Source organism: Ruditapes philippinarum, unplaced genomic scaffold (assembly GCF_026571515.1).
Source record: "Ruditapes philippinarum isolate M1 unplaced genomic scaffold, ASM2657151v2 ctg114_1_1_1_1, whole genome shotgun sequence".
NCBI lineage: Eukaryota > Metazoa > Mollusca > Bivalvia > Venerida > Veneridae > Ruditapes > Ruditapes philippinarum.
This window is the reverse complement of record NW_026859562.1, coordinates 8,506-223,650: the sequence shown is the minus strand read 5'-3', so window position 1 is coordinate 223,650 and position 215,145 is coordinate 8,506. Positions and strand designations below refer to the sequence as shown.

General features: G+C 33.0%; 11 protein-coding genes across 20 annotated transcripts; 8 read left to right on the top strand and 3 right to left on the bottom strand.

Moving 5' to 3' along the window:
• The first annotated feature begins 9,208 nt into the window (after positions 1-9,208).
• Positions 9,209-13,039, top strand: LOC132757008 (uncharacterized). Of its 2 annotated transcripts, XM_060748179.1 has the most exons (4): positions 9,209-9,339; positions 9,661-9,802; positions 11,144-11,350; positions 11,857-13,039. In XM_060748179.1, the coding sequence occupies exons 2-4, from the start codon at positions 9,664-9,666 to the stop codon at positions 12,930-12,932; spliced, it is 1,422 nt and encodes a 473-aa protein (XP_060604162.1). In that variant the 5' UTR covers positions 9,209-9,339; positions 9,661-9,663; the 3' UTR covers positions 12,933-13,039. The 2 variants fall into 2 exon arrangements, with proteins under 2 accessions (XP_060604162.1, XP_060604161.1); XM_060748178.1 differs by lacking the exon at positions 9,209-9,339 and having other exon boundaries at positions 9,507-9,802.
• A 14,258-nt stretch (positions 13,040-27,297) lies between these two features.
• LOC132757009 (monocarboxylate transporter 12-B-like) lies at positions 27,298-34,753 on the top strand. Its single transcript, XM_060748180.1, has 5 exons — positions 27,298-27,875; positions 28,521-28,664; positions 29,717-29,863; positions 30,739-31,851; positions 32,412-34,753. The coding sequence occupies exons 1-5, from the start codon at positions 27,614-27,616 to the stop codon at positions 32,528-32,530; spliced, it is 1,785 nt and encodes a 594-aa protein (XP_060604163.1). The 5' UTR covers positions 27,298-27,613; the 3' UTR covers positions 32,531-34,753.
• A 3,126-nt stretch (positions 34,754-37,879) lies between these two features.
• LOC132757007 (monocarboxylate transporter 12-like) lies at positions 37,880-43,464 on the top strand. 2 transcript variants are annotated; one of them, XM_060748177.1, is made up of 5 exons: positions 37,880-38,391; positions 39,188-39,331; positions 39,632-39,778; positions 40,494-41,618; positions 42,159-43,464. In XM_060748177.1, exons 1-5 carry the CDS (start codon positions 38,379-38,381, stop codon positions 42,287-42,289), a joined length of 1,560 nt encoding a protein of 519 aa, XP_060604160.1. In that variant the 5' UTR covers positions 37,880-38,378; the 3' UTR covers positions 42,290-43,464. The 2 variants fall into 2 exon arrangements, with proteins under 2 accessions (XP_060604160.1, XP_060604158.1); XM_060748175.1 differs by having other exon boundaries at positions 37,881-38,405.
• A 1,265-nt stretch (positions 43,465-44,729) lies between these two features.
• LOC132757006 (uncharacterized) lies at positions 44,730-50,673 on the top strand. Its single transcript, XM_060748174.1, has 3 exons — positions 44,730-45,067; positions 46,009-46,215; positions 49,480-50,673. Exons 1-3 carry the CDS (start codon positions 44,890-44,892, stop codon positions 50,586-50,588), a joined length of 1,494 nt encoding a protein of 497 aa, XP_060604157.1. The 5' UTR covers positions 44,730-44,889; the 3' UTR covers positions 50,589-50,673.
• A 6,520-nt stretch (positions 50,674-57,193) lies between these two features.
• LOC132756998 (fucolectin-like) lies at positions 57,194-57,811 on the top strand. Its single transcript, XM_060748160.1, has one exon. It carries the CDS (start codon positions 57,194-57,196, stop codon positions 57,809-57,811), a length of 618 nt encoding a protein of 205 aa, XP_060604143.1.
• Positions 57,812-60,241: 2,430 nt separating this feature from the next.
• Positions 60,242-69,931, bottom strand: LOC132757004 (uncharacterized). Of its 3 annotated transcripts, none has more exons than XM_060748171.1 (13): positions 69,802-69,931; positions 69,295-69,471; positions 68,900-69,015; positions 68,095-68,233; positions 67,448-67,561; positions 66,850-67,041; positions 65,043-65,153; positions 64,169-64,344; positions 62,701-62,845; positions 62,416-62,475; positions 61,475-61,562; positions 61,126-61,285; positions 60,242-60,704 (listed from the first exon to the last, which is right to left on the bottom strand). In XM_060748171.1, the coding sequence occupies exons 1-13, from the start codon at positions 69,869-69,871 to the stop codon at positions 60,489-60,491; spliced, it is 1,764 nt and encodes a 587-aa protein (XP_060604154.1). In that variant the 5' UTR covers positions 69,872-69,931; the 3' UTR covers positions 60,242-60,488. The 3 variants fall into 3 exon arrangements, with proteins under 3 accessions (XP_060604154.1, XP_060604155.1, XP_060604156.1); XM_060748172.1 differs by having other exon boundaries at positions 69,295-69,478; positions 69,802-69,884; XM_060748173.1 differs by lacking the exon at positions 67,448-67,561.
• Positions 69,932-77,000: 7,069 nt separating this feature from the next.
• Positions 77,001-95,593, bottom strand: LOC132757002 (methionine-R-sulfoxide reductase B2, mitochondrial-like). Its single transcript, XM_060748169.1, has 5 exons — positions 95,409-95,593; positions 89,946-90,058; positions 82,107-82,183; positions 78,936-79,083; positions 77,001-77,336 (listed from the first exon to the last, which is right to left on the bottom strand). Exons 1-5 carry the CDS (start codon positions 95,524-95,526, stop codon positions 77,229-77,231), a joined length of 564 nt encoding a protein of 187 aa, XP_060604152.1. The 5' UTR covers positions 95,527-95,593; the 3' UTR covers positions 77,001-77,228.
• Positions 95,594-95,604: 11 nt separating this feature from the next.
• Positions 95,605-118,739, top strand: LOC132757003 (kelch-like protein 18). The gene is made up of 11 exons (XM_060748170.1): positions 95,605-95,832; positions 108,501-108,631; positions 109,123-109,261; positions 109,877-110,077; positions 110,699-110,859; positions 111,586-111,722; positions 112,565-112,672; positions 113,329-113,443; positions 113,878-113,982; positions 114,528-114,639; positions 115,372-118,739. The coding sequence occupies exons 1-11, from the start codon at positions 95,725-95,727 to the stop codon at positions 115,759-115,761; spliced, it is 1,707 nt and encodes a 568-aa protein (XP_060604153.1). The 5' UTR covers positions 95,605-95,724; the 3' UTR covers positions 115,762-118,739.
• A 4,414-nt stretch (positions 118,740-123,153) lies between these two features.
• Positions 123,154-141,338, top strand: LOC132757001 (outer dynein arm-docking complex subunit 4-like). Its single transcript, XM_060748168.1, has 16 exons — positions 123,154-123,276; positions 123,404-124,354; positions 128,999-129,130; positions 133,227-133,380; positions 134,287-134,342; positions 134,596-134,853; positions 135,173-135,314; positions 135,813-135,998; positions 136,943-137,119; positions 137,467-137,653; positions 137,940-138,100; positions 138,378-138,576; positions 139,104-139,190; positions 139,316-139,512; positions 139,633-139,701; positions 139,889-141,338. The coding sequence occupies exons 2-16, from the start codon at positions 123,608-123,610 to the stop codon at positions 140,338-140,340; spliced, it is 3,204 nt and encodes a 1,067-aa protein (XP_060604151.1). The 5' UTR covers positions 123,154-123,276; positions 123,404-123,607; the 3' UTR covers positions 140,341-141,338.
• A 4,994-nt stretch (positions 141,339-146,332) lies between these two features.
• On the bottom strand, positions 146,333-168,052 carry LOC132757000 (mucosa-associated lymphoid tissue lymphoma translocation protein 1 homolog). Of its 2 annotated transcripts, XR_009629395.1 has the most exons (19): positions 167,672-168,052; positions 165,480-165,663; positions 164,732-164,883; positions 164,280-164,469; positions 163,642-163,823; positions 162,161-162,217; positions 161,292-161,458; positions 159,029-159,122; positions 158,392-158,421; positions 156,609-156,737; positions 155,837-156,010; positions 154,132-154,513; positions 153,740-153,817; positions 151,951-152,066; positions 151,212-151,370; positions 150,809-150,966; positions 149,495-149,584; positions 147,584-148,211; positions 146,333-147,535 (listed from the first exon to the last, which is right to left on the bottom strand). XR_009629395.1 is itself a non-coding variant. In XM_060748167.1 (18 exons), the coding sequence occupies exons 2-18, from the start codon at positions 165,647-165,649 to the stop codon at positions 148,035-148,037; spliced, it is 2,505 nt and encodes an 834-aa protein (XP_060604150.1). In that variant the 5' UTR covers positions 165,650-165,663; positions 167,672-168,052; the 3' UTR covers positions 146,333-148,034. The 2 variants fall into 2 exon arrangements, 1 of the variants encoding a protein (XP_060604150.1); XM_060748167.1 differs by having other exon boundaries at positions 146,333-148,211.
• Positions 168,053-172,849: 4,797 nt separating this feature from the next.
• LOC132756999 (myosin heavy chain, clone 203-like) lies at positions 172,850-208,903 on the top strand. 5 transcript variants are annotated; one of them, XM_060748161.1, is made up of 15 exons: positions 172,850-173,061; positions 181,879-182,055; positions 185,538-185,736; positions 188,347-188,391; positions 190,331-190,507; positions 194,640-194,756; positions 195,518-195,652; positions 198,087-198,140; positions 198,390-198,494; positions 201,227-201,406; positions 201,649-201,753; positions 204,238-204,345; positions 205,265-205,378; positions 206,222-206,267; positions 206,726-208,902. In XM_060748161.1, the coding sequence occupies exons 2-15, from the start codon at positions 182,017-182,019 to the stop codon at positions 206,736-206,738; spliced, it is 1,437 nt and encodes a 478-aa protein (XP_060604144.1). In that variant the 5' UTR covers positions 172,850-173,061; positions 181,879-182,016; the 3' UTR covers positions 206,739-208,902. The 5 variants fall into 5 exon arrangements, with proteins under 5 accessions (XP_060604144.1, XP_060604146.1, XP_060604149.1 ...); XM_060748163.1 differs by having other exon boundaries at positions 172,850-173,072; XM_060748162.1 differs by lacking the exon at positions 172,850-173,061 and adding an exon at positions 174,689-174,823.
• Positions 208,904-215,145: the final 6,242 nt, after the last annotated feature.

Here is a 215,145-nt window from a genome sequence, read left to right as displayed (position 1 = left end):
TTGTCTCTGTTTATCATCGGTGTACATGTTGTTAGTTACTGTTGTTACAATGTAAACTACATGTCAATGTACACTTCTATACTATTAAAACCAAGTAGTGGTTTTGATGCTAAAGCATCAAGTCGACGGATAGACAAATGATTGTATTATCATAAATATAATTAAATACCAGTTAGATGGCCTATTGGTAAGTATAACTTATAATAAGATGTGACCTAGTAGACACAAAAACGAACCTTGGACAAATCCTTTTTGTAGTTTTCATAAATTGATTTTTTATTATATCTTTCATATTATATGAAACAAAAGTTGATAAATCGTGTGTTTCTTTTTTAGCATTTTTGTAATAAATATTTTTGCCGACTTAACATTGTGGTAAAATTTTGGAAAATATAAAAAAAATCATAGAAATATAAAAAATCACTTTAGTGCAATTCTACTGTAAAAGTGGTGTTTGCATAAAAAATTATCCTCATGCGCTATCGAAAAAATATAAAATTTAGTTGAAATCAATATTCCCGTCGTTACATAGTTAACGTTTTATTGCCTTTCAGTGTGATACAATATCATCACAAAAATAGTTTCTTAGTTTTCTCTATGTATCTAAAACGATTCGGATTCAGGGATGTTCCCCCTACCGTCATACGTTTTGGAAACCTGTTCAACGGAAATCGACGGAATATAACGAAATCAACGATTACCACTATGTGCCTCTTAAGCATGCATTTATTTTGTGACGTTCAACCTAAACTAAACGTCAGAAGTTTGACAGAAAGGGTCAAGTTTAACGCTTTACCAAGAAAAAAATCTATTTTAATGTGTGAAATATGAGTATATAGACCTTTCTAAGGATATAAAATACGAAACTGATGAACGAAAATTAACTTTGTGTAATTTTTCATACAAAAATACTGTGATTTTCACTTTATAAGCTGCCATACCTCACAAGTTACCTGTATGTCTTATCAGCAATTTGTTACTATTAATAGATTTTATAACAATTACAATGTGTAGTCACGTGATTCTTACACAAGAGCAGGGAGAAATTGTTTATAACTTAATAAAATAATAAAATAGAATAGGTCTCATAAGATATAAATAACCAGATAATTTAAAAGTATTATTTCAAATATAATGCATGATTTATTTATCATTAAATAGCAACCCTTGACACTTATATATAAGTACAAAAAATGTATCCCTAAATTCAATGACTTATCCATAGGGATACATTATTAATTCATTTTATCAAAATTGCAATGGTGCTTTTAAAGATGTCAGTATTTGTATATTTCATTTCATTGAGCAAAGTTATTATATGTTTGATTTTTTTAGATAACTTAATATAATTGTGTTCTTTAATTGTTCAATAATTGGTTTGCTTGTATTTTCAAATTTTTAGGCCTTCTCCAACCATAGATATAATATTTAACTGTTATAAATAGTGTCGCCGGTTTCTACCGGCGATTAATCATGCACATATTTTCTATTGTAAGTACCTAACATGTGGAAAGGAATTTACCTCAGTCATGCTGGCCTTGTTTTCTAATCCACGAAAATATGTATTAGATAAATGCTTACTATATATATTTTGCTTTGCAATTTCAAATAAAAAATAATGTTAAAACTTATGCACACATTGTACCAATGTACCGTGCACGCCTATATATTCTTGCATAAACAGGATATTTTATTGTTTACACCGATGATGGAAAAACATAAAAACCCGTCTTAGAAACACCGCATGGACTCGTGTTGAAAATATGGAACCGCTTAAAGCGGTGCTAGAGGGTCGTTAGAAATTTTGCACCTTTTCAGAATCACTCATGTTCAGACTTAATTAAGCCGAGTCTGCAATTGTAATGTTATTTTGTTGTGATAAGGTGTCAAGTGCCGTATGCCAGTTGTAAAATGTTGCCCTGTATTTTATTCAGCGTTATTATATTTTTCTGGTCCATCAGGATAATCAATTATAGCACTTTTAATTGTTGAAAATTGAGAACCGCTCAAACCAGTGATAGGATCTTGAGGGATGTTGGGCCTTTTAATTATGTCTCATGTACAGACTCAATCAAATCGAGTCTGCAATTGTAATGTTATTGTCTTGTCATTAATGTCGTTAAATCACCTCTTTTCACATTTTTAAATGGCGTCTTTCCTGCACGCTTGTATGACTAAATTATACTGCGTGATTTAGATGCTAATTTTGCCGCTATGAGTGACGATATAAATTAATACGCTACAATCAAAAAATGCTAATAAAAAAAGTAATTGCATTTTCTTTCTTAATCATTATTTATATGAATTATGAAAGGAAAAATATGGTTGTCGTCTAAGACGAGGATATTTAGCTCGCTGCCCGGGTAACTGTTTACTTGAAACTCGTGAGAGTCTCTTTACCACCGTTAACAGTAACCCTTATGTTAGATATTTCGATCGACAACCAGTATAAGCTTCTTGTGCGAACAAAATACGCATATTGTAAATTGTATCTGCAGTAATATGTGCTGACACAATAACACATATATTTACATGAGAAATATGTCCGCTTATGAACAAAGAAATTATCGAATCATTATTTCAAACCGTGACAGGAATAACCGTTTCAAATTCAAATGTGACATTACATAACATTGATTTACATCATCGAGAAGTTAAAAAGTAAGTTTTTTTCTACTTAAATGTTATGAAATTTGCAACAGTGCATGTAAACTTAATATAAAACGGGTTTTTTTGCAACTTAAATTATCGACATGTTACGGTACAATTCATATCATATAACATCAGACAGGAGATTTGATTGTTCACACTGGTGCCAGAAAAAAATAATAATACATCCCGTTGCCGGCTTTAAATGACGTCATTCCCTCGCACCTTTTATAAATTAATTGGTGCTTAGGAAAATTAGGATGACTTCTTTTCACCGTAATGAATGAAGATTTGAATTCATCAAGACTGATCAAAAGATACAGGATCAAACACTTGCTATTCCCATACGGGAATATCTAGCTAACTGGTAACTGTTAAGAATAGTGTTGTTACGTTTAAGCTACAAACCGGTCTTCCGTTCTGTACCGAAAGTCGGTGAATAAGTATTGAAGTGTACCGTTATCAGGTATGCTTACCATTTTAATTTTATTGTTTTGGTTTCATTTATCCTCACTGTTAAAATGATTTCATATGAGTGCGACTATAGTACCGTCGATGGCGTCCGTTTTCAAGCTGTCTGTTCTGTTGTCCGTAGGCTGGGGCCTGCCATTGTCAATGATGAAAAAGTATCGAGGTGACAAGGCTCTTCTCTTTTTCGAAGTTAGTCATAACAGCTTATACTAAGGATGAATGTGGGAATAACATGCAATGAGCATTCTATGCGACGTACACGCTTTGGGGTAATGCACACAATTACAAAAGTATTTATACTGCTATTGCTGTTGTAAACCGTTATTAATGTATGTTTCCCGTTTTCTGGTTTGAGGACCGTTATAGTCTGATTTTATTGACCCGTCAATTATGAATGATTAAATATTCGATCTCACTTCGGTTTTGTCCGTGTCGTTCACGAAAATTAATATGGAGTATATAACTACTGTTTTGAAGGTCACACCAGCTTAAGGTAATGCTCATCGACGTCTGTGGTTTGATCCCTACTGTTGCCATTGTTTTAGAACTTCACTTTTTTGCAGTATACTTTAATGGAAATGGCCGAGTGCTTGCATAATTGTCTACAGAGGTATGAAACAACTGAGAAACATTGTTTTGTGTCGATTTGTATTGTGTTTTACGGCATTAAAATGACATTAACTGATTTTAATCCGAATGAATTTTAGATATAAATTATTAAACGAGTATAGACTTAACCAACATAAGCCCGAAACATATTAAAACAAAACGAACAACATAAAACAATCATAGATAAAAAATGTTGAAGATATAAAAAGAAAACATGGACCAACGCACCGATGACGTACGGGGTCTAGATCTTACAACACGTGACACGTGGGACAATTAGAAATTACCAACCCGTGGAGTACCCTATTAGCTATAACGCGTAGTGCAATAAAATCGCAGATAAAAATTAAATTAACTCACATCGTACTACGTACATCTCACATACCATCGAAGATTATATTATCTCTATCATGCACTATTCGGTACGGAGGGTAGCCGACGGGAGTGCTTATTTGCAAAAAAATACGCTAACAATTCCTATAACCATTCGTAACTGAAGGATAAACTAATGCACACATTGAACTCTACCATACACGCCTATATATTCTTGCATAGATAGGAGTTTTACTGTTTACATCAATGCTGGAAAAATAATTATCCCCGTAGTGTTGAAAATATAGTACAGCTCAAACCGGTGCTAGAGGGGCGTAAGGGATGTTGCACTTTAAGTTATCTCTCATGTACAGACACAATCAAACCGAATCTGTTATTTGTATTTCGTTTTCATTATTGTCATTTAATCATCCTATTTTCCAGAATTTTAAATGACTAAATTATTCGCGTGATTAGTATGCTAATTGTGTTGCTATGAATGACGATGTATATTGATATGCTACTCCAAAAAATGCTTAATGAAAAAAAGTTTTCGTATTTCCATTCTAAAATATTATTTTTATGAATTTATGTCAGGAAAACTACGGTTGTCGTCTAAGACGAGGATATTTAGCTCTCGACCCGGGTAACTGTCTACTTGAAACTCGTGCGAGCTCCTTTACCACCGTAAACAGTTACCATTGCGTTAAATATTCCGGTCTGTATCGACAACCAGTGTAAGCTTCTTGTACGAACAAATACGCATATTGCATATTGTATCTGCAGTATTATGTGCTGGCACAATAACACATATATTTACATGAGAAATATGTCCGCTTATGAACAAAGAAATTATCGAATCATTATTTCAAACCGTGACAGGAATAACCGTTTCAGATTCAAATGTGACATTACATAATATAGATTTACATCATCGAGAAGTTTAAAAGTAAGTTTTTTTCTACATTAAATGTTATGAAATTTGCAACAGTGCATGTAAACTTAATATAAAACGTTTTTTTTGCAACTTTAATTATCGACATGTTATGGTACAATTCTTATCATATAACATCAGACAGGAGATTTGATAGTTCACACTGGTGCCAGAAAAAAATAATAATACATCCCGTTGCCGGCTTTAAATGACGTCATTCCCTCGCACCTTTTATAAATTAATTGGTGCTTAGGAAAATTAGGATGACTTCTTTTCACCTTAATGAATGAAGTTTTGAATTCATCAAGACTGATCAAAAGATACAGGACCAAACACTTGCTATTACCATACGGGAATATCAAGCTTACTGGTAACTGTTAAGAATAGTGTTGTTACGTTTAGGCTACAAACCGGTATTCCGTTCTGTACCGAAAGTCGGTGAATAAGTATTGAAGTGTACCGTTATCAGGTATGCTTACCATTTTAATTTTGTTGTTTTGGTTTCATTTATACTCACTGTTTAAATGATTTCATATGAGTGCGACTATAATACCGTCGATGGCGTCCGTTTTCAAGCTGTCTGTTCTGTTGTCCGTAGGCTGGGGCCTGCCATTGTCAATGATGAAAAAGTATCGAGGTGACAAGGCTCTTCTCTTTTTCGAAGTTAGTCATAACAGCTTGTACTTAGGATGAATGTGGGAATAACCTGCAATGAGCATTCTATGCGACGTACACGCTTTGGGGTAATGCACACAATTACAAAAGTATTTATACTGCTATTGCTGTTGTAAACCGTTATTAATGTATGTTTCCCGTTTTCTGGTTTGAGGACCGTTATAGTCTGATTTTATTGACCCGTCAATTATGAAAAATTAAATATTCGATCTCACATCGATTTTGTCCGTGTCGTTCACGAAAATTAATATGGAGTATATAACTACTGTTTTGAAGGTCACACCAGCTTAAGGTAATGCTCATTGACGTCTGCGGTTTGATCCCTACTGTTGCCATTGTTTTAGAACTTCACTTTTTTGCAGTATATTTTAATGGAAATGGCCGAGTGCTTGCATAATTGTCTTCAGAGGTATGAAACAACTGAGAAACATTGTTTTGTGTCGATTTGTAATTGTGTTTTACGGCATTAAAATGACATTAACTGATCTTAATCCGAATGAATTTTAGTTATAAATTATTAAACGAGTATAGACTTAACCAACACAAGCCCGAAACATATTGAAATAAAACGAACAACATAAAACAATCATAGATCAAAAATGTTGAAGATATAAAAAGAAAACATGGACCTACGCACCGATGACGTACGGGGTCTAGATCTTACAACACGTGACACGTGGGACAATTAGAAATTACCAACCCGTGGTGTACCCTATTAGCTATAACGCGTAGTGCAATAAAATCGCAGATAAAAATTAAATTAACTCACATCGTACAACGTACATCTCACATACCATCGAAGATTATATTATCTCTATCATGCACTATTCGATACGGAGGGTAGCCGACGGGAGTGCTTATTTGCAAAAAAAATACGCTAACAATTCCTATAACCATTCGTAACTGAAGGATAAACTAATGCACACATTGAACTGTACCGTACACGCCTATATATTCTTGCATAGATAGGAGTTTTACTGTTTACATCAATGCTGGAAAAATAATTACCCCCATAGTGTACAGCTCAAACCGGTGCTAGAGGGGCGTAAGGGATGTTGCACTTTAAGTTATCTCTCATGTACAGACACAATCAAACCGAATCTGTTATTTGTATTTTGTTTTCATTAATGTCATTTAATCATCCTATTTTCCAGAATTTTTAATGACTAAATTATATCGCGTGATTAGTATGCTAATTGTGTTGCTATGAATGACGATGTATATTGATATGCTACTCCAAAAGATGCTTAATGAAAAAAAAAGTTTTCGTTTTTCCATTCTAAAATATTACTTTTAAGAATTTATGTCAGGAAAAATATGGTTGTAACTGTCTACTTGAAACTCGTGCGAGCTCCTTTACCACCGTAAACAGTAACCATTGCGTTAAATATTCCGGTCTGTTTCGACAACCAGTGTAAGCTTCTTGTACGAACAAATACGCATATTGCATATTGTATCTGCAGTTTTATGTGCTGACACAATAACACATATATTTACATGAGAAATATGTCCGCTTATGAACAAAGAAATTATCGAATCATTATTTTAAACCGTGACAGGAATATTCGTTTCAAATTCAAATGTGACATTACATGACATAGATTAACATCAACGAGAAGTTTAAAAGTAAGTTTTTTTCTACTTAAAACTTAAGAGATTTGCTACAGTGCATGTGAACTTAAGGTAAGGAAATTTTTACAACTTTCATTATCGACATGATATGGTACATTATATAAGACAGGAGTTTTTACAGATCACACTGGTGCCAGAAAAAGTCATATTACACCCCGTCGCCGGCTTTAAATGACGTCATTCCGTCGCACCTTTTATAAATTAATTGCGTGTTTAGGATAATTTAGGATGACTTCTTTTCACCGTAATGAATGAAGTTTTGAATTCATTAAGACTAATCAAAAGATATATTATCAATCACTGGCTATTCCCACACGGGAATATCTAGCTTTTGGGTAATAGTTAAGAACATTGTTGCGGCCGTTAACAGTTAACTACATATTCCGTTCTGTACCGACAGTCGATGAAAAAGTATTGAAGTGTACCTTTATCAGGTGTGCTTACCATATTTGTTATTTTGGTTTCAATGATACTTACTGCCAAATGAATCCATATGAGTGTCGTAGGCGTCGGTTTTTTTCAAGCTGTCTGTTCTGTCGTCCGTAGGCCGGGCTATGCCTTCGTCAATGGTGTTAAAGGATCTAGGTGACAAGGCTCGATTCTTTTTCGAAGTTAGTCATGACAGTTGGTAATAAGGTTGAATGTGGGAATAACCTGCAATGAGCCTTCTGTGCGACGTACACTCTTTGTGGTAATGCGCACAATTATCGAGGTATTTATACTTTTGCTTTTGTTAATATATGTTTCCCGTTTTCTGGTTTGAGAACCGTTATAGTCTGATTTTATTCTCGTTTATTTTATAGCACTCGTTTAAATATTTGACCCAACTTCGGTTTTGTCCCTTACGTTTGTCGTTTACGAAAATGAATATGGAGTATATAACTAATGTTTTGAAGGTCACAGCAGCTTAAGATAGATCTCGTCATTACACCCGCAATAGCACAGTCGTTTAAGTAATTGCCTCATGTGCGAGAGGTATGTGGTTCGATCCCTACTGCTGCCAATGTTATAGACCTTCTCTTTATTTTTGCAGTATATTTTAATTTGCATAATTGTCTACACAGAAATGACATTGATGCACTCTCATTTTTTATCATGCACTATTCGGTACGGGTGGGAGATGATAACAGGAGTGCTTTTTTGCAAAGAAATACGCTAACCATTTGTTATTGAGGGAAGAGGATGGTCACATTTGCAATCAATTGGTTATCTACCTTCACTTATCAAATAATGTATGCTATTTGTTACTTAGAAATGTATATTATTTTTTGCAATTAAATGATTTACAGTTCTTGTTACATTGAAATCTACATTTTTCGAAATCGAGTGATTTACATTATATTTAGCGAGATATGTAGTCCTGTTGTTAACAATATGTATACGTTATATTGAACATTGCAGGATTTATATATACAAAAGTAAACAATTAAATGTTAGGTAGGTACAAAACTCTTTGCCGGGGCTCTGTTGATACCACTGGAATTTAATGGAAAATTATTAAGGCAGTATTCTGACAACGGAAACATGTAATGGTGCTTGCCAGAATTTAAAATTTTAGCCCGATTAGACCATACTATGCAAGTATATTACATGGGGTAAAAGGTCAACTAAATGACGTTTTTTTACAGTGTCTTTAAAATAGCATTCCGGAGTTTTTAAACTGACATTATCCGGATACGTTGACAGCACTTTTGCACAAATGACAACAATAAGCGATAAGTACTTAATAGTATCAACATATTAAGGCAGTTTCATTATATCTTCATGTTGAATAAGTTTATTTCATACAATCACAATACAAATGTAATGTAATATGTTATCACCATTTATCTACCTATGAGCATCTTATTAGACTAAGTTAAACACTAAGTTAAACTAATGATTAGGTGTATATATTTAAATTCTATAATCACTATGCTTTCAAGTCAACATCTGTATGTGAATCAAACTCCCGGGTATTTAATGATTTACTTTATTCATTAAGATCTCAAATACCTGCCGATTTTTTATTTTTGATATAACAGCGAGGAATCAGCAAAATTCGTGTTAACATAAAGGTACGTTCTAGAATAGTTCTCATTGTTCTATTTCTAAGAAATTCATGTATGTGAGATTTTTAAAGCTATGCTTTATTTCGTTTGAATCCGTCATCTACATGACAGTTTATTCTTTCATTGATGTAATTATTCAGAACCACAGGCTATTGCGTATGTGTCTGTTTGATATCTTTTCACAAAAGGATATTTAGTTAACTATTAAAACAAATAAGTAGGATTTGAAATAGTGTATAACATAAGTCGAACAATAAAATTAGGTTTTGTAAGAAATTGTGTGGAATTGTGATTCTTAAAATGTTTTAATTATTTACGATATTTTAGAAGATGGTTTCAAGAATACAAGTATTGAAGTATGTTGGTTTTGTGGTTGGCCTGGCAGCAAAGTTTGTAACAGGATCTATTTTTGTATTTAACGCATATCAAGATGCAATCAAGACAAATTTCAACTACACTCAAACTGAAGGTGACACATTTTTTATTATTTAAAGTAACGCACAAACGAATTTTGTCATTCTATTATACCTATGCTAAATGTTTTTGGTACTAAGCTGTATTATCTATCACAAAATATTTTTGTTTTCAATTATCCTCTGACTAATTACATGTTTGCTATTGCGATGACAGATTTTGGTTCAGATGCAGAGAATTACGTGGTGTATCACTGTCCTTCGTACGAATATTCCACACTCATCTGTGAAGAATACGTACTTATTTTTCACTGAAATCGTATGAGTGAAGTTAACGGTTTAACATAGCTTAGTGTTCGCAGTAAGATGTGTTTAGATATAGACCAAGTTTGTGTAAGACCGATACCCGAAATCGCGTAGGTTTATTATATTTTTTTAATATACTTTAAAACTTATTGAAGCTATAATTGTTTTATGTTTCGGTTTTGGTTTATTCTTCGGTTAAATTTATTGGATTTGGGTACATTGAATCAAAAACCTCGTATTCATTGTTCGTTTTTTAGCTCGACTTTTTTTTTTTGTTGAAATAAAAAAGAGGTATTGCTTTAGTCCTGGCGGCGTTGCCGTTGTCGTCCGCAAACTTGTACCTTGATCATACTTGGCCACAACAACCCTTTGGACAAGACCTTTCAGTGGACCACACTTAACTTGACCTTCATCCATAATTGACCTTGACCTTCAAGGTTAAATGTCAAAATTTTGCTTGTTCTTGCTATTATTGGCTGTAACTTTATTTTTTAATGGATTGTCTTCAAACTTAAATAATAACTAATAATATTCAAGGATAGCCCTTCAAAATAACCTGACAGACCTTAACCTTCACTCATAGATGACCTTGACTTTGAAGGTCATATTATTGAAATTTTCATTGTTTTTGCGCTGTAACTGGCTGTTACTTTGCTATTATTGAATAGATCGTCTTCATATTATAACAGAACATTCTTCAGGACAAGATCTTCAAGTTTATCGAACTCGAACCGACCTTGGCTCTTTAATGGCATATATGAAAGGATTCATACTTTGACAAAACTTATGTGACAAGACACACCGATTAAATTTATAAAAAGGAAACGTTAAGATTTGTTCAAACGTTTCTTCGTTTGCTTTTAGAAAAAGTAAAAAGTCGAGCGTTGCCTCCGCCTTATGGTGGCTCTTGTTCCATTTAAAAAATGATATTGTCATTGTATCTTTGATCGGGGGATCATCCAATACTTTTATCTTACTGACTTGCGCTTTTATATAGTTAATCATCCTCCAATAACTATATTATATCAAGTAAATGAAGCATCTTCAACACTGATGTAACAGTAATAGATACCACTTTAAATTTCTTTCAGTTGAGTTATTAGCATCTATGCTGAACGTAGGTCTTGGAATTGGATTTGTTCCTGGTATATTTTACGACAGATTTGGTCCCACGCTGACATCTGGAGCTGGTCTGATTGTTTCGGTTCCTGTGTATCTGCTTATTTGGAGTACAGTGAAATATACTGAGTTTTACAGCAAACGTATTTGGCTAATGGCTATATATTTTTTCTTAGCAGGTCAGTATAGTGATGAACTCTTTCATATCAAATGTTCAGTTTTTCTTATTAACAAGCGTAGTAACAGTTCTGTCTACCATCGAATGGTACGGATGTTCCTAACCACAACACAAAACAGATTATCTCAAGCTATCGGATCTATCAAACACCGATACAAGAATTTAGGAGCCAGACCGTGAAATTGTCATTAGTCTACATAACACATATAAGTCTTATTAAATAAGGTTTATGATCCTATTTAGGATAATCCGCCCATTTATGGTTTTCACGTTTTCTGTTTGCAAACGTTCGTGTTAAAGAAAATTCACCAATTGTCAAATGCACGGGTCCATAAAAGCACTCTTATGAAAGTTTATCATGCATATTGTAGTTATGGGGAGTAAGGAAAAAAACAATCCTGCAAGTTTTCATTTGGCTGAATTTGTGGACCCTTTTTCAAAATTTTGTTGACGCGTGAAATTGAAATTAACATGTTGCTCTACACTCATCATTTTATCCCTTTTCAGGATTCGGGTCTGTATTCACCTACATGGTAGCATTGAATACGAACGTAATCAACTTCAGTTCGAAACACACGGGGAAAATTGTCGGTTTTTTAAATGCTTTCTTTGCCGGAAGTCCGTCAGTTTTTGCCACAGTTTACTACAATCTCTTTACTACTGGAGATTCGACTATTGCAGAAAATCAGGATTTTGCAGGATTCATGTTGTTTTTTGCTATATTGTACGGCATTGTTAATATTTTCTGTATGATTTTCCTTCGAATTTACAAAGATGATGTAAAAGATGAAGATGTTTTCATAACATCTTATAAAGATAAGAACGGGATAGTTTTAGATGAATTAACAGTAGCTGTTAATGGAAATTCTAAACATCATGGAGATATGGAAGAAACAGATTCCGACCCCGGCACAAACAGCCAACCATATTCAATGAAACAATTAATGTGTAATTTAAACTATCATTTATTTATCTGGATGTTCGCGTGTGCATCATGTGTTGGTGTGGTCTATGCAACAAACCTGACCGTGACGTCAAAATCGGTACACTTAGACAAGTACAATGATAAACTTACAATAATTATTCCCATCACTAATGCAATTGTAAGTGCTAGTATAGGAATAGTTTCAGATATATTTAAAGAGAAAGTTCCTAGGTTAGGTATAGTTATTATAGGATGTGGTGCATTTAGCATTTCTCTTGTAATTGTTTTGTTGTTTGCGGATAAATATCCACTGTTCATTGTAGCCACGGTATTTACTGGTATTGGGGTAGGTATAATATGGAGTTTATGCCCAACAATTATGAAAGAATTGTTTTCAGTGGAACATCTTGGAAGAAACTGGGGCACATGTTTGCTTCTCTCCGCAATTGTTTCGTTTGGTGCACAAGAAGTATTTGGCCTTCTGTATGATGAGCACGTACCAGAAGACATGCGGAATAGCTGTTATGGAATGAATTGTGTTCAGGAAGGGTACGGAGTATTTGTTGGGGTGTCGGTTGTGGGTTTAATTTTAGGTGCTATTATCTTGATACGCAAAAGGTGTTGTAAGCGTTTGTCTGCAACAGATAAAATGGCTTGAATGCAGTCTGTAAAGCATAAACGTTCAGAAAAAAGGAAAGCTAGCTAATCTTTTTTTACGCTTGTTTGAAAAACGGGTTAAATTACAGCCCCCCCCCCCCGATGGGCCTCGTCTCTGGATCTCTGGGTCAAAGGTCAAAGTCACACTGGTGTGAAACATATGATTTAGGTTAATGTATGCAAGGTCAATGTCACTAAAGATGATAGTCAAGGTCACTAAATATGATAAAATATAGAGATTTTGTCCAAAGCAGATCTCTTACACATATGGAATGGTTCTAATGAAACTTCATTCAAATGTTCATCACTTTAAGAAACAAAGTCATGCGCGTTAACTAAGTCTTCGGGTCAAAGATCAAGGTTACACTTAGAGGTCATTGAAAAACACTTTCCAGAGTAGAACTACTACATGCATAGAGGGATTTTAATATAACTTGGCACAAATGTTCACCATTTTAAGGCGTAGTGCCGCGTGTAAAATTTAGGTTCCTGTGGCCAAGGTCAAGGGCCACGGGGACCATTTGTCATAATTAATTGATGAATTGTAACACAAATGATAACTATCATGACTACAAGTGTGATACATGTAATTTAGTTTAATATTTGCAAGGTCAAGGTCACTAGAGATGATAAACTATCCAGATATCTTCCGGATACTGCCCATAGCATATCTCCTATATGCATATCTATAACGCCCACATCTCAGTCAAAAGCTTTTGTTACGGGCGTATTTTGCGATAATGTTGCCCTTGTTGTGGTTTAAAATGATAAAACATTATATTAACGGATGCTAAATGGCCTACCAGAATTACATGTAATAACACATTCCAAGTTTTTCTTTATAGAAAAGGGGAAATTAAATTTGAGGAAAATTTTCATAAAGATATTTCGAAGGAGACCAAATAAAAACGCTGCCAAATATGAAACGTTACCTGGTACCAACTTTAGTAACCATTTATTCTTGAAAGGAAGCTATAGACCAAAATTGTAAAGATAGATGACTCGAAAGCAATTAAGACCACAAACCTAAATGAAAGTGTTAGACAAGGTTAGTTGGGCCTATTCACGAGATATAATGAAAAAGGTACAATATCGCTCTCGTACCTAAGCACCTGCTTCTTTAATACTGCCTATGCCTGGGAGACTAGAAACATATCAAAAGATTGACACTAATTCCGGGATAAAGAAAAATGCTTAAAAGTTTTTTTTCTAGTTCTTCTAAACGCTGTTAGAATTTATTTGAACAAATATCGGTTTGGAGTATTTGGAGCAGACCTGGGGATGATTACATTGATCAGTAATTGATTAAATTACAATTACTTTCAGATTTTATTGTAATTGATTAAGATTGATTACTCACATTTGCTTCTGTAATCAATTGAATTACAATTACTTTTAAGAGAGTAATTGATTGATAATTGATTACATTGAATGTACATTAAACCACCCCAGAATTAAGACCACCCTGCTATTAAGACCATTTTTAAAAAGATTCTTTAAGTCAATGGTTTCATGATCCAGATTTAACCACCTGCTTATTCACTTTTAAGACCACCATTATTAGTCTGTCCAAATTTTTGTTTTAATTTTAATGTGACTATTGAGACCACTGATATTGAAGTCAACACCTATCTAGATTATGATCTGCTTGAATGCTCTTTAGCATGACACTTGATTTCACAAGGTGTGAAAAACTGTTATTGGGTTATTGTATGAAATTAGGTGAGACGGTCAATTTTAGAGTGGTACATTGTTGCTTTCAGCACATTTATTTTTTGAAAATTTAAATTTTCATTTGATTTATGTACATCATATAATAAGTGATACTGTAAAATTAACGTCAAATTTCTCCAGAAATATGTTTGTTTTCCTTTCATCAGATTAAATATCAAAGCATTCTTTGATAGTTTCTTTTATAATGTATTTGTAGATAATGTATTTGTAGATACATATAAATAAACATATTGTTTATTCATACAAAATGACTAAAGTAGACCATGGTCTTAAAGTATGTAAGCAATGATAAGAATGTTCACTTTTATCAGTCTAATGTGGATTTTTACTGTATAACTAAAAAACAAAGGTTAAACTGTATAATGTAAAATAAAGGCATCATTTGAACTTTAATAGTTTCCTTTTAAATCTGAAAGTAATCAATGTCAATCAAAATGTAATCATAATTACTGACTGCATTTAAGCTGTAATTGATTTATTACAATTAATGTAATCAATTTTGGACAAGGTAATCAATTACATGATGATTACAGTGTAATCATGTAATCAATTACAAAATCAATGATTACAGTTAATGATTACCCCAGGTCTGATTTGGAGGACATAAGGATGCTACACAGCGTGTAATGGAATTCTATTTAGGACAAGGAAGGATATATTTTGTTTAGTGTAATAAAATAGATAACTAAAATACTAGCGTGTTATTTCTTATAGAAGTTTATTCTCTTCAGTAACTACGGAAGAGAGAATTGTTCCTCCCTCATAGAACATAATACTCATTCATAATTTGAATCTGAAAGGCATGATTAACACTTTCAATTATGTTTAATGACATGCAGATACATGTTTACGAAACTCTTAACGAATTTCATATCATAATGGTCGGCATATCAGAATAATGATGATAACCTATGCTGAATTCAAGCGTTTAGAAAACTTTAAATTCGTTCTTTGGTACAAGGGTTATATGCGAAGTTGTCCATACGTTTGTGGAACAAAAAGGAATTTGTTTCCAACAGCAGTATTTATGGTCCTATGTTGGGGGTGCGTTTATTGCATGCGCCCTTCCTCGTTAATCCTGCTTTTCATATTTAATACAAAACGCCAAATTTTCGAAAGCTTTATTATTTAAAGCAGGACGAATCCAGATTCACGTTGTCAGATATATTTAGAAGGCAAACCGAATTTGTTTCAGACCACAACGTTCACAGGGCTATCCGTCTTTAAAAAATGATATAAAAAAATAAATAAATAATCGGTTTCTAGATGAGTACTCTTTAATACTTATATTGAACGCATAATTTCATGTAACATCATAGAATACAATTCAAATTTGAGTTTGGCTTCATATCACCAATTATTGTGACGGAAATGTACTTTATAGTTGATTTGATTGCCTCCCCTTTTTATAAGTTCGCCGTTGGCATCCAAAAAAAATACAATTCATTCGTAAATTTAATTACTATTCATTTCAACTTTGGGGGGCAAAGTTAAAGGGGTCCGGGCATTTATTATAATGTTTATTTTTCTGGATGTAATATTATGCATTTCGTTCCTCATGTATATCATGTAATTTATCAAAAATGTATATTATGTAATTGTTTAAATCTTCACTTTGAACAGACGACTGTTTTAAATGAAACATTGTATTTGTGTTTTTATCATTTCAACTGCTTTATAGTTACTTGTATTAGATACAGGTCTAATTCATATTAATTCATAAAAGTACAGATAATTATATTATACTGGTCTAATTAATATTACTTCTTAAAATTAGAGATAATGATATTTTTTTTTCACTATACATTTTTTAGATTTTCAACTGCAATTCCAAATTACTATTTTAAGAATTTAAAAAACAAGACAACAATCTAAAAAGGTAGATAAGTGATAAGATTTCTTACAACTTGTCAGTGTTACTCTAAGGTGACACTGATTGGTGATAATTGATCTTATTTTGAATTCCTTGTTTACTCACAATAATTATTATGGAAATTTACTTCAAATGACAGACGTTTAAAAGGTTTAATTAAAATCAGTTTCAAGAAACGTTTTATTATTCTAGCCAATCAAAATCATTGTTTAAATTCACTGCGGAGATGATGCTTCACAAGCATATAAATAGAGCGTATCCTTCCCCCATTCCCTCGGGTCAGTAAGCATAGGCACACAATGTGCCTAGTTAGGCAAGTGTTATAAAAAAATTGAAAGATGCTGCTCGGAGGCCCCTTTTTGCTTTTTCATCTTTCCGGAGGCAGAGGGCGAAGACTCAGCGCTAACACATCACGATTCAGGTAAAGTCCCCCGTTGGTTCCTTGTCCCGTTGGCGAAGGGTTAGGTAAAAACGAAGTCCAGTATAAATATTACTTATCTGGTACACGCACAAAATCGTCAGATAAAACCGGAAAAAATTGTACAGGACGTTTAAATGATTTCTGTTAAATTCCTTGGGCATAAATTATTTAAGAAATATATTTTTGTTTAGTTTTGGTTTAGCCCCGGACCGTTAAGATCGAAGTTGTAATTACATATACTAGTATCCAGACATTTTAGATATCTGGTACTAAAAACATCTTTGCTTCTTCAAGAAATATTTTATGAGTTAAAAAGTTAATCTGCCTGTTGTCCCTGTAAGAGTTGGATATAATGTAATATTGTATTTACTAGTACCCAGACATCTTTAATATCTGGTGCTAAAAATACTGTACTGCTTAAGTAAAACCTCTTTGACAAATGTTTAATAGAGAATAGTTTATTTTGAAGATACTATTTTAAAATTTGATTTTTGAACGTTTATTTGTGATAAGAGATTGTTGATTTGAAATATTAAAGTAAAAAATAAGAGAAAGGTTTAAGAATATAAATTTTAGTTTGGTTGACATTTAGTGTGAATAGAGTTTAATTGCTTCTTGAAATATATTTTTTAGATGATTGAAGAATTAGTTTCAGATTGTTATTTTGCAATTTATTATTTCTGGAATTATTTCTTTATAAGTTGATATCTTATCAAAAGGTTAAGAAACCACAAGGAAAATTTATATTTGAATATTTCAAATCATTCCGGATAAGTATCCCAAGAAAATTATATATTTGCATTTAAGAGTGTTAAGAATATTTGGATTTATTTTGTAGCAATATAAAATCGTTCGGTTCACGCTACATTATTATAGAGTTATGACACCTCTTTTCTCATGCCGTGGCGCATGTATATAGACGCTTTATTGCATCATAGTCAAACTTACGAGATAAATGAATATGGTTGCATTGGTGAATGTATGTGGTCACTCATACGTGAATGTGTTATGCGGTATGTATATGTGTTTGCACTGATGAGTATATGTCGTCCGGTCGCATTGGTACATATATATGGTGGCACTGGTACATATGCTCGTATGTTGTCGCACTTATGTGTATTCGGTTGCACAAATTTGTTTTGATCGCATCGTTGCGTCTGTTTCTGTTGCAATATTCTGGTCGCTTCTGTACATAAAATGTTGCTACACTGGTGATTGTATGTCGTCGGGTTGGTGCGTGTATTTCGTTGCAATATTGCGTGTATGCGATTTCATAAATGTGCAAAAAACGACATGTTCGTGTTTTTTCGTCGCACTGATGCGTGTAGCCATATATATGTAGTCGCCCTGGTGTATGTGTTATTTACGTGTACTTAAATGTGATCATACTTATACATGCATTTGGTGTCGCAATGATGTGTTATTGCACCGTATGCAACTTACGACGTGTATAGCTAACACGTGAGCTATGTCTTGGTTAAAAACTTATACAAATGTACAGCTTATCGTGAGCTGTGTTCGTTAGTTGGCAGCATTAGCTGTAAACGTTGGATTTTTTCATCCAATTTCGAAAAAGTATGTTGTCTAAACGTATATAGCTTACGCCTGGTGAACCAATTAAAATCATTATTTTCATTATCCTATTGTTATCATCATTTTTACGGAAATTGATAATCACCAAAAAATGTCACCTGATGATTTTCAGGTCAATACATCAAAGGTCATGTCCGATCATTTTGGCCGTAACACTTTTTCTTTTAAATCCAACAAAAACGAAATAACTTTTTGCCCCAGTTAGGACCAGAAAATGACCCTTATCCAATTTTGACCGTCTTCATCAACGGAGTTGTTGTTGTTGTTGTTGTATACGTAGAAGTCATCTTCAAGGTCATTCAAAGTCGACGCCATTGTTGTAGTTGTTGCCATAGTCTAAGTCCTTGTCAACGGAGCCGTAGCCGGCTCGGTCGAATGTATCGTCTTACAAAATAATTGTCGTAGTAATTGTGGCCGTAGATGTTGCCGAATATGTATTCGTAAAAGTCGTAGTTGTATTCGCAAAATTCGTAGTGATAGTAATAGTCGTTAATGCTGTAATTGTAGTCGCAGTCGTTGATAAAGTCGTTATCTAATATTAAGAGTAAAGTTCGTAGTAATGGTTATCGTCGCCGAAGCTGTAATCGTTGTCGTCATTGTCATAATCTTACTTGACATTGTAAGAGTCGTAATTATGCTAGTTTATCGATATAGACTTTATCGTAATCAAAAAGCCGTACTAGTGAAGTTAAAGTAATAGTAACCATTTTCGAAGTCTCTTAGTCGTAGTGCTTGAAGTCGCCCTGTAAGTTTTAAATGTATTTTTAATAGTACTTGTCTAAAATTCTAATGGTTCATGTCATCGTCGTAGAAGGTTACGATTTCAAGTTTCGTTTTGGTCAAAGTCTTCGTTATCTACGGGGTACTAAAAACAGTTCCATATGAAGTCGTATATTTCGTAGTCGAAGAAATTGTCGTCTTCGTCAGCGAATTCTCAGATGTCGTAGTCGTAGACACACTTGTAGTTGTAGAATTTGTAGACGTGGTAGTCTTCGTCGTAGTCATAGCTGTACAAGTACAAGTTGTAAAAGTCGTTATCGTGGTCGTAGTGTTGTGCAGCCGAAAAATGATAAAATTCATTTAAAAAAAAAGAATAAATATGCATGATGATTTTCTTTTAAACACAAATATTTATGTATATAATCATTTTCTAAAAGGTCATATTTTTTAAAAATCAAAATTTGTGAAATTTCAAATATTGTTAAGTTACAAATTTGTAATATGTTTCAATAACAGATGTCAAATTTTAAAATAATGTAACATAGCAACATAGAATTTATAACAACAATCATCACCTGGATATTTTATCAGTCATAAGGTTTAACAACATGATAAGTACAGACAGCTTAATTGACCTTATCACCTATACATTATAAAACTTTTAGCACAGTTGATTGGACAAAGAGGAAAAGCCGCATTTTAATCTTCCAGTTACATAATTTTGTGCAGCAAAATGCAAAGTGTTGTGCAGCCGAAAAATGATAAAATTCATTTAAAAAAAAAGAATAAATATGCATGATGATTTTCTTTTAAACACAAATATTTATATATATAATCATTTTCTAAAAGGTCATATTTTTAAAACAAAATTTGTGAAATTTCAAATATGTTAAGTTACAAATTGTATTTGTTTCAATAACAGATGTCAAATTTAAAATTATGTAACTGGAAGATTAAAATGCGGCTTTTCCTCTTTGTCCAATCAACTGTGCTAAAAGTTTTATAATGTATAGGTGATAAGGTCAATTAAGCTGTCTGTACTTATCATGTTGTAAAACCTTATGACTGATTAAAATATCCAGGTGATGATTGTTGTTATAAATTCTATGTTGCTATGTTACATTATTTTGTATTGAAACCTGATTGGTCATTTTGTTATTTAAGACACAAAAAGGTTAAAATTCTATTGGTCAGTTAAAACGAAATCAATTTTTTAGAATTATTTGTAAAGATACATGTAGAAAAATTCCAGGGGACAGTTAGATTTTGGATTTCCAAGTGATTAAACATTGTATTGTGGCTTTCCACTAGAAATAATCGTTACTGTTTTTTTTAATATCAATTTGTTAACATCAGGATAACCTGTGTATATGTTATATATATTATCTGTGGTATTCCACTAAGAAAGAAACATTAAAAATATATAAACGGAACATTGTGTTGTGATACAATCACCTTCAGTAGAACTACAAATTTAGCGCATAACACGTGGCGGAAATTAGCGTCTTTCCCAACCTCTCAATTTAGCAAGCGAGACTACGAATTCCAATTCCCCAAGAAGAACAACAATGAGTTTCACATATGGAATACCATTCAGAAGTGAAAAAATCATGTGGACAATGTGGACTTTATCATAATAACAGACAGGAGAAGAGTTGTGCAAAAATGGCAGATGCAACAAATGTTATAGAATTGGACATTTGCACGAGTTTGTCTACGTTTTCAGCAGTAAGTCAAAAAGTCAAGCGAATCAAAAACAACGCGATCAACAACGTATGACAACTTTTATAAGACGCAAGACAGCCGAAAATACCATTACCATTTTACAATGAAGATGATGCCTTCTTTAAGAAGAGCCAAACAAACAACTCCGTGAGTAATGTTTCAACAGTAGAATTTTCAGAAGTTGAAATCATTGACCGATTCAATGACTAAAAACTATTAACGGTTTAAAAGCAGAAAATATGGCCATTGTTTTAAAAAATCAAAGACTTTAAGGATTTTAATGAAACACTACAGGATGAGGTTTCCCTAAAGAAATTAGAAATAAGTCAACTTAAAGAAACATTTTTCAAACACAACAACTCGCTAAAGGAAAAAATTCGGACTGACTCTTCAAAACTAGATGATAATGGACAAACTTATATTAGAATTTTAAGAAACTAAATGACGATTATGAACAACTGAGACTGAAACACAAACCAGAAAGCTTATGGCAAAAATAGAAAATGATAGAATCAAGGAAAAACGACCAAATAGATGACCTTAAAAATGAAAACCACAACTTAAGAGACGAGATTGCTCATTTGAAAGACAAAAACTAAATATCTATGTCGGAAAAGGAAAAACAGAAAATCAAGATATTTTCAAGTACATGCGAAACCGTGTTCCCACATGAATGGAGAGGTCAATATCATCATGGAACACAACAAGGACAGATTTTACATGGGACAATACACAAAGAAATAGACTTCATTAAAGACTGTGTTGTTTACAATTTAAGACAGTGATTAGGATATTTATTATTAGTGAATTGGTACTTACGCTTTTCAGCAAAATCGGTGCTTTATATTCAAGTATTATATTTCTGTAACTGAATATTTCTTATGTAAACAGTATTCTGATTTAATGATTATTTATTTTTGTTAAATAGTATTTATGCTTCATTTCACAGGAGTGAAATAGTCTTAAAGGAGGGAGAAGTGTTGTGCAGCCGAAAAATGATAAAATTCATTTAAAAAAAAAAAGAATAAATATGCATGATGATTTTCTTTTAAACACAAATATTTATATATATAATCATTTTCTAAAAAGGTCATATTTTTAAAACAAAATTTTGTGAAATTTCAAATATGTTAAGTTACAAATTGTATATGTTTCAATAACAGATGTCAAATTTAAAATTATGTAACTGGAAGATTAAAATGCGGCTTTTCCTCTTTGTCCAATCAACTGTGCTAAAAGTTTTATAATGTATAGGTGATAAGGTCAATTAAGCTGTCTGTACTTATCATGTTGTTAAACCTTATGACTGATAAAATATCCAGGTGATGATTGTTGTTATAAATTCTATGTTGCTATGTTACATTATTTTGTATTGAAAACCTGATTGGTCATTTTGTTATTTAAGACACAAAAAGGTTAAATTCTATTGGTCAGTTAAAACGAAATCAATTTTAGAATTATTGTAAAGATACATGTAGAAAATTCAGGGACAGTTAGATTTTGGATTTCCAAGTGATAACATTGTATTGTGGCTTTCCACTAGAAATAATCGTTACTGTTTTTAATATCAATTTGTTAACATCAGGATAACCTGTGTATATGTTATATATATTATCTGTGGTATTCCACTAAGAAAGAAACATTAAAATATAAAACGGAACATTGTGTTGTGATACAATCACCTTCAGTAGAACTACAAATTTAGCGCATAACACGTGGCGGAAATTAGCGTCTTTCCCAACCTCTCAATTTAGCAAGCGAGACTACGAATTCCAATTCCCCAAGAAGAACAACAATGAGTTTCACATATGGAATACCATTCAGAAGTGAAAAATCATGTGGACAATGTGGACTTTATCATAATAACAGACAGGAGAAGAGTTGTGCAAAAATGGCAAGATGCAACAAATGTTATAGAATTGGACATTTTGCACGAGTTTGTCTACGTCCAGCAGTAAGTCAAAAGTCAAGCGAATCAAAACAACGCGATCAACAACGTATGACAACTTTTATAAGACGCAAGACAGCCGAAAATACATTACCATTTTACAATGAAGATGATGCCTTCTTTAAGAAGAGCCAAACAAACAACTCCGTGAGTAATGTTTCAACAGTAGAATTTCAGAAGTTGAAATCATTGACCGATTCAATGACTAAAACTATTAACGGTTTAAAAGCAGAAAATATGGCCCTTGTTTTTAAAAATCAAAGACTTAAGGATTTTAATGAAAAACTACAGGATGAGGTTTCCCTAAAGAAATTAGAAATAAGTCAACTTAAAGAAACATTTTTTCAAAACAACAACTCGCTAAAGGAAAAAATTCGGACTGACTCTTCAAAACTAGAGATAATGGACAAACTTATATTAGAATTTAAGAAACTAAATGACGATTATGAACAACTGAGACTGAAACACAACCAGAAAGCTTATGAAATAGAAATGATAGAATCAAGGAAAAACGACCAAATAGATGACCTTAAAAATGAAAACCACAACTTAAGAGACGAGATTGCTCATTTGAAAGACAAAACTAAATATCTATGTCGGAAAAGAGGAAACAGAAATCAAGATATTTCAAGTACATGCGAAACCGTGTTCCCACATGAATGGAGAGGTCAATATCATCATGGAACACAACAAGGACAGAGGGGACAATACAACAGAAATAGACGTCATTAAGACTGTGTTGTTTACAATAAGACAGTGATTAGGATATTTATTATTAGTGAATGGTACTTACGCTTTTCAGCAAAATCGGTGCTTTATATTCAAGTATATATTTCTGTAACTGAATATCTTATGTAAACAGTATTCTGATTTAATGATATTTATTTTTGTTAAATAGTATTTATGCTTCATTTCACAGGAGTGAAATAGTCTTAAAGGAGGGAGAAGTGTTGTGCAGCCGAAAAATGATAAAATTCATTTAAAAAAAAAGAATAAATATGCATGATGATTTTCTTTTAAACACAAATATTTATATATATAATCATTTTCTAAAAGGTCATATTTTTAAAACAAAATTTGTGAAATTTCAAATATGTTAAGTTACAAATTGTATATGTTTCAATAACAGATGTCAAATTTAAAATTATGTAACTGGAAGATTAAAATGCGGCTTTTCCTCTTTGTCCAATCAACTGTGCTAAAAGTTTTATAATGTATAGGTGATAAGGTCAATTAAGCTGTCTGTACTTATCATGTTGTTAAACCTTATGACTGATAAAATATCCAGGTGATGATTGTTGTTATAAATTCTATGTTGCTATGTTACATTATTTTGTATTGAAACCTGATTGGTCATTTTGTTATTTAAGACACAAAAAGGTTAAAATTCTATTGGTCAGTTAAAACGAAATCAATTTTAGAATTATTGTAAAGATACATGTAGAAAATTCAGGGACAGTTAGATTTTGGATTTCCAAGTGATAACATTGTATTGTGGCTTTCCACTAGAAATAATCGTTACTGTTTTTAATATCAATTTGTTAACATCAGGATAACCTGTGTATATGTTATAAACATGTATATATTATCTGTGGTATTCCACTAAGAAAGAAACATTAAAATATAAAACGGAACATTGTGTTGTGATAAATCCACCTTAAGTAGAACCCATAATTCAGCGCATAACACTCAAAATGATAAAATTCATTTAAAAAAAAAGAATAAATATGCATGATGATTTTCTTTTAAACACAAATATTTATATATATAATCATTTTCTAAAAGGTCATATTTTTAAAACAAAATTTGTGAAATTTCAAATATGTTAAGTTACAAATTGTATATGTTTCAATAACAGATGTCAAATTTAAAATTATGTAACTGGAAGATTAAAATGCGGCTTTTCCTCTTTGTCCAATCAACTGTGCTAAAACTAAGGGAAAACAAACAAGATTTTATGAAAGAAAGTCTGATAGTGCTAATGTGTCATATATTGATCCAAAATTTTCAACTATAATGACTAGAAACACAGTCTCTGTTAGTATCAATAACACAAAAACTAGTGCTTTGTGTGATACAGGGGCATCAATTTCATGTTTAAGTGAGTCCTTTTTTAACAAAGCTTTCTTGGATAAGAAGCCCAAAATAAGTGAGTCAAAAATTAAAACAATAGTAGGGGTTGGTGGAACACATCATGCTGTTAGTGGGGAAGTAAATTTAGATATAAGTTTTGGGACTGTTACCTTGGCTTCAAAATTTTATGTTATCAAAGATTTACATCATTCTGTGATTTTGGGCATAGATTTTATGGAAAAACACAAGGTTTCTTTGGACATTGCCTCGAAAAAATTTATTATTCATGACTTTTTGAAAGTGTGTTCTCTGAGCACAAATACAGGTTATGCTAGAACTGTAAGATCTACTAAGATACTCCCTCAGGCCGAAGTTAATATTCCTGTGAAAATATCAAGAGTGAGAACTGGTTCAAATGTTTTGTTAGAACCTTTAGTGTCATTAACTCAAAAACATATTTTAGGTGCTAAATGCCTAGTTCATGTAGAAAATGGAAAAGCTGCTTTAAGAGTAGTTAATCCTACTAATAAAATTGTCTATTTAAAATCAAATAAAACTTTTAGCACAGTTGATTGGACAAAGAGGAAAAGCCGCATTTTAATCTTCCAGTTACATAATTTTAAATTTGACATCTGTTATTGAAACATATACAATTTGTAACTTAACATATTTGAAATTTCACAAATTTTGTTTTAAAAATATGACCTTTTAGAAAATGATTATATATATAAATATTTGTGTTTAAAAGAAAATCATCATGCATATTTATTCTTTTTTTTTAAATGAATTTTATCATTTTTCGGCTGCACAACAGTAGTTGCCGCCGTAACGTAGGCGTAGTCATAGTCTCGACGAAAAATTGAGGACGATTAAAAGACTGGTAATGAAATATGAATTGTATACGATGATATGCAGCATCTTGTCGAAAAAAGCTAACGATAAGCTAAATGTGTTTTAAGCTGTATACGAGGTTACAGTGAACATATACGGCTTATGCGTAAGCTATATACCTCGAAAACTGTATACGGTGCAACAATGTCAGAGTGTATCTGATTCCTCATTATCGTTTTTATTCCAATAACTGTTATCGAAATCGTTTAAATAAGTTCTGAATTAAATTTTCACTACATAATAGATTAAGGATTTTCATTTTTTTTATTAAAGTAGATGATGCCTCGTGTATACTAGGTTCATATATGTTATGTTGAATTTGCAATATAAAGTAACTTGAGACTCAAGATGCTTTTTAAAAAGGTTGAAAAGTATGTTATAACATTCAAATATCTAAAGAACTGAGCAACCTTGAAATTTTATTGAACAACAATTCACATGAAGATTGGATGATAAAACGTGAATAAAAAAACATATTAATATTGTCGACGCGTTTAAAATGCATCACGCGATGTGATCAACAGCAAAAACATTTACCTATGACTATCTGTCTGGTGAAATAAAAGAAACTTCGCATTACCGCTTATAATGTTTTCTGTCATCTTAAACTGGCAAACCAGTCATCCTGATTTAAACAAATGAGTCTCTTTTTACCTCTTTTGTACTTTACAAATTGTCACACTTATGAACAGCTAAAACAATTACCATGCAAAATGAGTTCATGTTATAATAATCAAATTTAATTTTTCATAGAAGGATGTTACTTTGTTGTACTTAAAGTGAAAAAATGTCAGCCGTTATAAACCGGAAAGTATAGGATGTTATCCTCAAGATAAATCGGCATCTTATGTTTTATTACTTAATTATACTTAGCCATACTTAAGCTTGTGCATAACCACATTTGTGCATAAGGGTCAGTCGAATAGTGTTTAACTTTTCAGTTGATATGAATTGCTTAAAATTAATGTTCCCTACAGTAAATTTAGCTTGTAGCTTGTAAATTTAGATGTCCCGTATTTGTTCGCATTTTTCATTGAGTATATGAATTTCATAACTGGAATACAGTATTGAGTACACTGCTTTTGTAAAATACAGTGACCTGCCATGAAGATAGTTTAAGATAGCCTTAGATAATTTTGAACAATGCACATTTAACCCAGAGTTCATGTACTAGTTTCTGTCAATTAAATAATAATAACATCATCGCTAAAATATTAGAATAAGCACGTGTATGAAGCACGGCAATGCATATATTATAGTTTTTACAGCAGTAAATTTCCATCGACATTTTATCGAAGGTGAACAAAAAAAAGTGTTCTGTTTGATTTATAAATTGTTCTCTTATATGTATGGACCTAATATACATTTTAAACTAAACTTATGAAATATAGTCAACAATACTTTAAAGAATAGTTTTCGCAAAATTGAATTTAAACACAGTTATTATAATAAACTTAAATCATTATCACTGGTATTTCTAGAGAATCTTTGCAAATTACCGCTTGTTTTAAACCGATGAAAACCGTATTTAACTAAGATAAGAAAAAAACAATGCAGACCGCTCACTGTTAATGTCAATGTTTAAACTACGCTCCTCTATAAGGCTAACTACATATATATGTACATGTAAAATGTAAAATTGATTTACTCTTCATTAAGCAGCCGTTCAACTGTGGTGGCCGACACTTATGATAAACTGGAAATATGAATAAATACATGAATGATGACAAGATAGCGGATGATAGTTTCAATGTAAAGAAACATCTGAATGATGATGGAGACAATAACAATTGGAATGAAGAAGCAGAAAATAAAAATTGGAATAGAGAAGCAGACGATAAATATCCGGATAAAAAAGCAGACGACACACATTGGGATGAGGAAGCAGACGATGTTGATATAGAACAGATTACACAAAATGCGCATGTTCCAAAAGATCATGGCTGGGCGTGGTTTATTTTATTAGGTATGTACATTTATAAAAATGATGATAAACACGTAAATATTTATTGTATTAAAATAAATGTCGTGTTCATATGTAGCAGATTATCGATGTACACACTTTATTCATAATATATTTGACTATTCAAAAATCGATAATGTAAGCGTTTAATTAAATTTTAGATCACAATTATTGAATAAGCTACCAGGGGCGTTTAATAAGTTTAAAATTTATTTGTTCCGGAAATTTAATAGTAAATGATTTTCCCCATTTTGCATTATTAACGGTTGAGTAAAATGTTAATTGGTTTAAGAATCAATAATTTTGATAATTGTATGAAATAGTTATAACAAACTTAATTTGCTTCGAAGTCTGATATTCGAAATAACTTTACAAATTGAAAATCTAAATGCAGCCTCATTGAAGTCATATTCCTACAGTGGACAAGTTTGCCTACGTTGAGTTAAAATCGCTGACGATTAATTGTCAAATAGAATAAATGTAATGAATACCTTGGAAAAGTTGTTAACTTACATATATAATGAAAGTTATATTTTGATAAATACCCATTATAGGAACGTTTGTACCAATCGTAATCATACGGTAGTGTCAACTTGTTGTTTTTTTTTACATGGTAAATTCCTTATATTTATACTTTGTCTCTTCAAGGAGCAACGCTAGAAATGTTTTTGCAGCTTGGAATAGTGAAGTCAGCAGGAATATTGTTTGTTGCCTTCCAAGAAAAGTTTCATTCTAGCTCATCCGTGACGTCTTTACTGTCGACCGTACAGAACATTTGCCAAAGTTTAACAGGTATGGACTAAATACGTATGTCGTCTGAAGAAATGATAAACTGTAATTGATAAGTAATTAAATGCGATTACTTTTAGGTGGCGCGATAGCTCAGTTGGTTAGACCACTGACTGTCACTCTTAGGTAACCCACTTGGGATTTTTCAGAAACACTTTCAGTGTTTCCCACCTAACTTGAGGTTTACTGGTACGAAACCCAGGTAATCATCGCAGGTATCAGTGCTATACACTGGGCATGTAAAAGAACCAAGGAATCTATTCAATAAGAGCTAGGGACTTGTTCCCGGACTCCCTTGTATCTAATAGCAGTCTGCTGAGGTAATGACCCTACTGGAAATAAGTGTTTGCACTTTCGTAGGTTATCCTTGACCACCCGGTCTAAAGAAAATCAATCAATCAATCTTAATACCAGAAAAAACATTAAGACTAAAATATGCACAGTAGCTTCTTATTTATGTAACACAAAACTGTTTTACTCTTAAATGTATATTTTTCTTATTTTAAACTTAAATGGAACATGTTCAACTATAAAAATATTGATACTATATTATGCACGCTGTCTTAACCCTGGGTTAATCAAAGTTGAAATTTACTACATGTTCATGAAATAACCTTGAGAATTAATCAGTCAGACAGGCGTAAAGTTTAAACTATTTTAGTTTAAGCGGTAAATCAACTTTATGAAGAAGAAATGACATACTATACCCGGTATTCAGAAAGATACAGATATATAAAAACAACTTTGATGTAAATGTTAGAATGAAATGTATTGTGAAATTTGTGTTGATAAAACTCGTCGTTGTCACGCTTATATAATTGTTGAAATTATATCGTGACCTTTAACTGTTATAAGTTTATGCAAAGATTTTATTTCGAGCTCTCGTTGATTAATCTAAGGACATTCTAAGCCAACAAGCTGATATGGAGCTGCCTATACATTGTTTTATAGAGAGTGTCCAGACTGGACTGATGTTCAGACTGGCATGGTCCAGAAACAAATATAATATTTTGTTACCTTCATGCTTTATATGTGATTAATGATTATTTGAGCAGCTTTTCTTGTGATGACGTGTGGAATCAAGCTAACATCCTACCGCAATCTGGTGTTTTTTGGAAGCAGTATTTCTTGTATTGCATACGTCATAACTTCACAAGCAACTGATATAAGAGTGCTTCTGTTCTCACATGGCGTTCTCCAAGGTAACGCAATTGACTCTTAAGTTCCATCTGTATTCTAAGCATCAATTCATTAATTTAACATCTTTAGGCATCGTTTATAAAATACATGTATATTAAAGTTTTCCTATGTAAATGATAAAAGTCGGAAGAGAGTGAAATTTTTACTACAACGCACTCGCCGTTCTTAGTCTCTCCAAAGTATATGCATTAACATGACGATATGCATGTTTTCCAGGTCCTTCACTTCGGGGTAATAAAAAAGATGGTAATTTAGTGTAGTTTCCTTCCCCTTTTATTGTTGTTACATGTAAGAATGGAAATATGTTACGGTTTAAAGGTATAACCAAAAATAAAAAGGATACTAAATTGTCAAGTTACCAAGTTTTACTTTCTAAAAATTAACTTCCATACTTTATACTATTATTGTCAATCTCTGAGTTATGTAAGAATGAGTAGACTTATTACTAATTTACTAAATAAGATGACGTTAGGGGTCTGATAATTAGACTGACTATCCCAAAAGATCAGTGTTAATTGTAACGCTATATATGTACAATACCAATATTTCAGTATACATTTACATGTATTTATAAGAGCAATGACTGAACAAAATTAAGTTCAAATTTTGTTACTGAAACAATAAAATTCTAAATTGTCCTTTCTTTTCATGAAATATGTGTAGTAAAGTACAGTTTAAGAGTATAAAAATATTCGAAAATGTGTTTGTTTTAATGAAGAATTGCGTATAATTGTCTCCAAGTCAGCTAATATATTAAACCTGTCACAATCTTTGGAGTCGGTCTATAAATGTTTATGGGTTGATTGGTCGGTCTCTATTATTTAAGGAAGTCCTCGTTGGTATGTACTATGTACTAATGATGAAGCAAACGTTTCAGGTATTGGTGTTGGAACAGCACTTCCAGCTACCGTAACAATGGTGAGTTTATACTTCGAGAAAAGACGTGGCTTGGCGAATAGTATTGCTGTTAGTGGCGGTCCGGTAGGTGGAGCCGTGTTCGCCTCTCTTATAACACATTTATTGGCGACCTACGGGTATCAAGGATGTGTGCTAGTTGTGGCGGGTATTTTATTAAACGGCTGTGTCAGTGGAGCTTTCTTTAGACCAACTTCATTCTATACAGATAGAAAAGCGAGACAAAAACTTAGAGATGTCGGAAAAGAAGTCGAGGAAGAAAGACAAAAGTTTATAAGTAATCATAAAATGCAGAAACATAGTAATCTTGATATCATGAGCTTAAAAAAAGGTGATTTGATATTGGATCAGGAGTCGTTGTCTGCTTCAGACAACTTTTCAAAGGTAACATTTGAAAAATCCCCCAACAATTTTACCCTGGAATATAGAAAACAGGAAAACAGTGTTTATACAGATATTGTCAAAAGTCAGAAGACACATAAATTATTAGAAACTTCAGAAGACACTTTTCATTCTTTTGATGTGAATACTTCAGTGGAAAGTATTAATGAGCAAATAAATCGGGAAGATGATAAAAATGATTTAAAGAGACATATTTTCTGTAAATATTTCAACTTTCAACTATTAACAAATCCTTTATTTTTGGCATTTCTTTTGCAAGGTAGTTTCATTGCTTCTGGCACCCTTGTTGCACCAATTTTTATAGTTCCTTATGCAAGAGACATTAATGTTAGCACGGAAGACATTGCAACTTTAGTTACCACTCAAAGTTGTATAGATTTATTTGCTCGTTTGTTAATAGGATACATTTCTGATAAGAACTGGGTTCGGCGATCAACTATTGTGGCTACTGCGTCTATGGTGGTTGCCGTGTCGTCTAGCCTTCTGCGATTCTATACAACCTTTCCACTTCTGCTGGGCTATTCCGTTGTTTTAGGTCTAGTGTCAGGGGTGTATTTCTCCCTCTATACAGTAGTTCTCATCGATTACTTAACACTTCAAAATTTTCAGACATCTCTTGGTTTTATGTCACTTGTACATGGATTCTCGATTGCCGCGGTATTTTACCTTGTAGGTATGTATGAACGAAATGTCACGTGATCATTTCTTGCTTGATTTCTTGTAAAAGATAAAGGCACAGTTTTGTTTCATAGAATTCCATAAACATTTGTTTGCTTGCCGAAAGGGAGAATATGTTTTGAAACCATGATTTAAAAAACGCGTTGCATGTTGATTCGCTTAAGATAATTTATATTAAATCATTCGTTTCATAAAAAATGTTCCGTATCCAGGATTTGAACTAATGTACTAGTATTCAAAGAGGCTTTAAGAAACAATTTACTTGGAAAGTCGTGTATATCGTGTACAATTATCAAAAAAAAAGCTGAAATTCCATTACACTATATCAAAACAAATGTATACGCACTTAAATGATTTAGAAATGCGGTACTTTAGAGATTCCGTTTTTCTATATTTTTTCATAGAACTTTATTGATAAAGAGTGCTTATCAACAAATAGAGACACGTAAAATGAACAAAATTATCTACTGAAATAGAAATATTGCTCACATATAATGCAAAATATAACAGTAGTAAACACAAAGTTGGCATATGATACATGTTTATACATTTCAGGTTATTTACGCGACATATCGGGGTCATACATAGTTCCTCACCAGGTGATCGGTGCAACTACAGGCATAGGTTCCATTATTATGTTTTTGATGCCTGTTATCCAGCGTCTACAAAAATAATAACGCTTGAAAGTTACCACCCAATAACTATTTCTACAATAATGACGAAATTAAAGCGGCTGATACACGATTAATTAAAGGAGAATGTGAAACATTTGAATTTGAATTAAGTGAGTAGATATTGGAGTATAATATTCCAACTCTAAAATTCTGGAATTCTATCTTATACACAGTATTCAAGCATAAAAATAAAAAGTATACAAAATAAATGTTCTAATCTAAACAGAAATGCATACCTTCATGACGTCTATGTGCATTGAAAATGTTAACATGCAATTTGTTGCAGTAGCATGTAACAGCAACGTCTTTCTTACATTGATGCATCATTTACACAGCCGAAGAATAATTTTAATTAGAATGTTTTGAAGATTATTTTATACTCATAATCAGGGTTATTATGGATCCACATTTTGAAATGCTGTCAAAACATTAATTAATTGATGTAGGAACCACATATTGCTAATTTACTTTTTTCGACGCGACCCAATGCTATGCTTGCCAAAATGTAAAATTGAACGGAGACTTATTAATCTCGCATGAAATATCTGCATATACCAGAAAGACCATAGCCCGAAAAAGAAATAAAGAAAACGTTCATATCCAGTTCCACTTTAGTTAACTGTTCAAAGTATCTAATAATGTTTAATTGCATATGTTTAAACAAAAATGTAAGCAGAATATGCTGTCATAGTGTTTTTAAGCTCTATTACGTGTTGAGAATTGAGTACCGCCCTTATATACCGCTATAGCCGGTGCTAGTTGGCGTGAGGAATGTTGCACTTATTCATTATCCCTCATGAACAGACTCAATCAAACCGAGTCTGCAATTTTCATGTAATTTTGTTGTAATTAATGCTTCCGATGGATCACTTTGGTTCCAGATCTGCCTTAAAAAATGAAGGGGGAAAAAAGGTGAAAAAAGAGAAATACGTTTTGGATTTTCGCGATCACGGCAGACAGGCTTCAAGTATAAAATCATTTTAATAATACTTAAATAAATGTTGAGTAAATTCATATGCAAGAAACAATTTATATTTGCATGATTTTTGTACTAAATTCAAAGAACTCACTCGCCACTATTTCAAGACAAACGAACTGGAATAGATTTCCACACTGAAAAGATTGGAGTGTTCAACAATGAACATGTATTAATTTTTTTCATATGTCATGTCTGACTTGTGTTCGAATCCTTAGTGGACAGTAATATAACAATCTAAATCTTAAGCTTTTGAAGTATTTAACGGTATCTAGCGATATGACACATTTTCTTTATGACATGTACCCATGTACCGACTTAACAATTCAAATTAAAACCTTTCTTAAGTGGAGACAAAAAAAAAAGAATTCGTATCTGATAATCAATGTATAAATTACATATACAGTAAAGTGCAATATTTAGTCCGAGCGATTTCAAAATAACAGAATTAAAAGAATACGAATCTCAAAGTCAAAAGTCAAAAACGGCAAAATTGAAAATGTTACAGGATCGGTTTGGTTGAGCCTGTATAATGGACGGTTATGCAAACTACCGTCCACGCCCACTGGCACCAGCTTAAGCAGAACATGAAAATGGTCAAATTTTGAATTGAGAAACATCCGCAGATGAAGTCATGCTTATGTAAATGAAATAGTAATGTTATTTCAGCTAATGGGTATCTGTTTTCATTAAATGTAGTAGTTTAATCATGTAAACTGTCTCTCCACTAATTTTTACTTATCTGTCTAACCTCCTTTACATTTTTTGTGTTACCGTTGGTTTCCTGCCCATTCTATGAATATTTTATAAAGAATCTCTCTGCTCGGTTTACTTTCTTTAACCTTTACACCGTCGATCTGGGCACATTTTACGTATTTGATACATCCTTCTTCAAACAATTTTCTAGTGACTTTTTTCTCTTTTACGCCCATAATACACGCAGCAGACGAATCAAATCTATAATGTTCTAAAAATAACCTACAAAACCCCGTTTCAATTTATAACTCGATTTAACGTGTACGCAATTGACCCATTTGTTGACAACGCTCCCGTCATTTCATCCGAATATATATTGCATTAGAATCAATCCAAATAACAAGAGAAAAACACGTCAAAATTGAAAATGTTGCAGGCTCGGCTTGGATGGTAGTTGTAATTGCAAGCTACCGCCCACGCCCCTTAGCACAGACTTTGGTTGAATCAACATTTAATATGAACTGGTAAAATATCTATTTTTAAAACATCAACAGATGTTTGTTTTTGTTTGTTTGTTTCATTTCACGCCTTTTCCCAACAGTATTTCAGTCATATAGGCGGGTAGTTTCCTAACCATCGTTAAAGGAGAGTTACACCAGTACTAGACTACCTTCCTCCGCGCTAAACTACCAAAGCATCTCCCGGGGATCAAACCCACGCCAGAGAGGTAATTGGATAAGAAGTCATCGACTCTAACCCCTCGACCACGGAGGCGGTTATCAACAGATGTGTTCATATGGCGGTTATCGTGTAACCTTCAATGTAACACATTAGTGCCATTCCATAATAAGCGGCATATGGTCCCCAAGTAAAAAAAAGACAACGTATTCAAAACATTACAATGCCCAAGAAATCAAACTACTCAATAAAAATGTACAGTTCATTTGATTGTATTATCAATTGATCACCACCACTGGCTTTACGATGGTGCAGAATAATACTTATTAATGCTATAATAAGTAAGGCAACAAACATTTGAAAGAAAACTAATGAAGTAATAAAGGTGAAAAATAATAAAGAACAAACATAAAAAATAACTTTACAGCAACTTAAAATGAAAATATGGAAAAACAGATCGTACTTAACGAATTTGTCATAGCATTTTTGTTATGGTAAAGTGCGAAGACAGGAGAAAAAACTTTCCAGATTTGCATTTTATCCTTGAACAAATAAGTTGGACCATAACCAATAAAAGTGAGTATTTTTGTGTTAACATTTATTTCTTTAACAGAATTAACATAACAAAACAATCATCGTCAGATTTGATTGACCTTAAACGATTACTTTTATATCAGGCGTCCTGAGGCGAATAACTCTCGTTCGCTGTATTATCAGAGCTATTGAAAATAACTGACTCTAAAAGAAGTAAAATCATCAAAACTTATTATTTAAAAAAACAAGCTGCGTAATTCTCCTGCAACAAAAACAAGAACAACAACAAATCAAATTTTTGAAATTACAAATGAAGATTTACAAATTTATATATTCATTGTGAGTAAGGATAGTGATGTTTGTTTATGAACCTATCAGAAATTTCATGTATACTCATGACATTTGGCAAAATCTGTTATGCTTCTCTCTATTCTTTTTTCTTTTTAGTCTTGAATATTATTCTGTCCGTGCTCTGCCTTGTGTCCGGTCCTCGTTTTGTTTTGGGTCCTCCTGGGCTCCTTGCCGCTGGTTATTGTTGCTGGGTCGTGTGGGGGTCGCGTTCATTGAACACCACCTTTCCTTGTTGATCTTGCACGACCTTATTCACTTGATCAGAAGCTGAGTTTAATGAGTTGCTGCTACTATCCTATTTTGAGTTCTTGAACTATAAAAGTTTCTTTTTCAGTAACTCCTATTTGTATTTGAAAGACTTTTCAAACATGTAAAGTAAACATTGTTAGCTATAAAGATTTAACGTTGGTAAAATACGCTTAAACTTCATGTGTTTTTTATTTTCTTCCGCTCTTTTGTGTAGGTGTCTGACGTAGATTTCCTTCTCCTGCGATTTTGTGGTCTTGTTGCTTCTGCGTCTTAAGCTTTTCTTAACGGTGAAGAGTTTAAACGCAGAAAACAAACAGGTAAGTGTAGACAAAGGCAAGAGCTTCCTGTAAGTTATTTATTATCCCGTTGAATGTGAAGCATATCAGTTGACATAGCAGCAATATTGACTACAGTGTACAAGACGACCTTCATAACGCAAGGGCTAACAACTTGAATATCTATGCATATTATCTCAGATACATGTAACTGCATATTAGGGCTTTTATTGGTCAGCTATTCAGTGCCTTACTACGGTTCTCATTTTAAGATAATGATTAAAATGAGAGCATGAATATAAGATATTAGCCGGTGAGCATTGCAAGGGACTTTCAAATGCACATTGAAGGTAATAATTCCTATTATTATTAAGTGAAAATTGCAAGGAAGGAATAGTATTTAACAGTCTTGCATGGATTAAAGTCTGAAAACCTGTGTAAAAAATGTAGAAATGTGTACTATAAAATTTTCACCTGGAAATACACAAGAAGACACCATTTGATATGTAGATTTGTTTGTTCTTCCTTCTGTAATTTTCAATATTATTTTTACCATCTAGAGGCCTGACACTATACATGTGCACTTAAAGAAAGAAAGAAATACGGATAGTGCGTGATCTTTTGTAAACTTAAAGTGAAATGGTTCACAATAACAAATATACAATACCCTTAATAATTATGTTGATACTATTTAGTATCATAAGTGACAAAAACTACGAACAAATCAATTATGCATGACGTTGGTTAGTATGAGAGACATGACCCGATATTGCATATTAATATAATTATAGAAGATAATAAAGTGTTCTAGAACAACAACAAAATATTTTACTTCATATAAATGTTCATACTCAATAGCTTAGAACTAGATCAACATTTTTTATATAAAAATCTTTTCATTGTAGACCAATTCTCATTTATTCCTGTAGTGTAAACCACTGCAATGTGTTCGATCTGTATAATATAATATGGACATACAGTAAAGGATTTGTTTTTCATTGATAAAATATATTCAATCAGTACACGAAGATGTCCTTGCAAATTATAACATAAAACGAAATTTAAACAGTAAGACGAGGTGACAATGAGAAAAGCTGATCACGTTGAGGTTATCCAGTTATGTAATTTCAATAAAAGTATGCTTCAAGATCACCTGACTTTAATTCGAGCGCACGTTCACTGTTAAATGTACGAGAGTGTACCCTGTGTCCTTGCATAGATATTACCCTGTTGAATCATGACATAAACAAATGCTACGTAGTTATCACCCAATGGCTGTAAATGATGTTAAACATGTTTTATATGATAAATTATGATAATGAGCTTAATTTGATAGAAAATTGTTAAATTGTGTGTGTAAATATATCAATTGATGGATAATACTATCTTCTAGTAATTAAAGAAAATAAGATTTTTTAATAGATTAAATATGATCTGTGCTGTTTCATGAAATTTCATGATGTGGATACTTTTCTCGTAAAATTGCATTTGAAATAGTTAATATGTGTTTAGATACTAACAATTTGCTGTTTATTTTTTTAAGGATTTTTTAACAAACACTGCAGGAAAGGATGTGTAAGTTTTACATTTGCTGTTGTTTCGTTGTATTTTAAATATAGTTTAAACAAAACAAATATATGATTATAAATTGCACACCAAATTTCATTATAAAATTACAAATAGATGTGTTTTATATCTAATTGGAAGTACAACAAAAACACATTAAACCGATAAGACTATATATAAGACTATAGATTTGCTTTGTTAACATTGTATTACAATTAAAATTTCTTTGCAAAATATGTAAATAAAATGAATTAATGACATTGATGACAATACAGAAACACTACATATGTTTTACAAACAATGCATAGCATAAAATGTGATTTTTATTACACATAATGTTGTAAAACAAGTTTGTGAATGTTTTACAGAGGATGATAAAGGTAGTGTCAGAATGAAAAGGTACATATCTTGAATTTTGTCATCAAAATGGACATGAATAAAGAATTATACGTAGAAGAAGGAGAAGAAGAAGGTGATGGTGATGTAGAATACAAGAGTAAGGCTCGAAGACTGCCGAAAGACCATGGCTGGGCATGGTTTGTATTGTTAGGTATATTGTTTATTTCTTTATTAAAATAACATTTGAGCCGCGTCATGACAAAACCAAAATAATGCGTTTGCGACCAGCATAAATCCAGACCAGCCTGCGCATCCGCGCAGTCTGATCAGGATCCATGCTGTTCGCTATCAGTTTCTCTACTTGTTATAGGGTTTGTAAGTGAACAGCATGGATCCTGATCAGACTGCGCGGATGCGCAGGCTGGTCTGGATCCATGTTGGTCGCAAACGCACTATGTTGGTTTTGTCATGACGCAGCTCATTTTACATTGACTTTAATAGTAGGCATGAAGTCATAGTTAATGATTAAATGTTTTATCCTTCTATGTACATTCATACAACAGTAATTTAAAATAGAAATGATAATATAGCAGAGTATGTGTGATTATTTTCTGGAGTATGTACACGTGATTATTTTCTGTATACCCTTTAGTATTATAAGCACATTGATGGATAGGGGCGCTTTAATACACATATACCAGGGAAAGTGTAAGGCGAAATGTGAGAACAACTGTCGAATTTTACATTAAAACATAATAGTCTGGCGCACAAAATTAGGCCAATATGTTTTGCTCGTTTCCTTTTGTTCGAATGAACCATTATTGCGTTCTGCAACAGCCGGTGGTAGTTTGCGTTTATCACCTGCGTTTATCAATCCGAGACTTTAACGGTAATGCTTTCTTGTTTCACGACCTTTATGGATTATTTTAAATTATTTTCTTGTATCAAAATTTGAATTCAGAAATAACGTTCTGTACTACAACTGTTTTGCAGGTGCATCTCTTGAAATGTTCCTTCTTGTTGGGATTGTCAAGTCGTCTGGAATACTGTTTGTTGCGTTCCAAGAGAAGTTTTATTCCAGTTCCTCTGTGACGTCATTGTTGTCAACCGTCCAAAATATATGTCAAAGCATCATGGGTAAAGAACATTAAATAATAAAGGCTCTATATTATTACACATGTATACTAGAAACAATGGTTTTAAGAGGATTTTTCTTGTTGTATTCATAGTTTCTCACAGATTATTCAGAACAGAAGAAAGTGATGTTTACATTATGCATTTAACATAAACAGTTATTGATACTACTGATATGTTATGTTTGATAAAAAAATGTTTGCATTGCCTTTATATCAAATGCTGTTTTACTATTTAGGAATGTTTCTATAAATAAATAACAGTCGTTATTTGGTCCATTACAGTGTTAATATTTTGTTACAGCTCTCATTGTGATGACTTTTGGGATACGATTTACGACTTGCCGCACGCTCCTGTTTATAGGCAGTACCATCACCTGTCTTGCTTACGTCATAACATCTCAGGCCACAGATATTCGTGTGTTACTGTTTTCACACGGAGTTCTTCAAGGTTTCATTTGTGTATAATTTCAAATTGATGCATCAGAATAATTTTAAAACGGTTTGTTAAAACTAATTATAACTACAATACATTCTGTATTGCGTATCCATCTAAAGTACTGAAATATGTTATAAAGTTTGCGTTGGACTAATAACTTAAACCATTAAAATGTGTTACAGTCAGTGTAGGCAATTGTTATCACCTTATGCATAGCGTTACTTTTTTGCAATATTTTTGGAGTGCTTTAGTTTGTAATATTCATATGACATACTCTAATAGTAACAGTTGTCATTTCTTTTCTTAACATTGCAGAATTGTCACACTGTTTACCAACGTTTTCTTGAAATTTTGACATTAAATACTGATGAAGAATAAATAGAAATCAGCATGAAAAAAATAAACTGATAATTTCAAAACATTAAACAAACATTAAACTGTAACTACAGAAAAGGTCATTTAAAGCCTTCATTTAAAACAAAGCTTATCTAAACAACCAGTCATTCAAGTAGTTCTGGATTTCTCAAAACACACACAAGTGCTAATTTCTTAAAACTTACATCAACTGATTCTTTTGTCTCTATGAAAACATTCGAAACGTATCATCTTGTTTTTATTGATGAATAAAAAGGAATTAAATGATGTGACTCAAATTGCCTAAAATTTTGATTGCCTACACATACTGTAACGTTTACTTATTAAACTATTTTATTTGTTTTTTATCAAGGTATTGGTGCTGGATGTATGCAGCCTACCGCCCTTACCATGGTGAGCCTTTATTTTGAGAAAAGGCGTAGTCTGGCTAATAGCATTGCTGTTAGTGGTGGACCAGTGGGAGGTCTAATATTTGCTCCACTCATAACAAGACTTCTTTCCATATATGGCTATCAAGGGTGTGTGCTCATTTTAGCTGGTATACTGATGAATGGGTGTATAAGTGGGGCATTATTTAGACCAACGACGTCATATGACGCTGAATCAGGGAAAACAATTCCGCTTCTGAAAACGAGAAAGCTTGGAAGAAGACCAGACACTTTTAGTTCATGCAAAGAGCCTTTTGAGAACAATCAGGAAACACTAAGCGCAAATGAAAAAGACGCTGAGTCGGTTAAATATAAACTTATAATCGACTGTGGTCATTTAGTTAAAACTGAGCAATGTGACTTAGCTGATACAAACGGATCTAAGAAACAACAGGGAAAATGCTGTTCACATGATTCACAGGAAATAAATGTTCCTAATGGTGTAAGAAAGGCTGCAACAAACTGTCATAACAGTACACTTGAAAACATACATAAAGAAATTTTTGAACGTGAAGTTGACGAACAAGCTTGTATCCCGGATGATGAACACATGGTAGCTTGGTACAGTTCTTGTTGTAGCAAGGACAACTTCAAACTTATCAAGAATCCAGTATTTTATGCTTTTCTTATACAAGGAACTTTGATCTGTTCAGGCACCGTGGTGGCACCTATATTTATAGCACCATATGCAAAAGACATAGGTATAGACATTGACGATGCTGCAACATTAGTAACTACACAAAGTTGTATAGATTTGCTATCACGCGTTTTGATTGGCTACATCTCAGATAAAGGTTGGGTTCGACGATCTAACATTGTCGCCTTTTCAACCGCCGTCATTTCTCTTTCCTCATGTTTATTAGGATTCTATACAAACTACACTATGCTTTTATGCTACTCTATAGTATTAGGACTTGTGTCCGGCGTATACTTTTCATTATTCGCTGTTGTGCTGATAGATTACTTGACACTCGCTCATTTCCAAACATGTCTCGGATTTATGGCCCTTGTACATGGATTCTCTGTGGCAGGATCATTTTACTTAGTTGGTATATATCCTTTCAAAACCTAACAGACAAAAATGTTTTATCTTAGTATTTTTACAATGTCAGTTATTGTCATATTATTCCTATAATTTATCAAAAACAAATAGCAAACAATATGAATAAAACATCGTAATAGTAATATACAAATAAACCAAACATTGATTTCATAATATGCACAAACTCATAAAACACGAAATGTTGGATTTTATGTTCAGATGTTATTCAACAGTTAACAAATTGTTTGATTCTTCAAAACATGCATGTTCAACAAATTAATATGAGCCGCGTCATGACAAAACCAACATAGTGCGTTTGCGACCAGCATGGATCCAGACGCATTCTGATCAGGATCCATGCTGTTCGCTTACAAACCCTATAACAAGTAGAGAAACTGATAGCGAACAGCATGGATCCTGATCAGACTTCGCGGATGCGCAGGCTGGTCTGGATCCATGCTGGTCGCAAACGCACTATGATGGTTTTGTCGTGACGCGGCTCATATGTTTATAGTCTACATGTATACATTGTTGTTTAAATTTCCAGGTTTTTTGAGAGACATCTCGGGGTCTTACGTAATTCCGCATCAAGTGATAGGTGGTGCAACTGGTGTAGGTACAATCATACTATTCTTATTACCAGTGATACAGTCTTGGTGGGAAAGACATTCTGAGTGACTAACATAGTTATTTGAATATTTTTTAAAACGTAATTATATAACATAATTTATTATTTGACCTAAATTGATTTCCTATATAAGTCAATATAAATCAAATGACCCCGGGGTGGGCTAATATTGACATCAGAGGCATGATTAATATCAGTTTTGCAGAGGTACACACGCTTAATAGCTTAGCTCTTAGCATTGTAGTTTCACACATATAGACTAAAATGGTTTTTTTCTATAGAAGTCTTTATAAGTAAAGTGACTCCCGGCGGGGCCTTATATTGATCCTAAGGTAATGATTGAAAATCAATATCAGTTTGTTTTGTGATGGCCAATAAGGAAATGCTACGTGCTAAATATCTAAGCTCTGGGCATTGTAGTTTGATCACAAGAAGACTCAAAGTAGTTTTCCCTAAGAAGCCTATATCAAAAATGTGACCGGGTTGGGCCAATACTGACCAAAGGTAATGATTTTTATCAATTTTGTAGAGGTTAACAAATATTTAAGCTCTAGGCATTGTAGTTTTACAAAAAAGACTGAAATGTGTTTTCTCGTACAAGGCTTTACGAACTAAATGACCTAAGGAGCGGGCCATTATTGACCCAAGTTTCTCCAGTTTTGGAGAGGCCAACTAGGCAATGCTATATGTCAAATATCTAAGCTCTAAGCTCTATCACAGGAAGCCCAATTTGTGTTCTGCACGTCGTCTTTTTTAAGAAGAAGTTTAATTTCCTACTTTTGGTTAAAAAGACACGGAGCGAGCATAAAATTTTGAAATTCATACAAAATGAGTGACCTTGACATTGACCAGAGCAAGGAGAACATTTCTGTCGAGTACATGTACTTTCAATTTCCTTCCACCGGTTCAAAATATACAGACCGGAAACGAACCGAACACGAAATTGCTAAAACAGATGGACAGACAATCAAGTGCATAACAATGTACGCCGACAATTTTTCACACGTTTAAAAGCTTTTTTTTCTACATGACATATAGGAGAAGATTCTGTATTATTGGAGACAATTTGTAATATTTTTAAGGAAAATCGTTACAAAATTCTGAACATATTTTAGCTGTTCTTGTTTAGTTTTAGAATAACATATACATGTATTAAGTTTTTATTATGTATAACTAATATTGTCACGTAATACATGAATTGAATATTAAACAAATTTGCAATTCATGTCCCACTCTTAATAATTTTAACGTTTTAGTTACAATATATTACTCGCTTACTCTACTTTGCCTTACTTTATTTCTTTATTTTATCTACATTATTTTACTTTTATTATCTTTACTTTCCCCCATAGATGTTGTTACAAAATTAAGATATCCCTTAAATCTTCTTTAAAAATATAGTTACAATAACGCAAAGAGGAAGTAGTAACAAATGTTCAGATAAAACACCGTTCCTTGGGTATACATATAACAAGTGTGTGCTTGTGAAATGCATCTGCATTTTAAAAAGGAAAATGTTTCCGATGTATGCTTTGAACCTGTGTACGTTAACCAGTAAAAGGTACAGTTAACACGTTCCAGATCTGTGCTTAAACTTAGTTTGAATCTTTAATATCTTTAATTATGAGCATATGTTTGTTTTTGTTATACGGTTTTACTTTGCACCAACACAGCATAGGTCATATGGCGGCTTTCCAGATGTACCGGTGGAGGAAGACCTCGGGTACCCTTCCGTGCATTATTTCAGCCTCGAACGGGCACCTGAGTAGAACGGTAGAACCACCGGCGTTCTGCAAGCTAACCAGCTTCCTCACATGAAAAATTCCAAAGACCCTGTCATGATTAATTATGAGCATGTTGATAACTAAAGACAATTATTAACTTCAATCATTAACTAAATAAGCAGGTGTCAAATACCGTGTGGCAGTTTTTAAAAGTTGTCCGGCATTTCATCTCATCAAAAGTCGTGTTGGTTACGTCAAACAGATCTCTATAGACTGTCTATGATTGAAACAAAGCCCACGATACCACAGTAACAAGTTTCGAAATTGAAACTAGTGAGATTATGGACGAAAAAGAAATAAAGACAGAAATAATGAGCATTCATTTCTGCATGTAGATGCAATATATCACTCAAACGTTTGCTGTCACCTACTTTTGGATTCATTCTACGATAAAATGGTTCGAAAAAAGCAACACAAATAAATAAGGGCACGAAAGCTTCACATTTAAATAGCAGCTAGATTTCATTGTCAAGTATGAGCCAGTAACATATCAGTTTAAACACTATTTGGTATAACTGAAACAAAATGGCGATTGAAAAGCATATATTTTACATTGGAAAATATTCTAAATAATTATAAAAATGTAAGAACTACTATTCAATAAACATTTTATATTAAATTTGTTTTAATGTTTAATATATAACAACAAAATAATATGATAAGAATGTTCGATTAAATGTGTTATCATTTGTTATCATTTGTTATCAATTGTTAGGAGATAACTATCATAAATATTTCAGTTTAAAAGTTTGATATCATTTAGTGGTGACACTGTCATGTCATACGATTAACATATTAATTAGTACACTAAATGTGTTATACCTTGTAAAAACCAGTCCTATGTAAGCAATGCAGGCGGGATATTTATGCTCATCTTCGTTTTCGTAAAACGGAAAATATTGTTCAAGATGAAAAAGCTAACAGCTCTGAAAATATTAGGGCTAGTAATTGGGTGTGCGGCAAAGTTTACAACGGGCTCCTTATTTGTGTTCAGCGTTTATCAAGATGCACTCAAAGATACGTTCAACTATACCCAGAAGGAAGGTGAGCAAGTATTCATAGTACATATCATTTATTTAACTGTGCCTTTTGTTACTTATGTTAATTAAATATTCAGAAAACTATATTATATAAAACGAAAGGTTCTAAAAGGTATTAGGATTAAGATAAACAAGAAACAGCAGCGCAACGAAAATACCAAAATATCTTGCTACATAGAGACACATTGCGGCAACTAACAGGAAATCAACAAATCTAAATGGGAATAATATGATTATTACTGCATTACTTTAATTAGTTATCTATTTTGATCTCGACTAGATTAAAACGCTCGAGGGTGTCACATGTTGTGACAAGCGAACAACAGCAACTTAAAGGGTATCAATGTAAATGTTCACATAAAAATGGAAAAAAAACTAAGTAGTCGGATATATCTATCTTTCTAATCTCACATGTAACTAAACCTTACATGTATTTTACTTTAGTTTAACATAATATGTTGCCATTTCTAATTTACCAATTTCATGACCACTTGCATGTGTGATATGTTGTTTTAGAATGATATACTGAACAGATGAATAATTAGACAATATGCTATTTAGTTCTATGTATGTCATAAAGATGCATTCATACCTCCGTATTTACAAGTTATAATAATGTTACTTCAGCGTAATCATATTTATTTTTGTTCTTAGTGATCATTGAGTTCAAAACTAAGTGTTGAATATTGTAAATTACTCATTCCGGTGCCAGGAAGCATGAGAAATTTTAAATAACTCTCACGAATGAACTACATCAAACTAGGCAATTATTTTCATGTATTTATTTTCCATAGCTTTCTACACTAACGTACTCAGATTTGTTTTGCAACAACTAAAAAATATTATATATCAATGCCAGCTTGATATATCTTCTTTGCACTTCTTTTGCTAAATGATTATTCCTTAGAACATAAAATAAATAAACCGTCTCTATTATTTAAACAGTTGAGCTCTTATCTTCGATGCTGAATTTCGGACTCGGCGTTGGGTTTTTACCAGGAATGTTCTACGATCATTTTGGACCTCAGTGGACTTCTGTCGTGGGACTTTTTGTCTCTGTCTCATCCTACTTATTAATATGGAGTTCAACAAAAGCAGTGAGCTTCTATTCCAGTAAAGCATGGCTTATGTCAATTTACTTCTTTATATGTGGTAAGTTTATCAACCCACTTAACATGAATTATAACACGAACTGCTAAACGAATAATGTCATTGGTTTTAATCCGATGGTATTTATTGGAGAAATATAATAATTTTAAAATCATTTTTCATTTTCCTTATCAAATTGGTATAGCTTTCAGCTAGTGCAAATAATAAATTATAATTTGACAAATGTTTAAAGTATGCAAATATACATGTACATGTATATTTGTAATGTTTTAAACTTATACTGGTATCATATTCTTGTAATAGACTGCATACTTCAAAATTTATTGGTATTAACAGTTGTATCATAGTTTAGGGACCTTTCTGTAGAAAATGTGTCCGAGTTAAATCGTATACATATACATGCACAGTGCGTTAACTGGGGTGCAGGTATTAGCTACCCGCACTCCAGAGCATGTCCATTGATTGGCTCATTTTGGGGGTTTACTTATTGTGACGGAAGAGAAAGGAAAAGCGACAGAAATATCATATTCAGATGCTTGTTCATTGGTTACGTTTTCCCGGGGTTTCATATTGTGACAAAAGTGGACGTGTTTTTATGTTTGACTATGATACAAAAGAGAAAGAACATCAAAACACTCGGCAATCCGATTAATACTCGGGGGCTACGCCCCCTCGTACAAATCAGATAGCCTCGTGTTTCGATGCTCTTTCTATTACTTGTTTAACAGTTTCACATAAACAAATATGAGAGCGAAGTAGAACTGGGAGTGAAATTGATTATTTTACACCTTATAAAATGTAACCAATGAAATGCCAGCGTTTGCACCATCTCCTCTCCAAATATAAATCATTATGGAATCCAGTCTTATCAATACAGCATGGTTTTCATTTTGCAAGTTTAAACATACCATATCAAATGACTATATTGTACTACGTTGCCTCGTATTGGTTTTCAGAGTCGAAAATTCATATTAAGTCCCTATTTTACTTGAAATAACAGTTCGAAAATGTCCAAATAGTGGCTGTGTAAACGGAAATGTTATCATACATTGTTAAGCACAATATTAATTATTTTGGACTCGTACACAGCAGCAATACCACAGGGGGCCCACACAGTGTTTGGATGGTATATACTGCTTGATAGTGACCTTAAAATGAGATTTTAGTCATAACCTTATAATATGTATATAAATATAGACAAGGGGCATTACTCGCTAAATTGAGAATTTTCGATCACCCTCAAATTCATGCGAGATTTTCCACTAATTAAATAAAAAAATTCCAAAAACTATACTGCGTTGCATAGCTTATATAATCCACAATTGATAAACACTAACTCTATTTTGATTCCCTTAACCCATTTTAAGAAATTTATTCAAAACCGTTCACTTCTGTCACAAAATTGCTTAGTCGTACGAGATGTCGCAACACCAAATTCCACGGGTAAAATATCAATTTTAAAAGGGGGAGGTACAAATAAACGCATGCAAACAATAACACAACATAGTTTCTATTACCTACCTGCGCAAATAGTCGTGAAGTGCTCTATATTAGTCTGTTTCGAACGAAATCTTCAAATCAGTGCAGAAATCTGCTTCGGCGAATACATGTTGGAAATTCTGGTCATGGTGTATGGAAACGTTTCATTGGTTGTCGTTATAAACAAAGTTCCTACCGAACCAATGAAAGGTCTCGATACACCGGCTGGTCACGTGACCGGGGTTTCCCCAAGATGTCTACGTCGAAGCAGATTTCTGCACTGATTTGAAGATTTCGTTCGAAACAGACTAATATAGAGCGCTTCACGACTATTTGCGCAGGTAGGTAATAGAAACTATGTTGTATTATTGTTTGCATGCGTTTATTTGTACCTCCCCCTTTTAAAATTGATATTTTACCCGTGGAATTTGGTGTTGCGACATCTCGTACGACTAAGCTATTTTGTGACAGAAGTGAACGGTTTTGAATAAATTTCTTAAAATGGGTTAAGGGAATCAAAATAGAGTTAGTGTTTATCAATTGTGGATTATATAAGCTATGCAACGCAGTATAGTTTTTGGAATTTTTTTATTTAATTAGTGGAAAATCTCGCATGAATTTGAGGGTGATCGAAAATTCTCAATTTAGCGAGTAATGCCCCTTGTCTATATTTATATACATATTATAAGGTTATGACTAAAATCTCATTTTAAGGTCACTATCAAGCAGTATATACCATCCAAACACTGTGTGGGCCCCCTGTGAGCAATACCTATATGTGACTTGGCAAGCCCCTGGTCCAATATAAGTTAAACAACTTTGTATTTGTCCAATAGAAGTAAATATTGTACATGTACTCGACATTTTATGGAAACAATAATTATAATTCTATACTTAACAGTGACATCCAATGGCTGCTTTTGAATGCTTCTATGCGACCGTAAAATATATTGAGGTTATTGTACATTTTAGTACAATATTAAATTTTGTTGAACGAGTACACAGCTGTCAAATATATATTGAACGAGACGCAATCCATGTCTGATATAGATTTTGCAGGCGTGTACGAGTCCGGTAGAATCAACATCATCATTTTTGTAGTGTATTTAGGATAATGATGCGAAATTCTGGACTATATTGGATTTGTATGATATGCATTTGATATAGATATTTTGGACTCTGAAAATGAAAATGAGGCTATATAGGGCACGAAATGCATTTGATATAGATATTTTTGACTCTGAAAATTAAAACGAGGCTATATGATGTACGATATACAGTTGATATGGATTGTTTTGACACTCCAGAATTTGAAACGAGACTTAATTGATAAGATTGGATCCAATAAAGATTTCTGTAGGAATATCACGTGACTTCAACGATGAAAGTTCATTGGTTATATTTTATTGTAGGAATATCACGTGACTTCAACGATGAAAGCTCATTGGTTATATTTTATTGTAGGAATATCACGTGACCTCAACTATGAAAGTTCATTGGTTATATTTTATAAGGTGTGAAATAAACTTTCTTACTTGTCATTGCAGTATCCAATATATTTCATGACCTTCTCCACGTAATGTCAATGATAAAATCAGTTTACGGCAAAAGTAGACGGAGATGGTACCTGTAAAGAACGTTGGAAACGTCTCTGCATTACGTTTCTAATCAGAAAATCATATTGAGTCACATTTACTGAGAATAATACAGTAAATATGTGGACTTAAACGCAGCTTAATTAAACATTCGCGTGGAGGCTCCTCCAGATGTGTACTGGCCGTATTGTAAGCTTTGATAATCTAATGCTATTTTTCCACTCTTTTTCAGGGCTTGGATCTATATTTACCTACATGGTTGCTTTGAACACAAATATAATCAATTTCGATAAAAAGGATACCGGAAAGATAGTTGGTTTGCTCAATGCATTTTTCGCAGGTAGTCCTTCCGTTTTTGCTGCGCTGTATTACCACGTGTTTTCTCACGGAGACACTACCGACGTTTCAAATCAAGACTTCCCTGGATTTATGCTTCTGTTTGCGATAAGTTTTGCTATCGTTGATATTTTAAGTATACTTTTCGTCAAAATATATAAGGATGAATCACAACCATTCGTACGGTTTGTTAATGTGGAGGATGATATATCTAATACAAATGAGATTGTAACATCTTCAAATTCAGGCGGAAGTCATGAGATATTTTGCTTTGCAAGAAGAAATGGTCGGCAAAGCATAATAGGTGATATCAATGGTGACAGTAATACAGATAATGTTACAATTACAAATAACGACGCAGAAAGGCACATGAGTGTGAAGGAAATTTTACTTAACGCAGACTATGAAATATTGATTTGGACTATCTCGTTCGCATCTGTGATTGGCCTTGTTTATACCAACAATATCACTGTTATTAGTGGATCACTCCATCTAGATAAGTATAATGACAGACTTACTTTAATCATTCCAATAACCAATGCTGTAGTAAGTTTTCTAGTCGGTATTATATCTGACTATTTCAAAGACAGGTTTCCCAGGATGTGGATATTGATATTAGGATGTACATGTTACACGGCGTCACAAATTTTAGTGTTTTTCCTTGCTGGAACACTGGACTTTTTAGTTATTTCTGCTGTTCTTGTTGGCTTTGGGACGGCCATTGTGTGGTCCATGTCGCCAACTATTATGAAAGAAATGTTTTACGTGGGGAACCTGGGTAGGAATTGGGGGATTGCATTGCTCGTAGCTTCGTTACTTGGTTTTGGTATTCAAGAAGCATTTGGTGCATTTTATGATGACAAAATAAGTCCGGGAGGGGATGGAGTGCATTGTTATGGGATGAAATGTATCAGAGGTGGAACCCTTATTTGTCTGGCGTGTGGCTCGGTTTCTATTGCTTTGGGTATATTTATGCAGTTAAGAAAGAAATGCTGCAACAGATAATTTACAAACTCACGCCATGAAGTTGTTATTATTGTAACTAGATCTGTAAATAAATAAACTATGAAAATAAATGAACGAATATCTGGTTGTTGTCATTGATATAGATATAAAATTTATTATTAGATCCATCCTGATTTTCCAATTACTACTCAATTATGTGAACTGTAATATTCAAATTCAATATTGTAAAATACTTCCAACACAATGAACGCAAAAAACATTATAGTGTCGTTTATATATCTTATACAATATATTAAAGCGCACATGTCTTTTTTTCTAGTTAGATTAAGTACGATTGCAAATTATTACGGATGTTTTGGAAATCATTAAATTTGCATAATTATACTTATCGTATGCACTGTCCACATTTAAAAAAATGCTTTCACTGATGCCTACCTGGAAAAATTCCAATGCAAACAAGACTTGTAATGTGACATGACAGTAGTGCAACATCGTGTGTTCTGTTTGAGTCATTACTGTAGTCAGTAAGTTAAGATTATAAAAAATATCAAAGCATGTGCATTTTCTTTTTCGCCTATAATGCTATTCATTTGCTACAAATATCAACAAGTAATGGTAAGAAATATTCATATATAAATAAGCCAAAACAAAAAAAAATTTCATCGATTTTTTTTTTAATGTCCGTTACATGTCTCGGGGCAAATGGTATATCATATATCATGCTATTACGAGAAAAGCATTGATCTGATGAACAAATATTCTTATCGACTTTTCAATGGGTGGTTGAATTTTACCAGAATTGTATACCATTTAGAAAAAGCAGACGGAAGACATTGTTCATCATTAACTTCGATAGGCATGCTTGAGATTAGAAAATTAAATTATCTTCTTTGGAACATACAAAAAGGAAGTCAAAATGAACAAAGCCTGTAAATTGATTTACTGGGAGGTCTATCTACTATTTCGTTGAATTGCTTCAAAAACCTCGTCTGACCTACCAGTGTGTTTGAATTCCTATCAATAAACCCATAACAACTCATGTCAAAACTGCAGACAAAAGTTTGTGTTGTAAAAATGTCAAAATGTTCGGCGAATCAACATTTCACTCAAATAACATTTAAATGATTGCCTTCAAGCAAAATATAGAACAGTAGAAATGCAGGAAATCAGGGTCGATTTTAGCTAAAGAGACTTGAACTGCAAATGTGTTTTATAGTACACTACTGCTAGACCTGTTTACTGTCGCACAACGTCAAACTAAAAGCGACAAATAAAGCTATGAAAGCCAGAACTAGGTCGATTTAAATATTCATGGTCAAAGAATGTCATAAGTGCAATCAGGGCCTTAAAAAGAAAATTGACGAGCCAATTTTTAAATGAATATTTCAATAACCATTTCTATACTATGTTATTACTATTTGTAAAAAATGCCGACTGAGTTTTTTTCTATAAATGTATAAAGAGTGCAATTTATTGTTTGAATATGTTTGCATTTCATTTTCTGCAAAATTCTCAAGTTAGTTTTTTATAACCATAGCGCGACACGAATGACCGTTTCGTTTAACTATAACTACTTCTGTAAATAGATTTTCGGACATTAACAATGGTGGGCATCTATTTATAGCTTTGGCAAAAAAATACACCATAACACACTGTGTACTAAATAATTATAATATCCTGTAGAAGATCCAAATGTAAGAAATGAATTACCCGATTTGAGTTTATTTTTCGTTTTGTCTTTTATACTGCCTTCTCAGCAGGTACATACTTCCTAGCGGTGACAAGAAATTTGTACATCAATAAACAAGTAAACAAAGATTTTAAAATAGGACACGTGCAAAGTACAGAAGTTATTCACTTTAACCCACCAATCACATACATGTATTTATACCTCGCATAAAAACTACTACCATTATATGTGTTCCGTATTTTCTTTGAATATAATGGAAATAAGTTTCCATCGTGTCATAATCATAATTACATATTTTTTGTCAATAATACATATTTCATTGTGTCATAAATACCGATATCATTGTGTCATTAATGCAGATATCAATGTGTCATTAATGCAGATATCAATGTGTCATTAATGCAGATATCAATGTGTCATTAATGCAGATATCAATGTGTCATTAATGCAGATATCAATGTGTGCAGATATCAATGTGTCATTAATGCAGATATCAATGTGTCATTAATGCAGATATCAATGTGTCATTAATGCAGATATCAATGTGTCATTAATGCAGATATCAATGTGTCATTAATGCAGATATCAATGTGTCATTAATGCAGATATCATTGTGTCATTAATGCAGATATCAATGTGTCATTAATGCAGATATCAATGTGTCATTAATGCAGATATCAATGTGTCATTAATTAATGCAGATATCAATGTGTCATTAATGCAGATATCAATGTGTCATTAATGCACATATCAATGTGTCATTAATGCAGATATCAATGTGTCATTAATGCAGATATCAATGTGTCATTAATGCAGATATCAATGTGTCATTAATGCAGAGTTCATTGTGTCATGAATGTATATTTCATTGAGTCAGTTGACCACCTCCGTGGTCGAGGGGTTAGAGTCGATGACTTTTAATCCAGTTACATTTCTGGCGTGGGTTCGATCCCCGGGAGATACTTTGGTAGTTAAGCGCGGAGGAAGATAGTCTAGTACTGGTATTATCCTCCAGGAAGGACGGTTATGAAACCACCAGCCTATATGACTGAAATACTGTTGGGAAAAGGCATAAAATGAAACAAACAAACAAATCATTGTGTCAGATATACAAATATTAATGTGCCATTGATATATAATTGTGCTAATTAGATAGCCAACTTCCTGAGTAATTAGCACATTGACGCGTTTTGTATCTTAATAATTATCTATATTAGTCGGCATTATTTTACCACATGGTATCCTTATTTATTCCTTTATTACATAGATCTCTGTTTTTTTTCATACATTGTTTTGTAGAAAAAAGTGGGAATTTAATTCAATCTAAAAATCACAAAAATAAAACATAAACACATGCTTAATTATATCAAAACTGTTTCACATCAACAAATTGAATCTTAATCAAATCAGTCTTAAATAACAAACATGTTTTTGTTTTATTTTTCTGGCGGAAAAAAATGTTTGCTTTCCGAACTCTCAAAAACATCCTGTTTAGATAATTAATGTATTAAAAAAGTTTTCATTGGCAATTGTAAATAAATTACTTGGTTTATCATGACTAAAGTAAAAATCTGGTAGAAATAACAGCCTTCACACGGCACAAACAACGCTGATGTGGCGAGATATAAAATAGAGAATAAAGAATCCCTAAAGAAATCCCAACATGACAAATTGAAAATGTTGTAGGCTCTGTTTTACTGTGCCTGTTCAAGACCGATAATGGAAAGTGCAAGTTACCGTCAAAGTTAAAACGAAAATAAGCAGACTTTTCAAATAGCCCGCCTCAGACGGTTGTTTCACAGTCAAAAACAGAAATGGCGGATCTGCACAGTACAGAATGAGGCTGAATAGTGAAGGATTTAACAAGTTTCTAGAGAAGTCATCTTGCAGTAACATTCATAAACATGAATTCGAAAACGAAAGTAGGATCAACAAATGACAGAAAGTGAAAATGAATGAATGAAGTAAAAAGGTATTATTTGAATTTTTTTATTATTATTACAATATATGTCATCACAAATGATGAAGGTGTTAACAATAAACATATTTTTTGGATTTGAATTTAAGCTATTGAGAAATTATGAGGTTATAGAACAACTTAGGCAAATTCTAAGCTTAAGGTAGACCATGGGTAATGGGCACCATAAAGAATTGTAAAATTGACAACATAAGACAGTTATATGTCTTCAAGGTCACCTGTATGCAAAATTTAAATAACATTTACCGTGTGGTTTATGAGTTATGGATATATTTCTGAACTAAGACTTTGGCATTAGAAGGGATAATTTTCAGAAATGAGGAAACTGTAAATAATCGGTAATATCATCATTATAAAAAATGTTTTTCTATTGCTCATTGTTAAGAAACAAATAATAACATTCAGGTAACACATTACACAAGCCAAATGTTTGTTTCTAAACAAAATGTTCTTAATACGTATAAAAATGTTACCCTACCCCACCCACTTTAAACACTAATTTTACCATTTCCCTATCTAAAATGCCTTATTCAAAATATTCCTAAAATTTATCAAAATGAGGGTCTGTTTTCAAAGTTTGCCTAAATTTTCTTAAAGGTATATTAGTTGATCATCCGAAATATAAAATACTTTTACCGTGTAGTTTTTATTTTATCGAACTTTGAAAATATCTGGTATCATATTTGCTATAAATTTTGGCATTATTTAGCAAAAAAAATACCTAAAATAATTATATAATTTAAATCAAACTTTTTTTTTTCCATAAGGGATCAGAGAGAAACATAAATAATGTAAAAAAGAAAAAAAGAAAGAAAAAAAAAGTTGCCTCTTCTGAGGTTTGAACCCACGCCCCTCAATTTCAATGTAGTTTACAAGCGATTCTAGCCTATTTGAATACTCTTCAAAGTGGAGGTAATGCATTACCCATGGTCTACCTTAAGGGGGGATAATCATGGAATTTTTTGACGCTAGATTTATAAACCTTATATGGGAGTTGATAGGAGACATACAAAGAGTTCCATTAAATTATTTAATATATAAAAAAAAGTTAGATGCTGGATGATAAAGAACATTTGAAATTTACATTTTATAAATCTTAAGAAATAAAGTAGTTATAATAAAAAGAAATTAGTATACTGCAAAAAACAAAACCCAACTTAGACGCCAACCCCGAGGTGAATAGGACAGCTCTTCATTTACATTGTATAGTCGAGCTAAAAAGGGAAGTGGACAGAGCAAGGGATGCAGCAAGAAACAAAAAGTAAAGGAGGACCGAAGCAGCGGAATAAAGAAAGAAACAAGCGAATAAATGTACAAAAGTGGAATAAAAGGAGGGAGAGATATGCAAAATTTATATAGAATGTTGTTTCATACAGTTCTTAACCAAGCCAATTCATTTTTTTCACCTGGCCTTACCATAATCAGAACAGGCCTTACCTAAGCAAAACATATTTGTTAAAACACGATACTAGCATTTTTTCAAAGAAAACACACGCTACAATGAAGACTAAAAATTCAGTACGTCTTTTTTTCTTTTTTGGTGTTTTCTGCATTGGGCTCATAAGAATTGTTTTCGCAAAAAAGGTTGATAACAAGAATCAAACATTATCAAAAATGTTTAAACTTGTTTTTGACGAACTGAAATACCAGGATGGAAGGCTTAAAGCTTTGGAAGATATAACTACTGATGAGAGGTAATGATTACATTTTATATTTATTTCAAATTTCATAAAGCTGGTGTCATTTTTTACATTTTTAAAACATATAAGGTGAATTTAGGCATTATCCCAAATCATTATTACAAATTCTCTCCCCCCCCCCTCTCTCTATTTGTTATTGAGAAACACCAAATATTTGTGAAATTTACCAAATCAGTTCAACTTCTTTAGCATTTATTATTTACTATGTTTATTGTCCAAAAAAAAGATTTGAAATTTCCCTACGGTTCCTAAAATTAACATGATATTCTATCAATTGAAAAGGCATATACTGTTGCACATATTCCTATAATTTGACTTTCTTGTTTTCACGGTAGTATTTTTACAATGGTCGATAAATATAAGTTAATTTAAGTATTTGAGACAACGTACTTGTAAATCAAAAGTGTGACAACGTCAGTGTTATAACTTGGTTTTAACTAATTCGACTAACAACAATAATAGAATGCTATAAAACACATTATGATGATATAAAAGCTTAATTAACATTATAATGAATTTTATTGGGATCGCGACATAACACGGACAAACAGTTTTCCATTCTTGCATCGAACGTTGTTGCAAAATCAACAACAAAAATAAACAAACCATTTTCAATTGATTTCTAATTTAATGTTAACTAAAGATAAAGATTGTGATTTCGAAAGTATGTCTATAAGCGTATAGCTTTCTGCACAATTGAATTATTAAAATGAATTTTGTGTAAACCAAAGCTTGTAATTCAATTGGAGGTCAGCTTTTTTTGCATGACCGCAGCTGATATCGTTATTATTTACATAACGGTGATACACAGACATGATCAAATGGAGTATCAAATTGCGACATGAGATCAACATAACCCATCGGTGTTTTGTTGCGTCCATGTTCTGTTGTGTCATTCTTTAGACTTGTCGGTTTTATGTTGTGTCAACGTTTTGTCTGTCAATTGTTTGCAATACACCCCCTCATCTTTCAATGTTTTTTCACCTTCTTACATTTCAGTTGCAAAATACGCGCAGATAAACTAGAAGATAAACTTACGGGTGCATTTCATGAGTTGAAAGCAATACAAGACAACATTGAGCAGGTGATAGACTACCTGACTATCATGAATAAAGGTGTAGCAGCGGAAAAAATCATACGTACAAACAACACAAATGCCATTGAAAAGAATGTTAACGACATTGAAAACATTATTGATATAGTCAATAACTCCTACGCTGAACTGTATCAATCAATTGCAAATCAAAATGAAAATGGGGTACATTGTTTGAATGACATGGAAGCAGATTTCAAGCATCTAGAGAATAAGATAAACTCTCACATTGACGAAATGATAAAGAGTGTGATCGAGTCGTTCACAAGACAGCTGGATAAATATGAAAGCGAACGGAATAATGAAATGAAAGACGTTATTAATATAATCGAAAACGTTCAAAATAACGTAGAGCAAATAAAAACAACGGTGTGGGTAATAAATCTTGCTGAAGGTAAGCATGCGGAACAAAGTTCTACCATGGGAAGAGGTCAAGCATCAGGGGCCGTAGATGGTGTTAGATATGGGGACTGGAGTGTCTCTCCTTGCACACACACTAACCATGAAATAAATCCGTGGTGGCAAGTGGATTTGGCTGGGACATACCCTATCAAGAGAGTCGTGATAAAGAATCGTGGCGATTGCTGCGGGGAGAGATTGCACCATCTTGAGATAACGGTCAGCAATGAAGAAGGAGGTACTGCGGAAGCATGTGGAACTTTCGAAGGACCTGGCACCAATAATGCTCTTTACACCATCACTTGCGACCGTACAATCATGGGTAGATTTCTTAAGCTTCAGATAGTGGATGATACCTTATCTTATCTTACTCTTTGTGAAGTGGAAGTTTATTCTACATGAAATTTATACTAGGGTAGAACTTAAGACCTTTTGTACACTGGAGAAAATATTTGTATCATATGGTCGCATATCTCTCCCAACAGTTTACTGTATAATTATCGCGGTTATTTCGGTAAGGTAATGCCTGTTTTGAGTAAGGTAATGCCAGTTGTAAAAAGAATTTGCTTTTTAAAGATTTTTGAGCCCCTGTATGAAACAATGCTCTATATAAATTTTGCATATTATTCCTTCCTTCCCTTCCTTTTCTGTCCATTACTTTACTTTTCCTTGGTTCGTAATATTGCTTCGTTCCTCTCTTTTTGTTCGTTTCTTGCTTCATTCCCTGTTTTGTTGCCTTCCTTCTTAGCTCGACTTTACGATGTTACAAATGAAAAGCTGTCATATTCACCTCGGCGTCCAGATGTCTAATTGAAGAGTTTTTGCAGTAAACTTTTTGTACTATAACTTTTTATTTCTTAAGGTATCAACTCTAAACTTTAAATATATGTTCCTTATCATTACCTGCGTCATATGTGATTGTATAGTCGAAAACAGCAAGTTACACTTACACTATAAGATTCATTATTAATTTCATTTTCAATGTACACAATTAAAAGAAATTGTAATTTTTCTATAAGAATAGTAGTTTAGAGTTTTAGAGTTAATTGTATCTAGATAAAGTGATAAAGTGAAAAGTTTGTAAGCGCATAACATTGTGTTCTTCACTAAACTAGAATCCTAAAAAATTACTTTAAAGAGACTCCATTGACGTTTTTTTTGACAAAACGGGAATGGAAATGTTTTTTTCGAGATTAATGCACCATATGATGTAGGTCTGAGCCAATAGCTTCTGTGTAAATTTTCAGATCAATTTCAGATCATTCCCTGCCTTTTCACTTAAATTTGACTAATTGGTTTCCTTGTGGAATAGAGAGAAATAAGAATCCATAAAGAAAGCTAAACACGGCACAATTGAAAATGTTGCAGGCTTGGTTTGATTGAGCCTGTTCATGGACGGTACTGGAAAGTGCAAATGAAGCCTGCATATCACAGATACGACGTCAAAAGGACAAATTTAAAAAGCAGGCTACATATGGGTAATTCAACAGTATTCAAGTGAGGAATACTGGAACCACCCAACAAGAAAGATGCCAAAAAGAAAGAACGAAAAACCACAAGCACAACAATAATGTCGTGCTGAACGATCTTTAAGGATCGGAAATATAACATCCCTGATTGAATGTACGGGGCGACTTTTTACAGCCTCCAAAATTCTCAAAAGTCTTCAAAATTCTGTAAAAAAAAGAACACACCTACCACTTAAAACACGTTTGTAATATAGTCCAGGCTTCGACATTAGCAGTGGTCCGTTGTTCTGAGACAACCCGCTTTTGGCAAGAACCACCTAATTTTACAAGCTACACTCGTGCGAGATGGCAATTTGGTCGAAAACATGTCATATATTTGGTGTTTAAAATCATTTGTCCGGTGTACATGTTAATGGTTCATAAACCTTTTTATTGATGTTCTTAAGTCTTAAAAAAATTTCATTTTCACTCCCTAAATTTTTGTTTACGCAAGTTAAGAGTAAAGAAATTGTTTTATTAATTTAGGTAGTACGGTTATCGTCTGCATTTTCTTCAATTATGATACGGTATTGTATGGGATATCGGATAAACTTTTTAAAATATCAGATACTTCTATAATGGCAGCAAAAGAAAGGAAATGGAAAAAAATATATATCAAGTTATTCTTGACTAATTATCTTTATTTTAACAAGATATCCATTTCTTCCAAAGTTAAAGTTACTTTAAAAGGTCAAAATAGTTCATGTCAAAAATAAATATTAACAAGCAATCAACATGGAGGTAAAAATCTGTCAGAAAAATAAGCTCATCTTTAGTTTTATTTAAAAATACATAACATGGCTGATCTTGTATGTTGTAATTGAAATTGTATACCACACTTAAGTGAAATTATATATATGTATATAATTATACTTATAAAACAATTTTCAAACATCAAAAAATATGTAAAATATGTACAGCAAATATTTTTACATACTACATGTAATCATTGAAATATATGCATTCATTCCTTATTGAAATATATAGCTTAGACTTTATAGAAAATAAATTTTTTATTACCTCCCTTTATTTACATGAACTGTTAAATTGGGTAATATCTTTGTAAATAATGCTTTTTTGGAACTTACAACATTGATAAATCTTTATTTGGGCATCATATTTATGATATAAAAACATAAAAAATTGTGTTACATGATCTTTAAGTAAAAGTTATGTTGAAGTCACTTCTCCCTCAACTCAAGTTAGGGAATAGTGAAACAATTTGTGACTGCCTTATTTTCTTACTGTTATTTAAATATTCATTGCTGATATGTGGTACGTCTTATAATCATGATAATTATCTTTTATATATTTATATCTTTTCAAACCTTTTTGTCAGTGACCACAATTTTTACAGCTTAGATAGGTCCTATTTGGCATGTAGCATCACCTTGTGGTCCAGAATGGCTACACGTCGCCGATGACGTGTGTAACAAATTCTTTATTTCCAGTGAAGTATAACAGCTTACACATTTTAATCATGTATAAAGTTTTGTATGTGAAGTAATCTTTGGCCTACTTTTAGAAATTTAAAGCTATATGGCCCTCAAATTTGCCCTGTTCTTTTTCGCTTAAATTTCAATATACTCATTTTCAGCATTGCTTTCCATTTGCACATTCTTTTTAGTTTTATCAACCTGAGTATGGAGATTATTTTGTGAAGGAGATTCAATGTCATCATAATGTGTCCTGATATTACTGGCTAGTCCTGCGTTCAGATAATTGTCATCATCTTTTATCTCGTCATGTCGTGTCTGTTTTCCTTTATTTGGATCGCATAACGCTCCCTGCATTACAAAAACATTTTATTAAGATGTTGGAGGCGTTAAACATTACAAATGTAACTTTGTTGGGTGACAAAAAAAATCTATATGCATACACATGGCCTGAACTTAACATCTCATTAAAACTAAATAAATGTAACTTCGAAGGAAAAAAAACTATTATACATGTTACATGGCCAGAATTATAACATTTATATAGATGTTGAACGCGTTCATACTAAATAAATGTTACTTTAAAGTGAAAAAGCAACTATATATGTGTACATGGTGTGGTTGCTCGAGACGAAGCTTATTGCATTATGGAGCACAAGTGCTCAATTTTATGTACTAAATATGTACGTGTATTTTCAATATATGAAACTATAACACGTCAACAAATAGTTATAAAGCATATCCAAAGTTTTATGTTTAAGAACAAACTTACTGCTTGCAGCATTTTCTTGTCGTTTGTCGGTGTTACAGTCAGATAGGTATTGTAATTGTCGCTTTTCATACTGCTTCCGGTATTGAACGATGACATAGCATAAGCTAAATTATGCACGTTTGATGAGTCTTCCGTGTTCGTATTAGTTTGTTTTTGATGCCTGGCAAAGTATATATACCATTTTATGTATATTTTTAGCAAACAACATTATATTTTTAAGATAAGATATCATTTACTTTAGCACGAAGTAAAATAGGAAAAAACGTACTTATCATGCATGTATATAGTAATCATAAAAATACAACGTATGATTTTCATATATCTAAAATGGTTTTCTACATGTACTTACGTTTTTCTGTAGATTAGACACGCAATAAAACTGGCTACAATAACACATACCACTGCTGCAGCGACTGTTATACCAACGATAGTACCACCTTGAATGTAGTAAGAAAATATAAAGCGTTTTATATGAAAGTTAATGTAACTATAGATTGTTTTTATAAAGATGTTAAGTACATTTATACATTTTGTTTTTCACCAAAATATTAAGGCTTTTCGCCATACTTCGACTTTGAGTAATTAAAGAGGTGTCTCTTTTGTACAGTAGGATATTGAATAGAATAGAATAAATTTTATTTCCATCCAATTATGGGCCTTTACAAGCATATAATCACATAATAATTATACTGTACAAGATACACATAACTAAAGACATAACATATATTAAGCTTGATTATGATTAGCAAACACAATTTTAGCAAACACAATTAACAAAAGATTTTGTAACAATAATAAACTAAAGCATATTAAATGACAACAGTGAATAAAGGAGATAATTTGATATTTTTTATTTATTTATTTTTTATTTTTATTTTTTGTAAAGTCGATACAAGTCATACATGGACGACATACACATATTTAGTTCAGGATTTAGATTTATTTTCAACTGCTTAATAGCATTATATCAATTTGTGATGTTATTTTACAATAACCGGTATAAAAAATAAAATAACTTATTGATTTACGGAAGAGAGAACACTGACTACATTAACCAGATGTATTTGCATAATGGATTTGTCCAGCTTTGAAATTTGGAACAATCCATTGATAATTTAAAGGATTTTAAAGATGCCAACAGGTCAAACTCCACGGATGTAAAGGCTGGCCAGGCTTTACTGGTGGCAAAGGCTGGTCACTTTCGGTTACAGAAGGAAATGGTAAATGGTATATATATTTGAGAATTAGAAAAAATGGATTTAGAATAGAAATACATGCATTGTTACTTACCACTCAATGATCTTTCATTTGAGCTTCTTTGCGCACCGTTTACAAGTATGACATCATTTGCTGCGATCAAGATAACAAAATATAGATCTAGTAGTAAAATTAAGTATAATGACAAAACCTAAATTATTACCAGCCTTCAGGTTGTAAATGTCCGTATAATTACTAGTATATAATTGTTGTAACACAGTTGGAAATTTATGCAAGTTTTTATTTCAATACGCTTACATTTATATGATCATGCAGTTAAACTATTTAAGCGCATTGCAGATTAAAATGATTTCTAACCTTCAGACCAAAACATTCTAAAACCAGTTCCGGAAATGCTGCTATCACTTCGGAATACAATGAGCACTGTTTTGCCCCTGACAAGTATTTTCTTTTGTTCATATTTTCCACAAAACTTTTCCAAACTTCCGTTGTTAGCTAATACCTTTTGACAAAAAGAAAACGAATGAAAAATGATGATCTGTTAGCCTATACCCGATCTTATTGTTTACTTTTTAGTTACAAGGGTCTTAATACTCATAACAGGTAAGTACATTTATGCCACTGTGTAGTCATAACAATCAAACAAACGTATGCCATTGTGTAGTCATAACAATCAAGCAAATGTATGACACTGTTTAGTTATAATAATCAAACAAATGTATGTCACTGTGTAGCCATAACAATCAAACAAAGGTATGCCACCTGTGTAGTCATAGGAAGTAAACAAATGTATGTCACTGTGCAGACATAACAATAAAAAAAATATGCCACAGTGTAGTAATAACAAACAAATGTATGCAACTGTGCAACTGACAAGAATAAAATAAAAATACGAGGGCTGTCGAGAAAGTTCGTAGACAAGGCTGTAAACATAATTTTAAGCGTAATATTTATTTGATGTTTTAATATTTTGCTAAATTGTCTATTTACTACATATGTCTATACATCGCATGGACGCAATTTTGAGGAGTGAGAACGTGACGTTCATTTGAGGACGTGACAATGTATATATGTTTTAGGTAAAGAGCGTTTTAATGCGATATTTGATCAGAGCTCAGTAAGTTTAAGTAAATGTGTTTGTTAGATATGCATATATTTGCTGGCAAAATTCATAAAACGTGTGAATTGCTTTAGGGTAACCATAGGACACGGATGCCCCAACACTCAACTGTTTTGTCAATCTATTGACTCTAGGTCATATATCTTTGAGCTACGTACGCCTGACAAAAGTTGAAAGGGGCAATTACTTTAAGTCAAGGGCAAAAACACAAATACTGAATAAATCCACAAGCAACTCTAAGATGCAAAAAGTTATAGATATGTATACCAATATTTCAGCTTCAGATCAAATACTTTTTGAAATACGCACAAACAAGATGACAATTGCAACTTGCAACAGTCAAGGGCAATAATGATACAAATCTCAAACAAACCTTCAAGTGCATAACTACACAGTCATGCTGTTCAATATTTCTGTAAAGTTTCATGACTCTAGGTCAATACTCTTTGAGCTACGTACGACACAAGTTGAAAATTGCAACGCACGAACGAACGAACGGACGGACGGACAATGGCAAATTTAAATCCTCCTACTATAGTGGGAGCACAAACAAGTAGAATATGCACTTTCCGGACAACCATCGTATAATTGAAATATAAGTCTAGGATTACGTATCCTCAGTAAAATAGTCAAATATTTGTTAAAAATGCGCATAATTATATAGTTATAACTACATTTTAACAAAAGTACTATCTAAATACAGACCTCGATATAGTCATAAACGCATCCTGTACTTTCCTCTAAATTGATGTCCTCAAATACGAGTTTAACTCCTGTGCTGTTATTTAATGTTATGTTGTATTTATACAGCTGGTTGTTCTTGTATTCAGGAGATGTTATGTTGCCATCTATATCTGTATATGTCTCTAGCGTTACATCATCTACAACAATTTTAGATTTGTTATATTAAATATGTTAAGGTGACATAATGCACATCCTAGAGTAAATAGTGAATGCTCAGATAAAAAATTTATTTTTGTCATTTTTTTTTTTTTGATAAGTCATCAGTAACCCTTGTAATCAACATAGATATCTTAACAATTTTTAGATTGAGTTATATAAATATGTTATAAGGTGACTAATGCATCATCCTAGAGTAATATAAATGCTACAGATAAAAAAATTATATTTTTTGTCAATTGCTCTTAAAAGTGAACCATTTGATTACATTCTTAAGACCGTATGGTTGACCAAATCGTTTAATTAGTATATAGGTCTATATTTTTTCTACATTCAAAATAGCATATAAATATTATGGTGGCTGATTAGTGTTTTCGCCCCAAGCCCCCGCCATTTTAACTTGTAAGCTATGCTGGGTCGCGGGGCGAAAACACGAATGGCACAAATCAGCCACCATAGTATATAGACGACACATTCAGTTTTCTGTACGTTTTTTTGTTGCTAGAGCAACAGGCTTTGAAAGTACTTGTTACAAGCACCTGCTAGGCATCTCCGTTTAATGTTTAATACCTGCTATTAGAACCTTAATTAGTTATTTTGGTAAATGTTTTAATTTTTGTTCATTACTTTCTATGTGCTATGTATCAAAGTATAATTATAAAAAGTATAAATATAATACCATATTGACACACGAATCCATATTTGTCAGAGGCTGTTCTAAACTCCTCCTCATACTGGTTAAATTTATTCATCATGGATATACAGCTAAATTCAGGACTCCTTTGCGATACTATGAAATTATTAAGCACATAATTTAGACAAGAAAAGACTAAGTTATATGGTTTCTATAACAATATTGCTATTAGTGCAGCATGAACAATAGTCGATATATGTAAGATCAGTTTCAAATAAAGTTTATTCTCCGGTACATTTTATTCGTATACTCTTTCGAGAGATCTTTTAAGATCATTTCGTATTGCGAATCTGAAAACCACACACGACTTTTTAAAGACATAGAAGATAAAAAATTTCTGTTAATCTATCAGAAATGTACATGTATGTAATCCCTTTGAAACATTAATTTTTTGCCTCATTTCGAAAAGTACAAATGCGTACGTGAGTTGTGTAGTACTACTAGTATATCAGCTAAATTTAAAAAGAATATTAAATGATATCGCACTTACATAAATAGATTTATAATAAATGCACTGCATGTTTGTAACATCGATTTTCATTGGATAATCGTGACGCTTATAAAGTTTTATATTAATACTCTCAACTTAAAAAACTGTAAAAAATCTCGCTTTTTTATTCAAAAAAAAAAAAGAAAACATTTGCTTGATTTATAAATTCTATATAATACTGCACGTTTGTAACGTTGCTTTTCATTGGATAGTCGTGACGTTTATATATTTTTTTATAATACTGCACGTTTGTAACGTCGCTTTTCATTGGATAATCGTGACGTTTATATAGTTTTTTATTACCCTTCCAGATTTTTTCCGCCTTTTTGATTGGATATTGATCACCCGAAAGAAATTGATATAACCGAGCCAGACGGGTAATATACACACTAAATTTCCCCGTTTGGTACCCAACGTTGTAAACAACATGCGCGGAGATGATGCGCGTACGGTTCGATTTTACGCGGTGTAAATTCCGATTTAAAAGCACTTTTTAACTGTCAAATGATAAATATTTACCAAAGTAGAGTTATGATACATATAACCATCAGTATCGAAAACAAATATGACCTTGTGAAAGCTTGATATTAATTACAAAAAAAGTGCGTTCAATAGCTACTCCTTTTCTCTTGTTTACTTTTGTAAGGTACGGGAAAAATACGTCATGTATTTATGTGACGTCATGTTGTGACGAAGAGGTATCCTAAAGGGAATCTTATTTCGACGTTTCATTTGAAACAGCAATGATTATTTAAAAAATCGTCTAAACTCGGCAGGGGAAGGGTAATAAAATTATTATTTTGGTTTTGGAGTGATATATGTGGATATATTACCTGCCAAGATAAAATATCACCCTCGCCTAACGGCTCGGGTGATATAAAATCTTAACAGGTAATATATCCACATATATCACTCCAAAACCAAAATAACATATTTATACACGGCTGTTATCGATTCATGAAGAAATCTTACTTTTTTCTCTAAAAAATGATGTTTGCTGTATTATAAATTCGTTATAAAGATTGTTGACAAGTTATATGGCCGTATATAAACGGCTGTTTGCAATATAACCCTCGCCTAGCGGCTCGGGATATATTTACAAATAGCCGTTTTTATAGTGCCATATAACCTGTCAACAATCTTTATAACTAATATTATAAATATTCCCGACGGGTTGTATGACCGAATATAAACGGTTATGAGCAATATAACCACGCACCTAGGGGTTCGGGTATATTTCCAAACAACTTTTTATATAGGACCATATAACCTGTCAAAATCTGTACAACTAATACTATATACCCGTATCGTAGTTCCAATCTATAGCCCTTGTTATTGTTGTCCAGTACGGATTTCCTAAATAAGGCACGTTAAACTCGGGAATCGGTGACATTCTAAGTCCTCCTTGAAGGTTGCTACAATATTCTACACTTTCTATATAGGTTAAAGAAAGGTCTCTTCTAGGTACATCCTCCTTATATGACACTTTTGACCCTGAAAAAGGTGAATGAGATGTTAATATCTATGATAGAAAGAAGAAAAAAGAAAGTTGTTCTGGACAATAACTACAATACTCCATTTCTTTAATTTTTTTTTTTTTTATTATTATTATTTTTTTTTTTATTTATTTATTTATTTTTTTTTTTTTTTGGCATTTAGACCTTCTCGGCTGATTCCATATATATTTGGATGATAAAATGATATTTACTATGTTAAGATATTTAAAAGTAATAGAATATGAGTATTAAAAGAAGCTCAATTTTTAAATACGGATTACATGCATATGAAATATCGTGGTCGAGAATAAGAATATGTGTGTATATTATTAACAAAATGGCCATGATTAAGAAAATGACTTTTTCAGTATATCCATTGCACATTGTTCGTATTTGACACATACCATTAGTCAGTTCACAAGTAAATCCTCTATAATCATCGCTGCACTGAATGTATGACGCATCCTTCTTGCAAATATAATTGTACATGTCATTGCTTTCGGTTATCTCCCCATGATCTATATAAAACAAATCCAATTATCTCCCCATGATCTACACAATTATCTCCCCATCATCTATATAAAACTAATTTCCCCACGAATGATCTATGTAAAACAAATCCGGCTTCAAATAGATTTCTTTTTTACATATTAGAACTTAAGAAGAGGGCTGTGCTTATAATTTATGTATACGTAATTTCTCTTAAAAAAAGATATTCAGAATTAAATTTTTGAAGAACATTATGATACATCGACCACTCAATGAGGTATTGTAAATTGCGACGTTTCCTTTTCTTCAGTAAAGTTCCTTTTGTGCAATACTGGTTTTATTCTTTTTCTTCATTCGTTTAAGTCAGTTATATTCCTTCTTAATTTTCCTTTTAAATATTTTTATGTATGAATAAAGCTTTCTTTCTAAATCGAATACATTTAAAACGGAGGAATGGATGGAATCAAAACAACACAAAACCTGGTAGAAAAAAATGCAAGTTCGTATCGAACATAATGTTATGTATCTTTATTTGTTGAAGACAATATGATGCTATACTTACAATATTCGTAAAATGTGAAAACGTCTTTTCCGCCACATTTGTCACGTGACATTCCGGGACAGATATCAGTGCACGCTTTGTATGGTACAATTGTAACAGTTATGTTTTCTTCTTTGTTTAAGCAATAACAAGACTTTCTCTTTACAGATAAATGAAATTCGTATAAAAAACAACAATGAATTTAGTCTATCGGTTATATGAATATACCATGTTTTTAATAAAAATGTGTTGTACGTTGAACGTGAAGAAAGGATATCTTTTGAGAAATTGTGATGCATGAGGCATTTATTTAGTGCTATCTATATATATTATAGCTAAATATTGGAATCCTGGCTTAATCATAGTTATTTAAGCTCGATTGCGAAACAAGTTCTTGCAGCTTATATTAACCACTTTCGAGTCCGCTTCCTAGGACCAACCAGTATTGGAATCCTGAAGACCATGGGGGTTGATACTAACGCAAGTAATCATATTTGTGCAGATTATTCCTTTTAATAAATATATCTTACTCGGTAAAAATCATATATGAGCCGCGTCACGAAAAACCAACGTAATGCGTTTGCGACCAGCATGGATCCAGACCAGCCTGCGCATTCGCGCAGTCTGATCAGGATCCATTCTGTTCGCTTACAAACACTATTACAAGTAGAGAAACCCATAGCGAACAGCATGGATCCTGATCAGACTGCGCGGAGGCGCAGGCTGGTCTGGATCCATGCTGGTCGCAAACCCACTATGTTGGTTTTGTCGTGACGTATCTCATATGATAACATGTATTTAAATCTATAAAGATTGTATAACTAACCTGTAGTAGAAACGAGGTTGAACCTATACATGCAGCGGCACATTCTGACTTCTGATTGTACTTTGAATTTGTATACACTGCAGTTACATCAGTTGATCCCTTCCTTTCAACGCATCCTATATACACAACAGCCTAAATTGTTATTTCCGTTAAAAAAATCAGCTAACATTCAATTTCGAAATTAAATGTGTAATAACTTTATAATTGAACTAACCTCTGTGATAAGTTGTGGTGTAAATTGGGGATGCAAATCTGAAGTAGGGTTGACGTATCTCATACTGTACAGAAAAATGCAGATTTTCTTGTTTTCAATGATTGTAAATGGTTAAATTTATCGATTTAAAAAATAGATCAATTTGATAAATCAAATGTTTGTATTGAATTATTACGCTTACCTCGAAGCATTACCCATGGTGAGAGCGATTTACCTATCCAATACGGTTGTTTAGTTGATTTTATTAAGAGATTTCGTAATTTCAGTGATACTTCAGGATGTGTATTAGCAATAAAGCCGTCATTTTGTTTGCATGTGTCCACAGCCTCTGACCATGTCATGTGTGTATTATAGACATCTGTTACCTCACAAATTGAATAATATTGCTAAATACAACTTTCATTACCAGTATTATAATCAAGCATTTAACCTTAATTAATAACTTAATAAGCGTCTTATTAATTAAATTCGAATGCGCTTGAATTAAGCTCTTTTATGTAAATTTATCTTATCTTAAACATATAAAACTAATGTTGCTTTTATTACCTTATGAAAACCATTTAATGACCAATCTGATATGTTCAAAACCCTATAAAAATTGTCAATTGATGAAATACATAAAATAACTTACGGAAAGTATTAACGAAAACACAAACAATCAAAATTATAACGATAGAGCCCCCCTTACCGTAAGCTTGTTGTCCAAAAATTCCGGATAGACAGGGTATTATAAGAAAAGTAAATGTTAGGCACTGCATATTGCGTCTTAAGTATATGCCAGTAAAATTATTATGTTTCAGATAGCCTTTAAAGTTATCAATTTAATTAGTTATTATCACTTTAATCGGTGTTTAATTCTAATTAGACTGTCCGCGTCCGTAATTTTAAGTGCTTTATACATCGCGGAATAATCAATTTAAATGGTTGTGTTAATTTACACAGTATTTGACATTCATATTGGTGGTTGCGGATGTTTAAAAATTCAAAATTGTACCAGTTCTTGTTAAATGATGAATTCTAGCAACACTGCACTGATATTCAATTCAATGTTTATTTGGCTTAAAAAGATATGTTGCCTGAACTGGGATTTGAACTCCACGGGGAGTTAGAAGTTAACAGCCTTAAGAATACCATATTATTCTCAATTAAAGTTTATAACACTTATTAATTTCGATATATTTTGTTCACGGTAAATCTTTTGTTTAACACTGAAGTAAGTAATCATGGGGCTGAATATAAGCATGTATATCTATAAGAATAACACAATATTAGAAAATCGGGAACTATTTTTTCGTTACGAAAATTAATGCGCCTGTCATTTGACAATCTTTACGCAGTGATCTCCCCTTAATTTTTCGGCGTTAATGTACATATGAAGGGAAGTTACCGCTTCGAAGAGTTTGGACTACTTTCGGTATTTGCAAATAAGAACATCAGAGTCTGAAATTTCGCGACCATTATTTGTTTGGTCTGACGACACAAACAAATAATAACTTCTGTACATGCAAGAGCTACAATAATGTACAGGGCGAATGACCGTAGAAAGGATTTCATGATTAATCACAACGAAAGTAAAGATTATGGATCAAATCTAAATAAGAAAACACGGAGTAAATATTACAATAGTAATTTTATGCGAAGTATATATACATGTATGTGATGGGTTAAAGTGAATAACTTCCGTCCTTTCCACGCGTCCTATCTCACAATCTTTGTACTTGTTATAACTGGCGAACAAAAGTGCAATGTTATCATGACCTTATACTCCTACATTAATAAAACTGAGAAAGAAAACAGATTCTTCAGTGATATTGTTGTCAAAGTACTGGATGTAGCCATAAAGTTGTGAACCAGGGAGGTAACTCTGATTGTCTAAGGTTTAGTTTAGTTTAAACATATTTATTCCCGAAAGTATATATAATGTAAATACAAATATATAACAAACAAAACATTTTTTACACAATGGAAAAGGATGAGAATGAAAGACAAGTCTTATAGAATTCTTCTCCTTTGGTGAACTATATGGTTTGTCTTAAATAAGATTATAATTAGTATATACTAGACAAGGGAATAAGTATCAATTATACACACATAAAAATATGTATTTATATATAAACTTTTTATAGAATAGATTAACTACAAGTAGATGTCTAAAACTTAAGAATATATATAAAAGAAGAAAACAAAATAGTGGGAAAGAGAAGAAAGAGGATGCATGATAGTCTCAATTAGAATGGATCTAAGTGAATCTTTTCGTTTTTTTCTATATAATTTTGTACATTTGTAAATATAATAACGTTGTCCTGGTATGTAAGAGATGGGTCACCATAGAGAAGTTTATGAAGGTTTATGCTGAAGTCTTGCAAGTTAAGAAGGAGTGTTCTGCGGACGGCATCGTATGCACAGCACTCGAAAAAGAAGCGTGGGTTGTTTCAATTTGCCCACAATTACACAAAGGGGTAAGAGAAATGTTTTTCAAAAACAGGTGTCTAAGGTTTGATGCTGATTGCTACATTGGAAAAGCGAGATTATGTTATTGCATTGTACAGAAGTACATGACAAAGCTACATACCAACCTCTGGGTCAAGATTATCTAAATGTATATCCCTGTTAATTACATCTATGTACAATGCAGCCTAAAGGCAGGGCCAATTGTGACCCTAGAAACTTGATGGCTCAATTTTATGCTGCATGCCAACAATCAATTCTGGGCATAATTGTTTCCGAGTAAGATGTGTTTGATACACTAGCCAATGCTATAATATTATATGAAGCATGTAAACTCTTGGTCATTACTCTGTGTCCAGGGTGTCTGGCTTCAAACTACTGGATCTTCACTGTTGTGTCCATATCCAGATTCTACAATGCTGCATTTCAGTCAGTGGTTCTGCTCAGGGGTCTTTGAAATAATGCACCGAGGGGCACCTGTTTTTTTCATTTACCAGGAACTATGACTTACAGCAAAACTTTACATTCATTGTTAGGTATTGGTTGGTTCCAGGAACGGATTCGAGTGTTTCAATAGCCTTACAGCTTCCAACACAAACTAAAATATATTTGTATAAACTATGACTTTACTAGTGTTACTTGAAAATACAAATCTATACCATGTAGTTTTACAAGAGATTTAAATGTGTTTCCAATAGAAGTTTATTAGAGCTAAAAGCAATTTTGCTGTCATTCTAATCTGACTTCTGCAGGTGCATATATTTGGTTCAATACTTAATCACATCAGCAAAAGTTCATTTCTGCTATGGCTGATTGCCGTAAACTTTATACAGTATACATGTACAAGAAAAAAAAAGATAAATATCTCGTAGCTCCATGAATAATTACAAAACAAACTCATTTACATCTCACCATTTTTATTTTCAATCAAAAAAGAAAACAACAGGTCATATCATTAAAATCAAATACTGTTTGGAAAAATAGCTTCAAACATATCATCTTTACAACATGTCCTTTTCATTGGTACTATTTTACATATGCTTTATCAAATTCTGTTTACAATCAATAGACTATTTAATAAACACTGACTAAAACACACACAAATATGATGTTTTTAAATAAAATGCAAGAGAAAGGCAACATTACTCTATCAGGGACTAAATCCTATGATGACAGAGTCTATTGACATAACATATATCATTATTTGTTTATAGTTTTTGCAAACTGTAAACTATTGGAATTCATTTTTGTATAAATAAATACATATAGTCAGTTCTTATCTAATACATCTTACATCAAATTCAAAATTTGAAAGAACGTAAAATTATTAAGCACCTTCAAGCTCTTTCAATTTAGACATAAACATGGAAGACCTTGGTTTGTGAACACAGCTTAAATTCTTGTTTATATAATCTTATTTGTCTCCCTTTGTAACATGATTCTTAATTTGTCTCCCTTTGTAAAATGGATTTACAGTTAGATTTAATACATTTAAGGGACAATAGTAACATAGACCACAATTATAACATTGTTTAGGCATTTTGTTTTATTTAGTACAAATTACAATGTGTTCATTATATACTACATATTGAGAAATACTGCTTATAAATTTTTAAAGACAACCGAGTAAATATACATTTTGTATATAAATGATGTATAACTGTTTTATATTTGACTATATCCTCAATTTAAAATTCACAAGCAATTACTTTAAATCTTCAATTCCAACACAACATTTAATAAGATATTGAAACTGATCTTGTGTATCTATTATCATAAAAGTGTTACCCATAATAATACATAATGTTAATACTTAAATTATATTAAGTTAATATAGCCACATATTACTTAGATAACCATCAGATATGCAAGTGTTAGATAAAGTATGAGTGTAACCATGACAAATCTTAGAAAAAACTTATGTGATAAGTTCATGTGCATGTTATTCTAACAGCCGTGTGGTCTCATAACTACATACAAACATGAAAAAGTCACTGTATATTTAAGTTATACAATAAACAAATACTTTGATATGCCCTAGTTGAACACATACTATCTAACATTTAATTACATAAAAGTTATGCCATAAAATTACCTATGTTATAAATGGTATTTACTTGGACAGTGACAATTTTGCACCTTGTTGCCCATAAGTTCCAATACTTGACTAGAAACTAACAATAACCTTTAACTACTTAAAAGTGATAAACTGTTTTCATTTAAGGCCATTATATAACTCTACTTCTACATCAATAACTTCTTCTGTCTGTTTATATAACTATTCTTAGTTTTTTTTAGATATACAAATTTAAAAAAATTCTACAGTGGAATATTTTATTCAGGTAAGACTTTACAGTATTAACCTGTCCAAACCAATCTTTATTAATGGATTTAATTCACTACAGTGTCGGAGCAGTACTTCTACACATTTGAAGAGATCATGATCAGTAGAAAAATATCCCTTTTTTGCCAATTCTTACATTTTTCATTCATTATTGTATATAAATCGGTGTGGACAGAGGAATTAGACATCTTAGAGTGCATTTCTGCAGGTAAAAAGGCGAGATTTTAGCATTTTATCATTCAAGCACCTTGTCCGGTATATACCATATTTAGTGTGGTGCTCCAACACTTTTTTTAATACCCATACCAAGTATTAAACAGAACCATCAAATGTCCAATTTAAATATATACAGATAACGTTAGAACCACTTACATTTGACCATCTTATAACAATGGATTCAAATCTTTAAAATGATAAAAAAAACTACCCTATGAAAAACCTGACTCCTGAAATTAATTGTCATTTTAAGAATCTGTCACAAAACAGGTTAATTAAGTACACCTTTAAACTGTTTACTAAAGCCAAACCAATTAGTATAGTACAAAATTACTGTGTATAGTACATTAAAGCTTGTTTAAAGTAAAATGTTGTTTTTGTTAACATGGTCACATACAAAGACATTTATGTTTTGATGTATGCAGATAAGTTGGAATTTTCCTACATCACAAAAAGTCAATGACAATAACAGGTTATACAACTGTTAAAAAAAGTTTAAAAACATTCTTATAATTACAAAATAGAGATAATAATATACCAATATCATGGGACAATTATCATGCAATTATCTCAATATCATGGGACAATTATCTTACAATTATCAATGTAACACAAATTCTGAATATATAATAGTGGAGATCCAACATTGGAGATTATACAATATATGTAGAAATAGTATACCAATAATACTTGCAGCATACTAGTAACTAAAATCACATATCAATAAAAAAACATAACTTTTACCCCTATTCAAACAGCCCCCCCCCCCCCCAGCTCTCAAGAGAAATGCATTTTGCCAAGATTTTAGTCCAAATAATTTTCTTTGATCTTTTTAATGTCTTCTTAACAAATTTTCAACAAGAACTGTCGGAGGACAGTAACGCTCGACTATTCGAAAATTTGTCACAAGGGTGTTTCATTGAGTATAATAATGCTTACCTATATGAATACATAAAATTGTCCGAAAAGGTACAAACCCTTCAAGTTTCAATACATTCCCTTCAGTAGTTATGGAGATACAAGCTTACAAACAAAAACTTAACCAAGAATTTCTAAGTCGAAAAAGGGGCATTATTATGTAAAAAAGCAAAGCAGAGTTATGGGACTTGTGCCAATCATCTTAGATAATCACAGAGAACAAGTGTGTGAAGTTTCAATCCATTCCCTTCAGTAGTTATGGAGATACCAGCTTACACGCAAAAACTTAACCAAGAATTTCTAAGTCGAAAAAGGGGCATAATTATGTAAAAAAGCAAATCAGAGTTATGGGACTTGTACCAATCATCTTAGATAATCACAGAGAACAAGTGTGTGAAGTTTCAATCCATTCCCATCAGTAGTTATGGAGATACCAGCTTACATGCAAAAACTTAACCAAGAATTTCTAAGTCGAAAAAGGGGCATAATTATGTAAAAAAGCAAATCAGAGTTATGGGACTTGTACCAATCATCTTAGATAATCACAGAGAACAAGTGTGTGAAGTTTCAATCCATTCCCTTCAGTAGTTATGGAGATACCAGCTTACATACAAAAACTTAACCAAGAATTTCTAAGTCGAAAAAGGGGCATAATTATGTAAAAAAGCAAATCAGAGTTATGGGACTTGTGCCAATCATCTTAGATAATCACAGAGAACAAGTGTGTGAAGTTTCAATCCATTCCCTTCAGTAGTTATGGAGATACCAGCTTACATACAAAAACTTAACCAAGAATTTCTAAGTCGAAAAAGGGGCATAATTATGAAAAAAAGCAAATTAGAGTTATGGGACTTGTGCCAATCATCTTAGACAATCACAGAGAACAAGTGTGTGAAGTTTCAATCCATTCCCTTCAGTAGTTATGGAGATACCAGCTTACATACAAAAACTTAACCACAGGGACGCCGACGCCGACGCCGACGCCGACAAATGGGTGACTGCATTAGCTCGATTATTCTGCGAATAGTCGAGCTAAAAACACTTATAACTTTTAATTTTTCAATAAAATGCCAATTGAAGATTATATATGCAGTATATATTTCAGTTCTGACAGAAAAACCAGGGGCATTTATTAATGGGGGAGATTTTGAACGGGGTGTATAATAAAGAAAGCATTATGTATAACTTCTATGGCAGATCAATAACTAAAATGGCATATAAATGACTAAAATAGCATATCAACAGCAAGTATTGCATTTCTATAGGTAACACAGCATATTGATAACTAACACAACATAACACATAATTTACATACATGTGAACTCTCCCACTTTTAGCGGGAGACAGCCATATTTTCAAAGATTCTTCTTAAAAGAAGGCGTATATTCACAAATTAAAGAAATCTTCCTCTTTTTGATGTCAGAACTTTCTACTTTGTTTATTGCAAATTCTAAAATCTCCCTCTTTTTGAAGAAAAACCTCGCACTTGATCATCGGAAAAAGTTCACACGTATGCAAAATCACTAAAACAACATAACACAGTAGCTTTAATATATATATAGCCAGGTAACACAATAAGACAAAAATACAGAATATAATGCTATCATTCCAAGAATACAACAAAATCAAACAATGTTTAACTACAACAATTTATCAATGAGCAATCACTTAACCCAATTAACAACAATAAAAGCAAACATTGACTATTCTGTTAAGTAGACAAAGTCTTAAAGCTTTATTATGTCCTAAAAATGTTAAAGTGACATTATGCCTGGTGTATGCACAGGTTAAAGTCAAAATAACTTTACATTTTGTAACAACTGGGTTCAGTTTTATATCTTACTATGCAAAAATAATCAATAATCCATGTGACCCATGACTTATTTCTATAAATATAGATTTGAAATGTGTAGGCAATGTTCAAGTTTTTTCGAGTTTTAAGAAGAGATGGGCAGACTTCATACAATTTAGGTATATATTTTATCCAAAACATTTTTCATGATTAATTATTGGTCAATCTCTATTATAATATTCAATCTTTAGGAATATTAATTATTCAACTCAAATTGACAGGGGAAAAATATTAGCATAATGTCACTTAGCACTAATTAATCACATTGACCAGTTAAAATGCTGCATTTTCAAAACTGTAGCAAATCGTTTTTCTGGAAATCTTTTATTTTGTCACATCATTTATCAGCTGCTGGTGTAAAACTTAACGCTACACTGTTGATGCAGTATCGCTTGTTACTTGGTGACGGTCCATCATCGAAAACATGGCCAAGATGAGAATCACACTGAAACATTGAATGTTACATTTGAAAACCACACAATATTAGATAATACTGCTAAATAGTGCCAAAGTTTTATTTCAGCTTTTTCTACACCAAGACAAAAGATGACTCTAATACCATAAAATTCTATATGAGAATAATCCAAGTATTATTTAATATACCTAGTAAGGTACTATCAAGAAATTGGTTAATGATACAAGAGGGCCATGCAAAGCGTAGTTGGTTACAGGGCCATATTGGGAAGGGCCCATTTTTGACCCCAGGATCCATGATTCTTCATAACTTGAGTAAATGTCTAAATGGCAATAGGTAATGTTACATGTATGCCAAATATGTAAGGTCTTGGTAAGATTTAAATGAATTTTCCTAAAAATTTGTAAAATCAGTGACCCCAATGGTGGTGCCCAATTCTGATCCTTATCGCTAGGTTAGTGATTTCCTGTTCAAGACAGTGTAACAAAAGTAACCCTGCAGCAGGGAAATTGTTTACCCAAGGACTTGATTTATGTAAAAATCCAATACGAAATGCTATACTGATATCAAAGCAATTTCCATTAAAAAAATAAGTTTATTTTCCAAATATCTCAAATAAAGCGCCTCTGATGAAAATATAATTTGGTTATGAGATAGTGGGGAGGATCATGACTTGTCTTTGTGAATAAAATCTGGAATCCTACCATACCTCAGAGTGTCAGGGACCATGCTTCACAGAGGGTGCAAATTGGCCGTAACATGACAGAAGCAGTTTCTGTGTCATCATAATCACATTAGCTTTGATAAAAACATGCATTAAACATAATATTACATGGTTAAAATACAGTCCATACATTTAATACACAATTATGGATAATGCCCAAAGAAGTGCATAATGGCCTGAGGGCCGCAGGCCCGGAAGACATTATGGATAAGAGGTCCATTATCGCATAATAGCAAGCAGCAACCAAGCATTAACCTCTTTAATACATATGCGGGAAATAGGGCGTTTTGGTGTCACCACTTATCTTGGCTGTTGCCCTTTCTTAGAAACAGACAGTTGTCAAAGTAAACAAATATCTGTCATTCAGTTTTACCCTTTGAATAACTTAGAAAACATGATAACACAAAATAAATATGAGAAAATGTTGTTCTATTTTTGTTTATATTGATAAATACTCTTTATATTTCTTTGTGAGAATAACGTTCAGTACCAAATTTTTTATGAAACTATGTGCCCATAAGAACGGTTCTGACGTCAAGTAAAAAATCTGATCTTTTTTCTACCATCAATCTGAAATCATTTTTGGAATTTTTTAGGGGAATATCAAAGTTAAGCTTTGTTGATAGCGATTGATATTGTCATTTAAACTTAAAATTGTGTGTGCAAATGACTACAGTTCATTCAACGACAGTAGCCATCTTGAAAGTCACTGAGGTTTGATAACGTCATTTTGCATTTCACTAGCCCATTATGGAAAAATAATATGGAGTGGCAAGGCGGCCAAAATTGCATAACAACCTAAATCTTGTCATAATGGCCTTAAATTTACGCTAGATTTTGTTACTATATACAGAAACATAGGTATTAATTGTATTTATAATATAGTGGTATGTAAATGATTGAACCTTTCTGCAGATGACCTCTGTTCTAAAAGTACTGCGACCAACGCTGTTTTCTGGCCTCTCTATCACATTGGGCAGACCTTTCTCTTCCTGCCTGTACACATCAGTAAATGATGGCCAGCCTGTCCCGGAATCATACTTGCTGTCTGAACTACAATTTTAAATGATTTAATTTTTAATAAACCTGAAATGATCGAGACTTAATTTAAATTACAATCATGATATAAATTAACTGAATAAGTACCCCTCCCTACGCTAGACAAACTAATGTCCTAGCTCATGGTTATTTGATGGATCAGCTTTTACTGAATGACAAAAAACAACATAATATCATTAAAAAATAATTCAATATATTAAGTGCTCCATTTTGTTTTTCCCGTTCATTTACATTAGAGCATTAAATTTTGTATGAATCCGTAAAAAAATGATGATGTTTTGTTTCAATTAAAAATTAAACAATTTACAAATGGAGGTAATGAAACAGACACAAAAAAAGGAGGTTTGTTTTGTTTCTGTTATTATATACCAGTCAAAATTTTGAGCAAAAAAATGTATCTTTTGAAAATTGTTAAAACTTAAATAGAGCACCCCATGCCTATTTCAAAATTTACAGTAAGATTTGAGGAAAACTGATTGTTAAAAGGTTTCACAAAAGACTTCATAGCAATATAAATTGCTTAAAAGTCGTATTTCCTTACTGTATGTCATGAAAAAGGCATTGTAATATAGAAGAGAAATGCATGAATGATTTGTTCATTGCTTTCAATGAAACAATTATAGAAATCTGCAATAAACTATGTTCCATTAGTAACAATACATGATCGTTAAGACTGCTGGAAAGGTGGTTTCATGCTAGGTAACTTCTATATAATAACTGGGGATATATAATGTGAACTGAAATTAAAATGTACATTGTATTAGTTTATTTATTCTTTTTTTTTCCAGCCAATACTGTAACAAGAGGGCCATGATGGCCCTGAGGTCGCTCACCTGTATATAGGCCCCCTGGAGCGGGGCCAGTTTAAACCCCAGGGCTTTTATTTGAACAAACTTGGAAGACACCCATTAGAAGATGTACTACACACATATAATGAAAACAATGATCACCCCCCCCCCAGGGCCAATTTTAACCCAAGGGCTTTTATTTGAACAATCTTTGTAGACACTCAAAAGAAGATGTTTCATGCTAAACATCTAACCTCTAGCTATTTATATTTTTAAAAAGAAGATTTTTTAAGTTTTTACTGTACACATACAGTCGCGTTCGCTCGGGAGGGCCTGTGCAAATTTGTTCGAAAGATCGGTAGTTCGAGCCAACCAAGGTTGACCTATTATTACGGTGATCATAGGCCTAAAGATTTTCTAACTTACAACATTCGAATGATAAATAAGTCAATTTAATTGTTTGTTAGTACATCCGTTCGTCGAATATGTCATATTCAGAATTATTATCCCAGTGTTTTCAATTAAGTATTAATGGTACACTGTGTTAATCGTTATCCATGTATATTGTAATTGGTTGAGCGTACAAATATTAATAGACAACACTGTTACAATTCACGTTACATGAACTACGGTTGTAATTAAAGCCGTCCGGGTAAACGTCATTCTTTATTGACTTCTGCATATTTCACTTATTATTTCTTTTTATCGTTACCATAAACTGCAAATTAACAGTATTATCATAACAAACAAATCGTTTACAACACCTCTTTTTTGTATCAATAAACCTTAATTACCTTTGTCACGATCACGAGGTGTTAAAAACATGTGTCGCCGACTGTCATTTATTTAGGACATGTCGACTTGTCTTTTTGTGTTTGATCCGAGGTAGAACAATATATATTATATAGGAATTTTGCCGGGACTGGGCGATGAGTTCAAGCGAAGGGAGGTATTCAAGCGATCCGAGTTCGAGCGAACGAAGTTTAACTGTATAGTTAAATACAATGACACCCCTGGGGCGGGGCCAATTTTGACCCCAGGGCTTTTATTTGAACAAACTTGGTAGACACTCATTAGAAGATGTTCCATGCTAAATATCTTTGCTCTAGCTCTTAGGGTTCTTTAAAAGAAGATTTTTAAGTTTTTACTATATGCATATAGGGAAAATCAATGACCCCCTGGGGGGCCACTTTTGACCCCAGGGCTTTTATTTGAACAAACTTGGTAGTAAGGCCCCCACGGTTACACGTTTAAACGGGTTCGTTTCGATTTTAAGTCATAAACGTTTACGATAATTTTTACTGTTTAATCGAAATGAACATTATTGTCTTACAAAATATCTTAATCATTGCCTGTAATCATGAATTCTATCAATTGTAATTGGTTTATTTCAAAGTAAAATACGGAAAATAGTTATTTACAACCCTCCACACAGCACCATGCAATAATTGCTTGTGACACAATACATTTTTGATAAAGTTGATTTTCCTTTGATCTTTCAAAAGAGCGAAATGAGGATACAATGCAGAAAATGTGTGCCGTCACAATCATGATGAGCCCTGACTATTATTATTTGTACTTGTGTTAAAAATAGAAAGGAAGTCATCAATTTGCGACTTGGATATATGGTGTAGTACATGTATAGCACATAGAAGTACCACCGTTTAAACGGTATCGTTTCGGTTCTTAGCAATCGTGTACAGGTTTACAAAAATTTGTAAACGTGGGAGCCTTACTTGGTAGACACTCACTAGAAAATGTTGCATGCCAAATATCTAAGCTCTAGCTCTTTGGGTTTTTTAAAAGAAGATATTTAAAGTTTTTTCTTTCGGTTGCCATGGCAACCAGAGTTCTGCATGGAATTAAATTCTTTGAACAATTTTTAAAGGTGACCACCAAAGGAACATTCTCGTGAAGTTTGGATGAAATTGGCTTAGTGGTTTATGAGGAGATGTCATTTAAAGTAAAAGTTTACGGACGGACGGACGGACGCCGGACGAAAAGCGATCACAAAAGCTCACCCTGTCACTTTGTGACAGGTGAGCTAAAAATGAAATTCAATGTATTTCTTATTTTCTAGAAAATAAGAATTCATTTATAATTTTTTTTTAGAAAATTGGCATTCTTTTTCCAACAGCCTGTTGTATAACACTACAATGATATATGGGTTTAGCTTGTAGCTACCTATGAACAGCAACATTTTTACCTGAAATGTCACCTATAGTTTACCTGAAAAGTTTCTCACTACAGCAAACGCAGGTGTAGGTACCCTTCTCATAATGGCTGTTGTATATACCACTGAATGGCTGTTTATAATACAGAAATAAAAAACAAATTGTTTACTGAATTTATTACTTAACTCCACATTATAATAAAATGAGCCGCGCTATGACAAAACCAACATGGCGCGTTTGCGACCACGCAGTTTGATCAGGATCCATGCTGTTTGCTATAAGTTTCTCTTCTTGTAATAGGGTTTGTAAGCGAACAGCATGGATCCTGATCAGATTACGCGAATGCGCAGGCTGGTCTGGATCCATGCTGGTCGCAAACGCATTATGTTGTTTTTGTCATGGCCAGCCTCAATTATGAAGATGATGAATATAGAAGATAAAGCAGTGTGTGGCATTGTTGCCAACTGGTGATACAGTGTGCTTTATAAATATGCACAGTCATTATGATCTATGAACCTGAAATACAAACTACATTATATATGTAACAATTAACATTAAACGAGCTTTGCATGATCGTAGTAAATACACATAACACACATAATAAGTAAAATGCTGTCTTTGTCCTATAAATTACAAATAATTATCTTATTAACCAGCTTATTAGATGGACCTTATATATAACAAGGTCTTTAATGCACATTAAAAGGAAGCAATTTTTTTTACTCAAAATTTGAATTTTATTCATTAAATTTATAAGCTGTTTGCCGAGGAGGTGAGACTTTATCATTATCCAATTTTCATATAGTTCAAGCCAAAAAAGTATTCTAACCGCCAAAAAGAAAAATATCTTACTGGCAAATTAACTTTATTAAAGAAGAGGGGATGAGAAACAAAGAAGCCCTTCTGTCAAGGGAAGGAAGGTAACTAATACCTATGTCTCAAGTCAGAGCCTGGAAATCAAACATTTGATCCTTAAAATATTTCTGTTATGTTATCAATTAATAAAATATTATGCAAAGTATAAATATATATCATTGCACAATTTCCATTCTACCTCCATCAGTGCATGTATATGCCATATAAAAAGTCTTTAACATGCTTATTTTATGATTTTATGACAGTTATCCTTTTTTATTGATTACTCATTTGCAGACTTTTCTTAGTCCTTTATGACGAAACCCTGGAATAACAGAGTTAACACTTTATATTTTAAAAATCCAGTTTATTACTTCAACGTCCAATTTTCGAATGATTACATAAATAACATTTTACAACATTATTAAATAAATCATTATAAGAATACAATATTTGAATTAACAATAGTTTGAACATTTAATTAACAAATATGGGGAAATTAGCTTTAAATAACTCACTTTGCGTAAGAGGTACCATTTTAACAATTCAAATATTTATACTATTACATAGTACCTAACAATTTAATAATATCAATTTACATATTTAGAATAGAGTTTATAAACTTTAATGAATTATGAAATATAATAAATGTACATACCTGGAATAACAGAGTTAACACTTTATATTTTAAAAATCCAGTTTATTACTTCAACGTCCAATTTTCGAATGATACTGGGACAGTTGAAGCTGGAAGTTTTGTTCAACTCTGTTAAACCATATGCAAATAAACATTAATGTATAAAATGTCCTAAGAAGGAAACATTAGGATGATTTCCTGCAAAAGTTACTATTTTTGTTTAACTATATATTTAGGCATTTAGATAAGAATGGAAAAAGAAAGGAGTAAGCTGACCACTTATCAAGACTTGTTTGTTTAATTGCTAATTGTCACTTAATGTAGCTTGGCTTTAAAGCTTGATATAAAGTTACTTTAGCAAGTCTTTGTTGGACAGCTTACATAAAATAAAACTTAAATGAAAAACACTATTTTTAAGTAAAATTGTAACTATTTTAAAGTTACCAAAATAAAACTATTATATTTGAAATCTACATTTAAAAACAAAGATTTTGATATAAAATATGAAATATCTATTTTAAAAATAATGATTGTGATGTAAACTATCACAATCATTCATAATGTAAAAATATGGATCATAATAGTTCCTCTCTTGTTCTTTTACTTTGGACCCCAAAGTTGAATTTATTTATTTTTTAAAAATATGGGTTATAAAAAGATTTTTTTTGATTTTTTTTTTTTTAACTACTTACTAAAGTATTTACATTATAACATATACTTAAGGTATTATCCGAAAAATATACATATGTAAACATTGATACACACATTTTGGATAAAGACAAAAATTTATTTACATTGTGCACAATAATAAGATTAGTATTAGGGACTTGTGTTAACCTTTATTGTTATTTGCTAGCTTTTATTTAGTAGGACTTGTGTTAACTACCTAAGACCTTGTGGTCTGTTTACTTTGTAAACAAGTATACCTAAAATAAACAATACATAGATATGTTTTATTGTATACAATACACAAAAATATACAAGATTATGCAATTGGTAGGAATATTAATACAAATTTTGCAAGGTTATGCATTTATAAATGAACATTTGTAATTAATTACAAACATGGTCATTTTTGGAAGAAAATTTTTTTTTACAGATAGCTGATGTTAAATGAATATTTTGTGACTGGCACACAGGGAGTTTCATTCTATAGATGCAGCTTAAATTTGTAAATAAAGAATACAACAGAATAAGCCTAAGGTGCTACTATTTGGGAGCACTAATTTGAACAACAAAAGAGTGGTACTCAATTTGAACCTATTGAAAAAAGAAGGGGGAAAAATATACCAATAGTGAAATTTATGAAAACTTGATCAGAGCTTCATAATAAAATATTATCTCACTAAAGGGAAAATAATTTTGAATTTAGATGATCAGTCCTAATATACCTAACAATTTAGGATTTTATAGATTCTAATGAGTAATGTTTATTTTCATTGTTGTGTATGCTTAGGGCTTATTTATTTCTTATGGAAGAACACATTGGTTTTACGTTTTTTTTTTCTACCAGTTTTGGTATGTGTTTTCCAGTATTCTTGAATTCACCAGAATTTTATGATCCTACGACAGTTGGCCTTTTTTATTAATTACTCATGGGCAGACTGTGTTTAAGTCCTTTAAGACGAAACCCTGGAATAACAGAGTTAACACTTTATATTTTAAAAATTTAGTTTATTACTTTAACGTCCAATTTTTAAATGATTACATAAATAACATTTTACAACATTATTAAATAAATTATTATAAAAATACAATATTTAAATTAACAATAGTTTAAACATTTAATTAACAAATATGGGGAAATTAGCTTTAAATAACTTACTTTGCGTAAGAGGTACCATTTTAACAATTCAAATATTTATACTATTACATAGTACCTAACAATTTAATAATATTAATTTACATATTTAGAATAAAGTTTATAAACTTTAATAAATTATAAAATATAATAAATGTACATACCTAAAATAACAGAGTTAACACTTTATATATTAAAAATCCAGTTTATTACTTCAACGTCCAATTTTTAAATAATACTGGGACAGTTGAAGCTGGAAGTTTTGTTCAACTTTGTTAAACCATATGCAAATAAACATTAATGTATAAAATGTCCTAAAAAAAAAACATTAGAATGATTTTTTGCAAAAGTTACTATTTTTGTTTAACTATATATTTAGGCATTTAAATAAGAATGGAAAAAAAAAGGAGTAAGCTGACCACTTATTAAGACTTGTTTGTTTAATTGCTAATTGTTATTTAATGTAGCTTGGCTTTAAGCTTAATATAAAGTTACTTTAGCAAGTCTTTGTTGGACAGCTTACATAAAATAAAACTTAAATAAAAAACACTATTTTTAAGTAAAATTGTAACTATTTTAAAGTTACCAAAATAAAACTATTATATTTAAAATCTACATTTAAAAACAAAAATTTTAATATAAAATATGAAAATATCTATTTTAAAAATAATGATTGTGATGTAAACTATCACAATCATTCATAATGTAAAAATATGAATCATAATACTTACATTAACTTCAAACACCTGCTTTGAAAAAATCTTACCTTTACATTTGCTTTACATATTAATATGTTAAATAAACATGCATATTTTGCTACATAGTGTAACAACAGTGTTAGGACAAAATAATATAAATTGCTTTCTTAAATGGCACAACATAACTGAGATAATACAAATGATAGCATCATTACAAGAAATAGTGCCATTCGTGCATAATACACGTCTTAAAATACACATGTACATCTTTCAATCTCGACAAAACCATTTATCACTCTGTGGGAAAAATTTTTTGTAAGTACTGAAGTGCCAGCTGATCTTGGTCTGCATTGGTGGCATGAGTGTCAGGGTCCCCAAAATCTTATTTGATTTACTTTGACTTATGTTTTATCTCAAGCATTTTTTAACTTGTCCAAATGATATGAGCCGCGTCATGACAAAACCAACATAATGGGTTTGCGACCAGCATGGATCCAGACCAGCCTGCACATCCGCGCAGTCTGATCAGGATCCATGCTGTTCGCTATCAGTTTCTCTACTTGTTATAGGGTTAAATGTAAGCAAACAGCATGGATCCTGATCAGACTGGGCAGTTGCGCAGGCTGGTCTTGATCCATGTTGGTCGCAAACCCATTATGTTGGTTTTGTCGTGACGCGGCTCATATTAATTTAGTAAATTTTTGAAAATTTAGTAAATTATCAAGAATTTCCACTTGTCTGTACAAGCTAATTGAGACAACCTGGGATATAGGAAAAATTGATTTTGCAACTCTGAATACCTTCAGTTGCAGCCAGCAGGCTTACGGCCAAATCCTGCTATATTATACCTATACTTTAACTTAAACCTTTCTCAATTTTTTTTTCTCAAAAATAATGTGTCCCTTTAACATCAGTGTCATATATTGGTATGAAAATAATGAGACTAAGTTACCTTAAGAATGAAAACTACATGTAGATCAAATTCAAATGAGGAAACAGCCTCAAAAAAGTTTTTTTTTTAAAGAGGAAGCACATAAAATTGCAGCTCTAATTGCTGGAATGGCAAAAGCAGTGTAAAATTTATTATATGTGACACCTTGTCTTTATTTCTTTTGATAGTTTATATTCAAGCTGTTTTTTCCTTATGTACTTTTCTACAATTAAACGGATACATTCTCAATGGAAACATATGTTTTTTCCCAATTATTGATAGATATATTTTATTTTAATATGATATACAATAACACAATTACGAAGGGGAATCAGAAGTATTAATGTTGTTGTTGCTTTTCTTTGAAAAGGTATTTTCATTCCAAAAGGATTCCCTTGAAATAATTTATTCATTGACAAGAAAATATGAGTACAAAGGCTTTCAAGATTAAAAATTATTTCATTTATTATCACAGACTGACACTTGGGAGTGTGGAGCTTCAAACACATTAAAATCTAAATAAAGTGTATATTTGTTAATCCCAGCACATACACTTATCATATATAGATCATTAAAACCTTTATGAGCTGTTTTGAAAGAATCCTATATTTCAATTTCTATAACACTTTTATGAGCTGTTTTGAAAGAATCCTATTTTTCAATTTCTATAACACCTTTATGAGCTGTTTTGAAAGAATCCTATATTTCAATTTCTATAACAGACATTACAATATGACATTTTTTCAAAACAGTGTATATAATGTTTTATTCTATATTATTGTGGGTTATTGTATTTCTTCAGCTAGTCATATTGATTTGATTCTCCATGGTTATAAACCTGCCTTCCAAAATGTTATAAGCCACTTTTTAAATATTTTTTTTTCCCGTCTGATGTGGCAATAGATGTCCAGTCAAGTATAACAAGAGCTGTCGGTAGGACAGCACGCTCGACTATTCTAAGTGCTTGATAGTAAAAGAGCCTTGATAATGTTAAATTTTCTAAGTTCACAAAAGGGCTAATTCTTTTTTATAAATTCATGTTATAGGCCTTAGAGAGAGTATAATTATACAGTATTGGCTTGACTATTTGGAAGGTAATGTCACAAGGGTGTTTTATTGAGTATAATAATACTAATTACCTATGAATACATAAAATTGACAGAAAAGGTACAAAGGCTTGTTATTAAGATGTTTTATCAAGTAAATCACTGCTTTATTATTATGAATGCATAAAATTGTCCCAAAAAAGGCACAAACCCTTCAGTAGTTATGGAGATAACAGCTTACAAGCAAAACTTTACCATGAATTTTTTAAGTTGAAAAAGGGAAGAAAAATCAGCCTAAATGCAAGATAGAATTATGGATCTTTGTCAGTGACCTACAATTCTGACCCTAAATGCATATATGAAGTTTTAAATAAATATCTTTAATAGTTATTGAGATATGTAAAACTTGCATGTAAACATTAACCAAGAGACTAAGTAGAAAAGGGGATATGAATCAGCCTTAATGCAAGATAGAGTTATGGAACTTGGTCAGTGACATACAATTATGACCCTTAGTACATGTGTAAAGTTTCAAGTAAATATCTTTGAAGACCTTTAACCTTTAACCAAAATCTCTAAGTTTCAAAGGGGCAAATAATTCTGTCAATATTGTAGGCAGAGTTATGCAATTTTGCAAAATGATGTACATTGTTACTATAAAAAAGTATTGTAAGTTTCAATTGAATATCTCAAGCAATAATTGAGATATTTGACTTTACAAAAAAACTTTAACCAAAATTTCTCAGTTTCAAAGGGGCATAATTCTGTCAATATTGTAGGCAGAGTTATCCAACTTGTCAATCTGATGTACCTTGTTACTATAAATAAGTATTGTAAGTTTCAATTGAATATCTCAAGCAATAATTGAGATATTTGACTTTACAAGAACTTTAACCATAATTTCTAAGTTAAAAAGGGGCATAATTCTGTCAATATTGTAGGTAGAGTTATCCAACTTGTCAATCTGATGTACCTTGTTACTATAAATAAGTATTGTAAGTTTCAATTGAATATCTCAAGCAATAATTGAGATATTTGACTTTACAAAAAAACTTTAACCAACGCAGACGCCGACGCGGACGCTGACGCCGACGCCGACGCCGGGGCGACTACAATAGCTCTCATATTCTTCGAATAGTCGAGCTAAAAACAGGTACACGAAAGCCCTTAAGCTACCCTGGTTATAATTTCTTCAGTGAGTTATATTGATTTGCATCTCCATGGTTATAATTTCTTCAGTGAGTTATATTGATTTGCATTTCCATGATTATAATCTCTTCAGAAAGTTATATAATTATTGATTTGCATTTCCATTTATAATTTCTTCAGTAAGTTATATTGATTTGCATTTCCATGATTATAATCTCTTCAGAAAGTTATATTGATTTGCATTTCCATGAATATAATCTCTTCAGTAAGTTATATTGATTTGCATTTTAAGTTATAATTTCTTCAGTAAGTTATATTGTTTTGCATCCCCATAGTTATAATTTCTTCAGTAAGTTACATTGATTTGCATTTCCATGATTATAATTTCTTCAGTAAGTTATATTGATTTGCATCTCATTGGTTATTATATAAATTTCTTCAGTGAATTATATTGATTTGCATTTCTATAGTAATAATTTCTTCAGTAAGTTATATTGATTTTGCATCTCCATCTTCATCATTTCTTTAGTAAGTTATTTTGATTTGTCTCTGGGTTTCAGCAGCATTTTGCCATTCCGCATTTGTCTCCATGGTAATAATAATTTAAATACCCTTTTTCAGTTTTGACATAAGGAAAATTCTATGCATTTTATTTAACTTTTTATATCAACTCTTAATCAACTTTTTTCTTTTTCTTAAATAATACATTAAGTACAAACAATAAATACACTTTCACACTGTTAAATGATTGTGAGATAATTTTAAGATTTAACTTACTGGTTCTGTGCACTGTTCCCTACAAACAGAGAACTGCTCTGGTGATAGTCTCTCTTCCCATTCTGCCTTAGTGAGATTTCTCAGCTCCTCATGTGTTACAGGACGTGAGTAACCTATAAATGGACAAATGCAATAAACTTATACAGTACTTCAATCTGTTTGAGGGTAAGATACTGATAGGTAAAGTCAAATTGTTTTGTGTACAGATCTACAATATGAATAAGGAAGTAAGACTAGATATTTGGGTATATGATGCTTGTTTAGTTTTTTAAACTTTTTACAAATACAATAACATTTTCTGTGCACTTCGACAGTTTGACTTATGCTATATTTTTGCAATCCACAGGGCATCATCCAGCAATTTTAAGACAAGAGGGCCATGAGGGCCCTAGATCGCTCACCTGACTTATCAAACTCATCCAAACAATTACCTAGACAAGTATTCTGACTAAGTCTCATGACAGGTGAGTCAAAAATGTGACCACTACAGTGTTAACAAGGATTATCCATATTTGAGCAGTGCGACCTAGTTTTTTACCCAGGTGACACATATTCAAACTTGACCTAGAAATCATCAAAACAAACTTTCAGACCAATTTCTAGGATACTTGGATCAAAACAGTAGCAACTAGAGTGTTAACAAGATTTTTTTATTTTTAGCTCCGGTGACCTAGTTCCACATGCGATTTCGAACTCATCCAAGCAATTACCTCTAGACAAGAATCCTGACCAAGTTTGATGATAATTGGGTCGAAAATGTGACCACTAGAATGTTAACAAGGTTTTTCCATATTTGGGCGGTGTGACCTAGTTTTTCATCCAAGATGACCCATGTTCGAACTTGACTTAGAAATCATCAAAACAAACTTTCAGACCAATTAACAGAATATTTGGATCACAACAGTAGCCACTAGAGTGTTAACAAGATTTTTCTATTTTTAGCTCCGGTGACCTACTTTTTCATCCGATATGACCCATGTTTATTTATTCCCAGCAATGACCTAGACAAGTTTCCTGACCAAGTTTGATGACAATTGAGTCAAAATTGTGCCCACTAGAGTGTTAACAAGGTTTTTCTATTTTTAGCTCCTGTGACCTAGTTTTTCATCCGAGATGACCCATGTTCGAACTCATCCGAGCTATCACCAAGACAAGCATCTTGATCAAGTTTGATGAGGATTGATGCAAAAATGTGACCGCTAGAGTGTTAACAAGGTTTTTCTATTTTTAGCTCCGGTGACCTACTTTTTCATCCGAGATGACCCATGTTCGAACTCATCCGAGCTATCACCTAGACAAGCATCTTGACCAAGTTTGATGATGACTGATGCAAAAATGTGACCGCTAGAGTGTTAACAAGGTTTTTCTATTTTTAGCTCCGGTGACCTACTTTTTCATCCGAGATGACCCATGTTTGAACTCATCCAAGCTATCACCTAGACAAGCATCTTGACCAAGTTTGATGATGATTGATGCAAAAATGTGACCGCTAGAGTGTTAACAAGGTTTTTCTATTTTTAGCTCCGGTGACCTACTTTTTCATCCGAGATGACCCATGTTGGAACTCATCGAGCCATCACCTAGACAAGCATCTTGACCAAGTTTGATGATGATTGATGCAAAAATGTGGCAGCTAGAGTGTTGACAAGGTTTTTCTATTTTTAGCTCCGGTGACCTACTTTTTCATCCGAGATGACCCATGTTCGAACTCATCCGAGCTATCACCTAGACAAACATCCTGACCAAGTTTGATGATGATTGCAGTCTGCACGAAAAACTTTTTATGGACAAAGACATTCGGGCTTGGTCCATTAAAATATCACATAGCCCGAACAAATTTTAGGTAGCCCGAAAATTCATACAAAATTTTTCATAATTTGGCCAGGTTTCCAAATTTATATATATTGTGAAGAAATTGATAAAAAGCTTTGTCAGTTGAATAACATTTATTTCTGATATTCTACACTGAAAGATAATAGATTTCTTTCAACTTCTTGTTGACTCATTTCCATAGGCTCATCTTCATCTATCCCAGAATCATAATCCGAGTCGCTGTCTCTGTCAACATTCCCCGTGGTTATGATGCTGAAAATATTACGGAAAATAAAGTGAAATTCATTGTTATTAAATAAGAATAAAATTTTTCAAAACAACACAAATGTTTTACTTTTTAATATTATAAGTATATTAAAATTCAAACCTAAGCTAACATGGCAAACTTGTGAAATGGATAGCTTTTCTTTGAAATCGGAACAGTCAATTTATAATTATTATTTAAAGTTTTAAGTGATTTCAGTATCAAAATACAAAAAAAATGGTTAGTCTAGACTGCAGTATAAAATTGAATACGGGTTGTAAAGGTAAAGAGCTGAATTCTGGTTGCTTGTTTTTTTGTTTTTTTTTAATAGTAAACAATTAACAACTTCATGAAAAATGTTTCAAAAAGTAGCAATATACCTCTTCAGCAAATACTTGTTCTGGAGGAGAACTTTCTAAAGGTTTGTCTGTGTTGATATCAGAAACTTGCTCTTGCTCTATAATACCAATCTCCTACGCAGTGATCTCCCCTTATCAGTACAGAGATTACAATTCTGCCAAGGGAGGTAATCAGTGTGAGGAGTTTGCTATAATACATGCATCTATGTGCGCCATTTTGACATTTTAATAACGCGGTATTTGATTGGCTTAAAATGTCTGCATTATTTCAATAAGCTTACCCCTCTGGCGTTTTGGAAATACCAGTGTCAATACCCCGAAAAAAATCAATATGCTATACCCCTCTCGGCGGTTATAAATAGTATCGACGTATATTGGAAAATCCCGTGTCAATACCTCGAAGAAAATCAATATGTTATATCCCTCCCAGTCATTGTGTTTAAAATTCTATTTATAATCATTTCGGTTTCCCAAACAATGCAAGACCGTCGGACTATGTGCCCTGCCTTTTTAGCTAGCCCGAATGATTTTTTACTAGACTCGGGCTCGGGCTTTGCGTATTTTTCGCAGACTGTGATTGAGGCAAAAATGGGACCTCTAGAGTGATAACAAGGTTTTTCTACTTTTAGCTCTTGTGACCTAGTTTCTCATCCGAGATGACCCATGTTCGAACTCATCGGAGCTATCAACTAGATAAGCATCCTGACCAAGTTTGATGATGATTGAGGCAAAAATGCGACCGCTAGAGTGTTAACAACTAAATGTGAACGGACGACGGACAATCATCGATCCTAAAAGCTGACCCTGAGCATGCTCAGGTGAGCTAAAAAGCCCAGGGCTGGAAAGCAAAAAAATCTTAAAAAGCTAAAAATTTGCCTTATACCACAGAAAACTGAAGCTTAAAAAGAAAAAAACAAGAGCAGTCAGTGATCACATGTGTGGCCTGATGAAAGCCAACTGAGGGGTGTGATTAGTCACCAGTTTGTTTCCTTTATGTCACAGCTACTTTGAAGCATATTGCAACTACAAAAACATTTTCTGTTCTTTTTCAGGACGTACTGAATCAGAAGGACAGACTACCAGTTCCTTCCCCAAACCATTTTCTCCTCTTTAACACTATCCCAACACTGCATTGAGTCCCCTTGCACCTAGCCAAATAAATTTTGCGCTCTAGGGCTTTTTATTATATAAACAACGGTGGTAAAGGCAGACATCTATGTAATATATCAGATTGTAAAATTGGTTGGTCTTGCAGTCGAAATATTTTGCACTGTGCGATAAGGAAGAAATAATATAATTTTGGTAAAATCACATAATGTTAAAAGTAGCTGAGGATAGATTCTCAAGTCTAGCATTTTTCTGTTTCCTTGTCTTATTTATCTACATGAATTTTTAGTTTTAAAATAGTATATTTTGTTGTTTTTTTATGATGTAAAATTTATTTATTCAAATTTTAATATTTTTTTTTTTGAGGCCCCATGAAACATGTTTTAATATTTGGTATATGCTTTTAATTCAATTTCCTTCATTTCCCACAAAAAAAAAAAATGATACATATATATTTAGTAAAGGTATGCAACTCGCCGCTCATTTTTCAGCACTCATCTTTATATGAACTCCATAACTCAAACATTTTTTCACCAATTTTCAAAATCTTGGTACCACATGGTAGGGAATTGATAACTCTTAAAGGAAATAAAGATGTCATTACAATCATAGTTCTGGCTTCCAAAACTTTATAAGCCGCTATTTAACATTTTTGTTTTCATCTGACGCGGCATTAAAGTTTTGGATTTATTAAGACCCGTTAAGAAACCTAACCAGAATAACATAAGTTGATTTAACCTTATTTTTCACTGACTACACTTGCAAATACACTTGACCCAATCAATTCTTGTGCATTTAACGATAAAACAATTATTTTAACATTACCAATTAATGTATCAAAATATTAATACTGTCATTAAAATTGCCTATTTAACTGTAAAACATCAATAACGCCAAATACAGTCAGCCATGACATTTAGGTGCCACGCGAGACTTCGTATGACGTCATTCGCGGGAACCGATTAGAGTAGAGTTGTGTACTATATTTAGAACATCTTTGTTGACATGATTTCAATATTTTCATGCAAGATAATGTTTTTATTTATTTTCATTATTTTTTTATTATTTTATGAAGTTTTCATTGAACAGTTATTACAAATATTATTGTGCGACGATGCTCCAGAGGGGCCCAGCACATTACCCGGAAGAAGAAGAAATAATAATATAATTTGATCATATATATATGCGCAATACAAAAAATATTCACTCATTTCGAATAAACTGCAGTTTAGTCGGGTAATTTTGACAAAAACCCAGCGGTCAGGTCTCTGTCGAGTTACACTTGCGGTGACTTCGAGATTACATATCTTCTTAAAACTTGAAATGATTGTAATGACAGTTTAAATTCCTTTAAGAGTAATCAATTCCCTACCATTTGGTACCAAGATAATGAAAATTGGTGAAAAAATGTTGGAGTTATGGAGTTCATATTAAGATGAGTGCTGAAAAATGAGCGGCGAGTTGCATACCTTTACTAAATATATATATATCATTTTTTTATTTTTTGTGGGAGATGAAGGTAATTGAATTAAAAGCATATATAACAAATATTAAAACATGTATAATATGAAAAATACTGCAGTTTACATGGTTTTGAGAGGTATAGGAGGGTTGTAGAGTGGGTGAGGGGGGGGGGAGTTGGCCCGAGGGTAGTGACCAATCAACGCGCCGCACACCTATGAGTCCAATCACATTGTAATATTTACAAACAAAATATAATAATACACCTTATAAGTCTATGGTCAAAAATAGGCATGTTTTAAGATGTCCTTTAATGAAAAAAAAAAGTTTTAAAATAGTGGACCGAGTTGGCACAGGGACGAATTGACCGTTTTAAAAACTCGGTCAGATCACAATGACAGACACACAAGTCAAAATTAGAATGAATATCGCATCGAATATGAAAAAGTTTGAACTTACATCGATAAACTGCAGTTAAACATTGCGTTTTACAGCACGATTTAGTCAAGGTTACAATTTTTGGAGCATTTTGCAATCCTGATGCAGACAATCGACGAAACACTCCAAGAAACGACATTTTCAGACGAATTATACAGGCTGGAATTATACTAGGTCACGTGACGTCACGGAATTTCCCCAACTAATTCTCCGGAAAATTTAATCTGGTTCCCTGTTCCATTATGGTACATTTTAGAAGTGCGCAGGGGGCCAGTCTACGGAAAAATGCTGAATTGACGGAAAGGACCGAAGTATTACGAATGTATTAAAAACAAACATGGCGGACGAAATTGAGGTATTTCAGAAAAATGACCTACCAAATTTGGCTTTTCCAGTCTTTGAAGAAATAAGGAGACAAGGGAAATTATGCGATGTTACATTAAAGGTATAAAAAATTTATTGGGCAATTCTAGAAGATAATGGCACCTTTACTAAGGGAAAGGTTCGTGATGAAAAGCAATGAACAGAACGTTTCGGCCCCTAAACCTTTCGCTCCCGATGCAATAATCACAGACACTTGGGGGTTAGACCCTAATCCAGCTTGATCAGCCCCTGTAAACTGGCAAATTAAAACCGCTTTATCCATTTATTTTATATCTTATCATAAGTTGCATCTTATACATGAATGATATGCCTGACAGCCTTGAATCATATTGTAAACTTTTTGCTGACGACAGTAAGATTTACTTACCAATTAGTTCGCCAAATGACCAACAAGTAATTCAAAAAGACTTGATGAAATTATGTGACTGGAGTGACAAGTGGCTGTTACAGTTTTCCGTGCCAAAATGTAAATTTATACAGTATGGAAATGTTAAACATAAATATGTATATCACATGAGAGACAGTAAAAAACAAACTATTGAAATTCCAATATGCACAGAAGAAAAAGACCTCGGAATCACTTTGTAAGTTCTTTAAAGTTTAATAATCATGTTGCAAGTGTGGTAAATAGATGTAACAGACTCATTGGTTTAATTAAGAGATCTTTTAAATTTATGAATAAGAAACTTTTTATAACACTGTACAAAGGTTTGGTACGATCCATCATTGACTACGGGTGCATTGTTTGGTTCCCAAGTACGAAGAAAAATAGCCAACTCATTGAGAATATTCAGAGACGTGCAACTCGTATAGTTCCAGAGTTAAAAGGACTTTCTTATTCTGAAAGACTGAAAGAACTTAATCTCCCAACGATGCTGTATAAGAGAAAACGGTATGATATGATTGAGTTGTATAAACTAATTAATGGTCTAGAAGATTTTGACTGTGAAAAGTTACTCTCGTTTAATGACAATCCCACTAGGGGGCACATATATCGCCTTAACAAACCCCGTTGTGTAAAATCTATACGCTTAAATGCTTTTCCTGCTCGTGCAATATATATGGAATGACCTGGACGAAACGATAGTTTGTAGCAATAGTGTTAACTCATTCAAATGTAAATTGGATAAAGCATGGCAGAATCAAAGGTTTGACCTGGAAGATATATATTCCTAGACGCGTACTTTTCCGCGTGATTTTTTCAACCGGAAGCGGAACACCAAATGTAAACATGAGATCGAGGGAGTCAACAAGCACAGAAGTGCTTACAATACTCCAAGGAAACAGTAAACAGTAAACAGACAATAGTCCTATAAATTAGTTCTGGCAGAGACATAGATAACAGAGATAGGCAACTTCCTAGTCAGTTAAAATATCACGCATGCCTATGTGCAATAACTTGGCTAAACAATCAACAATCAACAATCGACATTCAATGTCTAGCTAGACAATCAACATTCAGCTCAACATTCGATCTATAATAATAATCAAACAATTCTCAAAATGAATGTTGAGCTAGACAATCAACAATCAGCTAGACATTCGAAAATTTCTTATGTCTAGCTAGACAATCAACATTCAGCTCAACATTCGACCTGTAATAATTATCAAAGTATCCTTAAAGTGAATGTTGAGCTGGACAATCAACAATCAGCTAGACATTCGATAATTTCTTATGTCGAGCTAGACAATCGACATTCAGCTCAACATTCGATCTATAAAAAAATCAAAGAATTTTCAAAGTGAATGTTGAGCTAGACAATCGACAATCAGCTAGACATTCAGAAATTTCTTATGTCGTGCTAGACAATCGACATTCAGCTCAACATTCGATCAATAATAATGATCGAGGTTTTCTTAAAGTGAATTTTGAGCTAGACAATCAACAATCAGCTAGACATTCGATAATTTCTTATGTCGAGCTAGACAATCGACATTCAGCTCAACATTCGACTTGTAATAAATATCAAAGTATTCTTAAAATCAATGTTTAGCTAGACAATCAACAATCAGCTAGACATTTGAAAATTTCTTATGTCGAGCTAGAAATCAACATTCAGCTCAACATTCGACCTGTAATAATTATCAAAGTATCCTTAAGGTGAATGTTGAGCTAGACAATCAACAATCAGCTAGACATTCGATAATTTCTTATGCCGAGCTAGACAATCGACATTCAGCTCAACATTCGATCTATAATAAAAATCAAAGAATTTTCAAAGGGAATGTTGAGCTAGACAATCGACAATCAGCTAGACATTCAGAAATTTCTTATGTCGAGCTAGACAATCGACATTCAGCTCAACATTCGATCTATAATAATGATCGAGGTTTTCTTAAAGTGAATGTTGAGCTAGACAATCAACAATCAGCTAGACATTCGATAATTACTTATGTCGAGCTAGACAATCGACATTCAGCTCAACATTCGATCTATAATAATAATCAAACAATTCTCAAAATGAATGTTGAGCTAGACAATCAACAATCAGCTAGACATTCGAAAATTTCTTATGTCTAGCTAGACAATCAACATTCAGCTCAACATTCGACCTGTAATAATTATCAAAGTATCCTTAAAGTGAATGTTGAGCTGGACAATCAACAATCAGCTAGACATTCGATAATTTCTTATGTCGAGCTAGACAATCGACATTCAGCTCAACATTCGATCTATAAAAAAATCAAAGAATTTTCAAAGTGAATGTTGAGCTAGACAATCGACAATCAGCTAGACATTCAGAAATTTCTTATGTCGAGCTAGACAATCGACATTCAGCTCAACATTCGATCTATAATAATGATCGAGGTTTTCTTAAAGTGAATTTTGAGCTAGACAATCAACAATCAGCTAGACATTCGATAATTTCTTATGTCGAGCTAGACAATCGACATTCAGCTCAACATTCGACTTGTAATAAATATCAAAGTATTCTTAAAATCAATGTTTAGCTAGACAATCAACAATCAGCTAGACATTTGAAAATTTCTTATGTCGAGCTCGACAATCAACATTCAGCTCAACATTCGACCTGTAATAATTATCAAAGTATCCTTAAGGTGAATGTTGAGCTAGACAATCAACAATCAGCTAGACATTCGATAATTTCTTATGCCGAGCTATACAATCGACATTCAGCTCAACATTCGATCTATAAAAAAATCAAAGAATTTTCAAAGTGAATGTTGAGCTAGACGATCGACAATCAGCTAGACATTCAGAAATTTCTTATGTCGAGCTAGACAACCGACATTCAGCTCAACATTCGACTTGTAATAAATATCAAAGTATTCTTAAAATCAATGTTTAGCTAGACAATCAACAATCAGCTAGACATTTGAAAATTTCTTATGTCGAGCTAGACAATCAACATTCAGCTCAACATTCGACCTGTAATAATTATCAAAGTATCCTTAAGGTGAATGTTGAGCTAGACAATCAACAATCAACTAGACATTCAATAATTTCTTATGCCGAGCTAGACAATCGACATTCAGCTCAACATTTTATCTATAATAAAAATCAAAGAATTTTGAAAGGGAATGTTGAGCTAGACAATTGACAATCAGCTAGACATTCAGAAATTTCTTATGTCGAGCTAGACAATCGACATTCAGCTCAACATTCGATCTATAATAATGATCGAGGTTTTTCTTAAAGTGAATGTTGAGCTAGACAATCAACAATCAGCTAGACATACGATAATTTCTTATGTCGAGCTAGACAATCGACATTCAGCTCAACATTCGATCTATAATAATAATCAAACAATTCTCAAAATGAATGTTGAGCTAGACAATCAACAATCAGCTAGACATTCGAAAATTTCTTATGTCTAGCTAGACAATCAACATTCAGCTCAACATTCGACCTGTAATAATTATCAAAGTATCCTTAAAGTGAATGTTGAGCTGGACAATCAAAAATCAGCTAGACATTCGATAATTTCTTATGTCGAGCTAGACAATCGACATTCAGCTCAACATTCGATCTATAAAAAAATCAAAGAATTTTCAAAGTGAATGTTGAGCTAGACAATCGACAATCAGCTAGACATTCAGAAATTTCTTATGTCGAGCTAGACAATCGACATTCAGCTCAACATTCGATCTATAATAATGATCGAGGTTTTCTTAAAGTGAACTTTGAGCTAGACAATCAACAATCAGCTAGACATTCGATAATTTCTTATGTCGAGCTAGACAATCGACATTCAGCTCAACATTCGACTTGTAATAAATATCAAAGTATTCTCAAAATCAATGTTCAGCTAGACAATCAACAATCAGCTAGACATTTGAAAATTTCTTATGTCGAGCTAGACAATCAACATTCAGCTCAACATTCGACCTGTAATAATTATCAAAGTATCCTTAAGATGAATGTTGAGCTAGACAATCAACAATCAGCTAGACATTCGATAATTTCTTATGCCGAGCTAGACAATCGACATTCAGCTCAACATTCGATCTATAATAAAAATCAAAGAATTTTCAAAGGGAATGTTGAGCTAGACAATCGACAATCAGCTAGACATTCAGAAATTTCTTATGTCGAGCTAGACAATCGACATTCAGCTCAACATTCGATCTATAATAATGATCGAGGTTTTCTTAAAGTGAATGTTGAGCTAGACAATCAACAATCAGCTAGACATACGATAATTACTTATGTCGAGCTAGACAATCGACATTCAGCTCAACATTCGATCTATAATAATAATCAAACAATTCTCAAAATGAATGTTGAGCTAGACAATCAACAATCAGCTAGACATTCGAAAATTTCTTATGTCTAGCTAGACAATCAACATTCAGCTCAACATTCGACCTGTAATAATTATCAAAGTATCCTTAAAGTGAATGTTGAGCTGAACAATCAACAATCAGCTAGACATTCGATAATTTCTTATGTCGAGCTAGACAATTGACATTCAGCTCAACATTCGATCTATAAAAAAATCAAAGAATTTTCAAAGTGAATGTTGAGCTAGACAATCGACATTCAGCTCAACATTCGATCTATAATAATGATCGAGGTTTTCTTAAAGTGAATTTTGAGCTAGACAATCAACAATCAGCTAGACATTCGATAATTTCTTATGTCGAGCTAGACAATCGACATTCAGCTCAACATTCGACTTGTAATAAATATCAAAGTATTCTTAAAATCAATGTTTAGCTAGACAATCAACAATCAGCTAGACATTTGAAAATTTCTTATGTCGAGCTAGACAATCAACATTCAGCTCAACATTCGACCTGTAATAATTATCAAAGTATCCTTAAAGTGAATGTTGAGCTGGACAATCAACAATCAGCTAGACATTCGATAATTTCTTATGTCGAGCTAGACAATCGACATTCAGCTCAACATTCGATCTATAAAAAAATCAAAGAATTGTCAAAGTGAATGTTGAGCTAGACAATCGACAATCAGCTCAACATTCGATCAATAATAATGATCGAGGTTTTCTTAAAGTGAATGTTGAGCTAGACAATCGATAATTATTACAGGTCGAATGTTGAGCTGAATGTTGATTGTCTAGCTGAACATTGATTTTGAGAATACTTTGATATTTATTAAAAGTCGAATGTTGAGCTGAATGTCGATTGTCTAGCTCGACATAAGAAATTATCGAATGTTTAGCTGATTGTTGATTGTCTAGCTCAAAATTCACTTTAAGAAAACCTTGATCATTATTATAGATCGAATGTTGAGCTGAATGTCGATTGTCTAGCTCGACATAAGAAATTTCTGAATGTCTAGCTGATTGTCGATTGTCTAGCTCAACATTCACTTTGAAAATTCTTTGATTTTTTTATAGATCGAATGTTGAGCTGAATGTCGATTGTCTAGCTCGACATAAGAAATTATCGAATGTCTAGCTGATTGTTGATTGTCCAGCTCAACATTCACTTTAAGGATACTTTGATAATTATTACAGGTCGAATGTTGAGCTGAATGTTGATTGTCTAGCTAGACATAAGAAATTTTCGAATGTCTAGCTGATTGTTGATTGTCAAGATCAACATTCATTTTGAGAATTGTTTGATTATTATTATAGATCGAATGTTGAGCTGAATGTCGATTGTCTAGCTCGATATAAGTAATTATCGAATGTCTAGCTGATTGTTGATTGTCTAGCTCAACATTCACTTTAAGAAAACCTCGATCATTATTATAGATCGGATGTTGAGCTGAATGTCGATTGTCTAGCTCGACATAAGAAATTTCTGAATGTCTAGCTGATTGTCGATTGTCTAGCTCAACATTCCCTTTGAAAATTCTTTGATTTTTATTATAGATCGAATGTTGAGCTGAATGTCGATTGTCTAGCTCGGCATAAGAAATTATCGAATGTCTAGCTGATTGTTGATTGTCTAGCTCAACATTCACCTTAAGGATACTTTGATAATTATTACAGGTCGAATGTTGAGCTGAATGTTGATTGTCTAGCTCGACATAAGAAATTTTCAAATGTCTAGCTGATTGTTGATTGTCTAGCTAAACATTGATTTTAAGAATACTTTGATATTTATTACAAGTCGAATGTTGAGCTGAATGTCGATTGTCTAGCTCGACATAAGAAATTATCGAATGTCTAGCTGATTGTTGATTGTCTAGCTCAAAATTCACTTTAAGAAAACCTCGATCATTATTATAGATCGAATGTTGAGCTGAATGTCGATTGTCTAGCTCGACATAAGAAATTTCTGATTGTCTAGCTGATTGTCGATTGTCTAGCTCAACATTCACTTTGAAAATTCTTTGATTTTTTTATAGATCGAATGTTGAGCTGAATGTCAATTGTCTAGCTCGACATAAGAAATTATCGAATGTCTAGCTGATTGTTGATTGTTCAGCTCAACATTCACTTTAAGGATACTTTGATAATTATTACAGGTCGAATGTTGAGCTGAATGTTGATTGTCTAGCTAGACATAAGAAATTTTCGAATGTCTAGCTGATTGTTGATTGTCTAGCTCAACATTCATTTTGAGAATTGTTTGATTATTATTATAGATCGAATGTTGAGCTGAATGTCGATTGTCTAGCTCGACATAAGTAATTATCGTATGTCTAGCTGATTGTTGATTGTCTAGCTCAACATTCACTTTAAGAAAACCTCGATCATTATTATAGATCGAATGTTGAGCTGAATGTCGATTGTCTAGCTCGACATAAGAAATTTCTGAATGTCTAGCTGATTGTCGATTGTCTAGCTCAACATTCCCTTTGAAAATTCTTTGATTTTTATTATAGATCGAATGTTGAGCTGAATGTCGATTGTCTAGCTCGGCATAAGAAATTATCGAATGTCTAGCTGATTGTTGATTGTCTAGCTCAACATTCATCTTAAGGATACTTTGATAATTATTACAGGTCGAATGTTGAGCTGAATGTTGATTGTCTAGCTCGACATAAGAAATTTTCAAATGTCTAGCTTTTTGTTGATTGTCTAGCTGAACATTGATTTTGAGAATACTTTGATATTTATTACAAGTCGAATGTTGAGCTGAATGTCGATTGTCTAGCTCGACATAAAAAAATTTCTGAATGTCTAGCTGATTGTCGATTGTCTAGCTCAACATTCACTTTAAGAAAACCTCGATCATTATTATTGATCGAATGTTGAGCTGAATGTCGATTGTCTAGCTCGACTTAAGAAATTATCGAATGTCTAGCTGATTGTTGATTGTCTAGCTCAACATTCACTTTAAGAAAACCTCGATCATTATTATTGATCGAATGTTGAGCTGAATGTCGATTGTCTAGCTCGACATAAGAAATTTCTGAATGTCTAGCTGATTGTCGATTGTCTAGCTCAACATTCACTTTGAAAATTCTTTGATTTTTATTATAGATCAAATGTTGAGCTGAATGTCGATTGTTTAGCTCGGCATAAGAAATTATCGAATGTCTAGCTGATTGTTGATTGTCTAGCTCAACATTCACTTTAAGGATACTTTGATAATTATTACAGGTCCAATGTTGAGCTGAATGTTGATTGTCTAGCTCGACATAAGAAATTTTCAAATGTCTAGCTGATTGTTAATTGTCTAGCTAAACATTCATTTTAAGAATACTTTGATTATTATTACAAGTCGAATGTTGAGCTGAATGTCGATTGTCTAGCTCGACATAAGAAATTATCGAATGTCTAGCTGATTGTTGATTGTCTAGCTCAACATTCACTTTAAGAAAACCTCGATCATTATTATTGATCGAATGTTGAGCTGAATGTCGATTGTCTAGCTCGACATAAGAAAATTTCTGAATGTCTAGCTGATTGTCGATTGTCTAGCTCAACATTCACTTTGAAAATTCTTTGATTTTTATAATAGATCGAATGTTGAGCTGAATGTCGATTGTCTAGCTCGACATAAGAAATTATCGAATGTCTAGCTGGTTGTTGATTGTCTAGCTCAACATTCACTTTAAGGATACTTTGATAATTATTACAGGTCGAATGTTGAGCTGAATGTTGATTGTCTAGCTCGACATAAGAAATTTCTGAATGTCTAGCTGATTGTCGATTGTCTAGCTCAACATTCACTTTAAGAAAACCTCGATCTTTATTATTGATCGAATGTTGAGCTGAATGTCGATTGTCTAGCTCGACATAAGAAATTTCTGAATGTCTAGCTGATTGTCGACTGTCTAGCTCAACATTCACTTTAAGAAAACCTCGATCATTATTATTGATCGAATGTTGAGCTGAATGTCGATTGTCTAGCTCGACATAAGAATTTTCTGAATGTCTAGCTGGTTGTCGATTGTCTAGCTCAACATTCACTTTGACAATTCTTTGATTTTTATTATTGATCGAATGTTGAGCTGAATGTCGATTGTCTAGCTCGACATAAGAAATTATCGAATGTCTAGCTGATTGTTGATTGTTTAGCTCAACATTCACTTTAAGGATACTTTGATAATTATTACAGGTCGAATGTTGAGCTGAATGTTGATTGTCTAGCTCGACATAAGAAATTTTCGAATGTCTAGCTGATTGTTGATTGTCTAGCTCAACATTCACTTTGAGAATTGTTTGATTATTATTATAGATCGAATGTTGAGCTGAATGTTGATTGTCTAGCTAGACATTGAATGTCGATTGTTGATTGTTGATTGATTAGCCAAGTTATTGTACATCGCATGCCTTCTAAACTTAAAACTTGTAGCAAGTAAAACTTATTAACCAGATATCAAAATCAGTAAAATAAAACTTATGCTTATGCATTTGTCTATGGCTGCAGGTAAAAATATTTACAGTTCCCATTTAAATAAATGTAACATCATTGTGTCGCCTTGAAAAGGTGACATATAGGGGTTACTTTTGTCGGCGGCGTCTGTGTCGTCGTTGTCGGCGCCCCCTAAAGCTTGTCCGGAGCATAACTCAGTCACTATAAGTCTGATTGACTTCAAACTTGGTATGCATGCTTCTTTCAATAACCCGAAGTGCAGTGCACAAGGACCGGTACTCTGCAGTTCTTATTTTTTGAGTTATTGCCCTTTGTTAACTTTCATACTTTAATTTTGTCCGGGGCCATTTCTCTTCAACTAAAAAAGCTATGGACTTGAAACTTCATAGGATGATAGATCTCATTAAGAAGAAGTGCATTGCATAAAAACCGGTACTCTACACTTCCTAATTTTTGAGTTATTGCCCTTTGTTAATTTTCATACTTTATTTTTGTCCGGGCCATTTCTCCCAATGTATAAAAGCCATGGACTTGAAACTTCATAGGATGATAGATCTCATTAAGAGAAAGTGCAGTGCATAAGAACTGATACTCTGCATTTCTTATTTTTTGAGTTATTGCCCTTTGTTGATTTTCTTACTTTATTTTTGTCCTGGTCATTTCTCCTCAAGTATGAAAGCTATGGACTTGAAACATCATAGAATGATAGATGTTATTGATAAGAAGTGCAGTGCACAGAAACTGCTGCTCTGCACTTATTATTTTTTTAGTTATTGCCCTTTGTTATTTTTCATATTTCATTTTTGTCCTGGCCATTTCTCCTAAACTACATTGTTCACAAGGCGACACATCCGACCCGCGGAGTTCTAGTTTTTTAAAAAGAACTACTTAATAATTTTTGTTACAAAACTATTCATATGACAAAAAACTGGCTCAGTGGGTATGTTCTGCCATGTTTTTCTAAGTGAAAGGCATGGAAAGTAACCAATATTTTAACATGCAGCAATAGATAAAAGATTTACCTTTCAAATGGTATATAATAATAATATTAAATGATCAAATGTACATCCATTAAGTTTTATTTGCTACAAAATGCCTAATTTTTCAAATTTTGATAGGCATGAGTGATATTTCAATGGAATATATAGGAGCTGCTTATCTCTGTTATCTATGTCTCTGGTTCTGGCTTCCAGAACTTTATAAGCTGCTTTTTAATATTTTTGCTTTTCATGTGATGCGGCATTAAAGATTTGGATTAGACCTGTTACAAAACCTAACCAGAATAACATAAGTTGATTTAACCTTATTTTTCGTTCGCAAATACCCCATACATCTGAACTCTCCACTTTAAGCGGGAGACTCCCACTTTCTGCACCCATATTTTCAAAGATTTTTCTTAAAATAAGGGGTATTTTTACAAATTAAAAACATCTCCCTATTTTTGATGTCCGAACTTCGTTCTTTGTTTATTGCAAATTCTAAAATCTACCTCTTTTTGAAGAAAAATCTCCCACTTGATCATCGAAAAAAGTTCATGTGTATGATACCCTTGTCCTAATCAATTATTGTGCATTTTGCTGGTTACACATTACCTTATGATCAACCTGAGGTAATTTTTAGCCTCTCATTTTCTTAAAGATGAGGAGAGCCCTCCTTCAAACCCCTAAGCAAAAGGGGGCACATCCACCCTCAGGCACCCCCTGCATCACTGATGTATCTTTTTGATAGGGGGCGGGCCGAAAAAGTTACATGTGTTACTTTATTTAACAACAGTTCTCAAATAAAAAGTGTTGGGGGCCTAAATAAGGCATTTTTTAGCTCAACTATTCGCACAATAATTGAGCTAATGCAGTCACCCATTTGTCAGCGTCCCAGTGGTTAAGTTTTTGTGTGTAAGCTGGTATCTCCATAACTACTGAAGGGAAGGGATTGAAACTTCACACACTTATTCTCTGTGATTATATAACATGATTGGCATAAGTCCCATAACTCTGATTTGCTTTTTTGCATAATTATGCCCCTTTTTCGACTTAGAAATTCTTGGTTAAGTTTTTGCGTTTAAGCTGGTATCTCCGTAACTATTGAAGAGAATGGATTGAAACTTCACACACTTCATCTCTGTGATTATGTGACATGATTGGCACAAGTCCCATAACTCTGATAATTTGCTTTTTTGCATAAAAATGCCCCTTTCGACTTAGAAATTCTTGGTTAAGTTTTTGCGTTTAAGCTGGTATCTCCATAACTACTAAAGGGAAAGGATTGAAACTTCACACACTTGTTCTCTGTGATCATCGAAGATGATTAGCACAAGTCCCATAACTGATTTGCTTTTTTGCATAATAATGCCACTTTTTTGACTTAGAAATTCTTGGTTCAGTTTTTGCATGTAAGCAAGTATCTCCATAACTACTGAAGGGTTCATGGGAATGGATTGAAACTTCACACACTGACTTGTTCTCTGTGATAAACTAAGATGATTGGCACAAGTCCCATAACTCTGATTTGCTTTTTTGCATAATTATGCCCCTTTTTCTACTAAGAAATTCTAGGTGAAGTTTTTGCTTGCAATCTGGTATCTCCACTGTTGGACCACAACTGCTGAAGGGTTTGTGCCTTTTTTGGAACAATTTTATGCATTCATAATAATAAAGCAGTGATTAACTCGGTAAAACATCTTAATAACAAGCCTTTGTACCTTTTCAGACAATTATATGTATTCATATAGGTAAGCATCATTATACTCAATGAAACACCCTTGTGACAACTTTTTGAATAGTCGAGCGTTACTGTTCTCCGACAGTTCTTGTTCACCATCTGAGACATCAAAAGGGGAGGTGTTAAAAGGCGTGTATATATGTAGATGGAAATGGGTTAATTAAAGTCTGTGATATTCTTGAATCAGTGATAATTTACATATTTTACAATAGTATTTATCAAATGATTGTGAACTCTCTTAAGAGTCCCATTTTGGGAAAAGTATTTTTGCAAAACTTTATATTAGGATTGATGTTAATCAGCATGGTGTTTCAATTTTTTATGTCAATTTAAATGGGAACCATAATGAGATACGGATCAGTTTGTGAATACACTGTAGCTATATTGTGTACGTTTTACTATACTATATTGTCTGCATATGGGTCTGCGTTTTAGACTGACCCCAAGATTATACTAGTTCCTGACGCTTTTTTAAATAAAGTTCATGAAACCTGCTGGTAGTGATTCCCAGCGTGCTCCAAAAATAATAGGAAAGTTATTATTCATAATTTGGCTGTACTCCCGGGAAAAGTTTTCAAAACCGTCACTTTTGAAGATAGGTTACAGCAATGCTGGCTTTGCAAGCAGGCCCTCCCTTTGGGAATGAGTCTTGGCAACCTTTATTAATTTTATTGATATTGAATAATTTCTTTTCATTACATAAAATAATTTTATGTCATTACATATTTTATGTTTTATATAAGTCACAAACCTGGCATAAATAATATAATATTTGAAATAATACAATTTCACCAATATTTATAGGTGGGTGATCGGAAGTTTAGAGCTCACAGAATCATATTGGCATCAAGCATTCCATACTTCCATGCAATGTTCACACATGATATGGTTGAATCAAAACAAGATGAGATCAGTATGCAGGGAATTGATCCAAAGTAAGTACATTTTTCATACAAGTTTTAGTATTGATGCTCAAGTAATATTTACAATAAAAAACATTATGTATACATATATGCCTTTAGATGTGCAAAAGTATTCCAAGAGAATTAAACTTGAGAAATAGATACTAAGATTTTAGGAAGTCAAATAATAATTTACGTGTTATATGCGATTAATGACTGATTTTGCATTATATATTTCCATATTTCTACTGCATGACTAACACAGTAAGGGCTATTTTTGTATATTTTTACCTCTTTTTCGTAATCTACATTGAACGTGGAGTTTAATTGCTGTTTGCAGTGTATTGTAATTTATAAATAACTTTTTTGTTGACTTCACAAGATTTTACTTTCAAATTTCCAAAGTTTTCATGAAAATTAGACTGAATCAGGAAACATGCATCACTGCTGCTTAAAGTTCATGAAGAACCTGTTGCTTCATGGCAATGATCCCAAGGTATTTATTACACTTGTATAAATTTCAGTGCCTTAGAAGCATTGGTAAACTTTGCATATAATGGTAGAGTTGAGATAGATCAAAACTGTGTACAGTGTCTCCTGATAGCAGCCAGCTTTCTACATCTACAATCAGTCAAAGATGCTTGCTGTGAATTCCTGGAGAAAAGATATGTCACTATAATTATTTTAAGCGTATTATCTATAGTTAATGCTTATTTATCAGATTTCACACAGTACCTTCTACAAATGATTAAATTTTGATCATATATTAGGATCACAAACGGTCGTGTGTGGCCCAATTGTTCATATTAGTAATACTTTATTTCTTGGTAAGAATATTTGCCTTGTAAATGTTGAATACAATTTTAATGTTGGGTTATTTTATTTGAAAAACTAGCTAAAATTATTAGCCACTTCATAAAACCCTTGTTACCGTTAAGAAGCTATTAAGCATGGTCACTTTTATCTTAGTTTACATTCCCCCTTCAATAATTTCAAATATTATTTTTCTTTTTTTGCAAAATGCAAAATTTTTTAAATTTTTTTAAAGTTTTTTAATCTTTTATAAAAAGCCTTTGATTAGTGCTCAGTTTTACTCATTTGATCAGTAAAAATTTCTGTTATATATTTTTTTGGCCCTTTAAAAATTTTAAAATAATCATTTTTTAACATTTTAAATTTAGGGTTTTTACTTTTTTATGGAAAAATTAAAAGTGAAATTTTTTCCCCATTTAAAATTTTACATGTAAGTGTATATGTTTTTCAAATTTTCTTTATTGTAGGCTTCATCCACAGAACTGTCTTGGTGTACGGTCATTTGCTGACCAATACATGTGTACCAATCTTGTAGAAGCCTGTAATAAATATATCCAGAAACATTTCAAAGAAGTGGGCAAATCAGAGGAATATATGAATCTCTCAAAAAATGATGTTGTAGAAATACTGTCACGTGATGAACTTAATGTAAATTCTGAGGAACAGGTGAATTAATTATATTTTGTTTTGTTAAAATGTTAAGAATTGAAGAAATTAAGCTTAAATTAAAAGATTCTGTAAAATCTATGCAATACAGGCTAGAGTAAAAAAGTATTTGAACAGACATGACATTGAAAAGAATATTTTTGTACCTATTTTTAAGAAATAACACATGAACCTATATACCTTTAGATTTCCATCTAATACACATTTTTGTTATTGGCTAATTTCTAATGGTATTATATATAGTCTCAGAGTTATAACTATTAATCAACATTTTTTAATGTGAGAAACCACCTTAAACACCAATTTAAGTAACTTTTAACACGGGGCAGTGTTTATACCTTAGAGATAACAGTTGACTCACTGCCATAGTTGTACATTCCCATAAATGTTTACTTTCTAAGGTAACCAATAGCAAACACTGCAGCACCTGCTAATAAATTGCTAACATTGCAATTGTATACTATTAGAGGTAACAAATTACCAATATTGATACAGGTTTATCATATTAGTGGCAACAAATAGTTTACATTGCAGTAGTTATATATACTTTCATAGATATTGACAAAAAATATTGTTTATCATTGTGTACAGTGTATAACTGGTAAATATATATATTTGCAGGTTTATGAAGCAGCATTAAAGTGGGTAAAGAAAGATGTATATAATAGACAAGAATTTCTGCCAGAACTGATTGCCAAAGTGAGACTGCCCCTTCTCACCCCACAGTATCTAAGTGACAGGGTTGCCTCTGAGGAACTTGTAAAATCAGATCATAAATGCAGGTATGGTAAACAACTTGAGCATGTCTACTTGACCCTTACTTGGTCAGTTTATTCAGACAAAATTGTGCTATTTATTTCCTTGATTGTTAGAATTAGTTACCAGTATACAATTAAGTTCTTTTATTTTGTCCAATACACAAAACTTATTATATCTACTTAAAAAGTAGAGAACATAGATGATAGCAACAGTAACTGCATCAGAATTGATTATAGTCAAATGATATACAGTAGTGATCATCTCTAAAGTTGTAACATTACCCTGTTTAACACCACATTGTTATCATCATATAATGATCATACCACAGTGATCGATATATATTTTACTGTAATTACACAGGTAGTGATTGCAAATCATAGTAATTTTTAGTATGCTCTCACAATCACATTCTTATATTTTTATCATGAAATGAAATATTCATTGCCCAATCAATGTGCCCCCCTCGAATAATAACTTGCAACTTTAAAATCTTGCTTACCTATTATTTTCATTCTTTGAAGACAATGGTTCATTAACAGTGGATTCTTTCATGTGAGCCAGAAACTAAAGCCCATGGTTCTAATCTGGTGACCTCTAATACCTGAAATAATGTATGGAGAAATGTATGTATGATACCTGTATGATACTTCCTCCACTATTGATGCTGGAAATGTGCCATTTTAATTTTGCTATCAAACAAAATGAAATTAAGATTGAAATAAATTATCACATTAAATGTATTATCACAGGGACTTATTAGATGTTGCCAGAGATTATCACTTGATGCCAGAAAGACGTCATCTGTTGCAGACATTTAAAGCTCGACCTAGATGCTGTACTGATATTCCAGGCATGATATATGCTGTTGGTGGTCTTACATCCTCAGGTCAGTCTTTAAAACAACCATCCCCCTTCAATTGGACTCATTCTTAATGTACAACATTTAAAAAAAATTATAAGAATATTGCTGTTTTCAAATTCAAATATTGTTTTTATAAGTTTTGAAATATTACAGGTACATAGTTGATCAGTTTAATGTATTTATCATGTTCCTAACTCATAAATGATTTATGATAAAAGGTCTATTATATTAAACAAATGCTTATAGCATTGTAATGGTTAATCTAGATTTAGCTATTGCAAATTATAAAAAGAAGAATTAGATTTGGAAATAGATATCAATTTTGAGTGTATTGTTGTAAGATAATGCACAGTTCAAGTTCAGATGTGCACAAATATAACCACAAAGGCCAGTAAGCCTAAGTGATTGATTACAAATCACTGGAAAGATAAACCATGCATTATTATTCTATAATGCAGGAAAAAGCAATATCTATTTCCATTCATATATACATGTTCTCATAAATAGAGAATTGATAAAAATATGTTAAACAACATTGTGCAAAGAAGTAATTTTCTGTCATTTGGTTTATTGACATTATATCTGCTGTCATATGACATGGAAGCATTCCATTTATATTCTGTGCATAATGCACTTGATTGCCCTGTTTGATAGGGGAATAGTGGAAAGCTTGTTAAAATTTACAAAGTCTTCAGAGCAACACCATATGATACAAAATGACTTTGGTTGCTGTTAAGAGGTGTTGCTCTATAGAGGTTAGATTTATTGCAAATGTTTACTTATAGGAAGGAATAATTCTGTTATTGTCAAGAGGTAATTGCTCTATATAGGGTCACAGTACAAAGGTTTGACTGTATTTTATACAGGTGATTCACTAAGTGCTGTAGAGTGTTATGATCCGTTAGTAAGTCGCTGGATGGTGGCAGAAGCTATGAGTACAACAAGGAGCAGGGTCGGTGTAGCTGTTCTCAATGGTATGTCTATATATAAGTAAAAAGAATCAAAACTGAAAATGATAATATAATGTCAGTGTGAAAGAAAAGCTACTGTTCCTTGACATAATATTCATATGCAATGATTTACAATAAAGATTACAATTTTGAATGAAAATTTATTCATATGTCTTGATTTATAAGAAATATGATGGCATGATGACACTTTTGTAGACCTAGAATGGTAAACACAAAATATATCACATTCAGAATAATATGAAAAGTCTTCAGGTGATTTTGAGGTTGTTAATTTTTATACCACTTTACTGTTCACAATGATATAAACTCATTACATGCGTGCAGTCATAAATGTAAGGGTAAATAACTGCTTTAATCATTTAGCAAAAATCATTCAGTAATAATCTCCCTTGCATATAGAAAAATTGTGTTTAATTATGTTTACAAACAGATATCTGATAGGATGATTTTTGACTAAAAATGATTAAGAAAAAAGGAGTTTTTTCATTTACTCAATTTTGTTGTGTGTAGGAAGATAACTATATGGCAGTATATGTAACAATTATATTGTCAGCCCTTAAAATAGATTGTCATACCTTAGTTTGCATTTTCTGTTCTTAGGTTGCCATATGCTGACATAAGATATTTATATATAATGTATATATTTTATATTATTTTAGGAATGCTGCATGCTATAGGAGGGTATGATGGTCAGGACAGGTTGAGTACGGTAGAAGTGTTTGAACAAGACGCTAAACGATGGAAAAAAGTTGCTTCCATGAATTGTAAAAGAAGGTAGATGAATGACCCTTTGCCATTATAGCACTAGCAACGCGGTTTATAGACAAATTTTTGTCACCTTTCACATCTTAACTGCCTGACCAGGCTCTATTCTAGTCTATCGGCTTCTTGTTTATAGTAGTCTGAAAATGAATTCCCTTAACTGTCTAATTAACTACATTTATGATTGGTGAAGTCTGTTAAAGGCATTCTTACTGCAAAGTTAAAGGCAGGTAAAGATAATATACACTAGTAATTACATGCTCGGTGGATTCCTGTTAATTTATATTGAATCATTTCTTAACTGTCAACTTGAGGATGTTATCTTTATCTGAGTTCACTTCTTAAATCAGTGAAAAGTTTTAACCTGTTATAACAGAATAGGGTTGAATTTTAGAATATACTATAATAATTACTGTGTTAATGTAAAATTTGTTTTAACATTATAGTGCCCTAGGAGCTGCTGCATTGAATAAGAAGTTGTATGTTCTTGGTGGTTATGATGGAGTTACTTCCCTTAGATCAGTAGAAGTATATGACCCAGAAACAAATGTGTATGTCGGAGTTTTGTTTACATTCATTCATTTTGTAATTTCCTTAGAAATTAAATGTTCTTGTCAAGTTTTTTACTCTTCATTGACATATTGCTTATAAACAACTAAAGCAAGTATTTGGCTTTTTGATGATAGCAGTTTCTTAAGTTTATACAAATTTATTTTAGTTTAATTGTGCTGGAACCTATAAGCTTATTGAAAAATTGGAATCCCTTCATGGAACTAACCAGTACTTAGTAATGAGTGTAAAGTTTCTTGCAACTCTTTGTTTTACTGAGTATATATTTATGTTATTTAATGCTGAACTATTTGCATTTCAATATGCACGTAAGATTAACACTTCATTTACAACATTTGTCTGATTTGTTTGTTAATCAATTAACTGAACAAAAATTTACTGTCATTATATTATGTTAGTAGATATGTATTGCAAATGAAGGAATTGTCTTTATTATTAATGTCCAGCAACTGAGGAAAGTGCACATATATATTTTTTCTATGTTTGTAAAACCTGTAGTATAATGAATTTGACATTTTTTTTCCAGCTGGACATTATTGTCTAATATGTTGAAGCATAGAAGTGCTGCAGGAGTTACTGTCCTTGATGGGGAGATTTATGCTTGTGGAGGGCATGATGGTCTGTCCATATTTGATTCTGTAAGTTTTTGATTTTATCAGACCCAGTTTTACTTCAGATTGTATAGTTTACATAATACAGTACAAATCCACGTATTTATAAATGCTTTTCAGTTGACCGTGAAATAATCTTATAATTTTACCGTGAAATTATATAATGTAAATAAATATTCACATTTGCCAGACTGCATCTGAAAGTGGATGAAAAGAAAATGACTTAAATAAGTGGAAATATCATTAGAAATACATGCCTTTGTAAGTAAAATGTGCTTCATTACGAGATGCACATGCATATCTGAACAAAGCATTTTCATATATGTAACATAATTTGTCATGATTTGATGACGTCACTAATGAGAGCGAACTTCAAACCAATAAAAAGCATGAAATGAATAGAAAACCTGTTTGTATTGTATGTACGATCAAATTATATTTCAGTCGTGAACACCAGCTCTTACATCTGGTTTTTACAGTGTGAAATATATATTTCCATCTAAACAAATATCCTCTATGTAATGATGGACATAATAGAGTTAGCAAGAAAATTTGACTTCAGTTTTTGATCATAGTAAAATTTTGATGATGACCATCTAATAGTTGCATTCCATTCAGTGCAAATAAATCTTTGTTTTGCTTCAGGTCTACTCTCTTTAACTGACAAACAATAATTGGAATAACTAACTGTTTTAGAATATTTGATATTTAAACATAAAATCATGTCAAGAAAAGTAAGTAGTCTATGTCTATTCTTAGGTTGAATGTTATAACACATCTACCAACTCATGGAGATATTTGCCGTCTATGACATCAAAGCGTTGTAGACTGGGCGTGGCATCACTAAATGGCAAACTTTACGCTGCCGGAGGTTACGATGGCTCCGTGTTCTTAAAGTCAGTAGAATGTTACGATCCTATAACAAAAAGCTGGTCACCAGTCAAAGACATGAATGTTAAAAGAAGCAGAGTTGCCCTGGTTTCAACATACGGGAAAATCTATGCAATAGGTGGCTATGATGGGGCTGGTAATCTAAGTTCTGTTGAAATGTATGATCCAGAAAAAGATACGTGGACATTTGTGAAGCCTATGTCAGTGCACGAAGGTGGTGTGGGTGTAGGGGTTGTGCCTGTAGAACCAGAAATATAAAATGGTGATAAATACAGGTATCAGAATATTTTGTTGCAAGGAAAGACAGGAATTGTGTATTGAAATAACAAATACCGATACATGTACCAGGTTTGTTTTTTTTTTTTGGAAAAGATTCTGTGTACACAGACCTTAAATTGTGAAAAGTTAAATTTATTTATTTCTGGTAGAGTTTTGTGTATGATAACAAATAAATATTGATCTTCAGGTTTTAGGAGCATTGTGTGTACATAAATATAAAATGTTTGAACCAGGCTTATGTACAGTAGAAAGGATTGTGTTTTACAGAAATCTGAAATACTGGTTCCAGGCTTGTGAAGAAAGGATTGTGTGTACAGAAATATAAGGTACTGGTACCAAGCTTTTGTAGAGGGAATTGTTAAATACTGGTACCAGGCTTGTGTATTCAGAAATATTAAATACTGGTACCAAGATTTTGTAGACAGGATTGTGTGAAATACTGGTAGAAAGGGTTGTGTAGAAAGGATTTTATGTTCTTCCATTAGTGAAAGTTTTGGAGTCATTTACTTCTGATTTTGGCTTGTGACTTCCAAAAGTTAACCTTTTTCCTTCTTTACATATATAATGTGGCTTCCAGTGTTAGACATTTTGCAGTCTCTGACTTCCAAATTTTTGGACTTAATAGGAGCCCTGTTGGTACCAGGATTGTGTAAGTTAAGATTGTGTGAACATATATATGAAATGACAGTGCCTGTTACAGGTTTGTGTAAGAAGGATTTTTTGTACAGAAATATAAAATGCTTATAAGTACTTGTTTCAGATTTGTATTGAAAGGATTGTATGTACAGAAATATGAAATGTTGAAATATATAGTACTGCTATCAGGCTTGTGTATGCAGAAATCTGGTACCAGGCTTCTATAGTAGGAATGCTGATAAGTGCTGGCACCAGGTTTAAGTAGCATGGATTGTGCATGCTGATATATAAAATGCTGAGAGGTCTATATTAGCACAGGTCAGTGTATGTAACAAAACATGTATATGTGGCTGTATACATGGTATAGTGTATAATTAATTTATATGTTTATTATTTAATGTTAAACGTCACATTGTCTGTGATATGATTTCTTTTTATAAATGTGATATAATGATTAATTGTTAAAATTATTAGATATACTCTAAGACATCAGAAAAATGTGATAAGACAATACTGGTATTACAATTAAGACACTGTAATTATGACTGATTCTATTAACAAGTGCAATATAGATACTGCCATACTTACTTCCACGGATAAAAATGATAATTATAGTATGTCTATGTACAGGTTTCTTGGGAGTTTTTTTTATAAATGTTGTATTATTTATATAAATAGAAGTACACTATTATTGTCAACTACTATCACTTCAGGGCCCACTGTCATCCATGTAGGGACACAATTTTATCTATATTTCTTCTCACTGATTTGATGTTTATAGAACTTCAAATGCAATATTGGTTAATGGCCTTGTGTATATAATTCAGGAATGTGAGCTCTTTTACTTCACTGGAAGACTTTTTTTCCTTCTTTTTTTAAAATATATCTATTGAAATACATGTATTAGTTAATTTAGAATGTATATTTCCACATTTTTATAAGCTCTTGTTTGTTTGTTGAAGTTACAAAATTGTATATAAATGTATCAACAAAAATAGTGCAAATGGAAACCTTGGACGTGCAAATGGAAACCTTGCACAAAATTAGCTTTATAAAAAATAGATGTATATTTTATCATTTATCTTATTTAGATGAAGTAAAGATGTGAACATCATATAAATAATAAAAATTATGTGGAAATAGTACTAATATGAAAGTTTTGTGTCACTGGTTGACTTATTTATATATTGTTTGCATAGTTATTGTTTAAAACAAATATACAAATCAATATGAATGACCTGTTGACCAGTGAAATATTAAAATAGAGTGTGTACTAGTTTATTAGAAATAACAACTGTGATTTGTGTATATAGTTTCAGTAATTACTTTGAAATCTGTCTCATTTGTCATGTTATTGAGCACAGATGTATAACTGGTGGAATACAGATCAATGTATAACTAGAGTATAGATGTATAACTGGGGTGCAGATGTAAAATATATTACAAGTGGAATACTGATGTATTGCTGGTGGAATACAGATGTATTATTGGAGTACAGATGTATTTCTGGAGTATTGATGTATTACTGTAGGAGTAGGCCTACAGATGTATTACTGTAGGATTACAGATGTATAACTGGTGGAATACTGATGTATTACTGGAGTACAGATGTATTTCTGGAGAACAGATGTATTACTGTTTGAGCACTGATGTATTACTGGTGTACAGATGTATTTCTGGTCTACAGATGTATTACAAGAGTTAATTTGCTTTACTAGTGTGGTACAGATGTGTTAATGTATGATAGATGTATTACTGTAGTACAGATGTATAACTAAAGTACAGATGTATCACTAGTTGAGCACATATGTACTACTGGCAGAATACATGTACATATGTTTTACTTGGGAACTACAGATGTATTTTTTGTAAGAGTACATATGAATTATTGGTGGGGTACAGATGTATTATTTGAGTGTATGTGTACTTGTGTAGAATTTATGTTTTTAAAACATACATTGTATATAAGGTTTGATTGGAGTACATTTGATTTAAAACTATTATTGTTTTAAAGATTTAGAATTGGAGTGCAGATGTATTGTAAGATAGATAGAGTAGATGACTTATACATTATTAAAGTACATATGTATTATTGGACTATAAAGGTATTTACAAGCATTATATGTATGGCTTTATGAGTTTATTAGAGTACAAATGTAATACTGGATGTATGTAAAGCTAGCTATATGAAAGTTTGAAATTTACGTACATTTGTATTTCATTTGCTAGTCACACATATTGTATTTAAATGACCTGTATTTCTTTACAATTGTTAATATGTTCATTTTTGTCACTGTTGACTAATAAAATTGAAAACATTATTTTAAATAATTTTGATTTTCCCAGTCTTCATATAATATACATATAGATTGATAAGTCGCAAGGTTACAGTCATTGATTTTAATCTCACCAGAAGCAAATATTCAGGATGAGCAATTATGCCTGTGTATATGATACTGGCCATCAGATGATAGCAGCAAAGTGCCTTGAAAGTGCTAGGCAATATTTGCATTAAGTTGCACGGTTATGACATTTTAGCTGCAACTTCGAATTGTACATTTTAGGTCCCCTTAAAGACAAAAGTAGGGGGCGGTGGCCGGTTACTGTGACCTTTGGTCCCGTGACCTCTAAGTGGGTCATGCGATAAAGATGCATGCACAAGTGAAGTTTGAAGGTTCTCGAAAGACTTTATTATTGTCAACTATTCTAACAGACCGCCAGTGGTTCTATACAGGTACCTGCTCCTGTCCATTATAATGGTATTCCTCCACCATAAACGCTTGTAAGTCACCTTTTGACCTTAAAAGAATTTTTGCAAGTTAACCCACCCGGTATTTTGACAAACAGACCGACCAGAAAAATATGCCCTTCATACGGGGCATTAAAATGTTAACCATTACTAGAACCAAACACGGTAATTAGCATCTTTAGGACCTTATAATACGAACGTTGGTCCTGTTGGGGACCATTGCCGTTATTATAGAGAAAAGCGGCAGAGGAGAACGCAGGGCAATCTTAACCCTTTCCCCCATGAGCATATTGTGAAAAATGGCCATTTTCACTGAAAAGCCTCCTGTAACAAGTTCAAACTGCTATGAAACTATGAAAAATGCTTCAATACTAATCAAACTTGGCACAAATGTTGACTGGACCATTGCCTTTGTAACGACATGCTCAGTCTTAAATTTCCTGTTACCATGGCAACGAGGGGACATCTCAAAATTGCCAAAAATCACTTTTTTGCCTCGATTTTTTCCATCAAAATTTACTTCAAAGTGCTGCAACTTCTCAAGGGATTGAGATAGAGTCAAAGGCTTTTCAGCGTTGGTTACACGTTACCTTATGATCAACCTGGGGTCATTTTAAGCCTCTCACAAGTCCAAAATTTTCTTGGCGATGAGGGGGACTCCGCCCCCCTTCAAACCCCCCAAACAGAAGGGGGCACATCCCCCTTCTGGCAACCCCCTGATGTATTATTTGGATGGGGGACGGCGCCGAAAAAATGGTCACTTTTTTTTACAACATTTCTCAAACGAAAAACAGTGTTTGGGGTCTAAATAGGACATTTTTTCACTGTTTGAGGCCTAAAAAAGGGGGGGGGGGGGTCAAAAAGCCGTCGAAACACGCTTATATAAGGGAAAAGGTTAACAAAAAATGATGAAAAACCTTTGGAATTACCCAAAATCAAGTTTTTCCATGTTAACATGTGGTCTTTTACCTAATTTTGGTGAAAAATTGTTGTTTTGTAACATTTATAATTTTTTTACTTAACCCTTTCCCCCATGAGCATATTGTGAAAAATGGCCATTTTCACTGAAAAGCCTCCTGTAACAAGTTCAAACTGCTATGAAACTATGAAAAATGCTTCAATACTAATCAAACTTGGCACAAATGTTGACTGGACCATTGCCTTTGTAACGACATGCTCAGTCTTAAATTTCCTGTTACCATGGCAACGAGGGGACATCTCAAAATTGCCAAAAATCACTTTTTTGCCTCGATTTTTTCCATCAAAATTTACTTCAAAGTGCTGCAACTTCTCAAGGGATTGAGATAGAGTCAAAGGCTTTTCAGCGTTGGTTACACGTTACCTTATGATCAACCTGGGGTCATTTTAAGCCTCTCACAAGTCCAAAATTTTCTTGGCGATGAGGGGGACTCCGCCCCCCTTCAAACCCCCCAAACAGAAGGGGGCACATCCCCCTTCTGGCAACCCCCTGATGTATTATTTGGATGGGGGACGGCGCCGAAAAAATGGTCACTTTTTTTTACAACATTTCTCAAACGAAAAACAGTGTTTGGGGTCTAAATAGGACATTTTTTCACTGTTTGAGGCCTAAAAAAGGGGGGGGGGTCAAAAAGCCGTCGAAACACGCTTATATAAGGGAAAAGGTTAACTTTATAGACTAAGTGAAAATATAGATTATCAGATTGTACTATAAAGAAATCACTTAATACCAAACTAAATTTTAGTGTATAGGGACATAAGTTACTGTAAAAGTATTTTTGAAAAATGTTAATAGTTGTTGATTCTTGTTATCTTGTTCTTCTTACATTATGATGATTTAAATACATGTTCACTTGAACGTTTTTATTTTTCACCTCGTTAAAATTGTCAGGGAATGAAAAGAAATAATAATAGTTACAGAAAACGTGCGAAACACGTGCTCGTTATCTCTTTATGAAGCTGATATTTACGAGTAATATTCTGTTTCTATAGAAACGTCATATCGAGAAATACAAACTTCCGGATTTATATGTCTGAGACGGAATTAAAGTAACGTGATTTTTGTGAGAATTTAACGTTAATATTTGGTGAAAATTAAAATAAACCGTTCCAGATAAAATGATAAAAGTTCAATAAATCAACGTTGTTTAGTATTTACAATCAGTTGTTAACTGATGCGTGTAATTTAACTGATAAAGCATGTTATTAGAAAAATGGATTACATTCATCAAACACAACGTGAGTTTCTTGATTAATAATAAATAATAGATAAATGATTGGAATAATATTGAATTGTTCGGAATATTCAACGAACCTTAAATGGTTGTGGTACTTGAACGCATCTGTGATAGACGGCCTCCGTGGTCGAGTAGTAAGATTTCGTAATTTAAATAACTTGCCTCTCTGAGCTGTGGATTCTGTTCCCATTTCTAGTATGTGCGCCCATCGCTTTTAAAAGCTAACAAGAAAAGGGGGAAAACAAAAATAATTGGTACATATATCTATCATTGATGCTGCTTTTGTGTGAAATTATGATTTCTTATTAATTTAATATTTTATCCTTTAATCTATAAAATATTTTCATTACTAGTTTTGCCAGCGAGAAATTCTAAGTCTTTCAATTATACCGATAACAGTACTTTTACGACACATTTCTTGACTGGTATTATTATTTTCTGACATAAATGCTGGAAATTTTATAAAATTGATTTTCTATTTTTGTTCAACGGTCTATTGTTACAGAACTAGAATTATAAGTGAAATTCAATTCAAAATTTTATCATTGTGGTCAGTATCGTTCTCAGGCGAGATAACGGGTATTTGTATATGGACACCTGTATAACCTCGATCATAAATATAATCAAAAGTTAATCGGGTTTTGTGTGAAATGGCTGAGCATAGCTAACACAATAGCAATCTCCCAGGACTCAAACATCAGGTCACATTAATAAAATCTTTAGATATTAATCAGATAGCATGATGGACATATGTGCAGATTATTGTCCATTATAACAAATATTTGGTATACTTGCATTCAGATGTGTGGTATACTTGCATTAAAATATTTGCTATACTTGAATTAGAATATCTGGTATACTTACACTGTAATATTTAGTAAACTTACATTTGAATATTTGGTATAGAGAGATCTACTTGAATTAAAATATTTGATATTCTTTAATTAGAATATTTGGTATAGTTGCATTTGAAAATTTGCTAAACTTGAGTATTTTTGAATTTGAATATTTGGTATACTTGCATTTCACTAACTTTACTTATCTCAGTTCATCTGAAACAGATGGAATGATTGTTTCACTTCACATTTTAAAATAAAATATTTTGTAGCTAAATCAGTAAAGATACGATACAAATACATAGAATGTATATTCAATTCTGTTTCAGCCTTTAATTTCTTCCTTCGTTACATATTAGCTGTGTTAAAATACAAATGATAAAAGTGTTCGGATAAAAAAGGTAATTAAACAATATTATCTAGAGATGTAACAAGTTGTGCGATTAACAAGACCAATACTTTGTAAGCTGGCTGTTATTATGGTATTTAAGGCGTGTGTATATTGGTATCCCTGTACTATGGAGAGGGGAATAAAATGTAAGCAATTTCAATTTAGTTTAACGCCAACAAGATTAACATTAGAATTGATTTCTCACAAATGGATTCATAACCCTTTCATGTTTGTATCACAATGCAATTCTACGATTTTAGCCGTCCGATACATAGACAATTTATTACCATCTGTTTATTAGTTTAGTAGTGGAGTTACAAGTCAAGTGAATTTTAAGTACACTGATTTAGTGAAAGTTTGAAACTTAATTTTGCTTATCAAAGACTTTTACAAAATGATCATAGAATTTTTATACCTGTATTGATACAGGTCATGGTACCTGACGGCTTTTGTTTTTAGTCAGCGGTACGAAATGGCGCCATTGTTTTATTTCAAAATTGATCGTTAGAATGAAAAACGAGAAGTGTATATTCAGTGAAAGGATTTTTTTTAAAAAGAAGTAAAATGTAACGCTAGCTTGTCAATCGCTTGTCTCGAAGCAACGTTATGAAACAATAGAATCGCCATTTAACAAACAAGCATAGATTCCTCGAGCGTCTTATTGGAGTACGTTATAATTGTGTATTCTTATACGGATTATCTAAAAAAATTGTTCTTGTTTATTTTAAAAATGGATATATGTAAAATGGTATTGTATATTTAATATTAAAGTAATTTTTGTTTCTTATTCTAGGTTGTTTTCTCGTCACACCTAAGGACAACGGTCGTACTTTTCGAAATTTTAAAAATCAAAATGGCGGCCGATGTGCTTATAATGTAGAGCTGTTTTACGAAATTTGAAGAAACATAGAGGAACTTTTCGTTAAAGTGAACAAACAAATTATTGGGTCTTTTTATTGAAAAAAGGACTCTGAAACATTTATATTGACATAAAGCGATGGGAGTACAAGTTTTATCACCAGAGAGCCATCATTCCAAATTGCGCTCTTTGCCAAAACTCCCTAAAACTTCTCATTATTCAGTGAAACCTTTAAACTCTGTGAAACATTCCCGTGCTCTTCCGTCAGTTCCTAACTCAAACCTATCCAAGCTGGATTCAAACGTTAAGCAATCAAGGGCACTTCCAAGAGTTCCAAAACATATGGATAATAAGAAAGCTTCAAATATGGTTGCTCGACAGGGACGAACTCTTCCGGAAGTGCCATTTAGAGACTTAAAAGATAACTTTACGGCCAGTTCGAGCAGGTCGTCCACGCCTCACCTGGCACGTAACACGAGCAATTTGACGCAGAATAGTACGTCTCAACACGCAGTCGTGATACACAATACAACACAACAGCATAACACAAATACGTTAACGCATCATCACCACCATCATCACCATAAAGGTGAAAATCATCACCATAAAGGTGAAAACCATCACCATAAAGGTGAGAGTCATCATCACAAAGGCGAAAATCATCATCATAATCATCATCATCAACATGGACCTCAGCATTTGCACGTGAAAGAACATCAACACGGCAACACAACTCAAAGAACTTTGCCGAAATTACCAAAGTTGTCCCAGAAGCCCAAACCGGAACAGAACAGAATAGAATATATGCACGACGTTTATAAAAAGGAAGGGGACATATTTAGCGAAGACGGAAACTACGAACAAGCGCTGAAGAGTTATAATCTGGTATGTTGTTTTACTTAAGTCTTAAAATTAGTCAAAGTCAGTCAGTCACTCATAAAAATCCACATAATACGGTTATTGACTTTCTCTGGTATGTAAATATATTACTTTTATCATTGAAATTATGCAATTATTTATATTTGTCACAGTATATCTAAAATGTAATTTTCCAAACACTGTTAATGTATATTGTTGAAAGAAAACTGAAAAGTTGAATTCATATTCTTCACAGTTATTTATAAGTATTTTGAAAATATGACGAGTTTTGCACATTCAACAGTTTCTTTCCGAATCTTATGACAAAGTAATAGATATTGTATATTTGTATATGTAAAAGTTAACGATTATGATGAATTTCCTTCTTAAGTGGCATTGAATTGTATTGCATCTATATAGTATAGTTTATGTAAGTTATACGTTAAAATACGAACATACATAGCGACTAGTTTGAGATACAGACCCCAAACACAATAAACAAACCAAACGAAATACGAAAAAAAATTAAAAGGCAAATATTCATTAACCAAATTTTAGCTTTAGACACCATGAAATTTAAAATATGAGTTGTATGCTGCTTTAACTCCTTTAAGAGTTTAACGATACTTCATTTAATAATTAACCAACATAATGCGTTTGCGACCAGCATGGATCCAGACCAGCCTGCATGCGCATCCACGCAGTCTGATCAGGATCCATGCTGTTCGCTATCACTTTTTTACTTGTTATAGGGTTTGTAAGCGAACAGCATGGATCCTGATCAGACTGCGGGGATGCGCAGGCTGGTCTGAATCCATGCTGGTCGCAAACGTATTATGTTGGTTTCAGTCGTGACGCGGCTTTAATTACTTTGTCAACTGTTACACTAAACAACTTGTATACTGCTTAGTATAAAAACGCTGATGTAACTGGGTGTTACATACTGTCTGATTAAAATTTATTGAGTTCAAAGTTTTTGCTCAAAAATTTATTAAAAGTGCACTAAGTACGGGAAGCTTTTTCATCTCATACCGGTGGTACGCTTCCGCGACAAAATGTTCAATTAATTTTCTTTACTGTAACTTTTGTAATTCACTTCAAATTTTAAATACTTGTTCCTTAAACTAACTTATATCAATTATAAAAAACGTTCATAACTTAGCATCTGTACCCTTTCTATTTTACGTTTATTACTCAATATATTACAGTGTTTAAAATGATTTCTTGAACCTTTAATAAATGAATAACAAATACTGTAATTGTGTGTAACTATCACCATACCGTTCTTTTCTAAACAAAAAATCTAGTATGCAGCCAATTCCATTATTACAAGATTTGAGATGCGTTCATAAGGCCTATATATTTATGAAAAAAATGATCAAATAATTCATTAATGTTTGATTGAGATACTACACCACAAACGATGTTATTTTTTTTAGATAAAATCAACTTTCATTTTAATATCTCATTTATTATTCGTCCGGAAAACAAAATTTACATTTTAGAGATACTCATTAATCTTTGTTACTGAATTATTAAAATTTTTATTGCTGACAACACGTGTGCTTTGAGTAGGATGGTAACATCTCTAACTTGATATCCCTCATAATTACAATGGGCTGTTCCGATATCAAGGCAGGACGACCCCATTATACAAAATAAGCAGGTTTAATGCTTGAAACAGTCAAAGACTGAATTAAGTGGCTTAAAGTATCAACAACAACAACAACAACAATGTACATGTGAAGAAATAAATTGTATGTCATTACATTATGTGGTGTTATTTGATCTATTCATTTGAGCCGCGTCACGACAAAACCAACGTAATGCGTTTGCGACCAGCATGGATCCAGACCAGCCTGCGCATCCGCGCAGTATGATCAGGATCCATGCTTTCGCTTACAAACCCTATTACAAGTAGAGAAACTGATAGCGAACAGCATGGATCATGATCAGACTGCGCGGATGCGCAGGCTGGTCTGGATCCATGCTGGTCGCAAACGCATTACGTTGGTTTTGTCGTGACGCGGCTCATTTAACTTGATGCCACATTTATCCTCCTTGGTCCAGCTGATTCATCACTAATTTGTTCTTAAATGTACGATGTTACTAATTAATCAATGTAATATTAATGGTGGGCTGATATTACGATAATTACTCGTGACGTGATATTATGAATAATTATATTAATTATTCTCTATTTGATTTAAACCACAACAATCCTCGTTCAACACCAACTTGTCGAACTTTTTCGATTTTGATCATATTTCTATATCATGTATAGTTTTGGTGCTGGTAAATATTTAATGACTATTTTACTCGTGTGAAAGCATCAATAACTAGTTACTGTAACAATCGACGTGGAATAATTTATAGTCCATCACTTGCTGATACATCAAAATGTTTTGTACAAACATGGGAGTCATTCACGTCATATGAAGTGGATGTATAATTATTTCACGCATGAAACATAAAAATAAGAATTATTTTATGGGACAATTAACATTCCAACGTATCACAAAATGGTTTTGTTTCAAACTCTTCTTCGTCACAATACTACATGTAAAACTACATTTGTACATATTTAGCAGTGTTTAACATTACTATAAAGAACTACCCCATACCACATAAAATACCCTCATGATTTTGTTAAATTAGGTCACGCCTTCATTAAAAGGACATACATAACTATGCATCTTAAGCTGGGTTAATATTTGTACAAAATGTATAATGTTTTATAAAAAAAAAAGTGAAAAAGGAGAGTAAATGTTTGCAATACAAATCGGACCATTTCATTTAAATTTTTGAAGTAACTCATTTCTTCTCTAGATCACTTAATGACCCTGTTTTATATGTACACCCGATTCGTTCCTACCCTTCTATTTCATTCGATCTTTTTATGATCTGCAATTTCATAAACCTAATATGTATGTATAAGATCATCAATATAATGAGTAACCATTTGTCTTTAAAGTTATCTGTATACGGGCAGACGACAACTTTCTAACCCAACCACTACAGATATCTGCCCAGTATTTAATTTACTCATTGACAACATTTTAAATTTGGACCCATTGAACCAGACATCTGTTTATAATGAAAGACAGGTACATTACAAAAATGACTATAATTTGAGGGGTTTTAAGATCCCTGTAACTATAATAATAAGCCCAATAATATCGTTGCCTGTCTAAAGTATGTGATACCCCTGCTGTTAGTGGATTAAACTATTTGTATATTGAATTAACAAAGTTATTTGACAAGTAGTAGTAGCGCACTCGAACTAAATTCCATCGTAAAATTGTTAACATTTCATTAGGCAGGATCGCAACAAACATGTCAATCTATGTTATAAGTAAGTCATAAATTGTTAAATGATCATCACCTAATGCTCACAAGATTTACGTTAACTTTAAGAAAGGAGAGGTGTTTTATATCACAATATTTTTTACATTGAATAAGTAAATAAGGGTAAATGAGCCGCGTCACGACAAAACCAACATTGTGCGTTTGCGACCAGCATGGATCCAGACCAGCCTGCGTATCCGCGCAGTCTGATCAGGATCCATGCTGTTCGCTTACAAACTTTATTACAAGTAGAGAAACTGATAGCGAACAGCATGAATCCTAATCAGACTGCGCGGATGCGCAGGCTGGTCTGTATCCGTGCTAGTCGCAAACGCACTATGTTGGTTTTGTCGTGACGCGGCTCAAATGATTCTTTTTCAAGCTGCTCAAATTCTACAGCTCATACTTACTCGTAGAACCACTAAATGGCCACGAAACAAATATCTAAAAATTACATTTTTCTTCAGTTTTTAATACCTGTATCTCGAAATTTAATCATGCTATTTGTTCGGACCTCGTATCTTTTATGTTAATATTGTAGTAACAACATGTAGTTTAAAACATGAAATATATTCTTGTGCACGAACAAAATTCTTTTATAATAATGGTATTACAATAATTAAATTTATTATATACATGTACTTATAAATGAAAAATTGATGAAATAAAATGAATATTTTTTATTTCCGTATTTTCACGGTAAAAATTATTTTTAGTGCATTGAAACATATTCACAGGTGTCTTGCCGGACTACTTTCTTCTAAATTCAACCAATACATAAAATTTTAGGGAAAAAATTGTAACGTCAAGAAAACAGAAAAAAAATGTAAACAAGGGTCTTTCTATTTGAAAAACCCTGAATAAACATAATAAACAAAAAATCAAGTTGTTTCTATACATACAGGATTTATTTTCATCTTGTGGTATGAAAATTATTATATATCACTTATGGCTCCCGCCACTCATGATTTTTTTTTATACCACTGGATGAAACAAATCCCGTATTTTATATAAAAATTGATTATCCTCTATTAAACATTGAAGTCAATCGCTATAAAGTGCTATTGTAAATCCATTATTACAACATTATAAAACACACATTTGCGCTTTCTACAAAACGAAAAAAAAAATATGCCTTTAAGTCGGATTTGACTCAAATTAGTCAAATTTTTACAACTTGTGAACCGGCAAACACACTGAAAATGTTATTGCTAAAACTAAACGCTAAATGAATGAATGAATGAATGAATGAATGAATGAATGAATGAATGAATAAAATTAAACTAAAAAAACAATGATATATTCCTCTTAATATATTTTCAGGCTCTAAAATTCATTTCGGACGAGAAAACAACCATTATTGCTAGATCTCGAGTGTACCGGAAGTTGGGCAAACTAAGAAAAGCCACACAGGATGCTGACCTTGCCCTCAAACTAGATCCACTTTATCACGAGGTTTGGTTTTAATTTAATAAATATTTTTATTATATACTTATAAATGAAATATTGAAAAATATTGATGAAATAAAATGCATATTTTTACTTTATACTATCACATTTTTTTTAAAAGGGAAGTCTTCCTATTAATAAGGTTAAAAAAGAGAAAAAGTATATAATAATTTATTTTCATCTTAAATACATTATAATTCATTTTCATTTTGTGATATGAAAATTATCATGTTCCACTCGTGGCTACTGTCACTCTTGAAATATTTATTTTCATACCACTCAATGAAAATAAATCTTGTATTTATTGGGAAAAAAACATTTGAATATCCTCCATTTCTTCATGTAGCTGAACACCGTTTCAAAATGACAGATATTATAAGATATAAAAGGGACTCCACAAAGGTTTTTTGACATGATGGTACTGAAAATATTTTTTCCACAGAAATGTACCATTTGATGTAGCCCGATAGACCACTAATCTTTGTGCAAAATTTCAGATCATTCGCGCACTTCGTTTTTTTTCAGAATAATTATTCAAATTGTAAAAAATGACACAAAATGAAAAGCGTTTGAACACTTTTCACTCAAATCGGGCCAAGAAAAGCAAAAAATACGATTTACAATTTATTTCAAACTATATTTCTTAACTATCTTTGCATACATTTCTGTTTAAAGTGGCCCCGCTCATTCATGTAAGAAATTCAAATGTTATGTTTTTAGACTTATACCCTTTAATAAAAAAAATAAAAAATGTCAAAAAAACAACAATTTTTCACCAAATTCGGTGTTAGGGCATGTGTTAACATGGAAAATCTAGTTTTTGTGTAATTCCAAGGTTTTTCATCATTTTTTGTTAACCTTTTCCCTAATATAAGCGTGTTTCGACGGCTTTTTGCCCCCCCCCCCCTTTTTGAGGCCTAAAGCAGTGAAAAAATGCCCTATTTAGGCCCCAAACACTGTTTTTCGTTTGAGAATTGTTGTTAAAAAAGTGACCACTTTTTCAGCGCCGTCCCCATCCAAATGTTACACCAGGGGGTTGCCAGGGGGTTTGGGGGGTTGAAGGGTGGGGGGCGTAGTCCCCCTCATCTCCAAGAAAATTTTGGACATGTGACAGGCTAAAAATGGCCCCAGGTCGATCTTAGGGTAACTAGTAACCGACGCTGAAAAGCCTTTTACTCTATCTTAATTCATTGAGAAGTTGCAGCACTTTGAAATCAGTTTTGATGGAAAAAAACAATGCAAAATAGTGATTTTTGGCAATTTTGAGACGCCCCCCGTTGCTATGGTAACCGGAAATTTACGATTGAGCACGCTGTTACAGAGGCTATGGTGTAGCCAAGTTTCATCAGTATTGAAGCATTTTTCATAGTTTCATAGCAGTTTGAACTTGTTACAGGAGGCTTTTCAATGAAAACGGCCATTTTTCGCAATATGCTCTTGGGGTAAAAGGTTAAAGGCTGTTTTCTTGGTACACTGTTTATCTTGAATAAAGGAAATAAAATGACACTTTTTACAGATGCCTTGTAACATTTTCCAGATATTAAATAGTTTTATGTTAATGGTAATATATTCAAGCAAATACACACTTAAATGGTTCCAGAGTCTTATATAGTACATGATATATATAAATGGGGTTGGAAACTGCTCGAATAGACGCTTGAACTAAAATAGATAAATTGATAGTGGAAAAAAATGTTTATATAATTTTATCGGTGGTTTTGCATTTGGTACCTTATAGTAAGCCTTAGAGTGTTGAATTTTTTTTCACGGTTGTAGTAGGGGTCCAGGGGCAGATAGGGGTGGGTGTCTAAACACTGATACTGCCACCTGTGTCTCGGCGGTGTCCCAATGTCCGAGATCAACTGTCACATAAGCAGACAAACAAGATACGAGAGAATATACGTATCAGTAATACATTTTTTAGCTAGTGCCTGTAGTTATATTTATCTCATTCGGGCTATATTTCCCCGTATATCCCGTCAGAAACTGGTATAACTAATAATATTGCATTTCAAAATAGGTGTATTTGTGAAATTATTCTGTATGTCAAATTAGAACATTATAACATGTTTATTTATCACAGAGGAAAGTAATATATCTGTTAATCATATTACTCCCGCAAAGTTTTATGTTTAAGAATTCGGCCAACATTAGATATGTCTCATGTTCCTTCACGTGTCATTCTGTCGTCCTCAGGTATCAAATATCAAATATCCGTGTACATACATACTGCCAGTACTGTTATATTATGTGGAATTCACTATAAGAGATACTGTTGCCTCTTTCACACACAAAAATGTTGACTGACGAACGCCCGATTATGAAAATTATACAAAGCATCATATCCGTTTATTTGATGATTCTGTTGAATTCAGCATTTGATGTCTAAATTAAAGTTTTTATCTGTTAATTTGAACAGTGTCACCTTCTATTGTCGTAGGTCACGCATTGAACCTTAAAACAAAGTAATCAGACAACTGCGATTTCGAATAAAGCAATTAACTACGCGTGAAATATTATCACGATAAAAGCTTTTATTTTTAGAGGCTATTTAAAACTTGAGTGAAAGCCAAGTTGTACTAAACAAAAAACAACATGTTGACAGTATTAAAGGCACATTATGCTTTAGAAATGAAAATGTAAAGTTATGGTTTTGAAACATATAAGATGCTTTTTAGCTGAATGAAAAAGCACTAAATGTAAGAAAAATGTCATAAAGGCAGAAAGATGTAATCAAAATAGTATTTTGACTTCCATACATAATACTAAATTACTATAAATGTACTAACTGCAACAGAAGAAGGAGACAGTTCAGATGATTGTCCACTAAGTAACTTGTTGGGAACTATAAAAAAATAAATGGGGAAAAAAAGCTTTTGAGAAATAAAAATGAAAGGATTTCTTGACCTTAATGGGCCTTTAAAATTATCGATCTTCAAAATATCGTACCGTGTTGTAGAGAATTAAGGCACTATATTTTATACCCTTGAAATCAAAGTTCTTTTGCTATAAAGAATGGAATTAGTTAATTTTACCCAATATGTTCAACTTCTACTGTTCACTTACTTGTCCAGATTAATCATAACAATTTTGGTTTTCTTCATATTTAATAAATATATATCACCCTATTTTAACATTTGATTACATTTACAAAGATGGAGGTATTTATTTGTTTACGTAGTCTAGGTAAAGTAAATGACATATGATATTAGGATGAATCTGTGTGCTTCATCTTTTATGATGACCATTATATTATAAATATATATTTTGACATTTTTTGCATATGTTTATCTATATCCGCGATTATAAGACTAGTAGGTTATTACATGAGCGCTGTATAAATTATATAAAGTACACATTTGTAAATATGTATTCGGCCAGTTTTTCTTTACTTTATTATTTAGTATTAAAGATATTTTTCTTTTCTTTCCTTTGCAATATTGTCTACATGGTCTGAATTCTTAAAATAAATTAAACATGTCAATCACCCAGTGTAAGATATATGTAATTGTATGTATTAAATATTTACATGTGCAGTGTATGTTTTTATAACAGCAATATTTCTATATTTTTTGAATGTATTGTAAATATGATGAGGTAATTTGTCATACTTTTCTCATGTATGTTATGTATATTATGTCATACATTGTAACAACGTATTAGCGATGAACATGTATATATGTTTGTGCCAAATAAAATCTTTGTTCTGTTCTGTTCTTGTGACAATTCAACTACTAATTTAAACTGCTAATTTGTGGACCTCTGGCTGTTATTTGCCAAAAATGATACAAGTTAACGCTGGTCAAGAAGCTTAATCCAGGTTACTGTGAGCAAAGTAAATCAACAAGAAAAAAAAAACATTGAACAAATACTTACATCGGGAGGGGATATCTTGATAGTTTATTTGCTCATAAGATCATGTTCAGTTGTTCGGCAAATAGCTGATCTGATACCAAATTGCAAATGATATAGAGATGTCCGTAAAAATGAGACTCATTCTTGAAGACATTTTGTTTTGCTCTTCTTTTCCATCTGTAAGATACATTTCATCTCTAAAGTTATATTCGACACCAAAAATATGTGTACATTATTATATTAACAGGGACTGCTGCAGAAGGCGGAGCTGTTGTTAGAACAAGGTGACTATGAGAACGCCTTAAACTATTTCCAGAAGGGAGCAAGAATGAGACCGGACAAAGATGACTTCCATGACGGTATAGAGAAGGCTAAACACGGACTGTCCGAGAACCATAAAGGTTTATATTTGATAAATTCTAGTTTAAATGTCATGTTGCTATAGAAACGAGATATTTTTACTAAATTCTTGATGGTTATTGCATTTCTGACTTGATGATTCAAGTGTTTGGTATCTCTTAAAGTCCATTAAAACAGAAATAATTAAAATGTTTAATGTCAAATGAATAATGTTTTCTAGATGATAAACAGATGTCACCAGCATTTAGAACAGTTCGTTATCAAGATGTTATCTTGATACAATATTTGTTGTCACTCTTGAAGTTCCAGGTAAAAGATAACCAAGCATTAGACAAGAAAACATCTCTTTTGCAAGAAAGTTCTTACACAAACACCTTTTAACGACGAACCAATTGTTTAAGACAAATCTGTATATTTTGTGTTAATTTGGAGCCCCTATTTTAAAGTGTATAAAGCTATATATCTGATGAAAAAAATATTGTTTGGATTTTAAAAAAGAATACTTCCAAAATGCTTGCACGAAATAAAAATGGCAATACTTTCCCTTAAAGCGGGTGACACATGTACAAAGTCATTGCTTAACGGATAAAATCCTACTTAAAATGGCAAAATGATAATTTGTTCCGCAACATTTCATTCTGTTTACGTACATTTTTCATGTGTATTAATAAAAGAGACATTCTATGTTACAACTTTTTCGGGAATCAACCATATAATAATGAAACCAATATAATTTTACTGTTGATAAATAAGTAATTAGAACACATTTAGCTTATCTGAACTAGATTCTGGGATTGACTTCTTTTAACAAACCAGAGAATAAATCATGGTCGTGATGCCATTATTACTCGAGCCCATGATCACTTTGTTACGAGGCAGACACCTTGTGTAACGATTTTAAAAGTTCTAATGTACAAGCAGATTTCTGGTAAAATTCTCTATTTCAGTCGCCAGGAAAAGGAAAAACACCTTAAGTCCTGAAGATATTACACAGCAGAAAAAGGTATTTTCTTTCTTACCTTCATATTTTTCACTTTATTTTGTTAAAAATAAATGGTGATTTATAAAGTTTACTTGATGTATGGACGCTCTGAAACAAAGTTCTTAAGCAAAGAAATATATCATTATTCTATTTCACCACTAAAAGAAATTGATATAAATACTATCTAAAATATCGTTAAGATTTGTTAATTTTAGTTAATATAATACTTATGTGCAGATTACGATGAGTTTTTACAGCAACAAGTCTATTTTAGTCTAAAGATAAGTCCGAGAAGGCACGGAAGAACCGCGACAACATAAATGCGCAGTCTCAAAGGTCCAACTCCCGTATGAGTGACGACGTTCACAATAACTCCTATGGCTCTAACGCCTCAACCAATAGAGAGTCCGTTATAGTAGAGGAAGAACCGCCCACCATCGTTCCGGTCCCACCTCCTCAGCCGCCACCTGCAACTATGCGTGCCAAACTTGGGCGTCAAATGACACCGATGCCGGGAAGACGAAAAGCACTTGTAATATTTTCTTTAATTTTCAAATTACAATAGTGACACGTGCATAATGTATCATTATCAGAATCTTAATCTATTTAAACAAATATGAACCAATATTAAATGGTTTATCATAATAATCAACTAAAACCATAATTTACTTATTTTGAACGCTTTCAAAAATATCTACGTTTTTGCTATTACGTAGTCTAGGTTAGTATAAGTTTCTAACATATCTTTTGCAAAGGTAAGAAATTTGAAGGCGTACAGTATACAATTACAATTTATAAAATGAAATAGAAATCGCACTCATTTATTAAAATAAACAATTTGGTCATTCAAGGCTATGCAACAACAACAGCAGCAGCCACAACAACCTACAGTACCGCCCACTGTAGATGATGTTGATGAGGACATGATGAAGCAAATACTTGGCTCCATGTACAAAGATCGGGAATATCTGGAGAAATTTCTCGATGAGTCTGGTAAATATAGCTTACATACGCGTATAAACCAATGAAATATAATGACACGGTTTAAAAAGAAATAACGGAATAATCACCCGGCTGTCAAAATCCAGTGTAAACTGTTATGGTAAAAGCCAGTGACTTACTATATGAAGAACTTTATATATAGATTTATGTCCAGCATATCTTAATTGTGTTTAAGTTTGTTTAAGCATGTACTTTGACAACACGAATCAACATATGTCTTTCAATATATGTCTTTTCTGATGTGATTAACGGGAAGAGATGATGACAGTGTCTTGGCAAACTGCTGTGTTAAGGAAATAAACATTTAATTGTCTATAATAAATGACAAAACTGTGTAAGAAAATGTATCAGCAGAGCAGACAAAGCATTTAAACTATATGTAAAAAAATGTACTGTATTTTTTTCTGATCTTGTTAACATTGTATATTCTTTGTGCCATAAAATCATATTTATAAGTGCATAGATTTTCAATCTGCAATATTATTTCAGAGGGTATCAGTTTACCTAACAAAATGAATGTTGGGCCAACAGCACAGAACGGTCTTCATTTTCTCTACGATCGTGTTTTGAACTGGGTCAGAAAAGGTGATCCCGTGCCGACAGTAGGCCCTACACCTCTACCCCGAGAGACAAAGACGTCGGCTAAACGGAAGACTATGATCCATGGGTCATCAGGTAAATAAAGCTATACATATGATGATACAAATCGTGCACTTTTATTAGATATTTCAATGAATAAATTTGATAATACCGCTTTCTTGTCCTTTATTTACAATAACATGTACTAGTACTTTGATAAAAATGTAGAATCTGAACCTTTCATAGAAATTGATCTTCTTAAAAAATAAGGTAAGATGATTATTTGTTTTATAACGTAATACGTTTTTATGTTATCACGTCATAATAAAATAAAATAGAAACTGATTTATACTCATTTACTTTTATGCTGACTGCAAGGTAATTTACCCATGCGACCACAGTGCCATCATATCATGATCTGTAACGTTTTCAGATAAAAACCCACAATGCAATGTTTACCAAAGCAGTCATAAGCATACCCTCATTTTTTTCTAGGCGGGCAAAAACCGCAACACTAGCAAAAAATGGTCCATGTATAATCACAGTTGGGCTATTGTCCTCCAATAATATTATTTGGTGTTTTGTCGGTCTAGAGGCTAGAAAGATTTGAGGGTGGCGTTTGTGCCTATGAATATTTGTGTGGCTGGGTTTTGTCAGTCTCCCGGTATGCACTGTTCGCTTTTCATTCAGTACACATTTGAGCCGCGTCACGACAAAACCAACATAGTGGGTTTGCGACCAGCATGGATATAGACCAGCCTGCGCATCCGCGCAGTCTGATCAGGATCCATGCTGTTCGCTTACCAACTCTTTTACAATAGAGAACCTGATAGCGAACAGCATGGATCCTGATCAGACTGCGCGGATGCGCAGGCTGGTCTATATCCATGCTGGTCGCAAACCCACTATGTTGGTTTTGTCATGACGTGGCTCATTTTGATTTTTTCTTTAAACTGATGAAGGTATTGTCCAAATTGAAAATATTTTAGCATGGACACTAGCAGAAAGTATAATGACTGTTATTTTATTTGTGACAGCAGTGGAGAGTTTGCTTGAAGAGCAAGACAAGGAAAATGAGTCACGTAAACGTAAACACTACAAGAAGAAAGCGCAATCTAAGGCCCCACACACCTGGTATAATTACCTGGAGAACAAGAAAGTGGAGGAAGCCCAAGAGCGGAAGCATGCGCGCAATGTGTTTCTACATGTTGTCGAAGGTAAATCAAAAATACATCTTTAAGCGCATAAAGATAGGTCAGGAAAACAATGCAGACATTTACAAAATTGTATACCATGTAGTACAATAAGGACTGCATGCATTTGATAATGTTCAATTTTGTGAAAATGTACCAAAAAGAAACTCTCTGATGCTTATTCGTTTCAATGGAAAAACGCACGGTGAAATAGATGATATTCATGATTATAATTATGATAAAATCAATTATGAATATCATGATTAAAAAAATTACAAGATATTGTGAAATAAGTTCAGTCTTAAATATTTTTTCCGTTAAAGATGTGAATATTAGTTGTATATATTAAACTAAATCGATTGTTGTAATAGGTCGTAAAATAAAGCCTAAAGAACATTCAAATCTAGACATGAAAAGATCAAAGCAGGACCCGGAAAGAAGAAGTAAGGATGGTAAACTGCGGAAGAATAAAGAGTACGATAGCAAGGAATCTTTGAGCCAACAATTCCTGTTCAAATCATACCGACCTGGAAGTGACCTTCGCAACAGCGACGAAAGGTTCGAGCATAGCACTGATCTCATTATTTCTTATATGAATAATTGTGTAATTAATGTTTGACATGTTCTCAGAGAAATTTCGATTGATATTGTTTTTGGCATCTCATGAAAACATTAGATATCTGAATGTATGTCATTAAATGAAATGTAGTTTTTACATCTGCAAAATAGCTAGGGGAGTCTTCTGATCATCTTTTTTTGCGATAAGGTAATATATTGACATGTAAATAATAAGGAATGATAATAAATTAGTTACGACTTTGAATTATTTGAAATTATTTTACAGCAAAGGGACAGCTATGGACACCAGTGACCAGGAGAAGCCTATTCAAACAAGAACACCCCCGAAAAAGTTGAGAAACTTTGGTGGTCAGAAGGATAGACTAGAAAGACGCCGAATAGCTGTAGGAAAATACGTTGCCAAGGAAATGGAGGAAATTGAAATGTGTAAGACAAAATGTTTCATGAATAAGTCATCAAGTATACCTATAGTATTAAACATGCGCTGAATAAATATTATACTTTAGATATATAACGTTTTACGAATTACGCCATATATATTTAATTAACTAAAATGACTGTTTACTACGTAACATGGAAAATATATTTGTTATAGTATATAACATTTTGGTTAGATTCAATGTCACATTCGGACGGTTTGTAATTGTTATTTATCCATCGTGGAATAATTTAAACATGTATAACATTTTGATTATCTTTACAGTATATGCAGACGGACAGTACGACGCCTGTGGCGATAAAGCTGCACACCTTCTGAAGATTCTTGACACAGAAGACTTGCCCGACAAACACGTGCATATGTCATCATTACACAGTTACCTTGGCAACGTGTGCATGAGCAAAAAGGATTATGAAAGGGGTCTTGACCATCATAATAAAGATCTTGCAATTGGAGAGAAACAGTAAATAAATGAGATGAGATTGTTAAATGTTTGTTAATTAAGACGTTTAAAAGCTTTTGTACTGCAATGTTGTAGAAGGTAGCGGTGGCTAAGTGGTTTATGTGTCCGTCCCTCAACCCAAGGGATCGTGGGTTTGACCCCTACTTATGTCATGATTATGTTTTCTTAGATGACACCAGGTCTCGAGGTTATAAAGCTTTTTCTGGGCTTTTCCTTAAATCTCAGAACTTTTTTATGTCAAAGTACAATCTGTGCTTAATTCTGACTAACCAGAAATTGTGATTTAATCACCTGTATCTGGGACCAATAGTACTGGTTAGTTGCAGGAAGTGGACTCGAGAATGTTTCAAATTAGGTACAAGCTGAGCTAGAATAAATATACGTATGTTCAAACGAATCTTATAGTAATAGCGTCACGGGTTATTTGTCTTGTAATATCTCATTCATCAAATGATTAAGATATAGAAAATTATGCGTTCAATGTTTAATGTTGATTACAATTATCATGTTTTTATGTTATATTTCAGCAAATTAGATGATGCGATTTCACGTGCACTTGGTAACCTTGGTAGAGTGTTCGTTGTTCAGAAGCGACATCAAGAAGCCTTAGACGTGTAAGTATCTCTTGATATTCTCGAACTGAATAAATGTGATGATTTTGTGTATGCTAAACAAAAGATAACATATTGAGATATTAGAACACAGAAAGATATATTTACTACATGTATTTGATTTTCAGGTTTCTCCGAAAGACTCCTATGTGTGCATCACGTATAGAGACTGCTTGGCTGTTTCACGAGATTGGTAACTGTTTTCTGGCTCTCGGTGACTTTGAATATGCCAAAGATGCCGCGAAAAAGTCTCTGGAGGCCGCTGAAGAGGCTGTTGAATGGAGTTATCAGTTACAGTCATGTGTCCTTATGGGTGTCGCAGAAGGTAAATTATATTATATATACTATCTGTTTTGTGTTAGATGTGTTTTTTTATTTCATGATTACTGATGGAACTTATTTTCGAGTAAAATTCTTTCTTGATTATTTTTTTATTTACTTTCAGTGAAATTAAAGCAGTACCATGCCGCTTTTAACACATTTGAGAAGGCGTTGGATCAAGCAAGATTACAAGGTAAAATCAGCACACTCTTTATATAACAGTGCGATTATTCATAACTCATACAGTATTTGAAACGCAGAACAATTCAAATGGAATAATGCAACTCGAATTTATGTAAACCTTTTTTATATTTACACACACATATATAATGTATGTTTACATTTATACATCATTTATTACATTAATATTTATGTTGCAGGTGACGAAAAGGCAGAAGACGCCATCAGAGAAGCTCTACAAGACGTGAATGACCGTATTGTGGAGGAAATGCGCACCAAAGGTCCGATGAATTTCCCAGAATCTCGGTCTGATAATTTCATGACACCAATCTCTCGCGATAATACGACAATTTCAGAATATCAAATGCAGGGTTTATCGAGATCACGTGCTGAAATCGCGAGGATGCATGCAAACTTAGGGTATCGCTGTCGGGCAGACTATGCAAAAACTCCAGCAGCCCAATCGGAATATTCTAGCATTCTTATTCCAGAAGATGATGGCGATGTGTCGCTAACTGACACTGTAGGGGATGTAAATGATCTAAACCTAGATCTAGAAAGACTACGGACGGAGTCTACCTTGTTTGGATCATCAATTGATCTCCGAGACCATATCAGATCGGAAACATTTGTGTCAGGAAAAGGAAAATGAACATCATTGGTGCTTTGATGAAAGCTACAGTGCCTTAAAGTTCCATTAGCCATTTGCTATAAAGTTTCGGAGTTTCGGTTATTTCGCTTTCGTTTAATTTAATAGAAATTTCATAGAAAATGGTTATGACTAAAAGCTTAATTGATAATAGAACTGACATATGACCGATGCTGTGTGCTATTTCATTCCAATTTTCGGACGTAGTGTTGCTCATGCGCAGCTTTACTGAATGAAGTTTCTTTAGACAGCATCTATTGTCATTTATTTTCTTCAATATTGAAATCTACTAAGAGTTTTCTACCTTTATTTTAATTTCGATGAAAGGTAAATCCCACTCGGACAGTTGGTAGATTTAGTGATACATGCTGCCATGTTGCTTGAATTCTCCCCGTCGTTTTCGAGCTGTTTAATCTTTATTGAGGGGAGAATTCCAGCAGGAACGGCTCCTGATACCGACACTGACCTGCTGCACATTGCTACATTTGTGCGTATTTCTATGATGACAATGGTTGTTAAAAGTGATATATTTGAAACGCTGTGCCAAATATTGGACATTATGATACCGTATTTGTTAGTTTTTGTTTAGACATTTCGTGATGTTTTGTGAGTGTCGTTATATGTCTGTGTATGTAACAAAATGTACTTGTAAAGGAAAACTTACTGACCAATTTGTAAACATGCAGTGTTTGTAGTAATAAGACATCTTACACTGACAAAAGAGTAGGGCAAAACTATTCTTCTAGTATCTTTTAAACTACTCTGTTAAAATAACTGTAAGTTGCAGCTTTTTCTTTTAAATTTTCCTTGTTTTGTCTTGTTCTAGTCAACTGTTTGTCTCCCTTTTATTGTTTATGAAGATACTGTTGTCTTGCCGATATGATTTTAATTGTATTGATATATACACACAACTGTGATATTATTATCTTTTTCTTTACATGTATAAATAATTTCTACTCCAATTAAGTTTATATGAATTTTGTAAATAAATGTTTTTTGCAGCATCCCGTTAGTTATCTCTATGAAGTAGAAAAAAATGAAAAGTGAAATACATGTATATAATTTTATGACAAGTGGTCATTAGAAATGCATATTGAACGACTTTAAACAGTTCTTATATAGTGTTACGTTGTAAATTACCCTCCCTATTCCCCCGCTTTGATTTGAACGTGTCAGTATTTAATATAAATTGAAAAGGTAACTCTAGAAAAGACACCAATTGATTTTAAGAACGCGTCTGTATTTCATGGAAATATTAAAAATTATATAATCTGAAAAGCAAGGGATCCATTAAGAGCAACAGAAACAAGAAATAATATATGAAAACTTCAAGATCAGTTACTTTCTAAAATTAGTGTCAATGCAATCTACCGGTACCTTTCATGAAAAGTGTTTCACTAAAATTATTAAAATATGAAATACTAAACCTATATGTACGTTACGTATTTCTCTGCTGTTCTGCATAATATATTGAAAATAAGCAATGTTTTGGAAAATCTCTGTTGCCATATACCTTCCAAAACATTAATCGAAAATTTGATAATTGAGTTTTACAAGAAACTTTTATTTTGATACTACTTTTAATATTTATCTTTTTTAAAATTAGTTTGATAACATTACATAAATTGTTCCCTTTGTAGAAAACATATCCCTGGTGCACCAAGAAAATGTACATTTCTCCGGCAAATTATCTTTCAAAACATTAGCGATTTCATTTGTCGACTCTGTCGCTACATAACGGACATTATAGTTCAGAGTCTGTTATTTCATTACTTACTGCTTGTACACTTAGCAAATCTTATAAGTGTGCACCATTTATGTCCTTATAACTTTCGTTTATCAATATATTTCTGCAAAATTTTGTGTACTACCTATTGGCTGCATTCCCACACTTTTCCCGTGTTCAGGCATGTCAATTTTATTTATGAGGTGTGTTCAACCATGAACGAACGGAATTCACAAAATGCACGAACAATTGTCAGAATGGGTGAAATAAAATTGCACATGATATTCTCGGATACGATAGAGGTCCACGTATCAGAAAAACACCACATGGGTAGATTATCTATACAACAGCATGACATAGCCCTAGGATTGGTCAACGCTGGTGTACACCAAACACAGGTTGGTAACAAAATTTATTTGTTTAAATATAATTTTAATTCCTTTGCATTGTAAAAGCCGAATATCATTTAAATTCAGTTTCTACCTAAGACAAACATAAATGCATATTTTTTTATTTACGTATCACATGTATGTATCATTTGTAGGTTGCGCCTCGCATGGTTGTACACCGAAATATTTTCAAAAGGCTAATCATTGAGTACAGAGCAACTGGCATCGTTGGTAACCTTCCTCGCCGACACCATTATTCCAAAATTCCAAAATTATCAACAACGGTATGTTACATCGATGTGACGACACTGCCAGGCTGTAATACACAGTCAGGGCGGGCACATATGGTATCAGGGCATCATTTTGCAACATCGACTTTTGACACGCATTCACATATTTTAGTAATACATCTTAAATTTGTATCTTGAATGAAAAAAAAATGAATAAAAATGATACTGTGTCTCTTTTCTGTATTTATTCAAAATTTCAGCATGATCGGGCAAATATTGATACACCTATGAAACCATTTATACATGCACACTTATAAGATTTGTTAAGTGTATGTTCTGGATATTTCTATCTTCGGCAGATCCTGAACGTAAGTCACTATTGTTGGATGTTGTTTCATGAACATCTATACTCGTATCTTCTCGTCCGCATACATACTTTTTTATTTTTTTCCGCAAAACTATAAAAATGAAAATGAAAACTAAGAAAACAATACTTAAAATAATGATCGTTGTCAAATAAGAACGAACTTCAGATATGGTGCTATGCATGATATCATTTGAATTTTGTGTAGATGGGAATGCTTTCTTGTCAGTTGTTTTGATTGGCGATTGCTCATCAATATTTAAATCATCATCTTCACAGACATATCTCTTATCCGACGACCTTTCAGCAGGATCAAACACGAGGGTGTTGTTTACGTTAATTAATGATAGACAAGTAGTACTTTTCTTTAAAACTTCCGTATCCCGAAATTCAGTTAAAATGAAATTTCGGAACAAACCTGTCCAAACTGATACAGTACCTATTGACTGGAGTATTTTCGTCTTTAAATTAGAAAGTAATAAGCCTTGGAGATTTGTGTAATATTGTCTAAAGTTTTTAAGAGAAGAAATCCACGTGGACGGCCCTTGATGATAACAAAAACCGAAACCAGGAATAGCACATGAACGTACCACTACAGTTGCCATTGAATGAACTACCATCATCCCTTTTAGTACAAATAAATCCAGTTTCTTTTAAGAAACATGACCCGGTAAAGTAACCTACTTCTTTACCATCATCATGTTTAATAAACACACTGACCAAAGTGCCTTTTTGAAGACGGCTTCCAAGTTATATGACCAATGGCAATTATTTCATATACATGTATTTTTGCATTCTCCAATTTCTTCGAAAATGTCTCACCAGGACTAAAATTTGGCAAGAAAAAGTGTTAGTTTACATTCAGATTCGTTTGTTAGTGTTAACCAATTGTGAAATAAAACCTCATAGGAAACACAATAGCATATGTTATCTGCTATACCAATGAAAGAATAAGTTAGTCTTGAACTTCGCTTTAAACAGTCATAAATGCTTTTTGATTGATACTTCCTAAGCAGTCCTTGTTTTGCATTTACATAGCATCCATATCATCGAACAAATTTATCTGAAAATGTAACATTCTCTGATATCCATGCTGATGCACCTTTATTCACATGATTGTTTCCATCCCAACGGCGTCCCGAGTTAAATCCATTCCTTTTTATTTAGGGTGGGTGCCTTACTAAAACTTAACATTATTGGCTGTAAACTTGTGTCCCGCCTACACTGATTTGAACACATCCTTGTACATGATAAAAAGATATATATTATTAAATAAATCAATAAAACTTTGAGATATATTGTTTATATCGTTTAGATATAGTTATAGTGGGCTTATTATGAGGCGAATGTATACAAGTCATGGGCCAAATTATATACAATGTATGGAAATGTTGATCAATATGACAAACTGACTCTATATGGTTTCTTTATACATCGTACAATTGATAGATTTAGTCGTAAAGCCAGGGAATACAGGGAATACAAATACAAACTGAAACAGCGCATGTTTTACGATTTTATTTAAAGTTTGTTTGCACTCCGGACTCGGTTCTCACGAGTATACAGTGGAACTGAAATACATCAATGCTAAGAACTAGCGTAGTTTTGATATGACGCCCTGTACTTTATTTGTCCAAACGGTTGACCGGTGATTAGTTTTTTAAGAAATCACTGTAGTCAGTTTTGGATGGATTATTTCACAAAGATAATAAATCTCCAGATATTTTACTAATCCAATGAATAACATTGTCAGCTTTTGTAATTTTGCTGCATGCCTGTTATAAGGAAATACATGGACAGCCTTGTGGAATATTGGCATAATCATAAGGTCAGAAAAGTAGCGTATTCTGAATGCCCAGGGAAAATTCCCGAAGTATTGCACAGTGTTTCCAAAATGAAAAATTGGGAAAAAAGGACAACAAACAATAAATCACATTATAATGCTAATATGATTATGCAACTCATGAAAATGAGTGAAAAATAAATACATTGATGTCCAGTTCTTATCAATGTCCATGAGTTATGATATGACCATTTTCTTCTTATGTCACTGTTAAGATCAAGGTCATGTGCTTTGATATACAAAGTATTGTTGAATTAAATGCTTATGAATAATAACTCAGAAAAATAATAAAATTAGTTACTAGAATTGATCATCATATGCTTGTCATCAGAAAAGTTTGATACTTGGTATCAATAGTTCCCATAAAGTTTAATTGAATTCCAGCCAGTTGTTGCTGAGAAGTCGCACGGATACAATTATTGCTCCATATGCATACTGCATAACTAATCAAGGGACATTACTCTGAGTTAGTGTCTGACAGGAACAAGGCGATGATATGTGCATCTCCTCTTTGTATTGAAGGTTCCCATAAAGTTCGCTCTATATGCATACTGCATAACTAATCAAGGGCCATAAATATGAGTTAAAGTGTCTGACCAGAACAAGCCAACTATATGCGCATCTCCTATTGATATTGATGATTCCCATAAACTTTTGTTAAATTCCAGCCAGTAGTTGAAGAGAAGTAGCGCAGAAACGAATTTTGTTCTATATGCATACTGCATAACTAATCAAGAGCCATAACTCTGAGTTAAAGTGTCTGACCGGAACAAGGCGACGATATGCACATCTCATCTTGGTATTGAAGGTTCCAATAAAGTATCGTTGAATTCCAGTCGTTAGTTCTAGAGTTGTAGCACGAAAACGATTATTCCTGTGGTTGCATACTGCATAGCTAATCAATGGCCATAACTCTAAGTTTAAGTGTCTGACCGGAACAAGGCAACGATGTGCGCATCTCCTCTTAGTATTGAAGGTTCCTATAAAGTTTCATTGGATTCCAGCTAGTATTAGCAGAGAAGTAGCGCGGAAACGATTTCTATTCTATATGCATACTGCATAACTAATCAAGGGCCATAACTCTGAGTTAAAGGGTGCGACTGGAACAAGCTGACGATATGCGCATCTCCTCTTGATAATGATGATTCCCATAAAGTTTCGTTGAATTCCAGCCAGTAGTTGCAGAGAACTAGTCCGGAAACGAAATTCGGACGGACGGATGGACGGACGTTCCAACATTTTGGCTTTAGGGGCTATTTTCTTTGTTATTTTCTTTGTTTTCTTAAGGGCTACTAGCGATCACGGAATGAACCTATTGTTCTCTTTGTTCTCTTTACTGTTATATAGCCCCTAAACTCAAAATGTTTGCTCGGACGGACGGACGGGCAACGCCAAAACAATATTCCATCGGCGGGGGATAATAAAAACATTAACATATCACAGTTGGCTAACATTTAGTTATCACAGAAACTTTATTGGTATTTAATAACATTTAACTTTGATACAACATCATATCAAATTAAGTTTATAACATAATAATTATAGCCTATATGTAAGCATAAGAGTATATAGATGAAGGTGCTATGAGAAACGATGCAGTAAAGAATGGAAAGACAAAAGGAAGAATAAAGAGAAAAAACCCGTAACAATTAGCTTCACTATAAGATTCACTGAAAGTAAAATCAAAAAGTATGAACTGCAAATACTGGTACACAATGTATAATTTTTGTCTGTTACACATGCATGTATTAAAGAAATGACAGATTGTAAAATTAAATCTGCATATAAAGAATAAATGTTTTAACAAGAAGAAATATGGTTATATAAAATGCTTAGGATGTCGAATTACATTCAGCCAATACTAAAACATAATCTCTATCAGAACAATACCTTCAAAATAAACTCACTTTTTTCACAAACAAGAATTAAGAAAGCATGCTGTGTATTTTTTAACAAAATTCCTAAAGACATCCCTATGCTCATGGTCTTTGTCTCATTGTTCTTTGTGAACTAGAACTGCCACTGTCATGGCGTGAATACCCCCGCATACCACTTTGTAAGAATCAACAGTGGCCATTTAGAGCTCAAGGACAACCTCCCTGCCAAATTTAAGGTTACTAAGCCATTGCATTGCTAAGTTATGTATTCTACATGCTTCAAATGTGAAAATGTCAAAATCAATACACTGCGGACAGGCATTCTTAAGCAATTGAGGGGAAAAGCTTTTTTAAGTCAAGGTCCCTTTGACCTTGACCTGACCTTGACCTTTGACCCAGTGACCTCAAAATCAATAGAGTTCACCTTATGGTCATGATCAACCTCCATGCCAAATATGAAGACTATGGGTCAAAGGAATCTTAAGTTATTGGGCGGACAAGGTTTTTATAGTCAAGGCCCCTGTAACCTTGACCTTTGACCCAGTGACCTCAAAATCAATAGAGATCACCTTATGGTCATGATCAACCTCCATGCCAAATATGAAGACTATGGGTCAAAGGAATCTAAAGTTATTGGGCAGACAAGGTTTTTATAGTCAAGGCCCCTGTAACCTTGACCTTTGACCCAGTGACCTCAAAATCAATAGGGGTCATCTATTTGTCATGACTAACCTTCTTGCCAAATATGAAGACTGTGGGTCAAAGGAATCTTAAGTTATTTGGCGGACAAGCTTTTTATAGTCAAGGCCCCTGTGACCTTGACCTTTGACCCAGTGACCTCAAAAACCTCAAAAACTTGTCATGACTATCCTCTATGCTAAATATGAAGGCTGTGGATCAAAGGAATCTTAAGTTATTGGGCCGACAAGGAAAAACCGACGGACGACCAGACGTCCTGACGGCCGGACAGCCGGACGGACAAGCTGATTCCAGTATACCCCCCTTACAACTTAGTTGTGCGGGGGTGTAAAAATGGGTTTCATTTATTGTCATTGTTATTTGTGAAAACTATGGATTCTCATTGGTACTTTTGAAAAAAAAGGATTCTCATTGGCCTTTGTGTGGATTTTGGATTCTCATTGGCCTTTGTGTGGATTTTGGATTCTCATTTATCTTTATGAAAACTGTGGATTGTCATTGTTCTTTGTAAAAACTGTGGATTTTTATAAGTGTTTGTGAAAACTGTGGATTCTAATTGTCTTATTTGTTCAATCACACTCCTCGTCTTGTTGAACTGCCTCCCTTAAGTTAGGAGTAAAATGATGAGACTGCTCCCAAAGTCTGAGTTTAGCTACAAGGGGCTGGCCAAGGTTCACCCGTTTTTGTAAAATATGACGTGTGTTGTCCTTGAAAAATATGATGGTAACATCAACTATCAAGTTTTCCTGAAATAAATTAAAGAAAATTGTTAAAACTTTATCAAAATATTAATTTTTATGTGCTATATGAGCATGATAGCAGAGACAATAGGCATCATACACATGTACCATGTGAATTTTTCATCATATACATGCACCATTTGACTTTTTTTAGCATACACATGTACCATGTGACTTTTTCATCATATAAATGCACCATGTAACTATTCATTTAAATACCATAACAATACATTTGAAACAATGTATTGCACAAGATCTTATATCATTAAATTTACAATACCATTAACCTCCCTGACATAAAATGGACTTTCCCATTAACCAGATTTTGGGCCTGTCTACTTTCAATTTTGGAGACATCAATCAGGCGAAATGAATGCTCTGGCTAGCCTGGCTCTAAACTGGTGGTAAATGGACATGGAAAAGGAATGTAAAATTGATGTGATGATTTCAGAGACAAAGCTGTTTTAACATATTTGTAACATAATTTTGGGATCTTTCTGTTGAAACTGTGTTTGAGTTAAATCGTATACATATACATGCACAATGCGTTAACTGGAGTGCACCGCACTCCAGAGAATGCCCATTGATTGGCTCATTTTTGCTGGGGTTTACTTATTGTGACGAAAGAGAAAGGTAAGCGGCAGAAATATCATATTCAGATGCTCGTTTATTGGTTACTTTTTCCCGGGGTTTCATATTGTGACAACAGGGAATGTGTTTTTATGTTTGACTATAATACAAAAGAGAAAGAACATCAAAACACTCGGCAATCTGATTAATACTCGGGGGCTACGCCACCTCGTACAGTTCAAATAGCCTCGTGTTTCGATGCTCTTTCTATTACATGTACTGAAATTCAATGATAAAAGTGGTATGTATTACAACAATAGGGGCAGGCAGAGTACTCACGGCACACACAATCGTGTCAGGTCTTTACTGAAAACACTGTATCAATGCACTTACAGTGTATGTACCAGAGTGGACAAAGTGGTCAAATGTTTACACTGACTGAATTCAAATCGATCTAACCAACTCCAACTAAAATAACTTAAAATCAACTGTTCCTAGTAATGCTGGTAAACACCATGTATGTTTACTAATGAAGTTATGTTTGTATCTGCTTCACTAGACTCAAACAATAAAAATAATAAAAGTCGTCTTGAGTGAATCACCAAAATGCGTTTCCGGTGGCGACTTAACATACATATGACATACATAGTACAACAACTTTATGAAGATAAGATAAAGATAAGATTTTATGAATAAATAAAAAAAAACCTAATACAAACCTTCAACTTTTGTATATCTTGCAAAGATATTTTTGACACCACTCGAGTACCTTTATTAGACACTTCTACTTTTCCTGCCTGAGAAACGGGCTGAAAATATACAAAAGTTAATATTTTTAAATATTTCTCTTTTCAAATGACACACAAGGATTCTTCTTATTTTATATCAATGGTCCATCAAGTTCTTGAATTAAGAAAACATTTACCAGACAAAGTAAGATAGCCAATCAGACAAGGCTAAATGGGCCACCAGACAAGGCTAAATGGATAACAAGACTTGGCTCCATGGGTAACCAGACAAGTCTACATAGCTAACTAGAGAAGTCTACATAGGTAACGAGACAAATCTACATAGGTAACGAGACAATGCTACATGGGTTACTAGACAAGGCTACATGAGTAACTAGACAAGTCTACATAGGTAACAAGACAAGGCTACATGGTTAACGAGACAATGTTACACGGTTAACTAGACAAGGCCTCATAGGTAACTAGACAAGTCTAAATAGGTAACTTGACAAGTTTACATAGGGAACAAGACAAAGCTACATGGGTAACGAGACAAGTCTACATAGGTAACTAGACAAGTCTACATAGGTAACCAGACAAGGCTACATGGGTAACGAGACAATGTTACACGGTTAACTAGACAAGGCCTCATAGGTAACTAGACAAGTCTAAATAGGTAACTTGACAAGTTTACATAGGGAACAAGACAAAGCTACATGGGTAACGAGACAAGTCTACATAGGTAACTAGACAAGTCTACATAGGTAACCAAACAAGGCTACATGGGTAACTAAAAAGTCTTCATAGGTGACTAGACAAGACTACATAGGTAACTTGACAAGTTTACATAGGTAACAAGACAAAGCTACATGGGTAACGAGACAATGTTACATGGGTAACTAGACAAGGCCACATAGGTAACTAGACAAGTCTACATAGGTAACCAGACAAGGCTACATGGGTAACTAAAAAGTCTTCATAGGTAACTAGACAAGACTACATAGGTAACTTAACAAGTTTACATAGGTAACCAGACAAGGCTTCATAGGTAAGCAGACAAGACTTCATTGGTAACCAGACAAGGCTACAATGGTAACTTGACAAGGCTACATGGGTAAAGAGACAATGACTACATGTCCCACTAATGCAAATAGACAAGGCTACTTGTGTAACTAGTCAAGACTACACGGGTAACTAGACAAGGCAATAATGAAAGAGACAAGGTTATATAGGTAACAAGATTAAGTAACATAGGTAAAAAGTCAATGTAACATAGTTTGCATACGAAGTTACAGATTAGCTTACTGGTGAGAAGTTTGTTATGTTCCCCACGCAGTCCTGTGTTGTACCATGGTCTATCACAGTAGTAAATATACGAAGCATATTGGAAAATTCTGCCTGAAAATCTAGCTCAATCAATGCACCCACTTCTTCAAAGTGTATTATTTGCTTCTCGGGTTTTTCTACAAAATATGAAAAGAAATTGACTTTTATAGTTCTAGTCAGTACTTTGGTTTATTTTTGGTTTAGTTCAAAGTTTCATTTAATTTTTGCCATTATATTAAATTACTTCAATGTCAATTGAGAAGGCCCAATTTGAGTCTCTATTTTTTGGGGATTAGAACAAACATTAACTCTCTTTTAGTACCCTTTACATCATTCCTTGTCAATATTTTATGTATTACATGTACAGTTAACTAATACTTGCCATGGGCAGCATTCCAAATCATATCTCTCACTTGAAACGTTTCAGTTTGACCTTTCTTTGATATTTTATCTGTCAGTGACCTCTGATTTTCCAGCAGATTTGACACCAGCTGGGGTATCTGTGGGTACCGATCATTGTCTCTTTTAAATCTGGCAAATTCTGGAATAAAGTTGATACTACAGTAAAGGAAACTACAAATATGAATCCATATACCGGTTTTATAAGATATTACTGAGGAGATCATTAAATACACGTATAGTTGTGGGGCAACTGTAGTAAAGTGTTAAAGATGGTTGACTTCAAACCACCTGCCCTTAACCGCTGTAAGTTTAAATCCCGCCAATGGCTTTGAACTCTTTCATGTGAGGAAGCTATCCTGCTTGTTTACGGAGGGTCAGTGTTTTAATATTTTTAAAACTCTTATTGTCAACAAGAACGCCACTTTTCATGGAATGGCGTGTGTGACATTAAAGGTTCCATGATAACCGCTTTATGAACACATCTGCCGATGTGTCTTAATTCAAAATTTTACCATTTGCATATTTAAATGTTAAATTCTGCTAAAGCCGGTGCTAGGGGTGTGTGGACGGTTGCTTGCACATGCCAAATTTTCAATCAAAGCGTGTATGCAACAAAAATTTTGCCGTTTTGGAGATTCTTTTGGGATTCTTTATCTGTCTCAACAGTAATGAAGTGTGTCATTATCGTTATATTTGTATATAAACATAAACAATAATACCTCCTTTTACATCTGAAACTAGAGCATCAATGCCAATTTTTCTCCGCAACAACGGTAACAGATGTTTAACTAAACATCCTCCATGTCTGGTTTCAAAAGCGCCCAAACCAACACTCCTTCAAACATACAAATAACAAAATACAAAACTCTTTATACCAATGTGCCTTGATAATCAATGCCAGAATAAACAGTGGCGGATTCAGGCCCGCGCTTCAGGGCTGCAGCCCCCCCCCCCAGCTCAGCCCAAAGATACGTTTACCAGCTGGGCTGGAATATATTTTTGTCAGTTTCATACTTTATTGACTGCAGTGTACTCCCTTATCAAAACATTTATTGCTGTCATCCAATTGTTAATCTCCTGCCTGGGGGCTTGGCAGAGATCTTTATCTATCAACATGCTTGAATGACTTCAGTGCATAATTGATTGGTTTATTACTTTCCAAAGGACTAATGAAATTAATAGTCACAAATAGTGGCAAATAGATGTGTAACATAGTACACCATATTTGACTATCTTTATTTTTCCATTTTCTTTGGGAATTTTCCGTATAATTAAGAAATTGAAAATTATGATTTGTAAATTAAAAAGGTGGCGAGTTTAAAAAAAAGATGATATTAAAGGAATCACGTTTAAATAACTAGTTTTACTAAGATTTTTATTAAGATGAAAAAACTGATCATTAGCTTTAAATAAATTTTTATGGCAGTTATATATTTTTAATAAATTTAAATTCGTACTGACCTCTTTAAATAGTCATAATCTAAAATGGATTCATTGATGGAAATAATTCTTATTGAATATTAGTGTTTGAAATTATTACTTTTTGTACAATAAAAATGCAGTATTTTAATAACAATTTATTTAGGAAAATTGTCTTTTATTCAGATGAGTAAATTGATCGAGTGTTTGAAATAATTTTTATCAACGTTCGCACATATTTTGGTGTGCTGTTATTTTGTAAATGCTGGATCAATACTAAACACTAGGGAATGCTATTTGAAAGATCTGCAAACACTAGCCTATACAAAATACCTTGTGATGTTAAACCATCCAAAAGGTACCATTAACAGCACTAGAAAGTCAAGGAAATAACACCATTTTCAACCTCATATTTCAAAATTTTTTCAGTCTATGGGAGGGGACACCCACCCCAAGTACAAATGTTTTTCTTAATCTCATAATTATCTTCTAAATATTTACAAAAACATTAGTATATAAACACATGTATAGGCAAAGTACATTGCCACTCATAAGATGAGCTATAAAAACACATTAAGTACTTTTTTTGCCACATGAGTTGCATTATTTTTGTGTCAAAATCGTCCATCCATATGTCAGCCCCCCCCCCCCCCCCAAAAAAAAACCATATTCTGTATCCGCCCCTGAATAAATATTATATTGATTCACAAGATGAGTTTGTTCAAAAGACCTTTGTTTTCACATTTGAACTCCTAAAGTAAAACCCCATATGCACTTTATAATACATCTATATATATCTATTAAAATGATTGTATTTCAGAATGTATCAAAAAAATTATGGGGGATTTTTTATGAAAAGGAGTTATAAATTCCGTGCTTTACAAAGAATTTTGATTTGTCACCTCTTTCAAAAGTTATCGAAAACTTTATGCAAGCAATTAATAAAAAAATTAAAAAAATGACCAACAAACTTATCTTTACCTTTAAATTTTAAGCTGACATTCATATAAATCTGTATTTCAAAATAATACACAATTTCTAACATCACATTTTTTACAGAGAACAAATCTCAAATTATTTCATACTTACGTTGCATAGCAAAATACTGTGTTGCCTCTTTCTGTTTTAGGGACAATTTGTTCAACTGTTGGTGAACTTATTGCTGGTCTGGAAAAAAAACATATACAATCGATTACTAGTATTTATTTTTTGTCATTAGTTTTATTTCTGTTTTGGCTCGCAAATAATAATCATAAATGGCAGGCCAGTCTTGCCCTTTCTTTACCTAAGGCAAAGGCTATATTATTCTTTCCTTTTCATCAAACCCTAAAAGTTGCACTTTGTAGATCAAAAGTTGAAACAAAAAGGAAGACATGAATAAGAATACGGCTCCATTTAGAGCTCAATATTGAGATAAAATAAACAAGTTTTTAAATGATAATGCAATACCCAAGTGTTAACTTCAATATCTGTCTACTTACTTTTCCCTGCAAATATCTAATATCATGAATATAACTGGTGGCTCCTTTTTCTGTATATTCGCCAAAATCTCTTGTGCACAAACACACTCTTTGGCTGTGCTTCCTGTTGGACCATCGCTCGGTATGAGATATGACATTCCGTGTTCTTCAAATCCATGTCCACAAAAGTAGAAAACAGCATACACGTTTTTACCTAACAAGTCAATAAAATGAAGCACAGCATTCTCCATCTCAGACTTAGTGAGATTCAAAAGGGAAACAACTCTGAAATCCAATGCTCGAAATGATTCTGCTAGCATCCGTATATCTATACTCGCCCCATTTAACCTTTTGTGACACTTGTAATCCGAGTTACCAATAAGTAAAGCCACTTTATCTGAAGCTGTTGGGAAAAAAATGTAAAAGCTATTCAACATAATTGTATTTATGTAATACTGACAGTACTTGAAAATAAAAAAGCAGGTATAAAAAATTGAAAGTAGGCAAACTAATGTCAATTTTTATGTAAAAATTTATGCCAGAATGGGTTGTAAGGGTCAGAAATATGCATATAATTATGTTGTCAAAGCAATATCTTGTACAGTTTATTGAGAAATGGTGGGTGGGGGCTATGTGTTACCTTTAGGTCAAAAACCTCAGTGAAGTCCCTTTGACACTTCTATTGTTGGCAATTATTATAGTGAACATGCCACATGTACAACAAATACTGTATTTCATACGAAGAAGAATTAATGCTTTAGAAGCATTAATGCTTTAAGTTCTTTTGATAATAAATATTTACTTGTACAATCTAAAATTCACTAAGCACATCATGACTTTTGGAAATTTAAGTAGTAAAGCAATAGAAGATTGAGATTTTGATTAAACGTGAAATTTTCAAAAGCTTAAGGACAATGGTGAAGTCTTCATTTTGCTATAACTAACAGCTTGACATCACCTCTTAATGCTTCCTGAAAGATCTCCGATTACCCTTTTTGTAATAATGTTCCTCTATTGACCAACAGTTGATATTGAAAATTTTTTATGAGAAAATATAAATCTACCTTAAAGATAAAAAGTATTTGATGAATTGAACGTATCAGGTAATTTTCGATGGAAATTTACAGAAATTTCCTTGGGTTATGTAAGTTATTCATCGTTCATGCACAGTTAATTATAAAGGTACCCGGAATAACCAGTTAAGATCCTAATCACATTCTCTTCACATGTTATATGTAATATCAAACACTTAACTGCTGTCCCTATTGATGTCATTGAAAATATAAGGCAATATATAAAATGGTATGTTGAGCATAAACGCTTTTGTTTGATACATAACACACTATAATTATACTAGCCATATTTTAAAGCGGCCTTCAGCTTTTTATTTACTGTTTGAAAAAACAAAAACAATTTTGTATTGTTTCAAACTTAGCGTTTCAGTAATTCTTTCTTCGAAAAAAATGCATCATTTCATTGTGTAAAACCTTCTTCAAAACAGCGTCCCAAGACGTTCGTTTCTAAAAATAGAAGATTGGGAAACGAATCGTCATCTTTGATTAAAATACTTACTTAAATATAGAGAGCGGACCGGTATATTCTATCGACGGCAAATTTCATTTTATACCTTTTAATTCTTTTGATTTGACAATTATATGAAACAATTTATCTAAAACTGATATATATTATAACATTTAGAAAAGTTGAAGGCCGCTTTAATACTTACGATTGTATTCTATATTATCCTTCACATCTGGTATCTTAACTTTCAGCCAAGCACCTACTGTCATCATTCTCGGCATGTTTTCATTTCTTCTGTCAACAAAAATCTCACACTGATAAAATCCTTCCATTATACGATCTTGTATATTCATAAACTTCATGTCTGATGACACCTCACCTGAATAATAAAATAAGTTAAATGAGCCACGTCACGACAAACCCAACATAATGGGTTTGCGACCAGCATGGATCCAGACCAGCCTGCGCATATGCGCAGTCTGGTCAGGATCCATGCTGTTTGCTATCAGTTTCTCTACTTGTTATAGGGTTTGTAAGCGAACAACATGATCCTGATCAGACAGCGCGAATGCGCAGGCTGGTCTGGATCCATGCTGGTCGCAAACCCATTATGTTCGTTTTGTCGTGACGCGGCTCAAATGTTGATACAATAATAAAAGTAACTTGCATACAGTTCTTAATATAAGGTTCTTTCTACATACTTAGTTCAAAAGTGACCGTGCTTAGATGCTATACATTATCAAAATTATTTCAATCTTCATACGGCCAGTCAAGGTACGAATATGGTAAGTATGATAAGTAAAAGCGAAGTTTACAGCAAAATAAACCTTTTGATAAATCCAATTTACCGAAAACAGGCCAACAGTACATATGTACAGACAGATGGCACAGAACATAAAAAATGAGAAATATTAGAAAGAAGACAGTCTAAAAAGAATCATATGACTCAATTGATAAATAACTTTATTTATCTTTACCTTGAAGAGGTTTTCCATCTTTAAACCACTGATATTTCAGAGGTTCACAGCACCTAGCTTCACAACTGAACAACACAGATCCCCCAAACGTCACGCATACAGACTTTGGTTGTGACACTATCACAATTTCTGTAACAGTAAATGTACTTTAACCTTTCAAGCACGTATGTTATAAATGGACAAGATGTCAGTAAGCCTTTTCAGAGCAATAAAAGTAGTCAGAATAATGTTTCAATTAACAAAAAAAGGGTTTCATTAATACATTTACATGACAATAAATCGACCCGTGACATTACAAAGGATCGTTTTTCAATCATTATCTGCGTCAAGAGAGTTATTTGGCTTGGACAGAAACTACAAGTTATGGTCGTTTAGACGTTTTGAAAAGTTTCAAATAAAAACATTGAGTAGTTTTGAATATTGTTATTGCGTGCAAAACTTCAACCATGAATTTTCACAGTTCACAAAAGGTCATCATAATTCAGTCAAGATCATTGTCAGAGTAATAGGCCTTGAACTATGACCTCAAACTGTGACCCCAAATAAATGTAAGAAGTTTAAAATGAATAACTTCAGTAGTTTTGAAGATTGATGTTAGATGCGAAACTTTCACCGTTCACCAAGGGCAATAATTTTGTCTAAACACATGTAAGAGTAATGTGTCTCGGACAGTGACCTCTAACTATGGTCATGAAGACAATGCTTATGTTTCTTATGAATACATCGAGGAGTTTTTAAGCTTGATGTTTCAAACAAATGTTAAGGATTGTCTAAAGTCACAAAGGGAATTATTCTATTAAAGTCAATGTCAGGGTTATGAGCCTTGGATGATGACTTCCAATTATGATCATGTCATAAGTTGTAAATGAATTCCTTGAAGATTAACTTGCAAGACAAAACTATAACCATAAATTTCTAAGACAACAAGGTAAAAGATGTAAAACACATCAAGACAAACAAGAACAGGTTTGAGCAACTTTATTTATCGGCCGGCTTTTGGTCACCAGGATAACGAAATTTTGGACCTAAAATACACTAAAAGTGGTAACTAAATGTCAAGTGACTTGCTCAATATGCTATTAAATTTAGAAGTATGCCCATTTTCCCGGGGTTTTTTATTGCCAATTTGTGTTGTATAATGCTCATCCTTAACATGTTGTCTCAAAAAGAGCATTTATGGTTTCCAAGCAACAACCTAAATTCACGAAAGGTCATTTGTCTGTCAAAATCAATGCTAGAGTTATTTGTCTTGGACAGTGAACAGGTGAAAGAAGCAAAACTTTTTAGCGGTTGCAGAGATATGATAATGCAACAGAAGTTACACATAAAAGTTTAACCAAATTGTTAAGCTAATGCCGATACTGACGCACAGATTTGTAGGATAGTCCTACTATTCTTACAATTGTCCAAAAGAAAAAGTCACTGTTTTAAATACTAATGTTAATTCTTCTCAATTTTCATATGATATTACAATGCTACGAATTTTAAAAGCATTTATAAAATTAAAAATATAGCAGGATGAAATTAAGAATTGTCATACTGTTACAGGTGATTTTTATATGAGCCAGAAGAAAAGTTTCAAACTTACACAACTTTAAGCTTGGAAGTTTATGTCATTTAACATGCTAAAATTATTAATAAAATCCAAACAGTAATCAGAGTATATCAATGTATAATCTTTTTTGTCATTTATCATCTCATTTGCTATGGTTCTGGCACTGAAAATCGATATTACCATGATTCAAATTAAGGTAGAAAAATATAAATAGATTCTATCACATACCAACATTTCTTTCCGGTTTAGGGAATTTCTCTACAAGAAAAAGAAAGGAAAAAATATAATTGCCTTTAGTTGTTATTTATTTTCTTATTAAAATTTGGAAATATCAAATGATTTTCAAGAAATGCTTTTTTGCATATTTTTATGATTACGACTGTTTGCGATGCTTTAAAAAACAATTTTTGGTCCAAATCCTCTGCTTTTAAAAGCCAAATCCCCCTATCTGGGTGGCTGGAAATATGGCATGTATGGTCTTATCTGATATATATTAAAGAAATTATAGCATCGGTATTTTAAATCACCGAATATTCCCTTTCAATACCTTAACCAGCGCGAAATGTATTAACTCTCTCTAATAACCAGACTGATATTTTTGTTACTAACGTTGAGTGAAACATAAAGTAACAGACAGTCAGCACATCTTGATTTCCCAACTATTCCCACTGTTTCCTTATTAAAGACTAAGGTTTATTCAAATGGAAAATAAGAAAGTATTGTTAATAAGTTAAATATATATAAATATAACATCGATACACTACACCTATTAACATTTGCACTTACAATAATGCCAGATATAATAAACAAACAATTAATTAAACTATGTAGCATATTTATAAAACATTCCTAAACAAAACCATACCTGTAACAGATGCTGTGTTACTTTGTTCAGTTTTATAACCATTACTGACCAGACAATAATACTTGGCAAAATCTAATACTGATGCATGCTGAACCTGTAATGTAGGAGAGGAAACACATCAGTTAATAAACTATGACCTAAAATCAACAAAACAAAACTAACGTTGCTGTTTTAACAGCACCTGAGGCATGTCAAAAGCATTATTCATAGTCATAATGGTTTGCTGTACTATAAAAAGTGTGGCAAACGACCCTACCAGAACTGAGGGATTTTACAATCAATACAGTACATAACTTACATGAACTTAATTTTAAAAAAAAGAAACAAACAACAATTCGTTCAGTACCATGTAAGGTATAAAACACCACACCACTTCATGAGACCTAAGTTTTAAGAGTCCCCTCAAAAAGACTCGTTATACTTGCAGTAACTTTATCACCAGTCTTGATCCTACGAGATCTTCATGGTTGATTGGTCATGGCTACTGATTTGAATCACGCAGTTCGTACAATTATATAAAAATACATGAAATGAGAATTATCATATTTTGAAGTTATCAATACCTTTGACAGGTAAGGGCTGGTCACACAGAAGTTTCCTTCTGCATTTTGATTATTGATGGTTGATCAATATGACTGATTGTTCGCATTGCAAAGACTGTCCAAAAGCTTGTACAGACATCTTTAAATTTTTTAGAAAAACTTCTTTATACGGACTAATAAAGAAATTTAAACAATGACTCTGATAGAACTGACAAGTAAGTCAAAAACAGGTTGACATGCAACATTAACTTACTTCATTCACGATAAAACTTACAGCAGTAACAATGAGTTAAGTTAATTTAATGCATATTTAAATCTAATATTTAGATATTGTCATAAAACCAGGCATATATATATAAATCTTTGGATAAACATACATAAATTGATATTTTTAATGCAAGAATAAGGACAGTTTTGACAGGTAATAACAGGTCAAGCAGGAGTTTCCTTCTGCATTTTGATTATTGATGGTTGATCAATATGACTGATTGTTCGCATAGCAAAGGCTGTCCAAAAGCTTGTACAGACATCTCTAAAAATTTAGAAAACTTCTTTATACGGACAAATAAAATTTACAGCAGTAACAATGAGTTAAGTTAAAATAATGCATATTTAAATCTAATATTTAGAAATTGTCATAAAACCAGGCTTTCCGCCAATTATAATAGTTAATTTCTCTATAACTTTCATATAAATAAAGAACAAGGGATATATTTCTCAAAAATGATCAAATGACAAAACCCTAACAAATCCCAGGTCACTTTGAAACACTAGTTTTATGAAACATTGGATGAACTCCTTGAGAAGTAATAGAGTTTCAACACAGCCCCTGTATGTCTGGGAAACAAGAAGATATTGAAAAATTAAATTCATTATAAGTTTATTTTTTAAAACCACTTACCTAGTCCTTGACCCAAGTGACTTACTCAGCAAAAAGTAAGAGGACCATGAAAGCTATCCACTTTCCAAATATGGAAGATATCATTAAAGAAATGTAAGATAAATCCAACTTAGGGGAAAATGGACGGCACAGTTAGGTGACTTGGCAATACCATGTACTTTGTATTGTTAAATAACCGTGGAGATTATGAAGACAATAGGATAGACAGAACTTAAGATAAATTCAACTTGCCGGTTGAGGTTGACAATAACCTTTTTCTTGACTCGTAAGTTAGAAACTTATGAAACCATTGGTATTGGTAGAACTTAAGATAATCTAACTTTAGGCTTATCTCGTACAAACAGACAGGAAGATGAACAGATGGACGGACGGGCGGTTCAATTACTATATGTCCGGGGGCATAAAAACAAAATGCCCCTATTCTGTCAAAATGTTCAAATCACTAAACCGTAATGTTGTTCAATATGTGCCAAAACATGCACTAGGCTACAATAGTACTGCGAAATCCATTGAAAAATGTGGGGGTTGCTCACAGGAGATATTACATATGTAAAAAGAACCACAAAGGGGCATATTGTGTCAAATGTGATAAAATACAAAACCCCAACAATATGCTTCAGGGAACTTGGTGGCAATAGATCTGTTAAAAAATAGTTGCACACAAGAATTTGTTTACGCCTGGCTGCCCAACCACATTCACCATTCACATTTCAGAAAACTAAGAGATATAATATAACAACCATTAATCTAACATATGGATAAATTCATGAATCGATATGTTGTGGTCAAATACTACAAAACTCATTCATATAATACTTACTCTTAGCTTTGGACAGACTTGGCCCTGAATTTTTAAACCATTCCTGTACCATTGATATGTGATAGGTGGATTACCAGAGGTCTGTACAGTCAAAACAAATGGTTCATTCATTCCTACAAGAACATCTCTAGGTTGACCTAAGATTAGACTCGCACTAGGGGAAGAACCTGAAATATAAATTCTAATGATACATTATTTGTATAACAATAACAAAGTATACCTGTCAATATGAGCTATAATAGGTAAATTTATATTACAAATTATGAGTAAGATATTATGCCTAAATAAACAATAATAAAATTTTTAAAAAAGAAAAAAGAAAAACTTTTGCAAGTCTTGATTAAGATTTGAACTTATAAAAAAACAAGGTCTACAGACCTTGCAAACTCACTATTGACAAATCAAGGCCGACAATATATCAAGAGAATTCAGTTCTTTTTAAAAGTATTTTTAAAACAAAAATCTCATTAGGGTATAAAAAGTCAACATCTTTATTGATATGAAATGTGATCTTGGGAAGGGAGGTTTTCAGTAGTACGATACATCGATCAAGATCAAGAGGTCCTCGATTTGAGGGCAAACTAAAGTGTTGGTAATTTCATTCAGCAAGATTTTACTTTTACATAGTTTCATTTTAGTATATTTACGTAGGTGTTACAGGTATATGATAGAGTGGTATAATTCGTTAGAACCATAGTGATTGTGCCGTATATAATTACTTTAAGGCAATACCTTTCAGGCTTGTATATGTATATTGTGACTACAGTTTGCAAATGTATACGTGAATAAAAATAATACAAATTATCTTTCAGTCAATAAAAGAGAATAAATCCAATAAAAATATATCAGTCAAAAAATTGTAAACTTACATCTTTTATTCAGTACTTGGTTGAAATCATTAGAACTGGAACTGGAACTTGCAAGCCCTGTCAAAATAAATTCTAGAATCAGTATACTTTTAAGGGAATAAAACTTACCATATGTTCGTTCCTAATGCATCTGTGTGTTTACTGTCTAGTGCCTCTGTTTGTTTACTACTTAGTTCATCTGTATGTTTACTACCTAATTCATCTGTTTATTTACTACCTAACTCATCTGTTTGTTTACTATTTAGTTCATCTGTTTGTTTACTATTTAAATAATATGTTTGTTTACTACCTAACTCATCTGTTTGCTTTACTACTTAGTTCATCTATTTGTTTATTACCTTACTCATCTGTTTGTTTACTTCTTAGTTCATCTGTTTGTTTCTTACCTTTCTCATCTGTTTGTTTACTACCTAATTCATCTGTTTGTTTACTACTAATAGTTCATCTGTTTCTTTACTACTTAGTTCATTTGTATGTTTATTACCTTACTCAGCTGTATGTTTATTATCTAATTCATCTGTTTGTTTACTATTTAGTTCATCTGTTTGTTTACTACCTCGTTCATCTGTTGGTTTACTACTTAGTTCTTCTGTATGTTTATTACCTTACTCATCTGTATGTTTATTACCTTACTCATCTGTATGTTTATTACCTAATTCATCTGTTTGTTTACTACTTAGTTCATCTGTTTGTTTACTACCTCGATCATCTGTTGGTTTACTACTTAGTTCATCAGTTTGTTTACTATCTAACACATCTTTTTGTTAACTACCTAACTCATCTGTTTGTTAACTACCTAACTCATCTGTTTGTTTACTTCCTAATTCATCTGTTTGTTTACTACTTAGTTCATCTGTTTGTTTAATCTAACTCATCTGTTAATAGCTATGCAAGTATAAACAATGAACCAAACCATTTGAATAAAATAATATTATGCACATGAATAGTGACGACATCTAGGAAGTTTCCTGGTATTTAACTAATGGATGCTGAGAAAGTGTCTTTTAAGTGAATACACGGGTATAAAAGGGCCATAAATCTGTAATAATTAATGAACCAAATCATTAGCTGACACTCAAAATCTTCAGCTAATTATAGTAGGAAAGCTTTCAAGAATTATAAGAAGAGTGCTAGATCCATTGGTTTGATTCCCGGACCGAGCAGGTCACTTTCGCTGTGGTTGGTCATGAAACAATTTTGCTTTTGCATGTACATAAGTATATATGTTACTTGTGAAAGTGAAGGCGCTAGTTCAGTAAACTGCTTGACGTCCTGCCCAGGAATAAAGCGATGACAAAATTGTTTTCTGATTTAATTCATTGTGGCTTATTGCCATGATCAAGAGGGTAAACTACAAAAACCACCCTCAATAATTTTAAGTTGTGCTACTGAGATAAAGCCCTCACAAAAACAAGACAGAAAGAAAATAAAAACGTGCGCATTTCAAATGTTAGGTCAGGAATATATTTTTCATTTTTTACCATTTTGATTGTATATTGTATTTTGATTGTATTCAACATCATCCCTGTTGGGCGGATTCAGACCTGAGTTGTGTGGCATGGGTTTAGGTATCACAGACACTACTATATGGTCGGTTAACTTGGTTTTCCTTGGGTCTCTGTGATTTGATATCTGACATGCGTATGTTCCAGCATTGCCAGTTCTGAAATTAAAACAAAAATTACAATTCATGTAGACAATTGTAAACCTTACTGATATCAATCAAAGATGGCTAGTGCCTCTGTGAAAAAGAGAGAGACTTCACTTTGATGAGGGATGAAATGCTTAAAAATCGACCACAACAACTCAACATTGACATCTTACATAGAAATTGACAACATAAAGAAAAGAATCTGACTATGACTTCAAGAAAATTAAATTTGTACTGACTTCTCAAACAACGAATTTTACATTGACTACATAAATGTAGAATCTGACAATGTCACCTCACGAACAGTAAATTTTACAATATGAATATGACATTATAGTATTTGACATTGCCCATATTACTAACACAAATTCTGATAATCACCATAAACACACATATTCACTGATAATCTTTTAAACTGCCTTTTAAAACTTCAAAGCGTAAAAATATTACAATTTAATTTTTTCTTACGTAGCATCATTTATTCTTAGTACTTTCTCTGTTCTTCCACGCAGTTTCTTATAGTCATCTTCCACATTCTGACAAAAATACCATTGATACTTTGGGAACGGCCGACCTGTTGCATCAATTTCTATAACCAATGGATCCCCTTCAAACACCTCTAACTCTGTTGGGGGTGCTTTAATGATGTTTATATCCGCTGAACATAATGTACACAAATAGAAACACGTGTCATTGTATGAAATTGATAATTGTACATACACAATTAATCAGACAATTCTCAATTATATTCTCAATCACACTTCTGATTATCGTCATAATTTGTTATAAATCATTTCTAATTCCTGACCGACTGCTTAATATTAATAATGTGACTTTTATTTTATTTATGGAATTTTCCCTTATATATTATCTAAGGACTTGCTTAATGAAAACTGAGGTACATAATCCCATCAACAAACCTGGAGGTGACAATCCCAGAGTGCAGGTATCTATCTCTATAGTATCTAAATAGTGTGCCAATTCTTTGACTGTCATTCCCTGAGAGCTGAGTTGTGTCAGCAGTTTCCCAGCAGCACTACCAGTCTGTAACCAACTCGCAATCGTAGTATTGCTATAATAATTTTTTTGTTTTACTTTTCTTAAATTCTAGATGATGCTAACTTAAGTTAAACAAAAAGATCTACAATTAAAGATAAGTAGGTACCGAAAATATGTCAGTGCTTCTTTACTGAAACAGAAATAACTAGTTCATAAAAGCTATACTGAATCTTTCTTATAATTGCAGCTTTGGTGATTTATATGAGATACATGCACACATATTTGTACAACACATTTATCAACGATTTCAATAGATTTTTAATTAGGTTGGTGAAGAGGGGGCTGAGTTAGTTGGGTTTGAAGTCAGCCAAAAAGTTATGGTCATTTTGGACAAGCAAGCATCTAAATTGAAACCCTGACCTTCCATAAGCTGGATAATTAGGCAATCTCACATGTAAAAAGTATCAAAGTTCTTTGTTCAGCCTGTCTAACGGCTTCGTCATTCATTGACAGACCCCGAAAAATTTATCATAAAAGATATATCGATAAAAATGGTCACAAACAATTTTATCTAAAATTTCCTGATCTGTTAATCAACAGTATAACAGAATATAACTATTTAGTTTGATTCAACACTTAATGAAATTGTATACATTTTAATGTTCATACTCTATCTTGTACTTTTTTTCCACTGCAGCAGCAAGAGCTCTCCAATCTTTGTCTTCAGGATTAGTATTAAGTTTGTCTCTCAGTTCTAAATATATTTTTCCAGGCAATTCATTGATGGCGCCATGTAAATCAATGCCCTTTTTCAGGCCAAATTCTCCTTTTACAGGCATCTCAGTTCTCTATCCTGAAAATTATATCTGGTTAATTTCTATATTAATATTAACTGATAGTATTTTTTAAAATAATGATGAAATGGTTAAAGATATACAGTAAACTAACCCCACCCCCGCTTCCGTGGGATTTGGTTTGTATGTGGAACCCTTCTGATATTTAGATTTCAAATCACGTCAGTCTTGCAAATACTAGCGAAAATATTTTGTTTTCCGTAACTGAAATTATTAATACATTATATAAGAGAAAAATAAAAGCATAAGGTTTACAAAACCTAGGTTAATTTGCTTGTTTTAATAATTGTATTTAGCTCTGAATTCTAATAGCTCTCCGTATATTTGTTGACTTCTTTACATTATAAAGTACATAGCGTACGTCATATCCAAATACTTCTGTATAGATCTATCAAGACTATTGCATATAGCTTGCTTTTATCTTAATTTAACTTTTCAAATTGCATCTTCTTGACCCTTTCCGTCAAACTTTTGATACGCCAAGAAAATAAACATGTTAAAAAAGAGTAATTTGATGCTGGAAGTTGTTGGCTAAGATTATTCCAATATATCGAGTAAAAGTTAACATAAATTAGGTACATGAAACATTTCAAAAAACTTCTTTTTTTTGCCACAAAGCTACTATAGTATTTTACCAAACAAAGAGATTATCTATTTTACTAATCTGTCCAGTAATCATGTTGTTACAGGAAAACTTTGATCAATAGCTCAATAGTTCAACATGTTATTTTGTATTTGTAGTTTTATGGACAAATTAATCTTAATTCTCAAATAGACAGTAAATTCTATTGATCACCATGTCTTCATTTCTGTTTGTTGTTAAGGTGAAATCCTTGACTACAAATTCATATAAAAGGCTATGCTATACAACAACAACAACAACAACAGTTAACCATTCTGTTAACAACATTAAACATTGGAAACTTATTTTACCATTCTTTTTTTCATTTTTAAGGTAAGAATTTCATATATTTATTATTGTCATTTTTTTCTGTAACTTTGTACAATACGGTGGCATAAAAGTGACATTTGCAATTTTTTTATTTATTTTTTTTGTTTTTGTTTTGTTTTTGATACTTTTTTGTTTTTTGTTTTTCGTACATTTTTTTTAGTTTTGCATACATATTTTATTTTAGTTTTGAATACATAAAATCAGACATATTTTCAATTACAACTTAACCGGTTTCCATTTGATGTAAAATATATATTTCTTTATACACCATGAAACATTACATCCTCCCTTTTTATTCACTGGTAGAACTACTTCCAATCCGTATTCCAAAGTTATCATTTATAGGTTAACAATCTATTGCATTTTTTCATTTTTATTATTTCTTATTTTTTTTATATTTTATGCTTGGAATGTTGATACAGTGCCTTAAAAAGATAAATCCATATACATGAACTTTCTTTTAATCCTTTAGTACTGTATAAGAGTTTTGTATGGAAGTCAAAATACTGTTTCATTTACATTTTGCTAATTTTACGACACTTTTCTACTGGACGTTCAGCGTTACTTTCTTGTTAAACATCTAACGTTCTCTAAATCCATTATTAGAATATTATTTAACACATGTTTGTCATTTCAAAAGAATTAAACTTTGTTTCTGAGGCATAATGTACCTTTAAAATATTGTTCTAGCAATAAGCATTACGTATACATGTATAAAAATCAACAAAGTAGTCCTGATGTTACTGATACAGCGTGAAATTAATCAAATGATGTCAATATTAAGGTGGCACCGTGCCAATTAGACAACCGTCTCTTTACTGAAATAAATTGTGGATTTAGATTAAAACCACGTGATATGTGTTCTTTTTTTGTTTACAAAATACGTTGTGGTGATTTTTTTAAAGTAATGTGATAATTCAGATACGACACGTCACAGATATTAAATGTAATATAATATACACCCTCGAATTCAAACACACATCAACATTTTAGACTGAAACAAAATATAGTGTCCCTCCTGTATAATTAAAATATAAATTATAAAATATATTTACCTGTTCACTGTATAACTTTACTGTACGTGGTATAAGTTTCTGAAACAAATTATTTCATTTTCGTAGACAATCCCGTCACATAGTTATTTTCATAACATTTTGTTCATTTGTACTCGAATGGGGAAATCCACTGGAAATCCATCAGGAAGTTATTTCAGTCGTAAATGTTCGGCTTTTTCCGTCAAATTTCGGATATAGAGCTCATGTAAACAAGTTATAAAAAAAACCTTTGAAGTTATTAAACCGTTTCCATTTATAATATCAGGTTACAAAAGTCGATGTTATATATGATGTAAATTCGTAGATTAAACGTGAAAATACATTAACATGAATATTGTAATTCTTCTGTCCTAGGTTCCGACCTCGTCTAGTGACAGTCGGGATCAGAAGCTAGGACATACTTTAATCGCGCACTTAAATAGTTAAAAGTTACTATAAATTTGTCAGACTTTTGTTTGCAAGTTACGTCCGCTTTGTCGTTAAACGTTAAAAGTCATTTACTAAGTTCACCTTTCTTAAACAAGGGCGTAAATTTAGACCTAATAAACGCATTGCACGTAGCTTGATGTATTTTACATTTCCCAACTGACTGGCTGACTGACTGACTGAATGACTGAATGACTGACTGACTGACTGACTGACTGACTGACTGACTGACTGACTGACTGACTGACTGACTGACTGACTGACTGACCGACCGACCGACCGACCGACCGACCGACCGACCGACCGACCGACCGACCGACCGACCGACCGACCGACCGACCGACCGACCGACCGACCGACGGACGGACGGACGGACGGACGGACGGACGGACGGACGGACGGACGGACGGACGGACGGACGGACGGACGGACGGACGGACGGACGGACGACGGACGGACGGACGGACGGACGGACGGACGGACGGACGACGGACGGACGGACGGACGGACGGACGGACGGACGGACGGACGGACGGACGGAACGGACGGACGGACGGACGGACGGACGGACGACGGACGGACGGACGGACGGACGGACGGACGGACGGACGGACGGACGGACGGACTGACTGACTGACTGACTGACTGACTGACTGACTGACTGACTGACTGACTGACTGACTGACTGACTGACTGACTGACTGACTGACTGACTGACTGACTGACTGACTGACTGACTGACTGACTGACTGACTGACTGACTGACTGACTGACTGACTGACTGACTGACTGACTGACTGACTGACTGACTGACTGACTGACTGACTGACTGACTGACTGACTGACTGACTGACTGACTGACTGACTGACTGACTGACTGACTGACTGACTGACTGACTGACTGACTGACTGACTGACTGACTGACTGACTGACTGACTGACTGACTGACTGACTGACTGACTGACTGACTGACTGACTGACTGACTGACTGACTGACTGACTGACTGACTGACTGACTGACTGACTGACTGACTGACTGACTGACTGACTGACTGACTGACTGACTGACTGACTGACTGACTGACTGACTGACTGACTGACTGACTGACTGACTGACTGACTGACTGACTGATGACTGACTGACTGACACTGACTGACTGACTGACTGACTGACTGACTGACTGACTGACTGACTGACTGACTGACTGACTGACCGCCTGACTGACTGACTGACTGACTGACTGACTGACTGACTGAATGAATGACTGACTGACTGACTGACTGACTGAATGACTGACTGAATGACTGACTGACTGACTTGGGTATTATATTCTTATGTTTATTTCCACATAAACACAATCTCCATTTTAATACATATTTTAGTTTGCCCATGGCATGAAAAAAGTTTATTTAAAGCCTCGGTCTCACTTACTCCCGGCAGAGCCCAGGACCATCCCGGTAAGTTACCGGGATGATCCGGGATGAAATTATTGTTGCGGTCACACTTACCCCGGCAGCACTACGGTAGTTCCCTACTAACCACCCAGGGTGCGCTCCGGATCATCCAGGCAGAGCCCAGGTGAAGCTACGGTTCATGCCGGTGCTTCCCCGGTTGTTCCCGGATGACGCCGGAAGAGCCCCGGTTGACCCAGGCAGAGCCCCGGTCGATCCAGGCAGAGCCCCGGCAGAGCCCAGGACGATCCAGGCAGAGCCCCGGTAGAACCCCGGTGGATTGAAAACGCCCGAAAATGATAACTTTGATACATAATTTTTATTTAATATAATATCTATCGTTACAGAATAGTAATTCATGATGATTTTCTGAAAAATCCTTATGCCATACTGGATAGAAGGGAAATGGGAAGGCTTTTAATACAAACAAGTTCAATCATCACAAATTGTCCTTATTTTTTTTTAATGATCCGGGCTTTGCCGGGGCTCTACCGGGGCTCTACCGGGATCAACCGTAGCTCTACCTTTATCCTCCAGGGCTCTGCCTGTAGTTACCGGGGCTCTGCCGGCATATACCGGGGCTCTACCGTAGATCTACCGTAGCTCTACCGGCTATATAATACCCCGGATCATTCCCGGTTTGTGCCGGCAGAGCTACGGTGCTTTCCCGGTATCACCCCGGTCGTTCCCGGCATAGCTAAGGATGATGCCGGCAAAGCTATACCTTCCCGGATCATCCCGGACCACCCCGGTGATATTAAATATTTTATTCCATCCGGGGTCGAATGCCGGATGTTCCCGGATCATCCCGGATCATCCAGGACGTTGCCGGCAGAGTTACGGATGTACCCCGGTTGTTCCCGGTCGTACCCCGGTCGTTCCCGGATCACCCCGGACGTCTACCGGGGCTCTGCCGGGGCTCTGCCGGGATGTAAGTGAGACTGTAGCTTAAACTAATTTTTATGCATGTCTTATATAACGTTGTAAAAAATTCATACAGCATGTGCTAATAAAAGTTGTGACAGACTGGTTATTTTGTAAGCAAATACTTTCCTTATGCTAAGTCAAACTTAAAATGCTTCTTTTTAAAAGATTATAAAATTTAGAACAAACTGAACAGCCTTTTTATGACTCAAGAATGTTAATTCCGTATAAGAAATGATTATGTGGCATTTAAAATATAGTACATATTTAACTTTTAATATATTTACATTATAATGTGACAATATACTAAACAAGATTTCTCAAAAAAATATAGTTATATATTTATTTACAAATTGGAAGTTAAGTAATGGGGCTCTTTAATAAGACGACACTGTATATTGCTAAATATGCATGATTCAGGATTGAATAAAAAAAGTCTTTATCTGTTCAAGATCAGTAGCTAATTTTAAGTGTAAGAATATCTGGATCCATGCTGGTCGCAAACCCATTATGTTGGTTTTGTCGTGACGCGGCTCATATGTAAAACAACATTTGCTTTTTCGTTATCGAAGGGCTATGGCATTATTTAGATACGGTGTTGCACCGACAAAACTGGTAACCTTAACCAACCTGCAGAGCGGCTGAATGGGTTCCGCACATTGTCTTGTTCAGGTGAACATTTTAGCCACATTTGAAGAAAATCCTTCAAAGGGTATAGGATGTTTAAAGTGGACACGAAATTGTCTGGCATTTGACCTTTAATGTTGACCTTGACATTGAACATACACAGTTGCTGCATAGGTTTTGCACATTGCATTTTTGAGGTGAACATTTGAGCCAATTTTGAAGAAAAAATCATTCAAAGGGGGTACATGTTTTATTGGGTTTTGTACTTGTTTAATTGAGATTAACATTTAAGCCACGTATGAAGAACATCCTTCAAGGGATATAGGATTTATAGAGGCTTTAATTGCTTGATATATGATCCTCAAGGGTGACATTGGCATTGGACATCATCCAATTTATATGGTTGGCGTATGATATATCGATTTGATTTTCTTGGGACCGGGCTACGAAAGTGCAAGCACTTATTTCCAGTAGGGTCCTTACCTAAGCAGACTCTAGAGACAGCTATGAGATACAAGGGAATCCGGGACCCAGTCTCTAGCTCTTATTGAATAGATTCCTTGGTTCTTTTACATGCCCAGTGTATAGCACTGATACATGCGAGGATTACCTGGATTTCTTACCAGTACACCTCTAGTAAGGTGGGAAACACTGAAAGTGTTTCTGAAAAATCCCAAGGGTGTTACCCAGGATCGAACCCGGAACCTCAGGAGTGACAGTCAGTGATATCGATCTGTTAATGTTTGTTCAACTAAGGATAAAAAATAATGCAAAACTAAAGATGAACAAAAATAATTCAAAATTACCAATTAAACGAGATGTTTTCTTCTTTCTTTCTTTCTTTCTTTCTTTTTTAAATAATCTTTATTACCCTTGTTTGCAGAATATGTACATTATGTATACCTTTGACATTCCCCGGTCCGCCTTGCCCTAGTGGTTATCAAACTTAAAGTTTAATCTTTAAACCTTTTAAGCAGGCCTCTTTTTGCTTATATTTAAGAAATAATATAATAATATATCCCTAACAGACTGTGATTTTTTTTAACGCTGATTAAATTTCGGATGCGAGAGGGATATAATTCTGCGCATTCTTGGGACATATGATTTCATTACTAACACATCAACAAATAAATGCTGATTGATATCAAACTAAATTGTGCCTGACTTGTTTCCGTACTGATTTTTAAAGAGCATATCTTATTCAATACCATTGATTATTCGTTCCAATAATTCAGTAATTTAATGACAGCTTTAAAAAATGTAGGGGTGTTACACTTTTTAAACGGCGACGTACTTACCTTGTAAAATGTTTAAACGACCGTATTAAAAGAATTCTTAGATTAACTTTGTTTTTTTATGATAAGATTGCCCATTTTGTTTGTATTTTGTTTTACTGTACCGTACACGATAAATTCAACTAAAGTACAAATAAAATGTCATAATCTATTATAATTAAATAAAAGTAATGTTAAAATCCAATCTTGAATAAATGATTAAATAAACAAGTATTAATATATTGATTAAAGAGTGAACATTCTTGCATTATTAGACTAATACAAGTCTGTTTCCAATGTAAAACACAAAAATAATCAAAAAAATAATTCTACTTTCGTTTTAGATCTCTACTGAATACTACTTGATAATACATGACCAGCGATTTTTCAAAAACGATCACCTTATTGTTAATAATGCGATTAATTGTGTCAAACGTTTATAGGTGTTGAAGTTTTCTGAAAATAGAAATGCACAGCAAAGCAAAAAAAGCCTAGTAACTACATACGCAGTGTTTACTTCCGTGTTACAAGGGCTTTATCGCCAATTGTCAATGAATATTCATGTATAATACGTAAATATTATTGTATTAACCAGACATTAGATACACGTTAAATTTTATAATTATATCAACACGTTAAATTCATTGAAGTGCAGACAAAATCTGGAATGGAATATTACCTGACAGGTAAAATTTAAGTAAATATTAGCCAAACTTCTATACATGCAAATTGTTTACCATCTTTGAATGTTATCAAAATTTATATTTGATTTTATGTGACATTTAAAATCTTACATAATTGACAGTTAGAGGCATAATTATAGTAATCTTACTTAGATTTCCATATTATTGTTTTAAGTTGGTATCATTTATCCATGCGTTTGAAATAAAGTAAAATGAATGTCATTTTTGCAGATACCCCGTAAGTACCCTCTTAAATGATAGGCACGAGTTTATCATGTTTTGAAAAATGACCAGACTGGACGTTACAATGACTAAAGATACATAAATACATGTACATAACGATAAACAAAAAGAAATGTTAAAATTTGAATATGGATGTTATCAATGTTTACATAAACAGTTTTTGTAGCAAACAAGTACATGAGTTATCAATAACAGTCTGTCTTTTTTATTATTTTTATTTATTTATTGTTTGCATAAAAGTTAAAAGTTGCGTTACATGCATGTGTGCATGTTTAATAGACAAAACTCCCAACTTACTTCTGTAAGTTTGATCATTCTTTCTTTTCTGATTCTTTTCGAAAAAATTCAAATACAAATTAGATCGTGCTATCTAATCATTAACACGTTAAGACGATGTCCTGGCCTTAAGGATGTTTTGTGTAAATATGAAGTTCTCCATTTATAAATAACAAAGTTATAGCCAGTTACATAAAAAACAAATTTCATCAATTTGAGCTTGACGGTCAATTCAAATAATGGACAATGTCACATCTAAATTATTCAATATGTTTGTTTGGTAGCAAATCTTGTGTTTTTTGTTGTTGTTGTTGTTGTTTTTTGGGGTTTTTTTATTGTTGTTTTTTTCCAAGTATAAATCAAATCCGTACATAAATGACAAAATGATGACCATTTTACCAAACTGCAAGAATGTGACCTTGACGGTCAAGGTTAATTAAAGGTCAAGGTCATTTCAACCTTTAAGAAGGTCTTGCTAAAAGGTTTTTATGTCCAAGTATGAAGATATTACATTCATTAATTACCAAGTTACAGTCAATTATAGCAAAAATCAGTGAAAATTCAATAACTAAACCATCAAGGTCAGATCATTATAAGCCAAGGTCGATTTGAGTTTGATACAAATGAAGGTCATATCCTAAGAAATGTTGTAGATTAATATGATAATATAGATTATTATTAATCAAATGTTCTTTCTGTTGACCTAAGCAGACGGACTCACACTACGTAAACACTTGATTAATCCTAGTGATGGGAAGTAGTTAATAAATACCGTACGAAGAAGCATTGACAGCCCGATGGCGAGTTGAAAATCGATAGAGCGTAGCGATTGAGGTTTTTAAAAGCCACCCCCCCCCCCACACACACACACACGCACGCACGAACGCGCACTAGGGTCTGTAACTCTAGTACTCGTACGGTATCTTTTTACCTACATGCTCTTTTATTTTTCTTACCGAACAATAGGTTTTAATTCGGCATTTTCTATTAAATAATGTTTAACTTAATTAATGTTAATCACTTGAAACCTATAATTTATGTAGTTCATTATTAACAATCACAGACTCAACAAAGATACCAAACCACTACGCTTTTGTAAGTCAATCAAGCGTAACATGTATTCGAAAATTAACGTGCTTTTTCTGAGGGGTTTTATGTAAAACTTAGAACAAGGTGAAATTCTATTTCAAGCCCTTGAAAGAAAGACGGCAAAAGCACAGATGTATATTTAGCTCCATGGCAAAAGGTATGATCTTTTTTTTTAAAATGTAAAATAACATAATCATATACTTACAGCGGTTAAAATGTTACATATACCGGACATTTAAAAAGCATGTAACACTTAAATTGATACATATTTTATATATAACCAAATGCATGTTAACGATAAGTATATTATTTTTTAATAAAATATAAACGATCGTTTACAAAGGGCATCTATGAATAAATTCTTGTGAATAGAATCCATTACAGATTTTTACGCTTTCAGTGAATCGTTCGTTAGTATTTCCACTATTTATCTCTCCATATACATGTATATATATTTTAAATAAGATCGCATGTAGATAGTCCCACTCTTTTTATGGAATGAACGTTACAGGTAAAATCTAGTGGATATTTACAGACATTTTGTTTGAATCCACGTGTTGTTTATTGTTAGTGTGAAATAAAAAATTATATTTAAAGGAATTTTGGCAAAATGAAAACTTATTATAACATTCACTTGTTTACTCATTTATACCCTTGGATGAGCATAATGTCACTTTAAACAGTGATAAAGACCAAAGAGGAAGTAAAATATACATTACCTCTTGATTGTTTAATTTACGCGTATATTATCGCTTGGTAAATGTTTTGCTTTTATAGCCTTTACTCATTGACCGATGTTTTTCATATTTGGTAGGACTTAACCTACAGTAAGTGCAGTTAGGGTCACTTGGATTAATCTCAAGGTCACTAGTACTGGGAATAGATTTTTGGAAATAATTTTTTTTATTGACTGATGGATTTCGTAGTTTGCAGGTAGATACAGGGGTGATTTAATGTAGGGGCACTAATGTCAATGTAACAATTTAAGTGCTTAAATAAATATTTATGCTTTTACTTAAACAGCATTAATTTTATTCATTGACTGATGACCCATGTCATGTCTTTCATATTTGGTAGGTAAATATATTTGATGGTACTATCAAATTGGAAGGAGAATGTGGTCACGTAGGTCAAGGTCAGGTTTACGAGACTGATGTTCTTTACTTTTGCTCTTGCAGTTTCTATTTATTTACCGAGACTAATGTATTTACATGATACATTAGGTGTTCCTTATCTAATTGGGTAGTTTGTGCTTAAACAGTTTTTTGCCCCCACGTTAGTGGCGGGCATTTAGATTTACCCTTGTCCGTCCGTCCGTCCTTCCGTCCGTCCTTCCGTCCGTCCGTCCGTCCGTTCACTTTTGTGTCGCACGTAACTCAAAAAGTATTTGACCTAGAGTCATGAAACTTTACAGGAATGTTGATCAGCATGTGTAGTTGTGCACCTGGGTATTTTCGTCTGGATATTTTTAGTATTTTCAGAGTTGTTGCCCTTGACTTAGTAAAATTTTGCAATTTTCAACTTGTGTCGCATGTAACTCAAAAAGTATTTGACCTAGAGTCATGAAACTTTACAGGAATGTTGATCAGCATGTGTAGTTGTGCACCTGGGTATTTTCGTGTGGATATTTTTAGTATTTTCAGAGTTATTGCCCTTGACTTAGTAAAATTTTGCAATTTTCAACTTGTGTCGCATGTAACTCAAAAAGTATTTGACCTAGAGTCATGTAACTTTACAGGAATGTTGATCAGCATGTGTAGTTGTGCACCTGGGTATTTTCGTATGGATATTTTTAGTATTTTCAGAGTTATTGCCCTTGACTTAGTAAAATTTTGCAATTTTCAACATGTGTCGCACGTAACTCATAAAGTATTTGACCTATCTAGAGTCATGTAACTTTACAGGAATATTGATCAGCATGTGCAGTTATGCACCAGGTATTTTCTTCTGGATTTATTTAGTTATTTTTAGAGTTATTGCCCTTCATTTAGAAATTTTTTGCAATTTTCAACTTGTGTCGCAAGTTACTCAAAAAGGATTTGACATAGTCATTAAACCTTATGGGTAGGTTGCTCAGCATATTTAGATTTGCACCTGGGGTTTCGCTTGTGAATTTATCCAGTATTTGTAGAGTTATTTCCCTTGACTTAGTAAAAAGATTGACAGAACAGTGGCGCGGTGGGGGCACCCGTGTCCTATGGACACATTTCTAGTTTCTCTCCATTTTTGCTCTGTCTGCATTTATTGAATGATGTGCATTGAAATAAAATGGGCTTTATTTCTGAAAGCTATATTTTAGGAGTTATGCCCCTTTTTGCCAACATTAATATCATTAGTAGAATAATTTCAAAAACTATCAAAGCTATAAACGTATAATACTTTATTATCATGACGATACGAATTTGTATGATAATTGATATAAGCTTGATTGCAATACTGTTAGAAGTTATGCCCCTTTAAACGTTATATTTTATTATTGATATTGGTTGCCCTTTGCAGACGAGATTTACACCACATGCGTTGCTTCTTTTTGAAGGAAATAAATGATCTGAACACTGAACTGACGTTTAATGTCTAAGAAAGTCTTCTAATTTTTTGTATGACATTGCGCATGCGCATTATTTTGATGGAAGTGTTCTCATGACTTTTATGCCCTCTTCGAAGAAGAGGGGGTATATTGTTTTGCTAATGTCGGTCTGTCTTGTCTGTCGGTCGGTAGACCACATGGTTTCCGCTGATTATCTTGAAAAGTATTCATCAAAAAGTCTTCATATTTCACATAGTGATTGGTCATAACTAGTAGATGGCCCCTATTGATTTTTGGGTTACTAGGTCAAAGGTCAAGGTCACAGGGGCCTTAAATGTCAAAATGGTTTCTGCTGATTATCTTGAAAAGTATTCATCACAAAGTCTTCATATTTCACATAGTGATTGGTCATAACTAGTAGATGACCCCTATTGATTTTGGGGTCACTAGGTCAAAGGTCAAGGTCACAGGGGCCTTAAATGTCAAAATGGTTTCCGCTGATTATCTTGAAAAGTATTCATCACAAAGTCTTCATTTTTCACATAGTGATTGGTCATAACTAGTAGATGACCCCTATTGATTTTGGGGTCACTAGGTCAAAGGTCAAGGTCACAGGTGCCTTAAATATCTCATTATCTTGAAAACTATTTCACAAAGTCTTCATTATTTTTCTTTTTTCCATAATTGAACACTTCCATGTACCCATTTATGGCAAGTTTCTGTAACAAAATTACCAATTATGTGAGTCAAGGGCTAGAAAGGGGGCATATGTGTCGTTCGACATTCTTGTTTATAATGGCTATTTACTTCATCTTAACCAATATGATAATATATCTCTCAAGCGACCTTTCCATTTAGGTTTCTTAAGACAAACCCTTTTGGAAATCCTCATTTAATGTTGCTATGAGTGTTGTCACAACTTTTTTGAATGTACATTTTAATTTATGCCCCACCCCTAAAGAAAGAAAGAAATAAAAATGTGGAGAGGCATATAGTTTTTAAAGCGTCCAACCTATCGTCCGTCGATTCTTCCGTCCGTCCCATCCGGGCGAAAATACCAATGGTCTATAACTTCATTTCGTCCATAATTTTAGTTAAAACAAGAAGGAAATCCCATAAACCGACTGGTTTATGTGGTAATTTTACTGGTTTATGGGGAAAAATGCCACATAAATCTCAAAGAAAAAGCACATAAATCCCAAATGTTGGCACGTTCGTTCTTTTGTCCGAACTTTTTCGAGTCCATAACTTTGTCATTCATGGACGATTATTAAAATAGATTGTATAAATTTGTAGAACATTATGGCAATGTGTCATTGCAACATTAAGGTCTGACGCTCAAAGGTCAAGGACACACCCTGACTTCAAAGGAAATGTTTGATAAAAATGAACTGATGTACGTGTTCAATCAACAAATCTGTCATTGATGGATGGATTTAAAAATTATTATACTTTAATATGTTTGACATAATGACGACGTGCAGTGCGCAAGACTCAGGCCACTACCTCAAAGGTCTAAGTCCAAGGCAAGGTCAACAATTAAAATGATGATGGTTATACAATGTCAAAATTTAACATTGTTAGTTGAACTTACTTTGACACTGAGCTTTAAATTACATTGACCGTCAGGGTCAAATTATTTAAATTTTGGTTAAGTTGTCATAATTTTAATATTTATGTACTGATTTTATTTACACACGGACAAGACAACACTTGTGACCAAATGGACATGTTGAATAACTTGTATATCACCTTGACCTTTAAATTATCATGACCGTTAAGGTCAGATGGTTCTTTTTTTAAGGATTTGTTTAAACCGTTAATTTGTTTGCTTTTAAAAAAATAGATCCTCTATAAAATGCTAGAGGCATTTTGTAGTACAAGTGGTTTCTTGGTATATGTTACACATTTACATTTGTGGATACGAGTGGATACCAAACTAAAAATACTTGATCTTGACCACTGAAATGGCGATTTAAAGTGACAACTGAATTGGCTGCCAAAATTGTTTATCATAATGGATAATAGATCAAATAATATTTGGCTTGAGAATGTCGTATATGCTTGAAGCGTAATTATCTTGTTATTTGGCTGGAGACAGTGGTCTAAAGGCTTTAGACTACCAATATGCCATTATGAAAACTCATGATTATTATCATCATAGCAACACAGGATATCAGTAAATGTTAACGTTTATGGGTCGTTAAATAATATCTGTATGTATCTGGATAGGGCCTTAAAATTGAGATTGAAATATAATCCTGTGGATGCTCACGCATTTTCAGCTGATAAATATGAAGGGTTTGTGGGCTCTCTAGAACAAGCCTCATACACTCACAACTGAGCTGGAACCAATTCATTGAAGATATGGTTGTTTGACAATAGTAAGGGAAGATGAATCAAAATAAAATATATCTAAGCTGCAGAAGTATTTCTCTCTTTTTTGTGTCGCCTCTACGGATGTATTCAAAAGCTGATCTGACTTTGATTACATTTGACTTATTTTTTTCAGTTACAGCTCTGAAAACGTCAGTATTCATAATTATGTTTTGATAAACTTGGGTGGCCGGTTTCTAATTTTCAAAATCTACTGCACTACTCAAGGCTCAAAGTACTAGCAATAACTTTGACCAACCTAGGTCAAAATCAAATGAGATCATGACATGATACCCTCATAACATAATTGTTCCGCAATGGAATCCAAGAGTCTCTCAATAAAGAGGCTCTCAATAAAAGGCTTAAAATCAAAAGGAATGCGTCCTAAGGTGTCTCCAAGCCAGTCAATCCTTATTTATGTAAAATCACGGATTTAACCCATTACCCGATATACGCGCCTTTTAACGCCCTTTTCACCCTCCCCCCCCCCTTTATTGTTTTATCAAATGGTGAAAAAATGCCTTATTAAGGCTCCCAACACGTTTGAAGGGGGCGAGGGGGCAGTCCCCCTCATTGCCAAGAAAGTTTTGGACTTGTGAGAGGCTTAAAATGACCCCAGATCGATTATAAGGTAACGTGTAACGAACGCTGAAAAGCATTTGACTCTATCTCAATCCATTGAGAAGTTGCAGCACTTTGAAATCAATTTTGATTGAAAAAATCAATGCAAAATAGTCATTTTTGGCAATTTTGAGATGTCCCCTCGTTGCCATGGTAACAGGAAATTTAAGCCTGGGCATGTTGTTACAAAGGCAATGGTCCAGTCAACATTTGTGCCAAGTTTGATTAGTATTGGGGCAGTTTTTATAGTTTTACAGCAAGCAATTTGAACTTGTAACGGGAGACTTTTCAATGAAAACAGCCATTTTTCACAAAATGCCCATGAAGTAATGGGTTAATAAAACTAAATCAATCTACAAAACAACAATTCTTGTTCAAATTTATATGTAAGGCCATGTTTAAACATGGAAAAACGCGATTTTGGGTAATTTCAGGTATTTTCATCATTTTCTGTTAACCCATTATCCGATATACACGCCTTTTAACGCCTTTTTCGCCCTCCCCCCTTTTATTGTTGTCTCAAATGGTGAAAAAAATGCCTTATTTAGGCTCCTAACACTTGTTTTTGTTTGAGAAATGTTGTTTTAAAAAGTGACCACCTTTTCGACGCGGCCCCCAACCAAAAGATACATCAGGGGGTTGCCAGGAGGGGGATGTGGCCCCTTTGTTTGGGGGGTTTGAAGGGGGCGGCAGTTCCCCCTCATCGCCAAGAAAGTTTTGGACTTGTGAGAGGCTAAAAATGACCCCAGATCGATCATAAGGTAACGTGTAACGAACGCTGAAAAGCATTTGACTCTATCTCAATCCATTGAGATGTTGCAGCACTTTGAAATCAATTTTGATTGAAAAAATCAACGCAAAAAAGTCATTTTTGGCAATTTTGAGATGTTCCCTCGTTGCCATGGTAACAGGAAATTTAAGCCTGGGCATGTTGTTACAAAGGCAATTGTCCAGTCAACATTTGTGCCAAGTTTGATTAGTATTGAAGCAGTTTTTGTAGTTTTATAGCAATTTGAACTTGTAACGGGAGACTTTTAAATGAAAACAGCCATTTTTTTACAAAATGCTCATGAAGTAATGGGTTAAATTCCCAAACCTGACTGCTTGGTTATATTCATTTCTTACTGACTTTTATTCGTTTTCATCTTTAACCGCGCCTTTGACACTTCCTTGAGCAGTATGAAATCAGTAAATAACATATCGATTTATCCAAGGATTATCGCCTTATCTGAAAAATACTGCTCTATTAGCACATAAACAAATAAATGGGTACTTATTGTACAGAGCGATATCAAATACATATGAGATCATTGAGAGCTTTATTGTATAACAAAGTTAAGTTCTTTAAAGATTTCAGTATCAAATTCATACAGTACACGCTGTACTGTCATATAATATTAGTTAGATAACGAAATGTAAATATACCTTACATATTATAATCATGCTTTTGCAAAAAAAAAGTTAAACATATGATCTTTTTGACTTCTAAATTCTTGCAAAGCCATTTTTCTATTGGGTGAATCATATAATTTGATCATTTTCACCCTTAGAATAGGAGATATATAATGGGGCTAAAAAATATGGCAGCCTCGGTTTGAGTGGTAATAGACGATTTAAGTCAATTCATAAATCAGTTTGGCGCAAACTGCACAAATATTAAATATAAACTGTGTCCCTTGTTTTTACAGGTCTTTAGACGCAAGAACAGAAAACAGGCTGCGAATGAAATAATCAGAATAATTTCTTTATTGGGAAAGAAACACCAAAAGAAATCTAACCTTTGACAGAAAGATTCCCAGAAATATTACCGATACATAAACGGAGATATGGCAGAGGCAGGTAGTCGATCCCGAACAGACAGACAGGTAAGATCTGCGTAGTTGTAGCAGCCAACACGTTACTGTCTCATCAGTCGTAACCTTTGGGCCCTTTCCGCCAAACTTCGGATAAGCGCAATTCGTTTGCTGTCTGATATGGTGAAATGATGTATCTCGTAAAAAGATGCGTATTAATAAATGAATCATTTGCATTTAAGGTAATCATGTCTTCTATTCATGAGGGAAGTTGCATATGCATATAAGAGAATGTGTTTTATTGATCACAGAACATTACTTCTTTTTAGCACATGTTATCACCTTATGGTTGAGCAAATACTTTTTTTTTAGGTAATAAGATGGTAAACCGTAGTGATTGAGTTTATTATTAATTTGAAATTTCTCAAGCATTTCACAGCTCACTATTTAGTGTTCGCGTTCCTGTATTTCCCCAGAACATTTCAGACTTTAACGTAACTTAGATGACTTTCTTTCTTTCAATGTTCAGTTGCATTTCGGTTTCACGTTTTAAAATACACGTTTCTTAATTTCCCATTAAATGTCGGACATGCAGGAGTGGTACAATGTAAATATCAACCTTTCTGCATCCTTATTTTAATGATACTGCATAATGTTTTTTATAATCCCATAAAACATCCTGAACGATATAATTCTGAAAGGCATTATTTTGGTTTAAGGCATATCATGCCTCAGAATCGAACAGATTTTTCGTTCTCTATAAAGCACATACACGAGATTTAGAAAGCTTAAATAATGGTTTAAGAGCAGGATCCATACTTATCACCTGAAGAAAGTAGCACTCAATGTAAAATTATTTGTCATAAAAGTAGCAAATGGTAAACAAAGAAGTATTAAGACTTTCATACCAAATAATTAATCACTATGATTGCACAAACTGCCAAAAGGCAACAGGAGTAAAAGATAGTTTAGGTAATTGGCCAGGTAATTGGCCAGTAGGTAACGTTTTGGAAACTGTATCAGGACACCGAAATTACAACAAAAAAGTTTTTAAGTAAAATAAAAGCAGCGGACCTTTAACGTTTGAACTGAACCTGGCTTTACACTGATCAAGAGTAATCAATATCGGATACGTCTGCATGAACGTACGCTAGCGAATTACCTCGAGACACGCAGATAGGAAGCTCAGCAGGGAGCCAGGTTCCAAATATACCAGCTCCAAAGGTACCGCCCCCCCCCACACACACACAGACCCTTCCCTGTGTATCCGTGTCTAGAAATTACATGTTTTAATCTATAGAAATGAAATAAAACATGAAACAGAAAAGATGTTTCTAACATATGACTATATTTAAGGGTAATGTCTATTATCAAGAGCAACTAGAACTGCCACTGCCATGGCGTGAATACCCCCGCATACCACTTTGTCAGAATCAACAGTGGCCATTTAAAGCCCTGCCAAATATGAGGTTACTAAGCCAGTGCATTGCTAAGTTATGTATTCTACATGCTTAAAATGTGAAAATCAATACACTGCGGACAGGTATTCTTAAGCATTTGAGCAGACAAGCTTATTATATTAAAATCCCTGTGACCTTGACTTTTGACATAGTCACCTAAAAATCAAAGGGGTCATCTACTAGTCATAAATAACCTCAATACTAAATATGAAGAATGTTCAACAAAGCATTCTTAAGCAATTGAACGGACAAGCTTTTTGAAGTCAAGGCCCCTGTGACCTTGACCTTTTTTGACCCAGTGACCTCAAAATCAATAGGGATCATCTACTAACCCCGATCAATCTAAATACCAAATATGAAGACTGTGGGTCAAAGGAATCTTAAGTTATTGGGCGGACAAGCTTTAAGAAGTCAAGGCCCCTGTGACCTTGACCTTTGACCCAGTGACCTCAAAATCAATAGGGATCATCTACTAACCCCGATCAATCTAAATACCAAATATGAAGACTGTGGGTCAAAGGAATCTTAAGTTATTGGGCGGACAAGCTTTAAGAAGTCAAGGCCCCTGTGACCTTGACCTTTGACCCAGTGACCTCAAAATCAATAGGAATCATCTACTAACCATGATCAATCTAAATACCAAATATGAAGACTGTGGGTCAAAGGAATCTTAAGTAATTGGGCGGACAAGCTTTTTGAAGTCAAGGCCCCTGTGACCTTGACCTTTGACCCAGTGACCTCAAAATCAATAGGGATCATCTACTAACCATGATCAATCTAAATACCAAATATGAAGACTGTGGGTCAAAGGAATCTTAAGAAATTGTGCGGACAAGCTTTTTGAAGTCAAGGCCCCTGTGACCTTGACCTTTGACCTCAAAATCAATAGGGATCATCTACTAACCATGACCAATCTAAATACCGAATATGAAGACTGTGGGTCAAAGGAATCTAAAGTTATTGGGCGGACAAGCTTTTTGAAGTCAAGGCCCCTGTGACCTTGACCTTTGACCCAGTGACCTCAAAATCAATAGGGATCATCTACTAACCATGATCAATCTAAATACCAAATATGAAGACTGTGGGTCAAAGGAATCTTAAGTAATTGGGCGGACAAGCTTTTAGAAGTCAAGGCCCCTGTGACCTTTGACCCAGTGACCTCCAAATCAATAGGGATCATCTACTAACCATGACCAATCTAAATATCAAATATGAAAACTGTGGGTCAAAGGAATCTTAAGTTATTGGGCGGACAAGGAAAAACCGACGGACGGGACGACGGGCCGGACGGACAAGCTGATTCCAGTATACCCCCCTTACAACTTCGTTGTGCGGGGGTATAAAAATGTCTCAAAATAGATTACTTCTTTTGCTTAAATCGTGCTTTAAATGACTTAATGGTAAGTTTTTCCTATTATTCTATTATTTTAAAATAAACTTCATACATTTTATTCAGTATGGTAGCAAAATGTATCAGAAATAACAAATGTAGGTATGCTAATTTCACAAGTTTATTCAACAAAAAGAAAACATATTTCTCATTATGGAAGAGCTTCCCATACATTTAACTATAAAACAAAAGATTATAGAAATAACAAAAGATGTATTACTTAGCGTGGAAGGGTACATACGAAATACCGGTAGGGCCATTTCAACTTCATGAATTCCCGATATCATCTTTAAAAACTAACAATTTTAACTTCATGATACGAAATTCACGAATTCCCGACTTTAAGCTTCATGAATTCCCGATGTCAAGTTCACGGATTCACGATTTCAATTTCAAGAATTCACGATTTCAACTTCACGAATTCACGATTTCAACTTCACGAATTCATCTGCGAGATGTTTTTGTTGGATATTACCATGAATATTAATTACCATTTCGTGATGTCGTGAAGTTGAAATTGTGAATTCGTGAACTTGAAATCGGGAAGTCATGAAGATGAAATCGGGAATTCATGAAGATAAAATCGGGAATTCATGAAATTGCCATTTTCTCCACCGGTCTTTCGTAGGTACAGTACGTCATGTAGTCCACACGCAAATATTATATCTATTGTAAATGATCAACATTGTTGTATGGTTTACTAGGGTAGCACAGTTGACGAAATATTCAATTGTTCAATTTGCCACAATGAAATGGAAGATTCGTCAATAACTCTTTGTGGACATCGATTCTGTACTGAATGTATCAAGAAGTGGATAAGGCAGAACCAGAGTTGCCCACAATGCAGACAACCTGTTACCCCCAAAACCCTTGCCGAGGACAAATCGTTTAAGGAATTTAAAAGTAAGGATCGTTTGTTAAAAAGACTAAACCGAAATTAAATATTAGAAAGTCTGAATATCAAAACATATTAACATTATACTCTGAGTAGCTTATAATATTTTTGTGATCTCATACTCGATCTACTCCATTGGTAGGATACTACGTCATCGCGCACCTGCAGCATGCTCCCGATTGGACTATTTTTTGTCGACTCGAAGGTAACAATTTTTTTTATTCCATAGATCTCTTCCGAGTTAATTTTTTGACAGTTTGGGCTTGAATTTTACTTGCTACGTATAATCAGCGAATGTGTCAGTGTTGTTTCCTTACTCTAAGATTTTACACAAAGATTGTTAAGATCGGTATATGCGCTGAAAATCGAGATGCTAGTGTGATTTTTTCTATACAATACGAAAGTAGAGTAAAATACCTTTTATTTTTTAGTCATTTTTTCCATATAATTGATTTTTGTCAACATTTTTGATGTTTGGATGATATTAAGTTTTTTTGGGTTGTAGAGGGGGAATGGGGGTATAATTTAATCATGGCCACTCACCGAACACCTGTATAGTCCCGATTTGGAGCATTTTGCAGATGCGCGAAGACTGATCCCCATCTTAATGTTGTTCAGATATGGACTTTTGTTAGGAAATAGAGGCACTATGGTGGCTGATTTGGAACGCTTTTGTGCGTCGTGTTGGCGTTAGCGACAACAGGACAAAGCGCCAAACAGCGCGTTGTCGGACTTTCGTCTCGTTGTCCTGTCGCTAACGCTGTACGCCAAACGGCGCGTGGTCGTGCGGCATGTTGTCGCGATGTCACATTGTCGCTCGGTTCAAATCGAAAGAATGGCTTGTACGCCAAGCGACAGGGCGACATCACGACAACGCGCCACACGACAACGCGTCGTTTGGCGTGCTTCGTTAGAGACAGGACGATAGCGCGACAACGCGCCGTTTGGCGCTTTGTCGTGTTGTCGGTAGCGACAAGACGAAAAGGCGATAAAGATATCGACAAAACCAAGTCAGCCACCATACGATACACCTAATATGAATTTCCGATTGCTCTTGAAAATCTTTAAAAAAAGCTCTAATATTAATAGACTTGATAGTAATGTAAAGTGTTTTAATGAATTCACAAGGTATTACTGTGAAGTTCATGTAAAATACATGCTGCAAAATATAATTAAGCATTTTCAGGATTTACTTGAGAAAATATTGAAAACGATATATTATTTCCTTACATATACAATGTGTGTGTATATATATATAGAAATGCTCGGAATCATTTCTTTGGTAAATAAAATCTGTTTTGTCATTTTAAGCTCGACTATACGAAGTATATGGAGAGCTGTCCTACTCGCCCCGGCGTCGGCGGTGGCGACGGCGTTCGTGTCCGCGTCCAGATTTCAGATTAAAGTTTTGGTGCAGTAAAATATTTTTCACTATAACTTTGCAATTTCTCAAGGTATCAACTTCAAACTTCAAATATATTTTCCTTATCATCAACCACATCTTATGTGACAAGGTTCATAACTCTAGCGCCAATATTTTCAGATTTATCTCCCCTTGATTTTAGAATTTTCCTTAAAAAATACTATTTTTTACGGTTACTTCTTTATTTTTTAAGGGATCAACTTCATACTTCAAATATATGTTTCTTATCATTAACCACATCTTATGTGTTAAGGTTTATAACTTTAGCACCAATATTTTCAGATTTATCTCCCCTTGAACTTAGAATTTTCCTGAAAAAAATACTATTTTTACTGTTACTTCTTTATTTCTAAAGGGATCAACTTCATATTTCAAATATACGTACCTTAGCATTAACCACATCTTATGTGACAAGGTTCATAACTCTAATACCAATATTGCAAGAATTATCTCCCCATAAACTTGAAAAATGTTATTTTTTACTATAATTTTTTTTAGTTTTAAAGGTATATCTACCTCAAACTTCAAATATTTATTCCTTATCATCAATTACATTTTATGTGACAAGGTTCATAACTCTTGAAGCAACATTTACAGATTTATCTCTCTTTGAACTTAGGATTTTCTTTAAGAAATATTATAACTTCTTTACTTTTTAAGGAATCTACTTCAAACTTCAAATATATATTTCTTATCATTACACACATGTTGTGTGAGAAGGTTCATAACTCTAGTGTGACTATTTCCAGAATTATTCCCCTTGATCTTGGAATTTATGTTAACAATGTTATTTTTTGACTATAACTTAAAACATTATTATAAATAATTATTTTTTTCCATAGTTTTGTCTTCCTTACTGCGTCCAGTATTTTATTAGTCGAGCTTCGCTGTCTCCTGTGACAGCTCTTGTTAAGCAAACATTTATTTACTTTTGTACGACGTACGATTCACGTTTTCAATATTAATGCAGGCAACTAGATATTTGAATAATGTTCCTATTTCACCACTTTTATGTTTTAATGTTGAATTCTGCTCAATCCGGTGCTAGGAGGCGTGGACGGTAACTTGCACTTTCCAGTACCGTCCATGAACAGGCCCAATCAAACCGAGCCTGCAACATTTTACAATTTTGACGTTTTGGGCTTTCTTTAGGGATTCTGTTTTTCACTATTTTGTAATGAATTTTGTTTTATAGGGAAGTATAAAGAGGCAAAAGAACAGTCAGAAAACAATCAACGAGGTATGCAACCAGTCTTCTTTAATGTTTATAAAGCTTTACATCTGTTGTGTGAGTAAATTTGAAAAAAAAACAAGAAGTATCTTTCAAAAAGATACTCAGCCAAAGTAATACTGGTTAATATGAAAAATTATGTTTTTCTAAGTTTTCAATACAAAAATAAATGTTAGCAATGCTTGCATTACAATGACATAATAATTATTTCTTATAGCTAAGAAAATACCCAATATTGAAATTAAATTATAGCATATTGATATTGATGATTTTTTTCAAAGTAGGATAACTTCTATTTAAGGTGTCCCTTTCACTTGTTTTACGTTTTACTTTATAAATTTTGTAATCATTTACAAACTAACCTAAAAGTTAAAGAACTATTCTCATTCCTGTATATTTTTTTAGAACTATCTTTAATACATTTCATTTAATAGTGGCAAAACTATCCTTTACATTTTATCTTAGAGCTATTCTTAAAATCTCATTTTTGAATGGTAAGAACTATCCTTTTACTTTCATTTCAGAATGGTTAGAACTGTCCTTTACATTTTATTCTTACATGACCAATGAGATTCACTGATTTCAGTTTGTTATTTAAAAATGACAAATGAAAGTTCTTCTAATATTCAGTCCTTGCCTATTAATTTTATAGGAAGTCAAACTGATAACAGACGGACTTCGTCCGAAAAAGAATTATTACAAAATAGCTGTATGATGAAAATATGTTTAAATTGGAAAAATTGCTAAATGGTAAATACATGTACAATACTTTCACAGTCAACGCAGCCACTTTATTCCACAGTGTTGGAATAGTGTAAAAAGTAAGTCTAGAAAAAAATACTGTATAATATAGTATATATATTTTTCTAGGAAGATTCATTGGCTGTTATAAGCCCTATCACGGATAATTCAAGTTAAATATTGATTAACCATTTTACTCTTATTGGCTTGCAGCCACGGCTGCAAGCCATTTCATATGGAAAACTTGTTCCGGTTAGGTGGTTTCCTGCTTACATCTGTTGGTGCATGATTGAACGGGGAACCAGCTGCAATCGTGCCAATCGCAACCTTTCGGCCTTTTCCGTCACTCTTCGGATTAATGATAATAGCCGATGTAGTTCCGATTGCAATCGTGACAATTCTGGCGATTCCGTAATACTGCGGAATCAGAAGAAGTAATATAACTGAAATCTAATCTATTTTAGTTACTTCGGTAATCCCAGTTGGTTTATATAAATAGGATTTCTATTTTTACTTGATTACCGTAATAAATTATAAACGAAATTGTTCCGTTTCAATTGTTTTTCAAGACGCAAAAGTTAGTTTCTTTTATAATTGTTTTTTGTCTGTATTATACAATAGAGAATGGTAGTAGTATTCCGTCTTCAAAGGGTGGTCCTGCTACTTTACCAAATCACGCATGATCGAGTTATATTTAGATCTACTGAACTGGTGAGGTAATCTAAAAATAGCCCATGCATATCATTAACCTTGCCATCGTGATCGTGTAACATAGTTGATACATGCTTACTAATTGGTACCACGTAACGAAGAATTTTAGTGCATTTACTTGTCTATAAAGCAAAGGAATGATTTCGCTGCGAAAAAGGGGAAATGAAATGTGCACACTTGTTTTCCTTCAGTATCACGTTAGTATTTTTACGATTGATCATTTTCTTTATTTGTTTTATACAATAGAGATACGAGAACTAAATAAACCCTTTATGATATACAAATACCGTAATTCAAAAAAAAAATGTGATAATAAATTGAAACCAAAAAAAAAACAATTTTAAAGGGTTGGGATGAAGGCACAACTGTGCAAGCCTTTCCTTTTAAAAGGAAACTTTATATCACACTTTTTGTTGAAATTTGATCATCAAATTTAGCTATTTTATCATTATATATTCCGAGCGTGTGTAATTCTATGGTTATTTTCGTTACGTAGGACAGGGTAATGGAATGTCTGTAGAAGAGTTGGGCAACATTTTACAGAGTGTTATGCCACAGCGAGATCAAGACATGAGAAACCTAACCGACAACCTCATCTCTATGAAAGATCAAGAAATAAGTCGACTTGAACAAAATAAACGTGAACAGGCTGCCACTATTAGCAGATTAAACGGTAAAATATTCATGTACATTAAACTGTTAACATGCTATGTAACAACGCACTTTGGGGTCCAACGCACTTTGGGGTCCAATTTTGAACCTAAAGTTCGTTAAACAGGTACATATGCATTTTTTACATCCGCACTTTGGGATCATAGAAATTCAATCAATAAAAATGAATGTTCATGATGTTTTAAATAATATATTGTAGTCAAAGCCAATGGTAAACAAAAATCAAGGTATTGAATAGACGTAAAACATGTGCACTGAATTACAGTAAAATCAATAGGGATTTTAAATGATCCTTATTAGTTAGTGAAGAACTTTCATCAAATAGCGAATTTGTATCAATAAATAAGCTCAAAACATTTTTTCTCACATTTTCCATTTATTTTAAAAGAATGTACACCTTAAATTAACTCCACTGTTTTTAGGTAATTGCATCATTTTTCCGCTTTTTTATTCACACATTTTACAAAAATATGAAAGACTTAGCATAGACAAAGTTATAAATTCTGGGCAATCTTTATAAGACATTTCAGTAAAAAATGTGCCTGATAATATAACGTAAGGGCCATTTTTTTAGCTTATCTAAATGTGATATTTAAGAAACTTGACTAGATGTAGATGCGGCCTTAAGTAGTAGTCCGTACAGGCAGAACTCAAAAATATCAAACTATTTAAGTAGTCACACATTAAGAGCGGTACTTCTTAATAATGTAAAGTTCTCACTGGAGGATCTAAAGGGGATGGTAGTGTTTCGATCCCCCCCCCCCCCCGAGATTATAAAAATAAGGTTTTAAAGGCCCATTATGCTTTTATTTGTATTTTTAAAGTGTTTTGTATACATTGCTTGCAAATCGTTCATTTTCATTAAATGATACATTTCTATATAGAAAACAAAAAATAACAGTCCATTGATAAAATCGTAGTATATACCTACGCGTTAAACTTCGCATACACGCATGCGCGTGCAAGCATGAATGAATACATCGTAAATATATAGTCGTCAGAAATATATAAATGAGACGAAACATCTAAATAGATGATTAATCAAATAAAGTTCCTGATTTACAATTATGCAATTAAAGTGTTCTAAAATGTTTTACAAAACGAGTATGGAGCTCCGTAACAAACATTTTTTGCCTACGTATACCTTTAAAAAAGGCGCGACAGCTTCGATTTGTTTGAAAAAAAAATAGAAATTTCGTAAGCTTGCAATTTTATTTGAATACATTTTTACACATGATTTTACTTTCAATTTTGTATGCCTTTGATTAATGAAAAGAAATGTTTCGAAATTCAGCGGTTATTGCCTGGTTCAGTAATGGGTAAAAAAATAAAAAACACGATTCGGCCACTCGACCATTCGACCCATAACAATTCGTCGAACTTGGAATATTGACGGACGATAAGAAATAATCAATTAAAATTTACTGTAAATCGGTATAAGCATTTAGAAATTAATACATTCAATTTGTATTTAGAAAACATTTTAATCTGTTTCTATCAATTAACGTATTGATCTGTTTATAGTTACCAATTTTGGTCTATTAATTCTGTCCTGGACCATGCACAACAACTACCTGACTACCGCTGATTAATTTAAACCTTCAAACATGTACTTTATCATTATAATGGTTCAATATTCAAATATTCAAAGCGTATAAAATTACATTTTGTATAACATGACTTTGAATAATAAATTCCTGGTTGAAATATGTTTTGCATGCAAAAAAATAATAATCTACAGAACTACTGAATTATTCACTAGAAACAATTATTGATTGAGATATAATTATGCAAAAGACCCATCACTCTAGTATGGATTTGACTGAATGTTAGAATATTATAAACAAGACCAACAAGGAAAGACAGCGTTCAATGAAAGACCTTTTAGAACTCACACTTACAATAATGTAATCCCTGGTAAAAGAATTTCACATACATGTAATATGTGGTCATCAAATAAATTTTAACAATAGTGTAAGGTTATAATATTTATCAGTATCCTTTTGTGATTCCAAACACACTGTCTCAAAATACAGTCCACCCTGTCACCTTGTTTGGTCCGTCTCAGTCTTAGTACAGACTACCCTGTCTGCCCCATCCTGTGAAAACTCACCGAGGAGAACTCCATATAATTTCTATGCTTACTTTTTGTTAAAATTTCACAATCCAATAGGGGAAAATACTCTGTGGTATTTTAATAACCTAAATCCTTTCGGGCTATAAGAAATGAAACTCACTGGTTTAGGAGACAAGTCATGAATTAAGGGCTCAGGCCTCTGTGCCAGAATTTATTAGTCTTTGCAAAGTTCTCCCCCTCAAACAAGAGGTCGAATTCAGTACTGTTACAATGTTTTATAAAAAAAAGTCACATATATAGACAATGATTTTTTATGCCCCCGGGCATATAGTAATTGAACCGTCCGTCCGTCTGTCCGTACGAGGTTAACCTAGAACGGCAAGTTGGATTTTTCTTAAGTTCTGCCTGTACCAATGGCTTCATAATTTACACACTTACTAATCCATACAAAGTTTATGATCTGGGCAAGTTACATAACTATGGCTTCCATTGGCACCAAGTTATGGCCCTTTTCAGCACTTGGAATACAGTCACAATTTATGTACTAGAGTACTTTGTGATATGGACACAATTTTTAGATATTTCAAATGGTAAAATTAATGACCCTTTTATCACTTAAGCATAAAACAAAGTATCAACCGCCATCTTGAATATTTCAATGTCGCAGATCGAAAATAAGTCAATGCATAACTCAGTTGACATTTTCGGAACTCTGGAACCCAAAGAGCGTTGAAATGAAGCATATTATATATACACTGAAAAGCTTTAAGTTCTAGATGTGTGAACACCCAGTGGCGGAGAATCTCCTCCTCATACACCAACGTGATTCGTAGACCGACAATTGAAATAAAAAGATAGACGTAAGACGTAAAGTCCAGCTGACTTTCCAAATATTATCGCATAATTAGCATATTTATGCTTCTTATAATAATACTTATTCACCTTAACATATTTTAAACTTCCGCATAGGGATGTCCATATGATTCGCATGCGAAGATGCGTAAGGCCTTCGTGATGTATACTAGTAATCAATTTGTTATCAAGTTTAAGAAATGTAAACAAATGAAGCGTGCGTCTTATTGGAGGAAAAATTAGGCCAACATATAATTTTATATTACCTATTGCTTTTGTAAATTTATCAGATAACAAATTTTGATGCTTTAAAGATAATGCATAATAAAATGGACTGCACCATGTGATATTTGACACTGTCATAGTGTTATCAAAGTATGAACAATGTTAAAGTGTATAAAATTATATCTCTGCAGCCCAAAAGTAACAAATAAGTTGTCTGAAAATTGAAAAGTAATAATTCCAAAATGTTTGTATGAAAGAAATATATTGATAACAGTTCTTATGAGTGAGTTGTGCAAGTCGGAATTCTTTGCTAAACCTCCTTAAAACAGCAGCATAATACTTTGTGTCCGGAACATTTATTCTGTTTAAGCACATGTGTGTTAAATAACACTATTTCAGAAATATTTCATGTAACAGTTCTTTCGAGAATCTACCATAATATTATGTAAATAACAAAAGTTTACCATTCTTCAATTTTATGAAAATTTTTCATAACGTATAGCTTTTTACCCTTTAAATTTTAACAAACTGTGATCTGATTACGATATTTTATTAAAAGATTAAATTATGTGAATCTTTTGTTCAAAATTGTCTTTTTTGTCATGAAACAACGCTTTACTTATCCACGGGTTTCTTTCAAAGTGCTGTTTTACGTAAAGAAACTAAAGACTAACTAACAATGAATTATCTGTAGATGGTCTTACAAAGATTTTGCGAGACCTTTTCGGGCTCCGTTTATCGTTACATTCATATCGGCTAAGAAAAGAAAATAGTAAATTATTTTATGTTTTGATTTTCAGCTATACATGGATACATATGAAATGTTCGATTTTTGTCGGGTAGATGATTCTCTAATGTTAGTTGGGCACATTTAATATAACATTGACTATTGCGCAATGGTATATTAAACTAATTATGATCTGTGAATTCATTTTTTAATGATATCTAATTAGATATGACAAATTTGTACATTTTGCAGACGAAATTGAACGTCTAAAAGGTCAATTAGGTGACGAACTTCCCACTTTGACTGAAAGATCAACTCATCTACAAAATAAAGTGGACACACTTACGGAACAAAACCGACAATTTCAAGGTAAACTGTCATTTGAATCATATATGATAATCGAATTAAAGGTCTATGCTATAGTTTTCATATCTTTTAAAAAGGCTATTTTTTATTTTTCATTAGTCTCTTTACTTATAAAACAAAGTTCCTTTCAAAATATGGAATTCCATGAAACTTTGTATTGCGCCTAGGATAAATGAGAAACGTAACCAAAAAGTAAAACTGAAATCTGATACACTAAATGACTTAACAGCAAGAAAAAAGAACACATACACTTTCAATAGCAGTTAACTCTTAAAAAATGAGATCGGTGACCTTCAACTTAAAACATCTAAATATTCCATGTCACGCTAAGTTATATAAAATATGTTATTCAGTTTCCGTTTTATAAAATAAAATAGAATTATATAACATTAGAAAGAAATAAAAGAATGATCAATGAGAAAACATTTTTCATAAGAATTATTTCGTAGATTATTTAAAGGTTCATCATTTCTGAAAAAAGGCCCTTTTAACATCCAAGCTTAAGTTCAGAAAAAAAGGCCATAACTCGTTTACCATACTGTAAAATTTCTTTAAAGTTTTGCATACACGTGTCCTTTAAGGTATATATCTGACCTATAATGTCAATTTTTCAATTTTTCAATTCCTTATAGTGCCCATGGGGGTAGTAATTCCTTTATTAAGCAAAATATTTCTGAAACTATTATTCTAAATATACGAGTATATACATCAACCAGAATCTCCGCTATTACATGTTATGCCTTCTTCTTATAATTGATTGTCAGATAAAATCAGAACACTTGAGGCCAGTTTGTCGTCATTAAAAGCAGGTTCATTACAAGCACAGCAACACAGGAAAAATTTAGAAGAGCAGCTTAAAGAAAAAACAAAAGAAATGGTTACAGTAAAGGCTCAATTTGGTGAGTATCATTTATGGTAATTCGAAATTATATATTTTTATTGTACGCTGCATATCCTTTTCATATAAAGCAAGGTAACTCCGGATTAAATCATATATTTTAACATGTAATTTTCGTAAAATCTAAATATGAATCCAAAAAGAACAACCACACGCGTACATTCAGTTATTTTTTTTAATATTCAAATCGATTTCGAACAAATATGTTCTTCGTCAGTGAATAAACAGGAAGTGAATAAACAGGAAGAGACGTCACATGACGTCACCGTCCGAGATGGCGGGAAACATACATTGTTACGTTACGTTATATTAAATTTCATTAAAAATTAATAAAGTTAATAAAGATTTCGATATATATGTATATAAACATTCACGGATTATGAAATACAAGTATTTCCTATATAAAATACATAAAAAACAATAATAGGAAACAACGTGAATGTTACGTAACGTGTATACATGCATAAAACAGATGAAATATTATATTGGAAAAAGTATATAACCATTTATAATGGAATGTCTACGCAAAAGAACTTACGGAAATAATTAAATGTCGTATATAATTTTTGCATTTAATCCAGCTGGTGAAAACGTCTTAAGCTTATGAATCCAGTAGGTTTCTCTACATAGACGCTCCATTGTGTCGCTGACAATCTCAAACGGTAAAAATGAAAAGTCATTAAATGAATGATCAATTGAATTAAAATGCGTTGCAACAAGAGTTGAAAACGCTGGATCTTTGAAATTTGTAATATCAAATTTATGACTATTCATTCTACGTGAAACCGGTTGAGATGTCTGGCCAACATATTGCATATTGCATTTTTGACAGGAGATTAAATAAATAACATTATTTGTAGAACAGTTTGTAGGGTTTCTCAGTGTATATTTTTCGCCTGTGACACTGCTTGCAAAAGATACATCCGAAGTAATTCGATTACAATGAGAACATCTACTTCTGCTACAAGGAGAAGATGAATGAATTGACATTTGCTTTGAAAAGCTAGAATGCACAATATGATCACGGATATTTTTGGGTCTCTTAAACGCAACAATAGGTTTGTAAGTCTCATAAACATATTTTACAGTTTCACTTTTTGACAACTTTAGTAAGTCCCAATATTTGTTTAAAACGTGACCAATGTTAGGAAGATGAGGATTATAAGTAACAACAAATGGTATGACAAAATTAGATTGGCTACTTTCTGTGAGTCGCAGTGCCTCATTTTGACTCATAGAATTAATTTTCTCAAATGCATTGTCAATTACTTCTTTCGGGTATTCACGTTTCAGAAAAAAGTCTTTCAAATCAACTAGAGAGTCCTTGAATGTACTGTCATCGGATATTATTCTGCGGTAACGCTTGCCTTGACTGTATGGTATACCATTCTTGCATGCTTTTGGGTGACAAGAGGTATAATGAAGATACTGATGATTATTAGTGTTTTTCACGAATATGTTCGTTAAAAGAGTGCAATTATTTTTGGAAACACGCACATCAAGAAAATCAACACATGAACTGGAAATGGTTTGCGTAAACTTAATCGTCGGATGAAAATCATTTAGATCACGAATGAAATTCTCGAGTTCCTCGCGAGTATCGTCCCAGATTAGAAAAATGTCATCCAGGAAACGTAGCCACAGCGTCGGTTTGATATTTCGTGACTCGATAAAGTCCTTTTCCAGTTTCCCCATGAACAGGGAGGCATATGCTGGCGCCATAGATGATCCCATAGCAGTACCGCACGTTTGCATGAAAAACTCATTATTAAATTCGAAAAAGTTATTTTCAAGAACTATCCGTATAAGATTAGAGAGCACTGGTGTTTGTAAGTTATGATCACTATTTCCTTCATTTAGAAAATATTCACATGCTTTTATGCCGTCAGAGTGCGGAATACATGTATACAGTGAAGATACATCCATTGTAACTAATAATGAGTCTTTGCTTTTCAACTTCACATTTTTAATTTTTTGAATAAAATCCGTCGTATCTTTAATGAAAGATGGGAGTCGGAACATATACGGTTTTAATATGCTATCCAAATATTTTGAAATATTCTCAGTCGGTGAATTACAGGCGGAAACTACAACGTTGTCATTTTAATTCAATTGATCATTCATTTAATGACTTTTCATTTTTACCGTTTGAGATTGTCAGCGACACAATGGAGCGTCTATGTAGAGAAACCTACTGGATTCATAAGCTTAAGACGTTTTCACCAGCTGGATTAAATGCAAAAATTATATACGACATTTAATTATTTCCGTAAGTTCTTTTGCGTAGACATTCCATTATAAATGGTTATATACTTTTTCCAATATAATATTTCATCTGTTTTATGCATGTATACACGTTACGTAACATTCACGTTGTTTCGTAAAATCTAATGCATTTTTCTTTTTTATAGAATTGTATGTTTATATGTTTGCAGATGGAGTTAACAAAGAAAACTTACACCTGAAGTTGCAACTTCAAAGTACAAAAGGTATTTTTTGATAAACAAGCAATTAATTGTGTGAACCATCATGACAAATTACAAAGTTTGATGAATAATTTAATCAGTCAATTCAGTACAATTAAAGTGTAGTTACACATGTACTTTATATTAAATATATTACATCTTAAATGTAAAGAAACATATTGTCGTGTTTTAAGGAAGATGCGAATGTTTATGTTCAATAGATATTTTATCGTAACCTAAACAATGGAAAATAATTTAGGTTATAATTTATAGATGATTTGAAATCACAAAAGGAACAGTTAGAGAAGAGCGAAAGTACCACAACACAATTAAAAGAGCTTCTAGATCAAATGTTTCAGCAGAAACAATTATCGGATGGTGAGTTCCGTATGCCTTTCTGATTATACCCGCTTCAAAAACCAAGGAATTTCAAACTTTGTATAATGATTGTTGATGACCAGTTGATGAACCCTACTGATTTTGGGGTCAATATATCAAAGGTCAAGGTCACAGTGACCTTGGTCAAGGTCACAGTGACCTTGTAGGTAAAATGGTTCCTGGTCAATATCTAAGGAACAATTACCTTATATGCCAAAACAGCTTCCTGTCAATAACAACCAATGAACCCTTGGCATTCAAACTTCACAAATGCATTGCTTTTGGTCAAAAGATGACCTCAATGGATTTTTGGGGTCAAGGGTCAGAGGTCAATATCACATTGACTTTATAGGTAAAAACGATTCTGCAACACAAGGGGCCTTTATCTTCACACTTCACAGGTGCAATGGTCTTGGCCAGTAGATAATCCCTATTGATTTCAAAGTCACATTGATCTTGTACATTAAGACGGTTTCCGACCAATAACTCAACAACTCAAGTTGCCTTGTCGATATTTTTATTAAACTAAAATGCTTTTGGTACACACATTTCGTGGTCTTATGTCATATAACAAATTGGCTGTCAGTAAGGAGACCTAAATGATTCATAACATGTATGCATATTTTATTTGGTAAGATTTGTGATAACTTAAAATAAAATTGCTGCACACAGCCTTTATGGTCACAATGACCTAGATAACCTCTATTGCTTTCTTGGTCACTAGGTCAAAAGTCAGTCATGATAACCTGACCACATGACTAATTGGCTGTCGATAGGGGCATTGTAGGAGCACATTTGACTCGGAGCACATTGTAAGGCCGATGCGGTGGCATTCGGTGACACCCATTTGTGTGACAGATGTGCTCCGATCAAGTTCTAAAGGAAAAAGAAAGCACATTTGTCTCATATTCTTTAAGGGACAAGAAAGCACATTTGTCTCGTGTCAGTTTTAATGAATTATTTGTCATATATATTCCCACGGCAGAAATGTTTTCGCCGTTTAACCTCATGTCAAGTTCAATCATCAAGAAGTTTGCGAATGCTTTTTTATGAAATCTTAACCCTAAAACCTAAAGTGGAACTATTAATTCTAATACATATTACTCATGATGGCTGATTTGCTACGCTTTTGTGCGTCGCGTTGTCGTTGGTGACAACACGACAAAACGGCCAAACGGCGCATTGTCGCACTGTCGTCTTGTCGTCCTGTCGCTAACGATGCACACCAAACGGCGTGTTGTCGTGCGGCGTGTTGTTGTGATATCACTTGTCGCGTTCGGTTCAAATCGAATGATAAGCTTATAAGCCAATCGACAGGGCGACATCATCACAACGTGCCAAACGACATCGCGCCGTTTGGCATGCTTCGCTAGAGACAAGACGACAGTGCGACAACGCGACGTTTGGCGCTTTGTCTTGTTGTCGCTAGGCGATAACGGTATAGGTTATGTTGTCGCTAAAAAATGGTGAGGCCGTTAGACCGAGTCAATTTTTTGCAGAAACATCCCGAGGTGTCGCCCAGCCAGTGTTATATCCTCGTAACTAACGAGTTTCATATACTACAGTGTATAACTGTTTTATCGCAATGGCATAATGTTTTCTTTTGTAATAGAAATAAATAAAATAAATAAATAAATCGTTAGCTACATTACAGTTTTTATGTTTTTCAAGTTCTTTTTGCTGCCGCAAAAGACATCCAGTGTTAGAAGCGAATTGTAAAACTGTTACCAATATTGATTCAAGATTAAAGGGCTTTTTTTCAGTGGAAATAGTTCATTCAGCGGATGTACCTTTTGATTAAAATGAGAGTAAATTTCATTTCATTTATTATCTTTGTTTATATTTTTCATTGTATTTCTTTATTTTATTTTATTGATTCCTATTTTTTTTTTTTTGCTATTGGGAATGTCCGTTACCACTGCCCCATTGGAGCCTCTGTGAAAAAAACTATATTGATATATACAAGGTGCGAAACAAAACTCAACCGCTATATAGCAGTCGAGATTTTTTCTTACATGAATCAATGAATAAACTGTACTGTTATATATCAATGCATTTTTCAAATGCTCGTTGAAGTGTACTGAGTATAATGGGTTAGTAAGAACAAAAGAAAAGTTCCAAACCATGCGATCAATAAAACTTCAAGCATCGGAAGGAAACGTGTCACAATTAAAAGCGATAAGAATAGACTTGCAGCATACTAGTATAAGCTTGGGTTCCGAATACTGCACTTATATACATTTCATTGTGACATGCAGAACAGGGATATTCTTTAAGTAAATATATGACTCCTATGGAGAGGCAGGATGTTTTTGATTGACCGGAAGTTACCAAAAAAAAAAACGGTATTATAAATACAGAAAACACAGAACAATGGCAAGAAGTCGGTATACGGACGGGCATAATTATTACCTTTTTAGAATTTAATGGAAGAATGTGAGACAAATGTGCTTCGAGTGTCATTTCTAATGTGTGCTCATTTCCAATTTGTCCCAAATAGGACATCGGTCACACCTCGTGAGACAAATGTGCTCCGAGACAAATGTGCTCCTACAGGGCAAACATGTTTTACAAATATATCTTGTTCATTCTAATATTTTAAGCGTTAAATGTTTGAGTCACAACTAAAAAGAACTAAATATAATTTTCTAGCTTCATTTAGTATACATTCTCAAAATGATAAAGGCTTTTGTGTGTTGTAACTTACAGTATATTTGATATTTTGATTGAAGCTGAACTAGATGCATCACGACAAAGTTGTCTGCTGCTGACTGAGCAGGTCCAGCAACTACATATGTACGAGGTGATGTATTCTGAAGCTTCCCAACAACTAGATTATCTTAACAATACTGTGGTGCCACAGAAGGATTCTGCTATAGACCAATTGCAACAAAAAATAACAGATCTGATCGGTAAGTAGAAACATGTGTTAGTATATCCTGTTGTTGTTGTTTTTTGTTGTTGCTTTTTTTCAGGTGCACTTCAATTTCCAGATATATTCTGCGTAGTATATATAGCTTCTTGTTGATATCGTTTTTTAATGTTTCTGTGTTGTTGTTTTAATAAACTAAACTAAATACGATTGATGGTAAAGAAATTATTCTATAATTACATAATGAATTTCTTTTCTTTTTTATGCCTTTTATATAATCAGATGAGGTGGCGGTTTTACAAAGAAACAATATTCCACAAGCAGAGCATTTTGAAATTCTTCAGACAAGACTAGTAGAGACGAGACAAGAACTTAAACAGTATTATGGTAAGTTAAATTTACTATTGTCTAGGTTTCTTGTTGTTTGAAACAATGACAGAAACGAATGTGATAATAGATCTTAATCAATATTAGTAACTTTTAAGTTATGAGTTTTTTTAGCTCGACTATTCGAAGAATATGAGAGCTATTGTAGTCGCCCCGGCGTCGGCGTCAGCGTCCGCGTCGGCGTCTGCGTTGGTTAAAGTTTTTTGTAAAGTCAAATATATCAATTATTACTCGAGATATTCAATTGAAACTTACAATACTTATTTATAGAAACAAGGTACATCAGATTGACAAGTTGGATAACTCTGCCTACAATATTGACAGAATTATGCCCCTTTTTAACTTAGAAATTTTGGTTAAAGTTTTTTGTAAAGTCAAATATCTCAATTATTACTTGAGATATTCAATTGAAACTTACAATACTTATTTATAGTAACAAGGTTCATCAGATTGACAAGTTGGATAACTCTGCCTACAATATTGACAGAATTATGCCCCTTTTTAACTTAGAAATTTTGGTTAAAGTTTTTTGTAAAGTCAAATATCTCAATTATTACTTGAGATATTCAATTGAAACTTACAATACTTATTTATAGTAACAAGGTACATCAGATTGACAAGTTGGATAACTCTGCCTACAAAATTGACAGAATTATGCCCCTTTGGAACTTAGAAATTTTGGTTAAAGTTTTTTTCTAAAGTCAAATATCTCAATTATTGCTTGAGATATTCAATTGAAATTTAAAATACTTTTTTATAGTAACAATTTACATCAGTTTGCAAAATTGCATAACTCTGCCTGCAATATTTGCAGAATTATTTGCCCCTTTGAAACTTAGAAATTTTGGTTAAAGGTTTAAGGTCTTCAAAGATATTTACTTGAAACTTTACACATGCACTTAGGGTCATAATTGGAGGGTCATAATTGTATGTCACTGACCAAGTTCCATAACTCTATCTTGCATTAAGGCTGATTCATATCCCCTTTTCTACTTAGTCTTTTGGTTAATGTTTACATGCAAGTTTTACATATCTCAATAACTATTAAAGATATTTATTTAAAACTTCACATATGCATTTAGGGTCATAATTGTAGGTCACTGACAAAGATCCATAATTCTATCTTGCATTTAGGCTGATTTTTCTCCCCTTTTTCAACTTAGAAATTCATGGTAAAGTTTTGCTTGTAAGCTGTTATCTCAATAACTACTGAAGGATTTGTGCCTTTTTTGGGACAATTTTATGCATTATAATAATAAAGCAGTGATTTACTTGATAAAAACATCTTAATAACAAGCCTTTGTACCTTTTCTGTCAAAGTTTTGTATTCATAGGTAATTAGTATTATTATACTCAATAAAACACCCTTGCGACATTACCTTCCGAATAGTCAAGCCAATACTGTATAATTAGACTCTCTCTAAGGCCTATAACATGAATTTATAAAAAAAATTAGCCCTTTTGTGAACTTAAAAAATTTAAAAATTATCAAGGCTCTTTTACTATCAAGCACTAAGAATAGTCGAGCGTGCTGTCCTACCGACAGCTCTTGTTATCTTTTATTTTTTATATATGTACAGACTCAATCAAACAGAGTCTGCAAATTTCATGTACTTTTGTTGCGATTAATGCTTCCAAGGGATCACTTTGTTTCCTGATTTCTTCTTTAATTAATTCTTGACATAATTATATAGCCTTTATAAACAGGTGGACAATATTTGGTCACCATAACTCTCTTACTCTTTTGTTGATGATAATTTGTTCATTGAATTACCGCCTTTCCTTGTTGATCTTGTTTATCAAATTTTATTATTTGTTTAGTAGAGATTATAATTTCATTTATATATATTTAGCATAAGTTCTTGCAGACCATTTTCTCTCCTTTCTATGGGCGTCGAACTGTTGTGTTTGTTAGTACCTTACAGGTGGTCCTGTGTTGCTGGGTATATTGAAGAGTGCGTTTAGTAGATGTCACTCTTCCTTGTTGATCTTTCATTTCAAATGTTAAGAACTAGGGGGACACAATCATGATACATAGAAGATATTCAAGTTTTGTCTATAAATACATGATTTATTTTCATCGAGTGGTATGAAATATGGTAATTATCATGCCACAAGATGAAAATAAATCATGTATTTATAGAAAAAACTTGAATTTTCTGTTTATTATATACATTTTTCTCTTTTTTGACATTAAAATTTTAAAGATTTTCCCTTAAATTTTGTGTACTGGCAAAATTTAAAAGAAAGTAGTCTGGCAAGACACCAGTGAAAATACGGAAAATATGTTTCACTGAAGTTAAAATTAAATTTTTACAGTGCAAATACTGAAAATGAAAATACGTATTTTATTTCATCAATATTTCTCAATATTTCGTTTGTAAGTATATAATAAAAAAGTATTTTATATTTTGCGACTTGCTTATTTTCTATAATTTCAAAATATCTCTGTTATCTTCAACGTTTTTTATTATTTTAATGAAGAGGACGAATATGGAACCAAAATGGCTAGCTTAGAGAGGAGGAATGAAGCTATGAAAAAACATGTGACTGAAATGGAAACTGAACTGAAAAATCGAGAGGATGTTGGAGGTAATAAAATACAAAATGTATTTGTTAAATATTTAACAAATCTTTTATTAAAAAGCAAATATGAACTTTGTAATAAAATTGAATTTATACTCGCCTCGCAGGGACATACTATAGTATGTTGGTGTTTTTTGCGAATTGTTGAAAATCTACTTATTGAACATCCGTGTCCGTCGCGATAAATTTACATATCTATATTATTAAGACGCATATTGAAACATCGTAAACTAGTTCATTTCAAGATTAGAAATGTTCATAATTCTGTATTCATGAATACACAAGCCTTGTCTTCATTGCTTATAAATATTAGCTGAGGTTCCATTACTTATCTGAGTTACTTATCTGTGAAGGGTGTTTCTCTTCACCAGTCTACTATTTCTAGCATAATTTTAACAGAACCTTCTGAGTCTAAACTCTTGAATTAACTGAAATGACCTGCTTTCGTTTTGTTTTTTGTTTTGTTTTTTTTTGTCGCCTAACGCATTCGAATTATATTTAAATTGTGAGAGCTAATCTTTAATCTAATACTTTTGAGGTACGTCTAAAATAATCTGAAATAAACTGTTTCCCTACCTTTATTCACGATAACCAATGCGTACTGTTCAGCGGAATCAGTCCCTATGCGTTCCAACGATGCTTACCTTAGGCTAGTTAATTGTTTTTAAGCCATACCACTGCTCACATTGTTAGCTTTATATCATATTTTGAGGTACATGTAATTTACACTTAAGAGGCTTCAACCAACCGATTTGTGTCGTACTTTTTGTGTATCAGTTAAACGAATTAGCATTTTTTCAAGTTGTTAAGCTTTTGAAAAACATATAAGCACTACGTGTAACACCACTTACCTTTACAATTACACATTTCTGATTAATCTTTAAAGCAAAAAAAATAGTGTACGTCTTTAAATATATGTTTCAAGATGAATTGAAGGCAGCAACGAGGACATACAAGGGTTTGATAAAAGAAAATTGTGACCTAAAAGATAAAGTGAAAACATTAGAGAAACAGAACAAGCATGTTGCTCATTACAAAGGTAAGTGACGTTATTCCTGACTTTATTTTCTATGTTGCCTTGTGTGTAAAAATAGATGATATTGAATTATTATAGATTAATTCGTGTTTTTGAGTAAAAATAAAAATTACTAAGTTTTAAGTTCAAACAATGGATATAGCTTAAATGATATGTTTTCTGTTTTATCAAAGCCTAGATATTATTCATATTATACCAGAAGGTCATATATACATATAACTAATAAAAATAGAAAATAAGCAAAACAGTGATCGCAAGAATGAGTGGTTAACGCGTCGAACTAATAATCTAAGGATTGCTGCCATGTCAGGGTCAAGCAGTGGTTTCCTTGTTGTCTTCCAAACGCATTGCTTTATACACGCTCGAACTGAAATATATTCTGTATAAAGTAGATAAGAAGTACATAGGGTATAGAATGAGTGTAAGTTTAATACTGAATTTATTTAACGAGTTGAATAAAATTATATTATGCGAGCCTGTGGTGTTATTCAACTCGTTCAATAAATTCATTAATGAACTTTCAAGAATTTAATATTCTATTTATCACATACCAAAACGAAAGACCGTTTGAAGTGAAAAAGAATCATTCCTCCTTCATAGCATCCAAATTATGACAATGTATGGCAGTGTATAAAATTATAAAATGACGATATTTTAGTAGCATCCAAATTATGACAACGTATATTTATATAACGCTAGCATTTAGCGCGTCTAAACGCTGTGTTTGTATAACGCAAATGATGTCAAAATATATGCATGTGTATGTGATAAATAATATTTTTGAATAGCACGTGCTATATACAAAGAAATGATAAAACCTTTGAAAAGTGCTGTTTTCTGTTTAAGAGAGAGCAAACAACCTTGAAAGACAAATCAGCGTTCTAAGGAATAGGTAAGTATAATTATAACTTTTAAAAGCATGATTATGCCCTTCGAACGTTTATGACGCATATAAAATGTATCACTTTTTAATGACCGTCACCCTCAACAGTTGCTTTCATATAAAATTATCCTAAACAATGTCTCTCATGCAACGGCAAATGTTTTGGTTCAACTTTTATAAAAACAAATCAGAAACGAAATGAAGTCAATGCCATACAAGTTTTAGTCTTTCAGCAAATGACAAGCAAATAAAATAATGTTATTGTAACTATAGGAAATGATTAACAGAAGCGGTGGATTTCAATAAAAAGATGAAATTATAGATAAAGAAATAATCTCATAATTTATCGCTGTTAAAGCTAACTTAAAATATTCTAGTTAATATAACCGTCCCGCTTGATTGAAAAAAATCTTAGTGAAATGAAAAAATTATATACTTTGTATGAGATTGTATTTTTTGTCTTTCAGAATTGAGGAGTGATATTTATGTAGCATTGACGACTAATGTAATAAAATCATTAAACATGAATACATATAGCTGGAATTACCGCATGCTACTTTTTTGGCAACGTAATTTGGGAATGTTCAGTTTGAACGACATTTCAAATCAACAATGTCTACTTTGGAAAAGAATCATAACATTATGTACAATTTTGCAACGAACAATTTCACTATTTATAGTTTGGCAATTAAGAATTTCACCAGTGATAATATATGAATGTATAATATTGTAATATTATGAAACAATTTACATATAACATGGTAGTGTATATGACGATATTTAAGTGGCATTGTATTGACAACGTATATTTTATTTTCGTATATAATATAATTATAATGATGAAATGTTAACATGTATAAATATCTGATGTTGTGATTTATTTCATGATTAAATATTAAATGCCGATGAACGATGGAACAATGTATCATTGTTTAACTTGTTCGATATCATTTAACCATGTATATTTTCTCAATGTATGATGTAACCATGTATTTAACGTGCCAATTTATAATAAATATATGTATATAGCAATGTTAGTTTCACCATGTTTAACTTGTCAATGTATGTTGTAATCCTCAATAACGTGTCAATGTATGATGTAACAATTTATTACGTGCCAATTTATGATATAACAATTTATTACGTGCCAATTTATGATATAACAATTTATTACGTGCCAATTTATGATATAACAATTCATAACTTGTCATTGTATGATCTATCCATGTATAAGGTTTTAATGTATGTTCTCGTAATGGATAACTTTCAATGTATAATATAACCATGTATAACTTGTCAATGTATAATGTGACCATGTATATAATGTGTCAGTGTTGAAATAATCAACATACATGTTTAAACGTGCCAATGTGTCTTTTAACCAAATATAACGTGTTAGTGTCTTAATAATATAAAATTCACGTTAATTTATAATTTAATCATGTATAAAGTGTCAAATACCAATTTAATCATGTATAAAGTGTCAATTACTAATTCAATCATGTATAAAATGTCAATTTCTAATTTAATCATGTATAAAGTGTCAATTACTATTTTAATCATGTATAAAGTGTCAATATAGTGTTTAACAACATATATAAGGTGGAAAATTTATCAATGTATAATTGTCAATTTATAAATTAACAATGTACAAGGTGTCAGTGTATAATTTTACCATGTATGTCGTGCCAATGTATAATTACTACAATGTATGATTACACCATTATGTAACATGTAAATGTATAATCTAACATATAATGAAATACTAGTATATCATGTCATTGTATTATAATTTAACTATGTATAATGTCTCAACACATAATGTAACGAAGTTTAACACGTGAATGTATAAGTTAACGTATAATGATAAAATATGTACATCATGTCATTGCATTGTGTTGAGTGGCAGTGTAAAATGTGACGTTTTGTTGTTTAAATGTATAATGGGTATATATGTTATGTGGTAGTGTGGAATGTGACCCTGTGTTATGTGACAGTGCATGATATAATCATTTTTATGTGATAGTGTTAAAATATCCTATAATAATGTCAATTGTGAACTTTTGTTATCTAACAGTGTATAGTGTGACTTGTGTTGAATGAAAGTGTAACATGTGTGTCGTGACAGTGTATATATGGCAGTGTGTAATGATATCACGACTTATGTAACATTGTATTCTAGAGCAATGAATATTGTGACAATACGTTAAATGTAAAATATCACAGTGTACAAGTACAAATGTTGCTGCAATGCAGCAATTTAGAAGCTCCGCGCAAAAATGTGCTCATCACAGATACCTTTCCAAATTAGTCCTACGCACAAGCCATGTTATATTCAGATTAAGTACTATTGTAGATTTTTTCCGAATGTTTTGTAAACCATTGTTTGCATAATTATACTTATCTTATGCACTGTCCATAATTAAAAAGAGGGGAAAATTTTTAATATAAAAATGCTTTCATTGATGCCTACCTGGTAAGGAAAGTAATTCCATTGAATACAAACAAGACTTGTAAATGTTATGTGACATGACTGTACTGTATTCTGCTTGTGTCACTACTGTAGTCAGTAACAAAAGATGATAAAAATATCAAAGTCTGTTATAATTGTAACAAATATACAAATAGTAACAAAAGGGACTAATATTATAATACAGTAATATTACATGCATATTTTTCATGTCAAATTAAAAAAATGGTTTCTTTCAATACTGAAAGTAGAACACATTCTGGAATGAAAAAAAATGGGATGAATTTCAAAAAGACCAAATTCAGGATTTTTTTGTTTCTTATACACGCGTTACATGGTGATACAGTATTTATCAATATAATAGAAGACTGTTACCTGAATGTTAGGTAAGTATGAGGAAATTCACTAATATCATATTCGTGCGAGACAAAGATATGAAAGCTATTCGACATTGGTAATATATAAAAAAAACTATTGTTAATTAATTTTTAGGGAGATCAATATATATTATTTGTTGAATAGCTTTAAAACCACTCATAAAAAACATTAAACTTCATGTTCAAACTGCAGATCAAAGTTTCTGTCGTTGTCATGATATCTATCTTTAGCCTATACTTATGGTAATTCTGCTTTGTCAGCCATGTTTTTTTACACTAAAGTCTGTCCAAAGTGAAAGTAGGCCAAAATTCATATAACAAAAGAAACTCTTATTGTAAAATGATGAACCATTTGAAAGTACACTTCCAGGTTTATATTTTAAGGACAATTATAAACAAAAATAAAAATGATAACAATAAGAATATTTACCTTGAATGTGCTACATTTCTGAAGACCAAAAACATTCTGTTGCAAATGTTTTATACATTTCATGAAGGGCAAAATCCTTTTTAAAGTCTGTTTTAGTGCCAACAAAAGCTATTTTTTGCAGCAAATATAAAAATATTCCCAAACTTAACTCCAAATAAATCAGTATCTCATGTCATTCTAAGCACATGGCCTCCATTATTTTTGTAAAGAAGTAGTGCAAGAAAACAATCATCATGTATAGCCTTATGAACTACAATTAAAATGAAAAACAATCAAACTTTAAAATCTAACCTTTTTATGTGTAACAGTGAAGTCTGTTTTTTTGTCATGTACACAAGAAATAGGTAAATGATGTTTATTTTCATTGTTCTACTTTTTCACACATGTCATGGTGGCCATATTTTTTTTAAAGGTCAGATAAACTACTTTCCTAAGATTTATGTTTTTTAAAGTTTTTTGTATTTTCTGCAAAAATAGCATTTGTTTGCACTAAAATAGACTTTAAACTGGATTTTGCCATTTGCCGAAAGGATTTATTGCTCAAATCCGGGCCAATGGACAATAAAAATAGTAAACACAAATAGCTCCGCGCCTGTGAGCGCTGAGCAATTATAAAGGAGAGCGATCAGGCATGATATTTGAACTGATTTATTTGAAATGACATATTTTTTATTTTTGTTTATAATTGTCCTTAAAATATAAATCTAAAAGTGTACTTTCAAATGGTTCATCATTTTACAATAAGAGTTTCTTTTGTTATATGAATTTTGGCCTACTTTCACTTTAGACAGACTTTAGTGTAAAAAAACATGGCTAACATAGATATCATGACAACGACAGAAACTTTGATCTGCAGTTTGAACATGAAGTTTAATGTTTTTTATGAGTGGTTTTAAAGCTATTCAACAAATAATATATATTGATCTCCCTAAAAATTAATTAACAATAGTTTTTTTTATATATTACCAATGTCGAATAGCTTTCATATCTTTGTCTCGCACGAATATGATATTAGTGAATGTCCTCATGCTTACCTAACATTCAGGTAACAGTCTTCTATTATATTGATAAATACTGTATCACCATGTAACGCGTGTATAAGAAACAAAAAAATCCTGAATTTGGTCTTTTTGAAATTCATCCCATTTTTTTCATTCCAGAATGTGTTCTACTTTCAGTATTGAAAGAAACCATTTTTTTAATTTGACATGAAAAATATGCATGTAATATTACTGTATTATAATATTAGTCCCTTTTGTTACTATTTGTATATTTGTTACAATTATAACAGACTTTGACATCACTGTTTGGATTTCGGATGCTAGGAATTATATCACGAGGGCGTAGCCTAAGTGATATAATGATGCGCATCCGAACGACAAACAGGAATGTTATCAAGCAATAAAATCACCGATTTGGATATATTATTTCAATTCTAACACGACATTAACACGTACCTGATATTTAGCTAAATTGCGCCTGATTTGTTTCCGGTCTTATTGTCAGCACGTCACATTTTTAGTGGTTACGTCACGTGTATAATGATAATGTCACACGTCTAAATATAGAACGTCAAACAGTGATCATAATAACACATACTTTCGGTTCTTCTATGTTCAAACGGGAAAAATGTGGGTCGTGTTAGAAATAAAAACTTTACACTTGATCAACTCAAACAATACAATAACAACATAGTGTCAACATGTGCAAATCACACTCTTCACAATACTTATATTATTGATACAATATCTTTCTGTCTGATGTGATATGTGCAGAAAAAAATTAAAAAATATGCACACTTATATATTATAATGACCTTTTCAGTTCTTGTTTTCTGATAATTTTTTACATCACACAGCTCCATTGAATTTTCAAGAGTGCAATTGTCAAAAACTCTTTGACTTATGTGGCAGAAACAGCTATAAGTTGATAAAAATGTTTCATTTTAGATCTTAAAGCCATTAATTTTACCTATCAAATTTAATGAAATTAAAAATGAAATGACTATCATTTAATGAAATTTAAAATGTAATGACTATCAACTGCTTTTGGTATAGTATCAGTGTCAATGAGAAAATACAAACATTTATCCATTCTAATTGTTTGGTGCTAATCTAATATGTGCACATGGTGCATTTCAGGTGTGCGCCTTTTCATATCTTAATGAGTAAGTGGTTGCAAGTGTTTAAAGCACATTTAACTTTACAATAATGATTCTAAATTATATCATGACTGTACTAACAATACTTTGTTCTATGAATCCCTGATAGTGGGTTGTACTGCCCTACTTTTTTCTCTTAAAATATGTTTGACAACCTCTAATTTGGTCAAAATTTAGAGGTTAAATGACTTTGATATATAAAATGAAACACTTTTCTTAACATATGCACAGTTTTCAGCAAAACATGTCATAAAAATTGCACATTTCACGTTCAAAATATACTCTAAACAGTTGAGAAAGTAAATACAAAATATGTAATAAGAGCATGGTCTAACAGCGGCTTTCATTTTTGAAAATATTTGATATTTATAAATGATTATATCATCAGAATAGAGGACCACATACATTAAATTCATTAAGATTTAGCGCATAAGAGTAATATGGAAATCACAGCATTTAAGCACCAATGGTGGTAATGGTGTGCATTGAGAAAATAAAATGTTTCTTCTTTGTACAAATGTGAGTTATAGAAAATGTACATTAATCCCTGTTTTCAAACTTTGATGACCTGGGTTGTCAGTCACCATTGTTCATGACTACTGTTCATAACACTATATGCATCAAAACTGTTTGCATTTTGTTTAGAATTCAAATTTATTGCACAGATAATCTGCAAAAGATCTTAAGTGAATCTGAATCTCAAACAAATTGAAAAAGAAGAATTATATAAGTGTACATTTATCTAAAGTCAGCTAGCATGATATATTAATAAAAAAATATTAAAGGATTTAGTCTTTGTAAAGTTTTTCTACAGACTTGCATAATATTTTAAACAATGTTTAAATTAACAAAACAATTTTGTTCAAATTTATATCAGAATATATAACATAAAACAGGTCTAACTCAAATATTTGTACCACTTTTACCAAATTGCAAGAGGGAATTTGAGTCTAACTCAAGTAAGTCTTGTATTGCGCTCAGAATTTCAGCGCCATAAATGTCTATTTCTAAAATACACAATTTGTAACATTTTAATAAAAAATTATATAAATGGCATTATTTCTTATTATAATTAATGTTAACATAGCAAAAAAATATTTTCTAATTTAAGTATTTTTGAATAAAATCAGTTTTTTGTCTCCCCTGAACATTTTCAAAAATAGCAGTTAGACCAGAATTGCGCTGAGCCATCGATATATATGTTACACTAATTGGAAGGCGTCCGCATTCACTAAGGTTAAAGAAACTTGCAACGTTTTGATTTAAATATGCTATCCTTTTGCAAAATGATATATGCACATTTTCGATCTGTCGACATGTTTTATATCCCCAAATCTCTGATGAGTAAGTCAAAATGGGTTTTACCATAGCATCGAATAGTTTGAAAGCACCATTAACACTAAAATAACCAAAATGTTTCTGATAAGCATAAATAACATTTACAGCCTTGGTCGCCTGTATGGCTAGTACATCTTTCGTTTCAATCCATGAGAGTCGAGTTTCGGGGTAAAGTATGCTCCTAGGTAATTGTAACAATTGACAACTTCTATTTCATTTTCATTTTACATCCAGTGCTCATATTGTCTCAGTGGGCCGCCATTTCTGAAAACGATTATCAGATTTATATGGGAATTAGGCAGTAGCAGTAGCAGCAGTAGGAAACGTGAAGTTAGCAGTAGCAGTAGCACAGCAGTAGCAGTAGCAAAATTATAAAACGTGAAGTTGGCAGTAGCAGTAGCTCAGCAGTAGCAGTAGCAAAATTATAAAACGTGAAGTTGGCAGTAGCAGTAGCTCAGCAGTAGCAGTAGCAAAATTATAAAACGTGAAGTTGGCAGTAGCAGTAGCTCAGCAGTAGCAGTAGCAAAATTATAAAACTTGAAGTTGGCAGTAGCAGTAGCTCAGCAAGAGCAGTAGCAAATTTATAAAATGTGAAGTTGGCAGTAGCAGTAGGACAGCTCAGCAGTAGCAAAATTATAAAACGTGAAATTGGCAGTAGCAGTATCTCAGCAGTAGCAGTAGCAAAATTATAAAACTTGAAGTTGACAGTAGCAGTAGCTCAGCAGTAGCAGTAGCAAATTTATAAAACGTGAAGTTGGCAGTAGCAGTATCTCAGCAGTAGCAGTAGCAAATTTATAAAACTTGAAGTTGGCAGTAGCAGTAGCTCAGCAGTAGCAGTAGCAAATTTATAAAACGTGAAGTTGGCAGTAGCAGTAGCTCAGCAGTAGCAGTAGCAAACTTATAAAACGTGAAATTGGCAGTAGCAGTAGGACAGCAGTAGCAGTATCAAATTTATAAAACGTGAAATTGGCAGTAGCAGTAGCTCAGCAGTAGCAGTAGCAAATTTATAAAACATGAAGTTGGCAGTAGCAGTAGCTCAGCAGTAGCAGTAGCTCAGCAGTAGCAGTAGCAAATTTATAAAACGTGAACTTGGCAGTAGCAGTAGCTCAAAAGTAGCAGTAGCAAAATTATAAAACGTGAACTTGGCAGTAGCAGTAGCTCAGCAGTAGCAGTAGCAAAATTATAAAACGTGAAGTTGGCAGTAGCAGTAGGACAGCAGTAGCAGTAGCAAAATTATAAAACGTGAAGTTGGCAGTAGCAGTAGCTCAGCAGTAGCAGTAGCAAATTTATAAAACGTGAAGTTGGCAGTAGCAGTAGGACAGCAGTAGCAGTAGCAAAATTATAAAACGTGAAGTTGGCAGTAGCAGTAGGACAGCAGTAGCAGTAGCAAAATTATAAAACGTGAAGTTGGCAGTAGCAGTAGGACAGCAGTAGCAGTAGCAAAATTATAAAACGTAAAATTGGCAGTAGCAGTAGGACAGCAGTAGCAGTAGCAAAATTATTAAACGTGAAGTTGGCAGTAGCAGTAGCTCAGCAGTAGCAGTAGCAAAATTATAAAACGTGAAGTTGGCAGTAGCAGTAGCTCAGCAGTAGCAGTAGCAAATTTATAAAATATGAAGTTGGCAGTAGCAGTAGCTCAGCAGTAGCAGTAGCAAAATTATAAAACGAGCATTGAGCATTGACATAAATAATACATTTTCAACAATTCATGTGTTACAACTTCCACAATATGACTATTTTCAGCGTTAATTTTTAGTGAATACAAATTTATTATACCCCCGCACAACAAAGTTGTAAGGGGGGTATACTGGAATCAGCTTGTCCGTCCGGCCGTCCGGCCGTCCGTCGCTTTTCTCTTGTCCGCCCAAAAACTTAAGATTCCTATGACCAACAGCCTTCATATTTTGCATGATGGTTACTCATGATTAGTAGATGACGCCTATTGATTTTGAGGTCACCAGGTCAAAGGTCAAGGTCACAGGGGCCTTGACTTCAAAAACCTTGTCCGCCGAATAACTTAAGATTCCTATGACCCACTGTCTTCATATTTGGCATGGTGGCTAGTCATGATTAGTAGATGACCCCTATTGATTTTGAGGTCACCAGGTCAA

What these genes read in the sequence shown, in the direction of transcription:
- LOC132757008 (XM_060748179.1), top strand. Translation starts at nt 9,664, where the DNA reads ATGGTTTCAAGAATACAAGTATTGAAGTATGTTGGTTTTGTGGTTGGC. An exon ending in CAACTACACTCAAACTGAAG is followed by an intron (nt 9,803 to 11,143) that starts GTGACACATTTT and finishes AATTTCTTTCAG; the next exon opens with TTGAGTTATTAGCATCTATG. An exon ending in TATATATTTTTTCTTAGCAG is followed by an intron (nt 11,351 to 11,856) that starts GTCAGTATAGTG and finishes ATCCCTTTTCAG; the next exon opens with GATTCGGGTCTGTATTCACC.
- LOC132757009 (XM_060748180.1), top strand. Translation starts at nt 27,614, where the DNA reads ATGAATAAATACATGAATGATGACAAGATAGCGGATGATAGTTTCAAT. An exon ending in GGCGTGGTTTATTTTATTAG is followed by an intron (nt 27,876 to 28,520) that starts GTATGTACATTT and finishes TGTCTCTTCAAG; the next exon opens with GAGCAACGCTAGAAATGTTT. An exon ending in CTCACATGGCGTTCTCCAAG is followed by an intron (nt 29,864 to 30,738) that starts GTAACGCAATTG and finishes CAAACGTTTCAG; the next exon opens with GTATTGGTGTTGGAACAGCA.
- LOC132757007 (XM_060748175.1), top strand. Translation starts at nt 38,282, where the DNA reads ATGGACATGAATAAAGAATTATACGTAGAAGAAGGAGAAGAAGAAGGT. An exon ending in TATATGTCAAAGCATCATGG is followed by an intron (nt 39,332 to 39,631) that starts GTAAAGAACATT and finishes ATTTTGTTACAG; the next exon opens with CTCTCATTGTGATGACTTTT. An exon ending in TTCACACGGAGTTCTTCAAG is followed by an intron (nt 39,779 to 40,493) that starts GTTTCATTTGTG and finishes TTTTTTATCAAG; the next exon opens with GTATTGGTGCTGGATGTATG.
- LOC132757006 (XM_060748174.1), top strand. Translation starts at nt 44,890, where the DNA reads ATGCTCATCTTCGTTTTCGTAAAACGGAAAATATTGTTCAAGATGAAA. An exon ending in CAACTATACCCAGAAGGAAG is followed by an intron (nt 45,068 to 46,008) that starts GTGAGCAAGTAT and finishes TTATTTAAACAG; the next exon opens with TTGAGCTCTTATCTTCGATG. An exon ending in AATTTACTTCTTTATATGTG is followed by an intron (nt 46,216 to 49,479) that starts GTAAGTTTATCA and finishes ACTCTTTTTCAG; the next exon opens with GGCTTGGATCTATATTTACC.
- LOC132756998 (XM_060748160.1), top strand. Translation starts at nt 57,194, where the DNA reads ATGGAAGCAGATTTCAAGCATCTAGAGAATAAGATAAACTCTCACATT.
- LOC132757004 (XM_060748171.1), bottom strand. Translation starts at nt 69,871, where the DNA reads ATGCAGTGCCTAACATTTACTTTTCTTATAATACCCTGTCTATCCGGA. An exon ending in TACTTGTGAACTGACTAATG is followed by an intron (nt 67,042 to 67,447) that starts GTATGTGTCAAA and finishes CACCTTTTTCAG; the next exon opens with GGTCAAAAGTGTCATATAAG. An exon ending in GCGTTTATGACTATATCGAG is followed by an intron (nt 62,846 to 64,168) that starts GTCTGTATTTAG and finishes TTTTGTCAAAAG; the next exon opens with GTATTAGCTAACAACGGAAG.
- LOC132757002 (XM_060748169.1), bottom strand. Translation starts at nt 95,526, where the DNA reads ATGTCGTTTCTTGGAGTGTTTCGTCGATTGTCTGCATCAGGATTGCAA. An exon ending in TGTAGTGAGAAACTTTTCAG is followed by an intron (nt 79,084 to 82,106) that starts GTAAACTATAGG and finishes TTAAAATTGTAG; the next exon opens with TTCAGACAGCAAGTATGATT. An exon ending in CAGAGGTCATCTGCAGAAAG is followed by an intron (nt 77,337 to 78,935) that starts GTTCAATCATTT and finishes TCAATGTTTCAG; the next exon opens with TGTGATTCTCATCTTGGCCA.
- LOC132757003 (XM_060748170.1), top strand. Translation starts at nt 95,725, where the DNA reads ATGGCGGACGAAATTGAGGTATTTCAGAAAAATGACCTACCAAATTTG. An exon ending in ATGCAGGGAATTGATCCAAA is followed by an intron (nt 108,632 to 109,122) that starts GTAAGTACATTT and finishes TATAAATTTCAG; the next exon opens with TGCCTTAGAAGCATTGGTAA. An exon ending in CGGTGTAGCTGTTCTCAATG is followed by an intron (nt 112,673 to 113,328) that starts GTATGTCTATAT and finishes ATATTATTTTAG; the next exon opens with GAATGCTGCATGCTATAGGA.
- LOC132757001 (XM_060748168.1), top strand. Translation starts at nt 123,608, where the DNA reads ATGGGAGTACAAGTTTTATCACCAGAGAGCCATCATTCCAAATTGCGC. An exon ending in TAGATCCACTTTATCACGAG is followed by an intron (nt 129,131 to 133,226) that starts GTTTGGTTTTAA and finishes TTATATTAACAG; the next exon opens with GGACTGCTGCAGAAGGCGGA. An exon ending in ATATTACACAGCAGAAAAAG is followed by an intron (nt 134,343 to 134,595) that starts GTATTTTCTTTC and finishes AGTCTATTTTAG; the next exon opens with TCTAAAGATAAGTCCGAGAA.
- LOC132757000 (XM_060748167.1), bottom strand. Translation starts at nt 165,649, where the DNA reads ATGCCTGTAAAAGGAGAATTTGGCCTGAAAAAGGGCATTGATTTACAT. An exon ending in TACAATATACAATCAAAATG is followed by an intron (nt 162,218 to 163,641) that starts GTAAAAAATGAA and finishes TTATTTTGACAG; the next exon opens with GGCTTGCAAGTTCCAGTTCC. An exon ending in AGTTTCAGATGTAAAAGGAG is followed by an intron (nt 151,371 to 151,950) that starts GTATTATTGTTT and finishes ACTTTATTCCAG; the next exon opens with AATTTGCCAGATTTAAAAGA.
- LOC132756999 (XM_060748161.1), top strand. Translation starts at nt 182,017, where the DNA reads ATGGCAGAGGCAGGTAGTCGATCCCGAACAGACAGACAG. An exon ending in GATCCCGAACAGACAGACAG is followed by an intron (nt 182,056 to 185,537) that starts GTAAGATCTGCG and finishes ATGGTTTACTAG; the next exon opens with GGTAGCACAGTTGACGAAAT. An exon ending in GCAACTTCAAAGTACAAAAG is followed by an intron (nt 198,141 to 198,389) that starts GTATTTTTTGAT and finishes TATAATTTATAG; the next exon opens with ATGATTTGAAATCACAAAAG.